This window comes from Nycticebus coucang, chromosome 9 (genome assembly GCF_027406575.1).
Source record: "Nycticebus coucang isolate mNycCou1 chromosome 9, mNycCou1.pri, whole genome shotgun sequence".
NCBI lineage: Eukaryota > Metazoa > Chordata > Mammalia > Primates > Lorisidae > Nycticebus > Nycticebus coucang.
Window position 1 is genome coordinate 31,658,544 of NC_069788.1, and position 288,358 is coordinate 31,946,901.

Consider the following 288,358-nt stretch of genomic DNA (forward strand, 5'->3'; position numbering starts at 1 on the left):
GCTGATATAACAAAAATCAATAAATATTTTTGTCATCATTGGTTACATGCTTTTAATGTTGTTAATAATGCGAATGTATTATGTCTTAAAGGGAACTATAATTAAAAGCTATTTTTTACAAAACGAATTGACTTAATTTGGGGGAACATTAAAAAAAGCAATAAACAAAAAACTTGGTCCTGAAATCAAACTCTGAAAATATTGTTTAGCCATATGGAGAAATTTTTTAAAAGAAAGGCCTGAAAGATAAAAAATAACAAGAATTGCCCCTTGAAAGTGGGACTGAGAGTGCGAGGATGTGGAGCAGGGAGTCCTACTTTTCATTACAGGGTTTATGCACTACTTAATTTTACTTTGATACAGTGTAAAAATATGGAATTATGCATACTTTTGTGTATATATGGTTTATTCTTTTAAAGAATATATGGTGTAGGCATGCGGTCCCATCGCCTGGGTCACAGACAGGTACTGGTCCATGGCCTGTTAGGAACTAGGCCGCAAGCAGGAGGTGAGCTGCAGGAGGTGAGCTGCCGGAGGTGCTACCAGCAAAGCTTTATCTGTATTTACAGCAGCTCCCCATCACTCCCGTCACCGCCTGAACTGCCTCCTGTCAGATCAGAGGCAGCATTAGCTTCTCATAGGAGCTTGAACTTTACTTTAAACTGCTCATGTGAAAGATCTAGGTTGCACGCACCTTACAAGAATGACTTATTTATGATCTGAGGTGGAGCTGAGTTCACAAGCGATACACTTTGGGTGTCACTGTCAGCTCTGGCTGGCACAGTCTAGTTGGAGGAAAACAAACCCAGGGCTCCCTGATTCTGCATTATTACATTATATAATACAATGTAGTGATGATAGAAATAAAGTGGGTAATAAATATAATGTACGTCAATCATCCCCAAACCATCTGCCCCCTACCTCTAAGACTGTGGAAAGATTGTCTTTCATGAAACTTATTCCAGGTGCCACAAAGGTTGGGGACTGCTGGTGTAGTCTCTCCTCTCATCAGGAAATCATTACAGTCCACAAAGCAGAAATCACTGAGGAGCTGGGGGTAGAATTAATAACTAAGGTTGCTCCCTTTGACCAAATAGCCCAGAGTTTAAATGAAAGAAACATAGATTAAAGGAATCATTATAAGACCTGAGAGCAGTATCTTATAAGCCTTATTTTCCTTTTTCCTCTCATGTTCTAATTTCTTCCTTCCACCTTCATTTCCTGAAAAGAAGACTCCCAAACTCCACTAGTTATGGAAAGCTTTCTATTCCTATCAAAAACAAAAAAGATATTTTAAAATATTTTGTTTATTTATTATTTATTTTACTTTTTAATTTTTAGATAGAGTATCACTCTGTCACCCTGGGTAGAATGCTATGGCCTCACCATAGCTCACAGCAGCCTCAAACTCCTGGGCTTAAGCAATTCTCATGCCTCAGCCTCCCAGGTAGCTGGGACTACAGGCATCGGCCATGATGCCCAGGTAATTTTTCGATTTTTAGTATAGACAGGGTCTTGCTCTTGCTCAGGCTGATCTTGAACTTCTGAGCTCAAGCAATCCACCTGTCTTGGCCTCTCAGAGTGCTAGGATTACAGGTGTGAGCCACTACACCCAGTGAAAAAAATAAATCTTTAAGCTAAAGCCTTTTTTTCTATGACAAATTTAACAGGTGGTAGAATATTTTTCTGGATATATGACTTGCAAGGTAAGAGAAACTCAAGAGTTTCTCTTAACAAAGAATTACCCAAGGCAGCTAAGAAGATGGAAAATTCTTCCACTCAGCAGCCTGAATATCAGAATAAACAGTGGCTTTAGAGTAGGTAGGCTTAATATCAAACACTAGTACTTCCCAATCCTTTCAACCTCAGGACTAGTATCTGTAATTAATGAATAATTATTTCTATGCCACAGGGTTCTTCAGTAATAAATTAAATAATGAATATATAGTAATTAGCTACAGTAAACATTCAATATAGCTATTTCTCTGCCAACTATTGTCAACTTCTTTCTCCAAACTGTACCCTTCTTAGTGTCTACAGTCACATAAATTATATCTAAGCATACCCATATATACTTAAGTACAGAAACTAAATACATGAAAAATACTTTAATTATCTATGTTTTTCTTTCAAGTAATTATTCACTTCCCTTCATGCTAGACAAGCATTCTGAAAGGCAAGAAGCCCATTAAATAATTCTTATATAACTTTATATATGATGCACACTACTTCTATTAATATATTTTAATAAATACGTTGATTGTAGACACTATTTCATGATAGTCTATGAGATGTGAGCTTTTATTAAGCGACTTTACAGATGAGGAGACTAAACTTGGTTTAAGTAACTTGGCCAAGGTAATACCACTAAAAGGATTTGAGAGATTTGAACCAAGATTTTCCTGTGCCCAGAGTCCAGATACATATGCTGTGTTGCTAGACCCCTAAAACAAAGATGAAATGTTACTCTCAGTGCTTTTATACTTTTTGTAAATAAATTCAGGAGGTATGCTATTAATTTTTTATGTATACACCCACATATAATCCACCACCAAGTTATATCCATTGGATTTTTAAGTAACTCTCAGATCCTTTCACTGTCCATCATCCCCGTCCTTATTATCCTGCTCCAGGCTTCCCTTGTCATTGCTCACACCTTGGTATTTGCCTCCTAAGGGTCATGTGCCCTTTGTTCTTGCAGTCTCCAGTTCCATCTCTACACTGTAGCAGAGCTGCAGTATATTTTAAAACTTAGTTTGTTCCCACCACACTTCAGTGACTCCACATTGTTATGAGGAAGAAATCCACTCCACCTACGATGTGTGTTCTGTGAAACCAGAAACCTCATCCAGCATGCACAGGAGAATTCTTATACATTTTGGTTATTCGGGAAGGCTTTGGTGAGTGTGGTATGAACCTGGCTTCCAAGCCTCCTTATATCCTTGTGCCTGCTCGTTTCTTTATGTTTTGCTACTCCTGCCCTTAAATTTATATTCCAATGTAATGATCTCTGTTTAGATCCTGAAAATCACCAGCATGAGAAGCAGTCATCAGAAACATACAATGTTAAAAACCAGAAAGGTCAGATCCAAGACCCAGACAATCTGTTAATACCAGAAGCTCTGAGGCTGATGACAGGACAGCTAAGAGTGTCAAAGAGATACATTCATTTCGGAACAAAAGGAGAATGGACATCAGACAAGCAGGGATAGGCACCTACAACATCAACCACAAGGATCAACCCTCAAGATCAAGGGTGGTGTGTTGTGTCTTGTCCTAGTGACTTCTCTTAGCTTCCTTCTTTTATACTTCCTTTACATTAGGAGAGCTATGCTAGAGTGAAGCAAAATAGTATTGTGCTATTACAGGGTTATTAGGTGCCAGGCATGTTGCTAAAAACTAAGAGGACAAGCGTGGAGAGTAACAGACCTTGTCCACATGAAGCCCACAGTCTATGTGGGAAGTGGACATATATTACCTCATTATAGGAGAATAAAGACGGAAATAAATTCTACAGCTAGTCAGGAAAGGGGGGTGGTTTGCCAAAGATGAGGTCTCACAGAAAGAGGTTTCATCACAGTTTCTATAGCTGTCTATTGACAAGACAGCCAATTCCCCAAATATTAGTCTATGTGTTTTTCTGGAGGTGCATCACTATGTGTATATGGCATGCAAACAGTCATATGAAACTTAAAAATAATGGTTCCATCTGAACATCCATTAGGTGCAAATTTGCCCATCCCTCCTCTGTCTCCCACCTACTTGGTTTCCACTGAGTTTAACTACAATCTGTGCACATGGGTGTTGATTGACTAATTCCATCTTAATAGTGAGTATATGTTGTGTTTGTTTTTCCATTCTTGTGATACATTGCTTAGCTTAAAGACTGGATTCCCATTCCATCCAGGTTGTTACGTATGTATTAATTCATCATTTTTATGGCTGAGTAGTACTCCATTGTATTCATACAACACGTTTTATTAATCCACTCATGTGTTGATGGACACTTATTTCACATCTTTGCAATTGTGAATTGTGCTGCAATAAACATTTGAGCAAATGTGTCTTTGTGATAAAATGACTTTTTTATTTCCTTTGGGTAAAAACACAACAGTGGGGATTGTTGCATCAAATGGTAGGTCTACCTTTACTTCTTTTGGGGTCTCTACGTACTATTTTCCATAGAGGTTGTACTAGTTTGCAGTCCCATCAACAGTGTGTAAGTGAGACTTTCCCTCCACATCCATGGTAGCATCTGTTGTTTGGGGATTTTTTGATAACTGCCATTCTCACTGGAGCTATCTGATATCTCACTGAGGTTTAAATTTGCACTTACCAGATAATTATAGATGTCAAGCATTTTTACATGTGTTTATTGGCTGTTAATCTACCTTTTTTTGAAAAGTTCCTATTCATGCCTTTTGCTCATACTTTTCTGGGGTTGGTTAACTTTTTTCTTGCTGATTTGTTTGAACTCTTTATAGATTCTCATCAATAACCCTTTATTGAATGTATAGCATGCAAAGATTTTCTCCTATTCTGTGGGTCATCTATTCACTGTCTTGTTTCCTTGGCTGTGCAGAAGCCATATTAATTTAATCAATTCCATTTGTTAATTTTTATTATTGCAGTGACCACCTTTGGGATCTTCTTCACAAACTCTTTGTCTATGCCAATATAATGTTTTTCCATCTTTTTCTTCTAGAATTCTTATAGTTTCCTTTCTTAGGTTTAAGTCTGTTATCCACTGTGAATTAATTTTTGTGAGTGGTGGGAGCATTTTCTTAAAGCCAACAAGACAGCATTGCTTGACATAGCCATGGCAGAACAAATCCTATGTGGAATGACAAAAGTGGGTCGGATATTAGCCTTCAACACATAACAGGGAATGGGGGTAAACAGGGGCAAAGAATCCAGGAAGAGAGTGAGAGAGTCTGCTGCCTGATACCAAATTCATCTCCCCTTCCTCATGCACACAGCTCAACTGCTGCTATTCAGCCTCCCTGAAGGTTAAGTTATAACCAAGGGGAATGCATGAAAATGTGATGTGTGCCGCTCAAGACCAAACCATACAAACCTGTCAGGTATGCTCCTCAGAGGCTCAGTCTTCCTTCTCAGTCAGTTGGCTAGAAAATGACCTCAGGAATGACCTTTAGGTCATAAATTAAAGATGGACAAATGACTTTATGGAATTAAAGACTCTCTCTTCCACATTTCCCCCTGCTGACCAGAAATATCCATGATGACCGCTAACCTTGAACATGATAGAAACTTTGCCTTTGATTTTTGGAGGCTTCTTTGTTAGAATTGATGGTATTACAACATCAATTGATATAGTTGACTTGTGGAGTTTTAGTGAATAGTGATGTGACTGAACTGATCAAGGGGCTTAATGTAATCCAAGTTTATAAATAAAGACAGAATCAGAGAGTTAGATGTTATACCCAAAACACCTAGGAAGTGAATTACGGAACTCACCCAGAACTCAGCAAATTCTAAGTCCAAGTCCAGGTCCTTCTGGAGTCCCACCTTGAAAAAGCACAACCTAATTTCACCAATTTTGTATGAAATAAATAATATCGATTAATGTGTTGTTACTAACTGGCCCTGAACACTGCCGTCAGCTTTCTGTTAAGCTTAATTTTAAATCAAATTTGCAAAAATATGTGATTAATATTCACAATATTTTGATGAAAAATAATTTTCTGTAAGCTGATCTGGAATATAGCTAATATTTTTTTAGCATATAATGTATCTTTTAATGAATCTCTAATAGTATTTAACATTAGCTTTTCACAGTATCCAAATTGGACAACCATACTTTTTTCTTCCTTTAAATTAATTTTTCTGATACAAAAAATTGTTTTATGTTAAAAAAATGCAATTTTAAAATTACCCACAAAGTCAAGTTTTTCACTGTTGGAATAGAAGGTTACAGATAAATGAGGGACTGTGATAACAAAATAGATTTAGAGGCATCAATATAAACTCAGGTTTAGCTTAATATAGATATAGGTAGTTACACAAAGAACTTTTACAGACAGACATATACATAGATTTGTATATACCCATGTAATTTCCTTACTCTGTCAATTGAAAGGAATTAGAAGCTGTGACACCCCAACAGCACCCCAATACGAGATCTAGCACCCAGATATTTATTGCTCATACCACTGTCTAATAAAACAAACCAGGGCTCCTTGGAGAAGTGGCTGATTCTAATACTGGTGCAAGAAAGATGATACCAGAGAAGCCTGGAGCATTTATGTACCAAAGAGTAATGAATACTTTTTAGGAAAGGAAAAAAGCACCCCACAATCATAGGTGTCAAAGAAACACAGGAGCCAAGTGAAAGAGCTCCCACAGACTAAATTTGGAACAACTTGAGCAAAAATGTAGTTGAATTATAAAAAGAAATATCCAGAAGTAGTACTGAACTGTCAAAAAGAAATATTTAGAAATACCTATGAAGCTACACCAATAAATATAAGAATTTAATGAATGAATAGATACAGAGAATAGATAGATATCTTGTGCAGGAGAATGTCACATAACTTACCTAGATTCCAACTTCAAGGAGGAAAGAGGTGGAGAAATTTACTTACTTCTCTCCAAAAAAGGACAGTGTAGAAGTTAACAAAAAGATTAGCTTTGCGTGGAGATACCTGACAAACACTACTGAGGTGAGTGATCTCAAGATTCAAGGTGATGTCACTTTGATGGAATATACGCTTGAGATGGTGTGATAAAAATGCCACTTAACCTCTGTGTTCTTCCTCCCCAAACATTCTAACCCCCATCTAATCATGAGTAAAACAACAGACAATTTCCAAATAAGGGACATTCTACAAAATAACTGACCAATACTCCTCAAACTGTCAAGGTCATCAAAAATGAGGAAAGTCACAGCCAAAGAGGAGCTTAACGTGACATGACAACTAAACGCCATGGAGTATCCCAGATGGGATCCTATCGCTTCTCGGCCTTTTGGCTAAGATCAAGTGTAGTCCAGATGGGATCCTGGACCATAAAAAGGACACGAGGCTACAAATAAGGACATCTGAATAAAATATAAACTTCAGCTAATAATAATTTATCAGATTGGTTCATTATTTGTATCAAATTTATCATTGTAATGTACAATGTTAACGATAGGAGAAACTCGGTGTGAAGTATAGGGGAACTTTCTCTTATACCTGTAAATGTTCTATAATCTAAACCTGTTTTAAATTAAGAAATTTATTTTTTTTATTTACCATGCCCCATCAGCCAGCTATGGACATAAATATTTTAATTTAGACTTTATCTTTTTTCTATGATCTTTTTTTATTTTTCAAAGTGGTTTCATACTGTGTGTAATTTTTCATGTGAATGTAGTCCCATGCCATTATAATTCTACAACATAATCATATTTATGTTAGAGTAGTTCATATCAGGAATTTATCATACAATATTTAGTCAATTATATAGTGGTATTGCTTATTCCTTCCTAAATATTAAAGTTATTGAGTAAGGAAGTGTGGGAAATAGAAGGAGTCAGAAAAGAAGAGATAATGCTGATGTATTATTTTTGGCTTGAAGAAAGTAGGCTGTCTGTTGCTACCAAGGGAAACACGACAGGCTGAGGAGCAAGACAGCACTCTCAGCTTCACTCTAAGTGTTGCCTCAAAGTCACCTCATCTCTACAGCTCCTAATGTAGTGTCCTTATTTATAAAACAGACTAGAAAATTTAGTCAACAGTGCCCATTCCTAAAAATCTACTACAGTACATTTTGCAAAAAAAATTATTAGTAAATTGTACATAGAGGATATGACCAGGTATATTTAATGTAAAAGAGAATGTTAAAAATGGATGATAGATACATTTCCTCTTTTCTGTACAGGCAAAACTTTGCCATCACGTGACACTAATGAAATACATCATATGAAATAATGTGAAAATCTGACAGTTGGATACAAAGGGGCCTCTTCCCACTGGAGAAGAGGGAAGACTAAGCTATGAACATTGCAAGAGTTCAGTTCAGCTGAACACAACGAAAGGCAGTCTCACAGCAGAAGGAGCTTCCTAGAAAAATGTGTGAGTTCTTAGACGTGGAGAATGCTGTAACACGAGAGACAGGTGGACAACTATCAGGATATTTTACAAACTATTACTGCACACAGTACAAATTCAAACTGAATGGCCACCAAGGTCACTTTCAGTTTTAAGAAGCTGCATTTTTTTTTTTATTTTATAAATGACACCTTCTTTTAGACTCTTGACCTTGAACACTGTCCTTTCTGAGCTCTCTGCTGTCTCATTGGTCTCTTAACTAAAGAATCAATTCCACTAGAAAAAAATAATAAAATGCCTCTATTAAGATGAGGAGTCCTTTAGCTTGTTTGTGTGCATGGATGGGTATCTTCCTAAGTGTCTAATGAAGGACCCACCGGCTCTTCCACAGCTGTTAAGAAAGCGTGCACGGGGCGGCGCCTGTGGCTCAGCGGGTGGGGCGCCGACTCCTCAAACCCAGCCCCTGCCAAACTGCAACAACAAAAAAATAGCCAGGGGGTGTTGTGGCGGGCGCCTGTAGTCCCAGCTACTTGGGAGGCTGAGTCAAGAGAATCGCCTAAGCCCAGGAATTTGGAGGTTGCTGTGAGCCGTGTGACGCCACGGCACTCTACCGAGGGCGATAAGGTGAGACTTTGGCTCTACCAAAAAAAAAAAAAAAAGCGTGCACGAAACATCTCTTGAAACTCAATCTTCTCTATGAAGTCATTCCAAGAACAGACACCTTTTGGAAAGCAGGCCTCCAGTTCACAATCAAACTTCAGAATGTGTTCTGAAGATTTCTTCATATCCTTTCCAGAGCTTGAACCTGTGAAAGCCCATCTCCTTCCAAGAGGCCATCTCTCACATGCGCACACACTTATTAATAGTAAAGTTTTTGAAGTTGATCTGATCTGAAGCTTAGAGTTCCTCATTTTCATACTTCGGAATGCGGAGGGATGAACTGTGCCTGGTGGGAGTTTCTTTCTTCTGTGGTGAAGGAGACTCACTATTCCCCACACCAAGTGACTCCAGTGTTTTTCTTCCTACCCACCTAACTTTCTTCAAGCAAAGACTACCTGCTGTGTGTCTAGAGGTGTTCGTTTCTGCAATTCCACTCACAGGAGGAAATTAGCCACATCAATTAGATGTCTTGAAATAATCCTCAGGGGTTAGGGAAGGAAGAGAACAGTGGGGGTTGGGGACTGAAATCAGCTCTGTGAACGTCTGTCCTTCAACCTCAAGAGTTCAGAAAGTGAATGTAATGTTTTCGGAGAAACCACATATTGCCTGTACATCTTCACTTTCAACACACACACATGCGCGCGCACACACGGACACACACACACACAAGACCCAGGTGAGGACTATTGGCAAATGCCTCCTCTCCAGACACCAGAGTAGGGCGGGGATCCAGAGCGCCCCAACGCACCAGGGACAAATGGGGTGTCCGCCCCCCTCAGCAGCGGCGGACTCCTCTGTGGAATGACAGCCAGGAAGGTGTTGTGAGGAAATCCCTGCGTGCTCTGTGGCATGTTAAAAACGCAGCATCATCCTCTCTGCTCCCTTTCTTCTCCGAAAGGCAGGATTCGAGGGCACCAGGAAGCTGGAGGGGCAGGAAGGCTGCCTCCCTCCCGGAGCCGGCTCCTCCACGCCCCCCTCCTCCTCGGGCTCTAATCGCCCCGGCTCCAACCGGCCAGCAGCACGACCACCATTTCCTCTTCCATTCACTCCCGCGGGGAGGGAAGAGGGAACGCAAAACTCTAAAAATAACTGTCAGCATCTTAATAAAGGAAAAGCCGAGCTGCCCCCCACGCCGCGCGCCCGCCCTTCTCTGGTCCGGCCCCTCCCCCCGCACGGGGCACATGTCTGCTTCTTACAACACCCAGGCACATGGTTCCAGCGGGGCACCGAACCCCACCAGGACGGAGAGGAAATTCACATCTGTGGGACGCTCGGCACGGAACCACCTCCAGCGCCAGCGGCCCGGGGACTGCAGCACCGAGATGAAGGGCTAGACCGAGGCGAGCTGCTCACGCGGTGAGAGGCAGCGCGGGAGGCGGCGAGGGCGCAGGGAGGCCGGGCAGGGGTGGGCCCCGCGCGCGGTCTCTCGGCGTTTGCCGCCTTGCTGCAACTTGATGCAGTGTTTGAAAGAGTAGTAGGAGCGCATGGAGGTGGGCCGGGGAAGACCGGGCGGCGCGGTGGGGGGACGAGCGCAGAGGGGGTGGGTGGCGGCGGCGGCGGGGAGTGGGGCTGCCCCTGGAGGGGGTGGGATGGGGACAGCGGGGTAGCCCGGCGCTTACACATGTCACATGTGCTTTTTAAGACGGCCGGGAGCGCCTGCGAGCCGGATCCGGTGGAGGATGCTGCGGCAGGTGCTTCGCAGAGGGCTCCAGTCGTTCTGCCACAGGCTGGGCTTGTGCGTGAGCCGGCACCCGGTCTTTTTCCTCACCGTGCCCGCAGTCCTGACCGTCACCTTCGGCCTCAGCGCGCTCAACCGCTTCGAGCCCGAGGGCGACCTGGAGCGCCTGGTCGCTCCCAGCCACAGCCTGGCCAAGATCGAGCGCAGCCTGGCCAGCAGCCTTTTCCCCCTGGACCAGTCCAAAAGCCAGCTCTATTCGGACTTACACACCCCTGGGAGGTATGGCAGGGTGATCCTCCTCTCCCCACCCGGGGACAATGTTTTGCTCCAGACTGAGGGGATCCTGCAGACCCACCGAGCAGTGCTGGAAATGAAGGTGAACCACAAGGGCTATAATTATACTTTTACCCATCTGTGTGTGTTGAGAAATCAGGATAAGAAATGCGTGCTGGATGATATTATTTCAGTGCTAGAGGATCTCAGGCAGGCTGCCGTCTCCAATAAGACAACAGCCAGGGTGCAAGTGAGGTATCCCAACACTAAATTAAAGGTATGCTCCTTCTGCATGCTCCTGCCAGTTAAAGAGGCAGCACTTCATTTCTTGCCCTAAACAAGCAAAGAAAATGCAGAGGTCTCATCCTTAAGACTCAGAAGCTAATGCTTCTCTCATTTCTGGGGGGTGGGGGGGAGGAAATGGACAACTGAGGGAAGAAAACAGGCAATGAATGGTATGACTAGATATTAAGAAATTCAAGGCCAAACGAAACAATGCCAAAAATTGACAAAGAAAAAACAAAGTTGTTTCTGAGACCCTGCAATTACATCTTTGTTCAGGGTTAATAAATCGGTGGGTGGAAGGGGGCGGGGGAATCCTGAACAATCTGGGGGATTTCACTGTGGGCTCAAGGTATTTCTTATTACTGATTACACATCCTCCTGCTGCCATTTCCACCTCTTCACATCTTCAGCCTGGCTTGATTTTGGCATGTGAGGAGTTTGTATTTTGGTGCCCTGTAAATGTGTGTCTGAAAGCAGTGGGCTGTGAATGTAGTAGGGATTCCAGGAATTATGTGTATGTGTGTCTGAATAGCAAAACAAGTAGGAATCTTTATGTGTAAAAACAGGGATATTCACCTAACTGATGTAGTAGTTTACTGAGTTCTGCTACCTTCCTCTCCCATTTAAAAAAAAAAAAATTGAAGCAAGATCATTATAACTGCCCAATAACAAAAGGAGAAAACAATTCCAGTCAGCAAAAATTACAAAGAATGATTATTTCAGCATTAAATAAATTGTGCTATTTAGACTCTCCAATTAAATTTTGTTGCTCAAATGAGATTTCTGTCAAAATTGAGCTGCTGCAGGCAATGAGGCGTGCAGTCTCCAGGTGACTGAAGTTTCAGGGACAAATGTGACTTCCAAAAGAGTCACTGCACCATTTGTATCCTCGACCCTGTACATGCTCAGAAGGGCCATAACCAAGAACTCCCAAGACAGGTGTTTCCCAAGAAGAAGAAATGTTCTTGCTTTTAATGTGTGTGAGGCTGTGTGTGTCCTTCTGTGGAGAGAGTGGAATAGGAGGGACCCCAGTTTTAATAAATAGGTGGTCTAATGTAGGAAATCACTGACACTCCTGCTTATTTATTTAAGATAATCAGCATTTATACACAACACAAAATAACCTTTTCAGGATTTTTGAGAGACATTGACTCTTTTTCCTAAATGGAGGTAGGATTTAATACACTTAGAAACTAGGAATTACTCAGGAGACCTCACAACCTGTCACCTTTTAACATGGTGTCCTCATTTAAATGGATCTAGAGGCTGACAAGTTTCAGATTTACAAAGCTGAGTAGCTCCTTGATGTTATGTGAAACTAGAGAGATGATTTATCAGCTTTAAATCTGGGTAAGGGCTTGCCTGCCCCACACTTACTGATAGGCACATGATGGATGTGCGTGGCTAGTAGCATGCTTTTCATTCCCTGAATCCTTTGGCATCCACATTCTTGCTCATTAAAGAAAAGGATGTGGTGGAGAGGTAATCTTCCAAGCCTGTACTCTTTAACCAACTTCTTTCCTATGCCAATATCTGGAGCAAAGAGAAATTTGGAACTGTCATATGTAAACTTCAGCTCATTCTCCCTGTTAAGTCAACTTTTCAGTTCATTGATATGATTTGGTGGTTGGGTCTCTGATTGCCTTTATTCAGAAGTACTCTCCAGATGAAATAGCTTTGTTCAGTCAGCCACTGTGCATATTTTGTTTATTTTTCAGTATCATTATGCATTTATAGTACAAATCTTTGAAGTATTGAATCCACTTATTTATAATCACTGGTTGTGGTCCTGTGAATTCCTAGGTGCCCTTCTTGGTACATAAAACAGAGTTTGGGGCAAGAAAAACAAAGTTCTCACTCTCATGAGGCTTAAAAGTAGTAAATGTCAGAGTCTTTACCCAGAGTTACCTGTGAGCAGGAACTCTGCAATCTTGGGGTACACCATTGAGCCAAGATAATGTTAGACCTTAATAGGTGTTTCATCTAAACTTTTTGACTGATGGGTTACTTAATGTACTTCTTGGTAGGATCAGTGTAGAATCACAAAAGAAAGGAATAAATGATTACAAAGGTCAATGGAGGCAATAGAATTATTCTGTGAACCAAAAAAGAAGTATTACACATTGGCTAAAGTCCTTATTCTGTGATATTCTAATACCTGCATTTCCTCAAAGGTTTTGGCTTGAATCTTTATGCATGCTGTCAATGGAGATCTTTAAGATATGTTTTGGTAATGAGCCCTTTGAGATCTTCTGAGAGCAACGGACCCTCTTGAGTGTCCAGACTTAATCTTACATGTGCTTGTATAATGTAAAATATAATTTCAAAAGTCATTTCGATTCCTAGACTCTTGTCAAAGTGTCTCCAGGTGCTCCCAGGATCAGCATTCCCTAGAACAGAGCAAAATGTAATGACCCTTAAAAAAAATAAGTGATATTTGGATATGATTTTAAACCACATGTGGCAATGGTTTCCCAGGTGTGTCTCTATGATGCTGACACATGCTGAAGTTTGAGGACCCATGGTGTACAAGATTTGAGGGACAATTTTTTTTACAATTTTTATCCCTCAAATTCTTGTTGCTTTCCTCTATCCCATTCGCAGCACCACTCTCCCAACTCCGTCCAATGTGAAACATTTTAGTGCTAGAAAATGCTATTAGTAGGCAGGGGATCAGGCGTCAAGAGAAGAGGGGTAGTAAATGGCAGTATAACAGTGGCTGGATAATGTGCGTATAAACATGACAGAAGTAAGAGAGCAGAGATTCGGCAGCTTCCCAACATCGTGAAGACACTGGAGTGGGCCTGAGCACAGAAAGGTTGAGAACTTCTGATAAACATGATTATCTTGACAAGGTGATTCAGACACGCAGGGACACAGAAAGTTGCCTTCTGTGGAATTCTAAATAGAGGCTTAGATAAAGCTGGTATGAAGAAACAGCAGTCAGCTGAAAATATTACACAAGAGTGTAACATTTACATGATTTCAAAAGCTGTACAGAAAAGATGCCAAAGTTGGAAATCCCTACACCTATGTGACCTGAACTCGACAATTGTAGAGTAATTGTGCTCTTTGTTATAATCTACATGTTATGTGCATTAGTCATTAATTGCAAGGGTCACATCTTCTAAGCCTTCTAGACTAGTTACTTTCCCTGTCTCAACCTTGCCCACTTCTAGTAGATCGTATTTACAATGAGCATTCATTACTTCATTAGTTTATTGAATAATTTGTGTGTTTGTACTACAATGTCACAAAATTATCATCACCTTTCACACTTCTAAAGATGCTTTTGTCTTGAAGGAATTCTTCGTGTTATCCAGATTTTTGTGAAATCATTTTGACTCTAATAGTTTGTGGTCTATTTTCCCCCTATAAAATGCACCTCTCCTAGGTATTGTACAAAGTAATACAAGTGGCCAACCTTAATTTTTAAGTGAAATATTTAACATATTGGTGAAACCAATCTCTTGATGAAAGTGAGACAGGCAATCAAAATCCTGCTTGGGACTCTGAGAAATGTTTTCATTGTCATTCAAGGAGGTTAGATCGTTACAGATAATAGTTCCCTGATGCTTAGATAAGCCTTCCTTACTTTTCCAACTGGCTAGTTCCATGATGAACGTACTGAACTTGACTAACCACAAGAGAAGACACAAGGCAAAGATCAAGCGGATAAAAGTGATCCTCAGAGATGGGACCGATTGCAAGCCTAGCTCCCAACATACTGGAAAACAGTAAGAAAGGAATGAAATAGATTTTTTTTCTATCATATTTTATTAATAACTGCACCTCTGAAAAACTGGTAAAAAAAACTCTGCATGTCCTTCAATGAACCACATCCAACAATAGGAGCAAGGATAGACTTTCCTGCTTCTTAACCGAAGATGGTGCTGCTTTGGATACATTTTGAGGGCATCCTCTAAGTTAGCAATATGTCTCCGCTAAATATTTAATTCCAAACTTGCTGAAAGAACAATGCAAGCCAATAGGAAAAGTAAGGACTACATTATTTGGGGAGATTTGTGAGAAAAGTTATGTTATAAACTTCTTTCCCAATTCATTCTAAAACCACATAAGATATAGATGCCAGAATCTTCTCTAACATTTTGCTTTAAGCTTACATTTCTGCCCCTTGGTAGAGGAAGATATCATTCCCTTATCAAGTGTTCACGTTGTGTCCCTACATGGTGCTAGACGTTTTATACACAAGGTGTCATTTAACTTCTACAAGTTTTGGGGTCAAGGGGATGATATTTATTCCAATTTTATAGGTAAGAAAACTAAAAACTAAAAGGTTAAGAGAATTCTTTGAGGTCCTCATATTGAGATGAGATTGAAACTAGGTCTTCCTCATCCCAAAGTTCATATTTCTAACCACTTTCCTTACCACAATACTGTATTAGGTCATATTACCTCCTTTATCATTCTCTATAACAATAGTTCTTTGTCCTAAGAATGAAGCGGTGTTATAATTTCTATGTCACAGCAAATCCATGGTAAAAGATCACTATGCATTTTTCATACCATTTTCCTTGCTCACTCAGAATGGCTGGCTCATATCATACAGAATAAATCTTCTAGTTTGGGAAAACTTCTACCATCCACATACTGTAAAAAGTTTAGCAAATTCCTACCACAAAAAGTTTAGTAAGTTTTGTATTGGAGGATGATTTTACCTTTAATATCATTTCTACCAACTCATAAAAAAAGAATAAGGCTCCAATAACAGCTAGAGGAAAGGAACTTGTACGCTGGCCCAAGGTTTTGAGTCAGGAGTTTATGTGCTAAATAAGCTTGAGAAGTTTTGGCTTCAGGGGAGAAAAAAAAAAAAAAGAATTGATGAGGTAGCAGAAGATATAGAATAATACAAAATGCTCTAAATTGAGAAATATTCAGGAGACCTGGGTTCTAATCCAGTTGCTGAAAGGTCAGTTGTGTAACATTAGACAGGTCTCATCATCGATTTGGGAATCAGCTTCTTCCTCTGTTAAATGATGAACCACATTGGGCTGTCAGGATTCTTGTCAACTAATGAAGTTCTGTGATTTTCACGTACAACACAGTGGGAAAACAGTAGATTTAGGGATATCTTCTAGTACATTTTTCTTCTGGCATAGAGTCGATGTGCTGGATTAGATTTGAGCAATACTATTGAAAGACATTAACCAGTCACCTGACTCCATCGTTGTACATGTATTTACTGGCCACTGTGTTGGGGTAAATTTCTTTATTAAACTTGCCTGAAAAACAAAAGTGGATTGAAGATGGCCGCCTAGTTCCTGTTTCTTGGCTTTAGCAAAGACCCACTTTAAACCAAATTGAAGAATTTGTACAAGTACTTATTTAAGCTTCTTTCCTTTTCAAAATTTAAGGATTAAGAGAAGTCTATAAAAAAGAAAAGGGAGAAGGAAAGGCTTTCCCTATTCGTTTTTTCCTTACTCTTGGCTGATCTGATGATGATTTACTCAGTGGTTTCCTCAGAGACCAGCAAGGGCTTGCAGCAGCAGTGAGGAGTAGAAGTCAGAGGGACATGTGTATGGAAGCCTAGGAGGTGACCAAGATCACCCCCGCAAAAAAAAACTCACATTCCTTTGCTTGTCCTGACACTTTAAGCAATGATTCACTCTAACAGTTTTTTATTTTTTATTTTTTTTATAGAGACAGAGTCTCACTTTGTCGCCCTCAAGTGCGGTGACATCACAGCTCACAGCAACCTCCAGCTCTTGGGCTTAGGCAATTCTCTTACCTCAGCCTCCCGAGTAGCTGGGACTACAGACACTTGCCACCACGCCCGGCTATCTTTTGTTACAATTTGGCCGGGGCTGGGTTCAAACCCGCCATCCTCAGTATATGGGGCTGGCACTCTACTGACTGAGCCACAGGTGCTGCCCTCTAACACTTTTTTCTTAGTCTTTCCCACTTTAAAAAATTATTATAACTAAAGCAATTTTTGTTGTGCTTTTAAAAATATATTGTGTTTGGAGCTAATGCATTTAAACCCGTTGCCTAGTACCGTGTGATTGGCCACATTGCTTCTAATTCACTGTGAGCTTTGACCAGCCTATGCTCAGACGTATTTCAGACACATCCAGACATTTCTACATATACTCCAATATAAACATTTTTAAAGAAGAAATCTGAAAATTCTAAGCTTCTAGATTGGACAGCAGGCCTATTTCTTTCCTAACTTAGTCAAACAAATCACTGAAGTCCCTTTCCCAGGGTGGAATCCAGGAGTGACTCATTTCTCTGGAGTGTTCCTGCAAGTGGGCGGGTGGACAAGGTTGCATTCATAACAGCCCTGACACAGAAATATTTAGTCAGTGTTTCTGATTTCAGGTGTTCCAAGTTGCATTGTAAGTTTTCTAAGACCTTTCACCTGAAAGTGTTGTGCATGGACCAGCAGAGGCAGCATCACCTCGGTGGAAATTAAAACTTCCCAGGTCTCATGACAAACCTGCAGGGCAGATTCTGCATTTCAGCTGCTCCTGGGGCAATCCATATGCACATGAGCATTTGAGAAGCTCAGATCTAAGATTCCAGGTTGACCTCACTCCTCCTAATTCATGACTTGAGTTTGATGTAACATGGGTTGTTTTAGACCAAAAAACAGCATAAGGAAATAGGGTAACAGAGCCTTTCCCTATATCATTTAGGTAGGTGACGGAAAGATCAAAGGAATGTCTGCAGAATTATCAAGAGGCTCTTCCACATTGAAAACCCTCATCCCTGTTATATCTACAGTTGAGTCTGTCACCTGGTTAAGCTTAAAGCTGATTACTCTCTCTCAATATTTTCTAAAAATGTTGAAATTAAATCTAACCATCTCTTTCAGAAAAAAACAGCAGCATTTTTCTCAAGCCCCTTTGCAGTTATTTCACAATCGTAGCAACATTAAGCCCTAGTTAGCCCAATTATGTTAATATTATACGAGAACACAAGATATAGGAACCATACATGGGAGCAAGAATATTTGGGGAAAAATGAAATAGAAAATTACAGTGAAGTGTACTTTCAAAGTGGCATTGTAATCCATGCTTTTTTCAGACAGCATTATTATGGCAGAGTCACTCACTGAAATCAAGGCTCATTCTCTGTCACTCAGGCAAATTCAGAGCCTCTGAAAGATGCCTGATGAGCGGCGCTCAGAAATGAATGGGCTGTGTTTAGTTACAGGATTTGTGCTGGAATCATCAATGTTTCTGTTCTGAAGCTTCCCTCCCAATACGGAGAGGCCTCACCTGGGATCCTCTCACTTTCTCCTGCTGTTTCAAAAATGGAAGGCAGAATATAGACGCTGGGTGCTGGGAGCCAGAAATACGTCTCATCGCTTTGGGAGGTTCTGAGAGCAGAACCAGATGTTCATGGCAGATGGGGGTTTAACTGATATTTAGGATTCAGCCTTGAAGTTTACTGTTTCCCTTCAGTGTCAGGCCTGTTCTCTCACCTCGCCAGGTCTTTTAATGACATGGAGAGAGAGAAAGTTTGTTTCTGATTGTCATTGCAGGCTGTACTAATGTGAGTGAGATTTACGCCCCGTGGGTGATCCAGAAGCCCTTCGCCTATACTTTCATTGAGATAACTCTTGTGTCTGCTGTGTTTCAGCCACTGTGTTGGCCACTGTGATTCCTTAATAAAGAGAAAAAATGTGATCCTTGCTGTTCAAGAGCTTGAGTCTAGTTAAAAAAAAAAAAAAAGACAAGAATCACACACAGAGTATGATGGGTAAAAAACACATAGTGCTGGGACAGAAGGGCACCAAGTCTTAGGTGTTAGAGACAGGCTTCCAGAGGAACCCATGGTGAGCAGAGCTCTGCAGGGCAGGATGGGCTAGAGGGGAAGGGCAAGAGCACGGTGAGAGACACAGACAGCCCCTGGGGACGGAGGTTGAAGAGTGACGGTGGTGAGAGCCTGAAAGGCCACATTAAGAATTCCTCAAGAGTCAGTGTCTGTAACATAATTTAGATCCGGGTTTATGGATCTGGGCTGTCTGGCTTTGCGTGCCCCATTAACTCCATGACTTTGGGGATGTTTTTGAACCTCTTTATAACTTGGTTTCCTCATTATAATGAGTGTATTAAACAAGTGCGTAACATGCACATCGTGCTTCTCAAAGTCTAATCCCCATCGGGGATCTTGTTCAAAAGGTGGATTCTTCTTCAGTGGGACTGGAGTGGGGTGAGATTCCGCATTCCCAGAAAGCTTCTGAGCGCTGCTGGAGGTGTTCCTCCATGAACCACAGACTGAACAGGAAGGTTGGGAGGCCCTGAGGGTGGCACCTAATTTGTGATACATTCTTTTTTCTTTTTTAATTTCAGGTTAATGTGAGGATACAAACAACTAGGTTACAGTATTTGCCTGAGTTAGTTAGAGCCCCTCTTGTGAAATGCTCAGTAGAGGCAGCTTTAACCACTTTCTCCCATGAGGCTTCTGTGGCATTGTATTTCTCCTTCCATTTTTCTGCCGCTTCTTTACCCCTTACTGGCTTACTTTGCTTTATACCCCATCTGTGCATATTTTTCATAAAAAAACCTTTTCATTGTCTCTTTTCTCGATATTCTCATTCAGGGTAAATATCTGCTATTTTCTTCCATGCCTATGATTCTTTTATTGGCATCTCCATTCTGTCACTCAGTCCCTGATGATTAAGTTTTCTTTCCCCAACTCCTACCCAGCCAAGACAAATAATATCTGATTAATTACCAGATCCTGACCGTTCTACAGCAGTCCTTTCAAAGCCTAATTCTTGAACCAGCATGTGTACTATCATCATCTGGGAACTTGTTAGAAATGCCACTTCTCAGGCCTCATTGTGAAGCTTTTTCAACCGTGGAGCTGGCATGCTAGCTCCTCTAAGAGCCCTAAGAACCCCTACCCTCAGCCAAGATTGAGCACTCAAGGACAATGGCTCTCGCACTTCACAGGAATCAGTCACCTGTGGGACCTATTGTCTCCCATCTCCAGAGATTCTGATTTAATTAATCCAGAAATGGCCTGGGCACTGTAACTTTTAAAAGTTCTTCTGTTGATTGTAATGCATTGCCAATGTTGAGGAACAAAGTCTCCTTTACAAACTTTTTGTTTTGATTTTCATTCTCACTGCCTCTCCTGACTTTGAGTCTTCATTACATCTTACCTATTTTATGTGATAACCTCCTCTTACAACCCAGCCTATGTAACGATCATATGCATCTTTGATTCTATTTTCTCTAGCCACCTATAACAAAAACTTCCCTTATCCTGGAGGGGAAAAAAAAAAAACTTTTGACCACAGCTGTTGAGAACTTTCTTTGGCTAGGACACCAACATCGCTTGTAAGGTCACATTACATAATATGCTGCAAGAAATCAAAACAAATACACCCCACCCAAACTATTCTGCTTTTTTAGTTTCATTTATACTGTTCCTTTTGCCTAGAATATTTTTCTCATGGTCAAAATTATGCACATGTCTTAAAACTGAAGCCCCAAAGCCACTTTTTCTATGGTCCTTCTCTAACTGAATCCAAAAGTAGAAAGCACCTTCATATTCTCAGAGGTAGGAGGTTTTCTCAGTACATTGGAGATTTGTAGTAAGTGTCTGCTAAAATAGAACTGTACTTTTCTACTGAACTAATAGGAATGAGTAGTTTTCTTTGCATAAATTCATTTGCCTGGGAAGAGCAAGTTAACAAGAAGGGAATCTGTAGAGGAATCCTCTGGTACCCTGAGGCTGTGTCTAAGCCCTAAAAAGAGATGGCTACAGAAAGACACTGAAATATGTTTCTATAAGTGGCCCTAAAATATGTGAGGCACAAGCAACGCAGTTTGAGCTCAGGAAACAAAGGGCCACCAAAAGAGGGAGAGGGACTTTGCCATCTATACACAGCAGCCATGTGGCCTCAGCTCAGGAGAGACTGCAGAGAACATTACATGGCTTGGGCACCTGCTAGGGTGGCCAGATCTAGCAAATCAAAGTACAGGACACCCAGTTAAATTGAATTTCATATTAAAAGAAATAACAAGTTTTCAGTATAAGTATGTACTAAATTTTGCATTCTTCACTGATCTAAAATTCATATTTAAGTGGGTATTCTATATTTGATCTCAGAAAGCTAGCACCGTGGGAATTCACTGAATCACATCTGGAGACCAGCACAGACTACAGACAATCACAGACCACCAGCACCAATTGTTACTCACAGTAGTGACCATCAACTAGGGTACCAAAAAGGAAGATCATGAAAGGTCTAGACTTGTAAAAGGTATTCTAAACATTACCAGAAATGCAGAGGTGAAACCTTACCGTGAACAGAGTCCTTATGTTCTTCAGGAGGCAATGTGAGCAAGCAAAATTTAGTTACTTTTAATAACCTCATTCGTATACCCTGACCATAGGAAATCCAAGTTATGTTTATTGTTTTAATATTTCCAAGAGACCACATTCAATAAAGATTTTTCTTAACCCAAATGCCTTTTGTTTTATATTTTAACTATGAGAAAATGGAAACTATATGTATTTATAGTCAGTCTCCAAATTACAAACATCCAATTACATACAACTTGTGCTTACAGAGATTATCCCAGAAAGTCCCCAAGTTGCAAACATCCACCTGACGTATGACTCATATGAATGAGGCTATGTATGAATGGACGCTATTACAAGTAATAGGTAAAGGTACTTGTTCCAACTTACATACAAATTCAGCCGAAAAACAAATCTACAGAACCTATATTGTTTATAACACAGGGACTGCCTCTCTCTCTCTCTCTCTAATATATATATATTTATATTTATAATATATAATATTTCCATCCTACAAATTTTCAGTAATAGGTATAATAGGTAGCCATCATCTATTTTCATTAGTCAAATTTTTCATATATATGACTTTGGACATATATATATCTGTATCTATAGATACAGATAGTCCATACAGATATAGATATATATGTCCAAAGTCATATATATATGAAACATTTAACTAATGAAAATAGATGATGGCTACCTATTACTGAAAATAATAGTTTTCATTAGTTAAATTTTTCATATATATGACTGTGGACTTATATATCTTTATCTATAGATATAGTCCATATAGATAAAGATATATATGTCCAAAGTCATATATATAGAGATATGAAAAATTTAACTAATGAAAATAGATGATGGCTACCTATTACAGAAAATTTATAGAATGGCAATATTAGCAAGCCAAAATTGAACCCCTGGGTCAGCATATGTTATCCTTTTGATGTATGGAACATTTAATTAAAAACAAAGGTGAAGCAGGCTGTCAATATTTGGGCAACAATCATGAGAATATGTGCTATTTAGAACCTGTCTTATTTCCCTTCAAAATTATAAAGCTTTTAGGAATAAGAGTTCTATCTTGTTCTCATTTTTAGCCTTTTCCCCATAATTTATAAACAGAGTCTTACATATAAGAAAGCTTTCAGTAAAGACTGATGACGTGAGGTAAATGTAAATGTATTTGTTTAGAAAGGGAAATCTCGTTTAGTGATGATTTTAGTGTCCTTGATCTGTTGAATTCAACATTTACCATACTTTTCCACTAAGAGTGGAAAACATTGAAGACCATCCTAATCTTCCATATGCAGCTCTTTCATATTGCCCATCCCTCATGGGGAAAGCTGAGCTTGTCATTTCTCCCTTTTTGGGAAGTAGGTCTTTGTGTTCAATTTGATAAGAGGATGATCCCCTTACGGCAAAGATCTGGGTAGGTGAGGCAGACCCTGGTGTAAAAGGGCACATGATGGGGAGAGTAGAGCACCAGAAAGTGTCCCCTGGAGAAGGATCCTCACCATCATAGAACACTCCAGGGGATAAGAGAGGCTCGGGATCTGAACTAGTTCAATGACCCCCTTTCAAAGGTAGAGCATGCCACCCTAAGGAAATAGCACATAAAGCCAATATTAGCAGCTTGACTCTTACTTTGTTTTTAAGGAACTGCATTCTTTCTAGGCTGTGAGACTTTAAACTCTTTTTTTTGTGTGTGGAGACAAGAGTCTCACTTTCTTACCCTGGGTAGACTGCTGTGGCTTCATAGCTCACAGCAACCTCAAACTCTTGAGCTTATTCAATTCTCTTGCCTCAGCCTCCCAAGTATCTGGGAAAACAGGTGCCCACCACAGTGCCCAGCTATTTTTAGAGACAGGTCTCCCTCTGGCTCAGGCTGGTCTTGAACTTGTGAGTTCAGTCAATCCACCTGCCTTGGCCTCCCCGAGTGCTAGTATTACTGGTGTAAGCCACAGTAAATTCTTTTTGTTAATTAATCACATCTCATCAGAGTATCTCTTCTTCAGTAATAATGAAGTTTTGAATTTTGATTTGTCTTAAAAAGTTGTTTACAAACTGATGTTATCAAACTATTCTTCCTCTACATTAAAAACAAATTGGTAATTGATAACTAAATTGATAGGAACTTCTCACCTCCCATCTCTTCCCTCAGCTCAGTATCCTGGCAATTTTTTGATGTTTTTAAAGTTGTAAGTATTTATCGATAATGTGTTCCATTTAGTGTAAAGCAACACATGATTTTATTGAGATAGGTCTTCTTTCTTAATGCATTAAGGTTGGTGAGCCAGTTACTGATTGAGTCCCTCTGAAATTATTTAAATAATGATGAATAGGGTAAGATAATACATAGGACACAGACAAATCTATGTTTAAATCCAACTTCTCCATTTATTTCCTAAGTGACTTTGGACATGTCACTTAACATCTTTGTTCCTCTGCTCTTCTGTATAAAAAAAAAATAGTATTGTTAACATCAATGCCACAGGTTTTCAAAATTTTTAGCACTTGGTAATTTCTAATAAATTGTTGCTATTTTTAGTATGAACTCAAAATCATAATAATACCATAGGAAGTTAGGAAACCATGCAATGAATCAGTTATCATTCCATTTATCAATTCTATAAAAAAATTAACAGCTTTTGAAAACAAAATACACAGTTGTCATCATAGGGTGCATGTCTTTTTTAATACTGTTTGTTTTCACTGTTTCATAGCATATGCGTAATTATTGTATTGATTGCACTTACAACTTTAACGTCAATAAATTGCCAGGATACTGAATGCACAAAAGTTCAGCAAGTAGCTTTTACATAATTTACTTAACTACTCATTTATCATTATTTTTAGAATATTTCTGGGGGTGAATTCCACCATCCTTAACAGACACGTCCTACAAAGAATATTTCCTTATGTAATGTAGAATGCTGCTTTCATAAGTACTTACACTTGAGAAAGCAAAATGTATATATAGGTGAACAAGTTCCTGGGAATCAAGTGTCCCAAGAAAAACTTTGTATAGAAATTAGGAGGATCAGGGTTAAATAGACTAACTCCAAAATGCTGTCAATCACTTAGTTAAGGACCACGTCCAACATTAACCTTCTAAGGATACCTTGCGGCTTTGTCCTATTAAGAAGTAATTTTTACTGCTTTTCACTTTATGTAGCTCAACGACACTCTGAAGAAATGCATCAGGAACTTTCCAATTGAATCAGAATCTCTAGGGAAAAGACCTAAATGTTGGTATTTTTCAAACTCCTTGAATGATTCTAGTAGATGACCAGACTGAGAAATACTGAGGGAGCCTGAAGGCAGAAAAAGATCCTTTCCAGCTCTTTTGCAGACAGGATGAGAGGATATGGCAACACTTTTTGAAAAGACCTATGCTGCTTCCCCTGAAGCTTAGCTTCAGACCAATTGGGGGGACTCAAATATAATACTGTTTTCTTGCCAAGGTGTGTTGCATTCGTGGGTGCTCTGTCGCTAACAGGAACAACTTTATCCTGCCCCATACTTCCTTAATCTGTAATTGACTAGCCAGAAATATGACCTTAATCAATTATCTATGTTCCAAAGATATCTTGGATTGCTCATCATTAGGAAAATATGTCCCTGGACACTTTGAAAAGGAAACCTCACTTAATACATTTCTTCAAATAGATCAATTTTTTATAAAACCTGTAGGCTTGTGGTATTTATTGTGCTGGTAGAAGGGCCAAAGGCAATAAATCTTGATAGCTCAAAGAAGTATATTACTAAAACTTTTAAAAAGCTTTCAATTTTTATTAAATTGTTATTAGTTCTCTGATTTCCATCAAGATATCCCCAATTCCTCCACGTTCTGAGGTGGTCAGCATTTGCTACTTGTTAACCAATTAATTAATTCTATCTACTGTTAGCCCATGCTTTTGATAAGCATAAAGTAGGAGATAAAAAAATGAATGAATGATCCGGTGATTAACTCTTTGACTTTCTCACTGTCACATTTTTGAGTATTAAAAGCATGATATTGAAGAATTTTAAAATACTCCCAGTTACTTAACCAAGACTTAGTTGACTACCTTTAGCCAAATGAACATTTTCTGTCTCTTTGCCTATGAACATAATATTATGTATACTACTTTTCTCAACGTATTTGCCAGTTTTAGCAAGCTTAAGACTTTTAATTCATTCATAAATGGATCCTGATTTCCTCAGATCAGTGTGGCAAGTCAATCCTTATTTAAAACAGTATTAACACAATGTCTAATTAAAGGGAAAGAGCGTTCATTAAAGTGCAGTGAATATTTAAAGTACTTCCAGCTACATAGGAGCCATAACAATCTAAGTGCCCTTCTTGGGTCAGTAGAAAGCTTTTCCATTAGCAGCCCAGTGGGTTCACAAATCATATACTCCCTCTCTTATTATTTTTAAATGGCAATTATAAATCACTTTATACATGAGGTTAAAGGATGTCTACCCAGTCAACGTGAATGATGCGGTGTACACCACTGGCCCCTGGCAACCGGAAATTACACATTACAGAAAGAGAGCTGAACATTTGGTACCCAATGACCACCTTTTTATTATATACTTTATCTTTGACATAAAGGTAAAAGAACTTTATGAAGCTGAATCCATATTCACCTTATATTTTGCAGAGACATATAAAATAGGGAATTAACTCCTCTTTTATCTACTGTTCTAAACAAATTTTAAGTTATTGTGACATACCTCAAAAAAGTTTAATGTACACAGCATGGAGTTTCACAAGTCTTCATCCAGGGAAATTACAGAAGGTTTTATAATCTACATTCTTCAGAAAGCTCTATTATGTGTAAATTTCTCAGTAACTTACTATTTAATGTCTCTCTCGAAGAAAATTATTCCTCAGATCTATTTAAAATGAGGTATTACTATTACTGGATTTTTCTTCTTCCAGTGAAGAAGGAAAAACCTGGTCATTCCCATCTTTTGGACCATCCTTTACCAGTGACTTTGTAAATGGTAAATGGCAATTACATTTTCTTAATCTGGATTTTAAAAATCTCTTGTTTTTAGCACCTGATACATTAAACTTTTAAGTTAAAGAAATACTTTCTTCTCCCTGTATTTACCTTATTCTTATAAATAGCATATCTCGATAGAGATTTATTCAGGCTTCCACTGATTCCGACATAGTGCCAGGCACTAGGATTCCTGTAGGGACTGGAGCTACAGAGATAACTCTCAGGCTTTCTTTTCCAGAATCCTACAATGTAGAGAGGAAGGAATATAGGTAACGAGGAGCTAGCAACACAGCTTGGTAACTTGAACCTTACAGGTTAGTCCAAAATGATACAGAGCTCTGAATAATTCGTAGTTGGTGTTACACAGAATCAGCCTCCTCAAGAGCTCTATAATTAAAAAAAAAAAAAAAAAAAAAGGGCTTTACTGGTGGGGGAAAATCCTTCAGGGCTCTTTGTTTCAATTGGTAATAAATGTTTTCTTTTTCAAAATATATTCATTAAAATGAGGTCAGTGGAGAGCTGCTCTCTGTAAGCAAGGAACTATTTTGCTGTGATCAGTTACTCTGAAGGTTATGAAGTCAGCATAAAATCCCAATACTGCTATAGACTTAAAAAATGAGTCCAAAGCAGGAAAATTTTATGGGTATGGACCAAGAAATATCAAGATGAAAAAACATGATGGTTATTAATCATCCAAAGGACCTGCCAGAAGATTGTTGGATAGTGGAAGTTTCCATGACCCCAAATATTATCTTGCCTTCCAGTCTTTCCTCCCCAGTGTATAATAAATGGTAAGATAACTGTGGGCTATATGTGCAATATACATATATAAGACTTTGCTTATAAATCATGAAACATCCACAGCTAAGATGTTGAACATTTTTTAAAAGGATAAAGAATAAAGAGTTAATTACTATTTGGGGGGAGGTAATATCTGGTTTAATAAACATTTCTGGCGTGGGTAATAAATCAGCATTTTATTACCATTAAACAATTGAGTCATTTTTATATCTTTAACAAAACAGGAACAGCAGGGGTAAAAATAATCAACAAAAATGTATGACAATTTACTGATCAAAAGGTTGTTTGAGCCAGTGCGGTGGCTCACACCTGTAATCCCAGCACTGTGGGAGTGTGACGAGGGAGAATTTCTTGAGCTCAGGAGTTCGAGGCTTGCCTGAGCGAGTGAGACTTCGACTCCTAAAAACATGAAAAACCCAGTTGGGCACGGTGGCAAGTGCCTGTAATCCCAGTGGCTTCCAGAGGCTGAGGCAGGGGGATGCCCACCGCCCGAGTCTGAGGTTGCAGTGAGCTATGACGCCATTGTACTCTGCTCAGGGCATTGGGACTGTAATGTAAAAAAGGTTGTTTGATAATATGTTCCTCAGAATTAATATTTATCTTTGTAGTACTCCATGCCTATGTGTTAAGAAACTTAAAATGGAAATGTGCAGTTTTTCCTTTTTCACAAGAATTTTTTTGTGCCTAGCAAAGTGAAGCATTAACTAAGTGCCAAATTAATTCAATTATTATGGATAGAAAAACCTAGATATAACGATGGTTTTGTTTTCCTTTACTTATCTCAAAAACCATTCCAGTCCTCTCTTTTGCTGTCGTGATTTGTTTGTTGGTTGGCTTTAATGCAGACATAATAAGGCTGCAGGTTAGGAAGTCTCTTTAACGTTTTTGAACGTTGGGATTGATCAAGCCATGTCTAGTGTGGACGCATTGAAGCGGTTGTACCATACAACAGCAGTGTGTGTTCCAAGGGCCAAGTGCTCCATGCCCAAATTACATGCACAAACTACTTTGGTTGTCACTAAGAGCCCAGTGAGAACACTGCTTTATATTATGCTCATTTTTTACTATGAGAAAGGCGAGGCACAGATGGTTAAGTAACTTGTTAAAGTCCACCTGTAGCCCCTCTGTTCTTACTCATTCCTAAACTGCTGGCCAGCTGTATATCCTTCAGTCTTTAGTTTGGCTGCATATCATAAAGTTACTCCTGATGGTTTTCAAGGGAAACTCAAGATTAAAAGTGGAAAAGTATTTCCTGTGTCATCAAATTCATCCTCACCCAAAACTAATAAAGGTATATTCCCTATGGCATTTTTCAAGAAGCAATTTAGTCAGTTTTATTAACTTCAATTTATGTTCTCCTCATTTAATTGATCGAATTTCTGTCACTTTTCCTGGAATACTTCTCTAAAGCCCTAATAAACCTGGCTAATATCATGACACTTCTGCATTATAAAACTATTTCTCTTTATTACAATATTCCATTGTTCCTTTTTCTATTAACAATGTAGAATGGACCGACCTAATTCTTCTTTTCCAATAAGTCATGTTGATATCTAGTTTTTATGAAGCCTGGAAATCAAAATCCAAACCTTGGCTTTGTAGAACAGAAAACACTGTGAACAAAAATATATTTTATATAGTTTTATATTGACATCTTTCTGCCCAAAATTTAGACTGAAGAAATAGATGACCAAAGTCTTTCTGACTGTATTTTATAACCCCTACTCTGAGAGTACCCAGAATATTTAAAGATATGGTGAATAAACATTTATGGAGTCCTTCCTGTGTGCAAGATAAGAATGGATTGTGTGTTACTGAAGCAATATGAAATAGTATCCCAAAAGCAAGGAATTTAACTTTGTCATATATGTACAATGACTCCACAAGGCAGTAAATGCCCAAGGCAGACACTACTTGGTATATAGATAGGAGTTCATGGGAACAATGGATCACCTTTATCTTTCCCTAAAGCTTTTAGGATAAAGTGGGGTTTGAGCTTCATTTTAAAAATGAAGGTTTGAGTCAGGTGGAAAACTGTAGGTTGAACACTTTAGACAAAGGAAGAACCAGTTTTTAGAGCAGTGATTTTCAACCCATGTGCTGCACGCAGTACACGGGCGTGCCAGGAGAGGATCTGAGGTGTGCTGCAAAAATTTTAAAAGATCATTAATTAAATTATTTCTGAAAGAAATTCAAGCACAGTAAGCATATACTTTGTTTTTTACTCTTTTTTTGGTCAACATAATTTAAGTGTGCCATGGAAGTTTATAGGTTCAAGTGTGCCATGAGATTAAAAAAAAAAAAGGGTTGAAAAACTTTTCTTTAGAGCATGCTCACTTGTGAGGTATATCAGCATTTTTTCATTCTCATTAAACAAATGGGAGAATTAATTTCCTTCCTAGAAGTTGGCCAGGTGGACCCACTAGAGTCATAGAAATTCCTCTTGAAACAGTTCATTACAGGGCCTTCAAGCATGCCAGAATATCAGAGAACTTAAAAAAGAATTGTAAATTTCTAGGTCAGGATTTTTTAACCTTGACCCTATTAGTATTTTAAGCCAGACAATTCCTTGTTATGAGCTGTCCTGTGCCTTGTAGGGGGTTCAGTAGCATCCCTGGACCCTGCCTACAAGAAACTAATAGCATCCTCCCTCCAGGGATGAAAAAGCAAAACAAACGTCTCTGGACATTGCCAGAGCTCCTCTGAAATATAAAATTGCTCCCCGTTGAGAACCACTGCTCTAGTTCTGTGAACATCGGAAAGACTTCTCTTGGATTTCTCTCCACCTTCTGCAACACAAGCTATCAGGAACATTGTCTTTGTAGCTCACCTAAATCCCTCACAATGAATGTCATACATCATCTTTTTCAGGGGTCTTGGAGTATACGCCTTCCATTTCAGAAGTACTCGGTCCACTTGGCAGGAAGCTGGGCTCTCGTCTCTCAAGAATTTCTGGGCTGCCCAGTGAAAGCCACTAAGATGTGCTTATGACTATCTGTTCTCCACAGAGGAAAAAACTCCTTAAGCTTGTTCAGTTGTCAAAATTGTAGTCCTGTTTAGATTCAAAGCCTATTTCAATTGTAAATCCTGTTGGTCTGAGGAGCTCAGCGTTTAGGACAGAGCACAGCTGGTGCTTCCTGGATGTTAAATAATTCATCTTCCTCATTTTGGTTAGTCAGAAACGGCAAGCTGAGATGCTAAATCCTCAGTAATATTGCAAAACCTAGTTGCTCGCGCTGAAGGAAAAGGCCTCCTAAATCTCAAAAGCCATCCTTGGCAGCTTTAGTAGAAGCCATAGAGAGAATTCTACTTGCTAACTGGATTTTTCTGCATTTTGGTCACATGGGGAAGATAAGTTGCCCTGGGAGAATTTTATGAAACTCAGTTAAGTAAAATAAACCTGTTATATGCATTTTTTTATATTGCCCTACCTGTGCCACTGACATATACAGTTCATTTTTCAAGGGAAATAGTTTGACCTTTGAAAAAAAAGTTTTGTTTTCTTTTCCCAGAAATCAGAAGATAATCATGGAAATGAAGCACCACTTGCTCAATTGCAGTTTGTAGGAAATAGATGACATTTGAGCGACTGCTTGATGATAAATATTTCTCATTAACGTTTCTATTCTCACACTTGACTATTTATTGGGTAATCTATTTCAGCAAAAGTCCCATCACCTGTTTTAAGGACAACTTGGATTCTCATATTACTCTGGAAGCCACATTCCATTCTCTAGAATGCTTGGCTTCCTCAACAGTGTTCCACAATAGTTCATTCACGATGTTTCCAGTCACTAGTAATATCTTAGAACGTCTCTTCCTGTTCCTTTGAGGAGGTAACACTCTTATCTGAACTGATTCTATAGCTTCATTAGACAGTATTCCTCTTCATATATGACAGTCTGTGTGTGCTGATCTATTTGTATGCCCCTGTCTCAGTCACCTCAAGCTGCTATAACAAAAATGCTATGTAGACAGAGTGACTTAATGAAAAGCTAAAATGTATTGCTCACAGTTCTGGAGGCTGGGGAGTTCAAGATTAAGGCACCGGCATATTCTGCATCTGGTACATCCTCACATGGTGGAAAGGGCAAGGGAGCTTTGTAGGGTCTGTTTATAAACACACTAATCTCGTTCATGAGAGCTCCATTCTCATATCCTAATCACTTCCTAAAAGCCCCACCTTCACATACCATCACATTGGAAATTAGGATATTAACATATTAAAGGGAGGGGGACATAAAACATTCCACCAATAGCAGCTCAGTTCTACCAAGTTGCATTGATTGTGGAGCTCTAATTAGAAATTACAATGCTGAGTGATCCCAGACGCCCAGTATATATTATGATATATACTGCTTCAGTGGCTGACACCATAGGACATGAACAATCAAACAAAATTTTCCACTGGTCATGCTCTGTAGTTTTGCATCCAGCTCCACTGAGAGTCAACACAGACAGATGTAAAAGGTAAAAATAGAAGTCTGCATGCGACCGTTGCCATTATCAAGGCTATGCGAGTTTCTAAATGATAATTTAGTTCTTTATCCAGGGGGATTTTCTCAGCGTACATAGATAGACAAGAACTAAATTTCCCAACTGGAAGCTAGCCAGATGTGCTTTGTAACAGCTATGTTCCTTTGAAAAAGACACTGCAGTTGTTAGAATCAGAGAAGGGAAGGGAAAGAGGGTTCTAGAAAACAAAATCTCAGTTTTGGTTCCTTTATTAAACTCTTTCCTCATTTCATAAGAACAAAAACTGATCTGGTGATTGGACCCATGAGCCAGGCAACCCAATATTCAGGCTCTAACAATGAATCTAAGACATTGCAAGCAATATTCAGTTTATGGCAGTGGTATCCCAGGAGGTTTTATGAGCACCCACACGATTTTTTCCTTGATGGTATTTTCTTCAGAAATTAGGAATAGAATCTGATCTATTGTGGTTTCTTAATAACAGACTTCTTTAATGTGCTCAAAAGAGGAACATTTAATTCAAACAGGCCTCAATTTTATTATGTTTGAAAGAATGTCTTCCTTGGGAAACCTCATTTTATGTGCATTTGATTTTATTTTGAAATTGACAAGTTGTATCATAAATCAGATGTTATGCTGCACAATAAGATATGCATTATCAAGTTGCAAGAGTTTTTAAAAGTCAGAACAATTGAGAAAGTTGTTCCAGTATAATATCAGTAAGTTAAAGAATATACAATTGAATGAAAATAAAAATTGCTGGAGAAGTTAAAATAAGGGTCCTTGGAGATAAAACGGGTAATGGATAGAAGTAAAAATACTTTTTCATAACTCATAGTAAAAGGTAGAAAACAATTCATTCTATTAACTAAATACATATCTACTTAATTTGAAGTGAAATCATGTTGCTCGGCATATAGGTGACACTTTTAAATCTATCAAAATTCCCTTCAAAGAAGACTGGCAGAGTTCACTTCAAAAGTTTTGTAGGAATAGCCATTCCTCAAATTGCTGTGCACATCTTGAAATATAGCAGTGAATGAGGTAGGAAGATTTAAACCTGGGTGAATGTCTGGAAACCAGTGGCCTGCCAACATGGAATAAAAAGATCTTAATCACACAGAGAAGACATTTGAAAATTGTCTAAACTATAATAGTTTACTGATAATAAGTTTGAGGAATATTTTCTGCTTTGTTTTCCAAGGTAACCTATATTTATTTACTGGTATTTATTCTCCAATTTTACTTTTCACTGGGGATATCCAAATGTCTGTTTCAAAAAAAATTTGAAATAGTTAGGCTGGCTCAGTCACAAAAAAAAAAAAAAAAGAAGAAGACCCAGCAATCATTAAGGGTCTAGCTAATATTTTTGATATAGGCTTTAAAAAATGTTTTAAAAATTTGTTTAGACATTCACTCATTCCTGTATATTTCAGTGAGAATCTCCTGGATGCTAGAACCTATGTTTGACCCCAGGGGAAACAATGATTTGTTAAACCCAATCTCTGCCCTCCAAGCTGCAGAGCTCAGTGGGCAAAAACCCGGCTCTGGAATCAGACAGAACTTGGCCTGCATCCCAGCCTTGTCACTTACTAGCTGTGTGATACTGGATAACTGGCATGATCTCTAGAACTTCATATTTTAAAATGGGGATAATTGTAATTGAGGAACTAAGTAATGGATCACTGAAAGGATTAAAATGAGACACACTTTTCAGTGACTATAACAAAATAAGAAATGCATAAATATTAATATTAGCTCTTATGCTCTGAGGGGAAGAAAAATAAATGAAAACAAAGTATAAAATTATAGGGGTCTTGAATGTGGGGGCACTAGAGATCTCTTGGCATCTTATGAACCAAAAGAATGAAAATGAACCATCCTAAGCTGGTGGAGGAATTGCTGGAATAATCAAAATAGTATTTCCAGAACCTGACACTTTAGAAACATTAAAACTCAAGCTTTTTTTTTTTTTTTTTTTAGAGATAGAGTCTCACTTTGTCACCCTCGGTAGAGTGCTGTGGCATCACAGCTCACAGCAACCTCCAGCTCTTGGGCTTAGGCGATTCTCTTGCCTCAGCCTCCCGAGTAGCTGGGACTCCAGGTACCCGCTACACCACCCAGGTATTTTTTGTTGCAGTTTGGCTGGGGCTAGGTTTGAACCCGCCACCCTCGGTATGTGGGACCAGCGCCCTACCCACTGAGCCATAGGAGCCACCCAAAACTCAAGCATTTTTAAATGGGATCAAGAAATAATTCTATTCCTCATCTCTGCTGAGTTAGAGGTGGGTATAGAATTAAACTACAGTAAAGTATTAGCCCTAAGCAATACTTTGTACCTCTAAAAGTTGTTTGTAAAATTTATCATCACCATTTTTTAAAAATAAATATGACAGGCAGTTGCCTGTGCTGAATGATTTGGATGTAGGGATGACTGGAGCCAGAGAATGAAATCTTTAGGACCTTCCTCTCACCCTGAGATTGAGGTAGGGATGATATACCTAGAGGACAACTTACAATAAACCACGGTGGCAGAGACAGAAAGGCTGCAGTATGAGGTCAGGAGAAACAGGAGGCTGTCATATTTCTGTAAGGTAATAGTGTGTGGAGCTGCATGGTTGTGTGAAGGCTTGACACAGAAACATCAAGATAGAAATTCTGTTTGCAAATTCTGCTCAGAGTTGCAACCTCTTTATCTTATGGTGCTATCATATTAAGCACCACAGCTTTTCATAGTAAGATGCTGTTTGACAGGACTTTGAGGACTTCATCATTTGGAATGCATGTCAAAAATATTTGAAGAGCTAAATCTCAAAATGTCTATGTTACTCATTTCAGTTAAAGAGGAAGCATGATAAAAAGTCAGAGTGAATAAAATTGGAGCACACAGGTACCTGTTTTGCATGTTCTGGACTAAGTGTCAGTAAACTCTTCCATTAAAGTTCCAGGCAATGTGTAAACAAGTGAGCAAGGCTGTGTACCATTTAGAGTTCATTAACAAAGAAAAAAGACTGGCAAGGGCCAGGGTTGATGGGTGGGCTGCATGAAACTGCATCAAGATGCAAGTACAAAAAATGACATATTAATGATACTACATAAAACAGCAACATTCAACCCCTCCCCCCAAAAAAATCTCATAAAAATAAAACTTTCATAGGACCCTATAATGAGGTATATTTGAGAAAAACGAAGTTCCTTTTCTTATTCATTTCTCCTATTCTTCCTCTCAACCCTCTGAGGTTCTTGCTTTCTAATTCTCGTATACTCCAGGCAATTTTACTTTAGACTTTGGATCAAGGGTCTAAGCCTGAAAATTCTGCTTCTGCCTCCAGGTTAAATAGCGTCTCTTCTTTAGAGTCACTGGAGTTCTATATAAATATACAGTGCATCTGATAAGTTTTATCCCCTCCAGGAAGCAGACAGCCTCACTTTTATAAATACTTGGCATCTGGGAGCATGTTTTTCATTTTTGAATATTGCTATGAGCTTGGCACCTATTTTTGGCGGCATTTCTTAGAGACATCGTACGTCGTCATAACAGCAAGTGCAGGCATCTGAATTTAAGGAGTGATAACTTTGGGGATAACTTTGAGATTCCATCCGTGCTTTGCTGTTATGTGGAATGCTTCATACCACTCCTGTGATATAAGCTATCATTCCAAGGACATCAACTTAGAAAATATAAAGAAAGGGCAAGTGTGATCCAGGTAAAACTTTGAGACTAAGATTTTTTTTAAGTGAGAAAATAGAATCTTTATATTCTAAATCACAATCTTTTTATTTGAAAGTCAGAAAATGCTGCCTCTCACCATAAAAATAATAATTCAATGTTTTACGGTCAACAAATAATATTTCTCTAGTAATTTCTCTAATAAACCGTCTCTGAGGGGTATGTCTCAGACTGGCACTGGGACATCTTTCATATTATTGTAAATAGGAAAAAGAGCAGTTTGAACCAGAAAGTTGTACTTGTTGGAAAACCACTCTAGAGAGTCATAGGACTGATAGGTTTGTTGAAATGATTCTGTGTATTTCTCTATAGTAGGGGTTTGTTCAGACCTGCCTATTGGTGCAGACCTTTACACATAATAAGTGGGTTTGCTTTGGGCCTTTTTTCCAATGGACTCTGCTTCCCTAACTTGTCACAATTGTAGTATTTATTCTCTCATAACATCAACTTAGCCACAGACATTTTTTTCTCTTTTCTGTACATGCTGGAAATTCAACAAATCTGTTTGATTCATTACTTGGGGACCTACATTCAAGACCACCAACATTCATCTGAAACCAGAGTAGACCTCAATTTGGCTGTCTTTTCCCCTTGGCCACTATTCCTGAGTAAAAATTAAGCCAATGAGAGAAGTGGGGCTGAGAAGCTAGATTTTGTTGGCCGTTATTTCTGATTAATCACTTTATTGATTGATGTACTATTCATTAAGTTTACACAGTATCAGATGTCAGCCTGGTGTTCTGACTAAGGCAGGGCCTGGAAACTGCAGAACAGAAAGAACTCCAGGGTAGAAAAATAAAAAGGAGAAAACTGCAGTGCAGTGACCCGGAGAAGTTGCCTGAAAAAGCGGTTAAACAAACCGCATCTAGAATACAAAACTAGGTCAGTGACTTGGTGGGAAAGCGCAGCTCTCTTCATTCTAGTCCATTTCTTTCTCTAGAACGCTGGGCTGAAGTTTTAACACCCCTTTAGCTGCAGTAGTTGAAGCTTCCATTTCTACTGCTTTCTGCACGAAGGTGCACTGTATTGTATTTCATTGCATTTGCATGAATATCCTAATTTTGAAGATCAAATGCAATCACTTTCTGGAAGGAAGCCATTTCCCCAAGGAGACAAAGCTGGGAAAGGAGTGGGCTTTAGCACAAATGTTCTGACTCCAAATTCGTGGTATTTGCCCTTCTGCACACTGCCTGACAGAAAGCTACATGAAGTCATCTTTACTCCCATGTAGAAATCCCCTGTTTGGGGGCAGGAGGTCTGGATTTGCATTAAAAACTGTTCAGCACAGGTAGAAAGCAAAGATCAAAGAAAGAGAAAGAGCAAGACATATTCCTTCTCTTTTTTATAGTTAATGTGAAGAAAAGAAAGTGTTTGTCCCTAACAATATATCACTGGCCTTTTTAAAATCTCCCCATTATTCACAGCTTATGAACTGTAAAAGAAAGGAAGCCAGTCTGTCTGGTTTCTGCAGTTATGACCTTGAGCACCTAGATGCTAATTAACCCATTAATCTGTTTCTGCGCATGTCTTAAACTATACCAGTCAACGAAGGAACTTTGCAATGTACTCCCTTTCTTCCTGCAACCTAAACACCTTTCTTTTTTTATTTTACTAGTTATAGGAATATTCATGAATAGTTTCAAATGCCTTTAACAAAAGATAAATAAAGAAAATAAATACATGACTACATGAATGACAGAAATTAAGATTAAATAGTTACTAAGCTTTGACTTCAAATTTAGCTAAGTGTTCAGAATGGGATGCTAAGAGGTATAACTAAAAATAAAATCTTTACCCTCTCAATAGCAAAGAGGGATGCTACAAATTTTGTTTGTTTTTTGCAGTTTTTGGCCAGGGTCAGGTTTGAACCCGCCACCTCTGGTATATGGGCCATTGCTCTACTCCTTTGAGCCACAGGTGCTCCCCGATGCTACCAGTTTTTCCTATGACTGAATCTTAAAGGATTGCTATAATTGGATAATAATCCCAATGACATTTCTGGCAAGCACAGAGGACAATTACACATAGCTGTGGCCATCAGTAACCTAGGATTAAAACTGAGAATACAGCATTGAAGTATTTTAATGATAGAAGTTCTGTGAGAGACCTAATCTGATACAGCTGGATGTGCAGACCCTTCCCAGATGCAAACTGGGACTGAGGAAAGGTTCCTACCTGCCCCACAGAGGCAATGGACAGCATGTCCCTTAGGTGGTCTTTATCCAGTGTTACTTTATTTAGCTGAACATTTGATAAGAGTTGGATTTTAGAGCATTTGAAGTTGGATTCTTTGACACAGAACTAAAGAGCTGATGTCCCATATTACGAAGGGGAACACGGTGAGAAGCCAGAGGAGAGGGTCAGGACTGATATTCCATTATGAAAACGGAGTGTAACTGGCTTCTCCCCTGGGTGGAGGCCCACTTCCTCTCTTCTGAGCTATGAGTCAGTTTACTCACTAAATACTTGTCCCTGCGAAGTCCCCCAGGAATCAGTCTTTTCTTTTTTTATTTTCCTAGGAATCAGTCTTTAAAACAAAGTTCATCTCATTGTAAACAAAACAAATCGTAATGAACACATCTCAGTTGATACTGGGTTCATGCAAACATGATATTCAAAATGGAGCTGCCATAATTACCACCATGGATCTTTACATGCCTGTATAAAAGTTGCAAATTTATGTCTATCAAAGATGAAGACATCTTTGAACACTCTAAAGCCCTTGGTACTATAGCATCCATGCTTCACCAAAGTGAGATTATATCCCTTTTTAGGTGCTGCAGTGAGGCAGTGTGATGGGCGAAAAGGAGGACCAGTCATGTCCTATGAGACATGTTGCTTTGGACAAGCCACTCGACTGTAAAATGTAAATACTAATAATACCCATTTCACAAAGTCAATGGGGCAATTAAAGCATAAGATAGCACCTACCAAAGTATTCAACATAGAGAAGACTGAATAAATAGGATTTTTTTTTTTTACCATTCTATTCTATTCTACCCTATTTTATTCTTGTGCTATGAAGTCATTCATAATACAGAACCATCATATCGACCCTCAAATTTTAAACTGATCATTATAACTTCCTCATTATGGAGGGTAGAAAACAAGACACAACCAATATCTTTTCCTTTCTTGTTGACTCCTCTGAGGCAAAACCTCACTTACAGCAGGGAACCGGGAAGATTCACTAGATCATAGAGGCTGCACTCTCTGCTGTCGTTCTTATTGTAGGGAAAAAGTTAGGGTGATACTTACCAGGGATCCATTATTGCATTGCAGAATTGAAGAAAATTGAGTCATTGTAAATAAAGATGGAAGAACGTAAATAAAGATATAAAAGAGAGTACGGGAAAAGAGGCAAAATGCTCTTCTTGGTTGATAGGTCACCCTGTGTGTGGTGACCTCAGTAATGAGAGTTTGACTCATGAGTGTAAATTGAGAATTAGAATCATAGCATCATGAAATTTGGGGTTGGGAAGGACCTTAAAATTGCCTATTCTCTTGCTGCTCAGAGTGACATCCACTAAACTGCAGTGTGGGCATCACCTGGAGCGTGTTAGAACCGGAGAACCTCAGAACCCATCTCAGACTCACTGACTCAGAATCTGTGTTATTAAGATTCCCAGGTTACTGCTTTTCCTCCACGGAGGGAGGGAGGTGGGGCCTTGGTGTGTGTCACACTTTATGGGGGTAAGACATGATTGTAAGAGGGACTTTACCTAACAATTGCAATCAGTGTAACCTGGCTTATTGTACCCTCAATGAATCCCCAACAATAAAAAAAAAAAGGCAGCTAAAAAAAAGATTCCCAGGTTATATGTATAGACCAGTTTGAGAAGCACTGACCAGGACAATACCCATCCCATTCAGGTAGACTTCAGATCTGACATATCTCACATTTTCTTTTTTTAAATAACTACGTAGGTAGTTTATTAGTTATTTATTCTGTAACTTTATGCAATTACTTGTTTTTCAACATTTGAGACTAGGTTTGTATTTTTTTGTTTCAGAATATTGTAGGGGTACACACATTTTTGGTTACATAATTTGCTTTTGTACATTTAACTCAGTTATAAGTGTGCCCCTCACCCATAAAATGTGCATTGCACCAGTTAGGTGTGAATTAACCCCACCTTTCCTCCCCCTCCCACCTACGTGATTCCCACTGAGTTTTATATCCATATGTTCATGTTAAATGTCGATCGACTAATTACAATTCATTGAGTACAATTCAGTATTGAGTACACGTGGTGCTTGTCTTTCTATTCTTGCCATACTTTACTTAGAATGATTTGCAATTCCATCCAGATTGTTACAAAAGATACTTAACATTTTTCATGACTAAGTAGTACTCTGTGGTATGGGTATGTATACCGCATTTTATTAATCTATTCATATATTGATGGCCAACTTGGGTTGTTTCCATATCTTTGTAATTGTGAATTGTGCTGCAATGACTACTTGTAAACATTCGAGTGTGAGTATCTTTTTTATAAAATGTCTTCTTTTCACTTGGGTAAATACCTAGTAGTGTGATTGCAGGACCAAATAATAAGCCTACTTTCAGTTCTCCAAGATATCTCCGTACTACTTGCCACAGAGGTGATACTAGTTTGCAGTCTCATCGGTGGTAAGTGAGTGTTCCTTTCTCGCCACGTCCATGCCAGCATCTATTGCTTTGGAACTTTTTGATATGAGCCATTGTCACTGGAGACATATCACTGTAGTTTTGTTTTTCATTTCCCTGATGATTACACATGTTGGGCACTTTTTCGTGTGTTTCTCATCCAGTAGTATATCTTCATATAAAAAGTTTCTGTTCTTGTCTTTTGCCTGCTTTTTGATGGGGTTGTTTTGATGTTTTTCTTGCTGATTTGCTGGAGTTTTTGCAGATTCTGGTTATCAGCCCTTCTCTGGCTGTACAGCACGTGAATGTTTTCTCCCACTCTGTGGCCTGTCAGTTTACTCTATTGATTGAGTCCTTGGCTGTGCAGACACTTCTTAGTTGGATCCGGTCCCATTTGTTTATTTTTGTTGCTCCTGTGATGGCTTTTGGGGTCATCTTCATGAATTATTTCCCTAAGCTGATATCTATAAGAATTTTTCCAACACTTTCTTCTAGAATTCTTATAGTTTCGTGTGTTAGGTGTAAGTCTGCTATCCATCGTTGATTAATTTTTGTGAGTAGTGGGAGGTGCACATCCAGTCTCGAACATGTAGCTATCTAGTTTTCCAAGGAGCATTTATTGAATAGGGATTTTCCCCCACTGTTTGTTTTCATGTGTTTTCTCAAAGACCAGATGGTGATATGAGGATGCTTTCATGTTGTGGTTGTCTGTTCTAAGCCCCAAGTATACATCTCTGTTTTTGTGCCACTAACATGCATTTTCATCTGAGACCCTGATAAAAAGTGCTCATTAAAGAAATGAACAAGGTTGAGAACAGAGCTCTCCAATATGCCTCTGAATGCCCTCTCAAAGCCCAATCTAAGTATTTCAATCAGCATATTATTACACTTTGAAATTCACCTAGTATCTTTTCTTCCTCTTTTCCTCAATAACATCATGAGAGATTTCCTCTCTTATTTCAACTGTGTAATATATCATATGTACAGAAGAACATATTAAGAAGATATGTGTAGTTTAAAGGGTAAATTATCATGAAAACACCCCCAAAGTTAACACAGAAATCATCTCTGGCATCCAGACCCAGATGTATCCCCTTTCTTCCCCTCCAGTGGTAATAACCAGGAAAGTATGACTGTTGTGATAATCTCTCTTCACTGTTTTCATTTATAATTTTATCACTGAAGCATACATTCCTAAAAAATGTGATTTTTGTTTCACCTATTTTTGAACATTATTTAATTGGAATTCTACAGTGTGTTCCTTGCTAATCTCACATAAATTATATTTGGGTGATTTATCTATGTTGATTTCTATAGTATTAATTTGTTCTTTTGCTGTTATAGTATTTCATTGAGGACTAAGTTCACAATTTAGTCTGATATTCATGGGTGTTTGTGCTGTTTGCTCTTTGGAGACAGGATAGCCAATACTCCCATGAGCATTGCTGTCTATGTCTCTTACTTAGGGCATGGATGCAGAAATAAGTTCCGGCTACCTAGCTAGGTAAGGAATCCCGGAGCCACAACGGCTCTCCATCTTCACCTTTATTTCATAATGCCAAAGATTTTCTCAAGTGGCTCTGCCACTTTACACTCCCATCTGTGGAATAAATGAGAGGCCTGTCACTGTTCATCATATGGTGCCTTGATGAAGTCCAGTTATATTGCATCCTCTATAATTACTTTGATATGTCAGTCTGTAACCCTAAAACAAAATTAAACAGAAAACACTGCTTGAACCATCCTTTCATTATCCCGACCTTTTGTCTTAATTTCTCACCCATGACTCTTTGAAATATCAGGCCTCTAATCAATATCAATCATTATAGAACCAGGTAAGAAATTCACTTTCTTCTTTAAGAAAGAAAAAAGCAAATGGCATTTGCCCATCCCCAGGCTTCTGATACCCCTCTGCTCTCTGTGGCTGCATCATCCTGTAGGCGGCTCACAGCCTCCTCGTGTTCTCTCAGAACAGTGGGTGATAATTAACCCCGCTCGGGGGACACAGATAATTTAAATACATCATTCAGCAAAATTTTCGGTATCTTCTGTTCCTTCCTCAGCATGAATTCCTTTCTCACTACATTCTTTCCACCCCTTCATTCTTATGGAAAGAACAGAATGAAGCTGAGTAATCGTGTTTCCCATCTTTTCCATTTTGGTCAGCAGCCAGCCATCACATTGCCAGCCCAAAGCAGTGGACTTATTCCTTCTCTGACCTTCTTGATCCAAAGAAAAAACACACAAACAAGCAAAATATCAGACCTTAACAATAAGGTTGAGCTGGAACACATTCTTCTTAGTAAAGCATCACAAGAATGGAGAAGCAAAAATCCAATGTATAGAATTCTAATATGAAGGCAGTTAATACAAAGTGGGAGTAGGGGAATGAGGGATGGGGGGCTCTGGGGTCACGGTGTATGACACACCTCTTGAGAGTGGGACATAGTAACAGGAGGGACTTTAACAAATACAATCAGTGTAACCTAAGTTTTTGTATTTTCAATGAATTTCAAACAATAAAAAAAGAAAAAAATAATAATTATTTTCTTACCACTAACATTTGGTGGCTTCTTTTCTTTTAGCCTTCTGAATGCTATGCTGCTATTCACATCCACCTGTGATGGGCTTTTAACTTGCCTCCTTATTTGGACCTCTCCTTTTGATGTTACACTTGTTAGAGAATTTTCTGTGCCACTTCATTTTCTATAGGTTCCTTTCTCCTTTCCCTCCCTTGGTGGAGTTACTTCTGTTTGCAGAGTCTGAGCAATATTTTTGAGACGTCCTCAACCTTTGATCTTTCTTTTTCTGTTATGAGTTACATGTCACAGATTCTGCCAACTTTTTCTTTTAAACCTTTGAAGTTCTCCTTCCTAAATTTTGAAGTACATGTATGACGAATACCAAGCTGGATCGAAATGGAATTAAAAAAAAGAAGATAAGACACAAACTTGTGTATACTTCCTTTATGATTAAAAAAAAAAAAAAAAAAACATGATTGCAAGAGGGACTTTACCTAACAATTGCAATCAGTGTAACTGGCTTATTGTACCCTCAATGAATCCCCAACAATAAAAAAGAAAAAAAAAAAGAAAAAAAAAAAAAGCCAAGGGCTTTTTTTTTTACCTCTACATTTTTTCAGCACAGCTTGTCATCTTTAAGGATAGTAGTTACCCCATCCTCAGGGATGTATTCTAAGACCCCTAGTGGACACCTGAAACCACAGATTGTACTGAACTCTAAAAATGCTGGGTTTTACCAATACATACATATACATGCCTATGATAATGCTTAACTTATAAATTAGACACAGTGAGAGATATACACATACCTATGATAAAGTTTTATTTATAGATTAAACACAGTAAGATTAACAATAACTAATAAAACAGAACAATTGTAACAATATACTGTAGTAAAAGTTACGTGGACATGTTTTTATCTCTCTGTGTCCGGTACTCACCCTTATTCTTGTGATGATGCGAGATAACACAGTGCCTACATGATGAGGTAGAGTGAGGTGAATGAGGAAGGCATTGTTATATAGTGTTTGGATCCCACTGACCTGTTCCTGAATCCGTGTAACCAGCCCTTTCTTGCAGTACATTGCTTGGCGTCACTGGCTCCCACGCAGCCCTTGCTGAAGTCTTCCATGGACTCGGTGCTTTCCGTCCCAACAGGTTGCCTTCAATCAGAACATGCTTTCTGTCCATGTCTTCCTCCCACAAATTCAGTGCCTTTTCCATGCTAACTTACCACACACTATAGCAAAACTTTTGTAGTTTATGGTGCAACAGCAAAACAAGCCTGAGTTTCTTTTTCCTTCACACTCATTTTTATGATACATATGAATGGAAGACTCATTTTTATGATACATCTTAGCAAACTGAACAATTTTTTTTCTTTTCGTATTGAGGACTTCACCTGTTCCCTTAAGGCAGTGGTTCTCAACTTTCCTAATGCCATGACCCTTTAATACAGTTCCTGTGGTTGAGAACCGCTGCCTTAAAGGAAGCACTTGATGGTTTGTCTTTGGCATATTAGAGTTGCCAGCGTCACTGCTCATATGCTTTGGGGCCATTGTTAAGTCAAGTAAGGTGTACTTGAACACAAGCACTGCGGTACCAAGACAGCTAAATTAGACAATGCAGACATAAACACAAAAGTCCAAAAATTGAGGCTGGATTGAAAAAAAAAAAAAAAAAACCCTCAGAAGAACCTGAGTAGGGTTTTGTGAAGCAGAGAATCTTTGTCACAACAGAGTCATCTGAGAGCTTATTAAAACAGATATTGCCAGACCCTACCCCTGAGTTTCTGATTCAGAGAATCAGAGCGCAGAGAATTTGTGGTTCTGTCAGTGATGCTGAAGCTGTTGGTCCAAGACAAGCCCTTTGAAAGCCACTCTTAAGACAGTGAAATATCAGAATCTTCTGGAAGATCACTTCTCCTGATTCAGATTGACCCAACTCATTCTCATATTTTGTTAGTATAAAAACAAAATTATTTATATGTATTAGGAAAAAACATAATATCTCAATATATTTCTCTGCACAATGATGAGATTTTTGTTCATCTATCACTCTGATAACAAAGGAGAAAATGATTTAAGGAAAAAATAAAGGAAAAGTATTTACATTTTGCATTTGACATACATCTTGGTACATAAGAATAGTAAAGTATTGTGATGAAGTGGTTCTACTCTTGAGAGAAATACGTCCTCTTCCCTTCACTCCCTTGGAGTGAATTCGGACTGTGGGCACCAGCCAATGATTCTGTAGCGGAAGGTACTTCTCTGCCCTTGATAAGATAGCTCACACTCAGATGTCTCTAACCAGCATTTAATTATTCCCAATGTCTTCAAGACATTTAATCATTTTTTTTAGAGAGTGAGAAAATCAAAGATTAAAGAAAAGCACAATTTCATTTACTGCAGAAGGCGTTTATTCTGGTACGAGAAGATGCCTGTGGCAATTAGGCCTTGAGTGATGGGGCTGCTGACAGATCCAGAAAAGTTTACAGTATGCCAAGACCCAGCCAAGATTCGGGAGTAAAAGAAACAGCAATGGAACAGGGAACAATTATTCTGAGAACATCCTTTCTACCTCCTCAACACCCTCCCTAGGACACTTTTCAATTTTGTTTTCAATTATTGCGCTCATTCCAATATGAACAATAGTATCTTTAAGATCCTAAAATATAAACTTATTGTAATGCTTTCCCACCTTCAGCTTTTACCTATGAGACCTATAACCAAAGGGTCCCTGGGTAACCCTCATTTTTTTCTATGCAATTAGGAGAGCGTAGTAACAGGCAACTGCTAATCTTCATATCCATCCGGAATTTGTTGAGGGGCGGGGTCCCGGATCCCCAAACCCAGATGACCTGGTTCAATTACCAGGCAGAACAAGAAAGTTCGACTGAGACCCAGTGTGAAGCATTAGGAAAATGAGTAGAAACCCAAAGTGAAACTGGAGCAGCTCGGGCAGCAGGAATAGAAAGCAGAAGTGCCTCGTCCTCGCTGTATTTACACCACACACAACTCTCAGAGCACTTCCAAGGAGAGCTGAAGGGGTCTCTCTCATGAGGGGGCGTGCAAACACCAAGGGGAGGTGTGCAGAGGTGTGAATCTCCTTTCTCCCCATTTGAGATTGTTTGTGACTCTTCCATTGGTCTCTCCGCGCCTTCAGGCAGCTTTGTTCTTTTCTATTAACCATTGACTGTTGCCATTTTCTATTGGTCGTTGATTACCTAGATTACCTCATACTCACATTCTTTTCCCTTTTTTGGTAAGAACTGCTGAGTTCAGACCACAGTGTTCCAGGGGAGTTTCTATGGGCCCTCCAGACTTCGTTATTCAATAGGCCAGGCTTTCCTCCCAGCCCCTCGAACCCTCATAAGTCTAATCCCTCCATGGTGAGGCTCATACTCAATCATCCCTCTGTCAGGTTCTACCTGGCCACTGCACAGGCTCATCCAGGGGTCACTGTCTTTAGACTTCTCTCCTTATCTAAATGTGTCATCACTGAGGTCTAATGTGACATTTCAGGACATGTGCACCTGTATTTTTTGTAAAATAAAAATGGTGATTATATTTGTCACACAAAAGAAATTACACAACTAATGTTAATCAAAGGTGTTACAGTATACTCAAGCTACAGTACAATATCTCTTTCCCAATGTCCAGTGGCCAAGGGTTTTCTAGGAAATATAGTGCCCACTAGGGCTGTAATACTTCAAGGGATGTACATGTTTGACTTTTGAAACCTGTTTATTTAATGGATGGTTACTTCAATGCCTTGCTCTGGGCTTTCCAAGGTAAAAGATCGTTGCTCTGGGCTGCTACTGAAAAGGGGATGGCACCCACGTTAATCATTCCCTCCAGAATTAACATTCTTAAGAATATTTCAGGGCAGCGCCTGTGGCTCAAGGAGTAGGGCGCCGGTCCCATATGCCGGAGGTGGTGGGTTTAAACCCAGCCCCAGCCAAAAACCAAAAAAAAAAAAAGAATATTTCAGAAAATGTTACCCCCACCTTCATTGCTGCCTAGTGCATGATTATAGCACCTATTAGTAAAAATTTCAGGCCCAAATAAGAAGACAAAGGCAAAGCTATGAAAAGATCTTTGAGGAAAGGCAGAAATCACATAAAAACTCAGCACTGGTCCAGCTACCATTTTGAAATAAAGGGGGAAAAATGTATTAATTAACCCAATCCTCTCCATCTGCCTGTAACTTTCATGCTTCGCCCTTCTGTACCGTCATAGTCTGGTATGAGATGTCTCCATGCATCTGGATGAAGACCTTTCAATGAGCATAATATTTCTTCATGCTTAGATTTACTGTGAAAAAGGCCAGGCATGTGGCCTGGCCTGATGTTTGCAATGTGAGCAGCACAAACTCCTCTCTAAATCCACAGATGAACAAAAGTGAAGTCCTGTATTTCTTGATAGAGAGGTGCAGCCAAGACAGTGCTCCTGGAGACATCTGCTGCTGGCCTTGGATGCACGCAGATGCTCATGTGGTTGTTCCTAACAGTTGGGGGCAAAAGAGCACACCAAGCCCCCCAAATTACCAGAAAGTATGGGAAAGAACAAAGCACCACCTTTATTTTTTTGATGATCAAGAGTGCTTCTTACGCTCAGCTTCCTGCAATCTTCACAAAAATGAACATGAAAGATTCATTAATTACAACATTCCGGATCCTCCCAGTTCAGGCTAAGGGAATTCCTGATGTATTGGGAGGAAGTTTAGCTCAGTAACCTTTGAGAGATAGCTTAATAAAGCAGCTGCAAGTCGATTTCAAACTTGGGAATTTCATATGCAAATTAGACCAATTGGTTTCTTTATGCTACTGTAATTCTGTCCTTTTCTGTTCAGAAAAGACACATAATTCTGGAAGAAAAAATTTCTAGCTGATTAGATACATACCACTCCTTGTTCAATAAGTGATTTTTGAGAAGATATTCTATGTTAGGCAATTACAAAACAAAATCAAACACACTTATTCTGCCTTCAGGGAGTTTCTAGTAAAGAAAGGAAGAAATAACAATAATGAAAATGCTGCATTATAATTATAAGCATCATAAGAGAGATTCAGAAAATACCCTAAGATTTAAGAGGAAAGAGATTTCTTCCAGTTTCAGGTTCTTACAATTTTTTTATGTCAATGTTAACTTTTCATTTATCACAGATGAGAGACTTTCTTATAAACGAACTTACCTCACACAATTCTGAAGATTCCTCAGGAATACCATGGCTTTAAGGGTCGTATTTCTTCAACTTAAAAAACTGTCCATGTTCTTAGTATCAGTAAATGTATTAATTTTTCAAAATTGTCCTTAAAGCAATAAGTCATTGCTTTATAAATAGGAGCTCATTTTTGTTAATTCTTTATTACTTAATTTTATTTCTGACTATCCGAGGTGCTGTTATGTCAAATTATATTAGTATTTTGGAAACGTCCCCTGCCACCAAACACACACACACACATACACAAGCTGTTTCCCAGCTTAAAATACTTTGCTGACTCACTTGGTCCTAAATAATCAAGTCACTCTTTATGAACTGTTTTTAGCATAGTCGGTGACCTAATCTAACACCGTTCTTTTCATGACTAGTTCCATTTTTACAGATGCCTAGCTGTGAAGAATTTAATTTGTGAGGTCACCTCTACGGATTTTCTTTCTATTGCACCCACCAGAGAAGAGTGTGTTTTTCTTACACTCGCTTTCTTTTAACTATGTTTTTTAATATCTGAGATAAATTTTCTGGAATCTGTCATTGCTTTATGCTGAGCACATTGTCCAAAGAAGTCCCTGCTTGTGTGGAGAATAACCCAGTCAAGGACAGAGGGTACACCATTATAATGAAATGCAAATTTCTCATTAAAAGGCAAATCCTTCATCACAAAGGTTGAACAGGATGCAGCTTCAACTTGACTGGTGGGAATTCTCTAGTAAGGCGCTGAAAACATTCCAACGAAAGGCTATTGTTAGGATCTGAATCATTTTCATGTCAATGAATTGGAAAAATTAGAGTGCATTATAAGCCCATGTCTTACAAAAAAAAATTATATTGAGATACTTAGTGTCAGCAAACGTGTTGACATGCATTATATAATAATTCCTCATTATTTGTTTAATATGTTTCCCATCATAGTTTATTATATTTATTGGTGAGCTGTTTCATCCAAATAGATTATACATATAGTGTTGCTGCTTTGCAGCACCATCGTGTCTTTCTGAAATTTCCTCCATTTATTCTTCTTACTCCTGTGGATTCTAGCCTCAGTGTCTGGTCTACTCACATTATTCAGTCTCCCTGGAGGTATGGCCTTAGTCACAGACTATAAGCTGACACTTCTGAAGTTTTTTAAAAGTATTCATGACACTTGTGACAGATGGTAAGACCCTGTCTGAGTGAGATGATCTTAACCTGGTACAGAGGCCACTGAGCAATGGGGCTCTGCAGTGGGGGGGAAAAGAGTGGGCTCAGCTCCGAGCCTAGCATCAGCAAGTGAGAATTTGTATCTTAGGAGCAAGGTGAGAGTCGGTGGATGAAGAATTACTAAGAGGAAACATCAAGGATAAGGTGGCTTCTGGCTAAATGGATTTGACGGGATTTTTGCTAAAGGCAGCCAGGGTGTTAGTGGACATCACCTGGGGATAGTGGAGGATGATGAATCAGATTAGATATTTGGGGGCCTACGAAGAGGGAAATCTTACTCTAACTGGATTTCACAAAAAATTGCACATAGGGGCCTAGGAGACGTCTCCAGAGACTGAGTAAAGTTTGCTCAAGTGAAGAATCTTTATTGTTTTCCCTTTTGTTCGGGAAAGAAGACATGTTCTTTTTTCCTTTTAATAACAGGGTAAATTCATTCTGTCATTCTGTTGCCTTTTATTCATTAAAGATGAGCCCAATCATCAGACGCGCAAGGAGAGACTATTTGCTGGCAGGGAAAGCAGTTCACCATTCAACGAGGAGAATTTTTTTGAAAATAACAAAAAAATAAATATGAATAGTTAAAAGAAACTCAGTTTCTGAGTCCAGAGGGTAGTCAGTCAAGATTATTTCTGGATGTTAGACTCAAAATATCTTTCTTGGATGGTGGAGTTGGGATGGTAGTGATAATCAGAAATTTTCCGATTTGAGGTTTGAAAGTGCTCAGTGGTGTCACTGAAGATCCTGCTGACCTGAGTGACACATGCAGCGGTAAACAGGAAACTTGTTTATCTTGTACGCGATTGTTTATGGTGATTTCCTTGAAGTTTCTATCAAGTCATTCAACTTCTGTTTGCAGGGGGTTAGGAAAAGAGCTGCGTTCATTTTTATTTATTGTTATTTATTTTTTACTTCAGAATATGGCAGGAGTGTAAATGTTCTGGTTTCATGAATTGTTTTTGTACAGCTTGAGTTGTCAGTGTAGCCATCACCCAGACAGTGCACATCGTGCTCTTTAGGCTTAAATTGTTCCCCTTTCCACTTGCTTAGTTTCTGCTGACTTTTCCTTCCATGTGTGCTTTTATTTTTATGGAGGTTAAGTAATGAAGACAGGAGAAATATTGGAATTTCAGTTGCAAAAATTGTAGCCAGATACTGGAGGAAACTGGAATTTGAGATCCAGTCCAGTTTACAAGTTAATAACAAAACCTTCAAGTCAATGAATAGGATTAGAATGCCTTACCCACAGGTGTGCTGTGATTTTACATTGAAGCACACTTTTTCTCTGGGTAGTTACCCCATTTCTATCAAATATAATTGCAGTAAGACTAATTCGTTCACAAAATAAATTTGTCTGATTAAACTTGGTCTGATTATTTATATACATCCAGCACATGTGGTCATTGACGGCATAGGTCCCTCTCTCTCTCTCCAAGTTTGCTTTGCTGGTATTATTCATAAGGGAACTCAGATTAGAGTTTAAAAAGTCTGGGAATCCAAACAAGGGACTTGCCACCAGACTTTTCCTTTAGTTCCTATAGATTTAGAAACTTCTTGAGGTCTCTAAGATATTCTGACATTCCTGGACCTGCAAGAAAGTGACTTTCTTTATTCACTTGTAATACCTGGAACCCTGTAAGCAAAGTCCTTGGTTTTTCCAGGGGTCTTTGTAAGCATTAGCTCTGTAAGGTCAGCCTTGGTTTCCTAAAGCTGTCTGGTCAGATCTGATTTTGAAAACCATTGTCAAATATGATATTCCAGTCAAAGTCTTGGCAATATAGTTGATGTTTCTGAATATGCTCTATTACAAGGAGAACAAATTCTTACTGAACTTATGCAAATAATTATATTGCCATGAAAACAAGAACATTTAATAAGAGTGCTGGAAGGATCAGGTAGAGAGAAAACTAATTGTTTCATCTTATTTTGAAAAATACATATTACCAAATATATTTTACATATATAACTTAGGAGAAAAGGAAAAGTTATTTAAATCTTGGAAATAAAACTTTAAAAAGTCAGTAAAGTTTCTAGCAGAAAAGCTAAAAATTATAATCGTTCTTATCAGTTCATTCATTTTCATGTAATTAATTTTTGTTCTGCTTGATCTTGGGCTAGCAATTTTATGAACTCCATTTGACTGGGAGTGGTGGAAATTCTTACTTCAATGGCATAGTCTCAAAGATATCAGAGATATGTATTATTTCAGAGTACCATACGTATCAGAGTATTTTTCATAAATCTCTTTAATGATGAAGCATTTGGCCTAGAGTTGATTACACATGCTTCCAGAGATGAATTAAACTCTGGATTATCTGTGGATGACTCAAGACTTAAAATGATTGAGGTTAAAAATCTGATGAGAGTTCATTTCATAAAGAAATTTTAGTTTTTTTCTGTAGCATGTAAAGTTTAAAACAATATCTCAAATTATGTCTGTTAGCATTGTATGAGGACATAACAAATTTCTAGGAATTTCACACAATTTCTGGAACACATGTTAGTAAGGGAAACTCATACAAATATAATGTAAAGAAAGTGCAGCATCATTTCTTATTTGAGAATGCTTCCCATGCAATTTAGCACATCACATAAACAGAATTATTTTTAACATCTCTCATTTCAAAAGGTGAAAGAACAAATCCTTTGATATTTTCCAGGAACCATCTGAGAAATCTCAAAGTTAGCTCTAGGTCAAAAAGACTTCATTTTGAATTTTATTTTTGCAAGTTGTCAAAAAGTATAAAAGATTTGAACATGTGATAAAATAGACTCATGGATTACTATGAAACAATACTTAGGTTCTTTAAAATCAAGAGCATAATAGAGACTTGCACAAAGCCCAGGAAATTATTTTTGTAGGACACAGGATTTTTCTTTTCCAGGATGATTTCTTCCAAGATAAAGAAAACGTTTTTACAGATTATTATTAAGAACAGACCAAAAAAAAAATCAAAGAAAACTGTGTTGGTTTAACAGAGAGAAGACCAAATTATAGCTTTGCACCAACGTACTTTTGATATTGTCTTTTTCTTTTCTTTTTTTTTTTTGTATTATTTCAGGTTCATCCAGGGTACAAAGAATTAGGTTACACTGTTTGCATTTGTTAGGTAAAGTCCCTCTTAGAATTGTGTCCCACTCCCGAGAGGTGTGCCGTACACCATAAAGTTGTGCCCTTTGAGTGGAGCACCCCCATCCCCCACGTTCCTCCCCTCTCTCTCTCTTCCTTCCCTGCCCCTCACATTGAATTGATCTGAGTTTTCCTCTTATGTGTGTGTGTAATAGATCCTCTACTGGCTTCATATTAGAACTGAGTACATTAGAGTCTTGCTTCTCCATTCTTGTGATACTTTACTAAGAAGAATGTGTTCCAAATCCACCCACGTTAATACAAAAGGTGTAAAGTCCCCATATTTTTTAATGGCTGAATAGTATTACAAGTCTCTTTTTTGAATGTATGCATTTAAATCTTAGCTAGCTTGACCATATATAAAGCTCCCTTTTCAAGATTCCTCATCCAAAAACCTTCCAGAACTTTCTTATATACATTTAAGTTTTGTCCCATGTTTTTCCTCTATCTTATTCTAGGATACCTAGTCAGATTATTATAAGAAAACATTTTCTTTTAATCTTACAAAACCAAATGTTTTATACTCTATATTTCCTCTTCCAAGAAATCCACCCTACTTTCCTTGCCTACTTTTCACATACAGTTATTTTCCTTCACTCTTTTTATTTCTAGTAGCTTAAATTCCAAATATTGAGTGAATATTAAGAAGTGGACAATGGTAAATTGTCTTTCACCTACCAAGATTATATAGCAAATTAGCAATTGTTACGAGTATATCATCACACTTTATTATAAGTATGTACTTTTTCATAGTATAACTCCTCATTTTTATTAACAGACCCAAATATATTTTAGTTTTACTGTACTATATGAAAATGATATCTAAAAGCATATAGGCCTTAAATTATAGTCAGTAATATAGTAATGAATATTTTGATAGTTGATCTTATTTAGAAATAATCTAGATTTTTAATGAATATCTATTCCTTAATTTAGCAAAGCTCAAAAGTTGCAAGTTACCAAAAACAATTTTGGAAACTGTGTTCAGGCAGACATATTACAACATTAGATGAAGCTAGTCATCATCATAAGTTATTTTCCTCCTATTTTTAACCTTACATAACTAGTAAACTCAACTACAAAAAATATGTATATGTGACTGTTCAAATTATACTTAATGCTGACAATTTGAAAGACATAGATGTTTCTATGAAACCAAAAATATTCAACTAATCTCACTTATCAAAAATTTACCAAGTGACATGGAGTTGAAAATCAGGAGCATTTCATTTATATGAAAATTTATTTATCTCTAAGCCAAAGACAAATCTTGCATGTTCTCACTTGTGCATGGGAGCTAAATATTAAAACAATTTGATCTTATGAAGGAAGGGAGTAGAATGATGATTACCAAAGGCTGGTAAGTGTAATGGCAAGGTGGGGATAAAGGAAGATGGTTAATGGATACAGTTTTAATAAAATTTTGAAAGCATTTTATAAATTGAATTTGAAATACCCTCATGATGTAGAAAAATATTACATAAACATAGAATATCTACATACACATATATAAAACACAAAAACATATGTAAACATATGAACAAAGATCTTATAGCTTTCATTCAAAAATTTTAGCTATGAATCAATAAAACACAGTAATACAAAACTCACTGGTTTATATGAAATAGTTAGTGCTTGTCCCTTCTCCCCTTTACATTTTTATCTGAGTTGTATTTCTGATGAATATAAGACAAGTTGCAGTTAGGTACTCAGAGAGACCTAAAGCTTTTTACCAACATACAGGGGGAAGATTTTTAGTATTTTCTTTGCCCCAATATGTAATCTTATGGAGGCCAGGGGCTACCTTTAAGACTGAGGATCTATCTAGCAGGTGTCTGGATGCCTCCAAAACCCATCTTAGTGGATACAAGTATCCAGGCTCCTTCCAATCAGACTTTTTTTATCTTTCTGAGTCTCTTGAGAGCCTCCAAAGGAGGGTAGGGGGCCTAAAGGTTGTGTGACTGTGGGGAGCCAAGAGCTGAAGTGGGAAGGAAAATATCTGGCAGGAATCAGATGAGGAATGGATGGAGTGTGAGTTTGAAGGGGACGTAGCAAAGGCGCCAAGGGGAAGAGGGAGGAGCCAAGACAATGGGAAGATTAAGGCCCTGTGGAAACAATTTGGAGAGACCTTAAGTCTCCCAGACAGGAACTGACACTCTCCATTGTCCTCAGCAAAATCATGTCAACAAGAAGGAAGTAGATAAAGTTGGCAGAGTGTACATTCATCAAGGGTTGAGGAGAGGGGATTCAGCAGACTGAAACGTTCCCATGAGGGAAGCAGGATCAAATAGAGCAGAGACACGTCATAGACAGCCTGGAGTAAAGATTTCCAGGCCAGGGGCTCAGACAATAATCCCCTTCAAGAATGAGATCCAGAAGGAAGAGACCTGCCGTCCAAGAAGCAGGGGAGTCATTCCCACTCAGCCACTCAGAGCAAGAAGCTGGAGGAAAGATTCTGCTGTCAGAGGCCACATCTAACACGTGCATCTCAGCAGAAAGTTTTCACCCTCTGCAGTGATGATTCCAAAGTCCTCAGGTTGAGCTTTCTGCTTCCTGCTCATTCTGGGTGAGCAAGACCTGTCAGGTTATGTTGCTCAAACTGTTCCTTGAGTGAGTGGTAGGACTCACTGCCCTTTCCAACTGGGAGGAGTTCTTGATTTTTCCAAGTTGGATAGCCCAATCCTGAGTGCTGTTCCATTCCTATAGAGCTTAAACCAGCATTTCTTTGCAAAAAGCTCCAGTAAGATCCAGGCAGCTGCCAGCTCCAGTTCTGATGAAGTGCTGCTTTTGGTGTGTGTGTTGTTATTGATGTTTTAAATAATGCATTGACATAGCAGCATGCATTTGGAAAAACTTTCCCCTAAATACTTGCTTATGTAACTAATTGCAGTGGCTCCAAATAGCCCTGATCTTTCAGTCAAAGCAGACACCCACTTACGGAGTTAATTATGCTTCCACAAAGAGCTTTCTGTATAAATGAAGGACACTAGACAGTTTTCAGAATTTCTCTAAAGTAGAGAGCCTCTCACTTTACTCAGATGGCATGATACAGTCACCTTGAACCCTCTAACTACTAGAAAAAATATAAAGAATTAATTGTAAACATTGCCACAATGTTTTTAAGAACGATGGAGTCCTTTTGTGCAAAAATAGCCTACTTTGCAGCAGGTATTCTCAAAAAGTAGTTTTCCTGTCAAATGTGTTAAGTGGGGGCAACCTCTGTGTGCACCCTTGTTTGTATTTGCATTGGTCATCGCGTATAACATAATTCACTTGAATTAAGATATCTGCTATTAGTGACAATGATTAAATACACTGATTTATGTTAACACTCCTCCAGACGCAGTGTTCTTGGCACTCTTGGGTAAACAACAGGGATGCCTATGACATGTTAACGGTGTATCAGAAAAAATGTTCAACATCTAGGCAAGCTTGAAATATTGTACTGAAACAAATACAGTATAGTGAAATCAAACGATGTTGCAAATTATGTTGATGAAATTGCATTCTGAACAATCTGGTAGAGAGTTCAAATAATGGGAGAGCAAACATAAAGTGAAATCACGTGAGTGCAGGGTCACCTCATCAGGCTTTTGCATGCTGTCATTTTATATATGAAATTTAAAGTTAAGTGATTACGGGAGAGACTCCTTCCCGCCTCCACCAGATCTCGGATCGTAGGATGTCTACAGTAAAGAGGATAAGCTCTGTGAGCTCAGGTGTCCCACTAAGTTTTCCCTGATGATGACTTGTTTCCCAGCTTAGAGAAAGCCCAGGTATGGGTGGTCATTTGGAATGTATTAGAGGGAAATTTGAACTAACTCACCTGTTTCTATTGAAAAAAAAAACAACAGATGAAATCTATCTTTCTAAGCTGTGCTGACCTGGGAATAAGTTTGAGGTCAGAGATTAGACCTCCAGAGCTGGACCATAAGCAGGACCTTTTCTTCCCCCTTTTAGCTAAATATACCCTACTTAGGAATTCCAGGAAACGTTCTATATTTTGCACTGTAAGCTGAGAGTTGATGGAATGTTTTTGCTGTCAAGAGCCATGATGTGTCTTTATTTATTTGAGATCAATTAATCATTTGACCATCATCTTTTGATTAAATAATAATGGTTGATAGAACCCTACAAAATAGCACACAGGATGTCATCCCTCTTCAAATATCAACAAACTTAATTCCCATAATAAAGCTTATGAGCTTTACAGTCGCATAGCAGGGCGAAAAAGTGGCTCAAATAATCTAAGTGACTTTCCAAAAGCCGCAGTGGTAATAAGGGGTAAAATAAACATTCAAACCCCAGTTCTCTGAAGCCCAACCGCTATTGCCAGCCATGTTGCCACAACGCCAAAGGGGTTTTGCCATCACTGCTGTTGTAACCAGGTCATGTGACCTCTGGGGTCCACTGTCAGTCTTTTTTCCAACTACTGGAGGAGAAGAAATCTCAATCTGCTTTTTAACGTTTTCCAAAAGCAGGTTTGGGAGAATTCTCTATGCTAAAGTTTGGTCCTTTAAAAAGAAAGTTGGTGATTTGTTGAATAAAAAACATTGGTTGTCAAATTATCAGAAAATGGGCTACTGAAACTAGGCACTGCCCCATTTTGGAAATTTTTTTTTTTTTTTGTAGAGACAGAGTCTCACTGTACCGCCCTCAGGTAGAGTGCTGTGGCATCACACGGCTCACAGCAACCTCTAACTCTTGGGCTTACGCGATTCTCTTGCCTCAGCCTCCCGAGCAGCTGGGACTACAGGCACCCGCCACAACGCCCGGCTATTTTTTTTTTTGTTGCAGTGTGGCCGGGGCTGGATTTGAACCCGCCACCCTTGCCATATGGGGCCGGCGCCCTACTCACTGAGCCACAGGCGCCGCCCCCCATTTTGGAAATTTAAGAAACCAACGTAAAAGAGAAGGGCACGTTTGATTAGAGGTCCTGTCTCCAAAACCCATGAGATAGGGCTGGTATTAAAGGAACGGACACAGCCATGAGGGATAGGTGAGTGTTTTGGAAGCACCAGGATTCATGTTTTACGTACTGAAGGTAGTTCAACTCCCCAGGGCTGGAATGTGGGTTGTCTTGCTTAAAATTGGCCTTATTATAATACTGAATTCACAGTGATAATTGCTTGCTTTATAATGAGACTGTGTACCTTAATTTTTTTCCTGATTATATAAAATCTAATTAAATCAATGTCAAAACCTTTTGGGGTTATCCAGTCGTATATCATTTTGCTCATTATAACTTACTACCCCTGGACTTGTTAAGATTACCATATTTTCCAAACAGAAGTGGGGATGTATGACCGAGCAAAAGATTTTAATTCGTAAAATTATTAATTGGAAAACCTCACAAAGTATAAAACTAAAAACACATGAGGACAAGTGTTCCATGCTTTGGTCTTATTTAAATCCTAAAATGACACAAGCCTTTTAAAGCTTGTTTCCTTGCTTATAACACACCTGTGTTGGTAAGTCAATTCCCTTGTACATCAAGTGTTATAAGTGGAGGGCAAGCTAACCTTATTAGACTTAAACAAGACAACCAGAAAAGCATTTCTTTTTCCTCTCAAGAAATACAGAATTTTTTTATTCTGAATCTTCAATTATTTTTAGTTAATAATTTTGCAATAAGTTAAAAATTATCAAGCAAAATATGTACTTTACTTTTGAATTAATTTTTCATTCATCTATTTTATATTTTTTAAAATTTTAGCTTCCAAAAGCATCTAGGTACTCCTTTGCTAGATATTCAAGAGTACAGCATTTAATACAAAGACTAGCTCCATGTGCTTGACATCACATCAGCCCAGAAAATGGAAACACACTTGCAAAGGTGAGCTGTTATGCTCTCATCTCCTATTCTGAGAAAAGTAATATTTAGCCCCCACATGGACTGCATGATAGAAGAATACTTACTTTCTTACCTTTATTAAAAGACTCTCAGTTATTTTAATATCTCTGAAGCTGAATAACTTGGCCGTAGTAATGAACACTTGTACAGAGCTCATTAGAATGTATATCACACACTATATTTTCAAAGAATGTCTGCCCTTTTGGGGATTAAAAAGAAAAAGTAATTGAGTGAAGATAAAGAGGCTTAAGCAAGTATTGTATTTTTTATCTAGTATTTTACTGCCATAGTTCAATACTTATTCCCCCACTGTGGCTTTGAGGTAGTTATCTTTCAAGTAAGGGAAATATAGTGAAAGGGAAAAAAAAAACAAAACAAGGAAAGGGGGTGAGAAAGGGGGGAAAGGAATAGGAAAGAGGGAGGGAGAGGAATTGAGGAGACAGAACAAGGAAGTGGGAGGGAGGATGTTCACAGAGGACAATGAGACATGAAGAACTCAATATCTTCAGTAGAAATTCAAGAGTCACCTTTGTTTTATCAAAAGATTAAGACACAACTAACTTTATCCACAACTGCAAATAACTGATATATTATCGATTCCACATTCTTTCATAATATGTCCATTGCTTTACATTTTCTTGAGATATGGGTCCCACATTGGTTTCCTTTACTTTGGAAAAGGTTCCACTTTCATTTCTTAGGTTCAATAAACCTAAAAGTCTTGTTGGAGTGGTAAAAATTGGTACACATAGTTAATAATAGTAAAATACAACATGTATTAATTAAAAGACGAGGTCCCTTGGTGCAACCTTAGAAAGCAAAGCAAAATAGAAATTAGAAAAGTTATGTTTATAAATGGAGGAAACTACTTCCAAGCTACATTAATTAATGGTAAATTTCCTGGAAGTTTTACTCACCTTCATATTCTAGACCTCTGCAATTATGCCTATCTGGATAAAAAAATTAAAAAATAAATACAAAAACCCATAAGCCAGCTTTCATTTAATGGGCTGCTTTATGCATAGAAAATACTCACAAAAAATTATTTGATTGCTGAAATAATTTGGGCTTTGTTAGCAAATTAAAGGGGAAAAAATGTACAAGATGGAAAGGTACAAAGGTAAAAATGAGAAGACACTCATAAGGCCAGTAAAGGACTCAAGTTCAATATGAGGAAAGTGATATTGAGCCACCAACATCCATAATCTTTTCTTGGAAAATAAAACATCATTTAACCAAGCTCACGGTAGAGCAGTTCTGGAGTTAAGCACTTTTCACTATCATTAGCAGACGGAAATCTTCTGGTATTCACCTGTAACTTTGCAGAATACTTTCATTCGTTACGTCTCAATGGACAAAGCCACACTCCTTTGTGAAGAGGGATGAATTACCACAACTCAAGTAAATTTAAAAACTGCAAAACAGATGGCTTAGAACTTGAGCCTGGGAATAAGGAAGTCCTGATTCTTGGTCCTTCTTTCTCTCCCATTACTTATTGAAGTGAAATTTGATTAAATTTCATACCTAATTTATCCCTCCCACTATGCTCAACCCTTTGTTGATCTCCTATAACATTCACTTTTATTATTTTCCTGTTGAGTCAATAGGATTTTTCTAAAGATAATATCAAATAGCCTAACCAAGAAAGTAGAAATGACCTATAATCCCCTACTGAATATGAGCTAATATTATTTCCTTTGATTATTCATCAGTACATATTTATTTTTGCATTTATTTTTGAGATCAGGCAGCATGTATATAATTTCAGCAGTGTCTTGCTCCATGCTGATTAATTCTCCTGCCATCTTAGTTATGTGCTTTGTTTATATAACAAAAGTAGAAATTCTTCAAGGAAGAGGGATTGCCTTCCCTTTTCTCCATCTTGTTTTCTAGATGCAGGCTAGCAATCTGTCTTCTCAGATACCCCGTGCAGATATTATTTGTGTGAATTTATTAGATGTCATGAGAATATTTAGAATGAGTAAAATCACTTTCAACAACTTTCAAAAGTAAATTTTTTGCCCAAATTCTCTCAACGCTCCAGAAGAGATGATTTTTTGGGAAAATCCCAGGTATGGGGAAAGTTTATTTTCAGAATAGCGTGCACTCTGTAAGATCTGAAAAATCTCTTTGTGAAACTTACACAATTGGTGAGGTAAGTCCTGCCTTAGGCAAAGCTGTGAAGAAGGCAAAAGATTATCTTATATCCCCCCACCCCCCATACCCATTTCTATCCCCAGGTCACACCTGAAGCTCATTTTTCACCCTGCAGTGAAAGAAAGCTTTTGAAGAAACACATTACCATGCTCACCGTCAGTGCCTGTGTCTGGGTGATCACTCTTCTCTCACTGTCTCACCTGGTGTATGCCAATCATTCTCAGAGTCCCAGGGAATTCAACACGCTTACTGTCATTTCTAGACCTTTGTGCATGCTATGCCTCTGGCCTGGAAAGCCATTTCTGTCTATGTCCACCAACCAAACCCTCCATTTTCACTTGGATAATTGTCACACAAGTTTTCGGTCTCAGCCGGGACACCATCTTCTTTGGAAAGCCTTCCAAGCGGCCTAGGCCACCCCTCTCGGTGCTCCTTAACATCTTGTGTTGACCAATGTGATTATATTTTTTAAAACGTCTGCCCACTTACTTCTGCTCCTCTACTTCCTACTCTACCCCAGACCCATCGGCTCTTTGAAGACAGTAACTGCAGCTGTTCACCCCTCCATCCTCAGTAGCTGCCTGGCACAGGCATGTGCTCATTGAGTATTCCTTGGATGAACGAATAAGGTGCCCTTCTCACCTGTTTCCACCTATGTGTCACATCCTTGGGTACCCCCATATATTCACCACATTAGTTCCCCAAGTAGATACCTTCACTGCCTAAGCTTTGGATTCTCCCTAACTTTTCTATTTCCATGAGAATGTTTTGAACTCTACCCTGAGGTCTGAGTCTGATCTACCTTTCTGGTCAGAGGTGCTAATGGCTCAGGTGTCATTCTCCTAATGTAGTCTGTAGTTGTAAACTAGAGTCTTTTAGATGAGATTTTCTTAGCCCAAAAGAAAAGCAATAATAGCAGGACTTTTGATCTTTCTACTGAAGGGGGTACTATACATAGCGACTTTGCATTCCTTAAATGTTCTTACATGAATGGTGGCAACTTTCCTTACGGAGGTCAGCATAAGAGCTAAGGGTTGCTTCATACGGAATACTTGTCCTTGAGTAGTTACTGGGATCCCTTTGTGAAAGATTCATGTAAGAACAGTAATAGTGCTTTTCATGGAGATTTTTGGGATAGGATCTCTAATAAGACTTGCAGAGAAATGGAAAGGACATTATTATTAATATATGACTCACAAATTTTTAATGCAGGTATTAACTCTCCTTCTATACATGTTTATAAAGTTGGGTAAAGATTCTGCAAAAATAGAAGATAAATTAAAATGTATTGGGATAGTATGTGATAAGTATAGCAGAGAGGATACTAATAGACATCTCAAGATCATAGGAATTTTACTATCTAAGAAATTAATTCATCTGGGCTATGGAGAGATGATTTACATCTACGTAAAACAGGGTGAATTCCTTATCTTCCTCCATTTGAGAAGTCTCTCTGGAGGTTACTCAAGGATAGGGAGAAAAGTCACTTGGTCCAGATTTAGAAGAAGATAAAAAGCACCTTGTTTTTAGGGAAATGAGCATGGGTCCTGTGTTTCCCCTTTCTTCTAATTTCTACTTTTTTGTTTAGGGAAGATTTCTCTAGCATACATCATAGTGTCTAATGACTTTACCACCAATGAATCATTAAATACATAACAAGTAAGATCTATGGAAATACTATAAGCCAAAACTTTATGAATACATTGGAGATGAAGAAGTTGGCATTCAGAGAATTAAGGCAGCGTGTCCTCTGTCACCCTGCTGTACAGTAACAGAACTAGAACTTGGAAACCAGGTGGCTTGGCCCTGTACCCTGTGTTCTTTTCATGGCATGACAGACATTTGCTGGGAAATGTGGAATGATCTGAGATGGCTGAGTGAATAAACAGTATCATTTAAATATTTCACTTATGCCATTTGTGACCACTACTCTAAATATTTTATATGTGTTAATACATTCTGTTATCACACTGCCTACATGATTTTTATTTTAACCAATAAAAGAATTGACACACAGGGAGCTTCGGACCTTTGCACAGCATGTCAGTGGTGAGGCTGGGCCTCTGAGCAAGGCAGTCTGGGTATATAATTGCTATATTGTACATCCTCTCATTGAAGTATATTCAGAAATTATCCAAATATACATGCAATTATGTTAAGAGCATGAGTGTTGGAGTCAGAAGCTAGAGTCGAGTGACTGGCTGTGCTACTTAGTAGCTATCGGTGTGGAATCTCACGCTCATTACATCCTCTCCCAACCCCAGGGCTCTTATTTGGGTCTGGAGTCTACTCTAGTATAGTACTTCCCCTTCAAGGGACTGGAACAGTTGCCTAGGATAAATGCAAATAAAGTTCTTATGCCTTGGAACTGGATCTGCCATATGTGTTAAAGATTTGCAACCAAATCTCAGTTACTTAATATGCTGGAGAGCTCTGTTAAACTTATTTCACATTCTAGTTGGCTAAAGCTTTATTTCATTTCAACAACACAGAAATATTGTTTTTTAACCTTCCTCTTTGAAAAAAAAATCTCAAATACAGCATGGTACTTTGCTAGCTTAGTATTGAGACAAAAGAAATTAAATTTATTTTTTTATTTGGGACAATTTGAGAATGACTTGATTCTTTTTTAAAAAGTAAGTGCCTTTTAGGAACTTACTTTATCTTTTTTTATTTTTATTAACTATGTAGCTGTGGAGTGGAAAATCAAGGTAACTGAGGTTTTCATTTAATCGTAGCATGTGTATACATGTGACATCAGAAATAAAATAAAAGTTAAGACATAAATGTGAGGAAAAATCTTGTAACAAATAAAATGTTGCTATTCCTTTAGAGATGTCACCATCCACCATATACAGGAAGATTTTTTTTTCAGCAACAAGAGAAGACCGACTGATATTTTTGCAGTGTCCTCCTTATTAAAAATCAATGAAATCTGAATGACAGCCATCTTGGACAAGAGCTGTGTTGCCAAATTATTTTGCAGTCACAGAAAGCATCTGCATGTTGACATAGTACACATAGAGAACAAATGTTACACTTGCTTCCCCAAATTTCAAAGCATCCTCAAGTATTTTTTTCTCTGAACTATTATCTATGACCTTAATGTCTCCATCCTCTCCAGTCGCTTTTAGAATGTATTCTTTTAGCTATGGGAGTTTAATTTGTTCTTCCTGTACAGGTATATATTGGGTGGGAGTAATTTTAAAAGCTATAAAGTCACCTTAAACTGAGAGCTAACGAAGTCAAGAATTTTTTTTTCCTCTCTAGCATTAGTATTGCTGGAGAGATAATGTGACGAGCTGCTTTACAGGGCAGTGGGATTGCACCGTGACTTACAATTCCATTGATTCACCTTGGAACAATTTACCTACACGAAACTGCCTTACCTGACATTTTCTTACACTGCATCAAGAACCTGAAATACTGCAGGGCCCTTCTAACTGAGCTCTTTCCTTTAAAGAGACCTCTACTCCCTAAATCATTTTCCACCTTGCAATGAGAATGAGAACTTCGAAAAGTAAATCATGTCTTTTCCTTGCTTCAAACTGACCAGTGGTTTTGCATTGAGGGACAATTAAGTCCAACTCTTTGATAAGACTTTCATGGCCTGTACTGGAGAGGCCCTAATCCCTTCCCTGGCTTCAAATCCTATTACTCCCATCAGTTCCTTGAACATCTTGTACCATTTTTCGCCTCGAGGTCATGATACTTGCAAATTCTATTCCCTGACACTGCGTAGACCCCCTGTCTCTTTAACTGCTTTACGGCTCATGTTTGGTGTACAGTGAAAATGGAACAGGAACATATTTGAAGAAAATGCTACGCTAGACGAAGCAGATTGAGGAAAGGATAAAGTTTGTTGTCTTCGGTACTAATTTCTACGTGTGCCTTTTTTCATCTGAGTCCCTACTGTTCTCAGGAGCTTTGCGCTGCCTCTTTTCCTGGCATTGGCAAAGTAGTTCCTAAAATGTAAGCTATTAATTACATACACCTGAAGGGGATTCACTCAGATAACAAATATTAGGGAAGGTTTACCATACACCAAGCTTCGTTCTAGATAGAAGGGAATTATCACCAAGCGAAGCAGGAAAGGTGTCAGCTTTCAGCAGGTACACATTCTAGCCGAGAACATAGAAAAGGCGCAATTAAATGATGACAAAAAACCATTTCCGACAGAAAGCGTTAGTGAGAAAAAAACAAACTAGGACTATGCGATAGAATGGTTTCAGGGAAAGAGGTGCCCAGTTTAGATCCAGTGGTTCAAATACTTTCTCTGAAGCTAAGCCTCCATGATAGGAAGTAGCCTGGACCACAAGGAGAACAGAGCAAAACATTCCGGGGAGAGGGAGGAGACGGCAGAGGCAAAGCCCATATGTGGAAATTAAGTTTGTGTGTTCAGTGAGTCAGAATAAAGGCCAGAGGAACCGGAGCTGAGTTCAGGAAAAGAGCAGGAGGAGACAGTCTGAGGCTTCTGTAGCAACGTGCCCTGCAGGGCCTTGTAGGCCTGGCAAGGGGCTTCTCATGTGTTCCTCCTGCAAGTGGAAGCCGGCAGAAGGAATTGTAGATAAATGCACCTTTATTTACAAAATATTTATTACAAAATTTTGTAATTTTTTGGAACAATTTACCTACGCGAAAAATTTTGTAATTTTGTATTACAAAGAAGTGGCCAATACGTAGAGAATATTTTGTAAATGTTTTGTAGCTGTGGCTTCAGTGTGGAAAATAGATGGAAATTTCCCATCTATGTAAAATTTATTGAAGAGCAGAAATGGACACAGGGATATGAGCTAGGGAGCTAGAGTCACTTAAAGGTAATGATGCCAGTTCAAGTTCAGTGAAGCAGGCTTATATACCAGCGTTGAAACAACAAGTTACTATCTTCTTAGATTTTTAGGATTTATCTTTATTGGGACATAACTGTGACTTTTGCACTTAAGGTGATTTCAGAATTTATGTAGGAGGTATTCTGGGAAAGAAAGAAGTTGAGTCAATATACAGTATGCACTATCAGTAGGCAACTGCTTTAGGAGAGAGGACAGTGTTGAAAAGGAAGATGTACAAGTGAAATAAGTTTTAATTAGAAAGAAAAATTATGGAGAGCAGCAAACTGGCTTTCCTGAAATCACTCCCATAGGATTCTATAGGATTCTTCTGGACTTGGACTCAGAAGATCTGAGCTGGAACTGTGAGTTTATCACTTTAACTAACAGGTTTATCGTCTCTGAATCTCTGGGTTTGTTCATCTATTAAAGAAAAGGGGTCTATCGTATGATTGGTAAGACATTGATCAGTTATAAAAATAATCTATTTATGGCTTTATTAGTTATAATAATATCATTTCTTATATTCAGATATCTTCGGAGAAATTGTATTTTCATACAATAAAGGAGCTAAAATATTATTTAAATATTATTTAATACGTATTAAGTACTTATCCTTGTATAGGTGAGAAAACCAAAACCTAAAAGGATAAATGAGTTTCTTATCCAATCAGTGTGAGCTGCAACTCAGGTTACATGACTCCCAATTAAGCATTCTCTTTGCTGGTCATTTTATACCTCCAAGGAAGTTCTGCCCAGAGGATAATAACAATATTTGTAATATTTAGGTACATTCACTCTTTATTTCTCCTACATAGAAGTTTCAATGAATGGCTAGTTTGAGACACAAATGAATTCTTCTTCCACTCTGTACAAAACAACAGAATTTTCCATACACATAATGTATCCAAGTATTTCTCAGGACTATAATGAGTACGGTGATTGGGCCAACTGCAGATACAAGATGTGGACCTTTCCAGAACAGTGGAACTTTGGATTTGGAAAGTTCTGGATTCAAGAACATTCACATATTTATTTTGTTCAGGTGCATAGTGGAGATGAATATGAACAAGACATTTATTGTATTTGTTATATTGATTTAAATATATAGGAAATTATGAGACAATAGTTTATCTTTTATAAACTATCTTTTATAATTTTTTGTATAAATTGAAATTAGATGGCTTCAAAGGATGTTAGCAGCTAGCCAGACTCAATGAAGATCTGTTACTTAAAAATTTATATTTGCCTTATTTAAAATTTTGACTTTTGTCCGGGTATGTTATCACCACCCTTCTTACATGCACTATAATCTCCAAGTGAAGCCTTGGGGATGTATAAATCTTTATGTTGCTATCAAATATCTCTGAGAAATCTTTTTGATTACAGAAATGAGAAAAAACAGAGCTGCAATTCTTAAGTAAATAAATTATGCCTTTAAAATAATTCCTCTTGCAAATAATCATAAGCACAAGTCAACATCAAACACGGGACTTTAAAGGAGAAGAAAAAAAGATGGAGCTAAAAATTATACTAAGTTTAAAACAAAAATAAATGGGCCTAATTGAAAATCTATTTGTGCTTACAGGAAGAGTAGAAACTGTATCCCACGATCTTTCAGTTCTGGGACCAGATTCCTCTCTCCTTCCTCAAATCTTGCCTCGTTTTCCACTTACAGCTCATCAGAGCACGCCTAGATTTAATCCAGAGAGAGCCTTGAGCACCTACAACCCAAGTTCCACTTTTAATTTTATAAGGAAAGGGATGGAAAAATTACAAAAATGCTGTGAAAGTGAGAAGAAAACCTTAAGTAAAATTCTTATTAGTAAATATATTATTAAAAAAAAAACACTCATTTTAGAGTTGGTCAGATTGAGTTAAATACGATGAATTCCTTTAGCATGTAGGGGGGAAATGGGCATATGGAATGACTATGAAATTTCTCTCTTGCAATTCCTGATGATCATGTAACAGCATCTGCACTCTCTGTGAACTTCTGTGTTTCATATATACCCTCAAGTATTAGGGTTGCTTCGATTCATGTGAAAGATACAAATATTGACGCCTCACAGTTAGCTGTCTGGACTAAACACATCCACAAGAAGCGCAGCTCACATCTACCAGAGTACATAACGCCTCAGAGTTCTGTGGCGACACCCATCATTACCATGCTATTGGGTTTGTTGCCCTTCCACAGTACTCACTCTGAAATAACTGTGTCTTGCCTTGATTTTGTTATTTTACCTCCTTGTCAGATAAGCGTCTTGTCTAATACACATCTATTTGTGGCATAAATGAACCTTTGTGGCTGCTTCCCAACCAGTACCTGTAAGGCATTTTTGGTGCTGTACTACATTTTGCACCTGCTAATGGATTCAGTATTCTTACAACCATTGCCACTGAAGTACGTGACAATCATGGCAATAATAAAATATCCTAATTAGTTATTAAACTGGTGATGGTGGTAAAGCCCATTAAATGAGAATTACTACTATCAATCTGCTTAAGCAAGAAGTGATTGTTTTTCTTACCAATTTCCTACTGTTTTGATCTTGACTGCTTTACCTCCTGTCAAACTCTGAAATTGAAATGACTTTTGGCAACTCTATTTGAAAATTCTATCAGTCTCATTTGGGAGATTTGTCCACTGTCATCTGTAGGAAAAGGTCAGCCTTACTTGTTGGGGAGAACATTGTATTGAGCGAACAGGTGCTCACATGATATTTAGGAAACATTTCGTTAATTTTAAAAAATGGTACTTTTTTACTGCTCTACAATATGCAATTTGCCCCCAGAATATAGAGAATGAGTAAGGATATTCACGTTTGTGTGTGTTTGTATGAGTGTTGGTGTTGGTGTAGGTGTATGTGTTAGCCCTAGAAAGGTTAGTATATGTTTTTAGAATGGATAATTATTTTAATTTTTGAAATGGCGTTAGTTCATGCCATGCTTCACTTTTGGCTGAAACTGAATCATAAAATTTAATCCCGCAGTAATGAGTTATAATAGATTGCTACAGAAGGAAATGATGAGAATGAGGGTATGGGTGAGCTCAAAATATGTATCTACATTTTTCTATGCATGTGGCAATTCTTGTGTAGCTTCATAATACTCTTTGCATCTTTTTCCAATCTGATCATTATGCATGGTGTCCCATGTAGCTCTAAATGTTGAATATACAATGCTAACTTGCCTCTCCACCCACATCAGTTTCATAATTATAAGCATATATTTCTTCCTATCTTGAGCTCCTTCACATAGAGTAAGAACCTGTTCCCCGGAATGTGCATCCTTCTGGTAAATTAAGTCTTCCCTTTTTCTGTTTTCAAGGATGGGAGGAACGGTTTTATTGGACACCAGCTGGGAGGGGTAGTGGAAGTACCAAACAGCAAGGAGCAGCGGGTCAAGTCAGCCAGAGCTATTCAAATCACCTACTACCTCCAGACCTATGGCTCTGCCACCCAAGACCTCATAGGGGAGAAGTGGGAGAATGAGTTCTGTAAGCTTATGAGGAAACTCCAGGAGGAGCACCAGGACCTCCAGCTCTACTCACTAGCATCCTTTAGCCTCTGGAGAGACTTTCATAAGACCAGCATCCTGGCCAGAAGCAAAGTCCTGGTGAGCCTCGTGCTGATCCTGACCACAGCCACCCTCTCCAGCTCCATGAAGGACTGTCTGCGCAGTAAGCCCTTCCTGGGCCTCCTGGGGGTGCTCACCGTGTGCATCGCCATCGTCACAGCCGCAGGCATCTTCTTCCTCACAGACGGGAAGTACAACTCCACCCTGCTGGGAGTCCCGTTCTTCGCCATGGGTAACTATCCATCCTTGTGGTAATCGGATTCTTACCGGTTTGGGGCAAGGTAGTACATTTTTTAATTCTCAGGTGGAAATCTGTTTGAATTTTGGTATGTCTATGTCATGACGTAAAATTTTCTCTGGGATTGTGTCTGTTTCCCATTATTGGGCCTTTCAGAAAATATGGGATGAACAAACCATCTTCCCACTTAATGTAATGTTGTCAAGGGTTTTTAGGTAACACAACATTAGGATTCCTCAAAAATCGTAGGTCAGGTACTAGGAGAGGATGATGAGAGAAAGAGTTAAGAAGATCTAAGACCTACTTCAAACAAAACTTTGGTGTTCGTATCCACGGGCCATCCTCAAGTTGATGATAGCAATGAGTGAATATTATGAGATGAAAATTCTGAGAACCACTATGACCTAATCTCAAATAACTTCATAAGTAAACTTCATGAATTAATTTCTGTCAGAGATTTTGCACAGAATATATTCCATTCTTATACCTCTATAAAACAAAATATTCCTACTGCTGCTTAGATAGATCTTCTAATATTTTTCATCTCTGGCAAAATAATTAATGAGCATCTTCAGTCATGATTATCCCTTCTTGTAAGTTTTCTCCCAGTTATGTATAAATGGTCTAGAAAATGTTGTGCTCATGATGTGTGTGCATGTGTGTCTTTTTGCAGAGAAGATCAAGTCTGGGTATAAAAATGAGTGAGGGCTCAGCAATGGACTGCGGTGTCTAATCAGGAAAGAGATGATAATTGTAATATCTATGGAAATGCCTAAAGAGTTCTATGCATCAGATGTGATATAATTCCCTGTGTGTAAGAGGGGGTGTACATTTTAAAGAGTAAGCTTTAAATCACTAGGTAGTGAGCTAATATGAGCAAAAGAGTCTTCAGCTATAAAATATTTGTTTTTCATTCCCCAGGTTAAAATCAGATCCAGATTTCCCCCTTTTAATTCACCTTAGCCAACAGTTTTGAGAACATTACAAAAAAGGATTTATATTATTGGTGCTGGGATCGAACTGCTTTATCTGGAAACCCAAATTCGCTGTGGCCGTGTTAAGTTAATCTCCTTAAGCTTCAGTTTCTTTTTGTGTAAAATGATATCATTTTCAAAGAATTGTTTTTTATAAATATAGTGTTACATGTTAATAATTAAAATCTCATAACACATAGTAAATACTCAATAAATTTCAGCAAGTTTCAGTAGCTAAACTGGCATGTTAAGTGCAGTGGAGTCAGTGACGAATAGGAAGGGAACAGCTCTTGGCTCCAAGAAATTGAATCTTTCTGGATGTTGTATACCATCTATAAATGCACATTCAACTAGTAATAAAAATATCTTTTTCTCAAAGAATTACTATATGAAAAATTTTTGCCACCAGGTACGAGTCTGTGTTTCAAATGTTTTTTATTTATATTTGTTTTTGAATTTGGTCTTGTATCTTCAAATAAGGTTTATAAGAATAATACAGCATTGGCTTGACATCTGTAGCTCAGTGAGTGGAGTGCCAGCCACATACACCAAGGCTGGCAGATTCAAGCCCAGCCCAGGGCCTGCTAAACAACAATGACAACTGCACAACAACAAAAAAAGAAAATAGCCGGGCATTGTGGTGGGCGCCCGTAGTCCCAGCTACTCGGGAGGCTGCGGCAAGAGAACCGCTTAAGCCCAAGTGTTTGAGGTTGCTGTGAGCTGTGATGCCACACACTCTACAGAAGGCGACATAGTGAGACTCAGTCTCAAAAAAAAAAAAAAGAAAGAAAGAAAAAGAAAAAGAAAAGAATAATACAGCATGATTCACAAAGGAAACATGATTCATTCCAGGTTGACAAATTAGACACCTTAGAGCTTGCTTGGGCTTTTTCTAAAACTGCTGGTGAACTAATTAGGTAATGGAAAGATTTCTCAGGAAAAAGTGGAATTACAAATACTATATAAATAAGGAGAAAAACTATCCCTCTGGTGTTGAGTTGTAACATAGTCTGTACAAAGCCAGAGTAGTTTTTTCATTCCTTAAACAAATAATGAGCACGAAAAGACAAGGAGAAAAAATCCAGACCCTTCTACACACACTTTGCACCTCTCCTAGTGACCTTTACATTCCTAACTAAACTCCAGATGGTGTAGATGTGGACTTTAAAGAAGACTGGTTAATGGTCCCTCTGCAGTATTCCTGCAGTTAAAGTCCTTAAAATGTTCTGAAAGAAACGTTTCTTTTATGTTCTGAAAACACAGCAATAGAAGACCTTACATATAAACATATACATATTTAAGATTTTTGCTCCATCAAGGGTGAATTTGTTTGGTTGTGTTTGTTGTGTTTATAAAATGATTATGGTAGCAATGATCCTAATAGTGGGTACTACTGAAATAAAAGGAACAGTCCAAAAGATTAGAAAATCTGGATTATCATCCCAGGTTCTCTAGCAACTTTCTGGGCTATATTGGGCAGTTACGTATGGTCCCTTTGCCACAGTCCTTTGTACATACAACAAAGGATTTGGACTTATCAGTCTTATATTCTGAAGATTCTACAATTGAAGTTAGCATTTAATTGTTCCTTTATAAAAACATTTATAAAGGAACAATAAGTATGTTGTTAGTTGCATACTAAACAAAGCTGTGAGGCCTGCAAGCACATTGCTGTGAAGGTGGCGAGGTACAAAGTGATGTGGAACGTATGTAAGTTGAGTTTGGCACATACGTGCCATGCAGTGTTGGTACACGCAACACAGGATGAAAACAGTCCTTTGATAAATTATAGTTTACATGGTGTCAAAATTGTTTAACCCAAGGTTAGTTGGGTATAGGGAAAGAAGCCCAACTCTTCTTGTAAACTTCTGTATCTATCTCTATCAGCCTACAATGATTTCTTTGAGGTAGTGAACGTTTACTCCACTATACACTAGGCTTCAAACCCTTAACCCTCATCAGAGCTCATCTCTAAAGCTGGAGTTAGTCACTAATGGTGTCTGTTGTTCAGACTGAAGAAGCTCAGCTATTTTAACTGTCACCGTCTGTCTCCTTATTACTGCACACGCATATTCTTTTTTCCTCTGGTCAATCATCTACTTAATATTTCCACTGTCATTTCAGAGGCATACATGCTATTTCTAAATATCTCTCCTTTTTTAAGCCAGGGCCAATTTTTATGCTTTGTCCTGGTGTGCCCATAAGTAAATTTATATTTGTCAAATTATATGTCCCAGATTTGGGGTTAGAAAAGTATTCAGAGAGAAATCCAGAATTGGAATAATTTTTCAAAAATACCTAAAATGAGCTCATTTTGTTTCAGCCTAACATCCTTCCCCTAAGCATAAACCAATGAGAATGCCACTAATTTAATTTGCTACTCATTCTTAGCCTTTTTTTCACCTCACTTGCCTTATGTACGTTTGTTTCTTCCTTTTGGAAGGAGAAACATGGGTGAATATCAGACACAGACACCAAGCTGGCTCATGATGTACTTTGCTGATAGTGTGTGGATAGTTGCCAGAGACATTAGTAGCATTGTTCCACTATTATTTCTTGTCTTTTTCTTTTTTTTGGTCCATTCTGAGTTTGTTATGTGCTCAGAATCTCACATTACTCATGTTCACACCACTGAACACATACTGATGACTTGGTTTTTGTAGGCAATCCAGAGGTTTTCAGACACAGATTTTTTTTCTGTCTTTTTTTCAGATACAGATTTTCTTTAGTCATCCCAAACTAGCTCCATGTTCACTTGTTTATTAATTTATTCAAATATTTATTCAACATTTGCTAGATTCAAAAGAATTTTCAGTTCTGGAGTAAAAGACATTGAACAGAACTAATCAAGTGTTTAACCCTCATGAATCTTATGTTTGAGGCCTGCAGAGGGGAGGATAGTACAATCAAATAAAAGAAATATAAACTATATTATATTGCTGATAACTAATACAAAGAATAAAAATAAAGCATCATAAGGTATAGAGAACATAGGTGATCAGATAAAAGGCTTTCTAAAAGATAAAATTGAAGCAGAGGAGTGAAAGAAGTGAAGGCAGGAGTCATGTAGTCACCAGACAAGAGTGAATCTGGCAAAGAAAATAATTCGTGAAAAGGCTTTGAGATGGGACCTTGCCTGAGGAAGTTAGGGAAGAGGAAGGGTGTGAGTGTGGCTGGAGCAGAGTGGGCAGCTGTCTGAGTGTTAGGAGAAGGGTTCAAAGAGATAGTAATTGGCCATACCATGTAGGGCACCATGAATCAATACTTCGGATCTTACTCTGGGTGAGATGGAAAGCTATTTGGAGACCGGAGAGTGTGGTCTGAAGCCTTCTTTGGCTGCATTGTGTAAATTCACCTGCAATGGGACAAGAATGGTTATAGGTGATGGGGATTGGGGGTCCCCATTCGACATAATTCTATTTGTTGGCTGAACTAGAAAGTTTAACTGGGGCATGGTTACCACCAAGAATGAATGGGAAGTGAGAATAACACTGGAGCAGCACAGGAAGTGTGAACAGGGAGCGAGAGTAGCCTGCACACATCTCAGTGTAACAAAGAGAAATTTTATTTAGGAAAAACAAAAAGAATGTTTAGAGCACTTCCAAAGAGAGTTGGAAGTGGGTCCCTCTCATGATGGGAGAAAAGGTGAGAGACGCTGAGATGCAAAGGCCAGTGCAGGGGAATAAATACACTCTTTCTCTCTGTTTAAATTCATTGCAAGGCATTCATTCGTTCATTGGCTTCCCTGTGCCTCTGGGCATTATTTCCCTTTACTATTGATCATTGATTATCGATTATTTTCTCTCTCTGGATACTGATTACCTAGCTTAATTCATACCCACATTCTTAGGGACACTCCAGATTCCTGGTTCCATGGGCCAGGCTTCCCTTCCATCCCCCTTGAAACTCATTCCTTAGTGTCCCTTCTCCAAGGAAGTTCTGCCCAGAGGATAATAACAATATTTGTTATATTTAGGTATAAGTCTCCATCTTTCTTTAAGGCTGCATAATATTCCATGGTGTACATATACCACAATTTATTAATCCATTCATGGATCGATGGGCACTTGGGCTTCTTCCATGACTTAGCAATTATGAATTGGGCTGCAGTAAACATTCTAGTACAGATGTCTTTGTTATATTGTGATTTTTGGTCTTCTGGGTATAAACCTATAAAGGAATTATAGGATCAAATGGCAGGTCTATTTTTAGATCTCTAAGTGTTCTCCAAACATCCTTCCAGAAGGAACATATTAGTGTGCATTCCCACCAGCAGTGTAGAAGTGTGCCCTTTTCTTTGCATCCACGCCAACATCTCTGGTTTTGGGATTTTGTTATGTGGGCTACTCTTACTGGGGTTAGGTGATATCTCAAAGTAGTATTGATTTGCATTTCTCTGATGATTAAGGATGATGAGCTTTTTTTCATGTGTCTGTAAATTGTGCATCTGTCTTCTTTAGAGAAGTTTCTCTTCAAGTCCTTTGCCCACCCTCAGATGGGATCACTTGTTCTTTTCTAGCTAATATGTTTGAGTTCTCTGTGGATTCTGGTTATTAAACCTTCATTGGAGGTTTAACCTGCAAATATTTTCTCCCATTCTGAGAGCTATCTGCTTGCTTTACTTACTGTGTTCTTGGCTGTGCAGAAGCTTTTTATCTTGATCAGGTCCCAGTAATGTATTTTTGAAACTGCTTCAGTTGCCTGTGGAGTCCTCCTCATAAAATATTCACCCAGGCCAATTCGTTCAAGAGTTTTCCCTGCACTTTCTTCAAATATTTTTATACCCTGTTTCCCCGAAAATAAGACAGTGTCTTATTTTAAGGTGTGCTCCCAAAGATGCGCTAGGTCTTATTTTCAGGGGACATCTTATCTTTCCTGTAAGTAGGTCTTATTTTTGAAGGATGTCTTATTTTCAGGGAAACAGGGTAGTTTCATGTCTTAAGTTTAAATCTTTAATCCAGTGAGAGTCTATCTAGTTAATGGTGAAAGGTGTGAGTCCAGTTTCAGTCTTTTACAGATTGCCAGCCAGTTCACCCAGCACCATTTGTTAAATAGGGAATCTTTTCCCCACTGAATGTTTTTAATTGGCTTGTCAAAGATTAAATAACGGTAAGTAGCTGGATTCATCTCTTGGTTCTCTATTCTGTTCCAGACATCTACTTCTCTGTTTTTGTGCCAATACCACGCTGTTTTGATCACTATCGATTTATAGTACAGTCTCAGGTCTGGTAACGTGATTCTTCCTGCTTTGTTTTTATTTCTGAGTAATGTTTTGGCTATTCGAGGTATTTTCTGATTCCATATAAAATGAAGTATTATTTTTTTGAGATCTTTAAAACAGGACAATGGAGCTTTAATAGGAATTGCATTAAAATAATATATTTCTTTGGGTAGTATAGACATTTTAACAATGTTGATTATTCCCAGCCATGAGCATGGTATGTTTTTCCATTTGTTAACATCTTCAGCTATTTCTTTTCTTAAAGTTTCATAGTTCTCTTTATAGAGATCTTTCACATCCTTTGTTAGGTAAACTCCCAAATATTTCATCTTTGTTGGCACTACTATGAAAGGACTAGAGTCCTTGACTGTTTTTTTGACTTGGTTATTGTTGGTATATATAAAGGCTACAGATTTATGGGTGTTGATTTTGTAGCCTGAGACATTGCTGTATTCCTTGATCACATCTAAAAGTTTTGTAGTAGAATCCCTAGTGTGTTCCAGGTATACGATCATATCATCTGCAAAGAGTGAAAGTTTGATCTCTTCTGACCCTATGTGCATACCCTTGATCACCTTTTCTTCTCTAATTGCAATGGCTAAAACTTCCATTACAATGTTAAAGAGCAATGGAGACAATGAGCAACCTTGCCTGGTTCCTGATCTAAGTGGAAATGATTTCAATTTAACTCCATTCAATACGATATTGACTGTGGGTTTGCTGTAGATGGCCTGTCTTCGTTTAAGAAATGTTCCTTCTATACCAATTTTCTTAAGTGTTCTGATCATGAAGGGATGCTGGATATAATAATCAAAATATTTTTCTGCATCAATTGAGAGAATCATATGGTCTTTATGTTTTAGTTTGTTTATATGCTGAATTACATTTATAGATTTAACGTATATTGAACCAGCCTTGAGACCCTGGGATAAATCTCACTTGGTCATGGTGTATAATTTATTTGATGTGTTGTTGGATTCTGTTTGTTATGATCTTATGGAGTATTTTAGCATCAATATTCATTAGTGATATTGGTCTATAATTTTCTTTATAATCCCTGGTTTAGGGATCAAGGTGATGTTTGCTTTGTAGAATGTGTTGGGTAGTATTCCTTCTTTTTCTGTATTTTTGAAAAGGTTTAGTAATATAGGTACTAACTCTTCTTTAAAGGTTTGGTAGAATTCTGATCTAAAGCCATCTGGCCCTGGGATTTTTTTTTTAGGGAAATTTTGTATAGTTGATGCTATTTCAGAACTTGATATAGGCCTGTTCAACATTTCCACTTCATTCTGGCTAAGTCTCTGTAGGTGGCATACTTCCAAGTTTTGGTCGATTTCTTTCTGATTTTCATATTTCTGAGAGTAAAGTTTCTTATAATATTTGTTAAGGATTTTTTTTTAATTTCTGAGGGGTCTGTTGTTATTTCATCATTACCATTTCTGATTGATAAAATTAGAGATTTTACTCTTTTTTTCTGGTTAGGTTGGCCAAAGGTTTATCTATTTTATTGATCTTTTCAAAAAACCAACTTTTGGATTTATTGATCAGTTGTATAATTCTTTTGTTTTCAAATTCATTTAATTCTGCTCTGATTTTGGTTATTTATTTTCTTCTGCTTGGTTTGGGGTTGGAATGTTCTTCCTTCTCCAGTTGCTTGAGTTGTCCCATTAAGCTATTAACTTCCTCTCTTTCCATTTTCTTGAGGGAGGCTTGCAGTGTTATAAATTTCTCTCTTAGGACTGCCTTTGCAATATCCCAGAGGCTCTGGTAATTCGTGTCTTGACTGCTGTTTTGTTCCAAAAATTAGGTGATTTCCTTCTTAATCTCGTCTATAACCCATCTATTCTTCAGCATAAGGTTATTTAGCTTCCATGTTTTTGTATAGGTATGCAGATTCCTGTTGTTATTGAGTTCAACTTTTATTCCATAATCGTCTGAGAAGATGGAAGGAATAATTTCTATTTTTTTTAATTTGCTGAGGTTAGATTTGTGGCCTAGGATGTGGTCAATTTTAGAGTTTGTTCCGTGGGCTGATGAGAAGAATGTGTATTCAGTTTTGTTGGGATGAAATGTTCTGTAGATGTCTGTTAAGTCCAGATATTCAATGGTTAAGTTTAAATCCAAAATTTCTTTGCTTAGCTTCTTTTTTTTTTTTTTTTTTTTTTTGTAGAGACAGAGTCTCACTTTATGGCCCTTGGTAGAGTGCCGTGGCCTCATACAGCTCACAGCAACCTCCAACTCCTGGGCTTAAGCGATTCTCTTGCCTCAGCCTCCCGAGTGGCTGGGACTACAGGCGCCCGCCACAACGCCCGGCTATTTTTTTTTTTTTGGTTGCAGTTTGGCCGGGGCCGGGCTTGAACCCGCCACCCTCGGTATATGGGGCCGGCGCCTTACCGACTGAGCCACAGGCGCCACCCTTTGCTTAGCTTCTTTTTGGAGGATCTATCCAGCACTGCTTAAGGGGTGTTAAAATCTGCAACTACTATGGAACTGGAGTAAATCAAGTTGCTCATGCCTGTTAGAGTTTCTGTTATAAATTGAGGTGCATTCTGGTTGGGTACATAAATAGTAATAATTGAAATCTCATCATATTGAGTATTACCTTTAACAAATATGAAGTGCCCATCCTTATCCTTCCTTATTTTGATTGGTTTAAAGCCTATTGCATCTGCAAATAGGATTGCAACACCTGCTTTTCATTTTCCTGGAGTATAGATGACCATCCCTTCACCTTGAGTCTATATTTGTCTTTTAATGTGAGACGAGATTCTTGTATGCAGCAGATATCTGGCTTGAGTTTTTGTATCCAGTCAGCCAACCTATGCCCCTTTAGAGGACAATTTAAACCATTCACATTAATTGAGAATATTGATAAGCCTTTTGAGAGTCCGGTGGACATTTTTAATCATTTTGCAATTGTGGAAGTTGGAATTTGATCAAAATTTTCTGGGTGGGTTTACTTTTGTGTTGGAGGATGACACTGGTCTTTATGGAGAATAGATATGAGAATATCCTGGAGAGCTGGTTTAGTGATGGCAAATTTCTTCAACATGTGAATGTCATTAAAGTATTTAATTTCTCTGTCATAAATGAAACTCAGTTTAGCTGGGTAGAGGATCCTGGGTTGGAAAGTTATTTTGTTTTAGGAGATTAAAAGTCTATGACCATCCTCTTCTTGCTTGAAAGGTTTCAGCAAAGAGATCTGTAGTTATTCTAATATTCTTCCCCTTGTAGTTGATGGTTTTCTTTTGTCTGGCTGCTTTCAGAATTTTCTCCTTCATATTAACTTTAGTGAAATTGATTATGATGTGTCTGGGGGATGTCTTATTTGGGTTGAGTTGTGCTGGAGTTCTGAAACTGTCTGCTATCTGAATTTCAGAACCTCTTCGCATGTCTGGAAAATTCTCTTTCATAATTTCATGGAGAACAGACTCTGTGCCTTGTGAAGCCACTTCGTCGCTTTCGGGGATCCCTATAAAACGAATTGGTTTTCTTCAAATGATCCCAGAGCTCTCTGGGAGAGTGATCTGTTTTTGCCCTCCATTTCTCTTCCTCTTTGAGAGTTTGGGAGCATTCTAAAGCTTTGTCTTCAATGTCAGAAATCCTTTCTTCTGTTTGCTCCATTCTGTTACTGAAGGATTCTACTGTGTTTCTCGGATCTTTGAGGGCTGCAACTTCTTGTCTCAATGTGTCAAAATCTCTGGTCATTTGGTCTTTTAATTCATTGAATTCTTGAGATATCTTTTGGGTTACTGCTTGGAATTATAATTTGATCTTATTAGCTATCCAGATTCTGAATTCGATTTCTGACATCTCAGCTATTTGTTTGTGCATGGGGTCTTGTGCTGTATCTGCCCCATTTATCCTTGGGGGAGTTAATCTACTCTGATTATTCATATTGCCAGAGTTTTTCCATTGATTTTGCCTCATGATTGTTTTTCACCGTTACCTCTGGCCATCCTCAGAGTTGATGAGGTGTCTCTCCAAGATTAGACCCCAGCAGGATCACTCTATTGTTGCTGGATTTTTGTAGGGAGTGACCCTGTGTAGCTCCTCTGGGGCTGCCCCAGCCGGGGAGTTCTGGTTGTGGGAACAGCTCTGGAGTGTGACACACCTGGATCCAGCAAGAGGGTGGGGAGAGGGGGCGGTCGGGGGTGGGGGTGAGGTGTACATGGTTCTGGGAGTGCCTGGAACCCAGTGACTTTGGTACAGAGAGCCCAAGGCTCCAGCAGTCTCTGGCCAGGAGAAGGGCTCCATGCAGAGGCAGGGAGGGCTCCAGGGGGCACTTGGCTACCAGAGTCCCTGGACAGACAATGGGGCTGGTGTGGAGGCAAGGAGGGTACAGGAGGGAGGACACAGGGTTAAGTGGCTTCCAGAGTTACTGGTCAGGGCCTGCGGAGGCCTGGTAGGCGCAGTCGTGGTGCAGCTCTTACCAAGGTCCAGGAGCGCGGAGATCTTGGGTTGCAACCAGCTCTTACGGAGGTCCGTGCAGGCGCCAGTCACTGTGCAGCTCTTCTGGAGGTCCAGGTGGGTGGCAATCACGGGTGGTGGCACGGAGGTCAGGGTGGGCGCTGGTAGCGAGTTGGATATCTGGGCGGGTGCCAGTAGCGGGTCACGGTGCAGCTCTTCCAGAGGCCCAGGCAGGCGGCAATCATGGGTTGCAGCGCAGCTCTTACCGATGTCCAGGTGCGTGGTGATCACCGGTCGTGGTCAGCTCTTACGGAGGTCTGGGCTGGTGCTGATCGCAGGTCACGGCTCAGACCTCCAGACGGGTGCCGGGCCTGAAACTATTTCAGCCAGCAAGACTTCTGGTTGCCCTCTCATACTTCCAGCTATCTCTGAGCTTTAATTTCACATGACAAGTTTCCATGAAGAGTCTAAAGACGAATTACTATGAATTAATTTTTTTTAAGTTTTAAAACTGCCACACCTTTGCCGTTCCAGAGTGTCATCTTAAAATATAAAAGAAGACAGAAACCAAACTTGAGATGAACTAAATGTGTTTTATAGCCTGGGTGGCTGTGCTTCAGTCAACTCTTTAACCCACATACTGCCTCTACTCATTTTATGGAAGTGTTTGCAGAGGTGTGATCTACATCACACTAACTTTCTCTTCCATAGAATAGTTAAACTAATCCAAAGGGCTTGAGGCCTTGATGGTTTAAGATTGCCAGGGAAAACAGAGTAAGACTGCCAAAAAACTCAATTACAGAAGTATCAGTGATTCTACTGTATTCCAGGTACAGTAGCAAAACCAAATTCTTAATGAGAGAATCTAGTTAATTAAGTGGACAGGAGAGAAATCTGTCAGGCATCTGAGTCATATCTGTGTCCTGCTGAGTGTCTCAGTATCTTATTTGAGGTGATACAGCACTCCAATGTCCTGCTGGATCAAACGTCCTGCCCTAAAGTCCTTCACTGCCCAACTTTTCCTGGCCAACCTTTTTCAAATGTAATGAATCCTACTCTCGAGCACCTCAACCCCTGGCCATTGAGAGCAGTCTGCATTGCCCACCTGGGGATTTTGAATACCACCTGATACCTGAACAATTGCCATTATCACCAATTCACCTTCATCACCAACTCACAATGTCCTTAATACCTAAGCATTGCCTCTCCTTTCAGAGGCCGTCTGGTGTTAGTATTCATTTCACCCACCTCATAGTCCTAGAAGCTGCTTTCTCCAATAAGTTTAAGTCTTGAGGACAAAGATTCCTGGGCAGACTTATTTTTGTATCTGTCTAAGCTATTGTGATATATCTGCTTTGAGAAAGAGCCTTAAAAATTTTCCAAAAAATACACATTTTTACCGTTATCCTTGGTAGAACTAAGGCTGGCATTAAAAGAGGCTAATGTTTCTATGAAGCCAATAGAAAAATTATCTCATTGGTGAGTTCCATAACCCCATAATCATTTTTAGGTCATGGTGGCTATTTTCTTCCTTGTACCTAGTTTAAGCTAAAAGTAGTTTGATATAAAATTATTGCCTTACAGTCAGACTTTCCAACTATATATAAAAGTGGCTACCTGTCCTTGTTTTGTGCTATGGTGCCTTTGCTTTTCCAGCTCAAAATAGGACTGGCGCTCCTTCCTGGCACCTTACCCTGCAAGCTTCTGTCTAATTTGCTGTCCACACTCACCCTGAAGTCCTTTTCAGCACTGCTGCTTTCCAAGTATTTCCTTCTCATTGAGTATCTATGCCTGGCTTTCAAAAGAGCTATTCATCTTTCACTTTCCAGGGTGACACATATCCTTCTGCTAACCTCTCTTCTCTCTTGGAAACCCTGTTTCCTTTCTGTGTTGGGGTAGTAGTTGTGTGTCTTTTTCCTAATTCATTTTTTCTTTATTGTAAGAGTAATATGGAATCATAGGAAAACATATAATGAAAAAGATAGTATAAAACCACCATTCAGAAACAAATATGGATTAAAACTTTCATGTCTATGCTTTGATAACATCAAGAGATACTTAAATATATAAATAAATAAAGGTATAAACTAAAAATGAGATGACTGTATATGCCATTGTACAGCCTGCTTTTTAATGATAAGTCAAAATGTCCAGAAATGCAAAAATTATACCTCTATGTACATTATTTTTACTTATAGGTTAGCACATGTGTGAATATTGTTTAGATGAAGAAATTGAACTGTACTAGCATCCCAGAGCCCTCCTGAGTATCATTTCCTAATCACAACTCCTTCCTCTCTGATGACCAGTATCCTGACTTTTATGATAACCAACTCTTAACTTCTTTATGGTTTTAGCACCCATGTCATTATGTACATACATACATACATACATTATCTTGACAAATGAAATATTTTATCATTGTAAAGTAGTTTTCCAACCATAGAGATGATTTTTGTTATAATATCTATTTTATGATATTAATATAGATTTCTCAGAATGTGTTGTTGATATTTGTTAACTACACATCTTTCTTTTTTTTTTTTTGTAGAGACAGAGTCTCACTCTATCGCCCTCGGTAGAGTGCCATGGCATCACACAGCTCACAGCAACCTCCAACTCCTGGGCTGAAGCGATTCTCTTGCCTCAGCCTCCCAAGTAGCTGGTACTACAGGCGCCCGCCACAATGCCCAGCTATTTTTTGGTTGCAGTTCACCCGGGGCCGGGTTTGAACCCGCCACCCTCGGCATATGGGGCCGGCGCCTTACCGACTGAGCCACAGGCGCCGCCCAACTACACATCTTTCAATTATTTTTTATCAAGTACACGTTTGTATATCATTTTTTGTCAACCTGTTTTGTTAGATTTTTCATATGCATCTTATAAATTGTTTGTAATTAAATATGGAGATTTTTCCAGGCTCATGATTTTCGTCTCTTATTGGAGACACTACTAACTGGAAAACATCTGAGTGTAGTTCACATGTTCAGGTTCTCAGTCAAGTGTGTAAATGTACGCAAAGACCCATCTATAAATATAACTTTTTAAATATTTTTTTACTTTTAATGTCTCCTCTCCTGCTCTGATCTGCACAGTGATAAGTTTTCCTAAAATGCTCTTTGATTGGGAGTGAGGGATGGAAATTAGTCCTGGTGTGTCATTGTTCTAAAGTTGTGGCCTTTCTAACTACCACTTTCAATGGCTAGGTAGATACTATTTTAGCCCCTGTTTTTAAGCCATCACAGTTCGAGTATTTTTAGATATATATGTGTTACATGCTTGATATTAATATTAGCTCAGTTTTTCTCTTTATTTAATTTCCCAAGTGTTAATTTATTCATGTACAGTTTTGATCCAAAAGATAATATTCAAATACAAATTTTTCAAGCTTACTTTTACTACAGACTAATTATTACTTTTATTTGGATACCTTGAGATCGCTCTCTCAAAAGAAAAGTTTTACAACTGTGAGGAATTTAATCTGAATGTAGAAGCAAAATGTTTCAAAATATTCAGTAGAATGTCTTTATCCAGATTTTGATGCTCTAGCATCACCAGTGTGGAGTGTGTTATTATGTAGGTGTTTCCCCTTACAGTGACTCACTTTTCATACCCGTGATCAGGATGTTGAGAGGATGCAAATCCCTATGTTACTAGATTATATTTTTAGCAATCTTCTTCTTCAATTAGATGTGTATTATGAGTGAAAACAGAAATAATGTTCATAGTGATTCTTAAAACTTATAGTTCAAAAATATCATTTTTTGAAGTACTATGGGCTGGCGCTTGATTAGACCAGATTGATGGAAAACATAACAAAGCATCACTAGGCAGACTAGATCCAATGGTTTAGTGACTTTAAGATATAGAGGATCTCTTACAAAGTAGTTGAAGACAGGTTCGAGCAGTTGCATATATTCCACATCAAAAAGTTCTGTACTCAAATACCTCAGGAGGCAGTCTGCTTATATTGATGCAGGACAATAGGAAAGGATGTGATTTGTACACTGGAGAATATACACAATATACACATTGAATAAAAATATTCAAATTTAATATTTATAAATCGATCACCTGTATAAGATACTTCTGCAGGACAGATTCTGTGGTCAAGGAGCCAGGAAGCCAGGGAAACTGATAATGTAGATTTAATAATAGCTATCATGTCCCAGAGATGAACAGGTATTAATTGACTGAAACCTTACAACAATCCAACATCTAGGAACAGTGATTATAAATCAGGGAAATGGTACACAAAGAATTTTAATAATTGGCTGAAAGTCATATGAAATAGTATGTGATAGAGCTAAAATACAAACACAAGGGCTTGGGCTCCATGTAAGCTCTCGATGCTGAGAGTGTTGTGTTTGCATAGCTTCACAAGTAGTTAATTATTTAGACTAATTAAAGTTCTATAAGCAAAACTCAAACTATCTACCACATTTTCTAAACACAGAGACATATTTCTCATCACATAAAAGGGAAAAAATTTATATATATATAAATATATATATATAATTTATGAAAATTTATATATATATAAATTTTACATAATATAATAAATTGTTACTGTTATTAATATATACACATATATATTTGAATACACACTGAATCCAATATATGTTAAAATTTATCATAAAACAGATCTCCTTTATCCACAATTCAAAACAATTTAGAGGGTTGCTTCAGGAGGACATATGCTAAAATTGGAACAAGATTATCATGGACCCCACACAAGGATGACATGCAAATTCATGAAGAGTTCTATACATTTTATGAAAAATAAACCTAAGGCACGAAACTATAAAAATTATAGAAGAAAGTGTTGGAAAAACTTACAGATATAGGCCTAGGGAAAGAATTTATGAAGAAGACCATAAACTCAATCACAACAACAACAAAAACAAATGGGACCTTCTCAAATCAAGAAATTTCTACACAGCCAATAACACAAGCAATAGAGTAAATAGATAATGTACAGAATGGGAGAAAATATTTATCTTCTATACATCCAATAACGAGCTAATAACCAGAATCTACAAAGAAGCCAAGCAAATTATCAAGAAAAAAAAATCAAACCATCCGCTTTGCAAATGAAGATAGTCTAATGACCAACAAACACATGAAAAAATGTTCAACATCTCTAATCAGCAGGGAAATTCAAATCAATACTACAGTTGAGATAGCACCTAACACCAGTGAGCATGGGTCTTACCAAAAAGTCCCAAAGCAACAGACACTGGCATGGATGTGCAGAGAAAGGAACACTCATCCACTGTTGGGGACTGCAAACTAGTATAAGCGCTATGGAAATTAGCACAGAGATACCTCAAAGAACTGAAAGTAGACTTACCATTAGATCCAGCAATCCCACTACTGGGTATTTACCCAAAGGAAAAAAAGACATCTTGTCGAAAAGGACACTTGCACTCAAATGTTTATAACTAGTAGCAGCACAATTTGCAGGTGCAAAAATGTGGGAACAACCCAAATACTCATCAATACATGAGTAGATTAATAAAATGTAGAGTAGATTAATAAATGTGTATGAATACCATAGACTACTACACAGCTGTTAAAAATGGGGATCCAGTATCTTTGATAACAACCTTCATGGAACTAGAGACCATTTGTCCAAGTGTTGCAAGAATGGAAAAATGAACACAGTGTGTACTCAATACTTAAACTACTCAATCAACACTTCTCTGCACATAGGGAAGTAAAACTCAGTAGGAACCAAGTGGGTGAGAGGAGGACAAGAGGTTGAGTTAATTCACACTGAACTGGTACAATACACACTTTCTGGGTGAACAGCACACTTATAACTTTGACTCAAAATGTACAAAAGCAAATTATGTAACCAAAACATGTATACCTCTGAAATATTCTGAAATAAAATTTGAAAAATAAACAATTTGGATATTGAAAAGCCAGAAAATCCATGAGAAAAAGAGCAAATAAAATTATAAAAAGAAAAACTCACTTCAGTATAACTAAGCAATATCACCACAAGTTTTTCTCACAATGTACACTCCATGGATATCACTTTAAAAAAAAAAAAAAAGGAATGTTTTGGAATGAAAATATTCATAGTGAAATAGTAGCCTTTCCTCTCCTTAAATGAATAGTGAAAAGTAGGGAACAGCAATAAAAAATTATATGAATATGGTAAATTGAGCTGCAATAAACAGTCTAGTACAAGTGTCCTTATGATAAAAGGATTTTTTTCCTTCTGGGTAGATGCCCAGTAATGGGATTGCAGGATCGAATGGGAGGTCTAGGTTGAGTGCTTTGAGGTTTCTCCATACTTCCTTCCAGAAAGGTTGTACTAGTTTGCAGTCCCACCAGCAGTGTAAAAGTGTTCCCTTCTCTCCACATCCACGCCAGCATCTGCAGTTTTGAGATTTTGTGATGTGGGCCATTCTCACTGGGGTTAGATGATATCTCAGGGTTGTTTTGATTTGCATTTCTCTAATATATAGAGATGATGAACATTTTTTCATGTGTTTGTTAGCCATTCGTCTGTCATCTTTAGAGAAAGTTCTATTCATGTCTCTTGCCCATTGATATATGGGATTGTTGGCTTTTTTCATGTGGATTAATTTGAGTTCTCTATAGATCCTGGTTATCAAGCTTTTGTCTGATTGAAAATATGCAAATATCCTTTCCCATTGTGTAGGTTGTCTCTTTGCTTTGGTTATTGTGTCCTTAGCTGTACAGAAGCTTTTCAGTTTAATGAAGTCCCATTTGTTTATTTTTGTTGTTGTTGCAATTGCCATGGCAGTCTTCTTCATGAAGTCTTCCCCCAGGCCAATATCTTCCAGTGTTTTTCCTATGTTTTCTTTGAGGATTTTTATTGTTTCATGCCTTAATTTACCATTGCCAAAATGTGGAAACAGCCTAAATGCCCACCAACCCAGGAATGGATTAACAAGCTGTGGTATATGTATACCATGGAATACTATTCAGCTATTAAAAAAAATGGAGACTTTACATCCTTCGTATTAACCTGGATGGAAGTGGAAGACATTATTCTTAGTAAAGCATCACAAAAATGGAGAAGCATGAATCCTATGTACTCAATCTTGATATGAGGACAATTAATGACAATTAAGTTTATGGGGGGGGGAAGCAGAAAGAGGGATGGAGGGAAGAGGGTGGGGCCTTAGTGTGTGTCACACTTTATGGGAGCAAGACATGATTGCAAGAGGGACTTTACCTAACAATTGCAATCAGTGTAACTGGCTTATTGTACCCTCAATGAATCCCCAACAATAAAAAAAAAAAAAAAGAAAAAAAAAATTATATGAATATGAATATACAACATAAGTAGCAATTGAATCAGCATGAATTTATGTAATTACAACTAGTTCTTTCACCATCCATTAAAAGAAGAATTTCTTCTAAGTCAAGAAAATTAAATAGGAATATTTATATCATAAATTATTCTTCTTCTATCTTTTACATATCTGCAAGTAATAGTGTTAAAAATATTTTAAGACTCAATAAATGAGTTTTATACAGTATCTTGCTATCTATGCATACACTTTGCTATTGCCAATAATTTTATTACCATGTGAATATATTAGATCATCTTAGCTAATTACTTCATAAAATTGCATCTGTGCCCTAATGTCTGTCCTTGTACCATTTATTTTAGCATATTCTTCATTTTGTACTGCATGGACTTTTTTCAATATTTATTTAAAGCATAGAAAAGCAATCCTACCTGTATGATAATTTTTATTCAACTATGTCAGCTTAAAAGATCAGTAAGAACAGGAGCTATGCCTAAGGAAGGCAGGAGTGAGCAGAAAGTTAGCTTCCAAGGAATCACACAAATACATGTATTATGGTTGGTGAATAAAAATCTTAAGTCAATGAACAGTGTTGGAATGATGACAATAGTATTTGAAATTCCCATATTATGCATTTTATTGCAAATAATAGAGCTAATCTTAAACTCATATTAAAGTTATCCAGAAAAATCCTACCACAGTAGAAGATATGGAAATTTGTCTTCAGGAATTAAGCAAAATCTTACTTGTAAATTACCCAATTATTTCTCCTACCTCTGAATTTCCCCTACTCATGTTATGTACATTATGACAAATTACCTGTGCATTAAATCATATTTTTAACTTTAACATTTTTTTATTTCTGATGCATTATCATAGGTAATTATCTTCTGAAACTGTACCCACACGCATGTACCTTAGCTGTTCTTCCTGTTTTTATTTATCTGCGCTGAACCTTTCTATGACTTAAAGACTTTCTTATCTAAAAGAATTATTTTTAGTGCAATCTCCCTAAAGTAATTGCTTTAAGATTTAATGTAACCAATGGCAAAGTAGGGAATCTTTGATGTGTTTGTAGTTTACATAATTATGAGGTTAATGATAATTGTCAATTTATAAATACACATTTATATGAAAACATTACTAATACAAAAATATTTCCATTAAACCCATTGTCACAATTCATTTAAAGCTTATCATTTCTGTTTAAATATATTATAATTTTTGCTAAATATTACACATGTGGTGATGTCATGAATTTACATAGGAATTGGGTTAAATATTATTTGGTTTACCGCCAAATATTTGATATGTATGATTCGTACTATTTTGTAAATGCAAAACTAAGAAGTTTCTTGCTTTACTAGATTTCGACATTAAAATAAAAGGTTAGCCTAGACTCCCATAATATTTACAAGTGTTCTGAATTTGAATTTTTTTAAGTATTTAATTGTTTGTATATTTTGCTAATTTTTTTTGTGATTTACTATCATCTTTATTCCTCCTCAGTGTGTGAAAATAACTTCAGGCATTCACCAAAGTTTTGTTCGGTTACATGCAAAACCTGAGGTTTGTCATATGGCTGCACTATAAAAAAGGAAACTTGGAAACCTTACTTATTTGCCCATTAAATCTTGAAATACCAAATGTGCCTTCCTAAATGGGGAAAAAAAAATCTTTTTCAAAACTGTTTTAATGTCATGCTTTTAAAGTGCTCTCAGAATATTTGCCTGAATAGTCATAAAACTAAATATTTAAAGCACCTTTCTCTTATGGAACTTAAAAGCACAGTTTGAACCATGCATAAATTCAATGTTGGCATTAACAAAGCATCATTAAAACTTCTTTTGATCATATTTTTTAAAATGCCTTGAAAATTTATTTTTCTTGAGCAGAAACAAACAACCCCCAAACCTCACAGACGCAGCACCTGAATAAAGGACACAGCAGATTATTTTTTTCTTCCTCTATTTTATTTCTAACAGTTTTCTTACCTTTATCTTGTCATTGATTTGTATTTTTGATGTCATCTATTTTATTTTTCTCTAACTTTCAGAAATATGTTATTAACATCTTCTGAAAATATCTCCACAGTCTTTTTAATTCAATTCAGTCTTTAAGGCAGTAAAGGCTTATTTATTTTCTGCTTTATCATCTATATAATATGTATGATTTTATAGTCTTTTTAAAAAGTTTTTAAAGTTATTTACTTTGGCATACATTGGCTGCCCTCTAGTAATGTAATCTTGTTTGGAAGTAAGTTAATACTACATTTATGAGTTATTTTATCATTTTATTCAAAATTCTCATTGAGTACTTGTTACCTGCGAGGCGCTCTGCTCGAAAGCAGGAATCGGGATGTACCCAAGGCTAATGTGACTACCTTCCTTCATAGAAATTAAGTTATAACTTTTCCACATATGAAAAATAAGTATGATTAATGATATAATCTGATGAATTTGTTAAGGACCAAGATGAGACCAAAAAAAAAAAAGAAGAAGATAGATTAGGTTGTGATTGATTTGTTGGACAGAATTCAGGGGAGGATTGGGCTTGAGGTCAGCCTGCCAGGTAGTCAATGCTTCTAATTAGTGACGCTGTTCCAGATGTCTGTAATGGCTCCCCTCCTTTACAAACCATGCAAAGCAACCAAAGAAAGAGTCACAATCTATAAACTATAGTCACAAACTATAAATTGAAAAGAACACCTTTCAGATGGTCTAAAATGAGAGAATATGGAAGGAGCCAACGTATATCCATCCATGTGTCAAGTTGGAGATATCTTGATAGTTATATCACAAGTCCAAAAAGTGTGCAAATTATCTTTTTAAAATTTTTTAATTTTTTATTGGGTTAATAAGATAGTACATACAATTAGGTTACATTGTTGCATTTGTAAGGTAGAGTCCAAGTTATAGTTGAGTGCCCCTCCAAGGAAGTGTGCCGTATATATATATTCACATTTTATTAGTCCATTCATAAGTTGATAGACACTGGTGTTGTTTCCACATCTTTGCAATGTGAATTGAGCTGCTGAAAACATTCAAGTGAACATGTCCTTACGGTAGACCTTCCATTTGGTCCCACAATCCCATTACTACATATCTACCCAGAAGAAACTCTCTTTTCAATAGAGATGCAATGTAGAAGCCAAGGCAAACCTCAAGAGAGTCAGTGGACTGTTCCCCTGGATCCTAACTTAATACCTCAAAATGTCAGGAAAACTGGAGCATAGGGGAGTAGGCTGCTTTCTCAAAAGTGAGCCAGATGAAAGTGGTCTGGATTGAGTACCTGTCCCTTATGATGGGTCTTGTGAGCCATACTAACCTTCTGAATGCCAAACCCAGTGAAGAATCAGCACCAGAATAAAGGACACAGCAGAATTAGTGAGGGAGATTTTAAGCCAAGCAGCCGAAACTGAAACTTGAGGGCAAGCCCACCTCACTTCTGCTACCTTCCCCTCAGTGTCAGCAAATAGCTACTCCAGATAGAATTGCCTCTGTTTAGTAACCAGAGATACTAGCACACAAAAATAAGAAAGGAACATAAGTAAAATACAGATTCTGAAATTCTACCAAAAGTGCAGGCTATCCCAGAAAATAGAAAATCCTCAAAGCATACTCCATAAAAGATACAAGTATTGCGATGACCTCTCTAGGGATTACAGAAAGGGGAAAAATAGACACAGAAGGCAAGTGGAGAGACAGCATAAAGAGAAAAACAAGCTGGCAGAGCTCAGGGGGGAAAAGTGGGAGAAAAAAAAATAAGGCCATTATTAGAGGGATGAACTACTTTGGAAATAACAAAATCTAGAATAAACAAGAGTGCAAATATATTTAGAAATATGGAGGAGAGACTTGAGAAAATCACACAAAATGAAACAAAAAGAACAAAAATAGGAAAACAGAGAAGAGATGATTGAGATGAAGACAAGGGCATCAAGATAAAGATGAAATGTGACTGTGAGGGAAAATAGCAATATAAAATAGAGACAAAATAGCATCATCACCCACGTTCTCTTTCTAGCAGTAAGACTAAAGATAGGTGATCTCCGGCACATGGTAACAGAGAAAATAGGTGCACATGACCCTTTCCTGAAAAGGAAACTCCTTTACAAAACATAGCCCTAAAAAGGATCAAAAACTCAATGGAGAGAAACCATGATAAAGCCACCTTAATATAGAACCACAGTCACCAATTCTGAGAATTACAGACATAGAACAGAATATAACTATTACAAATCTTAAAAATGTAAAATGAGTATGTAACTGAGAAAATTGCAGAGGAGGAAAGAACTGTGTGTACGTCTCAGCTTACACAGTAGGGAATGTGTACAGAGTGTTTAATGTTGAAATATAAAGTTTTTAAAAAGTCTTATTTTTTTAATTTTTCAAATTTTTTACCATTTTTACTTAGAAGTTATCAAAAGAAGTTATCAAAAGCTATCAAAATAATTAAGTAATTGTCATGGCCATTAGACAAATGTATGCAAAACGTGAGTTGAGAACTCATTCCTATCATCAAATTCCATTTCTTTGAAGATCCACTGAAAAATAGAGAGAATTTTTGTTTTTAAATATGATGAGCAATTATGGAGAAAATGTTAAATGATGAGAAAATATGGGATGAAGAACACACAGAGAGAAGAAAGGAATGTGAAAATATGATTGATGGAACTATTCAAGTGCAACATGGAATAGATTTTTCCATGACTAAATCATTATAGCATATCAACATGTGAATATCAACATGTGGTTGACATGACCCTGAAGATTATAGGGTTACCCTTTTATATATTAAGGGCCCTGGGAAATCAACTTCCTTCCTTCACATTTTAATATGCTTATACATAAAAATAGAATCATTCCTCTTCCATGATTAAAAATGTGTTTGACTATGAAGTTATCATTTTGGAATCTATGCATCAAATAAATAGAATATAAACAAATGTTATTATTTATCAAGTCCCATAGGTGTCAAGTATATGATTAGTGTCTCCACGTTGAAGAATTTTAAGGATATACTTTATCTTAGGGGACAAGTATGGTGGTTCACACCTGTGATCCCAGTGCTTTGGGAGGCCAAGGCTGGAAGATGCTTGAGGCCAAAAGTTCAAGGGTAGCCTGGGCAACATAGTGAGACCTCTCTACAAAAGATTTTCTTTTTAAATTAGCTAAGCATGGTGGTACAAACCTGTAGTCCCAGCTACTCAGAAGTCTGAGGCAGGAGTATCACTTAACCCAGGAATTTTAGGTTATTTGAGCAATTATTAAGTCACTGAACTCTACCCTGAGCTAGAGTGACATCTTGTCTCTAAAACAAATTTTTAAAATTTAAAAACTCATTGGAAGGGGTAGCACCTGTGGCTCAAAGGAGTAGGGCACCGGCCCCATATGCCGGAGGTGGTAGGTTCAAACCCAGCCCTGGCTAAAAAAATTGAAAAAAAAAAAAAAACTCATTGGAAGTAAAATTATTGTCTTTAAAAGCAGTCTTACTTTCTAGGAAAGAATAGATTCAATAAGTAAAAAATACATCTGTTCTTTGGATATAAAAATACAGCAGTAAGAATTGTATGAATGGCAGTGATTGATTTTACGAACTTACAGGAAATATGAACTTAGATTTTACATTTCTGTAGTCCTTTATATAAAGACATTTCTCTCTTGCCAAAATTTTTAATACAATTTTTCTGCATATATGTGTACTTGAGAAATCAAACACAATTTAAGATGTATAGAATAATGTTTTTGAATATCTGACATAATTTGTTAGGTAATGAAGAACCAATATATTTCTATCATATAAGAGTTTAATTTTCCCTATATGTTTATTATAAATAATTTAAGATGTAAATGAAAAGATGAAATAATTGTACCTACCACCTAGGTTTTACAATTAACATTTACTATACTTTTTTATCACATAGCTATCCACCTGTCCATTCTTTATCCATTGATCAACCATATTATTTTTGACGCATTTTACCCTTCACCCATAAACACTTCAATGTAAATGCCATTTACTAGAGCTCAATATTTATTTAAAGGTCTTTTTGGGGTATAAAAAATTGTGTACAATTAATGTACAAGTCTTAATTATACCATTCATTGACTTTTGAGGGAAAAATACACTTCTGTAACCAAGTCTTAAGATATAAAATATTCATTCACCCCAGGGAGAGTCCTCATACCCATGTCAATCAATATCTATTCCCACACCTACCCCTAAAAGGCAAACACTGTTCAAATTATATTTCACTATTGCTTACCTTTGCTTTTTCTAGATCTTCATGGAAATAGACTAGAACAGTAAGCTTTGATAGAAGGCTTCTTTCACTGAGTAATGGTGTTTTTGACTATCATCTATGTAAGAGGAGGAAGAGGAAGAAGAGAAGGAAAAGGAAAAGACATTATTAACTCAACATTTTAATAAAACTATACAAATAAATAGAATATTCTGGTTATTTCTAAGCTTATTAGACTATTGACATGACACACAGAAGATGAGCCATATACTTCCTAAAATCTTTTCACCAATAGTTTACATCTCACATGTGATGAAATATGGAAAAGTTCAGGATTGATTCCCATTAACTTTATTGTCCCATTGTTCTATTCTTAGATGAGTTAATTAACCTTAACTAGTCTCAATTTGTGTAACCATCATTGAGATAATAATATCTACCTCACAAGATGATTGTGCAAAATAAATGAGAAAACTTATGTAAATGTATGTAAGGTGCTTAGTGTAATACCTGGAACATAACAAGCATGAAATAACTAGTAGCTATTATGATTATTATCAGAAACATGTCAGTCTTTAATGTGAATAATCATAATAAATGTTAACTTTCATTCATTCTTTTATGTGCCACTATTTTTAGTGAATCACCTCACTTAATACTCACAAAAGCGATGGCCACTTAGCTACATTTTTATATGATAAAACTGAGGTACAGAGAGCTTACTTACCTTTCCAGAATACATACTGAGTGATAGACCAAGATTTCAACTCGAGGAGGATTCTCTTGACCTCTAAGTCGTGCTGCCTCAAGGGAGCTTACCCGCACTCTATAGTAAACAGACGTGGGGAGTGGTAGCAGAGTAGAAACTGTGAGTAGCAGAAATAATGGTAGTATTGCCTTAATATTAGGAGAAATGAAAGAAGCATAAGGATGCCAAATTTCAGGGTGAAATAGAAGGAGATTCTAAAAAGTACAAGGAAAACCCAAACGAAGAAGAGGAGGAGGAAGAGGAAGAAGAGAAAGGAGAAGAGAAGAAGGAGTATGAGGAGGAAGAGAGAGAAAAAGAGGAGGGGAGCGACACAGTCAACATTGACTATTTCCTAATTTCCTTATTCGTATTCTACTGCTAAGCTCATTACTTAGGGAGAGGGTGGTTTTGGAAGTTCCCCAGAGTCACGTGATAGCGTTTCCCTGGAGCTGTCAGGACAAAGCAACTTTCCCCTCCTAATCTTCATTGTGTTAGTGAAGGGGGCATGGAAACTATCCTAATTTTTAAATAACTCTAAAACTGTCCACTAAAAGAAGTATCCTTTGTTGATTTATCTCCACCTTTATTTGCCTTTTAATGTAGACATTTTTATGATTGCATAAAACAATGTGTTATTGATAGAAAAACTTCAAGGTATGGAATAAAGCAAAGTTGAAAAGATATTCTTATTACAATCATATTGTCTGATGAACACTGTAAATTTTTTTTTAAACCACATATACGTATGGTTTTAAAAAAAATCATGGCCCCATGATTGCATTAATGTACACAGCTATGATTTAATAAAAAAAAAGAAAATTAAAAAAACACATATACATGTATATGTTTTAGTTATCTATTGCTGCATCACAAATTACCCCAAGACTTACTGGATTAAAATGACAATTATTATCTATGGTCTGGGGTCAGGGACTTGGGCATAGCTTAGATAATTCCTCTGTTTCGGGACCTCTCACAGGCTGCAGTCAAGTTTCGCCTAGGAGATGATCCCTTTCTAAGGTCCCTGAGTGGTTGCTGATAACATTCAGTTCCTTGCAGGCTATTGGATTGAAGCCTTCAGTTTATCACTAGCTGTTGGCCAGAGCTTATCCTCAATTCCTTGCCACATGGAATTCTTCAAGATGACAACTTGTTTTATCGAAGCTGACAACAGAGTCTATAGGCAAGATGGAAGTCAACTTTTGGTAACCTAATCACAAAAATGACATTCCACCACTTTTTCTGTCTTCTACTGATTATAAACAAGGCACTAAGTCTGGCTCATACTCAAGAGCAGCAAAGATTATAAATAGGGACGGTGCCTGTGGCTCAAAGGAGTAGGGCACCGGCCCCATATGTCGGAGGTGGTGGGTTCAAACCCAGCCCCGGCCAAAAACTGCAAATATATATATATATATATATATATATATATATAATAAACTGCAAATATATATATATATTATAAATACTGGGAGGTGGAATTCACTGGGAATCACCTTAGAAGTCTGCCTACCACCATATGTACATCTTAAGTTTACAAAACTGATCTCAGACTGTAAAAATTGTCCTTTGAGCCTGTTTTGTTCACTTATGAATATATGGTTATTATTTTCCAAAGCAACAGAACGTTAAAATTACTTAAAAGCCTGTATAACATTTCATCGTATGAATCAGGGGTGATACCTCCAGCCCCTATTGTTAGTGATTATGATCATAGAGTCCAGAAATGGGTTGCCTCGGTGAGAGTCTTGGCTCCACTGTGTAAGATTGGTGAGACCTTGGGCAGTTACTTAACTTCATTATAACTCTATTTCTTCATTGGTGAAATACAGCTAATAATAATACCACCACCTGATAAGTTAAGTGCCTGACCTGTGAATTTTAAACAATAATTATTAATGAATATCATTATTTTCATATTATTATCATTGTTACTATTTTGATTATTAAAATATTGATGTAACCATCTTTGAACATGTAATCTTACTCACCTCCTTAATCATTCCCTTGTGATAAATTTCTAAAAGTAATATTTCTAGACCACAGAATATGTGCTCTTTTAATAACATTGTCAAATTACTTTTCAACCAAATTATGTTACTTTATCTTCTCAGCAGGGAATGACAGTGTCTGTTTCCTCAAACGCTTACCAATTCTTGATAATTTCATCTTTGTAATGGATGGTAACTTGAAAATTAAGAAATTCTATTGCATTTTCATTTTAATCGATATATCCTTCTTATCGAGGCTGAAGTTTTAAATCTAATCTGGCAAGATAAATTTCTTCTTCTGTAAATTACCTATTTATATTCTTTCCCATTTTTAAATAGGATATATTCTTTGAATCATCAATTTATAAGTATATACTTTTGTAATGTAAATGCCTCTGGAAGTATTGACCCAGACTTTCTGCTGAAATTCTGAATTCATTTCCCATATGGGAGCAGGAAACTGAGAAAGCTCTGAGGAATTCATCCTTTCTCTCTGGGAAAGTAAAATTGTGCATTTGACCCAACTGTTTAAAGACAGGCAAGAAAAGTGTTGGTTTCTTCATTACTGAACCATATCTAATGAGGGCCTTTCAAGGTTTGCTAGGCTTTGGCAACAAGCCGAGTAAAGAGCATCAAAGACATAGCAGTCTCAGGAAGTGCTTTATCAAAGCAAAGAATGTAAGAAATTGGTGAGCGCTGTGGTCTATAAAAGCTTCAGAAAAGCATTGGCAATCCGGAAGGACAGGATAGATGAGATGTTTAAGAGCTGAAATGATAACCAAAAAGGGGAAGAAATGAGATCAAAGATTAGAGAAGTGGAAGGCCTGTTTGAGGACCAATCTCAAAAATATGACTCATCCCTTCTGACATTTGTCTTGTGCGCCAGTGTCCTGAGATATGTATGTAAAGTTGAAGAAGTGTATAGCACGCTATGTACTTCCCGAAAGCAAAGGTTTCCCTATATTCAGAATGCTGAGCACAATGCTTAGTGGCTGTCAAGGTCACCCTCTAAAAGCAAAAAGGATGTATCAAAAGCAAGGCAAAATTAGTAGGTAGCAAATCACCAGGAATAAAGAAATCTGTGAACTGAAAAAGTTAGAAATATAGAAATACAGATACCTTGGTATTTGGATAAACACCTGCCTCAACCAGAATTAGTCATAAATTTTAGAATTTATAATATGAATTTCCAAGTCTATCAGGCATTCACTTACTTATTCAATAACTATACATTGAGCACCCAGGATGTGAAAAAATATTCTACTTACTGAGTGTATGATGATGAGCAATGTACGTTTCATAACTTCAAGAAACAATGACAACAAGGGCGTGTAGGATAAGGAGAGTTTTAAAGGTATGCTGGTGGGAAGCCTAACCCAGCCTTGGAGGTGATGAAGCTTCCCAAAAGCTATGAGCCAGCTGTCTTATTTACCTTTGAATACCCAGCATTTATTGATAGAATAAATGAATGATGTTGCCACAGCTCACTTATAAGTTATAGTTTATTCTAATTTTTTTAAAATCCTTCATTGGTTTCTGGCTACTTTTATATCTCTTGGCCAACTTCCCTTCTCACCAATAATTTGTGGTCAGCAAATAAAAATCAATGTTACCATGAGCCTACATTAAACATAATTAAAAAGGAAAACCTGCAAGAAATAAAAATGCTATCCCTTCCAAAATCAAATCAAAGACAGGAGGAATGCTCCTGGCATCTGGCAAGTAGAGACCAGGGAGGCTTTAAATGTATGACATTAAACAGGAAAGCCCCTACAACCACAATAAAAAATCCAAACCCAAAAGGTCAACAGTGTTAAGGTTAAGAAATCCTAGATTTTTGGAATCAGAGTCTCTGCTTATTTGGTATGTGTCATCAAAAGATGGTTTTATGTTTGCACTCTTTGAACTCATCTAGCTCTCAAAGTCCGTGTTTAATTACAATGAATGCATTTGGCTCCTTAAAAGAACAAAATAAAGCAGGAAGCATGGTGGTGAAATTGGAGTTTGGCTCTGGAACAGAGGCCATGTGAAAGGTTCACCATTTGCTTGCTGCTAAAACTAGATAAAAAATTGGAGCCAGTGTTTTTCTCCTTTTCTTTCCGGAATACAACCTGGGAAAAAATAACCTGTAGAAAGTGGCTGTATCTGGCATTTCTCCTAACTTATCTCTCATTGACTTCCTTCTGTCTTCTTGCGATGTCGTCTGCTCTTCCATAAAGAACCCATGACTTATAGTGCATCCAGTACTCCGCTCTCTCAAAGCTGCCCTTTCCTCGGTGTCCCATTCTTAAACACTTGAGAGAGTCAAGTCCACTTCAGTAGCAACAGCTGATGGCAGCTTTGGTGTTACCACTTAATAACCATATTTTTTATTTTTTAAATAAGTAGATGATAATACTTAACCCAAAGTAATTGATCAGTGACAGTGAGATCTCAAGCAATGGTTGAGAGAGCTCTTCACAACATGACTTTAACTAAAGCTAAAAATCAAAGTTAACCCCTGTACTTTATGATGGAATTCTATGTAAACTTTAACTCTATAAACCTAAAATGCTGTCACCATGGTTGATATTCACCCTTGGCAACAGCACTGGATGTAAGTTACCACTAGTAATGTTCAAACTACTAAAGCATTGCCAGACTGATAGATAGGCACCTGCTGCCCTAAGCTTCATGGATGCCCACAATTGTTCCTGCTGACCCAGTCTCACAAGACCCTTCTCTATCTCCCCACAGTGTAGGAACTATAGGGATAATACCTATCTCTGCTGGTGCCTTCCACCTCCTGTTACTTCTGCTCTGCTTGGCTGGTTCTAATCGTCCTCCTGCTCTGGTCATCAAATTGTTTGTTTGAACAGTATTTTGATTATATCCCTAACTACAACCATTGTCACTTTATTCTTACTGTCATTATTATTGGTACAGGCAGAGCTTATCTTCTTAGATTCCATTAAATAAAAATAGGTGAAAGGTTTTTTTTTCCTTTGTATTTGGGTACTTGTTTGAACATTTTCAATGTTTCAAGGAAAACAGAAAACATCAGATATGAACCAAAATTTCACCTTCTATAATAATATTTCATAAAGGCATAAGAATTCACTAATTAAGCATACAGGCAAACACACACCTTTGTTTGGAAAAAAATAATTATAGTAAAATACCCATTGTAAATATGTGAACATTCTCTTTGTGTCCCTTCTAAATGTGAAATATGTACAGGGTTATAAATAACAGTATGAGTCAAGCACAATGTTCTATCTCATGTAATAAAAAATATAACATAATGATGTGTACAGGAAGAAAAAATAGTAATTGGTGAAATGAGAAACACAAAATAGATGGTTTAATTATAAGACTACTAAAAGCATGTAATGGAAGACGATAATATAGAAGCATGATACAAGGAATGACATCATTCAACTTGCAAACCATAAAATTCATTAAAAACATTTCCTGGGAGGGGCTGAGACAAGAAGGCTGACTGAAGTCAGCTTTCAACAGAGGCTTCCGTCCAGAAGGAGAGTTATAGGACAGAAATTTAGCAAGTAACCTGGTAGATTAAACTACACCAAGAGAGAAGGTTGAAGAATGCACATCAACCCCGCTGAGGTGAGCTGTGACCATAAGGATACAAAGAAAAGGTGCAAAATCCATTACCAAGTGGACAGGAGTCCCCTCCCCCATGAGAATGGCTCGGAGTGCCCCACAAACAAATGAGCAGAGTTCAAAGGTCCTCCCACTACACTCCACAGGAGAGACACTCTAAAAACTGGACCTACCTCTCCTACTAGGTTGCCATGGCGTTCTCCTGCCAGGCATAAAACTGTATATATTCTCTACCTGCAATTCTAAGTTCCCAGCACCCCCCCCCACTCTAACTCTGAGGTCTGGAGGTCTGTCCCCCGGGAGTCCAGATTCTTGGGTGATTTCTCGAGGGGTGTGGACAGGACCTAGACTGCAGCTGGTCAGGGCTGATTCTGCGGCACAGGAGTGAGGAGAGGACAGTCGGCTAGAGGGAATGACACCAGAGCAGCATTGCCCCGAGGCACAAAACAACAGCCATTTCCAGTGACAATAGGGCTCACTCTGGGATATTCTGAAGCCACACCTCCTGTCTCCCTGGGCAATCAGAGGAGGCCTGGTATCTTATCAGGTGGCAACCACTGGGAACAGATCTGGGACAGAAATGCAGGCCCCATGAGAAAAGGGTTTGCCTGAGGTGATACCAGCCTGGGTGCAGTGTGGGGACTAGAAAACGCATGTGCAGAGCCGTTCCCAGGACAGGGCTGACACAGAGGACCACGTTACTGAGCCTAAGACGCACCAGGCCCTCAGGGTATCGTCAGCCTAGGGACAAAGGAAGGCAGGAGGCTAGAACTGACAGCTAACCGAATATAAACCTGTAGGAGCAAAGACAGGGACTGAGGCGCAGGCTCTGGGAACTCAAAACAGCTTCTCTTCTGCAGGGGAATTTAGCAGGGACAGAAACAAATTCCTGCAGAGTTGTTCTGTTCTGTTCTGTCAGTAACATCAATCAGGGGTGGGGCTGGAACTGGAGTGAACACCCCCTAGCCACCATCAAGCACCTGAGGTTGTCAGGTCTCATCTCCCCCTGCTGGATAGAGGCAGAGCGCAGCAGCCTGGCTGAGCAGATATAGATTTCCTTGTGATTCAGGCAGGTACAAACCCCTGGAGTATCTGTTCACTAGAGGCAACTGGGTCACCACCCTGCAGGGCTATCAGTGACTGGGTGTGACAGAGGTGCAAGGTGGGGAAGGAGGCATCAACCATCCCTGACTAATCTATTTGTTGGGTGGGTCCTCCTGACTTCACAGAGCACTGGAGCAAGTCATATCTGTGTTGTCACCACACCCCTGCAATCCAGTTGCCAGAGAACTTTGAAACTCTCCCACCTGAGACAGGTGCTGACTGAGACAATTGATTTGGACCTTTTGAACTGAGCCAATCGCATGAGGACTATTCAAGTGGTGCCCTGGGTGTGTGGTTGTAGGAAGGTTTGATTTTCCTTTTGCAATTGTTGCCTGTGAGGGGCAGGGTGACTTAATTGCTGGTATTTCTCCATAGCTGAGACTTCAACCCAGAGTAACTGTTTCACTAGGGTTGAACAGAGACCAGCTGAAAACAAGACAGAACCACTTAGCATCACCACACCGAACAGGTCCCCAGTTTCTCAGGCTAGAGCATGTATGGGTCCTTGACAAAGCTCCAGGGGGAAAACAAAATGGTGTAAAATAATCATGGGGCAGAATCAGTGGAAAAACTCTGGTAACATGAATAACCAGAATAGATCAACCCCCCCAAGGAAAGATATGGCAGATGTAACTGAAGATCCCATTCATAAACAGCTAGCCGAGATGTCACAAATAGAATTCAGAATCTGGATTGCAAACAAGATTAATAGAATAGAGGAAATTTTGGAATTAGAAATTCGAGGAGCAATTCAAAAGTCTGAATTAGAAATTTGATGAGAAATTCAAAAGTTGTGTCAAGAATTTAATGAATTTAAAGACAAAGCCACCAAAGATTTTGATGCACTGAAGCAAGAATTTGCAGCCCTCAAAGATCTGAAAAATACAGTAGAATCCCTCAGTAACAGAGTGGAGCAAGCAGAAGAAAGATTTTCTGACATTGAAGACAAAGCCTTTGAATGCTCCCAAACTCTAAAAGAGGAAGAGAAATGGAGAACAAAAACGGATCATTCTCTCAGAGAGTTCTGGGATTATTTGAAGAAGGCTAATATCCGCCTCATTGGAATCCCTGAAAGTGGTGAAGTCGCCTCACAAGGCACAGAGGCCCTTCTCCATGAAATTATGAAAGAGAATTTTCCAGACATGGCAAGAGATTCTGAAATTCAGATAGCAGACAGTTTCAGAACCCCAGCATGACTCAATCCGAATAAGATATCCCCCATGCATATCATAATTAACTTCACTAAAGTTAATATGAAGGAGAAAATTCTGAAAGCAGCCAGACGTAAGAAATCCATTACCTACAAAGGGAAGAATATTAGAATGACTGCAGAGCTCTCTGCTGAAACTTTTCAAGCCAGAAGAGAGTGATCATCGACTTTTAATCTCCTAAAGAAAAATAACTTTCAACCCTGGATCCTGTATTCAGCTAAACAGAGTTTCATTTATGATGTAGAAATTAAATACTTTAATAACATTCATATGTTGAAAATTTGCCATAACCAAACCAGCTCTTCAGGATATTCTCAGACCTATCTTCCATAATGACGAGCCCAATCCTCTACCACAAAAGTAAACTCACTCAGAAACTTTTGATCAAACTACAACTTCCACAGTGGAGAAAGGATTAAAAATGTCCACTGGACTTTCGAAAAACTTGATACCCAAAATTTTACCAGACTTATCAATATTCTCCATTAATGTGAATGGCTTAAACTGTCCTCTAAAGAGGCACAGGTTAGCTGACTGCATACAAAAAACTCAGACCAGAAATTTGGTGCATACGAGAGTCACATCTTACCTTAAAAGATAAATATAGACTCAGGGTGAAAGGATGGTCATCCATATTTCAGGCAAATGGTAATCAGAAAAAAGCAGGTGTTTCAATTCTATTTGCAGACACAACAGGCTTTAAAGCAACAAAAGTAAAGAAAGATAAGAATGGTCACTTCATATTTGTTAAGGGTAATAATATGGGGCGGCGCCTGTGGCTCAGTGAGTAGGGCGCCGGCCCCATATGCCAAGGGTGGTGGGTTCAAACCCAGCCCCGGCCAAACTGCAACAAAAAAATAGCTGGGCCTTGTGACGGGCACCTGTAGTCCCAGCTGCTCGGGAGGCTGAGGCAAGAGAATCGCGTAAGCCCAAGAGTTAGAGGTTGCTGTGAGCCGTGTGACACCACGGCACTCTACCCGAGGGCAGTACAGTGAGACTCTGTCTCTACAAAAAAAAAAAAAAAAGGTAATAATATGATGAGATTTCAATTATTAATATTTATTCACCCAACCAGAATGCACCTCAATTTATAAGAGAAACTCTAACAGACATGAGCAACTTGATTTCCTCTAGCTCCATAACAGTCAAAGATTTCAACACACATTTGGCAGTGTTGGACAGATCCTCCAATAAAAAGCTGAGCAAAAAAATTTTAGATTTAAACCTAACCATCCAACACATGGATTTAGCAGACATCTACAGAACATTTCATCCTAACAAAACTGAATACACATACTTCTCATCAGTCCATGGAACATACTCCAAAATCGATCAAAACTTAGGTCACAAGTCTAACCTCAGTAAATTTAAAGGAATAGAAATTATTCCTTGCATCTTCTTGGACTGCCATGGAATAAAAGTTGAACTCAGTAACAACAGCAATCTGCACACTCATACAAAAACATGAAAGTTAAATAACCTTATGCTGAATGATAGCCGGGTCAGAGATGAGAATAAGAAGGAAATAGCCAAATATTTGGAACAAAATGACAATGAAGACACAAATTATCAGAACCTCTGGGATACTGCAAAAGCAGTCCTAAGAGGGAAATTTATAGCACTGCTTCCTCAAGAGAATGGAAAGAGAGGAAGTTAACAACATAATGGGACATCTCAAGCAACTACAAAAGGAAGAACATTCAATCCCAAACCCAGTAGAAGAAAAGAAATAACCAAAATTAGAGCAGAATTAAATGAAATTGAAAACAAAAGAATTATACAACAGATCAATAAATCAAAAAGTTGGTTTTTGGAAATGGTCAATAAAATAGATAAACCTTTGGCTAACCTAACCAGGAAAATAAAGAGTAAAATCTCTAATCTCATCCATCAGAAATGACAAAGACGAAATAACAACAGACTCCTCAGAAATTCAAAAAATCCTTAATGAATATTATAAGAAACTTTATTCTCAGAAATATGAAAATATGAAGGAAATTGACCAATTTTGGAAGCACATCACCGTCCAAGACTTAGCCAGAATCAAGTGGAAATGTTGAACAACCCAATATCAAGTTCCAAAATAACATCAACCATACAAAATCTCCCTAAAAGGAAAAGCCCGGGACCAGATGGTTTCACGTCAGAATTCTACCAAACCGTTAAAGAGGAACTAGTACCTATATTACTCAACCTGTTCCAAAATGTAGAAAAAGAAGGAAAACTTCTATGACACAAACATCACCATAATCCCCAAACAAGGAAAAGACCCAACAAGAAAAGAAAATTATAGACCAATATCACTAATGAATATAGATGCAAAAATGTTCAACAAGATCCTAACAAACAGAATTCAGCAATACATCAAACAAATTATACATCATGAACAAGTCAGTTTTATCCCAGGGTCTCAAGGCTGGTTCAATATACATAAATCTATAAGTATAATTCAGCACATAAACAAATTAAAAAATAAAGACCATATGATTCTGTCAATTGATGCAGAAAAAGTTTTTGATAATATCCAGAATTCCTTCATGAGCAGAGCACTTTCGAAAATTGGTATAGAAGGGACATTTCTTAAACTGATAGAGGTCATCTACTGCAAACCCACAGCCAATATCGTATTGAATGGAGTTAAATTGAAATCATTTCCACTCAGATCAGGAACCAGGCAAGGCTGCCCATTGTCTCCACTGCTCTTTAACATTGTAATGGAAGTTTTAGCTACCTCAATTAGGGAAGAAAAGGTGATCAAGGGTATCCATATAGGGTTAGAAGAGATCAAAGTTTCGGTCTTCACAGATGATATGATTGCATATCTGGAAAACACCTGGGATTCTAATACAAAACTATTAGAAGTGATCAAGGAATACAGCAGCATCCCAGGTTACAAAATCAACATTCGTAAATTGGTAGCCTTTAAATATTCCGACAATAGTCAAGCTGAAAAAAGTTAAGGACTCTATTCCATTCACAGTAGTGCCAAAGACGATGAAATATTGGGGAGTTTATCTAACAAAGGATGTGAAAGATCTCCATAAAGAGAACTATGAAACTCTAAGAAAGAAATAGCTGAAAATGTTAATAAATGGAAAAACATACCATGCTCATGGCTGGAAAGAATCAACATTGTTAAAATGTCCATACTACCCAAAGCAATATACAATTTTAATGCAATCCCTATTAAAGCTCCACTGTCATATTTCAAAGATCTTGAAAAAATAATACTTCATTTTATTTGAAATTAGAAAAAACCTCGAACAGCCAAGACATTACTCAAATAAAAACAAAGCAGGAGGAATCATGCTACCAGACCTCAGACTATACTATAAATTGACAGTGATCAAAACAGCATGGTACTGGCACAAAAACAGAGAAATAGATGTCTAGAACAGAATAGAGAACCAAGAGATGAATCCAGCTACTTACCATTATTTGATCTTTGACAAGCCAATTAAAAATATTCAGTAGGGAAAAGATTCCCTATTTAACAAATGGTGCTGGGTGAACTGTAGAAGACTGAAACTGGACCCACACCTTTCACCATTAACTAAGAAAGACTCTCACTGGATTAAAGATTTAAACTTAAGACATGAAACTATAAAAATACTAGAAGACAGTGTAGGGAAAACCCTTGAAGAAATCAGTCTGGGTGAGCATTTTATGAGGAGGACCCCCTGGGCAATTGAAGCAGCTTCAAAAATACACTACTGGGACCTGATCAAACTAAAAAGCTTCTGCACAGCCAACAACACAGTAAGTAAAGCAAGTAAACACCCCTCAGAATGGGAGAAGATATTTGCAGGTTATGTCTCTGACAAAGGTTTAATAACCAGAATCCACAGAGAACTCAAACATAGAAGCAAGAAAAGAACAAGTGATCCCATCTCAGGCTGGGCAAGGGATTGAAGAGAAACTTCTCTGAAGAAGACGCGCACAGCCTACAGATACATATGAAAAAATAATGCTCATCATCTTTAATCATCAGAGAAATGCAAATCAAGGCTACCTTGAGATATCATCTAACTGCAGTGAGATTAGCCCATATCACAAAATCCCAAGACCAGAGATGTTGGCGTGGATGTCAGGAAAAGGGAACACTTCTACACTGCTGGTGAAAATTCAAATTAATACATTCCTTTTGGAAATATGTTTGGAGAACACTTAGAGATCTAAAAATTGATCTGCCATTCAATCCTATAATTCCTCTACTAGGTATATACCCAGAAGACCAAAAATCACATCATAACAAAGATATTTGTACCAGAATGTTTATTGCAGCCCAATTCATAATTGCTAAGTCATAGAAAAAGCCCAAGTGCCCATTGATCCATGAATGGATTAATAAATTGTGGTATATGTACACCATGGAATATTATGCAGCCTTAAAGAAAGATGGAGACTTTACTTCTTTCATGTTTACATGGATGGAGCTGGAACATATTCTTCTTAGTAAAGTATCTCACGAATAGAAGAAAAAGCATCCAATGTACTCAGCCCTACTATGAAACTAATTTATGGCTTTCACATGAAAGCTATAACCCAGTTATAACCTAAGAATAGGGGGGAGGGGATAAAGAGGGGAGGGAGGGGGGAGGATGGGCAGAAGAAGGGTGATTGGTGGGATTACACCTGCGGTGAATCTTACACAAGGATGCATGTGAAACTTAGTAAATGTAGAATATAAATGTCTTAACACAATAACTAAGAAAATGCCAGGAATGCTATGTTAACCATGTTAACCAGGGTGATGAAAATGTGTCAAACAGTCTATAAAACCAGTGTACGGTGGCCCATGATCGCATTAATGTACATAGCTATGATTTAATAATAATAATTAAAAAAAAAGATTTCTTGGGCGGTGCCTGTGTCTCAGTGGGTAGGGCATCGGCCCCATATACTGAGGGTGGCGGGTTCAAATCCAGCTCTGGCCAAACTGCAACAACAACAACAAAATAGTTGGGCATCATGGCAGGCGCCTGTAGTCCCAGCTACTAGGGAGGCTGAGGCAAGAGAATCACCTAGGCCCAGGAGCTGGACGTTGCTGTGAGCTGTGTGACGCCAAGGCACTCTACCAAGGGTGATAAAGTCTCTACAAAAAAAAAAAAAAGAGAGATTTCCTTCCATTTCCAGTCTCTGAAGACACTTTGATACATAGACACATTATATATAATTATTATAAAAAGTTACCATCAATACAAAAAGTAAAAAGACAAGTGTAAAAAATAATTCCAAGTCTCATGACTTAAACTAATCATCATTAACATTTGGTAAATCTCATTTTAAATGTTGCTCAATTATTGTGAGTGTAAACATAAGGATGGATGAATGGGTACAGATTTAGGTAGATAAGATAGATGATGGATTAAAATATGAAATGATAATTACATATCATTTTACTACAAATTATTACATTTATTTACTTGAAATTTTAATAAGCAAAAGAACTTCTAGAATTAAAAGATTTTGTTTAACTTTATACGAAATTCAAAAACTTTAAGGAATGTTCATTTCTAGAATTTCTATGGATAAGAAAAGATTATACAAAACATTGGAAGATTGTGGAGGTTTTTAAAAATGTTTTCCTTTTTTAGGAGACTCTTATTTCTTCCCTATTATGAAATATTTTGAAATTAGTACACTTTATTCCCTCATAGCTCCCTGTTTCCTGGTTCCTGGTCTTTGTTAGTTATTATATAACTGTTTCTAACATAGCTATTTTCCTCCCACTTATTTAGTTTAAGTTCTACATTTAAATAGAGCCCAGGACAACCATCAGCCTTTCTGATGAATTCCTACACAATTATTTTGCTGTTTCATGATTGATTTAACAATTGTACACTATTTATTGACTTCCTATAAGGGACTGTGAAAGATTTAGCCCACTTCATCCATTTCTACTATGCGTATTTCCTCTTCATATCCTCCAATTCTGGTTATATCAGCATTTTCTTAAACAATGTTCAGTGCTCACATTAATAAAGTTATGTAAATATTTTTCATAACTGAGCTAAATTGTTACATTTCTCTCCTGTTAGTTATCTTTTGTCTTAAGTTAGTAATTCCCTTGCTAATCTTCCTAAATTCAGGATTATTTCCCACTTAGCTAGTAATTGACTAGGTCCATGTTTCCCTCCCATAGACATTGTCCCCACAGCCCTCTCTTCTCCTGAATCAGTCATCTGCACATTTGATCCTGATCCTCTTTTTCCAAGTCCTATGATGGTGGCCCTTAAGTCTGAGTTCATTCTGAGTAAGGGAGGTTGGGAGGTAAATTTTTGAGATCCTCTGTATGTGGACATGTTTTCATTCTATTCTTACACTTTAAAGAAGGTTGGGCTAAGCATCAGTTAGAAACGTCTTTCTGAAGTTTGGCGGTATTTCCCTTTGTTTCTAAGTTTCCACACTGCAGCTGCTATAGTACCAAGTGCCATTTTAATTCCTCAGGATTTGTGTGTAACTTTTCTCTACCTCTCTTTTGTTCTGAAATTTCAGGCTCTCAACTGGAACAGGTATTGTTTTCATTCTTATGCTGGGTACACAGTGGGCTGTTTCAATCTGGAGGAACTTCTCATGTGACTCTTCCAGAGTGCTTTCTGCTTTTTAATTTCAGCAATCCTACTTTCAATTTCCAAAGAGCTCTTTATTATTTTCCTATTGTTCCTTTTTTCTTTTAATTATCTTGTCCGCTTCCATGAATTTGATCCTTTTCCCTTAACTTTCTGAAACTATCATTTATAATTTTTAAAGTTTCTTTGTCTCTTGCCAATGTCAGTCATACTTTTCTTGATGTTCTTTTTTCCTGTGTGTTTAGGTTTCTGTATTCCAACTCCTAGGATCTCTTTAAATATCTGTGATCTCTTGTGTTCCATATGGTTTATTTCATTTTATTTTTATTAGATCATAACTGTGTACCAGTTGGAAGCTCTGTGATCATGCTTGAGTTTAGCAGGCTGGCAGCCTTCAAGTAAAGTGATCTAGTTGACACCTGACCTCTTGGGCCAAGGAGTTTCCCTAGAACTGTACTTCCCAAATGTAAGTTTGTGGTTCAAATCTGAGTGCTTCAGAATCACTTGGAGGACTTGTTGAAACAAAAGTTGCTAGGCCTCACCCTACCATTTTGGAGTGAGTAGGCAGAGCCTAGAATTTGTTCTTGTAATAAGTTGCTAGGTAATGCTGGTATATCTGGTCCTGGGGCCACTGGCCTAGAGAAAATTCAACTTCCTGCTTAGGAGGAATCTCTTACAGAAGCGAAATGAAATGAAGCAATGAGTCTGGGGAATCTCACCCTTCAGTGCTGTGTTTCTCTAAAATCTTCATTTTTAGGAAGGTTCTTGTTTCAGACCTGCATTTTAACTAGTTTCCTGCAAACGTAGTTTCTCTAGTAATCTCATCAGAATAGAAACCTCATCCTGCCTAGGGGCCTAACTGCTCCTTAAAAAATTTCAAACAGATTGGTGTTTTCAGGCCAATCTCATGCATCTACCTCCTGAGATACTATTTGCCTTCAAGTTTTGCATTTTTCTAGGGGTTTTGCAGCTTGAATTCTTATTGACACCCTTCTGTGAGACACTCAAGTTTCATCTTTCTCCACTGAATGCATCAATTACCATCTTCATTAACATTTTATCCTTTTTTGTCTCTATTTCTTTTTCTTTGTTTATAGATTGTATACCTTTTTAAAAAACCTATGTCATTTTAGTGGGGCTCCAAGAAGGAGCAGACATAGATGTATGTGCTCTATCCGCTCTGCATTACTAGAAATCTCACTTTCCTTCTTTACCTTTCTCTTCTTCCTGGTGGGGTTTTTTAGGCTAGAGGGAAGCTATGTAGTAAACAATGGATGCAGCCACAGGCATATGGCATCTCTTTTACAGAACAGTTTTTTCCTATCCCATGGTATACTCATGTGCTCGGAGTGAGCACTTAGCTTCAGGGACCAATGTGACCTACTTAGGTTTAAAAAGAGTTCTATGTCAGCTTTCTCAGCTTCTCACTTACTTTGGTCTATATTTGACAGTACCTGAGTCACAATTTATTATCTGGACTATGGATATGTTTATATTTCATTGAGGATAAGTATTTTTGCTATTATGATGATTTGCTACTAAAATATTGGTTAAATTTCAAGGAAGGAGATTGAAGTAGAAAATTACATTTTCCATCTTTAATTGAAATTTCTATTTCTGAGAACTCTAAATGCCCTGAAATTTCATTTATAGTAGCTTAAGGTGAAATGAAAATTACATACTGGGAAATTCTTCAAGGTCTCTGAAAAAGTAACTTTTTCTAATAGTGATGCTATTTTATTTTATTTTTAGAGGGTGTTCATATTTTTTAAATTTATGCTTGTGAAACTTAATTTAATTATCCAGTGTATTCCTATCATGTTTAAGATCACTCATTCTTGAATTTAAATAGAATTTTAACATTATGTAGACATACATTTATGATAGGCAATAGGCAGTTAAGTGTAATTAAAAAAAATTTTTTTCTGAGGATAAGCCAATAAAGATATAACAGAGGTTTTTTTCCCCCAGATTGTTTGGTGTGGTCCCCGTTAATATAGAAGTTCAAAAATATTATCTGATTTAATGAGTATAAAAATAGATACCATCCAATGAGGTGCATTTGTTCACTCAAGCAGCCATATTTTTGGTTTTATCACAATAAGCAGGTCACTGGTAGAAATATTCAATAAGAAAATACAAACATAAGACAATAAAGCAGAATCCCCTAATACCCTGAAATCCTAAGGTTTAGAAGATGAGAAGACAGAAGATAATTAGCCCTATCTTTTTAATTTTGTCTAAATTTAATTTACAACCCTCTGTTTTGTGCTGTTTTCCTCAAAATCCAGTGAACTTTTATGAATCAAGAAGTTTTGCCAATATCAAATGGAATTCAAACCATGAGAAATAGTCTGGATTATATAAAGTTTATACAACATATGAGAAACTGTATTTGTCTTTTTACTAATAGGGACTTTGCAAGCTAATCAGGAAGATAAACTAATAAAAAAATCAGGTCACTACAAATTTAGAAAAGAACTAAGGAGATCAGTGAAAAAAACACACACACATATATATACGTTCATTCCCATAATTTGGAATGAATTGGTTAGGATACTTTAATATAAAATATATTAAATATAATCTGTATCATCGTATATCATATCTCTCTCAGTTGTCTTTATGAAGTTTTCCCTGATTATGTCTTACAGTGTAGTTTGTATTTATTTATAGAGGGGTTTCTTCCTTGAGGTTTACAAGATATCTTTTCCTGTCCACCTCCCTGCCATCAAACTTGTCCAAGAAGATAGTGTTTGAGACCATTTCCGTACGATACGGAAAGAACTGTTTGAAAGGTGAAAGACTTAGGAAATCACCTAGTTCATTAGGCTGTAGGGTGGCCAATAGCTTATTTAAAAGTCCAGACATAACCTAATTTTCTGGTGCTTCACAGACATTCCATATTTTATAAATTGGAGGTTTATGGCAACCTTCCATCCAGCAAATCTATCAACACCATTTTTTTGAACAGCCTGTCCTCCCTTCTTGTCACATTTTGGTAATTCTTATAATATTTCAGGTTATTTTTATTATATCTGTTATGGTGATCTGTGATCAGTGATCTTTGATGTTACTCCTGTAATTGTTTCTGAGGGCCATGAACTATTCCCATACAAGATGGCAAATTTAATTCAGCAACACACGTGTGTTCTAACTGCTCCACTGACTTGCCATTCTTGTCTTTCTTCCTCTCCTGGGGTCCCCCTATTCCCTGAGACACAACAACATGGAAATTAGGCTGACTAATAAACTGGTTATACAATGGCCTCTACCTGTTTGAGTGAAAGAAAAATTTGTATATCGCTCACTGTAAATAAAAGCTAGAAATTATCAAACTTAGCAAGGAAGGCATGTCCAAAGCTAAGACACAAGATTGAAAGTGAGGCCTCTGGGGCTGTTTGCAAAGTTGTGAAAGCAAAGAGAAAGTTCTTGAGGGAAATTGAAAATGCTACTATAGTGAACACATGAATGATAAGAAAATGAAACCACATTATTGCAGATACAGAGAATGTTTTAGTAGTCTGGATAGATCAAACCAACCACAACATTCCCTAAACCAAAGTGTAATGCAGAGCAAGACTGTGACTCTCAATTCTGTGAAGACTGATGGGGTAAAAAAGTTGCAGAAGGAAAGATGCAATCAAGCAGAGGTTGGTTCAGGAGGTTTAAGCAAAGAAGCCACTTTTGAAACATAAAATTGCAAAGCAAAGCAGCAAGTGCTGGTATAGAAGCTATGCCACTTTATCCAGAAGTTCTAGCTAATATATAGAAAATGTCTACAACTAAATAACAGACTTTAGTGCTGATGAAGAAGCCTTCTGTTGGAAGAAAATACATCTAGCAATTTCATAGACAGAGAGAAGGCAACGCCTGGCTTCAAAGCTTCAAAGGACAGACTGAAACTATTGTTAGGAGCTAATACAGCTGTTGATTTTAAGTTGAAGCCAATACTCATTTACCATTTTCAAAATCTTAGAACCCTTACTAATTATGCTAAATCTACTCTCCCTGTCCTCTATAAATGGAATAACAACAAAGTCTGGATGACAGCACATCTGTTTATAACATGGTTTACTGAATACTTAATCCGTGGAATATTTAAAGGCCATCATTGTGAAGAGCCATAATGAGATGTACAAGAAGATTCACGTTGTTTCCATGCCTGCTAACAGAACATCCATTCTGCATCCCATAGATCAAGAAGTTGTTTTGACCATTGAGTCTTATTATCTAAGAAATACACTTTTATAATATTATACATGGCTGCCATAGACTTCTCTGATCAGAGCAAAGTAAATTTAGTACCTTCAGGAAAGGTTTATCTCATGATAGAACTTCAAGAGATGTAAGTTGGTTTTTATGAATGAGCAAAGAAAGGGATTTCTTGAGATGGAATTTACTCCTAGGGAATATTCTGTGAACACTGTTGAAACAATAGCAAAGTGTTACATAAACTTAGTTGGTAAATCACACAGGGTTTGATAGCATGACTCCAATTTTAAAAGAAGGGCTACTGTGGGTAAAACGCTACCTAACAGCATTGCATACTACAGAGAAATCATTCATGAAAGAAAGAGTCAATCAACGTAGCAAACTTCACTGTTGTTCTTAAGAACTTCAACAGCCACCCCAAACTTCAGCAGTCACCACTCTGATCAACCAGCAGCCATGATGAAGGCCAAGGCAAGACTCTCCAACAGCTAAAGGCTCAGATGATCATTCACATATTTCAGCAATACATTATTTTTTAATTAAAATATGTATGTGTTTTGGACACAACACTATTGTATACTTAATAGGCTATAACATTGGGTAAACATTATTTATATGCCCTGGGAAACTAAAAATTTTGTGTAACTTGCTTTATTGTGATATTTACTTTATTGGGGGTGATATGACTGAATCCAAAAAATTTTGAAGGTCATCTGCCCATATGGCCAAATGAATCTTTCACATTTCTTCGTGAACACAGTGCCAAACATTTCTCACTACTAACTTCTAGATATGAAAAGTCTTAAAACTAGGAAGCAATATTATCACTCATTCTGAAATATGTCATCCTGTCACATATCTCTTACTGATATTTCCTCCATTTCTTCTTTCTCAAATGTACTTACATCAGGATGGGAACTCCTTAGAACCAAAATTTCTTGATTTTCCTATTAAACCATATATTTCATTTTTAAATTAGTATTATTACTAAGTTAATTATTGCTATTTAATCTATAAATCCATAATTTATTGATAGTAGCTTCCTAGTAAATCTTAGTTCCCTTTTTTAACAAAATATCTTCCATCATTAGTCAATAACATTAAGCTTCTTAAAACAAGAAACTCATTCTTTCTGTAATACTCTGGGTTGTTCTGAGATCTTTTTAAGAAGAATAATATGGAAATATTTCTTTCTACAGATACCTTAAAAGGTACACAGTCACTTTTAAAACTTCACGAACAAGAGAACTACAAATTACAATTTCAAGCCTACACACCTTCAAGCCTACAAGTGAAACTAATTTTCATGAAAAGTTATCTATCTTAAATACTGTACATTCCAGTCGATTTTGATTAAAAATAATCTAATTTAACACATGTTCAGGGCATTCAAATTTGCTTATTGAAACACTGAGGGAAATTACACCATGGATATTCTTTACTTAAGAACATGTTTCCTGGCTCGGCTCCTGTGGCTCAAGGGGCTAAGGCGCTAGCCACATTCACCTGAGCTGGCGGGTTGGAATCCAGTCCGGACCTGCGAAACAACAATGACAGCTGCAACAAAAAATAGCCGGGCATTGTGGTGGGTGCCTGTAGTCCCAGCTATTTGGGAGGTGGAGGCAGGAGAATTACTTGAGCCCAGGAGTTAGAGGTTGCTGTGAGCTGTGATGCCACAGCACTCTACCCAGGACAACAGCTTGAGGCTCTGTCTCAAAAAACAAACAAAAAAACATGTTTCCCATTAGCACCCTATCAAACATAGCATAAAATGGTTTTTCAAAAAAAGAGTAATAAAGAGTAGATGCAGTTCATGAGAAACTGAATAGAAATGAAGGCTAGGCATTTTCCAACTTATGATTGGCAGGAACTCTTATAAATAGAAATGTGTAATGACAGTTATCAATACTGTACTCATTCCCCAGAAGGTATTTCATTGCAAAAAAAGAGCCACCTAAGTGTGCTATTTTAAAATCTGCACAATATTCCCAACACAGCAATGACATACCACATAGGAAATAAAATGTTACTTAAACAAAACCTTAATGTTGAAGTAGAGTATAGTCTATTAATTATTGCAAAGTTACTTCATCTCTCAGGCAAGAAAATAAACTATTAAGAAGAATTTTAGTGGCCTCAAATGTTGTCATATTGGTGATAGGATTTAACCACTCGTTCCCAAGATGAAATTACTTTATGTAAAAATGATGTAGGTACCAAAAATTACATGACTTATGCATAATTCAGAAATACATTTCAGATACTTAAAAAGCATCAATCTTCACTTTTTTGTAAAAATATATATCTTCTAAGTAGTGGCACTAAATATATTATTGTCAGTCAGGGGTAGAGACATTTATACTTACCATGCAATTTCCATCTCCGTAATAGTTAAGCAGATCCAAATAAGATTCTGGCCAATAAACGTAATCACAAGGGATGGGTGTGACACTTACGGGCTGAGGCTTTGGAAACTCATATGTGATTTTCCAGACTTGTTTTTCTGCTCTGTTCCATCAGAGCAGAAGTCCTTGGTGCCTTAAGATAGCTTCCTTTTTTTTTTAAATTATACTAACAATACTTAACATGAAATTTACCCTCTTAATAAATTTTTATGTACACAGTACATTATCGTTAACTCTAGGTGCAATGTTGCATAGCTGAAGTCAAGAAAGTATCCATCTTGAATAGTTAAACCTTTACGCCTGCTGAATAGCAATTTCAGCCACTGGCAAGCACCATTCATTCTACTCTCTGCTTCAAAAATGATGTTTTCTGTTTTAGATAACTTGTATAAATGGAATCATGAACTATCTGTCCTTCTGTGACTGACTAATTTCATTAGATAATGTCCTCCAATTTATCCAGGCTGTCACATATGGCAGAAATAGCGTTCTACTGTGTATATATACAATATCTTCTTTATTTATTCATTACCCATGGGCTTTTAGGTTATTTCCGCTTCTTAGCGATTGTGAATAATGCTACAATGAACATGGGAGTGCAGATATCTTTTTGAGATCCTGATTTCATTTACTTTGAATTTATGCCCACAAGTGGGATTGCTAGATCAAACAGTAGTTCTATTTTTAATTTGTAGGAATCTCCCTGCTGTTTTCCATAGCAGCTGCACAATTTCACTTTCCCACCAATAGCTTAGAAGAGTTTCCATTTCTTTACGTTCTCACAATTATCATTTGGGCTTTTTTGATAACAGCCCTCCTAACAGCTCAGGGTGAGGTGATAGCTCATTGAGACTTTTGCTAGTGACACTGAGTGTCTTTCATGTACATGTTGGCCATTTGTATGTTCTTTGGGGGAAAATGTCTATTTAACCCCTATGCCCATTTTTCTTTTTTATTATTTTTCTTTTTTATTTAATAACGGCTGTCCAAATTGAAGGCCCATTTTTCAATCAAGTTATTTCTTGCTGGGTTTTGTTTGTTTGTTTGCTATTGAGTTATAGCAATATAAAAGTTTCTTATATATTTTGGACCTTAACTTTTTATCACATACATGACTTTAAATATTTTTTCCAATTCCTTAGGTTGCCTTTTAACTTTATCGTTTCCTGTACTGTGCAGAAGTGCCACAGGCTGAGTGCCTAAGTGATAAAGTGGGACAAAATCCTGTTAATCTGCAAAGAATACACACATACAGCATGAACTAGGATGAAATGTTAGCTGTTAAGTCACTGGGATATATATTTGGGGGGAATGTAAGTTTGTATGAAAGTCTTCCATTTCAGCTAAAATATCTGATTTATTGGAATGAGTTTTCATAATGTTCTCTTATTTTTTAACTATCTCTAAAGTCTATAATGATGTTACTCTCTCACTCCTGAGACCGGGGTCATTTTTATCTTCTTTTTTGTCCTAATAAATCTGGCTAACAATTAATTGTTTGTATCTTCTTAATGAACCAGCTTTTGTTTTCATTGATATTCCCGCTTCTTTATTTTTTTATTTAGTTAATTTCTATTCTTGTCTATTGTTTCCTTTCTTCTGATTACTGTAACTTATTTTCATCTTATTTTTTTCTAGTTTCCTAGGGTAGACACTGGCATATGTGATTTGAGCTCTTTCTTCCTTTCTGCTATGGATGTTTAGTGCAGCGAATTTCCCAAGTATTCTTTCAGTGGAAGATAGCTTGGTAATGTGTCTGATTTTTATTCAGTTCAAAATGATTTCTTTTTCTTTTATTTTTCTTTGACCCAGGACTATATTGACCAAGGAATGATCATTATGTCTGATGGTATTATATACACCAAAATTTAGTTTGTCAGATATTAATGTAAATACTTTAGGTTTTGTAAGCAGATTATTTAGAAGTATATTCACTTAGTTTCCAAATTTTTAAGACAGTGCAGAAATTTTTCTGGTATTGATTTCTACCTTAATTATATTTTGGTTAGAGAACACACTTTGTAGGACTTGAAATATTTCAAATTTATTAAAACCATTTGATGGCCCAGAATGGGAATGTCTTGATAAATGTTTTCTGTGAATTTTGCTGTTGTTGGCTGTTCCATAAATGTCAGCTAGGTCAAGACAATTGATAGCGTTTCTCCAGTCATCTACCACCTTACTGATTTTTTGTCTACTTGTATCAGTTATGGAGAGAAGAGTACTGAAATCTCTGACTAAGGGTACATAAACATATTATTTTGTTTTTTCAAGTATTAATAGAATTAGTTATTCTAATTATTAGTCCTTCTAATCATTTATTAGGATCTAATTATTATGAAAAGGATTATTATGCCCTTCCAACATATTGTCCCAGGAATAATTATGAAATGACCTTTGTTATCCATGGGTGTATTCTTTACACTAAAATTTACTTTGTTAGATATTACCGTAGTCATGCCGCTTTTCTTTTGATTTATGTCAGCATGGTATCATTTTATACTTTTTCTTTAAAGATATTTGTATATTTATATTAAAAGTGAGTTTCTTATAGATGTCATGCAATTGAGTCTTGTTTTGTATCCAATATGACAGCCTTTGTCTTTTAATTGGGGCATTTAGACCACTTATATTTTATATTATTTTGAGAGCTGAATCTAAGTCTATCATCTGCCTATTTATCTATATTTGTCCCAACTTTTTCTTATTTCCTTTTTATACTTTTCTACCTTCATTATATAGAGTGCTTTTTTTGTTATCCCATTTATCTCCTTGGTTAGGTTATTAGCTATAATTCTTTAGGTTCTCTTTCTTATTGTTTAAATGGTTCTTTTGATTTTATAGCATACTTTTTAATTTATCACAGTCTGCCTTCTAGTGCAATTTTATTACTTTGCATGTAGTGTAATAACTTTGCAATATCATGTATCCATTTCTCCCTTCTTGGCCTTATCATTGTTATTCATATACTATTGTTGCTGTAATTTTTACATGTGTAATGAACCCTATACTACATTGCTATTATTTTTTTAGAAGTCCAGTATCTTCTAAAACTATTGATATATAATAAATATCTCTTTTTATTTACCTATATAATTCTTATTCTTTATTCCTATTTATAAACTCATATTTGCACCTGCTATCTTCTTTTTTTTTTTTGTTTGACGGGCTCCCTTTAACATTCCTTATTACTTCTTTTTTTTTTTCCCCTCTCATCTATGGTATTTTCTCTAAATACAAAAATTGAGATTGACATTTTTTTTCGATAAGTATTTAAAGATGTTGCTATATTATCTTCTCAGTTGTACTTTTTCCAATAAGAAATTTCCTGTAATCCTTGTCTTTGTTTCTATGTATGTAAAATGTCATTTTCTTCTGACTGCTCTTAACATTTACCTTCACCCCTGGTTTTGAGCACTTTGATGATGACGTGCCTTACTGTAGTTTTTATTGTGTTTCTTGCGCTTGAGCTTCTTGTATCTATGAGTTTATAGTGTTCATCAATTTGGAAAGCTTTATTTCTTCTAATATGTTTTCTTCTTCCCAGCTCTTATTTACTGACTCCTATTGCTGTCCTATTGCTGACTAATATTCTGCTTACCTTTTGACTCTTTCTCTATTTGATTTATTGTGCATAGTTTCTATTATATGTCTTCAAAGTTACTAATCTTTTCTTCAGTAATGTCTAATCCGGTTATGATCATTTTTATATGTAATATCTTTAACTTCTTGGCCATACAGACTAGAGTTATAATAACTGTTTTCCTGTCCTTGTCTGCTAATCCTAAAATCTGTGTCAAGTTTAGTTCGAATTGATCTATTTTGTTCCTCTTTATGGATCATATATTCTTGCCTCTTGATGTCTGGTCATTTTTTATTAGATGCCAAAATTGTGGGTTTTACCCGGTTGAGATCTATGTATTTTTATTCCTATAATTATTGTTGAGACTTGTATTAGAAAATAATTTTCTTACTTAGAAAGTACTTGATCTTTTGGTTTTATATTAACATAACATTAGGAGAAACCAGAGCAGTGTTTATCTAGATAGTCATTCCCACCTTCTGATGTAAGTCTCCTCTGTGCACAATGCCAAGGCCCTTCAGAAGTTTGTTTTGTTTGTTTGTTTGTTTGTTTGTTTTTTGGGGGGAGTTTTGGCAGTTTTTGGCTGGGGCTGGGTTTGAACCCTCCACCTCCAGCATATGGAGCTGGCACCTTACACCTTTGAGCCACAGGCGCCACCCCAACCTTCAGAAGTTTTTAATCTGGCTGGTGGTCACAAACCCTGTTTGAACACATGGTCCTATTTCTAATGGATTGTCCCTCCCCCAACCCCCCATTTTAGGGTAGTTTCCTCACACCTGTACTGAATTCTGAAGGGGACTCTGCAGATATGCAGACTTCTTGCACACATAACCATTTATTCTCCTGTATTCTATTCCACAAACTCTACCTGACTTCATATTGCCATACTCATAGTTCCATCTCCACTGAGGGAGTGAATCAGGCTCTGCCCACGGTTTCCGTTTCGGCACCGTTGTCTGAAAGCTCTCTCAAGACAGTAAGCTTGAAGTAATAGTCGAGCTCATTTCATTTGTTTCCCATTTCTCAGGGATCATTGTCTTTAATTGTTTGATATCTATACCTTGAAAATCATTATTTTATATAATTTGTCCAGTTTTGAGGTTGTTTCATGTGTGGAGAAAGATGGTGAATCTGGTCCCTCTTACTATATCTTACCCAGAAGTGGAAGTCTAAGTAACTGGGATTTTGAGATTCATTAGTTACTGTAATATAATTGAATTTATCCTGATTAACATGCATATATTATCCTCAAATTTAAAAGACGATAAGCAACGTCTTTTGATTTGAAATAAAAACAAAATCCACAGTAAGACATTCCAACTCCCAGACTTGTTATAAAAAGACATAAAATTTTCTATTACTAGTTAGAAAGAGGGTTGTATTAAATACTGAGAATTGTATATAATATACTTTTGAAAAATAACATGGAATTGCTTCTCTCCACCCTCCAACAGACAGATTCCCTCAGCACTGACATGTACGTATCCAGACTTAAATTCGAATGGTAGAACCCCATAGAGAGTATTCCTTAATTTGGAGGGAGTAAGGTAGGAACACAGAATAACTAATTTAGAGTAAACTTTATAAAATATGCACTGTGTGTAAATTGGCCTGAAAAATCATAACAAGAATAGAACACACAGCTTTAAGAATAGTACTGTTGTTACAAGTACAGAGAAACAGCAGCAATAGACCATGTATATTACACATGTATTACCCTAAACTTGTATCTTTTGACTGTAAATTTTAGGTATATAGATATAATTGTAGATATAATCTCTATTTTTTTATTCGCGTTACATCTAAACATCATCATAGATAATGTGACAAAGAACATCTTCATATATTTGTCCTGCTTCTATTGAATTATGTTCCAGACTGAACTTATTATGTAAAGCATTTCCAAAAGGTCGGTACCAATATGCAATGCTCTCTTACACATTTCTTTCTTCGATTACGAATTCTTTTAATGAAAGAATTGTGATTTTCTCCAACAATCAACCCAAATAGTAGATTAAAACTCTCTCTAAAAAGTTAAGTTCTTGGATACTTATATCACAGATTGGTAGGCTTACTCCCCACTAATGTATAATAATATCTCTCCATGAAAAAAAATCTTGCTTGATGAAAAGAGCGTCTGATGTTGTCATGTTGTTCAGGAAAAACATGGAGTAAAATGTAAAAAGAAAAATGAGACAATACTTCCTCAAATGTCAAGAACTAATATACAATGAAATTAATGTATAACAAAGTGTTCATTATATACGAATTAAAATACATCACGTATACAAATGTTTAACTTAGGTAAGAGCCATGAGAGACTGGGGACGGCTCTGGATGGTGGGACTTGGGAGGCAGGAGGGCCGGTTCCCACCACTGCAGGCTTATTTCCTGTTATTGTCCTACATGAACACACTACCAGTGGTTTTTGGACATTGTTGATTGAGAACTGCAATCATTTAATTTTATATTATGACCCAGGACACACATTTACGCAATTATAAGTAAATGTTTTATAAGAAAATTCTTGCTATTACTAGATGCAATGCATTTTCATGTTTTGTATCCTATCTTATTCGATTCTAGTTCTTTTTTTAGTGTTGGTTTGATTTTCTGACTTAATTTCATGAGGCACTAAGTCTCCATTTTGAAAGTATTCCTGCATTCCAGGAAAACTGGACCATTTATTTTTGTTCAAACCCCCCAAACACGGGCAATTGCCTCCCAATTTACCTAAACTTCTTTGCTATGAATACCCTTACTGTTCGCACGCAGCCCCACGTTCCTCACCTTATACTGTCTCCTTTTCTTTCCTTCTTATTCATATTTCAAGACCCTATGGCAATTCATTTTCTTTTCCTCTCTCTGATTCTACTCATCCACACAAATGAGATCTCTCTAGTTGTGCCTTGGGGCAGTTTACTTATCCTTACTTTATATTACATGCTTCCTTACATTACAAATATTTTTACACATTGCTCCTACTAAAACCTTATACTAATCTTTCATGTTGCTTCAATTATCTATTGCTGTGTACTATGACAAACCATAGTAAAATGGAGTGTATTAAAACGATGACATTTATTCTGCTTACAAATCTGCAGTGTAGGCAGGACTTAGTAGAGACTATTGTTTTCTCCTTTATTCAGAGTCAGCAGGCCTGGCTCAAAAACTGAGTGTGGGTCATGTGATGCTCATGGCAGTCATTGCTGAGACCTTGGCCAATCCTGGAGGCCAAAATGCCACTTTTTCCATGGGGCTTGGGCTTCCTTACAACATGGTGGCTGGTCCAAAAGCAACCCAAAAGAGAGTTAGCTAGGTTGAAGCCATATCATTTTTTATGACCCAGCCTCACAAGTCACACACCATCACTTCTGCTGTATCCTATACTTTGAATCAGTCACAAAGACCCAGAATCAAGGGGTGGGGGGTGGAAGTAGGCTACAGTTACAGATAGAGGAATGGCAAGTTTCTAAAAGAATATGTAAGAGAAATATTCCTGTGACCATTTTTATAAAATACCATAGACCACATTATTACTACAACAGCAGTAGTAGTAATGCTAATATTACTAATACTGTACTACTAATACTATAAAATATTCAAAACACTAGTAATGACATATATTAAAACTGCAGTGCTAATCTGTATGCTCCAATACTTACATCATTACCTGGATGTCACCTTCCTCACTTTAGGGTACTTCTCGGTACACTTAGAGGTGGATTCCCTGAGAATAGGACTGACTGGTTTACTCCAAAACCACAGAAATACATGGCACAGAATAAGCATTTAGTACATGCTTGTTGTGTGAATGAAAAGTTTGAATCCTCACAACTAAAAAGGAATGAAGATATGATAATATACGTCTTTCCTAAATAATTCAAAACTATTAGTAAACTTTTAGTCATCAACTGTCCTGCAGTAGTAAAGTAGAAAATATGATGTCAAAATAGAAAACATTATAGAGGTCAAAATATATAATTCCTCTTAAGTATTGAAGTAGGATGTAAACTCTTCCACCAAAGGAAATGTTACAAATAAAATTATACATTTAGGAGATACTATGAGATTTAGTTTCTGTTCCTGCAATTAATTTTGGCAGGCAGCATTTAAAATTGAAGGAAGCTTCCAACTTAGACCAGATAGTATTTTATGTAATCATTTAAGCCAGCCATTCTCAACCTGAGGGTTGCGACCCCTTTGTAACTATGAAAATACATTGCAGCATTAGGAAGGTTGAGAACCACTGATTTAGACAGCCAGTGTTTGCCTGGGAAATTATTCCGTAGTCTTCAGTCACATCGATACCTCACCCAAATTCTCTTTCTTAATGGAATATTTTTACATGCAAAGAGCTTTAGATAAGATATAATTGTGTTTGTTCTACTTCTCCATTAAAACATTTTATGTGCTATATGCTTTACACTCCGATTCCATTTTTCACCAACTACTCTGTTTTTAACCTGAATTAATATAACATCTTGTATTCACACTAGAATCTTTCCTATAGGGCTATCACAGACTATTTAGCCTAATTGAATTCCTTTTGAGATGTATGATATAGGAGTTCTTCTACTTATATTCTAAGTAAGACACAAAAGTGTACAAAGATTGTGTTTTGATCTAAATCTCATTTAAACACAAAAATAAATCCAGCACTCTTATGCAAGCAGATTTCTTTAAATGGTTTTACCCACAAAGTAGGATTGTTAACTTTATAAAAAAAAAAAAATCAGACAATTGTGAAATGCTGATGAAAGATAAAGACCTCACTTCAGGTTAAAAAAAAAAATACACACAGATACACAGTCACATAGTCACAAATTTTTTGCAAATAATTGTCAAAATTATCACAGACTAGTAGGAGAATGTCTATTACTCAGAAGTTAAAGAACGAGGGACCCCTTTGTTTTATTATTTATACTGTCATGATCATCATTACCACCATAATGATTATAGGTTTTTTTCTATATAATAGTTTAGAGTTTTTAATGTATAGGAATCTATAACACTTGATTTTAAAGAATAATTCTGTGTGTGTATAGCTATTATATACAGTAAAGTCTATTGCTCCTAAGCCACAAACCTATACAGCAGGTTACTATACTGAATATTATAGGCAATTATAACACAATGGCAAGTATTTGTGTATCTAAACATAGAAAAAGTACAATAAGATATAGTATTACAGTCTTATAGGCTGTCATATATGTGGTTTGTCATTGTCTACAATGTCATTAGGTAGCAAATTACTATCTATATGTATGTGGACACATTTGGGAGTATATACTTATTCTATAATTCATTTAGTAAACATTTCCTACTGAGTATCTACTTTGTGCCAGGCATCTTGGAGAAGCTAAGAGTAAAAGGAATAAAAAGTGCCCTGGAGGAGCTCATGTCTTTTGGTGTTTATAGATTGACAACAAATAATTACAGAGTAATTGGAGTGTTAAGCACAGAGAACTGTAGCAGAGATAGGTAAGAACATGTTGCAGCGGCACAGCCCAGAAGACAACCAATCTTCCTTAGGGGAACTCTGTCACCAAAGCTTACACTAAAATAGACATGCAATATCAATATTTTGTCATGAAATAAACTCAATTACCTTACCAGTACCACCACCCATTTCATCGTTTCTTTTTCTAGGTTTATTCTGTCCTATTTATCTCATTGCTTTTTTAATCCATGCACGCACACACCCTCACTTGACCCACCCTCTCCCATATGTAACTGACAAGATGAAAAATCTTTTGCTATAACATGGAGACTAAATATGGTTTTGTCCCTATTCTAAACAATTTTCTTAAACATGAAGTATATTTTCAAGAACCTTGTGATAACATTAATCCTTGGCATATTATGTAATATCTCTATCCTGTTTGTCTCTCTTCAATCTTGGACAACTTTTTAAAGATTATTGTAACATTCATATGCAAATTAATCTATTTTTATTTTGTGCAGATTGTCTTTGACATTTATCTCTTTAATAGTCTTCTATCCTGTTTTCTAGAAGACTGATATCTGGTCAAATATTCTTCTACGATATAAAGAAGTATCTTTAGAGAGATGGAAGGATCACTTTAGCACCAGAAGAAATAGAAAAAAAATCTAAACTTCCTTGATTTGGGTATGTGCTGTCTTCAGGTATTCAGTAAACAATTATGTAGAACTGGCTACATAATTTGCAGAGCTCAGTACCAAATAAAAATCTGAGGCCTCTTGTACAGACACACTACAGTGGTTTATGTTTGTCCTGTGATCATATAATAACTAGTTACACAACCTCCAGTTCTGTGTGATGTCACTCTGTGAATGATAAATCCTCCATGTCCTTGAGTCATCTAGGCCAATATTAAAACCCATTCAGGATTCAGGAGCTGATCCTCCCAATGTTCATTTGGGTTGAAAGGGACAAATGTTCCCCCCATAGTAGCCATGAAGCAATGAGCTATTACTAGAACTATGGTTTCCCTCTTTCATGCCTGTACTTAATTCCTAGAAAAGGTACTTGAGTTTGTAAGGCAAGAAGAATCAGCTAAAATCTTGGGCAAAGGGGATCATGCTGCAATATTTCCTATTTATAAAGAAAATTCTTTGACCTCCATCCACCTGCAGTGATCACATTGTATTCTCTCACTATCATTTATAGCAAAACTCTTTGAAAATTTCTCTTTTGAATTCCAGCCAGGCTTTTGCTTCCATCATGCCACAGACATCATTGACATGTTCATCAATGAATTCAACCTTGCCAAATTTGATCAATCGACATGTTGACTATTCCCTTCTTTATTTGGATCCACAATCTCTTGGATTTTTTATATTAACCAGGCAGCTACTTCTCTTTCTCCTTTTTCTACTTCATCTCAACTTTTTCTACTTCATCTCAACTTTTAAAGCCAATCCGCTCTCTAGCAACTGACCCCTGTGGTGGTCTCATGTTTTCCCATAGCTTCAAATGCCATCTGTACTCTGGCATCCTCTACATTTATAGTGCTGCTCCCTACTGCCTCTTTCTTCACTCATAAACACAGATATAATTTACTAAGTATGACAAAATTAGTGCCTCCAAATCAAAATCCTTTTTGTTTCTCTCCCTGAAAACCTGCTTTCCTTCCTATGCAATTGCTTCACCACTCTCCCCTTTGCTCTGGCCACAAATTTAGAAGTAGTTCTTGAGTTTTTTATCCTCATCTTTCTTATCCCATCTCTATGATCTGTCACCTGCACCATTACAGTATATCTGAACCTAGCCACTTCTCCCTATCTGCTCTGCTCCATGCTAGCTAGACTGTATGCACCACTGCTCACCTCAACCCCTGCACTGCCCTCCTAAATACTGTCCAAGGTCTTGCTTCCCCCCAGGTCCTGTTCCACATGGGAGGTAGCAGGAACTTTAAGATGAAATTCAGATCATGCAATGTCCCTACTTCCAGCCTTCTAGGGGCTTTTCAAGTAAAACCATCCAAATTCTTTATTGCATCAGGTAGGGCTCTCTGTAGGAAAGAGACAAATTATTCAGATTAGAGTTTTTGAGGAGATTTTGATAAAGGAACTATTTAGAAAAGTATGAACAGAATGTGGTGGAAAGCACAATTTATAAATCATTAACCAAGGGCTAGTAAGAAGGGGAGACTGTATCACTGTTAAAGGAAGGGTCAAAGGAAGGAGTTGGAAATCTGAAGAAGAAAAAAAAGAGAAGAATAGTATGGAGAGGGCTTACTAACAGGATATGTGACCTGGCGTCAAGGACACAAACAGCCACACCACCTCCTTAAGGAGAAGGTCAGTGCAAGAAATGCCCAACCACCTTCTCCCTCCTCCAGATTTCCTGCCTGTGGCTTTGTATTTTCTGCCAGGGCACCTGTCATTGTAATCTATACAATTCAGCCTCTGGGCGGAAAGCAGCTGGAGAAGGTTAGAGGGACAAAGAGAGAATATTGAGGACACTACTCAAGTCTGAACAGACCCTTCCTTCCCCACCAGGTCCTGTCTTTCAATGCTGCCCCTTTGCCCTGGTCCAGCAGTAGAGAGCAGCCAGGTGTTAGCATACTTGATTCTGCCTTAGAGTCTTTGTACCTGACCTTCTCTCTGCTGCAACCCAAATCTTCCCATGGATGCTTCTGTCCCATTTTTCCAATCTGTTCCCTAGAGAGGTCTGTCCTGACAACCTTCTCTCACGAGCCACATGGCCCACACCCTGTCACACTGACATCCCCAGCCTCTGCCTTGTCTCTATAAGCTCTTTGTGATATAAGGAACATACGTTCATTTACTAACTTATTTGTGTATCAAGTTATTTTCTTTACTTATTTGTTTGTTGTCCATCTCCCTGCTAGAACATAGTTTTCAAGAATGAAGGTGCCTGGCCTGCCTGTTTATTACTGGTTCCAGGAGCCCTAAAGTGTAGCCTTAATTGTGCTTTTTTGAATGAATGAACTTCAAGTAATTCCCCAAGGATGGAGTGAGGGTAAGAAAGGAGAGTTGGGAGAAATGCAGCTAGACAAATACAAAGTTCTAGGACTGAGTACATAAAGAGCAGGAGTTTGGTCTGAATCCCCAGGGCTGTTTGAAGTCATTGATGGGTAGAAGCAGGGCTGTCCCACATCCAGGTAGACCCTGAGGAGAGGTCCACTCAGGCTGCAGGATGGAGCATGAATTAGAGGGAATCCAGATTAAAGGTACGAGACCAGGAAGGAGAATATTGCAGAAATCCAGACAAAGACAAATAAACAACTATACCACCACATGAAAGAAAAACACTATTAAATTCAATGGGGGGGAAGGAAGGAAGAAAAGGGGAAGAGAGGAGGGATCGGTAAGCTGTCACCTAATGAGCACAACGTAAGGGTAAATGGCACATCTCCTGGGTGAAGGGCAATGTAACCTAATCACGTGTGCCCTCGTATTAATCTGAAATTTAAGAAAAAAAGAAAGAAATGGAGAGAACAGGACAGGTCACAGCTCCCTCTTTTATGTCAGTGCATTCTGTTTCCCATTTTAAAGTTAAAGTTTAAAAAATTTGATATAGTAGCCCCAAAAGGAAAGAAGCTAAAAGAGCCTATGTGGTGAACAAACTCTCCAGCAGCCCGGCCCCAGCCCGGCCCCTCCCCATTCCTAATGTCTGTGTTGATGTGACTCTGCTCCTTGAGGGGGGTGGGAGCACAGCAGGGTGATGGAAGGCCGCATCGGCGATCATAGTACATACGACTGTGACTTCTGCCTTTCAAAGAGCCTCTCTCTACATTGCTGCTTTCATGAAGAAAGAAACCATGTTCAGGAGGCCCACAGGGCAAGGAACTGATGTACCCTTCAGATGACAGCCACCACAAAACAGAGACCTCAATGCTACAACTGCAAGGGAATGAATTTGCCAGCAACTCTGTGAGCTTGGAAGTGGGTCCTACTCCTGTTCAGTCTTCAGATAAAACCACAGCCCTAGCTCTGAAGCAGAGGACCCAGCTAAACTGTGCAGGTACCAATGACTCAGAAACTTCTCCAAAGAAGACAAACTCGAAATAGACCTGAAGAAATTAAAGAATACTTCTCATAGAGACAAAGAAACAAAAATTAGGAAAGGCTAAGAGACATACAGGATAGAGTGAGGAGATTTAAAGAACATCTAATATTTCTTCCAAAAGGAAGAAACAATAGCAGAAAAGTAATGACTTAGTCCAAAATATGACTAAGAATTTTCCAGAATTTATGAAAGACTCTATTTCTCAGAATAAAGTCCAAAGGCCTTAAGCAGTATAATAAAAAGATGTTGGCTCGGCACCTGTAGCTCAGCACCCAGGGCGCCAGCCACATACAACAGAGCTGATGGGTTCGAACCCAGCCTGGGCCTGTCAACAGCAATGACAACTAACCACCAAAAAATAGCAAGGCATTGTGGTGGGCACCTGTAGTCCCAGCAATTTGGGAGGCTGAGGCAAGAGAATCACTTAAGCCCAGGAGTTTGAGGTTGCTGTGAGCTGTGACGCCACAGCCCTCTTCTGAAGACGACATAGTGAGACTCTGTCTCTAAATAAACAAATAAATGTAAATAAATAAAAAGATGTCATATCCAAAGACTTTTATTGAAATTACCCAGTACAAAACACTGTCAAGAGAGGATTTTAAAAGTATCCAAAGATCAAAAGAACATAGAATAATTATAATAATAAAAAGCTTAAGCTGACATTTAAACATTATGGATACTAGAATACAATTAGCTTTAATGCACAGAGAAAAAATAATCATTGACATTCAATTGCATATCTAGCAAAGCAATTGGTTATGAATAACTGCAAAAATAATGACATTTTCAAATAAAAAACCCTGAGTTTAGTAAAGATAAATTAATTCTCAAGAAGCAGCTAATGAGTATAATTCAAAAAGAATGAAAAGGATCCCAAAGGAAGATGTGAGATACAAAGACAAACATGAAAAGAAAATATAAAACCATCACTGATTATAATACAATAAAAATATCTAATGCTAGAATAAAAGTCTCAATGTTGAACTAAAAATCCGGGCAGAATTAGTATACATGTGGAGGCCGTGTCATCAATACACAATATTCTTTAAATGGAGAAAGACTTTTTAATTAAATATGTTCTTTCACATTTCTAGAGTACTCTTAAAAATAAAATCATCAAATAAAAATTGTGCACATAACATCAAAACTAAGAGAGGAATTATTTGAAGAAACAATACAAAACAAAGCAAAAAGGAGTAATAACATTAAAAGCAATATACATTAAAATCACAAAATAAGAGCATAGAAATAATCCAAATACATTAGAAATCGCAACCAATGCAAGTTAACTAAATTATAGCTAAAATACCAGATCATATATTTTTAAATATAACTACCTGCCATGTGTAAGATGCATTGGTGCATTATTCTAAACATAATGCTAGAGAAAAAGTGAATGTGAAATAATAGAAAAATACAAGTTATCTAATAAACCCAAAGATAGGTAAAACTGATATCAGGGAAAAAACAAAAGACATCAACCCAAAAAAAATTTACTAAGAGATAAAGAACCTTCCCACACATTGACAAAAGGCTCAAGATATCAAAAGGATATAAAAATTCTGATATATTCCTGATAGCATAATTTTAATATACATAAAACAAAAATTGGCAAAAGTATAAAAATAAATTGAACATTTACTATTATAATGAAAGAACTTGATGTTTCAAGTTCTTGAACATACTTCTCTCGATAATAAATCTAGCAAAGAAAACTTTATATTAATAATATTAGAGAAGATTTGACCAATGCAATGAACAAATTTATTCTAATAGCATAATGCACCAAGAATGGAAGCAGTCACATATTTTTAAGCATAAACGAAATATTGATGAATATTGACCACAATCTAGACCTTTTGGGAAGATTATGAAAATCTCCATCAGTATCATATTTAGTACATTCCCTAACATCACTTCTATTAAGTTAAAAATTAGAAAGAAAAATCTCATTTGTTTATAATTAAAGATACACAGTATTTTAAAATAACCATTGGTTAAAGAAAACTTTATAATTAAATATTAAAAGTATATAGAATTGGGCTGGACAGGGAGGCTCATGCCTATAATCCCAACACTTTGAGATACCAAGGTAAGAGGATTGATTGAACCAAGGAGTTTGAAAACAGCCTTAGCAACAGAGGAAGACCTGGACTCTACAACAAATAAAAAATAAAATTATTATCCCTACTGGGGAGGCTCAGTTAGATGGATAGCCTGAGCCCTGGAGTTCCAGGTTACAGTAAATGAGTTATAATTGCAGCCGTTTAGCCTGGGCTATAGAATGCGACTCCATCTCTCAGAAAAGGAAAAAAAAAAAAGTTAAATATAATGGAATAACAGAATTCTGCTCAAGAAAACATGTATAATGAAGCTACAGTGGTAATATTTATAATGCCTATTAAAATATAAGATCATTAGGAATATCCTGACAAAAGATGTGTAAGACCTTTATGAAGAAAACTAGGTATAGTGATTTTATTTGAAAATAGTACAAGAGACCTAATTAAATGAAGAAATTTGTAATTTTCATCAATAGGAAAACATAATTATTATATAGATTCTATTTTTTTCCAAATTGATCCATAGGCAGATAGAAAAATTAAGTGAAAGTAAATAAACTTCAGTTCTACAATTCGACCTAAATTTATCTCAGAAATATGTTAGGCAAAAGAAATTTAATCTTAGAAAAATGTATACATAATAATTATATTTATAAAAAGTGTAAAGATAGCTCTGAAATTCTTTCTTCTCCATGGATGACCACATGTAAAATATTGAAACTGGACCCGCACTTCTCACCACTTACAAATATTGACTCAAGATGGATAAAAGATTCAAATCTAAGACAGGAAATGAAAAAAATCCTAGAAGAAAGTGTGGGAAAAACTCATGATGATGTCAACATGGGGAAAGATTTTTATGAAGAAGATTTTAGTGGCAACAACAAAAATAAACAAACAGGACTTAAGCTGAAAAGTTTCTGCACAGCTGAGGACATAATAAGTAAAGCAAATAGACAACCTTCAGAATAGGAAAAGACATTTGCATGTTACAAATCTGACAAAAGGTTGATAACTAGAGCTACAGAGAACTAAAATTAATCAACAAAAAAAGGAGCAAAGAATCCCATCTGTCACTGGGCAAGAGATATGAACAGAACCTTCTTTGAGGAAGACAGATGAATGGCTAACAAACATATGAAAAAATGCTCATCACCCCTAATCATCAGAGAAATGCAAATAAAAACCAGCCTGAGATAGCAACTAACCCACATCACAAAGTCCCAAAGTTGCAGATGTAGAGACAGATGTGGAGAGAGGGGAACACTTTTATACTGTTGGTGGGACTGCAAACTAATAACAGCCTCTTTGGAAAGAAGTGTGAAGAAGTCTCAAAGAACTCAAATTAGACCTCCCATTTGACCCCACAATCCCATTACTTGGCATCTCACCAGAAGAGAAAAATCATTTTATCATAAAGACATTTGCACTAGATTGTTTATTGCAGCTCAATTTACAATAGCCAAGATATGAAAACAACCTAAATGCCCATCAACCCAGGAATAAATTAACAAACTGTGGTATATGTATACCATGGAATACTATTCTGCCATTAAAAAAGATGGAGACTTTACCTCTTTTGTATTAATCTGAATGAAGTTGAAACACATTCTTCTTAGTAAAGTATCACAAGAATGGAAAAGCAAGTATCCAATGTACTCAAAACTAATATGAAGTGAGTAGACAATCTAATACAGGCCCACTTAAGAGAAAAACTCACTTCAATTCAAGATGGTGAGAGGGGAACAGAGGGAGGGAATGGAGGGGAGGCGGGAGGGGGATGGGTGTGCTCCCACTTAATGGGCGCAATGCAATGTACATGGCACACCTCTTGGGTGCAGGGCACAACTACAAGAGGGACTCTGCCTAACAAATGCAAACACTGTGACCTAGTTGTACCCTCACATTAATCTGAAACTTTTTTAAAGTGCAAAAATAGACAAAGCTAAACAATATGTTGTTTAGGCATTACTTACATAAGAAGTAATATTTTAAAAGACAAATTGATTAATATCAAATTCAAGAGAATTTACCTCTCGGTGGAAAAAGAAGGGAAGAATTTAGAATTTCGATTATTTGTAATGTGGGATTCCTTAGGGTGGTTGGGTGTGCCAGACATTAATCTACTTTCATTTTTTTCTTTCATTCTTTAAAATAAACAAATGTGTTATACATGCCAGTAATATTTTTAAGAAAAATTATACTTTTGAAGTTGGATAACTGAACTCTAACCTCTGCTAGGAGGGATAGATTCTGACAGAGTAAACAAGATGAATTCTTGGGACATTCATCTTACATAAACATGTTTAGAACTTTTAGCTTTCACAATGTTAATTGTCTCATCTCTGACAATTATAGTAAAATGTGTCCCTCATTTTCCATGGCAGACACATTCTTCTTTGCCTAGTGCTCATTTTATGTCATTGTGTTGCAGAAGGAAATGGATTGTGTCACCTTTCGATTTGGCATTTTATTTTTATTGCCTGCTCGGTGTCTACTTGTACTGATGATTTCTTTTCATTGCATGACTCTGCATTTATACACATTTTCAAATGGCTCCTGGATAAATTTCTTTTCCTGGACTTTGATGTGAACAAGAAAATGTGGAAGGGGAAGGAGAAAAAGAAGGGGAAGAGGCTGCTGGTTCTTGCTTATCTTCAGATCTCAGGTAACCTCTCAGGGAAGCCTCTAATACCCTAGTCTTGATCCACCTGCATCTAGACCAAGTCAGATCTGCCTGGCACCTTCCTACAGGGCTCTATAATTTCCTACACCCACACATCGTATTTTATTGTAAGTGCTCAATTTATCTCCTCACCCATGACACTATAGGCCCCACAAGATGAGGAGCGAGCTTGCTTTATTCTCCATTGTATTTCAAACACCTCGCTCAGTGCTTGGTAAAGTGTAGGTCTTCATTAAATGTTTGCCGAATGAATAACAAACAAGAAAAATGTTCCCAAGTTTCACCAGCAAGCCAAGATGTAATAACAGCAGCCTAAAGAAGAACTTGAGAGATATTCTGTTCATTCCTTTCTCCTTCCTTTCCTCTCCCCTTACTGCTGTGCCTGTTAGTTAAATGTGGAAGTCTCTTGCAGAGTTCTTAATGCAGGCATGTCCAGCACATTCGTAGGTCAAAAGCCCGTATTATGACTCTAACCTTATGTCATAATGGGTCATCTAGATTATGTAATTTGAAAAAAATAATCATTACCGTCAGCTCTATCATTGATAATTTGTCTTTTGTTCCTCAAGGGCATTTTTTCACATCATATTCACCTGCTGGAATCTGATGAATGCTTCAAAGATGGGTTGGGAATGCTGCCAAACCACATTCATTGACGTTTTCTGAAATTTCTTTGAATAATTTATTATTAGATAGGGGTTATCCCTGTTTTAAAAAACAACATTAGGGAATGTTGGATTTTTAATGGTACAATTATAGTCAGGTTCGTCTTCTCCTTTAGTTCATGTCCGTGAACCATTGTGCTATATTGTGCTATGCTATATTTAATCTGAGCCTATGTGGTTTTTATTGTAAAAACATAGAGCAATGGGTGTTCAAATGAGAAGATTCTTTTAAAATAATGTAATTCTGCCCTATCATTTTATTTATTCTTACTTAGCTCTGCTAGTCCTTTTCTGAACTGATACATGCAAAAGTAGACTCTATTTCTTTTATTTTTAACTGCAGGATTTATTTTTAATTTTATTGTTAATTATTAGGGTACATAATAGTTGTATATCTTTATAGGGTATATGTGACATTTTGATACAGGCATATAACATGAATTTATCAAATCAGGGTAATTAGAGTATCCATCATCTCACGCATTTATCATTTCTCTTTGTAAGGAACATTCCACTGCCACTCTTTTAGTTACTGTAATGTATACCCTAACTTACTCTTAATTATAGTCACTTTGTTATACTATTAAATATTGTTCTATCTATCTACACATATTTTTGCACCCATTAACCATCCCCTACTTTATCCCATCTCCCCACTACCCTTCCCAGCCATTGATCATCATCATTCTACTCTCTATCTTCATAAAATCAATTGTCTTCAGTACTTAGTTCCCACATACGAGTGAGAACATGCAAGATTTGTCTTCCTGTGCTTGGCTTCCTTCACTCAAGACAGTATCCTCCAGTTCCACCCGTGATGTTGCAAATGGCGGGATTTCATTTTATTTCATTACATTTTTTGTGGCAATGCAACATTTGATTGCATATATGTACCACAATTTCTTTATCCATTCATATGTTGATGGACACTTAGGTCGATTCCAAATCTTGACTATTGTGAATAGTGCTGCAATAAACATGGAGTGAAGATATCCTTTCAATACACTGATTCCCTCTCCTTTGGATATATAGCCAGCAATGGTTTGGTTATATGGTACTTCTTTCTGTTTTTTGAGGTTACCATGGGTCTTGCAAAAAAAGAAAAAAAATTATAACCAATTATTTTTAAACGTACAATTCTACTTACAAACATTCAAAGAGAAATTGAACAGAAATTCTCAACTCCATCCCCCTCCATTTTTTAACTTTCTGTTGTTGCTATAAATATCTTTTCGTACTATTATCTCTCACCAAAATGTTGTAGTTATTTTTGATAGTTTTATCTTCTAGACTTCATAATCAATATTTAAGTGGTTTATGCACTATATTTGCAGCATGGAGTATTCTGTATTTGTGCACTTACTGTTACCAGTGAGTTGTGGACCTTCAGGTTATTTATTGTTCATTATTGCCCTTTTCTTTTAGATGGAAGAACTCCTTATAGCATTTCTTAATGAACAGTTCTGGTGTGGATGACACCCCTCAGCTTTTGTTTGTTCAGGGAAGTCTTTATTTCTCCTTCACGTTTGAAGGATATTTTTGCAGGTTATAATATCTAGGGTTAAGGATCTGTTCCTTCAGCTGTGAATACGTCATGCCACTCTCTCCTCACCTGAAAGGTTTTCACTGAGCAGTCGCTGCCAGATATATCGCAGCTCCTTTCTGTGTTATGACTTTTCTTTTGTCTTGTTTCCCTTAGGACCTTTTCTTAATCCATGCCCTTTGGGTGTTTGATTTTAACTGCACTGTTTGTGTTAAGTCTGTTTGGTTTTCAGTGACCTTCTTGCACCTGGATATTGATATCTGCCTCCAGGTTCTGAAAGTTCGGTTATTATTCCTTTGATAAACTGTCTATCCTAATCTCATTCCCTACCTCCTTATATTTGCCCATGGGAGGCTATTTCTAAATCTTATAGCAGTGGTTTTCATCCTTTTTATCTCATGGCACACTTGAACCTACAGTTAAACTTCTGCAGCACACTTAAATTAGGTTGATCAAAAAAAAAACAGATTAAAAAAGTAAAGAATATACTTATTGTGCTTTGAATTTCGTTCAAAAGTAATTTAATTTATGATCTTTAAAATTTTTCACATCACACCAGTTGAAAACCACTGTCTTATAGACATGCTTCATTCTTTTTTTTCCCCCTTTTGTTCTTTTTTCTATTCTGACTGTTTTTTTTTTTTTTTTTTTGTAGAGACAAAGTCTCACTTTATCACCCTTGATAGAGTACCATGGCATCACACATCTCACAGCAACCTTCAACTCCTGGGCTTAGGCGATTCTCTTGCCTCAGCCTCCCAAGTAGCTGAGACTACAGGTGCCTGCCACAATGCCCAGCTATTTTTTGTTGCAGTTTGGCAGGGGCCAGCCTTGAACCCACCACCCTTGGTATATGGGGCCAGCATCCTAGTCACTGAGCCACAGGCACCACCCCTGACTGTGTATTTTTAAATACTCTGTCTTCAAGTTCACTAATTCCTTCTTAAGCTTGGTCAATTCTGCTATTGAGAGACTCCGATGCATGTCTTAGCTTCCAGAATTTTTGCTTGATTTTTTTTATCATTATTTCAGTCTCTTTGTTAGATTTCTCTAATAGACTTCTGAATTCCTTCTTTCTGTTGTCATGAAGTTCATTAAGCTTCTTCAGGACAGTTATGTTGAATTATTTGTCTAAAAGTTTACATATCCCCCTTGCTCCAGGGTTGACCACCGGAACCTTATTTGTTTCATTTGGTGAGGTCATGTTTTCCCAGATGTTCTTGATGCCTGTAGATATTCGTGGATGTGTATGGACATTAAAGAGTTAGGGATTTATTTTAATTTCAGTCTGATCTTATTTAAACCCATCCTTCTTGAGAAGCCTTTCCAAATACTCAAAGAGAATCAAGTGTTGTGATCTAAGTCTCTGGTGAGTGCAGTCAGATCAACATTGGGAGGTTCCCCAAGTCCAGAAATGCTGTGACTTTTGCAGAGTCCTTATGGTGCTGTCCTGGTGGACTCGGGTAAGATACAAGAGAATTCCCTGGATTGCCAGGCAAAGTCCCTCACTCTGTGCTGGGCTGCTGGAGTTAGGAGAGGGGCGACATGGGTACACCCTCCCTTATGGCCACAGCCCCAGTTTATACCTGAAGCCAACCCAGTCTCAGCCAAAGTCTGCAGTGACTGTTGCCTGGCTACCTCTGATGTTTATTCAAAGCCCAAGGCCTGTTTAGTCGGCAGGTGATGAAACCTGCCAGGACAAAGTGCTTCTCTACAAGGCAGCATGTTTCCTTTTGTCCCAAGTTGGGTCCAGAAATGTATCCCAGGAACTCAGACCTGGACCCAGGCACTTCAGGAGTCTGCTTGATATTTCAGTTTACTGTGACTTAGCTGCTACTCAGGTTGTGAAACAAGGTCCTCTGCCCTCTTACCTTGCCTTTCCTCAATGGAAGAAGACTCCCCCTGAGCCACACTGCCTGTAGTTGGGGGAGAGGTGACCCAGGCTGTGTCATTGCAGCTGGAGTTTCATTGGGTCACCTGCACCCCAAGGCCTCTAGCTCTGAGCTAGAATAGCTACAGTAATTGTCCAAAACTGCAGCCTTTGTGGCCTGACTGCCTTACAGACTTGGTCCAGACTTCATGCTCCTTTTCATCAGCCAGTGGTGAGGCTAAGTGGAACTCTGGTTTCGGAGCAGAGGATTTCCCTCTGGCCAAGCGGCACTAAATGATCCCGGTATGAGTACCAGCAGAATTTTGCTCTGTGTTGTGTTCAGCTGTGCCAGGGGCACCTTAAATTTCAATTCAATCACTTCACTGTCCCTCACCCAGGCACATAGATTCCTCCTCCTCTAGGCCCACTGGCATTGAACTGCCAGGGCTGTGGAAGGAGTGACACAGGTAAGGCAAGATTGTCTTTTCTGCTCTCTCTGTGCCTCTTTCCTTGATACAGTGTTAAAACTGGGTAGTACGGGGTGGCCATAAAGTTTGTGTGTAATTTAAAACAGTGTGCAATTCAAAATTGCACGCGAACTATATGGCCACCCTGTATAATTGCTCACCCCATATTTGGTTCTTCTGAAGGTGCTTGCTGGTATAGATAGTTGTTGGATTTGGTGAATGTGGAAAGGGACCATCACTGGAGGTTTCTATTAATATTCGGCCATCTTGCTCTGCCCCTCTCCCCTAATAGACTCTATTTCTGAAGATTGATCATTTCTGGAGGTATAGATTTTTAGTCCAATGTCAAACATTTTTTAAAAGAAATTTATAGAAAATACTATCAATAAAAAGAAGCCTACTCGAGAACTCGTAGGGTGTTACAATTCCAAAAAGTTTGCAAAATAGGATGGAAAGGGCTTTGCAGCTGGTTGCAACTGTGTTCAAATGCCTGATCTGCAATTATAATTTTTCAAACCAGGGGAAAGCAAACTTCTTCTTTAAAGGAATAGAGTGTAAATATTTCAGGCTTTGTGCTCAGATCTGTCTTTGCAGCTAAAAGTAACCACAGGCAGTACATAAATAAATGAGGTTGGCTACATTCCAATAAAACTTTACATGTAAAAACAAGCAGCAGGCGGGATGTGGCCAACTTCTGATGAACTGTCATTTTCCAGGTGCATGAGCTTGCAAAATTTACTTAAACTTAAGCACTGTAATTAACAATTACTCAATAATTAATACATTAATTGTCCCCTATTCCCCCTCCTCCCCCCCCACACACACGCACACATGCTTTTCCCCTCTCCATTTAAATTTCCTCTGGAGTAAGAACTATGTATCTCCAGGGACTAGCACAGAGATGATCCCTAGGAGGCATTCATCAATTGTTGGTTGGATGAATAAATGAATAAGTGTATGCATAGTAAAATTCCACAAAATCACAAGTATAAAATACTTCAAAGTTTTGTGTAGAATCATTAAAGAATTTTTAAAAAACTGGAGGATTTTTTTTTTTTTTTGCAGTTTTTAGCCAGGGCTGGGTTTGAACCCACCACCTCTGGCATATGGGGCTGGTGCCCTACTCCTTGAGCCACAGGCTTCACATAAAGTATGCACTGCAATGTACATGTTCAAATATGCAAATCTCAGATTTTCATTTGTGTTTTAAAACCAAAAAAAAAAACTCTGAGGTTTCTGAAGTTCTTATTCTGAGAATTTTTTTTCCCAAATTGATGACATTAGGAAACTGGGTATGACCTAAAGACTTATCTTGATAAATTACTGATAACTTCATTCAGCTGGATTGAAATGGACTAATTTTAACTGAACCATTTTCCTCATAAAATGGCATGATGAGAATTAAGTCACGAGTTCCAAATTGCTATTGTGGACTACAGGATGGGCACAGAATGCTTTCGTTCTGTGTTAATAGAAACACCTGGAAAACGCTTTTTAGGTTACCTGACCTGTTCTTGCTGCATTTCTCAACTGATTTTGAGACCCCTTGGAACCAGAGGAAATAGTTTTGCACCTAACATATCAAATCAGACAGACATTATATTTGCCTCTTTTTCCCCTGGGTAACATCTGCCAGGAACAAAAAGTGTGCCTCACTTTGCAAAACTGAGCATTGTCTGCAAGGAAAAAACACAGAATGTCAAACATGAGTTTGCTGAACACTGAGGAGACCTGCTTTGTTTTTTAAAATTTCAGATTAATACAAGGTTACAAACACTTAGATTACATCTCTTGTGTTTGTTAGGTAAAGTCCAAGTTGTAGTTGATGCCTTCACCCAAGAAGTGTGCTGTATACCCTTGTAGTATGCCCGTTAGGTGACAGCTTACCAAGTCTTTTCCCTTTCCCCTCCTCCCTCCCCCTCTTGAATTTAATTGTGTTTTTCGGAGACCTGCCTTTGGAAACCAGATTTTCTTCAACCTGACTATCACGTGTCTGTGCCTAACATTGAGGGCAATGTTGGCAAGCTGTGCCAGCTGTGTCAAAAGCAACAGAGAAGGATCATAACGATCCTTCAGCTTACACTTTATATCCTTAAAGCTGATTTGGTTACTTTTTTTTTTTTTTTGTGTTGTTATTTTGCTGTTCTCTATAATAGCAATCTCTGAAAAATTATGAAGGAAACTCCCCACATTCATGGATTATTATATGCTAGAAAAAATATTTTTCTTTCAAAGTGTCAAAGAGTGCTTTTCTTTTCAAAATAGTTCTGGGGCGATAAGCTGATGCCAGCAACAGTGCCACTGTTCAGGATACATTTGGAAATCCCCAGTTAGAATCCCTTTCTGTTCTTGGCAATACTATTTTGAACAATTCTGAGGGTAGCAATGCTTCATCCTTTGAGAGCATGCTTCATTTTGTATGAGCAGCCCTAAAATCACACAGAGCTAAAGTGCGTGAACAAGGTTGAATGGCCAAGTTACATAATACTTCATCCCTGGATGAGGTGAACTGTTGCTCAAAGACACTGAGCCTCGAGAGCTTCCTGCACTGGGAAAAAGAAGACTCGATAGTGTCCCATTGTTTTCTTCCACTGTGCCTGCTACACAGGGTGTCAACACACTTTCAAAAATGTCCACGTTCTAGGAATGTTTGGAACATTGGAATCAATGTCGAATTCCTAAGGAGATCACTTTTAAGGAAGTATCAATGTGTGTATTTTTTAAATTAATTTTTCTTCAGCAAAAATTATGTAGTGCTAACCATATATCAGTCTCTATTCTATGTATTTTGCAAATATTAATTCATGAAAACACATAACGACTTTATGAGGTAGAGACTCTCATTAGCTATATTTATTTATTTATTTATTATTATTATTTTTTTTTTTTTTTGCAGTTTTTGACCGGGGCTGGGTTTGAACCCACCACCTCCAGTATACGGGGCCGGCACCTTATTCCTTTGAGACACAGGCGCCGCCCCTCATTAGCTTCATTTTTACAGATGAGCAAACTGAAGTCAAATAACTGCTCCAAGGTCCAACAGCTAGTTAGTCTTGTGTTTGAATTATCCCCCGTTTGGTTCAATGCCAGAGTGCTGGGTATGTTTCTCGATGGCATCAGTTTTGATACCTGGATTCATGTGGCAACCTCTGCCTCCCAATTCGTCTCCTCCCACCAAATCCAGTTATATCAGGTTCTGTCAAGGAGAATGGATATTTCAAGGCAGAAGAGACTTAATACAAGAAATTGGATCCCCATGACTGTTAGAAGGGTAGAGGATAAAGGGCAGGGAAAGTCTACATGAGCTTTCAGGAAATCGGGAGGTGCTGACCTGCAGGACGGGCCAGCAGTGTGCACATCTGCCTTCCGTGAGCAGCAGCACTCACTTCTACCCTAGGGCACGACTTTTATTTTCCTGGAAGAACACAAGTGCATCTTCTGCTCTTCTTCCATCTCCCAAAAGTCTCAAAAGTGTCTCTCACTGGTGGACAAAGGGCCTATATGTCAGACTCATTGTCAGAGAGTCAAGATTTATTAGTTATCTGCTATGATCGGCACTAGAATGGGTGCTAGGGGAAATATTAGGCATAACTGCCTTCTACATTTTAATACTGATTTGACTATTATCTGGAGATGGCTTATTGATCCCTGTTTGAATTAGACAGAGATTAGCATGATTCCTGATACTAAGCAGGAAAGAGTCATTAGAAGAGAAAGAAAAATGGAAACACGCAAATTGGTTTTTCTCGTCCCTATAGTCTGAACAACTTTACTTTTAACCCATATTATTCAAAGTGCTCTTTCTCACATTAAGAAGCACAGTAAGTGGCAAAGGAAACTGTTTTCACCAGCCTGTAAAGGCTTGTGGAAGTTTAGGCTTTAAGTATTTATGGTGTTAATTTGAGGCACCGAGGCAGTACAGTGACCTAGAAAGGCTAATGCTTTATGGTAGAAAGTTCTAAAATATTCAGCTGAACAACTGGGGAACTTCCTTTGGAAATGAAAAACACAATCATTTGTTAAATTGCTTCTGTCCCTCTTTCTTGTTTTTGTTCTTAAGGTTTTTTTTTCTTTTTCTTTTTTGGAAAGTCATCTACTAGGGGAACAAATACATGGGCAACATGGAACCCAAGCTTTGCTGAGTAGCCACCTATTACCTCTTCCTAATGACATCCATAGGGTATGATGCAGAGGACATGATAAAGGGACTTCAAACTCAAAATATGGGCTAGTTGCTCTCGTTATATCATCCAGGGAGATTGTAATGACATTAAATATGCTGCAGAAATGCTGCTATACATTTCTCCTGTAGTTTCATTTGTCATTTCCTTTGTGGTCGTGGATGAGATCCAAGATAAAACATCACACAAAACCCATGGTCAAAACTCATTTCTACCATTTCTACTTTCTATCTTAAGTACTTAGGATTTTTAACTCATATATGCTCTCAATAACTTCAGGATTTGGGCTAATAAAAGTCTTAACCTCACAGATGAGGAAACAGAGATAGGCAAACCTAAAACTGGTCCAAGGAAACCAGCTTGATTTCAAAAGTTTGAATCCCTGATACAGAGCAGAATGAGAAGATTAAAACAAACATTTGTGTGGCCTTGTAATCACATTGTGGTCTCCACAGCAGCTCATTGAGATCAACCACTACCACCAGCTTCTTACTCATTCCCCTCCCCTTGTTTTTGATAATATTAGCTCAAGACTCAATGTCCCTCTCCCCCATTTTATTCTTCTCCCAATTCTTGGTAGTTCAATGTACCTGATCACATTTCTGAAATGTAGTTTCCACACCTGTGACATCAACAAGACCCTTAATCTTAAGACCCCACCCCAGATCAGTTGAATTAAAATTTTTGGGAGTGGGGTCCGGTAGTCTGATTTGTAATAAACCCTTCATGATAGTATTAAGAACATTGGACACTTGCTTTTCCATTTTGGGGGCATTTTCCTTAGGAGGATGTTCTCCAAATCCATCTGGGTAACTAAAAATGATATAAAGTCTCCATCTTTATAGCTGAATAGTATTCCATTGTATGCATATACAATAGTTTATTTATCCATTTGTGAGTTGATGGGCACTTGTGTTGTTTCTACATCTTTGTGATTGTGAATTGAGCTGTGGTGAACATTCTTGTGCAAATGTCCTTATGGTAAAATGATTTTTTTTTCATCTGCATAGATACCTCATAATGGGATTGCAGGATCAAATGGAAGGTCTACTTTTAGCTCTTTGAGGATTCTCCATACTTCTTTCCAAAAAGGTTGCATTAGTTCGCAATCCCACCATCAGGATAAGGCCCACATGAGAGAAAAACAGAATTAAATTCAAAAATTGGGGGAGGGGGTGGCTTGATAAGCTCTCACCTAATGTAGAGGTGCCTAACTGGCAACATATATTTGTTGACTAAATAAATGAAAGAAATTGAAGACATAATTAAATGTAGACCAGATATAAATGAGCCAGTTTAACACACTAACAACCAAGCCAAGATATTAAACTGCATTGGTTCTGACAAATTCCTCTCTAATGTTTCCACAGTGTTTGAGGTCTCCCTTGATGCAGGCTGGTGCAAGAGGAAGAAAATATTAAGTCAGCCCTGCGGGGGATGTACAAGAGAGCTGGCAGGAGGCACAGGGAGAGCCAGGTGGCGTTACTTGTCTTGAGTTCATTTGAACATCTGAACAATGCAAGGTGCTCCATGGCATATTCTCATTTTAAAAGACTCCAACATACTAATTCTTTCACTAATTTAGACTCACCAAAAGAACAAATCTCTAAATGCAATTTAAAGCCACAAATGAAGAGATGGCATAAGGGTGATACATTTTCCAGTTGATCTTGCAATTCACTTATTTAATGTAAGAACGAAGTTGAATATGATGTATAAGGGCTCTCTTGCTATTATTTTTGCATATTTGTACAATATGTAGTAACAAGATAAAGCACGATGGCTTAAATTTCATGGCAAGATTCCTTCCAAAGGTCTTATTTCTAAATCTGTGACTCTATCACACTCAGAAAAACAACTTAACTGGAAATGAAAGATTCACTTTGAACAATACAAAATAAACAGTTGGATGAGATCTTTTCCAGTTGAATTTTCTTTGCTATGTGAAACAGCTTTATTTAATTTTAGTCATAAGTTAAATGAAATATTTTAAAGTATAAGTTAATAATACTGTACATATCCCAGAAGTTCAAAAATTTATTTAAAAATCTATCCTCACAGAATTGGTGTGGGTTTTAGAGAAAAGTGAAAAACAATATTTGTAATTTTACAAATATCCTTCATCAAGAGATAAAGGTGACAGAATTAAAGTGGGTGAGAGAGTGAGTGAATATATAAAAATTTAGGGCTCTTGGAACGTGATTTATTGAAGAATGCCACTTCAATTAGTCCCAATGACTTTATAAAGAAGATACAGTTTTAAGAGTATCTTAATTAAGATTCTTGAGAAGAAAGAATTTTGGTTTTTCTTTTTTTTTTGAGACAGAATCTCACTATGTCACCCTCGGTAAAGTGCCATGGTGTCATAGCTCACAGCAACCTCAAACTCTTGGGCTTCAGTGATTCTCTTGCCTTAGCTCCAAGTACCTTGGACTACAGGTGCCAGCCACAATGCCCAGCTGTTTTTTTATTGCAGTTGTCATTGGTTTTTTTTTGTTGTTTGTTTGTTTTTTGTAGAGACAGAGTCTCACTGTACTGCCCTCGGGTAGAGTGCCATGGCGTCACACGGCTCACAGCAACCTCTAACTCTTGGGCTTACGTGATTCTCCTGCCTCAGCCTCCCGAGCAGTGCAGTTGTCATTGTTGTTTAGCAGACCATGGCCGGGTTTGAACCCACCAGCCTCAGTATATGTGGCTGGCGCCATAACCATTGTGCTATGAGTGCCAAGCCAGAAGAAAGAATTTTGAAAAGTGAATCAGTCATACTAAGTCAAGTTTAACTATTCGCATGTGTTTTGCAACTAAGTTACATACAATGTCTGACAATTTCATCCTAGAAAAAGTGCTGCAAACATCTTTGCTGAATATAATTACAGTGGCCTTTAAGGCACTCCCCTTGGAAGCTATGTAGCAATCAATGACACCAGGGCCTTGTCCACCCTTCAAAGCACTTTTTCTAGGGTGAGTTCATGAACTTAACTGTCAAACCTTGTATAATGACATCTCTGATGGCCATTCCAGAAAAGGAGTTCTAAAATTGCTTTCAAGGGTGAACTAAGCACTGGCAGCAATGCATAGTTTCCCAAGGGGACTACTTCGAAGGTGACTATAGTGATATTCAGTAATGAGGTATATAGCACCTTTACTAGGTAGAGTTAGTGAATTTAATTGTCAGATCTTGTATGAGTATTTTTATGTGACTAGATTAAGTTACTACTAGATTTAGATTTATAATATGTAGTAGAAATAATCATTACATTAATTCATTAATTTGTTTTCTTAATTTAATATCCAGAAAGTTCACAGAGTTATAGAGCTTGATGTAATAGGGTTATGAGGAATTTGGTGACATGGGTGTACATGTACATAATATATGTATATATATATATGTATACACACATATACATACACTCACACATAAATGTTTCAAACTAAGCAGATAACCATGCTACTCTACCAAGAATATATAAATACACCACCCTAAGACTTTAAGCGTAACAATCAAATGAAACATAACATAGTAACACGTTGATATATTTTATGAATTAGCCATTTTTTATAATTCATAGTAATCAAAATAAGTGATTAGCAGTTTAGAACAATAATATAAACATCAGGTAAGTTTTTGTTGCTGTTTAAAACAAAGAAGAAAGGCGGTTTGTAGACGAAGCGTTTTTCCATCATGATGAACATTGGCCTTGATGAATAACTTACACTGATGATTTTCAAAAGAATGAACTTCTGTTACTAATCTAATGCCTAAATCATGATTTTCCAAAACTTGATTAACTTGTTTCCTACTGCTCTACCTAGCAGATCAAACCTCAATCATTGACATATATATTTGAATCCAGTCTATCTTGCAGGATCCATTCAAGATTCACAGCACTTAAAATGTTTTCTGGTTTGTTATTGTGGTTTATGGTCAGAAAGAGTAAATATTTATATTCACTTAGAAAATTCCAATAATTTTAAAATGATTTCATCCAAGCTCTCTCTATCGCACAGAATTTGGGTCCTTGATCTGTGTGTATCTTAGCGGTGAACCCAGAACTTTTTCCTGAGAAACGTCTGAATTCACAAGAATACCTCATAGAATATCCAGTAGCAGGTAACATTTACTTCCATGCTTCCTCTTAAAAGTGAATCTACGTTCTCTTTGCCTCTTTGCCTACTTGCCCTGGCAATGGAGACCTGTTCACTGTCTGTGGTGAATGTATATCTTGCTCTTACTCTGTAAACCTACCTTTCTCTTCCTCAATAAACTGTATTCCATGCTTGCCTTATAAAAAAAAAAAAACTGAAGTAATTTAAAGTATCTATGGAGTTCATGTAAGGGATGGCCTTCTGTCATCATGTGTTCAATTAGGCTCCATCTATAATGATTATAGGTGTCAACCAGCCTTCTACAGTGCTGATTATCAAAGCAGACAATTTCTCCTTTAATCAGCCACACAGAATTTCTGCAGGCTAGGTTCTCATCAGAAAGTATAACCTCAAACTCTTACTTCCTGACTGTAATCAAAAGTACAGCAGCACGAAATGCTATTTATTGTGTGTGTGGCCTAAATAATGTGAAAGTCTTTTTTCATAGATATTCTACACCTTCTTCCTTTGATGAATACTGAAAACCTTGTCCCAGTGCACTAATCCAAGCCTTCACATACAAGGTCTGACAAGATCACAAACTCATCTTAGGAAAAGTGGTACCTCATTGCTGAATATCACTACAGTTGCCTTCTAAGTACTCCCCTTGGGAAGCTGTGCACCAGTGCCAGCACCTAGTCCACCCTCAAGGTCATTTTGAATTCTTTTCCTGGAATGACCAGAAATTTCATCACATAGCACACAAAAACACACAACAACAATAACATCACTCAGGAAGACACTGCCACACATCATCAAGAACACAGGTGTGAGATACTGATAGACAAAGGTTGTGAACCCTTCCCAAGTTGTTTGTACAGTGCTGCCAGTGTAAGTTGATGAACTTGATTGTCAGAACTTATACAATGACAACGGTAATGATCATTCCAGAAAAAGAGTTCCAAAATTGATTTGAAGGGTGGACTAGGCAGTGGTCCTGATGCAGACCTTCCCAAGGGAAGTACTTCAAAGGTGACACAGAGATAGTCAGCAACACAGTATGTAGCACTTTTTCTAGGATGAGTTCATGAACTTAATTGTCAGGCCTTGCATATCAATTCATTTAGCTACATAATAAAACTATGAGAGAGATAAGATTATTACTCTCATTTACAACTATAGAAAAGAGATAATTTGTCCAATGGCTTATAGCCAGAAAGTGGCAAAGTTGGACTCCAAACTCAGGTTATCTGCATAGTCCACACATAGCTAGCCTTGTGTTTATACCAGAATTTATGGGCCCTTCAGAACTGTGCCTTTCTTTAGCTTGGCTTTGACTTTGAGCCACCTGTTACATTGCAAGCCATTCTAAGAAGAAGCCTTATAAAAGTCACCATTGGTGTTACTGAAAAATATTGCACTGAATATAGGTTACTATATCATACCATGAAGCCTTTAGGAAATAAAAAAATCTCTCAAGTGTCAAGAAATAAACAAACAAGAAGTTGTACTTTTTATCATGTGAACACCATGAATCCCATTCTTGTAATTTATGGTGTTAATACCCTTATTCCAACCACAGGAAGCCTCTAACGCTTATTTTTGCTCCACTTCTGTCCCTCATCTCTGCCCTCAACAAAGACTCTTTCCTTTCACTGAACTTGAGTCAGCCTCCATTGAGCTCACTTTTTATCTAGGCTCAACCTTGGGCACTGCCTTTATTTCATTTAGTCCAGTTTTAGCAAAATTCCTGCTGCATTGGTTTAGCAAAAATCCCCTACCTTTGATTCTCATCAGATTCTTTCTCCCCTACACTCTATACTTTAACACCATGACCTGCCTTCAGCAAGAACCCTGTGCAGTTGGCTCAACCAGAATCCCTTTTCCCCTGATGTTTCCTCTTAGTATTTTTCATCCACTGACACCATTTTGCTTATTAGCCATAAATTCCCACTTTTTCTTATTGTATTCAGATTTGAGCCTGATTTTTCTCCTCCAACAGCAAGGTCCTATATCCTGAGAAGTCTCTCTTACTGTTCTTTACCACCATTGAATAATTTTCTTCAACACCCTTAGTATTTTTGCACTGCCTACTTATTATTCAGCCTTATTTTCCCACATTTATTCTCTTATTCTATTATTTTTGTCTCTTTAAATAACTCCAAATGCATTTTTAGGAGCAAGCATGAAAACAAATTATAATTATTACTAATCCGTTACTAATAGATTCAGCAAAGTTGGAAATGTTAATGTATTTGAGAGGGCAGGATTTAGTAGTTCTAAAGTGAATGTTAAATTCTTGGAGTGTTACTGCAATGAGGGCTTTAGTACCTTTTGTTTGATCAACAAGCTTTTGAGGAGCTGCAGGCTATAGGTAGCTGCTCACTATAGTCTAGCCCCTGTGTTCACAGCCACTCAGATTTTCTCTTCCAGGGTCTAGGAGACTTCAGGCTCACATAAAAACAAAACTGAAGAGAAGTAGGAAAATTTAAGAGTCAAGTCTTATCTGATCTGGAAAAATACAAAGGAGCAAAACAGAACCTCTTTTAAGACTATAGGTAGGAAAAAGCTCTGGAAGCAGAGAGATGAAAGAAAGGAATGAAAGTCTAGTTTTCAACAAAGAAAAAGAAATCCCAAAACTAATCATCCAGTTTGAGCCTTCCAGGAGTAACCTGAATTTATAATTTAAGAGCGATGCCTCTAAAATTTTTCTCCTTAACAACTGGAATTCTAACATTGTAGATTTATTTGGGCTAATAAGAAAATATTCCCAGGAGGAGTGAGAGGGACCCCTATCCCATGACTTTGTTAACTGATATATTCAGTCAGCTTCCCTGATACCCTGCTGAGATAGGCTGAGGTTTTGATGGGAGACGGGACAACAACAGGAGCGAGGGGTAGTTTTTGAGAACATTGCATCCCAGAGGAAAATTCGGGTGACTGAGTGCTTTGGGGTAAGTTTTGAAAAGTGGAGGGGATACTGAGTGCAATTCTGAACACACTGAGTTTCTGCTGCCTTTGGAATATGCAAGCAGAGAGACTGTGGTAACCATTTGATCATGTGGGTTGGAAGCTTCAAAGAATGATCTAGAAATAGGCTTAGAAATGGTCAGTTTAGGCCTTTGCAATTGTAGGTGTAAAAGAGAGTATCTGGGAGTGGAAGAGCATTTATGGAGAAAAGAAAAGAATCTGTAAAAATGCCCTGGGAATAGGAGACAGAGAAAGAGCATCCAAAAAGGCAACTAAGGTGAATTGGCCAGAGAGAAGAGGAGCCCGGAGAGAAGGCTGATGGAAGTCAAGGACCAGTGCGTGCCAGCTATGACCAGCTTCCTTCCCGCCAGGTTGTGTACAATACAAGCAATGCTCTAATAGGAATACCCATGGGGCACTGTCGCGTGAATCAGAAGTGGGAGCTATGCAGGGAAGAGGTCTTGTCCAAGAGGGCAGAAACTTTCAGAAAGAGAAAACATCAGGAGCAAAAGCATGCAAGTAAATATGCTGTGCGATGAGTTTATAGGACTACAAAGAGCTTGAACCTATTGGAAAATAAAATCTGAGGGAAAGCAGAAAGCAACGAGTGATTTTCCTTACCTAACATGCATTCAAGGTCTGACCTGCACCCAGTACTGTTCTAAGTGCCTTACACAGAGCAACAGTGAATCCTCCCAGCAATTCCTGAGGTAGTTACTATTATAATCCCCCTTTTCAGATGAGGACCAAGAAAGGACCGGTCACTTGTGTGGGATCTCATAGGTAACAAAGGCAGTAGTTAGCTTGGCTGCAGAGGTGATGTGTGTCACCACCATGCCCTGGGCCTTCTGCAATGAAGAGACAAAAGGAAACAGGAATGGAAGCTAAGCCCGAGTGTTTCCACAAGGAGGGAGTTTCTGTGTATAGAACAATGCTGGAAGGCCAGATAGAAGCAGTTCCCGTGGTATGTAAAATTTTTGGTCCACTTCTGCATATTGTGGAATTATGTGGATTTCTTCAGTGTGGTCCTGGGTCACATCACTTTGGACCTCAATTTCCTCACCAGTAAAAATCACCATGATACTGGCTGCTCTCCATCCCCACAACAGCCACTTTGAGAGGATTTATGAAAAGCTATGCAGGAAATTTCTCCGGCCCCTAAGAGATGAGCATTACTATTCTTGATATTGTTATGCCATCATTATGCTAATGACACTTTTATCAGCTTCAGGGTGAAGGAAGAATCTGTGTTTATTCAAAGAAAACACAGCCTACATAAAAACAGGAATTTGTTTCTTCATCTTCATTTTCAAGCATATTCATACATGGAAAATATGCCTTAAAAGCACATAGCGTTTTAATAACAAGTAAAGGGATCATTTAAATGCTCCTCAGTCAAACAGTAATCATTATGCACTTATCTGTTTTTCTCCATCTGAAATTTCCACCACAAATGTGCTCCTTTATTCATGCATTTAATTCTTAGCCTTTCAGCTGCCTTTTGAAACACTTGGCTTTTGCTGTGCAGCCTAAATGCTATATTTGTCCATATAGAAACTCTTCTCTTTCCAAATATAGAAAAACTCATCAAAAATTGCCAAGTGCATAGACACAACTCCCACTGGACCCTGATGATATTTATGTGCATCATGGTAATACCCAAAGCTATTGACTGACTGAGAACAGGGAGGCTGCCCAGAGTGAGGCCAGTGACCATTTTGGACCACTGTAGATGTAGGTGGATCCTCCCCCTCCCTCACATTTGCCGTGAGTCAGGGCTACTAAGCAGGATGCTGCCAGTCCCTCAATCAGGGACCCTGGGACATGGTTAATGAACCTCCTAGGAAAGATGTTCTCTTATATAAGATCAGTGTCAAATAAACCAAAATATTCTGAAGGATGCTCTTATTTCCAGGAGTCTGCAGGGCAAAATCGTCAGACACTCAAAGGACTCTTGGGCAGTCTTTCTCGGCCTCTCTCTTTCCAGCTTCTTGCTTCTGCCCCCTTGGCATTCCTCCTTGACAGAGACTATGATACTTCACTCCTTCCCCAGTATCCAAGGTGCCTTCCAAGTATCCATGCTATGCAGGACCAGCAATCTCAACATTTACAGATTGACAAACACAATTAACTTTTGATTAAAATCAATTCATGCCACTGTGTTATCTCAACTTTAATTCCAGCCCCATTGTGAAATCACTCTGTAACATGCATGCCCAAGCACATGTACACACAAACCTTCCAGTATTTTTTCTAGGTAACTGCAAACAGGTAGAGGTTTGGGAGGTGGAATGCAGAAGCAGTCTAACACGCATGTCAGAGGAGGCACACTTGAAGACCACCCACCCAGGAAAACCTGATTGGCAGTTTAAGGATGGCAAAAGAGGTGAGTAGCTCAGAGGTCATAGTTCATGTACTGTCTGCACACACAGGATGCGATGTTCTCCCAAGAATCCAGACCAGCTTCCCGCAACTGAGAAATAACTGTTTTAAGAATCGCAAGGGACGAAAGTGTGTATTCTATTCCCTTGTCATTCCCTATTGTAATTGGATCCTGCCTTACCCACAGTTTTGTGGACAGGCTCCTTCTAGGAGTCCTTCTTTTACACAAAAGGGTAGCGGACTCCCTCCTACCCCACCACACCTCTGCCAGCTTTCTATGCTATGGGCAATGAATACTTTCTAATATTGCCTATTTGCCATTGTGGTTTTGGAACCAATCTCATTCTCTCTAATAATAGAAAATACATCCTAATGACATTTTTTAAAATGAATACTTATTTTATTTTTTTTACTGTTTGTGATTCATTGAGGGTATGAAGATTCAGGGTACACTGATTGCATTTGTTAGGTAAAGTCCCTCTTATAATTGTGCCCTGCCCCCCAAGAAATGTGCCATACACTGTAACCCCCTTCCCCCACCCTCTTCCCTTTTCCCCATTCCCTCATTCCCTGATCCTCCACTTGTATTAGCTCATATGCTGCCTTCATATTAGAATTGAGTGCATTGGATTCTTGCTTCTCTGTTCTTGTGATGCTTTACTAAGATGAAAGTGTTCCAGCTCAAACCAGGTTAACACAAAAGATGTAAAGTCTCCATCTTTTTAAATGGCTGAATAGTATTCCATGGTATACATATACCATGACTTGTTAATCCATTCTTCGGTTGGTGGGAATTTAGGTCGTTTCCACATTTTGGCAATTGTAAATTGAGCTGCCATAAACAGTCTAGGGAAATGTCTTTGAGAGAAAATGATTATTTTTCTTCTGGGTAGATGCCTAGTAATGGGATTGCAGGATCAAATGGGAGGTCTAATTTGAGTTATTTGAGGATTCTCCATTTCCAGTGCATCTTACAAGGATACATGTGAAACTTACTAAATGTAGAACATAAATGTCTCAACACAGTAACTAAGAAAATGCCAGGAAGGCTATGTTAACCAGTGTGATGAGAATATGTCAAATGGTATACAAAACCTGAGTATGGTGCCCCATGATCACATTAATGTACACAGCTATGCTTTAATAATAAAGAAAAAAGAAGAAAATTTTCTTGCTGAATAAAATTATAAAAATACCCCCCATTATTATATTTATTGGGTAATTCTGGCTAGCTCTTTAAGGAGCTCAAAAATAGCTATTAGACAGAGTTCCCTTCCTCAAGGAATTTAATTAAAAGAGGGCTGCCCAGCCCATCACAGAGGACATGATTAGGAAGCATTATCAGCTAGTTAGTTCAAAGACATGCTCCATTAAGGAGAAAGAGGAAGTTGGATGTCATTATACCTGGAAGGGGGGCGGGGGAGGTCAAAGTTGTATTCGCATTTGCCTAAATTCTCTGAATGATGCAAACAGGAAAGCCGTGTGTCCTGAGTTACCCAAGCTGTCACTTCTCTCGGTCTCTGAAGGCTTAACCATTTTCAAACAATCGAGACCAAAAAGTAATACAGAAATACATATCCACTCACAATTCTGTGAAGGTTTTTCTTATGGCAAACAAGGTCTGGTGCTTCCTCATCCCGTACTCCTCCACAAATAGCTAAAAGGAAAATCAGTAAGTATAATACACACTTCATGAGTGCATCAACTCCTCTGTAATACTGATATTTATAATACAAAAGCAGAAGCGTCTCCAGAACCTTGCCTACGTGATGTAAAGGTGCCAACTCTAACTCCAAGCTGCTGCAGAACCTCCCACTTGAAATATATATTTTCACATAACTCTGTGTACCTTCTCATCATTCCCAGCTCTCACAAAGGCTTTATTTTTGGTTTTCTAGGAAGAAAATCTCCTAAAAATAGGTTTTTAATATTTGTCATGCATCTCTGAGAATATGTACCTAGGAACACACAGAAATATGACGATCTTGTAAGCAAAGATAGCTAAGTTTTGAGTTAAGGATTGATGTTGTGAAATCTAAGAACCTTATTTTGGGAAATTCAACTTTAACAATCCATGTCCCTATGCACCAGGATGTTTATCACAGCTCGATTTGTTATCACCAACATGTGGAATCAGCCCAAGTGCCCAAAAACACATGAATGAATGAATAAACTGTGGTATATGTGAACCATGGAATACTACTCAGCCATAAAAAGATGGAGACTTTACATCTTTTATATTAACTTGAATGGAGTTGGAACACACACTTCTTAGTAAAGTATCACAAGCATGGAGAAGCAAGAATCCAATGTACTCAATACTAATATGAAACCATTAGAAAAACAACTACAAGCCCACACATAAGAAAAATAATTAAATTTAAGTGAGTAGAGAGAAGGGAGGTAGATTGGTAAACTCTCACCTATTGGGCACATTATAAGGATATACAGCACGCCCCCTGGGAGAAGCGCTCAGCTACAACTTGGGCTTTGCCAGACGAATGCAAATGTTGTAACCTAATCGTTTGTACCCTCATATTAAACTGAAATGAAAAACAAAAACCTATGTCTCTTTTATAGACTTTGTATCAGAACCCAAACATCTGTGTAAAAAGTAAAATTTTTATCTAATTGGAATGGATATTTGGAATTATTTAATGTAGCTGAATGCTAAAATACTGATATATGTTTGCAATATCTGCCTTTTTTACCCTTTCAAAGGACTTGGGCTTCTCTGCCCACTCACTGCTTCCTCTTTTCTTCCTTTCCCATCTGCATTAGAAAAAAATCATGTTATTTTCTGACAGCTGATTTAAGGCCACTGACACAGCTTCAACCACCGGGCCCGGGGGTCAAAGGAACTAATCAAAGCAAGTTTGGAGTTAAGATGGTGTAATGAGTTTCTTATTTTAGACTCTTTATGCTTTGTCATAGAAAGAGTGAATCAGAGCAGCTGTAGAAAAGCTGGAAAAGAAGCCGGAGTCAGTGGCTGAGCTTGGCAGGGCCTCTGATTCACAGATCTCTGGGGAGTGTAGATGTCTCCGTGAGGGCAAAATGGAAAGTGAAAGAAGCCAGAAAGAACTGTAATAAATATCTGGCAGTGGCAAGACTGTCGTAGTGGCTTTCGGTGGCATACAAATTGTTGCCCACTCTGTGAATGTCCACAAATCATCTACAAAACAGCGCCAGAGCATGCAAGACCCTGCTTCCCAGGCAATGACTCAAACCCCTGCAACAGCCCAGAGTTTCTCTCTGGAAATTCACAATCTCACCGCTGTAGATGTATATGGCACCGGAGTGTCACCAACCAAAATGCAGTGGTGATTTGTTAGAGTTTACAACTGTTTTACCTACTGAAAGATGAAAGGGCTCGAGTTCTTTTCTGTGGAAATAGGCAGCAACTCAAAGTGCTCACAAGTTTCGGGAAGGAAGAATTGCAATGAGTTGCTGCAGAAGCATCCCTTGGGGCTTAGCAGATACCCTCTCCTCTTAGGACTTTACTACACATGAATGTAAAGGTTAAAAATAATAACTTGCCAGCCAGGTGCAGCTGGGATCTTGATATTTGGTAACCTATGTTAATGTTTTATTTTAAGGTAGAATTTTGTACTTCCACTCAATCTTCCTTCTCATTGTAATCCATAGCTCAGGTGAACGTTTTCGCTTTGGTGTGTGAGTTTTCTTTTCTATGTGGATCACTTGACTTGCTCTGCCAGTCTTTTTCATTTTATACTGTTTATATAAGAAAGATTTTGCATATCAAGGTAGTGACATAACATTTGGTAGGAATCTACATTAAATTGTCTAATTATTAAGAGGAAATATTGGGTACCAGTTTGTGATTTTAATACTAATAACCTCATTCAAAATGCAACTCCATTTAGAACACTACTTTTGGAAAATGTCTCAATACCTTGTATGTGGCTAGCTTCAGCTCAAATTGTTTTTGTTTAGAAATTTTGACACCAATGTGGGAAAGGCTTGATTACTTATTTTTCTCCTCTAAAGCACCATTGTATCATTAATACATTTCTTATATTATTAGTATTGATACCTTGCACATGCATTCACTCATTCAACATTAAAAATACATTTATTATCATCTGTACCAAGTCCTGCCTTAGTCCCTGGGAGGTAAAGATGATTAAGACATGTTTCCTCTCTCTATGGAGCTCAAAATTAAGATAAGCAGGAATGTAAACAGAAGTTGCAAAATAGCAGGATTGATGCTACAATGTAATATATAATTCTATGTAACATAATATCATAAAGTTATATACACAGCTTGGTTCTGCAATAAAGATGGAGGAGATCAATTCTTCATGACTGGGAGTCCTCAGGGAAGTAACAGTGTTCAGGTTGAATTTTTACTAGAAAGGGGATCAGTTAAGCGGCAGGCCGTTATTCATTGATAGAGTTTAATCCAAATCACTGAAAACTAAAGAAAATGCTAAAATTAATTTGAGCTATTTTCTTTCCTCAGTAGTTTAGAAAGACCTTTTTCAGAATTTCTTCCCTATACTTAGGTTTCCACCTTCAGATTCATCGTTCCTTTACAAGTCTTGGTTTCATTTTCACCGACATTTCTATTTATGGAAAAAAAAATTGACAGTACGAGTTGTAGAAACTATTCCTTGCTAAACTTGGAATGAAAATGCTGTACTCATCTTAGATAAGAAATGGCTCCTTTCAAAATTATTTTAATAGGCTTTGTTTACTGCCCTTAGAGAAGTTATTTAAGACTCATTCAACTGGAAATCTCCAGTCAGGTATAAACTGGGAACACGGAACCACTGGATGAGGGAGCCCCTCCTCACGTCCCTTGGGCCACACAGTGTTTACATGGAAAATGCTGGTAAAATATCCATCTTTTCATCTAAGTGAATTGAGATTGTACATGGAAGATGATGAATTAGAGTCAGAATTAGCCCCCAATACTTAACTCTTAATATTAAGAGTGGTTTTCTCCTGTCCCTTTTTATATGGGATCCAGTTCTGATTTTCACATTGCGTCTTATATCACTCAGATTAAAAGATGATATTTTTCTCTGTCACCCAAATAATAGGCAAGGTAAAGGGAATTCAGACAAGGCTGCTACCCTCCCACAAGATGAACTTCAAACAAGTGCAAGTAAGAGCTTCAAAACTCCGCTAACTATAGAGATGTTAATGAAATAATGATCATCGTTATCAGGTTTTAGTGCCAGACATTGTGTATGCTAATGCTTGACATATACAGTATAACCTTTAATCTCCACATCTACTCTGAAGGCAAATGTCATTTTCTTCACAGTACAGATTAGAAAACTGAGGTTATTTGCCCAAAGATTATTAGTGATGGAGCTAAAAACTCAAACTCAGATCTGCATTTTTTACTACACGCTATTGCTTGCATATTAGAGTAGGATATTATTTCACCTATGAAACATAATCATAGAATCTCAAAATAATGAGACCAGTGCTTCACAGCCTACAACATGCGTATGAACAGTCTGCAGTGCAGACTCCGATTGGATGCACGCTGAGTGGGGCCTGAAAGTCTGCATTTCTAACACAGTCCCATGTCAGGATCATGTTACATATCCAAGGACCATACTGTGAATAGAAATGCATTGAGTATTTTATGGATAACCTACTCAGTTTCATTCTTTAGGATTTAAATTACAGAAAAACAGACATGCACTATCACTAAGACATGAAAAGTAATATACCAGATTTTAACAAACAAGTGGCATTTTTCTCAGAAACAGTTGTATCCCATTAGAATGATATAGCATATATTAGTAATCTCTTTAGGAAAAAATATGTATGTATATAAAGCTTTAAAAAGTGGACATGCCAAGTGCCAGGGGAGGCATTGATGCATTGGCCACTGTCAGTCTCGGGCACTCACCTTCACTCCTCAACTGCAGAAGGGACTTTCACCTCAATGCCTTGCCAAGGATCCTGCACAATTTCATTTGCAGTGTTGAGGTGAGGACGTCCTTCACATGTCCTTTGATGACACAGATGAGTAGAGCTTTGGCACCTTTGAATGCAGCTGTGTTGAGTTTATTAGGCTCAACAGAAAGAGGAAAATGGACAGGAGTCTAGTACGCAAGACTCCTGGAAGCCCTTCCCGCCAGCCCCCAGGTAAAGCTGCAGCCTCTGCACAACAAATTGCTCATTAATGCAGAAAGCTCCAGTAATCCATCCCCAGAACCCGGCTCCCTGCCTGGCTGAAGAATGATGAGATAAAGGAGGCATATGGTACAGGGAGCCAGTTGGAAAACAAGCCCTGATAAGCCACCCCTGAAACTGAAAGTAGAGTAAGCAGTGGGCTGCATCTGATGGGAAGGAGAGGCCTGCAATTCACTGAGAGGGAAGGAGTGGCTAAAACTTTCTCTTTGGGCTTCAACAGAGAAAGTCACAGACCCCTGCAAAGTCCCACCTCTGTGGCTGTTGCCACAGGTCATGGGATCTGAGAGATGAGACATGCAAAAAATTAAGCAGTTGTGATACTTCTGGCCTTTTTTTAGGACTGCAGCAAGTCTAAAAGGGACTTTCAGGTCCTCTATAGAGCAGCCTCTTTGCTTTGATGGCATGAGTTAGTGCCATGTATTAAAGAGGAAATTCTGGAACTGGCAGGGAGTGCTGTCTGAGGGGGCAGAGGCCGGTCTGCTGACAAGGGCCTTGCCTGAGATGGATGGCCACTTTCCTTCAGAGGACTGCCCGGTGGTTTTCCTGCCTGCCTGTGAGAATCCCCAGCATAGATTCCTCCTTGTGAGAGGGCACACCACCCAGACTACAAGGATGAGCTGACCCAGTTTCTTCCCCAAAATGTCACACTGAAGAAGCCTCCTGGAGTTCATTTACCATCGAGGAGACAAGGCCTTACTACTAGGTGATTCCAGACTGTGATGCACATCGAGCAGGGCGTCAGGAAGGGGACCAAGATCTCACTGAGAATGATCTCCAGCAAGGCTGGCGATCCTGAAAACAGCCCATGAAATCAGCATGCGTGTCTGCTTCTCTCCCTACAGTTAGCACCGCCGAAAGGATAGGACTGTGCACTGAAGAATTGTGCAGCCCACAACCCTGCATGTAGGCTCTGGCAGACGGAACAAGCTGGCTAGACCATAGGGCAGCCACTTCTACTCTGGGCCCCTCCCTGGCACAGTAGAATGGGGAAGAGGGGAAGATAGTTAGCTAACTGCATTACCCAAACTGCACCGGGCTTTTAGTTCCCAAGTTTTCCAGGTGAGCTTGATTCCCTGAGAGGAGAAGGGTGATGATGTTAAGGTATAATGTAGGGAACCCAGTTAGAAAATGCAACTGACATTTATTGACTACCTTGTGCTAGTCTCTTACCCATTGTATCACTTTTATTATAGAAATCAGTAGAAACAAAGAATCTTGTGGCTCTTCCATCTGATTTGCCTGGCCACCTCATCCCGTCTTTGTCCTACCGGAGGTCTCATATGCTTTGGAGATGCCAGTAAGACCCTGGGTTTGCTCCTTCCTCCTCATCCTCTCCCCCAAAAAGTAAAACACAGTGCTGATGGAAAAAAAAGGAAGAAGCAGAAATTTTATGGCCAAGAAAACTAAGAATACAAAGAAAATACCCTAGCAGTGATACGTCTAAGTCTAACAAGAACCATAGATTCATAAACATGAAGCAGGAATAAATGATTTATCTGAGTTCACTCAACAAATAATCATGAACCCTTTTTTGTATCTCACATTTTCCTGAGTTCTAGAAATACAGAAATAAACCAGTCTCTTTCTTCATGAAGTTTCAACACGCGTGGGACAGCACCCCCAGCTATCACATAAAGCACATACACAGAGCCCAAAAATGTGTACACATTTTAAGAAAGAAAAAAAGTATTAAAATTGTCATACTTAGTATATGCCTATAACAAAAGATGAACATAAGTCATAGTCAAGCACCTCTTATAATTGCAGAAGTCAAATGTTACTGGAATAGTACAATTTTCATACAGTTTTTCCTTTCTTAAAATGTGTGTACCTTTTTTGGCACCCCCTCTATATAGACAACACCTGGTTACAAGTGTTATGAAGAAAAACAAATCAAGATAAAGGGAAAGAAACTGACGGGAAGAACCGTCCTTCATGGGGTGGTGTGGGGAGGGTCTCTCTGGGGAGCAACATTTGGTCAGGGGCTTCATTGAGTGAAAGAAAAGGAGAAAAAACTTTAGACTCAAAGGATTGTATTTGTGTTCCTTGATTGAAAATATTACAATCTGCTCTTGGCTGGTTCTGAACAAAGCCTCCGTGAAAATTCCTTGGAAGCCCAAGATCAAAGTTCTTGAACCTATTCTTTCTAGCTACCAGTTAGAAAATGCATATCAGGGGCCAGGCACTGTGCCAAGTGGGTCAGATACCTTATCTTCTGTAATCCTCACAGGTCTGTAAGGGAGCTATTAGGATCTTCATTTTACAAGTGAGATAACTGAGACTCAGAGGGATTCAGAAATCAGTCCAAGGCACTTGAAAAGGAAGCGACAAGCTTAGATTCACTCTGGGGTCTTTACCCACTCGCCCTTAACCTCAGCACCTACTCCCTTATTTTGAATGCCTCCATGCCAGTTATAATCTCTACTTTGATAATAACCTGAACTAGCCTGCTATACACCTCGCTCCTCTCTGATGTTCATGCTAAAGTGAGTCTCTCTGGACTTTTCCGCATAGCCTTGACTTCACCTGCTGGGCAGCAGCAGGACAGCCCTGGCCAGGATGCCCTGGACCAAGCATCTGGCTGAGCAGCTGAGATGGCAGCTCAGGAGGGGTTGAACTCAGAAGAGCTAGCTCGTGACACTGACAAAGAGATTTGAATTCCATGTAGAAATTGGGGAATAAAGGATTCAGCAGACAAGAAACAGAACATAGACAGTTGGAAATATTAAGAACTGGAAAGCTCAAGGGAGCTCTGACCATCCAGAGATAGTTTCTGTGCTGTATTCACACTTTGTTAGTGATGTTAGCCTTCTGCCCATTACTGTGCAGTGTCACGCAGAAAGCAGAGAATTTCAAGGAATCACTGCCCTTAGCTTGGACAAAGAACACATGCCAAGAGACTGGGGTGCTCACACCTGTAATCCGAGCACTCTGGGAGGCCAAGGCAGGTGGATTACTTGAGCTCAAGACTTCAAGACCAGCCTGAGTGAGAGCAAGACCCCTATCTCTATTTAAAAAGTAGAAGAACTAGCCAGACATTGTGGCAGGTGCTTGTAGTCTCAGCTGGGGGGGCTGAGGCAAGAAGATCACTTGAGCCCATAAGATTGAGGTTGCTGTGAGCTATGATGCCATGGCGCTCTACTCAGGATGACAGAGTGAGACTCTGTCTCAAAAATAGATAAATAAAATAAAAGAGGACTGAGGTGACATTCATTGTTCACTTCAGCTGATTCCAGGGAACCTCTTCAAACGTTGCAATGAACCATTCTTACATGTTCAAATTCATTTTTATGTGCAACAAATAAAAGTTGAGATGAGAAAAACCTAACAAGGAGCCTCTATCATTTACAATGATTTTATAGTCACCATTATCATTAACACGAAATATAAATCACAAATTAGACATTATCCATGCTTTTAGCGTTTGGAGCCAGAAAAGGAATCAAATGAAGGGCATGGAAATAACTCCGTCTGGTTATGCTACATGGAGAGCACAATGACAGCAGGAGGGTTTTTTTTTTTCCTTAACCCGCAGTTGTCTGGTTGGAAATGACAGAGGGGTCGAGCCAACATACATTTGTTTAATTTCTGACTTATACAAGTTGTTTATTTTTAAATATAAATATCCTGGAAAAACAAACTTGTGTAGGGCCATGAGATCTTTGGTTGTGTTTGTGGGAAGAGTAAAGGCCACTAGCATTCTTTTATTTTTTAATTAAGTCATAAACACATAGAACATGTATACATTAATGCATTTATGGGGTACAATGTGCGGATTTTATGTACAATTTGGAATGCTTAGATCAAATTAGCTAATATAGGGTTTCACCTCATTTACTTAATTATTGTGTTAAGACAATAATAGAATTTATATTCAATACTTAATAGAGTATATAATATAATACTGAGTCATGGAAATTAGGAGGAAGAAAACCTGTAAAGAAAATGAGACTGTGTTGCCTAAAACACTGGAGAAGTCTCTATATCAAATATTTTTATTTTCTCCCTTACACCTTAAGTCTGAAGAATATCTTTAAATGTTATTTCCACAATGAATATATTTAACTGGTGACAGATGGAACAGTCAGTACAGCTGATGAATTTTCCAGCTAATTTAGCTGATAGAAGTTCCTCTCTATGCTCTTGTCCAACATCAGTCAGTCCACAAGACATCTGCCCAAGAGAAAGCTGAGAACTGAGATGATGAGAAAGAAGTTTATACCAAGGGCTCAGAGAAGCCAATAAGTATCTAAAAGGGCAAATACAGGTCGCAGAAGCTACTGAAAATGGTGTCAGCAATAAAGATGCCTGCAGCAACAAAGAGAGCCCAGGAATGTCACATTGTAATTGGGAGTAAGATAAGTAAAGACACTCAGTTTGGGGGCATGGAAAACCATTAGCATGGACTCACTTGATACTGAGTCTGAGCGACAGAGCTCTGAAGGAGGGGACCCTTTTCTCCTTCCTTGTATAGAGTCTTGCTGTGGTGAGCTGAGCTTGCTGGTGGAGGAGCAGCCAGCTGTGAACATGTAATAATACACATAGTTCATTGAACCAGGCTCCTGGCCAAGGGAGTGAATGGGAATTGAATTGCCTCTTTCTAATCCTACAAGCCAGCCAATTGATCTGGCAGAGGGCCTGGCGAAGGAAAGCAGGACTCGTATCCTGAATGGGAAAGTGGTGGTGAAGAGAAAGGAGTAGAAGAGGGACAGGATGGAATGGGAAGAAAAAGAAGAGAAGAGTCAGAGGGAAGGGATCAAGTCAGAATTTTAAATCTGGAATTTTTAAAAGTTAAGTTTGCATCATTTTTTTTTTCCAACAGCTATCTTGCATTCAAGGAGTCTTTCAAAAGTAACATTTATTTGAAAATGAAAAGTTGAATTCAATGTCAACATTAGTTAAGAGTAGGTTTAGCTATGAGTTACATAAATGCACACAAGAGCAGCTTAACCATGCAGAACTCTGTTCTCTCCTGTAACAGTTTGGATACCCCCACTGTGTGGTTGGCATGGTCACATCTCTGTTACCTCAAACCCAGTGTCCCGCCACACAGCCAGCTACAGAGGGTGCCCTTGTCCTGTGGTCCAAAAAAAGATCCAGCTTTCACATCATGCTTTAAATGGAAGGATGGAAAAAGTGTAAAGAGCCCATATCACTGCTTTCAAAGGAATTGTTCAGAAGTTGCTATAGGACATTAGCTGGAGTTTAGCCACACGACCACCCCTAGCTGCATCTTTATTTCAAGTGGGAAAACAGTATCTTTATTTCAAGTGGCCCTAAGCACAGCTGAAAGCTAGGGGTTCTCAGAGACGGGAAATGGATATTTACTTGGGCAGGGGATTATTAGTATTTAATAGGCAAAATCTGAAATCCTATTTTTAAGATCAAAGCCCAAGAATAAGACCTGTTAGGCAACAAAATAGGTAACAAATACGAAGGCAGATGTGCAATTTACATTAAAGGAGTACAAATGAAAGCAAAGGGATGGCACTTCTTCCTATCACATTAACCTCCCCCAAAGAAAGATATTTTGAATAATTTATAGAAACATTAAGTAGTAAATAATAGTTACCTTGCTCCACTTGGAGCAGTGGAACTATAATTTTTTTTCAAAAGAGCATATCTTTTTAAAGTATTCACAATAATGTATTTTTTAAAATATTAGTCAGTTGTTTTGTTTTCTGAGCTTTTTTTTTTTTTTTAAGTGTTTCTTCTCGTAGCCTTTGCTGCAGACAATTTCAGTCCTCGTTTCAGTGATCTACCGACAGTGTGGTAAATGGAATTAGAGTTCAGTGATCATCTTTTCTTCCTTCCTCTTCTTATAATCTCAGCAACGATCGGCAGAATCCATTTAGCTGTACTTAGGAGGTTCCCAATCTTCCTGTCTTGTACTTTTCTTTGACACTTGGGTGGTAGCCATAGTTTTCTTAGGAAGGTACTGTCAGCCTTTTTAAAGCCGTGTGTCTCTTCCTAAGCTAATTCTTCACACTAGGTTAGTTTGCTTGGCCAGACTGAAATTTTCTATTGTTCGTCTCCAGTATACTGTGTAGATGAGCCTTTGTGAGTGTTGAGGATCCAAACAGAAGCCATTCATAAGGGGTGGGCAGGCTTCTGAGAAGCCACTGAGTCTGTGGACGGGACTGTGAATGCAGCTGTTGGCTGAATCCGCTTTGTATATTGGGTGATGAGTTCAGATTTTTGTCTGCAGCCCATCCTTCTCCCCTGTAGATACAGAGTTATACATCCAACACTTCCCTTGTGATTTCACCGAAAAGCAAACTTTTTACCCTACTTAGAAAACCTACAGGATCAGGTTCCTGTGTGTCGCTCTGAATCTGACATTTCTACATTTCCTTTTGCTCATAATTTTCTGACAATGCTTGAGAACGTTAAGTTCACTCCTGGCTTGGGGCTTTCACACAATCTTATCTTTCTGTTAGAACATTCTTCTTCCACAGCCTCAGATACTTAACTCCTTCTCCTCATTCTGATCTCATCTGAATTGTCACCTCCTCGAAGAGGTTGTCCATAATCAACTCATTAAAAATAGTCTATTTATGTGCCCAATAACTCCCTCTATTTGGTTACTATATTCTTATTTATAGTATTAATAATTATGAGATTACCTTATATGTTATTGTATGTATTTACTTTCTGAAGCCCCTCACTCTATTAAAAACAGGGGCTTGGTATGTTTTGTTTACTGTCAAAGCCATTATTAGAATAGCCATTAACTGGGGTATGAAGGCTTAAAACATTAATTTGTTGAATGAATGAATCATTCATTCATTTTGGTTGGTAGCAGTTTCGGTTCAACTGCTATAAAAAGAACCCAAAAGTCATCCTCAGAAAAGCACCAGCATGTGCAAATTGAAAATTTGAAGAGTGACTTTCTGATGTAAACATATTCTTTCTCAGCTCCAAATGTTTGTGAATGCCCTATGCAACTACTAGTGTAGGCTTCCCTGGATTTTTGTGGTAAAGATAACATCTAGTTGAATTGAGGCTAGAGAACATGTTTTGAGAATCTGTTTCCTCTACTGTTTTTTTCCTGTCTCCAGTTGGGAAATCACCTCTCTAGCCCCATCTACCCTCAGCCACCACTAGGCTTTACTGCATCAGCAATTTAAGTTTGAAGTTACTCCTTAAGAGGAAGTTCTACTCAGCCGTGATTTTAATTTTTCTACATGATATACACTTTTAATGGTTACAATTTTGCTACCGCAATCTTTCTTCTTGGATTTTTTTCCTTGAGTACCTTAGCCCTATCAGGGCAGAAATACATTTGCGGACATGTCTGTCTTTTAGAAAGTAAAACATGAAATCCCTGGAGATGTATCTTTCAAATTTGCAGTGATTCTACATACGAAACATATCCTGTACATTTGTGTGGCACTTGCGAGCCTTCAGATCTCTTCTCTCCAGTAAATTTCTTCACGTGTTTGCATTTGAGACAATTTATGAAAGTATGCTTATAATAGAATCAAGTGTTTTCTTCAAGATGGCTGGTGACATACTTCCAGAAGGAAAGGGTTATGACATACTTCCAGAAGGAAAGATAAAGACCAACACAGTGTGGTTTATAGCGTCCTTGTGGTTGTAAGTGTGTAACTTAATCACACACGTTATCTGTGTGTGTGTGGTTATGGGGCTGGGGGTGGGAAGGACTGGTTCTGGAAGTCCTGCTTCTGCTCCCTCTTCTAGGCCTAGCTCTTTTGTAACTGGGAATACAGAAGGATTAAGAGGGGCACAGCTTCTTAATCAACTTACGATCAGTATGTGGTGAGGAGGGGGCCTTCTTCTTATTATTATTCTTATTATTCTGGCTCCAAGTAATCCCACCATCAGCATTTGTGATGGTCTCCACCTGAATGTTTGCTAAGGACCCCCTCAAAGAGGATCAGCAGGGTCTCCCTTCAGTCCCACCAGCATATGGGGCCCTGGGTGGGGTGTAACCTCACTTGGCCAGTTTATGCCTTGGCAGTCTGGTTCCTACTTCCTCCAGTGTCCCTTCTGCTCTTTCAGTGGAACCAGTGGAATTGCTAGGGTCCTCTTCCTTCCACTCAGAGAGCCTCAGGGACCTGGAGTAGGATGCCACCGCCCTCTTAACCCAAACCACACTACACTTTTGTCCCTCGTCATCCTGTTGGTGACAGATCCTCCAGCAGCCCTCCAGCACCTTCTGGACCGGTTCTGGCAGCCACCAGTCTTTGTTCACACTCACACCTTTGGGTGCACATGTACACGTCACACTCTCTCTAGAAACTTCTCCTTGTGCACTGGGAGATAGCACTGAAATAAGCTTCAGATTCAGCAGCTCTGAAATCTTCCAGCAGCCTGTGTGAAGGATTCTGAGAGCATCACCAGCTACTCCACCCCCACCCGCCCCCAAATTCCTCACTCTTTTTCTTGTGTTTAGACACTCAATGGTCTTTCAAACTCTGTTACTGATTTTGGACAAGTTACGGTTGTTTTCTGGTACTTTGTGCTTTATCATCCCAGCAAGGACAATATTCGGAGGCTAAGTCTTAGTCTATGTTTCTAATACATATGGCAATTTTAAATGCCAAATATTTTAATGCATTACTAAGTTCATTACAGACAGAATGGCGTCATGAGCAACCTAACTTCCAGTGTGTACCTCTTAATTCTTAATCTTCTCTTGGCTTAAGTTTCATAAACAGAAACAAACTTTCTTCTGCTTCTGTCTTCTATGAGTCTTTTCTATCAAATCGGGACCTTTTGGAACTTTCCACAAGTTCATTTCATAACTGTTAATAACATCATTTACTTATGAAAGCTGTTTAAGACTCTCAATGCCAACAGACACTTCTCCTCTATATGCAGGAACTGTCAGCATCTTGAAGTGAGCTCCATAATTAATTTTTCTCTATTTTTTCATATACTTGAATTCTAACTGTGCTTCAATAATGGTAAATATTGCAGTATTGGGCGGTGCTTGTGGCTCTAAGGAGTAGGGTGCCAGCCCCATGTACCAGAGGTGCTGGGTTCAAACTGGGCCCTGGCCAAAACACACACACACACCAAAAAAAAAAAAAAAAAATTGCAGCATAAATCTAATACATAAATCAACATATCCGATAATGTAAAGAAATGTTGACCGACCAAATATATCATTTTCTTAAATAAATAACTAGTTTAAGATTTAATACCAGTTATTATAATCCTTATTGACAAGCATTTTGGAGAGCCTGAGGCAATCCCCTTCATAAATTTACTTTTTAAGCAGAGAAGTAGTAAAAAGTCTGTGACATTTAATTAGGTCTCCTGTCCACAGAATTACCATTGTAGACCTTTCAACATGGATGGATAATCACTACCTTGGGCAGACATATTTTAATGCCCCAAATATAAAATTAATTCTAATAAGGGCTTGCTCAGGAAGTAGTCATGGAGAAATGTGACAAAGTTGATGAAGAGAGGAGAGAAAAAATAACTTTATGATAAATAATGTATCGTTTTCATGCTTTTTTAACTGTTTTGTGCAATACTCCTTTTTCTCTTCTTTCTTCTTTTGTTTACTTGATCATATTAATCAGGGTTCTCCCAGAGAACAGAGAAAACATTCACTGCCACATGAGCACTTGTGAATAAGGGGAGACTGAGGATTAGTCAGAGCCACAGTTCAGATGCAGAGTATTTCCATTTCCAGTCCAAAGATGGCCTACGTCAGAATTGCCCAGGCTTGATAAAAGTGTAAGTTAGGGAACTCCAACTCATTCTACAGAAAAATATCTGAGGAAGGAGCATTAACCCCTATTTTTTTTATTGTTTCAGGTTTATTGAGGGTACAAAGAATTCTTTAACACCTAAATTTTAAGCATCTCTTCAGCATCAACTTTCTCAAGCATTCCAAAATTTGAAAATATTTGCTAATAGATTTTTTTCTTTAAAATAATTTGCAATAATGGGAGCCTTAAAAAAGAAAGCAGTGAGGAAAGAATTGGGGTTTGTCTTTTTTTTTTTTATACTGGATCCACTATTTATTTTCAGTTATAAGCGCTTTTCAAAAGTGTTTCTTGTATGTTGATCTACACCAACCTGATCCAGAATTTACAATATTTTCAATATTTTCCCTACAGTAAGTCAATGACTTCATCTTATTAAGCAGCAATTCACCCTGAAAGTACAAAACGTTTTCTCTCAATTCAACTCTTTCTTTCTCTGACTTTTCACCAGAGTGGGGGAAAAAAAAAAAAAAAAAAGTTGTAACATAAAAAATCAGAATACTGCTTCAGTTTGGGGGAATAAAATTGGGATTATAAGTCACTTAGACTGAAAAAAGCTAAATAATAGTAAGTACTTGTTCTCATTGAAGGAATGAGCAAGATTTTTCTCGGAAAGGAAAGTGATAAGAAACAGTATCCCAGTGGGGAGCATCATAAAATTAAGTCACAAAATCTACACCACCAAGGTCCCCCACTAATGACAAAGTCTACTTATGCCAAGCAGAAGAAAAGGAACTCTAGAAACAGACAGGAGCTGAATTCATGATTGCTTTCTGGAGAAGTCATTGCTTTGCAGAAGTTTGCTTACTAAGTCTGAGATGTAGTTCAATGCTGGGCAAAACTATTCACTTTTCTTTAGAAATTTTGCAGGACAGAAGCTCCTTAAATTATGGCAATTGTTGATAAAATATGAAAGTTTAAATATAACCAAAGGCCATACCCTAAAATTCTTGGTAAATCCTCAACATGTTTCACAATTTCTGAACAAAAACATGGATATGGATTTTCCATTCATATCACCTTAAACACAATCTGTATAAAAATCACAATAGTATGTTTAATAATGTAAGAAATTAGATTACAAAATTCAGTAAGTGCGAGAAGATCAAAAACAAGAGAAAAGGCCTGGAGGAACAAGCAGTGGGAAGGTTGGTACCCAGGGAGGAGAGGCGACTGCTCTTGCCCCTGGTTTACACCAGCTACTGTACCTTTGGAGCTGTTGCATGGTTGATCTGGATCTGCCTCTGCCAATGTTCTTACTACCCAGCTCTATAGCCACCGTTATGCTATCACCTCTGCTGCTGGTAAAACTATACCAGAACCCACAAGGAAAGAGCTGCTTCTCCCTGCCTCCTGCCTCCCATTCTTATGACATGCCATAACCTAAAGCCAACTGCCAAAAAAGCATAGAAAATATAGTTTGTGGTCCACTAGTCCCCCACAGTACCCAGCAGGGTTCAAAAGAATGAGAGCTGAGAGCAAAGAGGAAAATAACAATAACTGGCATGCAGTCTACATAATGTAGCGCCCAAATCAGCCTTGTCAGACTATGAAACAAGTGGTAGACAGAGATGAAGTAAAAATTGAGACAAGAAATTATTTATGTGTTCATCCCAATGGAAATAAACGAGGGAGACTTTGGCAAGTAAATTTTGCTTCTAGAATAACTGGTAAATTTGGGGTCTTTGCCCTAGTGAAGAAAAAGTTCTTATAGTTTATTAAAAGAATTCATTTTTGAGCATATATTATCCAGAAACCAAGCCAGTCAGGTGCAATTTTCAAGTGTTGGTTATGGTACAGTCTTACCAACATCTACAGGAAATGTTTGATCTACGAAACCTGAACAAAAGATACACGGATATGAAGCCAACGAGTCCTTGTATCTAAACTAGACTTTTTCCATAATGACTATTCTAAAAGAATTAATTGGTTGAAATTTTTAAAAATACCAGCACACATGGGCAATTGCATTAAACAGTAATAGTAGCTAGCATTTATTGAGCATTTACTAAATGCTACTCTTTCACTTTCATTATACACAGAATCTTATTTAATCCTCATCAAAACCTTATGAGGGGTTGGTACCAGTAATGAATTACCATTTTACAGATGAGAAAGAAATGAAGCAAAGAAAGTTAGGTGTCTGGCATCGAGTGACACAACTAGTGGAAGGCAGGGCCAAGACTCGACCCAGGACCCAGACAGAATTATAAAAAGTTGAGCTGTTAACAAGTTCAAACTTTAAAATTTATAAGTTAGCCATCCTGGTAACTCAGAACTAGAGAAGATTTGTCGAAGATGATTCATAAGAAAAGTGCTCATTCTCATCTTAAGTGATAGCATGGGGAAAGATAGATGAGCTGAATAAAAAGAGCCTCTTAAAGATTATTCAGATGACGGGGAGAGGAGAAATAAGAGTTGCTCAGCATCTTTACTGAGGACACCAGGGAAAACTAAAGTCTTCAAAATTTCTCACTATGTATTCTGTGCTATACTTGAGACCAAATCTTGCAGCAACCTATTAAATGTATAGTTGAAGTGACTTATATATCTTCCTGCCCTTGTTGAAGTTCTCCACTTATTTATTCCAATAGTTATGTTGCTAATCTTTAATTCATTCAAATTATTAAACGTCTGGAAAACATTCAAAGAGAGTGTAATCAGTGAGACTGAGAAAAGGGAAATATGGTCGGTAGAAATATAGTTGGTAGCAATGAAAATCTTGCAGAGAGGAAAGCATGGAAATGAGTTTAACTACTTTGGCATTTAGTGTTGGAGGAAGTGGTCAAGGTCACGGAAAGTCCTGTGGTGCACAGGACAATTTTTCATAACATACCCAGCTGAGACATGCTGGCCCAGAGTCACAGGACAAGGCATGGGCAGGTTTTTCTGATTTCAGAAACTTGCCCTGCAGGAGGATGGCAGATAGTGTGGGAGAGAGAGACCTCCTTTCCCAGATAACAAAGGTATCTTTGCTCTCATTGAATGAAGGATAGGCTTTCTCCTTTGATTTCCCAGATCTGTTGCCTTTTCTACCTTGAGCAAGACCCCACCCCCATCATCACAGATGCTGCAGTGAAGTAATTAGTAATTATAGCCTAATGGTCAATTCTCTACCCTCTTATTTATCAACCTCAGAGCAACATTTTAACACAATTGATCTTGTCCTCCACTTGAAATGCTTGGCTTCACTTGTCTTCTTTTTTCTTTTCATTGTTTTAATTTCAAAATATTAATTGTATACAAATGTTTTTGTTACATAGATAACATGTATGATGCTTAAGTCATGGTTTTTAGTATGCCCATCACCCAAATAGTGTTCATTGTACCTGACAGGTAAACTTTTGCTCCTCACCAACTCCCACCCTTCCCTCTTCTTGATTTTCAATGACCTTTACATCTTTTTGTGCCTGTGTGGGCTCATTGTTTAGGCCATTATTTAAAAAATAAAAAAATAGATGCTGGCTTAGATGCAAAGAGAAAAGAACATTTATACATTGTCAGTAGGAGTGCAAATTAGTACAACCTTCATAGAAAATAGCATGCAGTTCCTCAAATAAATCAATGTAGACCTTCCATTCTAACCAACCATCCTAGTACTGGGTATCTACACAAAGAAAAAGTCATTTTCTATTTTTCTAGCTCACTGGATGATTATTCTAAGTCCTTTTCACTGAATCTTCCTCCACTATATGCCTTATAAGTATTGAATGGCTTCAAGGTTCAGTCCAAGGATATCTTTTATATCTCTTTACATTTGTCCTTTAGATTGCATCCAGTCCCCTATCTGTGTATTATTGATTCCTAGAATTTATCTCTAGCCCAGTCTTCTCCCATGGACTCTGGACCGACACATCCAAATGCTTAGCTGGCATCTGGATTTGGGTATTTATTAGGCATCTCAAATTTAACATGAAACAAATCAAATTCTTGATTCCTTACTGTCTCTGGAATCCCTTTTCTTAACTATTTTTCAGTATGTCTTTACCATCTCAGTCAACATCCTCTCTATGAAAGTGATTGCTAAGGCCCAAAATGTCATAAAGTCATCTTTTACTCCTTTCTTCCACTTTCTACATTCTTTCAGCTAATTTCACTGTTTTCCCCTTCAAATTACACCATAAATCTGCTATTTCTCACCGTCTTCTACCTATCTAATTTTAGTCTGAGTTGCCATCACTTTTCCATCTAGACAGACAATTGTCATGCTTCTAAATGTCTTGCTGGATTCTTCCCTCAACCTCAATCTGCTCTCCATATACCATCCAGAACTATCAGCTTCTGTCACTTTTCTCACATAGCCCTACATGATGTAGCCCTTGCTAACTCTGACTTAATTTCTTGTATATATATTTATTCACACATTATGTACTAATAGTGCTGGGTTTTTGCTGTTACTCCAACCTGCCAAGCATATTCTCAAGTAGAGGTCAATATACACTATAACCTCTACACTTGACCACCTCCTTAAGTTGACCTAGTTTCCACAGACCAGACATGTACTACATGTGTATATCAGTTAACTAAGCCTCATTCCTTACGTTGTCCACAGCTGACCATCTCCCTACATTGACCACCTCCTTAAGTTGACCTAATTTTCACAAACCAGACATCAACCATAGGTATGTATCAGTATATAGGCCTAGTTCCTTAAATTGACCACTTCCATATGTTTACCAGTTTATTACAGTCCCTTGAGTGGTCAACTTACAGAGGTTCTACTGTAGTTGCTATATTTCTAGCCCAGGACATTCTCACCTGAGACATGATCATGGTTCATACCCTTATATTATTCAGGTCTCTGTATCAAAGGTCCTTCCCAGAAAGGTCTTTTCTGTCCATCTTATCGAAAACAGAGTCCTGTTCCCTCTCTGTTCTCTTATGAGTTATACTTTACAGGCCTGTGTCACACAAGGTCCTACACAGTAAGAATATACACCAGGTGATTCAAAAGAAGAACTATATCATAGCAAAGGTGTTGGAACAGGTAGCACAGAATTCAGAAGAACAGGCAACTACTACAACTTTTTGTACTAGAGGGGAAAAGAGATATGCTGTCAGCAGAACACGAGACCTGCCCGTGGAGGGAGGGTGAAGGGTGGGTTCACATGTTGACTTGCATATAGAAGAGAGGTAGCTTATATAGAGAAGATGACACCTTTGTATGATATATGTCTGAAACAAAGAGGAGAAATAATCCAGATTATTTTTTCCTCTTTCCCTCTAGTCTTCTATTAATGCCTCCTTTTAACCAGAACTAGATGGAAACCAGAGCTGCAGGGACCCTTGAAATAGATTTGAGAACAGTGATTAAGTGAACCAGCACAAACACTTCCTTGAGTTTATTTATACATGCAGCTATTATTGTTGTTGTTATTGTTGAATATCTGTCTTCTCCATCGGAAGATAAACTTCACAAAGAAGATGGACTTTGCCAATTATGTTCCCTCCTATACCTCTGGTGCCTGGCACACTACACTGTGCATAAATATTTATGCATGAGGAAAAGGGTATGTTTTCATCTCAAAATGTTTAGAATATGTCCTTCTATCCAAAGTCTCAATGAGGACGTTATCTGTCTTCAAACCTGCTGAACAACTTGAAGACTATGGTTATCGCTGATAGAAAGGGAAGACTCCATGCCTTTTAGAACAAGGAACATTAGCAAGGGGATACTAAGGGCTGGGAGTGAAGATTATGGATAAAGCCACCACACCAGGTATGGGCTCACATGAGTTGGTAGCTCACAAAGGATATCTTGATTTAAAGAACTAGAAAATTTTTCTAATACAGCTAAAAAAAATGATTTTTTCCAAAATATTCTCTTTATTTACATAGAAACATGTAGGAAGAGATAATTAATTCCAACTGGAAATCTCTTTCAAAAAGATTTTATCAAGGAAAAAGATTAATTCTAGCTTTTTAGGGGGAAATAGAAAAAACAAAGTAAATACTCAAACAAATGAGAAATAAAACACTGCTTTTAAGAACAGAAATATTCAAATTAATATGCCCTGTGGTTGTCCATGTTACAGAGACCTGGCAAACTCAGGTTTGAAATGACAGATCCTCCATCCTCTGGAGGTACTTTGAGTAGCTCCAGATGGCAATGGACATCAACATGTTGGGTGGGTGAGACAGGTGAACAGTGTCTCCCCTGATTATTCATGATATCACAAAGTGAACAAATGATAAAAGCAAAACACCAAAATATTAGATAGTTAAGAAAGATGACATGATGCCAATGTCGGCAACTAGGAAAGTCCTAGAGCAGACAGACGTGTTTTAAACATCCAGTATAGAACAATGGCAGGAGTGCCAAGATCTTAATTATCCTCCACTGGGCTCACTGCATCTGGTCGGATTTTATACATGCTGATTAGTTATTAATGAGCTTCTAAAAGCAGCTAAATACAAATGCTTTTGTTTAAATGTAATATCAAGTTATTTCAAAGTCCCCCCCAAAAGATGTTGGAGACATAAACTTTGGATATTGAACCTGCTATATTTTGTGCCATGTGGTGATGTCATAAATTAGAAGAGAAGGATAGAAGGGAAGGAGGAAGAAAGGAAGACCTGGTAATCCAAAAGGAAGTCAAAAACAAGAAAAAATAAAATCGAGAAAAGAGAGAAGTAGGATATGGATTGCAGAGGGAAAATGTGAATGAGACCCCTGAGTTCTCCCTGCAGTTGGCTGGTGGGGGGAAGGCAGAGTGGGAGGAGGAGAAAATGGCTGTGGCTGTTCCTGTCCTGCTGAAGTCTTAGGCACAGTGATTGGAGGTGTGGCAGAACAAGCTTGTCACTGACAAGTCCAGTTTTTTCTAATCTAAACAATGCCAACGTCCTCTGTTTTTATTTGTTTGTGGTTGTTATCTAAGTGATTGTGTAACAGCTATCCTAGAGAAAAATATGTCACATATGTTTGGGATCAGAAACCAGGTGCTGTTCCATTTCCTTTGTTCTACTCAGCTTCCAGGATCTATTTTCAAATCAAAATGATGGAAAGATAAGAGGTAACTGAAAATAAAAGCTGAAAAATAATACAACATCCCATTCACATGACAAAACAGCTCCTTTAAGCAAACACACTATGTATCTCTGCCTCTCAGTAAAGGTTTAGTTGCCCAACCAAAATTTGAATGAGTCTGTATGTGTCTGTGTGTCTGTGTCTGTGTCTGTGTGCACCCATGCCTGTGCAGGGCGTACCCGTCTATGTCCATGTGATTAACTTGACCTCACTCTTACCTTTTAAACTCTTAGCCCAATCAGCTAACTGCTTGTTTATTCATCTTAAAAAAAAAAAAAAGTAGAATATTACTGACTTGTTTCAGGAGTCTTGGAAAGGAAATAATAAACAGTGAAAATATCATAGTCATTGAGATTGAACTATAAGCTCATAAGTCATTATTAGACAATTAAAGGTAACAAAAATATTTGTTGTATGACTTATAGTAATTATTTTCTTAGTTTTAAAACCCTGGCAACTAAGCCAAAGAAAGTACTGCATCTAATATTAAAATCTTCAAAACTTTATTCGATATTAATAACATTTTAAGCATATAATTTTTGTCTTGAAAATGAATGTATGAAGAAAACGTACATTGTATTCTTAGTAGCTGATAATAGTATCGTGAGTTAATCTCTTCAGTCTCCTCATTAGTGATTGATTTGCTGCTTATTACTAATCTGCTTCATGTCATACAAACAAAACATTTATGTAAATGTTTCCCCAAGATTATGAAACCAGCATGACTTTGTAGAATCTGCATTTGCTGGGTGTCTATGTGTATTCTCTCTGTGATTCAAACCACTTCAAATTACAATGATAATTTTTATCTTAGGATTATAGTTCACTTCTATATTTTCTTACCATCCTGATTAAAGTAACATTAAAACTATATATTACTATGAACAAGTCATTCAAAACATAATTTGTGGTTTTAATTTTAGTAAATATGTATCAGTACCCACTGTATAGCAGGCACCCTGCTAGATAGTTTGACATTTTATTTACACAGTATTCCAGAGAATGAGGCTTTCTAAATGAGGAAACCATTAAGGCTTTTCTATTTACATCATTATTATTATTTCATTATTCACATATTGTAATCTCCTCAAACAGATCATTAGCCACCCACAGTCTTAATTCACTCTCAAGGAAGAATTTTATTAAAGTGGGTATTTTCTAATTGCAGTTAGTAGGAAAGATCTAAGACTTCCTACTCAGCCTCTTTTGATTATTAAGTTCAAAGATCTGCCCCAAATGGGCCAATGTTGCATTTATATCAACTGATCCTTTCACTAGCATCCATTCACTGCTGAGGCCTTGCAGAGCAGAATCAGCTCTCTCTCCTGAAAACATGAGTCAATGACTAAGAGGACTCTAGTTCTAGACAGGAAGAAGACAAAAAACCCAATTCACGGGCAAGAGCTGGAGAATGAGGGGCAGACTGAGAATTGGTTGGTGGCCATTCATGCATCCAGTGCTTATGCTGGACATTTGGAGATGCACATTTTAAGTCTCTGGATCCTAATTTTCTTTTTGCTGAGTCTCTCCTTAGACTCATCATGCAGGTCATGACCTACTTTTGTGGGCTCATCATGCAGGTCATGACCTACTTTTGTGGGCTGCGGTTTCAATGACAAGCTGTGATTTTCACAGCCTTTGCAGTACTATTCTGTATGTGGTTTGAAGGCTAAGACTGACTGATGATTAATATCAAGTTTCTACATGAATAATAATATTATAGCTCAACAAGTAATAATAATACAGTAAACCCCAAATAACGATATAAATGGGAACCCAAAATGGCAAGGTCACATTATTTAGAGTTAGCGAAATAAGAGGCTGGGCGCGGTGGTTCATGCCTAAAATTCCAACACTTTGGGAGGCTGAGGAGGGGGTATCTGTTGAGACCAGGAGTTTGAGACAATCCTTGACAAAATGGTGAAACCACATGTCTACAGACAAATAAATAAAATAAAATATAAGAATATTTAAAGAAAATAATAAAGTTAGTGAAAAAAGGAGAGTGAGCCTGCTATGAGAAACCGCCAACCCTCTTATATCCAAAATTTGTAAAATAAAGAAATGTTACCACCAGAATTTCACTGTAGCTCCACTTATCTAACAAGTATCAAGATTTGCAGTAAGGGTTTTATTCTATGTGGAATATTTTTATATTTTACATCTATAAATGGAGAAATTACGATCTAGGGAAGTTGAGAAATTTGCCCAAAGTCACACAGACTGAATTTGGCATTGCAAAGAGAGAAAATGAGAGAACCTAGACTCTGAACACTTGGCTTTAATGAGTAACCAGAGTACATGGCTCATGGCTCAATTCCAGATTCCATCTCTAGATGCAAGTAAGATTTGTAATACTGGTCATGCTGAGTGAGATTGATCTTATGAGTAGAAGTAAATTCAACTTGGAGGGCCAGGGAAAGAATGAGGCTTGGCACACTCTCTCGCTAGCAGCAGGCAAACATCCTTGAATAGTCTTCACGGCGTGGGATAACAGCTGTGAACTGGCCTCGCTGAAGCTTCATCACAGCTTGCTTTTTATTTTGTGATTCAGCTAATATTTATTAAACTTTTAGTGTGTGCAAGGAATTCTTGGAATGGCTGGGACTCTGCAACTCTCATAGGGATCTTACTTAATTGAGCGAGTCTTGGGCACAATGCAGAGTAAATTTGTGAGATCTTGGATTTTTGTAAACTATTTCTACTTTATTTGGAGTAGTCTTTCCTTATTCTTGGCTTCCTTTCACATTATGAGGCCAGACACAGAGTGACAGAGGAGGAAAATTGATTGGCCTACAGAGACCTAACAGACATCAAGTCCCTGGCTGTAGTGGGAATAAAGGTGAACAAGCTGCTGTCTCCAGGAGTGGCACAGTTGCCTGGCTGGCTGTCTGGTCACGACATCAGGGACGGCTAATGGCAACTAAGGGTAAGATGACTGGTAGGCTACAGAGCTGTCAGCAGAAAGGAACTGATATTGGGACATTCAGTTATTGAAATACTATGTTTGGAAACAATAAGGTAAAGGTCCAGTGAAACAATCCAGGGCATTCTCCTCATTTCCCCAGCCTCTACCATGTATGAGGGATTGAGGCATTGTGCTCACTGGGGATACAGTGATGCAAAATTCTCTCACCAATCAAGCTAATAGAAATTTTTCTTCCTTTGGGACCAGTGCTACTCTTCTTTCAAAAAGTCATATAGAACTTATAATTCATTGTAACGGGATGGCATATAACTTTGTGTACTTTTCTTACTCCTCAGAGGTATAAGTTTACTAAAAACAGAGGCAGTCTCTCACTTATACTTGTCCCCACTCAAAATAAAACCAAGAATAATATTTAGTTGATGGTAAAAATACATTTTACCATGGTAAGCAATGTTTGCAGCATTAAACAATAGACATCAACTCTGTTTAAGCCACCATCAGCATCTCTTTCCAAAACCACTGCAAACCAGCTCCTGACTGGTGCCTGAACTTTAATTAGTGGCCCCTTCACTCTTCACTAAAGCCACACTGCTACTTAAAAGATAAAAATTATCCTGACATTTTTGTCTTATACCTTCTTATGAGTTTGACTTGCAATGAACACAAAACTCCTTCACATGATCTACAAAGTCTAAAATTTTTCAAATAACTTTTTATCTCCAGTCACATTTCATCACTCTTCCCTTGTCGTTGTCAATAGTCCAGCCATTCATGTATCTGTATGTGTGTGAACAGTGTCAGTGTATATGTGTGATGACTGTGTCTTCATCCTAGATCTTCCAATTCTTGATTTTACCGCCTTTGTATATCCTGTTCCTTATACATGAAAACCTCCTTCCCCACTTACAGTCTCAACTCAAATGGCATTTCCATTTCCCTCGCCTCATATAGATTATGTCTCTTTTGTTGTTCTCTCCATTAAACACATTCTTTCATAGCATCTAGTACTTTTGTATGTATATATTCACCTATGGGTTGATTTATTTGATATCTCTCCAGCACATTAAATTTTGATTACAAGGGAGACTTTATCTAACAACCACAACCAGTGTAACCTAATTCTTTGTACCCTCAATGAATCCCAAACAACAACAACAAAAATATATTTACAAAGAATACTTGAATGAATGAGTGATATGCAATACCTCTTATTGAAGGACTGATCTGATTTTTATACTGTCCCATTCACTAGAACCCAAAAATAACTTTCTACCTTCTGAGAGGTTTATGCACAATTGTAATGTAGAAGAAGGATGGCTTGTGCCAATACTGTTTTGCATCTCAAGGAGATGCAATAATCCTGCCACAATCCTCCTTTAAGGATATTCTAATTCAGAGATGCCCAGATTTTTCTGTAAAGGGCCAGGTGCCAAATGTTTTCAACTTTGCCAGCAGCATAATCTGTCACGGTTACTCAATTTTGCTATTGTAGGGGATAAACAGCCATAGGAAGTATGTAGATGAATGAATGTGAATGTGTTTCAATAAAATTTATTTCTAAAAAAGGTGATTTGAGCCCATAGGCTGTAGTTCACCAATCTCTGCTCTAAATGGCCATAAACACAGCTTTAGATAACACATTTATAGTACCATATTGCCTGGACTATTGTAAAAGCATCCTATGTGGTACTGATCCTTCTTCTCTTGGATCCCTGCCTTCTATTCTTGCTATAGTGTTGAAGGTGACCTTGTCCAGTAGCCTACCATTTTACTCCATTTGAAAGACAATTCATGACTTTAGGCCATGACTAACAATGCTCCCTCTCTCCCCCACCTTTACCTCTCTGAGCTCATCTCCTCTCAATCCTCCCTTCTTTTATTCCACTCCAGCCACACTGGCCTTGAGCTGCTCCTTGAACATGTCAGGCAGATTTCTGCCTCCATGTCTTTGCACTTCAGATTTCCTCTACCTGGAACATGCTTCTCCCAAAGACATCTCAACCAGCTGCTTCTCTTTTCTTAGGCTATCTTCCAGAAGTGATCTTCCTGATGTGGACTTTCTTGGCTCCCCTATCTAAAATCTCCCATCCCACCCCAGACATTTCTAATCCCCCTTTTCTGCTTACATTTCTCATTCATCAATACATAACACACTATAGATTGTATTTATTTGTCTTAGTTATTGTTTGACTTTCTCATTGGAATGTAAGACCCGTGAGGACAGGGATGTTGAGTGTCTTCATCACTGCAGTATTCTTAATGTCTATAGTGGTGCCAAACAAACATATATAGTTTCTAGTCAAGTTTCTATCTGAAAAAATTTGTACATATCGTACTCATCTGTAAGCTCAGATTAAGAATGCATATAGGTCACATTTTAGCCATTTCTTTCCTCTGAACCATCTCTCTCCTCTGACAGGATAGATCTGAAGAAAGGAAAATGAAGTTTCAAAACTCAAAACCAAGACATGCCTTTTTTCTCAATTAAATGCATGCACATAAATTGGGTATTAAGACGTTTTGCTTAAATTCTCTGGATATTGATGAATGTGTTGACCAGATCTTTAGACATTGGTCAAAATAATTCCAGAAATACTCTTCTTAGCTCCAACTTCAAACAACTTAAATTCCTTTCAACTCATGAATGGGTTAATAAACTGTGATATACGTATACCATGGAATACTATTCAGCTATAAGCAAGATGAAAATTTTATATCTTTTTTAACCTGGATGGACTTTGAGACCATTCTACTAAGCAAAGTATTACAAGAATGAAAAAATAAGTATCTCATGTACTCAGTACTAAATTGAAACCAGTAATTAACACCTACATGCTCACAAAAGAAAAACTTGATGAAATTCGATTTTGAGGTAGAGATAAGGGATTGGATAAATTTCTATCCAATGGGTATGTTGCATAGGTATACTGCACACTTCCTGGATGAAAGACACAACTACAGCTCAGATGTTAACTTTACAAAACCAAGCTATGTAACCTAATCATATGTGCCACCATATTAATCTTATATTTTAAAAAAAAGAATGTATTTCATAACTTCAAATGGAAAACACCATGTGAATACATGTTTTCTTTATACTATGGAACAAAAAAATTAAGATTTTTAATATTCGAAAGTGTATGTGGGTTACTTATGAATGTATGAAGTTGACTCAAGTAGGATATATTTTAATGACTCAATCATAGAAAAAGGGGAAAAGCATGATTGGAATTGGAATTTGTATGTGTGTGTTTGTGTATACGTATAATTAAAAAAGACCAGAGTAAGTAGAATTAGTTGAAATTTTTAAAACTGGCTGCTTTATTTGAAATAGAAATGAAAGCCATTTCTTCTTAATCTGTAAGCCAAACTCATCACTAATGTCTTCCCTTTCATTACTAAGTCATATTTACATAATCTTTCTGAATGCTAGTGTCATTTCTACCACACCAGCTTTCCCATTTATGCATTTTCCTGAGACCTTATAGTTTCTATTCTGAATTATATATAGTATCTTAAACATAGTAGGGAAAACAACAAATGCCTGGTTTTCTGCATTAAAAGTAGTTCTATAATGTTTCAATTTGGGGGGGAGATTCATCAAGGGTACAAGAAACCAGTTTACACTAATTACATTCTCTATAGTCTCTCTTATACTTGTGTCTTGCCCCCAAAAGGTGTGTCACACACCTAGACCCCCACTCTCCCCTACCACCCACCTTTCCTCTCTCTGCTCTTCCTTCTCCCACCCCCTCCCTTCATTCCACTCTGTTCTTCCTTTCCCCCCACCCCGTCCCTCCTGCTCTCTCTCTCTGCTCTGCCCTTCCCCCACCCCCCACCATGTACTAGGTCATTAATTGTCCTCGTATCAAAATTGAGTACATAGGATTCATGCTTCTCCATTCTTGTGATGTTTTACTAAGAATGATGTGTTCCACTTCCATCAGATTAATACAAAAGATGCAAAGTCTCCATCTTTTTTAATGGCTGGATAGTATTCCATGGTGTACATATACCACAGCTTGTTAATCCATTCCTGGTTTGGGGGCATTTAAGCTGTTTCCACATTTTGGCTATTGTAAATTGAGCTGCAATAAACAGTCTAATGCAAGTGTCCTTATGGTAAAAGGATTTTTTTTCCTTCTGGGTAGATGCCCAGTAATGGGATTGCAGCTTGAGTTACTAGGGTTCTCCATACTTCATTCCAAAACGGTTGTATTAGTTTGCAGTCCCACCAGCAGTGTAAAAGTGTTCCTTTCTCTGCACATCCATGCCAGCATCTGGAGTTTTGAGATTTTGTGATGTGGGCCAATCTCACTGGGGTTAGATGATATCTCAGGGTGTTTTTGATATGCATTTCTCTAATAATTAGGGATGATGAACATTTTTCCATATGTTTGCTAGCCATTCACCTGTCTTCTTTAGAGAAGGTTCTATTCATCTCTCTTGCCCATTAATATATGGGATTGTTGGCTTTTTTCAAGTGGGTTAATTTGAGCTCTCTATAGATCCTAGTTATCAAGCTTTTGTCTGATTCAAAATCTGCTAATATCCTTTCCCATTGTGTAAGTTGTCTATTTGCTTTGATTTTTATCTCCTTAGCTGTAAGGAAGCTTTTCAGTTTAATTAAGTCCCACTTGTTTATTTTTGTTGTTGTTGCAATTACCATGGAAGTCTTCATAATGTCTTTCCCCAGGCCAACATCTTCAAGTGTGTTCCCCACACTTTCTTTGATGATTTTTATCATTTCATGCCTTAAATGTAGGTCTTTTATCTATCTTCAATCAATTTTTGTGAGTGGAGAAAAGTGCGGGTCCAGTTTCAGTTTTCTACATGTGGATATTGAGTTCTCCCAACACCATTTATTGACCAGGGATTCTTTGCTCCAGTGTATGTTCTTGTTTGGTTTATTGAAGATTAGGTTAGTTTCATTTTTAGTTAGTGTTAGTTTCATTTCCTGGTTTTCTATTCAATTCCAAACATCTATATCTCTATTTTTGTGCTAGTACTATGCTGTCTCGACCACTATGGCCTTGTAGTACAGCCTAAAGTCTGTTATGCTGATGCCCTCAGCTTTGTTTTTATTACTAAGAACTTCCTTAGCTATATGGGTTTTTTTCTGGTTCCATACAAAATGAAGAATTATTTTTTCCCAGTCTTGGAAGTACAATGTTAGTATTTTAATAAGGATGGCATTGAATTGGTAGATAGTATTGGGAAGTATAGAGATTTTAACAATGTTGATTCTTCCCAGCCATGAGCATGGTATGTTCTTCCATTTGTTAATATCCTCTTCTATTTCTTTTCCTAGGGTTTCATAATTTTCTTCATAGAGGTCTTTCACCTCTTTTGTTTGGTATATTCCTAGGTGTTTCATTTTATTTGAAGCTATGGTGAAGGGATTTGTGTCCTTAATTAGCCTCTCATCTTGGCTGTTACTGGCATATATAAAGACTATTGACTAGGGAACGTTGATTTTATATCCTAAGACATTACTATATTTTTGATGACTTCCAGGAGTCTTGTGGTTGAGTCTTTGGGGTTCTCTAAGTATAAGATCACATTGTCAGCAAAGAGGGAGAGTTTGATCTCCTCTGCTCCCATTTGGATGCCCTTTATTTCCTTCTCTTGCCTAACTGTATTGGTAGAACTTCTAGCACTATGTTGAACAGTAGTAGCCATAGTGGACAATCTTGTCTGGTTCCAGTTCTAAGTGGAAAAGCTTTTATTTTTACTCCATTCAGTAAAATATTAACTGTGGGTTCATCATAGATAGCTTCGATCAGTTTAAGAAATGTGCCACCTATGCCTATACTCTTCAGTGTGCTAATTAGAAAAGGATGCTGGATTTTGTCAAATGCTTTTTATGCATCTATTGAGAGGATCATATGAGCTTTGCTTTTGCATCTGTTAATATGGGGAATAAGGTTTATGGACTTACGTATGTTAAACCAGCCTTGCATCCCTGGGATGAAACCTACTTGATCATGATATATGACTTTTTTGATGATAAGCTGTAATCTATTGGCTAGGATTTTGTTGAGAATTTTTGCATCTATATTCATTAGTGAAATTGGTCTGAAGTTCTTTTTGGTTGGGTCTTTTCCTGGTTTTGGTATCAGGGCGATGTTTGCTTCCTAGAAGGTGTTGGGGAAATTTCCTTCCTCCTCAATTTTTTGGAATAATTTCTGCAGATGGAAATAATTTTCTTTGAAATTTTGATAGAATTCTGGTGTGAATCATTCCAGACCAGGATATTTGTTGTTGTTGTTGTTGTTGTTGTTGTTAGATAGTTTATTGTTTCTTTGATCTCAGTGTTTGAATTTGGTCTGTTCCAGAGATCTATTTCTTCCTGGCTAAGTCTAGGGAGAGGGTGTGATTCCAAATATTGATCCATTTCCTTCACATTGTCAAATTTCTGGGCATAAAGTTTCTTATAGAATTCAGAGATGATCTCTTATATCTCTGTGGCATCTGTTGTTATTTCCCCTTTATCGGTTCTGATCGAGGTTACTAGAGATTTTACTTTTCTATTTCTAGTTAGTCTGGCGAAAGATTTATCTATTTTATTTATTTTTTCAAAAAAACAACTCCTTGTTTCATTAATTTTCTGAATAATTCTTTTGTTTTCAATTTTATTAATCTTTGATTTAATTTTGAATATTTATTTTCTTCTGCTAGGTTTAGGATTAGATTGTTCCTTTTTTTCCAATTCTATAAGATGACGTGTAAGTTTGTTGATGCACTCTCTTTCTCTTTTTCAGATGTAGGCATCAAAAGCAATAAATTTTCCTCTCAGGACTGCTTTTGCTGTATCCCACAGGTTCTAGTAGTTTGTGTCTTCACTGACGTTATGCTCAAGGAGGTTAATGATTTCCTCTTTTACTTCTTTCTGCACCTAACTCTCATTCAGCATAAGGTTGTTTAATTTCCATGCCTTTGTGTGGGGTGGAACATTTTTGCTGGGGTTGAGTTCCACCTTTAGTGCCTTGTGATCTGAGAAGATACAAGGTAAAATTTCAATTCTCTTGATTCTGTTGAAGTTTGTTTTATGTCCTAGGATATGATAAATTTTGGAGAATATTCCATGGGCTGATGAGAAGAATCTATATTCTTTAGCTTTGGGATGAAGTGTTCTATATACATCTATCAAGCACAGCTGTTCTAAGGTCTCATTTGAGTCCCTTATATCTTTGTTTAATTTCTGTTAGGGGATCTGTCCAGCTCTGTAAGAGGAGTGTTAAAGTCCCCTGTTATGATGTTATAGGATATCATATTGCTCAGACTAATTAAGGTCTGTTTCAAGAATCTGGGAGCATTTCAGTTGGGTGCATAAATATTTAGAATTGTAATGCCTTCTTGTTGTATTTTTCCCTTCACCAATATGAAGTGTCCATCTTTGTCTTTTTTGACTTTAGTTGCTTTAAATCCACTTGTATATGAAAATAAGATTGCAACCCCTCTTTTCTTCTGAATTCTGTTTGCCTGGAAAATTGTCTTCCAACCATTAACTCTGAGTTTTAATTTGTCTTTTGAAGCTAGATGTGTTTACTGCAGACAGCAGATGGATGGCTTGTGTTTTAATCCAATCAGCCAGTCTATGTCTTTTCAGTGGGGAATTCAAGCCTTTAACGTTTATTGAGTTAAATGATAAGTGTGGTACTGTTCTAGTCATCTTATTTTGTGAAAGTCTATTGCTCACTTTTATCTTTTGCATCATTGTGGAAGCTAGGTTCTGTCCTTTAATTTGCTGGTGTCCATTGTGATGGTCAGTGTGTAGAATAGGTTAAAGTATTTTCTATAGAGCTGGTCTTGTTGTGGCAAATTTCCTTAATGTTTTCATATCAGTAAAAGATTTGATTTTTCTGTCAATTTTAAAGCTTAGCTTAGCAGGATATAGAATTCTGGGCTAGAACTTGTTTTGTTTAAGTATATTAAATCTAGATGACCATTGTCTTCTGGCTTGAAAAGTTTCATCAGAGAAGTCTGCAGTCACCCTAATGGATTTGCCTCTGTAGGACAATTGGTGCTCACCCCTGGAAGTTTGCAGAATCTTTTCTTTTGTCTTGACTTTGGACAGGTTCATCACAATGTGTCTTGCAGAAGCTCTATTTGAGTTGAGGTGACCTGGGGTACAATATCCCTCCGAAAGGAGTGTGTCATAATCTTTGGTGATATCTGGGAAATTTTCATTTATAATATTCTCTAGTATGGCTTCCATTCCTCTGGGGCATTCTTCTTCCCCTTCTGGGATACCTATAACTCATATGTTTTAATGCTTCATATATTCTTCATAACGTTCCTCTCTTATTTGATTCTGTTTTTGGATTCCCTTTTGGTTATATTCCATTTCTCAGCAATTTCCTTCATTGTTTTTTGGTTATTTTTCACTTTCTCAGCAATTTCCTTCATTGTTTTGATCATCTGTATTTTAAATTCCCCTTCTGTTAATTCTAACATTTCTTTGTAGGTGGAATCCTCTGTGGTAGCTACCTCACAGTCCCTTGAAGTGGTTGCTCTGGACTGGTATTTCATGTTGTCAGGATTTTTCTGCTGATTCTTCTTCATAAGTGTTTTCTTATATCTGTTTCCTTGCCCTAATTTTCCTTTCACCTCCTCTTGCTCATTAAGTTGCTGTGCCTCTGGCCTAAATTTTTGATGAGTCCTTTTGGTACAGGACCAGAAGGTTGAGAAGATTGAAGAGGAAGAAGGGAAAAAATATTTAAAAGAAAAAAGAGAAAGGAGAGAGGGTGAGTCAAAGGGAATATTGACAAAAAGAAGAGAAGCACAGAAAGAGGGAGACAGGAGTAATGAAAGTGTATAGTAGGGTACTTTGACCCGCACGTTAAGAATACCCAACCTCTGGGAGTGCTGGGTTGAGTGGTTCCCTTGAGGTCAGAAGCTCTTTGTGAGCCTGAACAGACATGGTACCCCACCTTCACCAAATAGAGAGAAAAGACAAAAATACAATAAATCAAACCAAAACAAACAAACAGAAAACCTTACAGTATAAAATTGGGGGAAAGAAACAGGGGAAGAAACACCAGCAAAAAGTGAATTTCATATTATTAAAGAAGGCAACAATGGAAAATTAGATTTATACTAGAAAAATGAAGAAAGAAGGAAGAAGAAAAATCTAGGGGGGAGTTGAAATAATAATAATAATTAAAAAATTTAAAAACAAAGCAGTGTATATATCTTTCTGAATATTGTCTGGGCAACAGGTGATCTTCTGGGGTATGAGATGCTAATCACAACGCTGATACTGTTGTATGAGATGGAGATTGGAGGCCTCTGCTGACTATTTTGCCCTCAAACCCTGCAGGGTTGAGAGCTTGAATGTCTCCTCAGCACACTTAAAAGACACTTTAAACTGTTAACCTTGGCTAAGTGGAAGCTTTCCCAGGAAAGCACTTGTCACTGGGATCTCTCCTGAAGTGGCTGCCCATTTATCCAGAGGGCCCAAACCAGCCTCACTTTATGCCCCTGCGGGCCAAGGCTGCAAGGCTGCCCTCCCACTGCCAAACACTGAAAGTTCTGCTCTTCCTCAGCATCTCAGTCCCGGCCTTTGGAGCTGCTTGCAGTCTCACTAGATCATTCGCCCAAGGTCTCCCAGCCCAGCCTCACTCTGTGACGCTGAGGGTGGAGCCTACAGGGACAGTTCTCCCACAATGGCTGCTAGCACAGCCCACATCTGAAAAATGTTAATTCTGTTCTGGCCCGGTGGCTTAGTCCCGTGCCCTAGACAATGCTTAAAGACACCCACCCTCTCACCCAAGTTCTCCCAAGGTAATTCAACTGTGTGCCAAGTCCAAACAAACAAAACAACCCACAGAGAAGGCTTTCCCTGTTTGCCATCTTGCTGCTGTTGTAGTTACAGCTGCTGTAGCCTGTTCACAACCACTTGCCACTTTTCCCTGCTTTTGTCCTTCTCCTGGGGTCCATAAGTCTCTCACTGTCTCCCTGCATCCCCAAAGGGATGTGTCTGTGCAGAGCCCACAAGCCAGAGATTCCGGGAGTCTTCTCTCCCCAGTCTCACTGCTCTTGGTTGCAAAGAAGCTATTACTTGGCCACCATCTTGCTCCACCCCCTCAACCCCACACCCCCACCCCCCATGTTTTAAATTCTTTTTTTTTTTTTTTATTGTTGGGGATTCATTGAGGGTACAATAAGCCAAGTTACACTGATTGCAATTGTTAGGCAAAGTCCCTCTTGCAATCATGTCTTGCCCCCATAAAGTGTAAGCATCTCTTTAAAATATGCCTTCTCTCACTAGGACTGAAAATTCCTCAAAATAGAAAGTATCTAAACCTCCCTTCCTCTCTAATCCCTCAAAACCCAAAACATACTAAATAACTTGTTTGACTTGATTTATTTTTTTAAAAAAGGAACATTTATATGCATCAAACATTTAGGAATTAAAGATTATAATTTTACATTTTCTAAAATAAAGTATTTCAGTAAAATATAGTGTTATAAGGAGAGTGAAAAAATGTTGATTCATCCAAAATCAGACAAGTTATTGTGTTGCTGCTGCTGCTGCTGTAAAATCTTTGGTTCTCCCAGTGTTTTATGAGTTAGACTAAAAAACAGACAACAAAACCTACTCTAATTTAACTCTAGTTCCTGATTTGCTCATATTAGTTTTAAGGCATCAGTGAGTTATCTCTGCTGAGTTTATCTCAAGTTAAGAACAAATTTAGCTTTGAAGAAAGGAAGTAAAAGAGAAAGGGAGAGATGAAAGGAATAAATCATGGAGGGAGGGAAAAAAATCTGGTGGGAAGGAGGAAAAAAAAGCAGAATTTGGAAGATTAGATGTGAAGACTCCTTTCCTGCAGTCCTAGACTACAATATCATCATTATCATCACCAGAATGACCTATAACTAGCTCTCTGCTCCTTAGAAATTAAGTATCCTACAGGCATTTCTTCTCTCCCTGTGCTTAATAGCTGCACATCTGCAACATGCATCATCTCTATCTGCCACCTGACTTGTCTCATGGGAAGCTAAATTGGTTTAAATCATGTGGGAGCATTATAAATACTGTTTAGTGATGAGAATAAATTGGTTCAAATCACATAGGTACTTTCCTAAGTACTGACTAATGAGGAAGTTCAGATGTGCTGTAATTTATAAACAGAATGAAGGAGGTTACCAGGCAATATATAAGAGGCAGGAACAATTATTGTATTTAAGAGATTTTTAAAAAGAGGAGAAAAAACTTCCCAAATCATTCTATGAGGCCAATAATTCCCTGATATCAAATCTAGACATAGACATCATGATGAAAGCATTAGAGGTCAAGATTTCTTACGAAAACAGATGCAAAAATTCTCAAAAAAATGCTAGCAAACCCAATTTAACAACATATAAAAATGATTATACACCATGACCAAGTGGAGTTTATCTCATAAATGCAAAAATGGTTTAACATCTAAAAATCAATTAATATATTATAATACTCCCTGTCATACATAAAAACTTAATCATCTCGGTAGACATAGAAAGGGAATTTTATAAACTTGAACATCCTTTTATGATAAAAAGAAAAACTCAACAAGCTGGTGATAGAAGAGAACTTCCTCAGCCTGATTTAAAAAAAATCTGTTAAAAATCCAAAGCTAACACTAGATTTAATGGCTAAAGACTGAATGTTCTTCTCTGAAGATCAGTAACAAGACAAAGATGTCAACTTTCATCTCTTTATTCATCATGATAGTAGAGGTTCTAGACAGGATAATTAGTCAAGAAAATAAAATAAAGGCATCCATATTGAAAGGACTAACCATCTCTTTGTATGAAGATGACATGATCTCATGCACAGAAAGTTCTAATAAATCTGCTAAAAAAACTATTATAAGTAATAAACAAGTTCAGAACACAAGACCAATCTACAAAAATCAATTGTTTTTCTATATGTTAGCAATAAACAATCCGAAAATGAAATGAAGAAAACAATTCCATTTATAGTTTCCATCACCTAGAAATAATAAAATCCTTAGTAATAAATTTACCAAATTAATTGCAAAACAAGCACTCTGAAAATGATATAACCCTTTTACCAGAAACTTAAGAAGCCCTAAGTAAATGTCTATCAATCAAAAGATATTACTAAGATGGCAATGTTTCCCTAATTAATTTTCAGATTCACCCAGTCCTTATCAAATTCCCAGCCAGCTTTCTCAAGAAATTGACAAGGTTATCCTAAAATTTATATAGAAATGCAAATGACTTAGAATGAAAAAATACAATATTAAATAGGATAAGAAAACTATAGAAACTGGATAACTCACTCTTTTGGATTTTAAACCTTACTACAAAATTACAGTAATGAGGACACAGTGGGTATTGACACAAGGTAAATCACATAGACCAATAGAATGGAACTGAGATTCCAGAAATAAATTTTTATGTATGTGGTCAATTAATTTTTGACAAGGTACTTTGATAATCTAATCAGATTGAAAATAGTCTTTTCAACCAATGGTATTAAAAGAACTGTATGCTGTATACCTACATGGAACACAGTGAAATTGTATCTCTTTCTCACACCATAAGTAAAATTTAACCAAAAATAGATCATAGACCTCTGTGAGAGAGCTGCAACTATGAAATTTGTTTGTCTTAGATATGACAAACAAAAGCAAAAGCAACAAAAGAAAAGATAAATAAATTGGACTTTGCTAAAATTAAAAATGTTTGTACTGTAAAGGATACCATCAAGAAAGTGAAAAAACGGTCTGTGAAGCTAGTGAATGATGCCCCATGATCATATCAATGTACATAGCTATGATTTAATAAAAAAAAAGAAAGTGAAAAGACAATGTACAGAAAGGGAAAAAAATATTTCTAAAACATGTATTGCTAATAAATTTGCATCCAGAATATATAAAGAAGGATTATAATTTAATAATATAAAGATATATTTATAAAAATATAATCTTTATTATATTTTATAATAATATAAAAATAATCCAACTTAAAATTAGGCAAAGCATTCAAATAGACATGTATTATAAAAGAATATAAACAGGAGGCTAAAGACCACATGCAAACTGTTCAACATCGTTCATCATTAGAGAAATGCAAATCAAAACCTCAAAACCACAGTGAATACAACATAGTCATTAGGATGACTAAACTCAAAAAGTCAGACCGTAACTAGTGTCAGCAAGGTTATGGAGGAATGGAATGCTTTATACATTACTAATGGGGCTGTAAATGGTACAGCCACTTTGAAAAACAGTCTGACACCTTCTAAAAATGCTGAACATAGTGTTACGGTATGACTGGGAAATTACTTTCCTAGGTATATATTCAAGAGAAATGAAAACATGTCCATACAAAAACTTGTAGACAGATGTCCACAATTGCATTATTCATAATGGCCCAAAAGTGGAAGCAACTCAAAGGTCTATCAACTGGTAAATAAAATCCAGTATATCCATACAATAGGATAATATTCATCCACAAAAAGGAATGAGGTATTGATACATGCTCCCACATGGATGAACCTTGAGAACATTATGCCATGAGAAAGAGGTCAATCATAACAGTTTACATAATTGTAAGAGTAGATTTTTATGAAATGCTCAGAATTGGCAAGTGTATAGAGACAGAAAGTAGATTGGTGGTTGCCTAGGACTGGAAGATAGGGAACGGAGAGTGGCAGCTGAAGAAATGAAGTTTTTTCCTAGGGTGCGGAAATATTCTAAAATTGATTGCGTGATGGCTGCACAACTCTGTAATATTCATAGTACTAAAGACCATTAAATTGTGTACTTTAAATGAGTGAATTATATGGCATTATTTCTCAAGAAAGGTATTAAAAACAAAAGGAGGAGGTTCACCTTCCATTTCTTTTTAATTTCATTTGCAAACCCCATTAAGACAAGATGCAAAGTTACCTCACCAAATGCTTGATCTGCAGACTCATTTTCTGCCCCCAAATAAAGTGAATCAAGGTCTAGGATCTTTAACAGCTGTACAGCCTTGCACCTATCTTGTATCTGTGAGCTCTACATATAAAATACTACTGTCCCCATAGCCTTATCACAAATTCCATTCCATTTGGTGTTGGACAGGTGAAATATTTGTATTAAATTTGTCAAAAATATTTTCTAAGCACCTCTGAGAATCCCAATATGGTGAAAGCTCAGGTGTTTGGAAACAGAGGCATGAGATGTTATTTCATGGAGTTGGAAAATTAAGTGAAATGACATGACCAACAGAGGAGCAGCAAAGAAATACTTAACCATGCCCATTATATGGAAAAAATTCCTGTGAGAATCTCAGGACTTGTGTATGGTATTTTATAGCTTTGCTACTGAAGGAAGAGTTTCTAGACCTGTATCTGCTCTGGTGTTCCATTTTAGTATTGATCTCTTGCCTTTCATAGGAGCAAATACTTTTCCATTACGGGAATTTCTAAACTTCTGACTGAAGGAATAATGTATGAGAAAGCCTCCCATTTCTTCGTGAAAGCACATTAATGGACATTTACTTAAGGAGAAAGTAACCCCTCTGATGGAAGAAACAGGGAGAATCCACATACCAGTTCCCAGGGAATTAGTTAAAAAGCAAACTTGCTCCTGCTTCTCCTTTCTTTTTCCTCTTTCCCTCCCTTCTTCCTTTGTTCTCACACCTCTTTCTTTTTCCACATCGTGTGGCCTCCCTTCTCTTGTATGGGATGCGTGTCTTTCCGAACTGACCTTGCCTTTAACTAGAAGGTTATTTATAGCAGGTTGAGAAGTAGAAGGCTCTAGTATCTTCCTATTTAGTTTTAAGCAAACCGAAAAATGGATTGCTGCTTAGCTCAGGACTGTGTGCATACTCTATTTTATAAAAGCCCTTGAAAAAAATGTGAGTGGTAGCATGTAAACACTAAACTGACTCTGAATGTCTAGCATTATGGATGGGACTTTCTTTTCCTGGCCTCATGCCTTCATTCTTGCTCAGTGAGGAAAGTTCCTAAAATATATATATACACACACACACACACACATACACACACATATATACACACACATATGTGTGTGTGTGTGTATAAACAGTTTTGCCTAATTACTGTGTATTAGAAATAATTGAGACTCATAGGATCAGGTGTAATCATGGGAATAGTGCACTTTCAGCAGAAACTCAAAAATTACTATTAAGGCCTGGCACAGTGAGTCACACCTGCAATCTTAGCACTCTGGAAAGCCGAGGCAGTAGGATCACTTGAGCTCAGAAGTTCATGACCAGCCTGAGCAAAAGCAAGACCCCATCTCTACTAAAAATAGAAAAATTAGCCAAGCATTGTGGTGGGCACCTGTAGTCTCAGATACGTGGGAGGCTGAGGCAGAAGGATTGTTTGAACCCAGGATTTTGAGGTCGCTGTGAGCTAGGCTACCACTGCGGCATTCTAACCTGGGCGACAGTGATACGCCCTTTCAAAAACAAACAAAAGAAAGTAAAAAATAAAAATTAGTGTTAAACAAGAAGTCTCTACAAGGTACCTAACATATATAGTTACGATAGTTTAAAATGTAAAATGATGGTTTGAAAGGATGAAATAACAATAGAAAGCTGAGGCTTTGATGTGATGTGTTCATGATGTGTCTATGCTCTGTCTAGTTCATGACTATTAAGTTAGAGGTATGTTCTCATAGATCAGAATCTCAAACATATTGTGTGGAAATCAGCCACCTCAATCAATCAACCCTCCCCTTGCCGAGTTCTATGCAGTGGAGAATGTTAATGACAATCAAATTGCCACCCTCAAAAATGAAGACACAGTGTTTCAAAGTTCCTGATAAGGTTTCAGCAGAGACCTTCTCTGGGACCAGAAGCCAATGTAGGGATCTCCACCTAACAAATCTCAAATCTTGATTTTACCCCTACCTGTAGGGAGGGTTAGGTCTTCAAGGCATCCCCACCTCCAAGATTTACATAGTGGTCAGCTACATGGAAGACTATGGTTTGCCTCACAAATCCAGTTGCTGTTAAAGAGTGTTCCAGATATCAGTGCTAAGAGTTAGGTGACCGGCATCCCTTTATAAAAAACAGGTCCAATGCCAGGGACAGTGGCTCAGGCCTGTTATCCTGGCAGTCTGGGAGGCTGAGGTCAGAGGATTGCTTAAGCTAAGGAGTTTGAGACCAGCCCAAGCAACAGCAAGACCCTGAGTCTAGTGAAAAAAGGAAAAATTAACTGAGTGTGGTGGTGTGCACCTGCAGTCCCAGCTAGTCTGGAGGCTGAGGCAGGAAGATCCCCTGAACCCATGAGTTTGAGGTTACAGTGAGCTATAGTGATATCACTGCTCTGTAGTCCAGGTGATAGACTGAAACCCTATCTACAAAATACATATGTAAATTGGGGGAGAAGAAAGAGGAGGAGGAAGAGGAGAAAAAGAAGAAGAAAAAAAAAGAAAGCAAAACAAGTCCAGAAGTGCTTCCCACGTGGACTGAGAGAACTGAGGCCAACCCTTCATACTCAGTTGTTACACTGTAGTGCACAAGAGAGACATGAGGCTTAGTTTATTTACTGTGTTAGAGGAATAGTAGCCCATCTCTTAATAAATTGCCATATTAGATTCAGTTAACCCTAGTGCTGGGGAAGCCTGATTAAAGAGGGAAAAGAAAGAATAGAAATGTACTTTCTAGCACTACCCAAATGAGAGTGCAGAGAGGACCCTCCTTCAGGCAATCATGGAAAGTGGGAAACAGTTTACCTCAAAATACCAGAACACTAGAAAGCTTAGAAGCTCAGGGGCACACATTCATTCCTCAGCTATACAATAAACATATACCAAGTGCCAACCAGGTACTGCCACATGAAATGTTGATACAAGAGTCATAGCAAGACACAGTCATTGCCCTCAGTGAGATTACAGTCTTCTGCCACAAGGGTAAAAAGGCTGATAATTTGAGTTTTGGTCTTTCCTACCCAAAGAAATCTGTAAACTCTGCTTCTCTCTGATTTGTCTGAGTCTCTATTTTTAACAATTAAATAAGGAAGAGAAGTAATTTGCCTGCCTCACAAAGAATTCATGAGATTCAGGTACAATGATGTTCCCCAGAGACCCTTAGTGCATCTTGGTACCCAGCTTACCTTTGTCAATAAACATCCTTGGAAAAGGATATAAAAAACTCATTCACCCAAAGAAATAAAGGACTATTATGCTTAAAGGTGGGTCCTCTCAGAGGTATTTATATTTTCATGGAAGATTAACTCCTTAAATTGAATACTGAAATAATATCTGCCTATAGATTTGCATACGATAACATTTTTTTTCCTACAGTAATTCTAAGGTGGCAGGCAAATCACCCTGCTGAGTCACAATGACCCTGCTGCATGAGCAACAGAGAACTAGTACATAAAATCTTTCTTTTTTTTAAAAAGCGTGTACCTGTACTAGATCATTCATAAACCTATTTAAGAAGTATTTATAGGATTCTCTGCCTCATAACAAAGGATTATTGTGATTAACTGTTCCCTTTGAGGACCCCCACAGTTGGTGAGGGCAGATTTTGGCCACATCTGTCTCAGAAATCACCACAATCATCAAACTTGAAGAGAGTGTCACTACTCACTACAGTACAGGAGAAGATAAAGGAGTGTAGCAACACACAGTCCGTAAATATCGATCCCTTTTCTGTGTCCATTAACTATAGTTAAGTGATGATCACAGGGGTTGTCATCTGCTATCCCATGTAGTGCCTCAGTCTGCTTTTGAGCTTAGCAAATTTACCTACAAAATATTTTATTCAGCACTAGACTCAAAAACTATTCCTTTAGGACCTACAACACCCAGGATGCTGCAAGGTACTGAGGGTTGAACAAAATGAAGATGTGGTCTTTGCTTTCCAGGCATTTTCTCTGCTATGTAGTATGTTAAATGGAATTCTGCACAGATGTAATCTGGGTAGAGCTAGAGTGATGAGATGAATGGCCTGGAGAAGATGGGAGGTACCATGCTACTGTCTTCAGCATTTGAAGTATGGGAGTGTGGCAGAATCACTGACATACAAGGATATCCTCGGAAGCAAATTTTGGAAGTTTTGAGATTTCAAATCTAAATAGGAAAGAACTTCTGGGCAGCTGTGCTTGTTGGGCATGTGGAAGGAGCGCACACACACACTGCAGTAAAAGGGAGTGTGCATTCATGTCACTCCATGAATGTCATACAGTTGAAAAACTTAGGGAGGGGAGGAGACAAGATGGCTGAGTGAAGCCAGCTTTCCACAGAGGCTCCCATCCAGTAGGAGAGTTAAAGGACAAAAATTCAACAAGTAACCTGGTGGATTTGAGCTGCACTAAGAGAGAAGGTTGTAGAACACACGTCAACCACGCTGAGGCGAGCTGCAACCACAAGGATACAAACAAAAGGTACAAAATCCATCACCAAGCAGACGGGAGTCCCCTCCCCCATGAGAACAGCTCAGAGTGCCCCACAAACAACCGGTCAGAGATCAAAGGTCCTCCCACTACACTCCATGGGAGAGACCCCCTAAAAACTGGACCTACCTCCCCTACTAGGGTGCCACGGCGTCCTTCTGACAGGCATAAAACTGTATAAACTGTATATAGTCTCTACCTGGAATTCTGAGCTCCCAGCACTCCCCTTCACTCACACTGGGGTCTGGAGGCCAGTCCCGGTCAGTGGGAGGATTGGGGACTGCACTGGAGTGGCAGTTCCCTGAGGCACAGTGTGACAGCCGTCTTTTGGTGACAATACGACCAGGCATAAAACTGTGCAAAGCTCTGTGTGTTCTCTGCCCACAACCCCAGGCTCCCAGCGCTCCCCACACTCCCCTCTGCTGTGGCTCCAAGGTCTGGAGGCCTGTCCCCCAGGGGTCTGGACTCTTGGGCGATTGCTCGAGGGGTGTACACAGTGCTGGACTGCAGCCTGTCAGTGCAGACTCTGGGGTACGGGAGCAGAGAGAGGACGGTTGGCCGGAGGGGAGCTACACCAGAGCAGCTGTTGCCTGAGCCATAAAGCAGCGGCCCTCTTTTGCTAGCAATATGGCTCACTACCGAATATTCTGAAGCCACACCCCCTGTCTCCCTGGGCAACCAGAGACTCTGAGTTTGCCTGAGGCAACTCCAACTTGCAAACCAGGGAAACTCCCAGGGTGGGGCTGACCCAGAGGTCCGCTTTACTAAACCTAAGACGCACCTGGCCCTCAGGGGATCATCAGCCTATAGACCAATACAGGAGCAAAGACAAGCTGATTTGGAGCTCAATTCAGCTTCTCTTCTGCAGGGGAACTGCAGAGTTGTTCTGTTCTGTTCTGTCAGTAACATTAATCAGGGGCGAGACTGGACCTGAGTGAAAACCCCTCAACCTTCATCAAGAGCCCGAGGTTGTCAGGCCTCACCTCCTCCTGCTGGAGAGAGGCAGAGCGCAGCGGCCTGGCAGACTTCCTTGTGATTCAGGCAGGTACAAACTCTTGAACTACTGATTCACTACAGGCAACTGGGTCAGCCAACTGCAGGGCTATCAGTGACTGAATGTGAAGTGGTGCAAGGTGGGGAAGGAGGCAGCAACCTTCCCAGACTGATTTATTGGCTGGGTGGCTTCTCCTGACTCCACGCAGCACTGGAGCAAGCCACACCAAAGTAGTCACCAGACCCCTGTGATCCAGTTCCCAGAGACCTCTTAAACTCTCTCACCCAAGACAGGTGCAGACTGAGACAATTGATTTGGACCTTTTTGAACTGAACCAATCACCTGAGGACAAATCAGGTGGTGCCCTGGGTGCACAGTGGTAGGAAGGTTTGATTTTTCTTCTCCAATTGTTTGCTGGTGGGAGGCGGGGTGACTTAATTGCTGATATTTCTCCACAGCTGAGACTTCAATCCAAAGTATCTGTTTCACTAGGGTGAAACAGAAACCAGCTGAAAACAAGACAGAACCACTTAGCCCCACCACACCAGACAGGGCCCCAGTTTCTCAGGCCACAACACTGTACAGGCCCTCAACAAAGCCCCAGGGGAAAAAAATCAGAGGGAGCAAAACAACCATGGGGCGGAATCAGTGGAAAAACTCTGGTAACATGAATAACCAGAATAGATCAACCCCCCCAAGGAAAGATATGGCAGATGCAATTGACGATCCCATTCATAAACAACGGGCTGAGATGTCAGAAATCGAATTCAGAATTTGGATTGCAGACCAGATTAACAAAGTGGAATTAGGAATTCGAGGAGAAATTCAAAAGTTGTCTCAAGAATTTAACAAATTTAAAGACAAAACCACCAAAGACTTAGACACATTGAAGCAAGAATTTGCAGCCCTCAAAAATATGAAAAATACAGTAGAATCCCTCAGCAAAAGAATGGAGCAAGCAGAAGAAAGGATTTCTGACATCGAAGATAAAGCTTTTGAACGCTCCCAAACTCTCAAAGAGGAAGAGAAATGGAGAGCAAAAACGGATCCTTCTCTCTGAGAGCTCTGGGATAATTTGAAGAAGGCGAATATCCAAATCATAGGGGTTCCAGAAACAGATGAAGTGGCCTCGCTGGGCACAGAGGCCCTTCAGCATGAAATTATGAAAGAGAATTTTCCAGACATGCCTAGAGACTGAAATACAGATAGCGGACAGCTTCAGAACCCCAGCACGACTCAACCCCAATAAGACATCCCCCAGGCATATCATAATTAACTTCACTAAAGTTAATATGAAGGAGAAAATCCTCAAAGCTTCCAGGAGAAAGAAAACCATTACCTTCAAAGGGAAGAATATTAGAATGACTGCAGATCTCTCTGCTGAAACTTTTCAAGCCAGAAGAGGGTGGTCACCGACTTTTAATCTCCTAAAGCAAAATAACTTTCAACCCCGGATCTTGTGCTAAACTGAGTTTCATTTATGATGGAGAAATTAAATACTTTAATGACATTCATATGTTGAAGAAATTTGCCATAACAAAACCAGCTCTTCAGGATATTCTCAGACCTATCCTCCATAATGACCAACCCAATCCTATACCACAAAAGTAAACTCAGTCAGAAACTTCGGATCAAACTCCAATTTCCACACTGGTGAAAGGATTAAAAATGCCCACTGGACTTTTGAAAATCTCAATACCCAAAATTTCACCACACTTATCAATATTCTCCATTAATGTGAATGGCTTAAACTGTCCTCTACAGAGGCATAGGTTAGCTGATTGGATACAAAAACTCAGGCCAGATATTTGTTGCATACAAGAGTCACATCTTAACTTAAAAGACAAATACAGACTCAGGGTGAAGGGATGGTAGTCCATATTTCAGGCAAATGGTAATGAGAAAAAAGCAGGTGTTGCAATTTTATTTGCAGATACAATAGGCTTTAAACCAACAAAAGTAAGGAAGGACAAGAATGGTCACTTCATATTTGTTGAGGGTAATACTCAATATGATGAGATCTCAATTATTAATACCTATGCACCCAACCAGAATGCACCTCAATTTCTAAGAGAAACTCTAACAGACATGAGCAACTTGATTTCCTCCAGCTCCATAATTGTTGGAGATTTCAACACTCCTTTGGCAGTGTTGGATCGAACCTCCAACAAGAAGCTGAGCAAAGAAATCTTAGATTTAAAACTAACCATCCAACATTTAGATTTAGCAGACATCTACACAACATTTCATCCCAACAAAACTGAATACACATACTTCTCATCAGCCCATGGAACTTACTCCAAAATCGATCACATCTTACGTCACAAGTCTAACCTTAGTAAATTTAAAGGAATAGAAATTATTCCATGCATCTTCTCAGACCACCATGGAATAAAACTTGAGCTGAGTTACAACAGGAATCTGCATACTCATACAAAAACATGGAAGCTAAATAACCTTATGAATGATAGCTGGGTCAGAGATGAGATTAAGAAAGAAATCGCCAATTTTTTGGAACAAAACAACAATGAAGACACGAACTATCAGAACCTCTGGGACACCGCAAAGGCAGTTCTAAGAGGGAAATTTATAGCACTACAAGCCTTCCTCAAGAGAACGGAAAGAGAGGAAGTTAACAACTTAATGGGACATCTCAAGCAACTGGAAAAGGAAGAACATTCCAACCCCAAACCCAGTAGAAGAAAAGAAATAACCAAAATTAGAGCAGAATTAAATGAAATTGAAAACAAAAGAATAATACAACAGATCAATAAATCAAAAAGCTGGTTTTTCAAAAAGGTCAATAAAATAGATAAACCTTTGGCCAACCTAATCAGGAAAAAAAGAGTAAAATCTCTAATCTCATCAATCAGAAACAACAAAGATGAAATAACAACAGACTCCTCAGAAATCAAAAAAATCCTTAATGAATATTACAAGAAACCTTATTCTCAGAAATATGAAAATCTGAAGGAAATTGACCAATACTTGGAAGCACGTCACCTTCCAAGACTTAGCCAGAATCAAGTGGAAATGTTGAACAGGCCCATATCAAGTTCGGAAATAGCATCAACCATACAAAACCTCCCTAAAAAGAAAAGCCCGGGACCAGATGGTTTCAGGTCTGAATTCTACCAAACCTTTAAAGAGGAATTAGTACCTATATTACTCAACCTGTTCCAAAAGGTAGAAAAAGGAGGAAGACTACCCAACACGTTCTATGAAGCAAACATCACCCTGATCCCCAAACCAGGAAAAGACCCAACAAGAAAAGAAAATTATAGACCAATATCACTAATGAATATAGATGCAAAAATATTCAACAAGATCCTAACAAACAGAATCCAGCAACACATCAAACAAATTATACATCATGACCAAGTCGGTTTTATCCCAGGATCTCAAGGCTGGTTCAATATACGTAAATCTATAAATGTAATCCAGCACATAAACAAATTAAAAAACAAAGACCATACGATTCTCTCAATCGATGCAGAAAAAGCTTTTGATAATATCCAGCATCCCTTCATGATCAGAACACTTAAGAAAATTGGTATAGAAAGGACATTTCTTAAACTGATAGAGACCATCTATAGCAAACCCACAGCCAATATTATATTGAATGGAGTTAAATTGGAATCATTTCCACTCAGATCAGGAACCAGACAAGGCTGCCCATTGTCTCCATTGCTTTTTAACATTTTAATGGAAGTTTTAGCCACTGCAATTAGGGAAGAAAAGGCGATCAAGGGTATCCATATAGGGTCAGAAGAGATCAAACTTTCGCTCTTCACAGATGATATGATAGTGTATCTACAAAACACTAGGGACTCTACTACAAAACTTTTAGAAGTGATCAAGGAATACAGCAGCGTCTCAGGTTACAAAATCAACATTCATAAATCGGTAGCCTTTATATATACCAACAACAGTCAAGTTGAAAAAACAGTTAAGGACTCTATCCCATTCACAGTCATGCCAAAGAAAGTGAAATATTTGGGAATTTATCTAACAAAGGATGTGAAAGATCTCTATAAAGAGAACTATGCAATTCTAAGAAAAGAAATAGCTGAAAATATTAACAAATGGAAAAACATACCATGCTCATGGCTGGGAAGAATCAATATTGTTAAAATGTCTATACTACCCAAAGCAATATATAATTTGATTGCAATCCCTATTAAAGCTCCACTGTCATACTTTAAAGATCTTGAAAAAACAATACTTCGTTTTATATGGAATCATAAAAAACCTCGAATAGCCAAGACATTACTCAGAAATAAAAACAAAGCAGGAGGAATTACGCTACCAGACCTCAGACTATACTACAAATCAATAGTGATCAAAACAGCATGGTATTGGCACAAAAACAGAGAAGTAGATGTCTGGAACAGAATAGAGAACCAAGAGATGAATCCAGCTACTTACAGTTATTTAATCTTTGACAAGCCAATTAAAAACATTCAGTGGGGAAAAGATTCCCTATTTAACAAATGGTGCTGGGTGAACTGGCTGGCAACCTGTAGAAGACTGAAAGTGGACCCACACCTTTCACCATTAACTAAGATAGACTCTCACTGGATCAAAGATTTAAACTTAAGACATGAAACTATAAAAATACTAGAGGAAAGTGCAGGGAAAACCCTTGAAGAAATCGGGCTGGGCGAGTATTTTATGAGGAGGACCCCCCGGGCAATTGAAGCAGCTTCAAAAATACACTACTAGGACTTGATCAAACTAAAAAGCTTCTGCACAGCCAAGAACACAGTAAGTAAAGCAAGCAAACAGCCCTCAGAATGGGAGAAAATATTTGCAGGTTATGTCTCTGACAAAGGTTTAATAACCAGAATCCACAGAGAACTCAAACGCATTAGCAAGAATAGAACAAGGGATCCCATCGCAGGCTGGGCAAGGGATTTGAAGAGAAACTTCTCTGAAGGAGACAGGCGTGCAGCCTTCAGACATATGAAAAAATGCTCATCATCTTTAATCATCAGAGAAATGCAAATCAAAACTACTTTGAGATACCATCTAACTCCAGTGAGACTAGCCTATATCACAAAATCCCAAGACCAGAGATGTTGGCGCGGATGTGGAGAAAAGGGAACACTTTTGCACTGCTTGTGGGAATGCAAATTAACACATTCCTTTTGAAAAGAGATATGGAGAACGCTTAGAGATCTAAAAATAGATCTGCCATTCAATCCTGTAATCCCTCCCTCTACTGGGCATATACCCAGAAGACCAAAAAGCACATCATAACAAAGATATTTGTACCAGAATGTTTACTGCAGCCTAATTTATAATTGCTAAGTCATGGAAGAAGCCCAAGTGCCCATCGATCCATGAATGGATTAATAAATTGTGGTATATGTACACCATGGAATATTATGCAGCCTTAAAGAAAGATGGAGAATTTACCTCTTTGATGTTTACATGGATGGAGCTGGAACATATTCTTCTTAGTAAAGTATCTCAAGAATGGAAGAAAAAGTACCCAATATACTCAGCCCTACTATGAAACTAATTTAGGGTTTGCACATGAAAGCTATAACCCAGTTACAACCTAAGAATAGGAGGAAGGGGGAAATGGAGGGGAGGGAGGGGGGAGGTGGGTAGAGGGAAGCGGATTGGTGGGATTACACCAGCGGTGCATCTTACAAGGGTATATGTGAAACTTGGTAAACGGTCTGTAAAGCTAGTGAATGATGCCCCATGATCATATCAATGTACACAGCTATGATTTAATAAAAAAAAAAAAGAAAAGAAAAACTTAACTCATATCTGCTGATTGAATTAAGTTTCAAGTGTTTGGTTTCTTTTGGAGGCTGGCTATCTTTCTTTTCTTTCTTTTTTTTTTTTTTGAGGGTCATGCTCAGTCATCCAGAGTAGATTGTGGTGACATCATCATAGCTCATTGCAACCTCAAACTTGTGGGCTCAAGCAGTTCTCCTGCCTCAGTCTCCCAAGAGACCATGATTGTCTACCATATGACAATTGTGGTGCTACATGAAAACACGCCCAATTTTAGCCCCGTGGGTTTGTGTATTCCCTTCCACATGCCCAACAAGGGCATAAACTGCCCGGATACCTTCTGGAATTTAGGAATTTCTTCCCTATTTAGATTTGAAATTAGTCTCCTTGAAATTACAGCTGTGCACCACCACACTCAGATAATTTTTTTTTATTTTTACTTTTCTCGGGGATGGGGTCTCACCGTTACTGGGAGCTACTGCACCCAGCCAAGGCAGACTATTTCATTGAAGATTCTCATACCAGTGTTTATAATATACCTCCTGAAAAATCACAGCAAGTGTCTAAGAGATAATAAATTTTACAAGCTGCTTTGATTAGCTCTTTATTTAACATTTCTGGGTTCTGTGTTGCTGTCAATTACAGGTAAAATTATTCTGGAAAGCGACCGTGTGGAACTGCTTTGGTTTGTTTTGTTTGTGATTGCTGAAAAAGTTTGTGTGTATCTCTAAGGATTAGAAACCTTCAAACCATTTGCCTAAACGTCCTGGTGATCATGTGGCCAAACTTACCCTTCCCTACAGTCTGGTTTGTTTTACAGTCATAGCTGTCACAAGGTTTTCATTTGACTGTTTATTACTGTTTCTTGAGGAATCATTGCCTAATGGGGGGCAGGATGAAGTCCATGAGGATTATCGAGATGGAAAGAAAGAAAATTTATTATGAGAGGGCGATAAGTGTCTCAGCACGTTATCAAGATTAACTGTCATTTGTATTGATAACTTCAAGAATGAATCTCAGAAGTGTTATATTTTGCTGTGTATAATAAACTCCTGTGCATAATGTACACACACATTTTTGGCCCAAACTTCCAGGGAAAAAAACTTTTAATTTTTTAAAGGAAGGCTAAAGTGGACATTCAGTGGTACCTCTTTCTCTTGCAAAAGGCAAGAGGCACAAAGCTGGCCACTACGGAGAAGCTGGGAGTGAGCCCAGGCGGCAGATGAGAGTGGTCCAGGTGACCTGAGCCCCTGACCTCCCCCACTGCTCCTTCTCACCCCGGCCTCGTCTCCATGTCCTCTCCTTTCCCATTCCCTCCCATGTCGTCAGTAGGAACGTGGCCACAGTCAGTCTGCTGAGAACCCCAGTGGACTTATTTCCCAGGAAGCTGGCATGAGGGCTCATCGTGGCAGATCCCTGTACTTTCCAGGCTGCCCTATTTCCCAGGCCGCTGGCCCCATTCTGAGGCAGCTGAAATACCATGCTGCAGAGGAAGCCTTCCTTGATGATACCCAGTGAGTACTCTGCACATATAACTCTGTTTAATGACTAGACCATGACCTCCTTGAGCCACCGAGACATTGGGCACTCAGTAATGTCAGAATGAATGACACTAGCCTTTCCCAAACTTGCAAATCCTACAAATCACCTGGGGGACTGGTTAAAATGAGACCCATGAACCACAGCCAAATACACTGAATCAGTTCTCCAGGAGAAAGGCCTGGGTATTCATTCTGTTAACAAGCATTCTAGATAGTTCTTCCTACTTTCAAGTTTTTGAAATTATGCCAATTCAATACCTTAGGAGTTTGGACAAGGCATAGGCTCAGAATTACAGTCTGTGGGCTCAGGTACCCCATGATCTTTTGTGCTTCATTTCCAGATGCCCCTACAGAGAGAAACTTCACAGGGAGGCCCAAGGTCATAACAAAGGTCTTCTAGTAGAACCAGGTCTCCCTGACTTCGGCTCAGGGATCTCCCTCCTCAGTGCAGTGTCTTGGGGGCCTCAGAAAGGGGCGAGCTGTGTAAGAGACGAGGCAGCCCTGAAAGGACAGAGATCTACTGTCAGGAGCCCCGGGCAGGCAGGGCGGGCTAGTGGGGTTCCCAGCAGACTGGTCATGGCTGTGTTCTCACCAAGGGACATGGGTGAGAATAGGAAATGAGAGGATGTGGGGATGAGGGTGGGCCCAAGGAGACAGTTGAGAAGGTGAGGTGCTCAGATCATCCAGATACTCTCACCTGCCACCTGAGCTTGCTCCTGGCTTCTCTGCAGTGGCCACTCTGCACCTTGTACCTCTCACAAGAGAAAGAGGCTCCACTGAGTGGCCACTTCCACCCTCCTTTCACCAATGTCCTGACACTAACCATTGCATCGCTATCCGCAGTGGGCCCACTTCCAAGATGGCAAGAGTGTCCAGCACAATTGGCTGGGCAGGCTGGAGGCTCTTGTAGCTGCAGTACCTACTGGGTGAGGGGGTAGCACAGAGGGGGTACAATTACCATATTCCAGGGTATTATTTTACATGTGAATGTCATTATTACTTTCTAGAGTTACACTTTTAATACAGAAGGATAAATAAAAATTTAAAACATTTATATAGATACAGAATTAGCATTACTCGTGTATAATGTACATCCTTAATTTTCCCTCAAAAATTTGGGCAAAATAGTGAACATTATACATGGCAAAATGAGGTATATTTTAGTATACTGTGAGCCTACAGCTAAGACCCCAGATGAACGTTCACTCATAATAAAAAATGATGGCCGGTATTTATTAAGTGTTTGATATGGGTCAGGGGCTGTGGTAAATACTTTGTATGGATTATCTCATTTATTATTCTCAGCAACATAGTGAAGTAGGTGTTTGTGGCCTGTGTTCCCCACATGAAGAAATTTCTTCCTGAAGGTTATCTCACTGGACAGTAGTGCTGCTGGGGGTCGGACGTGGCATGAATACTAAAGCTTGTGATCCGAATGCCCCTGCCATGCTGCTGGCTGCCCCAGTCCTACCTGCAATCTCTTGACTTCTGGAAGTAACACCATTTTTCTGACCTCACTCCTGTCTCTGAATTTATGTTGCAATAAGGCCATGCTAAGCCATAGATTGCTGAAAGGAGACATGCTGTAGGGAACCATGGTGAGAAGAAGCCCCTTTAATTGAAAAGGAAGTCTGTACTCCTCAGGAATGCATTCAGATAGCACCTGCTCTGGCACTTGGGAAAGATCCCTCTGGCAAAGGTCTTGGTGTCCCGCAGGCTGGGAGATTGGCTGCATTCTCCTCCTGGGTGTGACTGGCTTGCTCAGAGTCACAGAATAAATTAGAGACTGGAAAGCTCCTTTCAGCTCCTTCCTGCCGAATGACAGCAACTCTATTAGCTTGTTCTGAATGAGAACAAATACAGAAGGAATGCTTGAATTAGTTGAATCCAGTTAACTAAATTCTGGATTAATCAGCATTTTTACAGAATTAACTTCTAAAGACAAAAGAAAAGACAAATTTTGAAACAATTGGAGAAGAAAATTTTTAAACTCTGCTCTAGGCCCAGTACACATGCATCCCTAACTCCCACACTTCTATAACGATATAATATTATTTAATAACAGTTATCACTTAAAGGAGCAAGAATTTGTGCCAGATATTTTTGCTAAGGCAGTGGTCCTCAGCCTTCTGGCACCAGGGACCAGTTTCACGGTCATGGACCACAATTTTTCCATGGTGGGAGGTGGGGTGAGGTGAGGATGGAACAGGAGGGAGGGCTCAGGGGGTGAAGCTGTGCATCCCTGGAGTTGGGGACCACGGTGCTAAGGGACGCATGTGTCTATGTTTCCTTTATCCCCGCAGTACTTAGAAGCAGACATTATTCCCTCCAGTTTACAGATTAGCAAGTCGAGCCATGGCGTGGTGCATTTCCCCAGCTAATAGACGGTAATGAGGAAAGTCAAAGCCATAGAGCCTGTGACTCCTACGCCGACATACCATATTGCCTCCTGATCATTGATGCCTGATAAAATGATGATTCCAGAATATATCGTTCAATAAAAAATAATGACAGCTAACATGCATTGAGTGCTTCCCGTGTCCCAGGAACTGTTTTAAGCATATTACAACTATTATCTCATTTCATTTTTACATCAACTCTTTACAGTTTTTTAAGCTAGGAGACTGAGGCACTTTAGAGGTTAAACCAATTCTGCACACATCACACACAGGGATGGAGCCAGGACCAGGACCAAAATGCCTCACACCAGACTACACCTTTTCGATTGCTACACATGCAATCTTCTTTTTTTTTTTTTTTTTAAAAACTTTTTTTTTTTTTATTGTTGGGGATTCATTGCGGGTACAATAAGCCAGGTTACACTGATTGCAATTGTTAGGTAAAGTCCCTCTTGCAATCATGTCTTGCCCCCATAAAGTGTGACACACACCAAGGCCCCACCCACCTCCCTCCTTCCCTCTTTCTGTTTCCCCCCCATAACCATAATTGTCATTAATTGTCCTCATATCAAAATTGAGTACATAGGATTCATGCTTCTCCAATCTTGTGATGCTTTACTAAGAATAATATCTTCCACGTCCATCCAGGTTAATACGAAGGCTGTAAAGTCTCCATTTTTTTTAATGGCTGAATAGTATTCCATGGTATACATATACCACAGCTTGTTAATCCATTCCTGGGTTGGTGGGCATTTAGGCTGTTTCCACATTTTGGCGATTGTAAATTGAGCTGCAAAAAACAGTCCAGTACGAGTGTCCTTATGATAAAAGGATTTTTTTCCTTCTGGGTAGATGCCCAGTAATGGGATTGCAGGATCAAATGGGAGGTCTAGCTTGAGTGCTTTGAGGTTTCTCCATACTTCCTTCCAAAGAGGTTGTACTAGTTTGCAGTCCCACCAACAGTGTAAAAGTGTTCCCTTCTCTCCACATCCATGCCAGCATCTGCAGTTTTGAGATTTTGTGATGTGGGCCATTCTCACTGGGGTTAGATGATATCTCAGGGTGGTTTTGATTTGCATTTCTCTAATATATAGAGATGCTGAACATTTTTTCATGTGTTTGTTAGCCATTCGTCTATCGTCTTTAGAGAAAGTTCTATTCATGTCTCTTGCCCATTGATATATGGGATTGTTGGCTTTTTTCATGTGGATTAATTTGAGTTCTCTATAGATCCTAGTTATCAAGCTTTTGTCTGATTGAAAATATGCAAATATCCTTTCCCATTGTGTAGGCTGTCTCTTTGCTTTGGTTATTGTCTCCTTAGCTGTACAGAAGCTTTTCAGTTTAATGAAGTCCCATTTCTTTATTTTTATTGTTGTTGCAATTGCCATGGCAGTCTTCTTCATGAAGTCTTTCCCCAGGCCAATATCTTCCAGTGTTTTTCCTATGCTTTCTTTGAGGATTTTTATTGTTTCATGCCTTAAATTTAAGTCCTTTATCCATCTTGAATCAATTTTTGTGAGTGGGGAAAGGTGTGGGTCCAGTTTCAGTCTTTTACATGTAGACATCCAGTTCTCCCAACACCATTTATTGAATAGGGAGTCTTTCCCCCAAGGTATGTTCTTGTTTGGTTTATCAAAGATTAGGTGGTTTTAAGATGTTAGTTTCATTTCTTGATTTTCAATTCGATTCCAAGTGTCTATGTCTCTGTTTTTGTTGCCAGTACCATGCTGTCTTGAGCACTATGGCTTTGTAGTACAGACTAAAATCTGGTATGCTGATGCCCCCAGCTTTATTTTTGTTACAGAGAACTGCCTTAGCTATACGGGTTTTTTTCCGGTTCCATACAAAACGCAGAATCATCTTTTCCAAATCTTGAAAGTACGATGTTGGTATTTTGATAGGAATGGCATTGAATAGGTAGATTGCTTTGGGAAGTATAGACATTTTAACAATGTTGATTCTTCCCATCCATGAGCATGGTATGTTCTTCCATTTGTTAATATCCTCTGCTATTTCCTTTTCGAGGATTTCATAGTTTTCTTTATAGAGGTCCTTCACCTCCTTCGTTAGGTATATTCCTAGGTATTTCATTTTCTTTGAAACTATGGTGAAGGGAGTTGTGTCCTTAATTAGCTTCTCATCTTGACTGTTATTGGTGTACACAAAGGCTACTGACTTGTGGACATTGATTTTATATCCTGAGACATTACTGTATTTTTTGATGACTTCTAGGAGTCTTGTGGTTGAGTCTTTGGGGTTCTCTAAGTATAAGATCATGTCATCAGCAAAGAGGGAGAGTTTGACCTCCTCTGCTCCCATTTGGATTCCCTTTATTTCCTTGTCTTGCCTAATTATATTGGCTAGAACTTCCAGCACTACGTTGAATAGTAAAGGTGACAGAGGACAACCTTGTCTGGTTCCAGTTCTAAGAGGAAAAGCTTTCAGTTTTACTCCATTCAGTAAAATATTGGCTGTGGGTTTGTCGTAGATAGCTTCAATCAGTTTAAGAAATGTGCCACCTATGCCTATACTCTTCAGTGTTCTAATTAGAAAAGCTGGATTTTATCAAATGCTTTTTCTGCATCTATTGAGAGGATCATGTGATCTTTATTTTTGCCTCTGTTAATATGGTGGAGAATGTTTATGGACTTGCGTATGTTAAACCAGCCTTGCATCCCTGGAATGAAGCCTACTTGATCATGATGAATGACTTTTTTGATGATAAGCTGTAATCTATTGGCTAGGATTTTGTTGAGAATTTTTGCATCTATGTTCATGAGTGAGATTGGTCTGAAATTCTCCTTTTTGTTTGGGTCTTTTCCTGGTTTTGGTATCAGGGTGATGTTTGCTTCATAGAATGTGTTGGGGAAGATTCCTTCTTCCTCAATTTTTTGGAATAATTTCTGCAGTACAGGAATCAGCTCTTCCTTGAAGGTTTGATAGAATTCTGGAGTGAAGCCATCTGGACCAGGGCATTTTTTGGTTGGAAGATTTTTTATTGTTTCTTTGATCTCAGTGCTTGAAATTGGTCTGTTCAGGAGCTCTATTTCTTCCTGGCTGAGTCTAGGGAGAGGGTGTGATTCCAAATATTGATCCATTTCCTTCACATTGTCAAATTTCTGGGCATAGAGTTTCTGGTAGTATTCAGAGATGATCTCTTGTATCTCTGTGAGATCACTTGTTATTTCCCCTTTATCATTTCTGATTGAGGTTATTAGAGATTTTACTTTTCTATTCCTCGTTAGTCTGGCCAATGGTTTATCTATTTTATTTATTTTTTCAAAAAACCAACTCCTTGTTTCATTAATTTTCTGAATGATTCTTTTGTTTTCAATTTCATTGATCTCTGATTTGATTTTGGATATTTCTTTTCTTCTACTGAGTTTAGGCTTAGATTGTTCTTCTTTTTCCAATTCCATAAGATCTCTTGTGAGATTGTTGATGTGCTCTCTTTCTGTTTTTCAAAAGTAGGCATCTAAAGCAATGAATTTTCCTCTCAAAACTGCTTTTGCAGTATCCCACAGGTTTTGGTAGCTTGTGTCTTCATTGTTGTTATGCTCAAGGAAGTTAATGATTTCCTGTTTTATTTCTTCCTGCACCCACCTGTTATTCAACAGAAGATTGTTTAATTTCCATGCCTTTGGGTGGGGTCGAGCATTTTTGTTAGAGTTGAGTTCCACCTTTAGTGCCTTATGGTCTGAGAAGATACAAGGTAAAATTTCAATTCTTTTGATTCTGTTGATATTTGTTTTGTGTCCCAGGATATGATCAATTTTGGAGAATGTTCCATGGGGTGATGAGAAGAATGTATACTCTTTATCTTTGGGATGGAGTGTTCTATATGCGTCTATCAAGCACAGTTGTTCTAGGGTCTCATTTAAATCTCTTATATCCTTGTTTAATTTCTTTTTAGAGGATCTGTCCAGCTCTGTAAGAGGAGTGTTAAGGTCCCCTGTTATTATGGTATTATCAGATATCATATTGCTCAGACTGAGTAAGGTCTGTTTCAAGAATCTGGGAGCATTTAAATTGGGTGCATAGATATTTAGAATTGAAATGTCTTCTTGTTGTCTTTTTCCCTTGACCAATATAAAGTGACCATCTTTGTCTTTTTTGACTTTAGTTGCTTTAAATCCACATGTATCTGAAAATAAGATTGCAACTCCTCTTTTCTTCTGAATTCCATTTGCCTGAAAAATTGTCTTCCAACCCTTGACTCGGAGCTTTAATTTGTCTTTTGAAGCCAGGTGTGTTTCTTGCAGACAGCAAATGGATGGCTTGTGTTTTTTAATCCAGTCAACCAATCTATGTCTCTTCAGTGGGGAATTCAAGCCATTAACATTTATTGAGATAATTGATAAGTGTGGTAGTATTCTATTACACATACAATCTTTCTCTTTCTTTTTCTTAGGATTAGATACAGAAGAGGAATACAGGTCTAATGAATTTCAGAAATATCGTCTCTAATAGAGTTAATCAACCAATAAAAGTTAAATCAAAAAAGAAGTTCCAGTTGATTAATTTTATGACTATTCAAAACCATCCCATTCCTGAGATGTCTGGTTCATTTGGTTTGCCTTGGTTTCAAGCCATTCTATTCAGGGAGAATTTCAGCCATTCAAAGTTTTTATTTCATCCTCTTTGCTAAGAAAGGCAGAAAAACATTCAGGGGTGCCTGTAGAAAATGTTTACCCGGAGACACTGTGCTTTCATCTAGCATCTCTGCTGCAATGCTGAAGAATTTCTCTTGAATCATATTTAACAGAACCCAAACTGTGCATAGTTTAAGTTGACTAAGGAAGATTTCTTCCATTTCAAACATATTTTCTAACGATTGAATCATTCGTTTTAAAAGCATTTTCCAGCTCTCAGTGTGACAGAAATCCTAAGTCATCATCCATTTTACTCTATATAGGATAAAAGATCCCCAAAGCTTGCAATTAATGACCTCTTAAATTCAGACATATAGATGTGATATGGTTTTGAAATGAGACAAATAGGAGTTATTAAACTTCAAAGCGATGGCATTTTACATATCTTCTTGGGGGGAGGCACTCAGGAAGTGTGCTTCAGATGAATTAATTTTCCTAATTAATTTTTGTTCTTTAAATGTCTTTAGCTCAGTAAGTACTAACATTATCTTAATTTTCATTTGTACAAGTTCTTGTATGTATTTTTTTTTCCTTAATGTGATACCTTATTCTAGGGCTTGAATTGCTTTTTATGTGTGTGCTTCTGTTTAGCATATAAACTACCAATTCCTTCCTTTTGACAACTGTAACAGTTTCAGCCCAGTCCAGATTCTTACATTCATTAACTTTTCTCTGCCTAACACGATGAATTTTTAGTTCCACATGGCTCCTCCTCCCTTCTATATCAACATCTCTGTTACTTTGCTCTCAGACCATCTTTCCACTTCTCATATTCCCATTGGCATTCTCTTTTCAGGAAGAAAACAACTAAAATACTACTCCACCAGGAAGGCATCCTTTTTTCTAATAGCATAGTTTAGATATTCAAATCCTTCTAGGCTTCACTCCTGGCCAGTGCTCCTGTTATAACTGCTATAATCCAAGAAACCAACTTACAAAGTCAACAGCAATAACAAAAGTTTTGATATATTTTACTGTTAAAAAAGATTTATTATAAGAAATCCATACCCTCTAGTTAAAAACTACGGGGAATATTGCTATAATTGAACAAATTTAGATTTGTTGGCTCATAGCAATGAGGAAAAACCCATGTTATTGAGAACCATGGAAGATTTTAAAAAGAAGGTATGAAAATGGACTTACATTTTTGCAAGTGTTAGATGATTTGGGAGAGGGTTCAAGGGAGCATTGTTGTTTACTGTCAAGAAGAGTAATTCTATGACTGGTTACCTTAATAACTCTTTTTGTTTGTTTGTTTGTTTGTTTGCAGTTTGGCCAGGGCCAGGTTCAAACCCACCACCCTCAGGATACGGGGTCGGTGCCCTACTCACTGAGCCACAGGTGCCGCCCAATAATTCTTAAACATTAAAGAGAAACTACCAGAATAAGATTGTGATTGATAAAGAAACATCAGTCACTCCGACTACTCTTTTTTTTTGTTTGTTTTGTGAGATAGAGTCACTATGTTGCCCTTGGTAGAATGAGGTGGTGTCACAACTCACTGCAACCTCAAACTCTTGGGTTTAAGCGATTCTCTTGCCTCAGTCTCCCAAGACGCTGGGACTACAGGTGCCCGCCACAACACCCGGATATCTTTGGTTATTGTTGTTGTCATTGTTGTTTAGCAGGCCCGGGCCAGGTTCGAACCCGCCGGCCCCAGTATATGTGGCCAGAACCCTAACCACCCAACTATGGGAGCTAAGCCAACTCCTACTACTCTTGATAGGAGGGTGTTGGGTCCATTTTATGTTCTGGACAATGTTATCTGACACTGTGATTAATAACACTCAACTGTGAAGGTCAGACCCCCTCCTGGCAACAACACGGCCTACTTGACAGCACCCAGCTATCAGGCATCACTTTTGTTTTTCTTAAAAATTCATTTTATAAGACTTGGAAGGCATGAAAAGCTCTGAGAAGAAAATGAAAAACTCCCTGGTTAGCAGAGAGGAAAAGAGCAGGAAAGTGAGCCACCATGTGAGCGCTGGCTCTGCAGTGCTGCTTCCGCTGTTGGCGGCACTGAGGCCCGGCGAAAGGAACACTGTAAAGAGACTCTGGGGAGTCCTCACCCCTCAAAAAGCCAATTTATCTAGAGCACAAAAGATGTCAATAACCAGGCTGCATTCAGAAGTTGGCATTCCAAGCCCAGTGACTTGGAACATTCCCCGTGGCAAACACCTCGCAGTAGCCAGAACTGTGCTTTTCCACTCAATACAGCATGTGCTGTGTGCCAAGCACATGTATTATTTAGTTATTTATTTGTTTTAGAGACAGGGTCTCGCTCCCGCACCCAGACTGGAGTGCAGTGGTGCCAACATAGCTTACTGTCATCTCTGCAGTCTCAGAGACCTGCTCCTCCCACCCCAGCCTCCTGAGTGGCTGAGAATTCAGGGAGGTACCAGTGTCCCCAGAAGCACACATATTCAATTATCTAAAACTCTGAACAATCCTATGAGGTAGATACCATTATCACCCTCTTTTATAATGAAAATCCAAGGCAGAGAGAGGTTTGAGGGAAAAAACACCTGCCCAAGGTCAGATCTAAAAGAAGATGTGGAATTCAAACTCAGGTTGATCACTACAATATCAAATAATGTTACTTACCTAGTTTTTCCCACTTTGAGTATGAAAATTTTGAGTGTAACAGTAAGTTTTAGGATATCCCATTTCCCATCTCTATTGCCCTCTCTGTCTTTCTCTTTGTGTCTTCTCTCTCTCTCTCCATATATACATAATACATATCCATACACATATACATGCATATACGTATGTGTATGTATGTTTGTGCATGTAATAGATGTGGCTGTCTCTGTGTGTGCACATGTGTATATATATGCACACACACATATACATACACTGGATTTAAAAAAATTGTAGACTATGGGGGTGCCTGTGGCTCAAAGGAGTAGAGTGCTGGCCCCATATGCTGGAGGTTGCGGGTTCAAACCCAGCCCTGGCCAAAAACTGCAAAAAAAAAAAAAAAAAAAATTTAGACTACATAAAAGTACAAAACAAATTGTCGAAGATGACTGACTGCAAACTCTAAAATGAAACTATTTGCCTTTCTTCTTTTTTTTTTTTTTTTTTTCCGGCCAGGGCAGGGTTTGAACCCGCCACCTCCGGCATATGGGACCGGCGCCCTACTGCTTGAGCCACAGGCACCACCCTGCCTTTCTTCTATACATTAAGATATAAACAAAATATACAACCACTCTGAAAATAATACAGTGAGGATCTGTTTCAGTTTCATTTTTTCATATTAGTAAAATCCTGTAACCTCCTGCTAAGTTCTAAGGAGTGAGTGTCTGTTCAGGTTCGTACTGATCTCCTTTTTTTCCTTGCAATATCTGCAGCTTTCCCCTCTTGCTTTTTGTGTTTTATTCTGCCTCATTCTGTGCTGTGATAGGGACATTTCAAGAGAAGTCACTTCCAGCTTAAAGACAACAAGAAGCTAGACCCTCCCTCACTGCACAACATTGTCAAATGTTCCCAGGTAAAACCATCATCTATGCCCCTGGCATTAGCAGCTTGGAGAATTCCTATTGAGTAACTTCTATTCTATGTCCTGGGAAGACATACAAGAAGAAAGAGGTAAAAGTTTTAGCCATCCGTTGTGAACTGAGCAACCTTTTAGGGCTTGATAGGTACTTTTTTATTCTCTATGAGAGTTAATCAGAAGTAATGAAAAATGAAAAAGTACACAAATACATGCTGATCACCATCTCAAGACCGGACACCAGGGGGATTAGAAAATATCTAAGACATTCGTCACTTCCTAGGTCACAGGAGTGCCTTATGAAGCCATTTCTGCCCTGTCAAATAGCAACTTTTTATAATGAGGTCCTTCATTTCATATTCAATTCTCTATTAGACATTCATTATGCTGAACCAGCCAAATTAATGAATTACATGCAAATTTCCCAAGTAGGCCTCATTGCCATCTCTCCCCGGCTCTGCCAATGTGAATTAGAGGAAAAACTGGGAGAAAACTTCAGAATTCTTGGGTAACACTCAGAATGTTTCCTTCTCAGTAAAATGAGGTACATTACATCTATTTCACAAAATCTTACGCTGAATATAGGACTATTAATTATTTTAAGATAATAATAATGTTAATGCTAATGAACGTCACTATTACTATAATTATAGTTTCTATTTTCATTAATCATAAATAATTACAGAAAACATACTATAGTAATATAAAATGATAAATTATATACAATAAATTATATAAAAAAGTAACTCATACAAATTAACCTATTTTTATTAAATAGATTAAGTAATTTTATCTAAATAATTATGTTATTAAAACAATAATAAATACTATTCCACTAGTAAATTATTGCAAGAAGAATGTGTTAAAATGTCTTTAAAACCAGATGCACACTGTGGCCAATTCGGTTCTGTAAATGTTTATTGAGTACCTACAATATGACCAATAATTAGGTATAAAAATGAAAAAAGACAAGTATCTGACATAGACAGTGAGGAACTTCTAAACTGGCTAAGCCCAGTGAACAATTTCAGTCAAGTGAGTAGTAAGCACCATGATACATGTTGGAATACAGAGGACAGGGCTTCTAAACTAGGGGTGGGGATGGGGAGTTTTATTCTTTCATATTATAGGAACTCCTGATATGCAGGGACTACTGAGTCAGTTACATATCAGGAAGCTGTCAGGGACGAGATGACGCTCAAGTGCTGAGACGAGGCTTCAGATCACGCTAAGTAGGAATCAGCAATTAAAGAGCAGAAACAAGGGACAAATGATCTCATATAATGTCAAGCAAGTGAATAACTCAGAATGCTGATTCATTACCCAGATTTTTTTTCAGCTGCTTAGCTGGTTCAGTGGATTGGTATTTTACATTTCCATTCATTATCCATTCATTTAGTTGGCATTGGGATATACATAGACCAAAAGCTCAATAAAAGACAAAATGCTCATCTCTATCTGTGCTCAGGAGTGATTTCTACAATTCAATTATTGAGTTAACCAAAGCAGAAACAACTTCTAAGGGAAAGCAGAAAGCTTTCTTTGGAGCAGGTCTTGAGAAGAGGCATTTTTTTTAACCTCTATTTCTTAGATATTTTATGTAGATCAGGCTCTCACATCCTTTTTGACATGTTCGGGTGAAAAGAGAAACCCACCAGTAGGTGTTCTCAAAGCAGATGTAGAGAATTCTAATCTGGCTGACTAAAATGAATTAGAAAACCATAGATAGTGCTTATTAAAGCAATACAGCAAAGTGAAACTCAGTAGGGACTGAGTCAGTTCCAACTGGTTCCAACTGGAGTTGATCCTTATTAAAACTATTTTCTTTGGTGGAGTGGCACCTATGGCTCAATGAGTAGGGCACCAGCCCCATATACTGGAGGTGGCAGGTTCAAACCTGGCCCCAGCAAAAAAAAAAAGTAGTAAAAACTATTTTCTTTGGAATCATCGGTTTTAGAGAAATTGGGTTTGAGATTAAAATGACAGCTGTCAAGTTTGAATTAGATTTATGGGAGAACAATATTGCTTTGAAAAAATTTTCTCTTTAGGCCTAGCCATGTCACCAGAGAGTTTTCCTACCACAAAGTTTCAGGTGCAATTACAAAGTAGAACTTTAGCTTCATAGTAGAGCTGAGTACATTGGATACTTTTTCTTCCACTCCTGAGATATTTTGCTAAGAAGAATATGTTCCAGCTCCATCCATGTAAACATGAAAGAGGTAAAGTCTCCATCTTTCTTTAAGGCTGCATAATATTCCATGGTACACATGTATCACAATTTGCCCAACTATAGCACAAGACTATGGGAAAACGGCCAAGGAAGGGGGAGGGAAGGGAGAGGTTTTGGTGGAGGGTGCATCTTAGAATGGGTACAGGTGAAACTTACTAAATGCAGAATACAAATGCCTACATACAGTAACTAAGAAAATGCCATGAAGGCTATGTTGAACAGTTTGATGAGAATATTTCAAATTGTATATGAAACCCGTACATTGTACCCCTTTATTGCACTAATGTACACAGCTATGACTTAACAATAAAAGTAAAAATAAAATTTAAAAAAAAAGTACAACTTTACACAATAAGAGTAGGAGTTCAGAAAAATGTTGTTAAAAGTGAACTGGAACTGGTTCTCAGAGAAGAGCCTTCTTACTTTATAAGTCATCTTTGTTTGTTGGAGATGATGACTTGAGGCTCAGATGGAATTATAACTGGTTCTGAGTATTGCCTGCCTCACTTAGGACTGGAATCAGTTTTGTTTGTTGACAAACTATTTTTTTTTTAATTTTAACTATTTAAATATTTGCTTTGGCAGGCCTGCACCACTTTGACCAGAAGAACAATCCACATTATCTTTACGTCTTCATGCATCTCAATCACAAATAGCAGAACTTACTAAATCATTGTTAAATATTACATGTTAGCCAATTGCCATGTTAACTTTTCCTTACTATCACATGATGCTTTCAGTTGCTTTCATTTAGAAAGAGGTCTCCCAAACAACATACCTTCAGACTTTTTTTTTCCCATTTTTTAAAATTTATTCTTATATTTTGGAGTATTACAGTGGTACACACATTTTACTTGCATAATTTACATTTGTACATTTGAAGTCTAGGCTATAAGTGTGCCCTTCACCCTGAATGTGAGGGCATTGCACCCAGTAGGTGGGAATTGACCCTGCCACCCTCCCTCCTCCTCCCTACTAGATTGCCGGTGAGTTTTACTTCCATATGTGTACATAAATGATAACTGGCTAGTTCCAATTGGGAATTGAGTCCACATGGTGTTTGTTTTTTTGTTCTTGCGATACTTCTCTTCAGATGCATGGGATACTCTGTGTACACATGCACACATGCTGACCTAATATTTCTATGAATCTCTCTCCTGGAGTTTGTCTCCCAATTCCTGCTCTGTACAACTCTTTTGCACTCCTAAGAGTTTTCTTTTCATTCATGAAACTTTGCCAAAGGAAATATTAGCCATCCAACAATGTCCCAGATGAGCTACTTATTATATTATTTTGATAGAATTTGTAAATGTATGCTAATGTAATATAGGGAAATCATGATCAAAGCATGGCAGTCATTTTTTTGAACATTAAATATATATATATAATTTTTTTTGATAATAGGTTAACCTGCTCTACTAGCAAACTAGTATCTGTTGAGGGGGGAAAATCACAATTATAAACATTAAAAACACAACTAACTCCTCTTATTTGATGGGTTTTTTGTGTCTTTATTCATGTTGCTCCAGTAATCCAGACTGCAATGGGCATCAACCTCTGCCTATCAAATCCTTTTCAAGCTTTTTCTGACCCCTCAGAAAGAATCAGCCGAATTTTCATGGTACACTGCCTACATCCCTACTTAGCAAGAACACACTCCTCTTTATGTTAGTTCACTGTGTGTGTGTGTGTGTGTGTGTGTACACAATTAGGAACTCAAATGGAGCTGTTCTTAAAGCAAGCTGTGGCTTTAGGTAAGGACCAAAGATTTTGGTGGGAAAATGGGACAGACAGAGAACAGCCAGGAAGTAACATAAGTTATTTCATGGATCAATATTTGGAAACACACCCTCTCCCTAGACTTAGCCAGGAAGAAATAGAGCTCTTGAACAGACCAATTTCAAGCACTGAGATTAAAGAAACAATAAAAAATCTTCCAACCAAAAAATGTCCTGGTCCAGATGGCTTCACTCCAGAATTCTATCAAACCTTCAAGGAAGAGCTTATTCCTGTACTGCAGAAATTATTCCAAAAAATTGAGGAAGAAGGAATCTTCCCCAACACATTCTATGAAGAAACATCACCCTGATACCAAAACCAGAAAAAGACCCAAACAAAAAGGAGAATTTCAGACCAATCTCACTCATGAACATAGATGCAAAAATTCTCAACAAAATCCTAGCCAATAGATTACAGCTTATCATCAAAAAGTCATTCATCATGATCAAGTAGGTTTCATCCCAGGGATGCAAGGCTGGTTTAACATATGCGAGTCCATAAACGTTATCCACCATATTAACAGAGGCAAAAATAAAGATCATATGATCCTCTCAATAGATGCAGAAAAAGCATTTGATAAAATCCAGCACCCTTTTCTAATTAGAACACTGAAGAGTATAGGCATAGGTGGCACATTTCTAAAACTGAAGCTATCTATGACAAACCTACAGCTAATATTTTACTGAATGGAGTAAAACTGAAAGCTTTTCCTCTTAGAACTGGAACCAGACAAGGTTGTCCTCTGTCACCTTTACTATTCAACGTAGTGCTGGAAGTTCTAGCCAATACAATTAGGCAAGACAAGGAAATAAAGGGAATTCAAATGGGAGCAGAGGAGGTCAAACTGTCCCTCTTTGCTGACGACATGATCTTATACTCAGAGAACCTCAAAGACGCAACCACAAGACTCCTAGAAGTCATCAAAAAATACAGTAATGTTTCAGGATACAAAATCAATGTCCACAAGTCAGTAGCCTTTGTATATACCAATAACAGTCAAGATGAGAAGCTAATTAAGGACACAACTCCCTTCACCATAGTTTCAAAGAAAATGAAATACCTAGGAATATACCTAACGAAGGAGGTGAAGGACCTCTATAAAGAAAATTATGAAATCCTCAAAAAGGAAATAGCAGAGGATATTAACAAATGGAAGAACATACCATGCTCATGGATGGGAAGAATCAACATTGTTAAAATGTCTACACTTCCCAAAGCAATCTACCTATTCAATGCCATTCCTATCAAAATACCAACATCGTACTTTCAAGATTTGGAAAAAATGATTCTGCGTTTTGTATGGAACCAGAAAAAACCCTGTATAGCTAAGGCAGTTCTTAGTAATAAAAATAAAGCTGGGGGCATCAGCATACCAGATTTTAGTCTGTACTACAAAGCCATAGTGCTCAAGACAGCATGGTACTGGCACAAAAACAGAGACATAGACACTTGGAATCGAATTGAAAACCAAGAAATGAAACTAACATCTTATAACCACCTAATCTTCGATAAACCAAACAAGAACATACCTTGGGGGAAAGACTCCCTATTCAATAAATGGTGTTGGGAGAACTGGATGTCTACATGTAAAAGACTGAAACTGGACCCACACCTTTCCCCACTCACAAGAATTGATTCAAGATGGATAAAGGACTTAAATTTAAGACATGAAACAATAAAAATCCTCCAAGAAAGCATAGGAAAAACACTGGAAGATATTGGCCTGGGGAAAGACTTCATGAAGAAGTCAGCCATGGCAATTGCAACAACAACAAAAATAAACAAATGGGACTTCATTAAACTGAAAAGCTTCTGTACAGCTAAAGAGACAACAACCAAAGCAAAGAGACAACCTACACAATGGGAAAGGATATTTGCATATTTTCAATCAGACAAAAGCTTGATAACTAGGATCTATAGAGAACTCAAATTAATCCACATGAAAAAAGCCAACAATCCCATATATCAATGGGCAAGAGACATGAATAGAACTTTCTCTAAAGACGACAGACGAATGGCTAACAAACACATGAAAAAATGTTCATCATCTCTATATATTAGAGAAATGCAAATCAAAACCACCCTGAGATACCATCTAACCCCAGTGAGAATGGCCCATGTCACAAAATCTCAAAACTGCAGATGCTGGCGTGGATGTGGAGAGAAGGGAACACTTTTACACTGTTGGTGGGACTGCAAACTAGTACAACCTTTCTGGAAGGAAGTATGGAGAAACCTCAAAGCACTCAACCTAGACCTCCCATTTGATACTGCAGTGTACATTACTGGGCATCTACCCAGAAGAAAAAAATCCTTTTATCATAAGAAAACTTGTACTAGACTGTTTATTGCAGCTCAATTTACAATCGCCAAAATGTGGAAACAGCCTAAATGCCCACCAACCCAGGAATGGATTAACAAGCTGTGGTATATGTATACCATGGAATACTATTCAGCTATTAAAAAAAATGGAGACTTTACATCCTTCGTATTAACCTGGATGGACGTGGAAGACATCATTCTTAGTAAAGCATCACAAGAATGGAGAAGCATGAATCCTATGTACTCAATTTTGATATGAGGACAATTAATGACAATTAAGGTTATGGGGGGGGAGGAATAGCAGAAAGAGGGACGGAGGGAGGGGGGTGGGGCCTTGGTGTGTGTCACACTCTATGGGGGCAAGACATGATTGCAAGAGGGACTTTCCCTAACAATTGCAATCAGTGTAACCTGGCTTATTGTACCCTCAATGAATCCCCAACAATAAAAAAAAAAAAAAAAAAAAAAAGATGCTCAGAGAAAAAGCCAAAGACAGAGTTGGGGCTTCTTGCAAGTAAGCACATGCTCAGAAGCAGTTTCAACCCCAGAATAGAAACTAAAGTGAAAAACTAAGAAACCAAGAGAGAAAACCGTGCGGAGGTTAGAAAACAGGCTCGTAAAGGTTGACTAGCTAACAGACAGAGCAGCAAAAATAATTCCGAATCCTCATTTTTTGCTGATAGAAGCCCAGCTCTTTGAACAAGCTACTTAAATAGTTACCTCTCTGGATAGATGGAAAGATACATACACCTATACATAGGCTTAGAAATCAAGCAATAAATGACCTTATCAAATAGTTAACAGCAGTTTTCTATGTTGTGAGATTACAGAATAATTTTTTCACTGCTATTTTTTCCACTTTCGCAAATTTTTAATGAAAATGTGTCCTAATTTTATAATAAAAAAGGTAACTAAGTAAGCATGTGTGTGTATACTATTCCTTTTTCTTTTGACTAAGCCAATAATTTGGCAGCTTTTGGCAACATCTGGAGATATAGTTGGTTGTCAAAATTGTGGGATGCGCTCCTGGCATCTACTGGGTAGAAGCCAAAAATGATGTTAAAAATTCTGCAGTGTACATGACAGTTCCCAACAGTGAAGAATTATCCAGCCCAAAGTGTCAATGGTGCTAAGGTTGAGAAGCCCTGGATTAAATAAACAAAAGTGTTTAAAATCTCTATCTCTCTTTATAATTCCATTAATATTATACACAGTTATTTCAGATTCATTAAAATTTATTTTTAAATCTAAAAACCTAATGGACTTTTAACATTTCAATACAGGCATTTGTATGCATTATCAAGGATTCAAAATAAAATTTAAGCTGTTTTAGTAATACTGTAGTATATTTTCTAATTACATGAGATCAGAAGTGGCAATCAAAAAGAAAAATCAATTTGACATGTTCTCTTCTTTTGTTTATTTATTTATTTTTATGGGGATGGCACCCTACCCACTAAGCCACGGGTGCCACCCCCTTTTTTTTTTTTTTGAGACAGTCTCACTTTATCCCCCTCAGCAGAGTGCCATGGCATGTCACAGTTCACAGCAACCTCTAACTCTTGGGCTTAGGCAATTCTCCGGCCCCAGCCTCCAGAGTAGCTGGGTCTACAGGTCCATGCCATAACATCTGGCTATTTTTTGTTGCAGTTTGGCTGGGGCCGGGTTTGAACCTGCCATCCTCGGTATATGGGGCAAGTTCCCTAAACACTGAGCCACAGGTGCCACCAAACATGTTCTCTTCTTAACTTGTGTCCTTGATTCTTTATTTTTCGAGAAGTATGGATGGCTTTGTTACAGGATAGCCTATTATTAAGGCAATTCTATTAGAATCTATAATTTCAGAATTACCTAAGTGAAAATGACCTGCTGGACTGACAAATGTTGGAAAATATTGTGTTTCTCTTTTACCTTTGTTTCTATGATATATTTCTTTGCAAAAGCTTTTGTATATAATAAACTCTATAAAATATACATGTGTGCATACATTTGTGTGTATGTAATAGAACTGAATTAAATAGTTACAGCTCTTCTGGACACAATTGATACAGGTATAAAGATGCATAATAAATTTTAGAATAAGTAAAAGTTACATTTTTGGATTATCTAATATCATGAATTATAGTTGATTTAATTCAATAAGAGATTAATGGACATCTTTCAGTTATCTATCACTTTGCCAGATGTGCTGCAGAGGGTAAAAGTAACATAAAATGCATTCCCTAGCCTTATAGTCTAACCAAGAGATAGAACATACCCTGAGAAAACCACTTCTTTCCAGAGCAAAACAGCAGGTGGTTGAGAGCCAAAATGAGTAACTAATTAGTGCGATAAGAATTTAACAAAAAAACTCTGGAATCAGTAGAGTTTGTTTCATGGCAACGATGAGAATTGAACTGGCCAATGACTATGACTGACAATGAGGGAAAGACGTTATAAAGCTGAGCAATGAGGAGAAGGTATTATAAAACATGAACAAGGCTAAGAAAAGATACCAAGATACCGTGGCATGTCAGGGGCAGTAAACAACCCTGGCTAAGGGTTAGACTGGGCGTGGTGGTCATGCCTATAATCCTAGCACTCTGAGAGGCCAAGACCAGAAGACTGCTTGAGCTAAGAAGTTCAAGAGCAACTTGAGCAAGAGCAAGACCCCATCTCTACTAAAAAATAGAAAAAAGTAATTAGCTTGGCATTGTGGTGGGTACCTGTAGTCCCAACTACTCAGGAGGCTGAGGCAGGAGGATTGCTTGAGCGCAGGAGATTGAGGTCACTGTGGATTAGGCTGATGCCATGGCATTCAAGGTGGGGAAATGCAGTGAAACTCTATCAAAAGAAAGAAGGAAGGGAGGGAGGGAGAAACAGATGGAGAGAAAGAAACCTGGGAGTGGGATAAAATAATCTATCTCCAAACAAAGTTTGGAAATAGTGTTTTTAATCTTTATCACACTTAAATGATTACTTAATCTAATATGATTTAATATTATCTTCCTATACCTACAGACCTTTCTACTACATAAAGCAAAAATCTAGCCTACACAGTGTACCTAATGTTATATAAAAACAACAATTAGCAAATACAAGCCAAATTTATCTATAGCCCCATGTAACTTTTGTCCTTTGTGACTACAAAGATAGTAAGAGCCCTCATTTCTGAACAGAGGTTCTCCAATTAAAGAATTTTTAATTGCCACAACTGTTACCTTAATATTATATTTTTGTCAAGGAAATAAGAGAACAAGTACAGCACTCTGTCTGGTCAAGGAGCCTTGCAGAAAATAGGAGAGAACAATCCAATGTGGTTTGTTAAAAATCACCAGACTTAATTTAATACATCTATGTTGATTTAGCTCATGACAAAATGCAAGAAGAACTAGTCATTGCCTCAAAAAATAACTTGCTTTTTACCTATATGCAATTTTCATTACCATTTTTACTTGTTATAATAAACTTATTTTTCCTGACTAGAGACCAAGAACAGAGACCTGTAGAGAATTAATAGGCTTTATAATTGAGGTTAGAAGTACTCCAATGCCTAATTCTCTTTACTAACATTTAAAAATTAATAACAACTCCCAAAAGGTTGGCTAATATATTTTTAAAACCAAAAGTTGGCATCATATACATTTATATCTGTAAATACTATAGTCAAACTACGAAGGAAGAATCCTCAGATTTCCCATAAAAGAAGTTTTTGTAAATGTTAAGTAACCTATAAAACTCTGTGGTTAGGAATAAATTCATCTGCATATAATAGTCTTACTTATGGTGGCTTTGACAAATGTAGATTTGTTCTTCTTAAAAGAGAATTCCAAGGATAGCAGACAGGGCCTTTTTTTGTGGCTCCATCTATGATACTACTCAGGACAAATTACCTTCTGGTTTTATACTAAGTATCCTTAGATGACTTTCAGTTACACTTGCATTGTCCAGAACTATGTCAAATGAACCACTTTCCTGCTGAAAAGTAATTGGGAAATAAGGTTTTTAACTATATTACATACTCAAATAAAAATAAGGAAGATGGAGAAGAATCATGTATGTCAATTGACAAAATCTGTCAGCACCACAAATTTAGAGTCATTGTAGTAAGGCTAGCTATTATAATGCCTTTGATAAAATGCTACTAAATAAATTGGATCTGTTAACATTTAACTCCAACATCAAAGTGCCATACAAAAGTCCATTTTCCAGGTTTTTGTGAATTGGGTCATTTTGTGCCTTTAAGCTATATCCTTATCTAATGGACTTCTTGGAGAACAGCCCAAGCACGGCTTATATACATTCACAGAACAGGTTCCTATGTAACACTGCTACCCTACAAGGACAAGAGTCATCTATGAAGACTGATATTCATTCAGAAAGTTACCAATTGATATGTTGCAGATGGGAATGGATGGATCAAATCAGGAACATGGAAAAGGGGGGGAAATTAAAGAAATATCTTTGCTTTCCCAGCTTCTTTCTTCTTTTGCTAGTAAGAAAGTGGTAGTATCTTAAGCACTGCAAAATTTCTGCAAATTTCAGGGACATATGAGAGGAAAAACAAAATTGAATGAAGGAAGGGAGGAGAAGGAAAGAGGAGATGGGGCTTGGTAAGTGCCTCCCTAATGGTACCTGTGGGGATATATGGCACACCTCCTGGGTGAAGAACTCAAATATAACTCCGACTTTTTCTAACACAAATAGAGTAACCTAATCATATATATCCTTATATTAATCCAAAATAAATAAATTTTAAACAACACTGTAACCTGGTTATTTGTACCCTCACATTAACCTGAAATTAAAAAAAAAAAAAAAAAAACAGCTCAAACAGCTCAGTAGCTAACAGTCTAGCACATAGTGGGTATTCAAGTAATGGTTGAATAAACTTTTGGCATATTTCTTTTTATCAGAAGGTGCACAAAAATTGTTTAAAAGATGAATTTTTAATGATGAAGCAGTCGAAAGCAGTTAGTCACCATTACTCCTTGTGAGTAAAAGCTCTGTGAGGAGACCAAAGGTAATGCCTCCTGAAATCTCTCACCTGGGAAGGTCTTACTCTGTCTTGTGTGACCTGGCAGATTTTTTTTGACTCCCATCCAAAGTTATAATTAATCAAGTCTATGGAAATCAGTTTGGAAGCCATTTGGCCACCAAGCAGATTACCAATATTATAAAATCAATTTAAGAAAATTTTAAATGTTTAATATAAACTTATAATTTCCTGAATCAGCATATAAATCAGTTTGTAATGGAGGTTAGGGATGACCAGTCAATGAATCAGTTAAGCAAGCACTTGCATTTGTGTTGAGGGATATTTTAAGGCCCGCAAATAGCAGCTCCTGCCCTTGACAACTTATAAACCTTTTAGGAAGACAGTATGTATGCCAGGGAGAAAAATCATGTAAGAATAACTTATCAGATTAGTAGAAAATAGAAAATAAATGTTTTATTTTGCCAAAAATATCAATAAATTTGGCCAGGTCACACAAGTCAGAGTAAGACCTTCCTGGGTGAGAGATTTCAGGAGGCATTACCTTTGGGCTCCTCACAGAGCTTTTACTCACAAGGATGTATCCTGACAAAATGTATCCCGTGCATAACTCAAATTTTTAGAGCTTAATCAAAGGCCCAGCACTTTGAAGATGAATGTATAAGGTGTTGTTTAGCATAGATAAGCTATAAGGAATTTACTTGAACCATTGGAGGAAATAAAAACAATTCTTATTTTTTTTAACATTAGGTCATGGAACTAAAGGAGTATTTGAGCTTCTGTCTGGATGGCGGAGAACCAAAGAGAATCTTCCCTTCAAAGACAGGATAGCAGATGCTTATTCTGATGTGATGGTCACCTACACTATGACCAGCTCCCTGTACTTCATCACATTTGGCATGGGTGCCAGCCCATTCACAAACATAGAGGCTGTGAAGGTCTTCTGTCAGAACATGTGTGTCTCCATTCTTTTGAACTACTTCTACATTTTCTCCTTCTTTGGCTCCTGTCTGGTCTTTGCTGGCCAACTAGAGCAAAACCGCTACCACAGCATCTTTTGCTGTAAGATCCCTTCTGCAGAATACCTGGATCGTAAACCCGTATGGTTCCAGGCTGTGATGAGTGACGGGCATCAACAGACATCCCATCATGAGATGAACCCCTACCAGCACCACTTCATTCAGCACTTCCTCCGAGAGCATTACAATGAGTGGATTACCAACATCTACGTGAAGCCATTTGTCGTCATCCTCTATCTCATTTATGCCTCCTTCTCCTTCATGGGGTGCTTACAGATCGGTGACAGAGCCAACATCATCAATCTACTAGCCAGTGATTCCCCAAGCGTTTCCTTCGCCATGGTTCAGGAAAAATATTTCAGCAACTACAGCCCCGTGATAGGATTCTACGTGTACGAGCCCCTGGAGTACTGGAATAGCAGCGTCCAGGAGGACCTGCGAAGGCTCTGCAGTGGATTCACTGCAGTGTCCTGGGTGGAGCAGTACTACCAGTTCCTGAAAGTCAGCAACATCAGTGCCAATAACAAAAGTGACTTCATCAGTGTCCTACAAAGCTCATTTTTAAAAAAGCCAGAATTCCAGCATTTTCGAAATGATATCATCTTCTCCAAGGCAGGAGATGAAAACAACATCATTGCTTCTCGCTTGTACCTGGTGGCCAGGACCACCAGAGACAAGCAGAAGGAAGTCATAGAAGTTTTAGAAAAGTTGAGGCCCCTGTCCCTCTCAAAGAGCATCCGATTCATCGTCTTCAACCCCTCCTTTGTCTTCATGGACCATTACAGCTTATCTGTCACAGTGCCTGTTCTGATTGCAGGCTTTGGTGTTCTCCTGGTGTTAATCCTGACTTTTTTCCTAGTGATTCACCCTTTGGGAAACTTCTGGCTAATTCTTAGCGTCACCTCAATTGAGCTGGGCGTTCTGGGATTAATGACATTATGGAATGTCGACATGGATTGCATTTCTATCTTGTGCCTTATCTACACTTTGAATTTCGCCATTGACCACTGTGCACCACTGCTTTACACATTTGTATTAGCAACTGAGCACACCCGAACACAATGTATAAAAAGCTCCCTGCAAGAGCATGGGACAGCCATTTTGCAAAATATTACTTCTTTTCTTATCGGGTTGGTCCCCCTTCTATTTGTGCCTTCGAACCTGACCTTCACACTGTTCAAATGCTTGCTGCTCACTGGGGGTTGCACACTTCTGCACTGTTTTGTTATTTTACCTGTGTTCCTAACCTTTTTCCCACCTTCCAAAAAGCACCATAAGAAAAAGAAACGGGCCAAACGAAAGGAGAGAGAGGAAATTGAATGCATAGAAATTCAAGAGAACCCTGACCACGTCACCACAGTCTGAGGGGTGCAGACTAATGGATTATTTTTCTTTTCCAGTATTGCACAATGATGCAGGGCAAGGAAAGCTCAGCCCTCAGCTGCTTGGGCTGGCCAGCAGTCACACGGCAAGTCAGATCAAGAGTGCATTATTCACGACACATCAAAGTGTCTGCTTCTTGGGGGAAGAGGGAATAAGAAAAAGGGGGAAAGTTCTTTGCAACCTTGTTCTCTACTAAAGATAATTTTCTGGACATGATCTTATGAGTTCTTCTAAGCAATGGACAAATCAATGAAGTGGTAAGACAGAAGGCCAAAAGAACCAGCTGTTTATAAAATGAAAATGCCGAGGCAAGATGGAGAAGAGAGAAAAGGTGTCCTCCAAATAGGGGTAAAGACATAGAAAATGTCAAAATTGTCATGACATTCTTCATGTTTGTTTTTTGAACAGGTTGGTTAAAGGAAACCTATGCACCTGGGAAGTATATTTTTAATCCTGTCTAAACCAAAGGACTTCCCAATTCATTTTATGTGTACATATATATGTATATATATCATATATACATATACTTAGACTTGTCTTTAGCATACATTGATGTTTTTGTGCAGAGGGAGGTGTCCATTTGCAGATAGGCTAGCCTTTCTCTAGAAAGCCAAATCAACTTTAGCCAAATACATATCCTCATTAATAGCCATTCAAAATCAACTCAAATGTCTCAGCAGGAAGAGTATTATTCAGCTATGGGAGAGGCAAAATAAACACAGACGTGAGTCTGTCAGATTATACGCATCATATTGTCAATCATTGGGACTCTTGCTTTGGATGACTTAGCAAAGAAAAAAGACATTTAAGTTAATTACAACATGGGTAAGGTTTAAAATTTATGTTAGAAATAAATAGTTCACATGGTTTTCTATTTGAGTTTTATAGCCCTCTGTATTTGAGAGACTGATGTGGCTGCTTTCGGAGAGCTCACCCAACTGCAAATGAGCACTTTACATATATCGTCCATACATATCTATGTGTGTGTGAGAGAGAGTTGGAGTATTCTATAGTTACAATGTTCTTATTTTAAATGGTTATAATATATTGCCATGGAATATAGATAATTAACATGGAAGAAAGGAAACCTAACTAGGAAACTTGTAGAGTGAAATAGAGTAAAATGGACCATCACGATTCATCATGCACCATCAACTGGTTCTTATTGTAAGGAAACTATTCTAATCCTATAAATGCTAGTGTGTTCCTTGCATTACTATTTGTAACATGAACCCAGGCCATGACCACTACAGTAGTGGTCACTATAATTACTGCAATATCATTTTGCAGCTTTTTGCAATACCATTGTTCTTGTTACCTAGAAAGTGCTCCTGATTTGTCCACCTGCTGGGGTAACCCCAGATCTCCACAGATGGCATATTAACTGGAACTGTTGCTGATCTCATCCTCAAAATAAGTACTGAAGTAAACATTTTCATTGAGTTAAAGTTTAAAACTGCTCCCTTGCAGATAGAATCAGTCTGTTGTGGGTACTCACTTGGTTTAATGTTGTGCTTCCTGCCACAGAACATTACTATAAGATGTCTTTTCTCATGCCAAACAGTAATATAATTTATTTCCAGGTAGGACAGAACAAATGTCCAAAAAGCTGCTATGCCAATAAGCTCTTTTACCTAGAAGAAAATTATTATTTCCCATCAACTTGGATTATATGTTTTAATCAAATAATATTGATAACTAAGAAAAAAACTGGACTCTATTAAGTTCAATAGATACAGAACATTCAATTCTGGTTACTGTCTTTGGAAATAAAGTGGATAGATTAATGAAGTAATGAAACAAGTTTACTTTTGCAAATAAAGAGTTTACTAGGAAGTGAAAAGGAAGGGGAACAGACTCCAAGATGAAAAACATTTAAGTAATATTTTATTTATTAAATGGAATTTGTTGAGTCCTGCCTTGATGCCATTGAGTTTCTAGTCAAAATAATCCATGTCGATCTCTCTCTCTCTCTCACTTCTGCTCCTTCATGAGAGGAACCCACTTCCAACTCTTTTTGGAAGTGCTTTAAACTTTCTCTGTTCTTCCTAAAAAAAAAACAAAACAAACAAACAAAAAAAAAAACTCTCTTTGCTACACTGAAAAAATAATAATGATTCACATCCTCTCCATTGTGTTCATTTGGGCACAATATCTATAGATCTGAGTATGGGAAATAACTTCCCATAGCCATAGGGTTATTTTTTGTACATGAGTTTTAAAGTCATATCACAAATAACTCTAGCATTTTGCCTCATGGACTGCTGTGCTAGGACAAACTGGTATTTGAGACTAATAGACCTCCAGATCATGATCTCATATCTGAAGTCGAAGTTTCTGAAACTTTTGGTTTGGGTTTTGGTTTTGGTTTTTATTTCCCCTTGATGTAGGGGAAATAGAGAAGAAGATTCCTCTTTTACAGATTACCTATAATTTGAAAAGATTTTTTTTTTGCCTCCCTTTCAAAAGATGGGAGTTAATCAGCTGATACATTCCATTAACCATCACTCTATTTCATCCCATGGTGTGCCATACTCCACTCATTAAACTATTTCTTGAAAATCTTGCCTATTTGGGTCAATACTTTTTCTAGGTTAACATAGACCATTCCACATACAAAGAAGATTGGCAGATTGATTTACAAACAAAGATTCAAGCACATCAATTGTCAAATGCACGGGGGGGGCGGGGGGGGCGGATAGTGACATATGCTGCCAAGCTACCACAACAGTTCTATTATCACATCTCCATTGAGATAGTCTCCATTTAGATAAGAAAAAAACAGTTCTTTTCTTTAATATTAGAGCATCTAAGATGAATATATGTGAATTTTTCAGTGTTTAAGTGACTAGAGGGCATTTTGGAAGGAACATCATCTTTTCAAATACACCATAGTACTTTTTTTTGAACTGTGATGATAATTTACAGAAATGGAATTTCTTTTTTTTTTTTTTTTTTTTTTGCAGAGACAGAGTCTCACTTTATGGCCCTCGGTAGAGTGCCGTGGCCTCACACAGCTCACAGCAACCTCCAACTCCAGGGCTTAAGTGATTCTCTTGCCTCAGCCTCCCAAGTAGCTGGGACTACAGGCGCCCGCCACAACGCCCGGCTATTTTTTGGTTGCAGTTTGGCCGGGGCCAGGTTTGAACCCGCCACCCTCGGTATATGGGGCCGGCGCCCTACCGACTGAGCCACAGGCGCCGCCCAGAAATGGAATTTCTTATACTGAAAGAACTAATATACACCCAAAATGCCTCAACTCCTCAGTCCTAGAAGGTAATTTAAGCCCAAGAAGAGTATGAGCATCATCTGATCTCCCAACCTCACTATGAACAGGTATTTCCAAGAATTCTTTTTTTTTTGTGGTTTTTGGCCGGGGCTGGGTTTGAACCTGCTACCTCCGGCATATGGGCCTGGGCCCTACTCCTTGAGCCACAGGCGCCGCCCCAAGAATTCTATTTACTGAATGCCAAATGCACCCAGAAATAGGAGATCATGATTTGAAGGTAACCCCCAACAACCTCAATCATTGACAGCAGCTTGTGTTCACCTCTACCTTGTTTTTCCAGTGTAATGACATTGTCTTTTCACTTTGTGAAGTGCTGATTGTGTTTAAATTAGGTATCTATTGTCAGCAGATGACCAATCAACTCCTAGAAGAGAAAAAAATCTGTGGTATATATGTCAGATTTGTGGAATAGTTTATTTAACTGACATGTGTTTTTCCCTTAAGTTGAGAGGTTTTTAAGTTTGAAAACCACTTTTCTGTATTTAAAGTAGCATGCAGATGAGTTCCCTCCATCAGAATTTAAATTTGAGCCACAAAGTGCCATGCGAGTTCCACCCTCCATGATGTTAACAAAGCTTCAAAGAGGTGCTCACCTAAATCAAAGAAAAGGATTCGGCTAAAGGTTAGATTCTTAGCCTCTGTGGTAAAAGGTAACCATGGGCCAAGCTAGGCAATGCTTAAGTCTTTTTAATGAGAGACGTGTCTTAGATGTCATCCCATGCATTTTTGCAGTGGCCCTGAACCTCTTTGAAGGTTGTGCATGAGTATTCTGGGAAAGAACTATTCTTCTATGTGTTTAGATCATCTGAAGGTCTCTTTCCCATTTGATTTCCAGTTATTTCCACAGAATTTAGATTTTACCTTGTGAGGTAAGAGAAATAATGATGACAAATGAAGCTTTTAGGATGCTGCCACAGTTACTCTAAAACGTTGAAGTCAAGAGTGTAAGAGCTTTGTCCATTTTGTAATTATCTATTACACTTTCTCATAATAAGCTAATCCAAGGCTTGTGGTTAGAGCTAGGGATTAACTATTGCCATTCAGATATACATGTATTTTTGTAAGTTGACTATAAATACCATAATTACAGTCACATATTTATGACCAAATAGTTATGAATGCACGCCAGTATGCATGCATTGTTATTAATAGTACATAGATTATTCAAGACACTATTTTCAGGGTTATTGCAACTTTTATTAAAATTCTCATATCACTCATTCAAAAACGTTTCATGGATTTTTATTCCAAGGGCCTAAAGTCCACAAAAAATTTCATCCCAAGAGAAGCAATTTAAAACTTGACTTCCCTGGGTATCAATAGTAGTTACCTATTCTAGAATGTCATCTGGAAAATCCCAGAAACTAAATCTAGCTTCTAGGTAAAGGGCCTAGTCTGCAGTAGTCAGGAAATAAACATACTTTTGTGTCTTGTGTTTGCTAATCTTCTGGCAAACCAGGGGTTACAACGCCTTGCAAATTTTAGGGATTGGGGAACTCAATGATTTACCAAAGTTCCTACCAGAGAGATCTCTCTGTTCAGTACATTTTATGGGTATTTGCAAAGGATGTTGACAATCCTTTCAAATACTTACCTGAAAACTGTCATCTATTTCAAAAGAGCTTTAGAAGCTCTTTTATTTACTTTAAATTGTGTGTGGGGAGGCTTTTTCTGTTACCAAAAAAAAATTGTAACCAATTTTATGTCATTGACTCAAAATATATCTATGTCTAAACTGATCTGCCCTTGAAGTCTCCCCACCTTGAATCTAAATAGAAGACTGAGCATCATCACTGTGGTGCAGGCCATTATACCAGCTCTTTTAAGCAATGATCATCAGATATATTGTGTAGGGAAAAAATGGGCTAGATTTCTTTTTAACTGCTTTGCCAGAAGAATGACTCCAATAATACTGACCCAAATGAAAGCAGCAAAATCATAGATGGAAACAACAAAGTCTCTTTGCATGAGGTCCAGCAAGGGAGGGACTGTGGGTACGGTAGCAATAAAGTACTTTGATTTTTCAACTAAAGGACCAAGGTTCAGCCACCGTCATGTTTTACTTAGGTAGGCAAGAGGTAGTGTTGTATATTTAAAGTGTATGTTTAAAGTGGAGCTGTATTAAGCAATATTTGGAATAGGGTTGGAAAGATGTTCGGAAAGGAGTCCACATCTCAGAAGTCAAGATATCTGGAAGTAAGTATGATAGGACAAATGGAATAACACCACCTATTTTGTGGTTTAGAATATAGCACAGAGAATCATGTGGTGCCACAATACTATAGATTCTCAACTCCTAGCAAACTCAACCATATACAAATATATCCCACTTGAAGACTGTTCTCCTTTGTCAGATTCATAAACTGAATTTGCAATTTGCAGGGAAAGTGCTCCTGAATATCCAAGCTCAAGAGAGCCATAGACCCTTTTGTAATTGAAAGTGAGAAGCTAGGGAGACTCTGAAAAGAGGCTTCCAGTAAACTCCCAAATAAGCATTATTCCTTCCCCAGATGGCTCTCCGCATTGCTTGTGAATATTTGAGGCATAATTAAGACTTTTTGATCAGTTTTCTCCTTGTTTAATGAGGACCTCTCAGTTTCTAATCAAAAAGTTAACTTACTTTTCTTGAGAAATGGAAAATAGTTTAAAGAAAGCAATACACATGATCAAAATATATTTATAGTAGAGACAGCTAGTCTATAGAACATATCTTATCTCTGCTGCATCTCTAAAGATGTTGTCAAAATTAAATGAGCTTATACCTTGAACTGAAAACCTCTGTAAGGTAGATATTTTTTAATACAACAAAGTATTTATAAATAAAATTATCATTAATTTTGCACGTTTTTATAAATTATAAAAACTACCTACTACTTTTCCCAGTTGAAATTTTCTCTAAGAAAGCTCTCGTGGGTCATCCTAATTATGAAGTTATAAAAATCAGAAGGAAATTTTAGAAACAGAAGAGTAAGAATCATCCACTGATGATGTGTGCTTCCTGCTCTGTATCATGCGTTTGTACTGATCTGAAACGGGGTATTCTTAGAAGTTTTCGTAACTATGTTCTGTTTTTCCGAAGAGCTAATGGCATGGCCTGATAGAGAACCATATGTTTTCTTTCCCCTCTTTTTCCACAGTCAATAGAGCAATGACATTACCCACAGGGCTCTGTCAAACCAGTGGAGAAATAAGAATTTTAATCCTTTGGAAGATTTCATAAAAGAATGTCCTAGGAATAACTAGGAGAGACTGTCATGGGTAAAAGATAAGTGGAGTTAATCATAATGTTTGTAACTTTCCAGTCCTGTATAATTTTAACTTGGATTCTTGGTAGAGTTAGTCTACAGTATGTTGTGGGAAGCATTTAAGTTATTTAATGTAAAATGGTCACTAGAATCTCCCCCTATAAACTGAAATACCTTCTCTAATTACATTTGGTGGACTAATTGTTGTTTGTGACATTGACAGAGCTGGGAAAAAAAACAGAGAGTCATACTCTTGTGTCTCCTGGTGCAGTCTGCAGCATCTATTTTGAAGTAAAATCAGGAAATTTTGGCATCTTTTCTTCTCAAACATAAAAGTGTCAGGTACTGATAAATTAGACCTTAAACTCACTAATGCAAAATCTCAAAGTTTTAGCAGAGTTTAAACAATTTTATTATACTTTCCTGTTAGTTATGCATATTTTTCAACAGTAGACTTTTTTGCTCTTAAATAGGAAAATTGTCACAGCTTGAAAAGGGCAGAGATCTCTCCAAACTACCTCATAAAGGTATTTAAAGACAAAATGGCACACAACCTTTGAATAAATGGCAATATATTAAAGCCACAAAGCAATATTATCACCTGTCCTTGATGCTCTTTCACTTTTTAAAACTAGAACAGGCTAAATGTAAAATGTATAGCAGTTCCTTCCCCCTTACATGTTCTGGTGAACATAATGTTCATTATCTGAAAGCTCTCAGGGCAGTGGTTGTCTCCCTACAGACATCCCAGAGCACAAAAATTAGCTCAAAAAAGAATAATCTGACATTGACTTAAGGAAGTGGTCTACATAGTAAGATGCACAAATAATCTGTGAATAACTTCAGAGAGAAATCCCAAGTGTGTTTCATGTTTGTTTCATTTGTTTAATTACCCTAGGCAAATAGAAAAAAGCCAAAATTACTGGTCAAGATGGAGATAAATTTCGATAATTGACCAAATTCAGGTCAATTGGCCAGTATGTGGCATTTTACTTGGAAGATTTTACTTGTTTTCCACTGAAAGTCATTGCTATTATATGTATTTTCTGAAATACAAATGAGGGTTCTGAAACACAGGTCACATGTGGAAACATTAAAATCCGTGAAAAGAATACTATTAAAACATTCTTCACCCATGCATAGACTAATTGAAGGAATGAAAGTAAAATTTGAGTATTTTTATGTCCTTTTCTTTCCTAAAACAATAACCCATTGTTATTAATTCTGACTAAACACATTACTAATTTCTATAACAACATAAAGAAGAATGATAAAGTGTATAAAATTATGAGACTTCAGTGTCTTAACAATACAGACCTCGTGGCAAACCACAATTCCAGATGTCTTTCCCCATAACAGCATTATTTTTACAATGCTGTACTATGTATAAGCTACTAAAACTACTTATTGAGGAAAGTTTAAAAAAGAATTTTGAACAAAAATATCAGTATCATAAAAATATTACCTAAGTTGTATTTCCATCCAAAAATATCTCCTCTAAGCTAAGGGATTGCTCAAGTCCCCATTTTAGATCTTAACAAGCAAGAAATATTCTAAAAGTATCCATTTTAGATCTTACTAAGAAAAAAAAAAGTCTTTCCAAAGTTTGGAATTTGGTCAGTTATCAAAATTTATCACCATCTTGACCAATTAAAATGATTTATAAATCAAGTTTTTTAACTACAATAAAAATAAATAACAAATTATTTCCCATAGATTTGCCTGTGCAAACATACATTTAATAAAAAATAAATCTCATACCTCAATCAAGGGAAATTGTGTTTCAAATATTTCCTTGTTTATTTCATTATTAGTTCTATACTTGGGACACAATGAGATACAATAATTTTAAATTCCTCAGAATTCCTCTGCTTAATAAATATATGATCTAAAGCGTTAAAGTAAAAATCTTATAAAAAATAACAAATCTTAGCTACTTGGAAAAAAATGCCACCATAGTTATATTTACTATAGTGCTTTAAGGCAGAGTTTTTATGACATTGCTGGCTATCTTGACCTTTTATTTTAACAACAACAATTACGAATCTAGTCCATTAGACTTTATAAGGAAAATACAGTATATTAAGATGATGATAACTTATGCAGGCATTTATTCTGTAATTTCTAGGGTTAATTGACTTTATCAGGTATTTCTTTATCACAATCCCAAATGATAGAAAAGCTAGGTCATTCTTAGACTCATCTTATTCTCCTTCATTTCTTGTTGTTAATATTACATGCCCCACAGACTATCACAGTACACAACTTATTCATTTAACCTTAGGGAGATCTTTGAACTTCCTTTTTAGGGAAAGATGTTTTCTAGCTGGGAATTAATCCTCCATAACATAACATGTCATAATATCACAATTTAATATAACATAATCTATATTTTTTAGTCTTTTATTGAATTATTGGTCCTAAATATTATAAAGTAAATTTTTATTCTTTAAACATTTAAAAATATAAATCTTAAAAATAGTGTAATAATACATATATATCAATATCCCTCCACGGTTAAGATAAAGCATTCTAAAGCAAACACAAAGTGCCTTGGCATTTCTGAAAGATATTTTTTATGAATCTTAAGTTCACAAATCTCTACAATATACAATTACTAAAGTATTACTAAGACATTCAGATGGCACTTTAAGATGCTCAAGGATTATATTAACTTCAAATCTAAAGCAATATATAGTCAGCTCAAGTAAATCTACCTAAAATTTCTCACTACATGACATTGCATTACTATAGTAGTATCAACTATAAAATCCTTGAACCAACATTCTTATCACCACAGGAGGACTACGGAAGATGGAGCCCCTCCTGCAGAGTACACAGGGATCACTTATAAAATGTATCCCCTTTAGCTGTACCCTACACAGTTCAAAGTCTTGGCAAAATTATTCCTGGGCTGTTAGTAATACTTCTTTTTCCAAGAATTTTTTTTCATTTTTATGTACCCATTATTATGGGTACATAATAGTTGTATATGTCTATAGGGAACATGTAATGTTCTGATACAGAAATACAATGTATAATAATCAAATCAGGGTAAATGGTGTGCCATCATCTCAAGCACTTGTCATTTCTCTGTGCAAGGAATACTCCAGTTCCACTCTTGTAGTTATTTTGAAGTATACCCTAGCTTATTGTTACTATAGTCAGCACTACTTCTAAATCACTAAAACAAACAATGTTAAATATTGAATACCCACATTCACTATGTTCTGGTGAATAATATGGGGACAATATAAGGAATACATACGTAGTCAACATTCACAGCATATAAGTGTACTTGATGCCAAAATTATACTGAAACAGTAATCCACAACCTACTTTAAAAGTTTTGTCATTACAGAGCTATTTTCATTATTGCCATCATGTTCATGACTAGAGAACTTTGTCTAATGATGTTTCATTTTATTGGAGTTTTCTGTATACACTTTTTTTTTTGAAACAAAGATGCCTTTTCTTTTATGGAAATGTCTGAATTTATTCAGTAGCCATTTTCTTGTCCAAATTTAATATATTAAATGTTTTCCTTTATTTCTCTGTTTAAACATGTTCAATTTTTATCATTTCTAACATAACTTTTACTTAGAGTAATTAAAAGATGTTTTTCTTCTCAGTAAGAATGAGCATGGCTAGAAAAATGATGAAATAAGAACTTAGCAAAATTAAGCTGGACATGTGAACATATTTGCAAGCAAAATTTGGGGAAAGTACTCCAGATTGTTATTTACATGTGAGTCAGTCAGCACACAACCTCTACTTAGCACACACTCAATAATTATTTATTCGATGAAAAAATAAATAAAAGAATCTTTGAGCTTCTGATGTGTCTGCCTATGACCCAATGAAAAGGAAATTATTTAATAATTTTAATCTGTGAGAGCCAATATTTAGATGCTAATATTGTTTAATTTTATTTTCTGGAATTTTCCTATAGCCAGTTACATAGGAATAAGTTCTCACGTAAAGGAAGAATTGCAGGTTTGTTGAAACACACTGTCCTTTCCAATAAACTGAAATGCTAGCACCTAGAGCTACGCACATCTTGATAAAGAAATAAAAGGGAATGTGATGTGACACAAAGAAAAATATCAAAGGACAGAGGTGATTTTTAAAAAAAGAGGTCAGTGAGATAAATTTGAAAAACAAATGCAGAATTCTTGAAAAAGAACTAAACAACTGAACTAAATATTTTTGGGATTTACACATACTTGGTTTGTTAGTTTGGTGGTGTTTTTTCAATAAACACATTGAAAAGGGTCAGAAAACTCTTGACATAACTAAATCTTCAAAAGTTTGTTAAAAAAAAACTTTTAGAAAAATGGAATGAGAAATTCGGTTTCATTTTAGGATCAAGATTTGCTGTGGATGGGTTTCTGAAGTACCCCTAGATTGCCTGAAATTATATTCATTTACTCAGAAAATATCTAGGAGTACCTATAATTGGTGTCTGTGCTAGACTCAGACAAACCATACCACTGAACTAGTCAAAGATCCTAACCTATATGATTTGTTGAGTAAATTCCCAGCTGGGGTATTCAAGAAAAGCAATGAAAGAATCACGAATTGATCTACATTGAAGCTGGAACGAGATCTAATAGAGATGGAGGATGAACACAACAGTCTGGGAGAAAAATGAAATATGCAAGGGCATGCAGACAGGAAGTGGGCTGTCCAGGATGGAGGGCATAGCAGATGAGGGAATAGGCACCAGAGGAGAGTAGTTACAGGTGGGAAAGCAAAGGAAGAGTCTTCTGAGTGGTTTTATAAAGCTCCCCAGTCTGTGGGGAGCTGTTTGGATTTGGGAGGGAGATCATGAAGAAAAAACTTTCTTTGAAATGTATTCTTAGGCTTGAATGCAGTCACAGGTTTACAAAACACAAGCACCACGGTCACCATTTTTTGTATTTTATCTGTCAAAATCAAGGATCCAAAAACTCAGCAATGTCACATAAACTCATAATCTCTATTGACTAGAAATGTAGTAGTTACAAGGGCCAGTTTAGGGCATGAGTTTGATTCTCCTGATGGTGGAACACTCCCCATGTTCTGGCACAGACGTCCATGGACATCTAGGCATCTATACACTTGGTGTCTTTTGAGGTAGGAGGGTGAGAAATTGATATGGATTGATTGAAACTCAAACCCTCCAGGAAGAACACTCAAACTAACACACTCCAATTCTTTTATGTCTTGTAATTTTATGATTTTTACTGACAATGCAAATTAACACCTGCCCAATAGGGTAGGCATTACTACTTTATAGGATTTTTTAAGAAGCATTGCAAACTAGTACTGTCTCCCTATGGCACAATACATCATCTTTTCATCACAAATCAGTGTGAAAGGTGTGTGTACAGAGGAGTCCACGTGAAAATGATATTGGATGAGAAATAATTGCATAGATATTTCTTCCCACTAATTTCTTTTTTTAATTCAACCCAATGGATAAAGATGTTTAAAACTTATTCTTTAATTCACTTCCTTATTATTCACTTTCACTTTCTTTTACTATCACACTAAGATATTTATGTATAAACTTTTTAAACATAACACTAACTCATTTAGCTATAAACTTGCCCTTTTTTATAATTAGCTGCTCCCAAAGATCAACAACCAGGATTACAAGGAAGTTTAGAGGAATATATTTTAACACTTAAACCTGAAATAAGCATTCCTTCATGATGTTACTTGGAGTTATAGATAAGGTTAAACTTGGCCTCAAGAGGCCAGTTCATTTTGGAGCCAGTTCAAGAGGACATCTGTTCATAGAGTAGGGATAGAGATAAATTTACCAACCGAGTGGCCATAGGAGACCATGGCCAACAAACAAGCTCCAAGAGACATTTTAGATAATCCTAGGATTAGCAGAGTTAGTGGTCCTCAAAATTTGCTGTACATCATAATGACCTGGAGAGATTTTTAAAGTCCAGTGCCCAGACTGTGTGCCAGACCAATTAAATCAGTATGTTCAGCAGTGGGACCCAGGCCTCAGTATTTTCACAAACTCCAATGTGCAGCTAAATTTAAAAACCAGTGTATTGGTCTACCAGATCCACAAATTTAATTCAGTAACTACTGCTAGAGCCCTTACAATGAGTGAAGATGAAACACTCACAAAACAAAAGCATCTGTGGGATCACTGTAATAGCCTCCATTCCTAAGTGCAAGTTGTACATCAGGTGGATGTTTATAACTCGGAGATTTACTATAATCACCTCTGTTCATATGTGCTAGTTATATGTAAGTTGGATGTTTGGAACTCAGGGACTGATTGCAGAGAGATTCTTTCTAGTAAAGCCAAAGTTTATGGAGGTACACAGCATTTAAGATAGCACTTAAGATGGAGCAAGGTTTTTGGCCTGAGCATCCCACGTGATATGACCAGCCCAGAAAAGCCAAAAAGGAACAAAAGCAGAAAATGTTCTTGGATCAATGAACTCAATTTAGCTTGAGTGTTCATTTCCAGTAGAAAAGTTAAATTTGTATGACCAGAAAGTTTGGTACAGGGACCCACAAATATCATGCTAAAGAATTTTTATTTGGTGAACTATTTTTCTTCTTTTCTTTATTCTTACTATTATTTCAGCAAGGATTTAGAAATATTAATCTCCAAAGATATAAGTATAAAATGGATTGGAGGTAAGCAACCTGGACCAAAGAACTCAGTTAGGAAGATGTACAAATCAACAATGAAGGTCGTAATGTTCTGAGTTGTGGCACTAAGGATTTTTTAAAAAGAAATGAATACAATTTATACTGTGGCACAAAAACCTATAACATAGCCTAGCCCAGACATCTAAGAGCTTTGAATGTCCAAAGCACCAGAATATGGTACCCTTAATTAGATATTCAAATTAGTGTATATTCTAATTCAAATTAGTGTATGTACCTTATAATTGAATATGCAAATAAATGGGGTTGACAGGGTATTATAGAAACTATTAATTAACTCTTTGTATGATCTACTTAATATATACTCTAGTTCATTTTTTTTTATTTTTTTTGTTTTTTAAAAGAGGAAGGGCTTTATTTCAGCTAGTGGAGCCATGGTAAACTAAAGTCCAAAAATGGCTGAGCTCCCCAGCTGGCTCTGTCCTTTCCCTTTTACCTCCAGTCAAGGGTTCCTTGTTCATGGGTCCTCTTTTCATTGGTTTGAATTGAGCTGGATAAGGTGGGCTCAGGCTTTTATAGAAGTGGAAGCAAATATTATTTTCAAGTTCCCAGGAAGTTAAGTTTCTTAGGTTCTTCAGTAACCTAAGAACTGAGTCACCATGGGGAGGACTTTGTAGGAGTATCCTTGGGGCTCCTGTGAGAAATCTTTTGTTCTTTCAGACCTTACTTTTCCTGGGTATCCTCTCTTATTTCTAGTTCATATTTTAATAATCCTATTTCTATGGTTTTGCAGGCCATGTATCCCATTTTTATTTACAGAGATATTGTTGCCACAAAATATCAGGAAATCACCTTACAGAATACTTGATTTAGTTCTCTGCATATCTAGCTTGGGGAAAAAATGATTTAGTTGGATTACCTTTATTGCATAATTTAGGTACAGTAATCACAAGATAAGTCAAAAATGAAAAAACAAAAATTTTAGGAACATAAATAGATCATCTAATATTTTGTACTTCTCTCTATGTAAGATTGGAGGACATCCAGGTATATAATACTTATCTATACACATGTATTATAGCTAAAGACTCTATAATAATATCTAGATTACAAATAAACCATCATTTAATTAGAAAATATTCTTCAAATGTATTTGGATTCTAGGAAATTTAGCATTGTGAAGATTTATGCTTAGAAACAAGATCATTATCACTCACATGTTTAGATTTTTGGTCTTTATCATCTTCTCTGAAGAGTTCATGTAAGGCAGATACTTCTAATTCACCATAAAGTTATAGTATTGCCCTTTATCAGCCATCAGCATGGGCTAATGCTGAATTTTCACAGCATATCTTTACACATAGCTGTTACATAACACCAAAAATGTTCTGTCTCTTATTCAATATTTTTCCTAAGGAATAATTCTTTCGCCAGACATTTCACGTTTATAGATATATGCTTTTTAACATTAGCATTAAAATGACCACAAATATTAATTCATATGAACTCATGGTATTCTTCTACAGTCATAATACAATTAAAATATGTGAGAACGAGAGACCAAATGATGAACTGAGGAAATGTAAAACGTTGGATGTTAGAACCACATTTGAGTCACAAAGCAGCTTGATCATCCACACAGATTGGGGGGTCATGGCTTTTGCCAGGTAGTTTATTATAAAAAACACAAAATTACCCCTTCACCCATTAACTCAAAAAATCTTTCATTCAGTAAGTATTTTAAACATACTCTGTGTGCCAGGCACTAGGAATAAATGCAAAGAGAAAGCCCATTTAGCCATTACTCATCAAGGATTTTAGAGGAGCAGGTGAGTGGGCGAGCTAGCCATGTCTAACTAAACTAAAAATAATGGGTGTCATTACGGAGCGGTGATTCTCAAACTTAAGTGTGCATCAAAATCACCTGGAGCGGCCCGACGTGGCAGCTCACACCTGTAATCCCAGCACTCTGGGAGGTCAAGGGAAAAGATCATGTGAGCTCAGAAGTTCAAGACCAGTCTGAGCAATAGCGAGACTTTGTCTCTGCTAAAATAGAGAAATTAGCTGGGCATTGCAGAGGGCGCCTGTAGTCCCAGCTAGTAGGGAGGCTGAGGCAAGAGGTTAACTTGAACCCAGAAGTTTGAGGTTGCTGTGAGTGAGACTGATACCACAGTACTATATATCCTGGGCAACAGAGTGAGGCTCTTATCTCCCAAAACAAAACCAAATCACTAGAGGACTTGTCAAAACACAGACTGCTTGGCCCCACCTTCAGAGTTTCTGATCCAGCAGATCTAGGCTGAGGCCAGAAAATCTGCAATCCTGACAAGTTTCTAGGTAATGCTAATGGTACTAGTCTAAGGAACCACACTTTCCCTTTGAAAATCATTGAATTAAAAGTATGTGAAGCAGTAGGCATTATGAGAGTACCTGGATTTAATCTGTCAGGAAAGAAGGTGAAGACGAGGGTCAGCTTCTCATCCCCAGGCCTGAATGAAAGGCCAGGTTACGGAAACAAAATTACCTGATTAAGGCCAGGCTTGCCAGATCTACCTGTTGATAAGATTTGGAAGGCTTGTTAAATTCTTGAGGGCTGGGCCTTAGGAATCTATATTGGTAACAAGTCCTCTGAGAGAGTTGCCTCAAGAAAACAGTTTAGGACTCAGACAAACAAGGAATGGAGTTTGAAAGAATATATCATTTGCAGAGAAGACCCACTGAAGAGTGCTTTGGCTGCGACATGGAGGTTGCTAGATACAACATAGGATGTGAATTAAGTTTAAATTTCCATTTTTCAATAAATATTATTTTTAGTACAGTATGCTCCATGCAGTATTTGAAACCCAAATACTGAAATTCAAATTTAGCTGAAATTTTATCTGAAATTCAAATTTAGCTGAGCATATTGCATTTTTATTTGCTAAAGCTCACCGCTATTAAGATTGAATATAGAATATAATGCTAATGTTAAAAATCATGTATCTATAAATGTGAAATGTTTGCCAGAATAATTATTCCATAGGAAAATTGTAACTATAAGGGCGTGTATCTGGTAGAGAAAAGGACCAGAAAAATTAGGCTGAAATAATACTGTATTATTACGTCAAATAATAAAATACTATTTCACATGTGGGATGAAGATTTCATATGTAGCTAATGAAGCTTAAGTTTCAGAGCCCTTTGCTTGCAGAAGTCCTTCCAAGGCCTTGGGATAGCCCTTACATCCCTGCATGTTTATATTAAATTTGAAAAAGTATGTGCTTTGTATTGTTATTCATAAAAACAAATTCCAAAAATGTATAGACTTCGGACTCCACAAAATTTTGCTCTGCCCCTACATGGGGGACCATTATGAGTATCAAATAAAACACAAAAGGGATATTGATAAACACTAACTTTTTTTTAATTGAGACAAAGTCTCACTTTGTTGCCCTCAGTTGAGACCCATGGCGTCACGGCTCACAGCAACCTCAGACTCTCATCAAGTGATTCTCTTGCCTCAGCCTCCCAAGTAACTGGGACTACAGGCACCCTTCACAACGCCTGGTTATTTTTTTTGTTTTAGCAGACCCAGGCTGCGTTCGAACCCACCAGCCCTGGTGCATGTGGCCAGCGCCCTACCCACTGAACTACAGGCACCACCAGATATACACTAATTTTTGAAGTAAAAATATTAAGTACAAAGCCCAGAGAAATTGAAGATCTTTTTGTTCCTGTCTCATCAAGAACTGCTATTTGAAGGTCAAATTGCTTCACCCTGGCAAAATGAACCCTACTCTTTGAATTACTCTAAATGTGTGGGTGAATTTCCCAGTGGCATACAGAGAATAGTCCATTTCCCAAAAATATTTGACCATGGGACATTATGTTCATGGAGCATCTTAAATAACTATGTTCCAGGGAGCAAACTTTAGGAAATGTAATGTTAAGGCTGCTGTCATTGTTACCAAAGTGCAGACAAGCATTTAATAAAATTCCAAAGGAGATATTGTTAATAGCCCTCTGTCTAAATCAGTTCTTATTTTGCAAATAATAAGGATGTTTTCTGGATAATCAAGTAATTTATAACCTAGCAAAAGAAGAAAATTCTTCAGGACAGGCAACTCATCAGCATTAGTAACTTAATTGAGAGTCTGAATTTTAATGAAAACAGTACAGAGATGATTTTTCCTGTCTCTTCCAGTGGAAATTCAGGGAATGAAAAGTAAATAAAAACTAAAGTGAACTACACCAAAATGAGTAAAATATAAAAAAAAAATTGCCAACTGGCCTGCAAACCAAGTGCATTAATTGGTTGATATTTTATTTTGCATACTTTCGGAAAATGCTGTATCATTCTAACACAATTGCAAAAATATTGGTACTAAGTCAAATACTAGAGGTAGGTTATTTCTTTAAGAATGGTAATAAAGGGGGAAGGGGGAAATCCGCCTATAAAAAGAGCATCCTATAGGTTGAATATGGTTGTTAACAGATCTATGGTCTCAACTCCACAGCTATTAAACTGTGATATATTCCACACTGAAGCTATTTTTTAAAAATCATAGCAATAATTGGCAAATTCAGTAATTCTTTAAAAATGTATCAGGCCTCCAAAAAGCCAACTTGGTCATATGAGACTCACCCACAAAGGGCCTCTCCACATCAAATACCACTTATCAAATGTTCCAATAGATTTTCTTTATGTTTTATGTCCAAATATTTAGATTGCCTGGTCTTTTCAATAATAGGGAGTCACAACTAAAAGTTTACAAAGAGAATAATTATTAATTGGATGAACTTTTTAACAACTATAAATAGCATGATTAGCTATCTGTATCATTCTCTCACTAATCATCCAGCAAATATTAAGTACATATAATATACTAAGTCCCATCCCAGGGACAAAACGATGCTCAAATTATTCAGAGAAATATCAGAATGTCTTATTAAAAAAAGAAAGTATTTGTTTTAACTGAAACATTTGTATTAGAAGACATTAGCAAGACCATCTACTATTTGCCTGCTATTAACCTAATCCAAAAATGGTTCAAAATTCTGTTCTTATTTGTGTGCCATAATAAATAAAAGTTACTCTAGTGATTTTTGTGTTTGTTAGACACAAATACCAGTGAGGGTAGATATGTTTCGGACAAAATAGTAAGTTAGGAAGACAAGGATACCCAGTCAATTAATTGTATATTAATGACACAGAAGATGTAAACTTGAGGATATAAATCTTTTTGTTTAAAATTAGAACACATTAGTGAATATAAGTATAAACAGTTTCCCAAATGCATAATTTGGCCTCAAGGAAGAAATAGAATAATCAGGCAAGAACTGAGACACAAATAAGGAAAAATAGTTTTCGGAAAGAACATCGGAATGTTAGTAAGGAGATAATTTTCTACACCGCTGCCACCTGTGTTGAGTGTGACCGTGACTAAGGCATGTTCAGAAGGATGGTTTAAGGAAAAGAAAAATCATGACTAACCAGTTGGTAAAGGAGAGTTCATCTTTAGACTGACAAAAAGTCTTGCTCTTTCTTAACGTTAGATTCTAAAGTGTTTATCTAGTTTGAGATTTTGTGCAGGAGAGGTTGTGAAATCTCAATAATTAAACTTACAGGGAGGGGTGGGAGGGATGACGGTGGGCAGAGGGAGGGTGATTGGTGGGATTACACCTGTGGTGCATCTTACAAGGGTACATGTGAAACTTAGTAAATGTAGAATATAATTGTCTTAACACAATAACTAAGAAAATGCCAGGAAGGCTATATTAACCAGTGTGATGAGAATGTGTCAAACTGTTTATAAAACCAATGTATGGTGCCCCATGATCGCATTAATGTACACAGCTATGATTTAATATTAATAGAAAAAATAATTAGACTTACATTGATAGATCCTGCTAAAATAATGATTTGAGAGGCATCAAGGAGCACTTTCTTTTCTTTATTCAATTTCAGCAGGGAGAACATCAACTTTGTTTCTTAGTTGGACTGCACTATCTTAGAGAACTTATGAAAAGTGTATAAATTATTTCAAGTCTAAAAATCATAATTTATGCAAGCATAAATAGTTTTATGGAAGAGTTAATCCATGACCTAATTACCTGGCTTAATTAGACAAATCTCAAGCAAATCAAAAGCTTCGAATGAATGAGTGGGCTAGTAGATTTTCACCTTGTAGCTGTGTCTCTAATATGTTTATAATCCCAGTTCCATGATAGCCCCGTCTCTGCTAGTACTCTAAAAACTGGAGATATGAACTCAGAGGGAAAAAAGCCATAAATTAAGGCAGAGATTGTGGAGAGGGTAACAGGACTCATACACATGTAAATAAAGAAGTACAAATCCGTCCTCCATTCTCTACAGGGCAGGAAGCAGATTCCTACAGATATTTAGAGGTAATCTCTGGGTTAGGATGGACAATGACATGAAATACCAGACAAACTCAGAGTATCATGTGTCTTATCCACTGAGTCTCAACCTAGTGTTTTTGCTTTCATGGCTATATCCTCAAAATTCCTCAAATTTGTTTTTTTGAGTTGTAGATTTCTTTGCTCTTTCTTAATTAACCTGTGATTTTATGTGTTTCTTTAATTTGATTACCTTGAGCTCAGGATTATGCACCATAGAGGACGGAGAAAAAGTGTGACATGGTTTCTACCCTCAAGTTGCTTGCAGTTTATTTGAAGATTCTAAGAGAGGGACAGTCATGCAGAATAAAATGCTAAGCATGACGGAGGAGGAGTTGCGTGATTCACACATTAGGGTCAACAGTCCTAGATACTCAGAGTATCTAGGACTGTTGGCATCAAAGGGGGACACTTCATGAAGGAAATGCAACTCCAAGTAGGCCTTGAAGAAGGCACTCAGTCTGCCTAAGGTGAGGATCCAGGCCTTCACGGACAACTTGGGAGGAATAGCCATAAAAGAGGGAAAGCCCTCTCCAGTCTGTCACCCTGCCTCCTTCTCAGACCACCTGCCCAACTGCTGTCTCTTCTGTTTGCCCTGCAGCAAACATGCCCCTGCTTGGGGTCTTTTGTAATTGCTGTTCTCATCATTCTGAATGCTTGTCTTCCCTCAAATACCACCTGTCTTCTTCCCTCACTTCTTTATTTCTTCTAAAAAATTTAGATAAATACTCATTCCAAAAGCCTTTCATGACCGTCCTATGAAAATATAGTGAAGTCTTCTTTCCTCTTTCCCTCTTTATCACAGTATTTATTTATTGTCTGTCTATCCCCCATAAATGGAAAGCTCGAGGAACACAGAGATTTTTTTCTACTCTATAAATTGCTATAACCCCAGTACCCTAATACTGTGCCAGGGACATAGTGAGCATTTAATAAATATTTTGTGAATAAAAGAAGTAGGGAAGGGAAGGAGAGGTAGGGAGTTCAAACCGTGGATGAATTTTGGAAGAACCTTGCAAGCTTCAAGTACCTCAATTGCAAAACTGCAGTCATTAGATGCATCTCATCGCCTAATGAGTAATTCCAAGGCAGACTCACTACCCTGTTTCCCCGAAAATAAGACATCCTCCGAAAATAAGACCTACTTACAGGAAAGATAAGACGTCCCCTGAAAATAAGACCTAGCACATCTTTGGGAGTACACCTTAAAATAAGACACTGTCTTATTTTCGGGAAACAGGGTAATAAATGTCAAAGTTCTTTGTGAATTCCTTAATATTAGGTAATATTTAGCATATATACTTTCACTTCCTTAAATATTTATCAGCAGCTTAAATTTTAACAAAAGCCATGGTTTCCTTTGACAAAGCAAGGACTATGCTCATATCTTAGCTTGTCAATGAAAGGAAAAAAAAATATAGCTGGAAAAGTGAGAGATTATCATGGCCACTACATACTCCAACAGGAGCTAAGGAAGTAAAAGATCCTGCCCCAAGCCATTTTCAGCTGGAATTTTAGGAATATGCACACTAGCACACAAGCCAGTCTAACATAAGTATGACTAAAATATATCGTCTGTTGCTCAGGAACATTTCCTTCTTCCTTCAAAATGAATAATTTATTGGTATTCTACCTGCTGTTTCCATGCTCACATTAATGATGCAGTGATTAGTCTCAAAAACAGATGCTTGCAATTAAATCACAGGTTCTATAAGTGATTTCTAATGGCTGAAAGAATTAAGGAGCAATTGGGTAGTTTAAATTCATCAATTTGAGAAAGATTATAGGAAGCATTTTCTGCACAAATGCAACATTTGCTGTATTCTTTTCCATTCTGACAGAAATGTCTCACCTTCTAAATATTAATTTGCATAGAACTTGTTTTAGTTTCCTTCATACCAGCAGATTTATTATTTAATTCCATTCACAGAAATTGTGACTCAGATGGCTAGTGAAGTGCATCCTGTGGCTTGTTCAAACTTCTGATTGCTTTTTGTTTTATGCTTCAGTTTATCCTTATTAGAATCTCTCCAAAAATAACATGTCATTTAGGTTGGTGAAGCAGCATTTATATTTTGTAGCAGAAAATGCTTTATTGATCATAGGCGCCAGCCACATACACCTGAACTGGCAGGTTCGAATCCAGCCCAGGCCTGCCAAACAACAATGATGGCTGCAACCAAAAAATAGCCGGGCCTTGTGGCGGGCACCTGTAGCACATGCAAATTTTTCTGAAAGTGTTGTAGATGACACTTGCTTGGGGGACATAATAACTCATTTCCATTAATTTTTTCGTTTCTACCTCTTTCTCAGCTGAAATTATTACTTACAGTTTTACCTACTTGAATCTTGAAGGTGAGGCAAACTGAATATATTTCATTTTCTTTACAAGGAATTTATGCAGTAAGGTGAATATTATAAACTAAAATTAGATTTCCTTCTCATGTCTGACTCTAAATCCAAAATTGGGGTTATCTGCTAGAAAACCAAGAACATTTCTGAGAACTTTCTCCCTCCTATAATAGCTGGGGTAATATTTCAGGGTTTTCACTTGCTATATAATTTCTAACCAAACACCTTTTAGGGAATGTGCACCAAGAGACTGCATGGACAACACTCAAATTAAGTGTCTATCGATGGTCTGGTTCTGCCACACTTTACCTGATAAACTTAATCAATTGAAGTGTTTCAGAAATGTTTGTGTAGAAATTTGAATTTGAAATATGAAACAAGGGACATTCTTAAATGTGTTATGTTTGGTCCTCAAGGTACTGCTATAAAAGTATTTATAATTACAGTTTGCTCAGAAACCAGTCTCATGGAATTAAATTTGGGATGGAGGTGTCCAAGTTCCAGCTTATAAAAGAATGTTCAATGGCGACTATCGGTTTGTCTAACATCTGTGTGCTCAATGTAATGTCGTCTTTTTTTGATGATTTACTTCAAACCTTTTTTATTACCATTCCCTAAATGAAAGTAAGTCATCTATTAACTAGTTTACAGCTCTTTTGGATATTATTGCAGAGACACAGGAGCACTTTTAACTGAAACACTATGGGTTAAAATGGTTTGGTGATAGTATGAAATTGAGTCAACATTGCAATGCAGTATTGAAAAAAAAAGAGAATGCGATAAAGAAAAATAGATATTCCACATGGCTACTTTATGTGCTACCCAGACTCCTCATGTATTATTTGGACACAGAGCTATTCTTTTCTCTTGCCAAAAGACCTTGGTCAGGAAGTCAGTGTGATGGTACCTTGCTCCAGGACAGAAGACCTAAGACATAGGATATGTTTAAGTGATGTCATATTCGGGATAGAAGTTAGCCCCCACATGAAATGGTATATCCATATTAAACTTTGTATTATCATTGTGCAGCTGTCCTTATTAGTCTGGGGAGAAAAAAATAAGATTTCTAGTTTGCTGCTGATCCAACACCATTTCCCATAGGTAGCACGATACACCAGCACACAGCATCATTCTGGTACAAAACTGTTGAAAGAAAAGAAAGAGTGATTATTCCAAAAGCAAGTGAAGCAACTCTGATAATAAGTAATCTTTGTCAGGTGAAAAATATTATGTTATGTGAATTCTTGTGTCTAAGTCTTAAAAGATCATTTGGGCTGGATCCAGAAGACTCATTGATCCATTACCAATTATTAATATCATTATTTAAATACAAATATTCCTTCCTATTATGAAAAGCTATTATAAACATATACGGATTTATATAAAGGTTGATGACTATATGCTTTTTTATATTAGAAAATCATGTGAAAACAAAATTAATCTGATGAATGCTGTTAATTATTTTAACTTTTTTATTAGGAATAAAATGTTCATAAAATTATTCTCTATATAACTTACCAAGATTTATCACCTTGTGTAATTTTTATAATCAGAGGAGTCTGGTTTTCTAATTAAAGTTTTGTCAAAGAAAATGGATTGTGTGGTTCTTTCCTTCCTTGGAGGCATATTATTAAAATGCAAAAAAACGCTGTCCAGGTTTTCTCTCCTCCTCTGTGTGGTATGCAGATGAAATTGTATGCAGCCAACACACCTGGAGCTGGGGCTATTTTAAATTCCCACTACTGGAAGGTGGGCAGAAAATAAAAACAAAAACCCCTTATGCATATCAGAATGCCATTAGAACAAGCTAAAACTGTGTAATGAAAAGCTGGTTATATCAGGGACCAAATCATGCTTTCCTGTTTCCTTTTTTTTTTTAATTTGTAATCATTTTATGATCCCTAAATCTTGTCTCCTTAAATAAAATAGAATGATGAATTCAATAGAAACCCCCATTTTTTAAAATCATGCTTTCTTAAACGTCAGTTTTTCCATCTACTCCTAATTAGAGAAAAAATACTGACACAATGACCTACACATTATCAGCCTTCCTCCAAGAAAAGCTTTCAAGTCTCTGCATCTTGAAAGCCCTACTTGTTTCATTTAAAACCTCAAATGAAGAAACAAAACTGACTAGAATTTACTGGAAATATAATCACTGAAACTCAAAATCCCCCTATGCTAGGAAATAATGACAAGGACAACCATGAGAAAAGACCAGCACTAAGTCACCCATGATGCCATTGCCAAGGCCAAATTTCCTACAAAACAGACAACTAAAAAGGCAAGTAATGTCAGATATAGCTATCATTTGAAACATTTCTTCTCCAAAGAGCCCGCCTTACTCATTTACTGGAAGAGAATTGCATGACATAAATTGGAAGAGTGACAAGGCAGAAAGCCATCTTTAAAAATATCAACGGCAGGCCACATTTCAGTGTAATTTTACTTTTTTGTTCTTGAAAACTTACCAGTTCCCAATGCAAAGTCCTCTGGAAATGGTGATATGGTAGTTCAGTGGTTATGAGCATTAACAGCTTAGTTATCCATTTATACATCAACATTTGCCAGTATAACCAAAAATGGGAGTGTCCTTTTTTTCTCCTTTGACAGAGGGTGTGTTATAGCTCTAACAGAAGGAAAGGAAAGTTTATGGTGAGTAAAATTTTACATCCTCCTTAATTTACCAATGTCCAGAATTCCCAAAAAAAAAAAAAAAAAAAGTCAATCAATTCTAAGAAATATTAACACAAGGGTCATACGTCTCAAAATACTCAGAGCTACATGGTTATGCCACAACAGGCTTCCAGGTAGGTTTTTTAATTTAAAAACACTACTCAAGCTATTATCTCTACTACCCACCATAGTGGGTACGCATTTATAATCTCAGTTTATAACTTCTGGGTACATGCATTGTTCCTTGTACATTAACATCACCAATAATCTAGGTATAAATGATTATCTGGGCTAAACTGGACACTCTGCATCCTAATATTTCAGAATGAGGCTGTTTGCCTTAGAAAGGAGGATACACACAAAGGGGTATAAAAGTGGCCTATTGGGCCCTAAAGACCTTGATAATTGCTATTTGACAAAATGGCAATTATACTTGAAATATGAATCTAATAGTAAAGAGAAAAATCAATGAATATTTAAGTCATCTCAAAAGGAGTCATGAGGACTACATATTAATAAAAATCATTCAAGTCATAAAGGGAAAGAAAATGAATGTATAAACAATATGCCCAAAAAGTCAGACTTTCAGAAAGCACCTTATATAATATTACCAAAATCTTACTTGCAAATTGCTTGGGCTATGTGCATTCCCTTGTTTGAAAGGCTGACAGCATTGACAAATGAATAGAAATGAATCTTGCTGAAGGGAGGTGTTATCTGCAGCATCCAGAGTTAAATGTTGTTTTACATCTTCATTATTGATTCAGAACAACTGATAGATGAAATCCACAACTAATAATAAAGCAGGCAGTATCCCTAAACCTCATAAGAAAAGAACATTTTTTTAAATAAAATACAGGCATAAAGATGTTAAAGATGCAAGTGTTAAAGAACTCAAATGTATTTGGCTGAGAAACACACAAGGAAACTTACCAGAACGTAGGTATGGAGGCACGGCCAGGAGAAACACAAAAAATATATAGTTAGGTTCACAGAGCTGAACAAAGATAGGAGAAAGCAAGCTGAGAATGTATTTGTAATATTTATAAGAAATAAATAGGCCAGAGCTATTTGGGGTGACTTACAGTACAAAACTGAGAGATGAAAATAGTTTCTATATATCACTGAAATAAAGGAGGTTGGCCATTTTTAAGCCCAAAAGAGTTAGGGACAAATCAGGAGGATCAATGGTGAGAGGAAAGATTGGAAGCAGATTAATACACATATAAAAATAGGACGCAGCTCAGGAAAAATAGAGCAGTGACACACAGTGGCAATGCAAGTCAGGAGGAAAATAATAGATCTGAGCCAGTGAGCCCAAGATATGTACCATTTGTTCACTTGCTGTTGGCTTCTCGCGGTGCTAAGTGAAAAGGCAACTGACAGCATTTCTAGAGGCCAGGAAGGAGGGTTGTTATGCCACTGCTATGGAGACTACAGGAGCTAGAAGGGGATGCTATTTGGCATAAACCAAGATTTCTGAATTTCCAGCTGCATAATCTTTTATCCAAAAGCTGATGCAGAAATTGAACATGTAGAGCAGATGAGCAGAAAAAGCTGCAAGCCCCGGAGCCTGTCACTCCCACCACTTTGCTTCCAACCGCTTGGGCTTCCTGGAAAATTTTGAAAACCATTGGTAAATGAAAGGGCAGAGCATCTCCTTTGGTTCTGTCTTTACGGGGTTAAAAGGCAAGAGTTAGCCTTGTCTGCAGAATGAATAAATTCAATTCATAGTAATTAAGGCTCCTTCCTTTCTTCTCTAGTCACTGCTAGTAAGACCTCTGCAAATTTAGCAAATGAAAACCATCCTATCCTAACTCCTATTAAAGGAACGCTGATGAAAAAAAAAGAAAGACTTCCCTCCCCTCCCCACCCCCATCAGCTTCCACTTTACACTCTTCAGTATTTACTGCCTAACTTTCTCTCTAAGGTGGCAAACATCTAGCTTTTGCTCATGCATATCTTAGAATGGAGGGCTCATTCCCTTGCAAAGCAATAACATTCCCCTCTAAACAATTGTTAGAAAACTCCTCCTTACATTTAACTGGCATTTCTGTCGACTTTTTAATCCAATCAGAATAACTCTAGCCTATTTTTCACAAAGTAGACCCTCAAATATTTGAAAAGAACTCATTGGTTCTCCTGAGGACTGCACTTTATAGAGATATACAAGAAAATAAAATTTCTAGCCCTTTCAACTATTGTTCAAATGACGTGAGCTGCACACCCTTCATTATACTGGTCACCTGTTTGAACGTATCCCTGTTCACCAGCAATATTCTGCAAGCAACTTGACACAGAATTTCAGCTGCAGGCTGATTGTCGTGCAATTCAGAAGGAACACTTATTACCTCCTTCTTGTAGCCTAAGGTTACATTAGTTATCTCAGAAGCTGCATCACTCTGTTGGCACAAACAGTATACTATTATCCCACACGTAGAGTATTATTACGTCTCAGCAGCTCCTTGGCTGTCTTCTTACTGATTAGACAACTAATCAGTAAGGAAAACCCAATCCTTAGCACTACTCTAGTAAGAAATGGGAAAGGGGAAGTCCTGGGTGGCCTTGCTACAGTTAGTGCCTAATAAAAGAAATCAATACCAGCCAAATAAGAGAAGCCATTTCCTGCCAGCTTCCCTGACTCAGATCCTATGTCTAATATTATCCTTCAAAAATTTGATTCAAAAGCAATTCAGTGTCCACTTCTATATCAGGAGTGACTCATTCATTTATTCAGGCAGGTGATGTTTATTGGGTATGCCCCCTCTTCCTTTCATCTTTGGGGAGTTAATTCCTGATTTGAACAAACACTTTATCATCATTGCTAGCCTATATGGCTGTAGAAAAGATGAGGACTAGAAACATTCCACCTTCTATTTCTGTTTATAAACTTTTGTTTATAAAACTGCAGTACATTCATCCAGTTCTCTTTAGAGCAGAACTGTATGCTCTCCATCCAGCCTCTTCACAGGAATAAGTCACTACAAATCGTGCTTGCTGTATCTAAGACACAAAAAAGTATGTTCTAAAGTGTTAGTTCCTAGAACCCAGAAGTAAAAGTTTCTCCTTGTTTACAATGGCATTGGTTTTCTCAAAGACAGCTTAGCCTTCTGAATCTCCCAGTCCTCTTGGCCTATCTATAATTTAGAAGCCATGGGTTATTTGGCAAGTTGCTAAACTTTTCTGGGATTCTTCTTTTTTTTCTTTTTCTTGAGACAGAGTTCCAAGCTGTCACCCTGGGTAGAGAGCCATGGTGTCATAGCTACCAGCAACCTCATATTGCTGGGCCCAAGCAATCCTCTTGCCTCAGTTTTTCTATTTTTAGTAAAGATGGGGTTTCAATTTTGCTCAGGCGGGTCTGGGACTCATGAGCTCAAGCTTTCCACTTGCCTTGGCCTCCCAGAGTGCTGGGATTATAGTTGTGAGCCACTGCACCTGTTTTTTCTGGGATTCTTGTACTTGCAAATAATAATTATGTTGTCAGAATTCAACATATATTGACTTCTTTCTTTCCTTCTACTACTTGGAAATTTTTCTCTGAGTGGTTCAACCAGGTGACATACAGGTGCTATTATTATAGTTCTCACAGCCTAAAAGCACTAGAATGCAATCTCAAGTATTTCCACCATGGCCCCTCTGCAAGCCTCTCCTGGCCAAAGGTGGGCTATAGAATAGGGAGAAACACTACAACCATCAGAAGCCCAGCCTCCAGGACCACATTCTTTTCCAGGTCTCTGGTGCTGCCATACTGAAACATTTGTTCCCTCTTTCATTCAGTCATCCACACTCCATCATTAATTGAGCACCTATTCAATGATAGGTTCTGGAATAAGCACTGGAGATATGAGCACTTCATATCAAGTAGCATGTGTTTTAGCAGGGAAGAGACCAACATGGTTTTAAAAAGTGCTAAATGAAATAATGTACAATTTGCTTCAAGTCCATCCAAGGTATGGAAGAGCCCAAAGGAAAGAATATTGAATTCTACCTGAGTGGAGGTGGAAAGAATGAGAAAGACAGAAAACAACCGCAGACTAGACCATAAACTCTGTGAGGAGAGAAACCTGTTTGTCTTTGCTATTGTTCTGCCTCAAGCCTAACAGAGGGTCAGTGAAGTGTCCAGGTACTAAAAAAGATTGAGATGTAAAGTCTGTCTACAGTTACAGGCAAAACTGAGAGAAAAGAGAAAGACTTGTACCCAGAATACATGGTGTCTGTGACTCTTCCCACAGGGAAGGGCTGGTAAATTTTCTGTAGCCAAGGTCAAGTTAGATAAACCTTAAATTGTCTCTGATACTGATTGCCTGCCCACTGATCCCATCACCACCTTGGCAGAGGGAACTATCTCAGGAACAAAGGTTTTCTTTGGTGATTTTAGATTCAAAAGCTAGGAAATTCTGTGGTCTAAGGATACTTCCTTCAGGCTACAAGGGAACCAGTGGGTCATCATCCATCACTCAAAGTAAAGCAAATTATTACCTATATATCAGGTATCCTTGCCTGCCTCCTTTGTTCTTTCTCATACCAAGTTTGAAGTAGGACTCAGCACATGTTTCCATTCCTCAGAAGAAAAAACATATGCTCACATGCAGAGCATGAGTGAGTATAATACTGAGAGGAGATCTAGAAGGGAAATGAAGATGTTTTACCCTCAAATCTTCATAGCACAGGACTCCGTGATACCCTAGGCAATGTGCCTCTTCTTCTGAGTCCCTGTGAGTGCTGCTCACTTGAAGTTTTCCTTCTTAGCCATTCCCCAAGGGGGCTCCCATCTCAAATATTGGTCTTTTTAGGGGCCTTGCAATCTTTTGCTACTCTTTCATAGAGATAAATTATTTATCTCTGGGCCGGATCCTCCAAATAATCTGTTCTTACTAAGCACAGACCTAAAAAAAGAATCTTCCAGCTACCAGAACCCACCCACCTTTGAAAGCAATAGAAGATTAATAAATAACATTCACAAGAAATGTGTATTTACTTCATCACATGTTGCTAAGTAACACTGCAGAGGCATAGCTTAGGGATTAAGTGCATGAAGTTTGAAATTTGAAATACTTGGATTTATTTCAAGTTTTCTATCTGCCACTCACCTACTTGACAGTGAACTTGGAGGAGGAATTTAATTTCTTAAACCCTTGGTTTCTAATCTCTTTAAAAAATGTAAATGCATTGACTCAACAAATAGGTTTTGAGAGATTACTAGCTACAATTTTTTGTTCATTTATTTATTCATCAAATATTAATTCCATGCATTCTTTTTCATGCTCATAGGTTTGTATGAAATAATTAGTGTAAGAATCTTAATACTGAGTTTATACATAAATGTTGAGTAAACCATTGTGATTATTACTATTATTATTTCTTCCATTTTTGGAAAGGGCCTATAAAAATTTCCATTACTGGGAAAATCTATGCCTATTGACCGTTGAACTTGTATCCATCCATCAATTTGCCTTCTGTTTTTTTCCCCTTCTGCTCATCTCTGCCTCAAACGAGATATGTTGAAATTTTATGTTTAGCTGATCTTGTATTTTCATAGGGTTAGGAGATAATGACCTTCATTTAACATCAATATTCCCTCAGTTATAGAGTAATCTTTCTTCAAAACCTGGGAGTCAGTAAGTAGCCAAACTCCTGTTCTCACTACTTTGAGATATAAAGAGGTTGAAGTATTCAGTTGATCAACTTCCAAACTAGCTGATTTCATTGTCCATGAATTATGAAAAAAATAAAATCTTATCAATCATTATAATAATAAACGATGATTTAAATAACTCCGAAAATTCAATTTACATTTCACTTTTTTTCATCTTAGTCTTTCCCTTATATACCCATCAAGCCAACACAGATGTTGCTGGGAAGAACAGAATTAGCTTTCCCCATACATGTAAACCCAGATAGAAAATAATTGAGAGAAATAAAATGTTTTAAGTCACTAAGTTGTGAAGATAGTGGTTATATAATAATAGATAACCAGAACATATTTACACTCCAATATGTATAATCACAAGAGGTAGAATTCCAGGACTAGAAAACACTTGGGGGCTATCAAAAAAGTTCATTTTACCTTTCACAAAAGTCCTTACTATTATAAAAGAAGTACTACAATTTGCCTGTGTTCAAAGAGATAAAACTTATACAAAAACAAACATTCCCATTTGTTTTCCATTATTTAGGAACGTTTCCTGGGTTGTCTTCATTTTTTATGTTCCCTTTTGCTTTCTGGAATAATTTTTACTTACTTTAAATCTTTTTCTTTTCAAAATAATTCAGGATTTATTTTGATTCAAGCTAAACCTTTTTAAAGGAGGTCATATGCTGGTATATTTACTTGGAGGTTTTCTTAACCTCAATGATCCATAGCTACAACCTGTTTCACATCACCTATATCAAAGTGAAACTAATAGTAGAAAGTCTTTTTCCCATTAATTCAAGTCAATACATTTTCATCCTGAAGGCAGAATCATGAAGCTTTAATTTCTCAAGAAGGCATTTATGATGAAGGGGAAATACTCTGCTAAGGAATGAAAAGCAGAGAAAGCCTGGGTTTTCTAGGCTAATCAAAGTGCTGAAAGAAGCAAAGCCAGAAAGCAGCCATGGGAAACCTTTGTTCCAACTTCCCTTCTTCATGCCCAAATCCCAGTTAGGAAAGGCATTTTACACAGGCTGTGGGGAAACCAAAAGAAGAGTCTTTTCTTTGTTCTACTTTGAAACCTTAAGAAGAGCATGTTGAGAGATGATAGGCTCAAAGTCCACGTGGTGCAATAAAGCAGCTCAAGGAAATGACCAAAGAAATGAACTCTTTCCTCCCTACAACCTTCAGAGGGCACATGGGGATAAAGAAGTTACTGAGCCATGAGTATGGAATGAAGAGGCATTGAGAGAGTAATTAGCTTGGTGGGACCTGGAAGTAGGGCCCAAGTAACATAGAGAATTTGCTATTCCCAGCAAATAGCTCAGAGAATTTGCTATTCCCAGCAAATGGCAGATTCTTCAGCAGATTGTGTCAGATGGGACAATGTGCACCTTACACTAGTCCAAGGGCCAAACAAAACCATCCATTCCACAGCAAACACTTAAGAGAATCCAAAGTGTACTGAGTGAATCTGAAACTCCTTCTCCCCTTCATGTACTCAGAGATCTCAGGAGAGGGAGAAAAAACATGTGAAAACTATTTAACTGAAAAAAGACCCCAAGATATTATTTAAACCAACACTGACAGGGACTTACATTGAAATTTACCAAAATTTGACAGAAACATGATATTTCAAACCAAAAGAGACTAATACATCAAGTCAAAGTGTTCTGCTTACAGTGAGGCATAAAGAAGTTAAGTAAAAATAAAAGATCGCTCTTCAGATTAAATGCATCACATGTAGAATACTGATTTATTACTGATCCCTCATAGAACCAAAAAGCAAAGACATTTGAGGTACATGGATAGGGAAGGCAAATATCCACAAGAACAAGCAGAACCAGATAAACAATAAGAGCAGATACAGGAGATGTCAACGCAATAACAGGAGCTTGAGAGTAGATGTGGATTTGGGGGCTGATTTAGAAGACAAAACTGAGACTAAAAGCTAAGACTACAAGATAAGCAACTAATGAGAAGTATACCAATTTTCAGAACTCTGGAAAATTCTACAGATTGAATGAGCAAGTAATATGGAAGTTGGTGGTCCAGGTGGATCTAAAAACAAGAGTTAAATCACTCACTCATCAGCCTCCAGTAGATGAGAGCTTCCCTCTCGCTGCCCAGGTTCTGTACAAGCTGAAATAGATGAGAGGCCTAAATTTGCAGGACTCCAGATTGGGTTTAGAAGTTTTTTGTCTTATGGAAAAGAATATTGGAGGTAGGAGCAGATAGAAAAGTGAGAACAGCTGAAAAGGGATGAAAGACTAAACTGTGGGGAAGTGCTATGGACTGAAAAGCACACAGAAAGAGAGGAGGGTGGTGTGTTCATGCAAGACACCCTTCAAAGACCTGCTCAACAAGGTGCTGTCCTCTTATGTGGAAAGAAACAGATGCAAGTTAGACATGCCAGGCACAATCCCCAGGCTTTTGATTTTGCACTGTTTCATGATACAAACTGAATCTCTTATCCAAAAATCTAAAATCCATAGTGCTCCAAAATCCAAACATTTTTGAGGACTGATATCATGCTAAAAGAAAAAAGAAAGTGCTCATTGGGGTTGGGGAAAAATGACTAACTACAGGCAGCCCTAGTTGCTGACTGTCCCAGGTGGAGGTTAGAAGAGTTTGACTGAAGTGAGGTAGAAGCAATTGCAGTTTGGGAGTGGATCACAGGGAGAGGCAACAGAGGCATTTGCAACCCCACTAAAGAGGAGAAAAGGGAAGAAAGAGAGAAAAGTGGGAGAGCAAACCAGGCTCCAAGAAGCCCAGAGCCAACTGGAAAGGTAAGAGGGATCCCCTCCCCCTTCACCCAGGGGCTGTCAGTGAGCAGCAGGACAGAGTTCTCATCTCACGAACTCATCCCTCTCATCCCATGAGGGTCGTGAGGGACAAAAGAGCCAGCTTTCCTGCACCTAGATATTTCCTCCTCTAAATTTCTCCTTTGCCTAGCAGAAGAGAGAGCAATTTTGACTCTACCTTGCTTGTCGTCACAGCCCATCTCCACCTATAGCAGCTGATAGAGTTCTCCTTGTAAGGCCTGCTTCCCTCTGTGCTGACATGTGATGGTAACACCTCCTCAGCTTAGATAACCAGGTTAGACCAGGTACAGGAGTGGAGAAGGAAACTAGACCTTAGGGCTCACCCACAGGGACCAAGAAAGCATGCACTGTGGAGGTCAGCTCCTATCCCACCAGCAACTGGCAGGAACAACTCTCCGGCAAGTGGACTGGGCACAGGACTGGTGTAGAGAGACTGGTCCCTGCCCCTCTACCATGTCAAGGTGGAACTCAGTGGGCCCCAACTTGTGTGGCCCTATGTGGCAGCTTTAGCAGGCTGTGAAAAGGGGAGTGCCCCTGCTCCAACCACAGAGGAAAACAGTGGCTCATTTAAACTGACATCGGTGGGGTTAGTACTAGTGCCCTGCCTGCTCCTCACCCTCTCAGTACAGCCTGCCATCTGCACACTGCCCTCCAGTTTAGGCGCTTCATCTGGAAGCCCTGCCCTCAGCTCTACCCATCCAGACTTGGAGAAAGCCAAACCAGATCCCAGTAGGACCCATCCTGTGAATCCCTGAGTGGCAGCTTTGGCAGCTTGTGGCTCCTCAGCCCCAGGAGTAAACTGTGGCATATCTGAACTGACATTTGCTAGTCAAGTGCTTACGGCCACAACTACTGGCTGGCCCTGACCTCCCCCTTTCAGTCAAACCACCCCGCCATCTGATACTGCACTGGGAGTAGGGGCCCCACTTGGAGGCCCAGCCTCTGGCCCAGATTAGAGGAAATCAGGCCTGGGCTCAGCAAGACCCTCCACCCTGTGGAGAGCAGCTTTGGCAGGCTTTGAGTGGGGTGTGCCCCCTTGGCTGCAGGAGAAAGTGGTTGCCCATCTGAACTGACATTTTCAGGACTGGTGCTTGTGGCCCCTTCTGCTTCCTACTGGGCTGGCTCTGACATCACCCTCTCAGATGTGTGGTAGTGCAAGGAGTAGACACTCATAGAAGTGCCTACACTTCTCTCCAGAAAAATTCATGGCTGGATATGGACAGAACCCGCCTCATGCCTTAGCATGGAAGCATTCAGGACTCTCCCCTATGAATAGCTCTGCTTGTCTAGAGAGTTTGCCTGGACCCTCCCACCTGTTGCTCCCCAAAAAAACTAGAAAACTAATCCCCCTTAAGCTTCATAAAGGCTTTGAAGTCTCTACATCCTAGCCATAAAATGCCTTATCTCTCCCCTCATTTCAGTAGTGGTAGAGATCAAGAAACACTCTAGGAAATACAAGGCTCCTTCTAAAGCTTGGAGCACTCAAGTACTCCATCGGAGGGATGAGAATCTACTGCAGACACAAAGGAACATCTCAACAGCACGTTCTCTCACACAAGTCTCAACCAAAAACAGGGAGGGCAACAACATAGCCCACCAAAGTGTCTTCCAACTCAGACAAATAAGATGTGGCTATTCCACATGTACAAGTTCTACCTATCATTACTGAGAGCTGGTATCAATCTGTGCCATCTCAGTGATAGGCCCATAGCCAGCACTATCACTCTAGGCTCTCAAATGAGATCTCACATAAAAAGAAACCAGCAATAAACTCCAGAAATATGAAAAATCTAAGTGAAAGATCACCCCCTAAAGAAAACAATAATTCCTGGGCGGTGCCTATGGCTCAAAGGAGTAGGGTGCCAGCTCCATATGCCAAAGGTGGTCGGTTCAAACCCAGCCCTGGCCAAAAACTGCAAAAAAAACATAAATGAAAAGATCAAAATGGCAGATGGAGTATTTTCAACGTAGGTTGCTTGGAAACTCATGTAAATAAAAGAGAAAATGGAAACACATCACAACGAAGCCAAAAAAACAATGCAGGAAATGAAAGAAAAATTCTCTAAAGAAAGAAAATATTAAAGAAAAGTCAAACAGAACTTCTGGAAGTGAAAGACCTCTATAGGGAAAATAATAAACTGAGGAAAGAAAATGCAAAGGATGTAAACACATGGAAAAATACATTACACACATGGATCAACTGAATCAACAGGTTACAATGTCTATACTACATACTACCCAAAGTGATTTACAGATTCAATACAATTCCCATTACAATGCCAATGCCAGCTTTTGCAGATGTAGAAAAAATAATTCAATAGTTTGTATTGTACCAGAAAAGATCCAAAATAGCCAATGCAACCTTACAGAATAAGAACTAAGTGAGAGGTATCACCTTACCTTCAAGCTATACTACAAGGTTGTAATAACCAAAACAGCATGATATTGGCACAAAAAGAAAGACATAGATTTATGGATTAGAACAAAAAATCCAGAGATGAAATTATCTTCATATTCTCATTGATTTTGGACAGAACAGATAGAAACATATACTGGGGAAAATAATCTTCATTCAAATGGTGCTGGGAAAACTTGATAGCCACATGTAAAAGACTAAATCAGGATCTGCACCTCTCACCGCTCACAAAAATTAACTCCCAACGGATAAAAGACTTAAACCTAAGGCAGGAAACTATAAGAATCTTTGAACAAAATCTTGAAAAAACTCTTACAGATATTGACTTAGGCAAGGAATTCCATGAACAATATCCTAAAAGCAATCACAATAACAACAAAAATAAATAAATGAGACCTTATCAAATGAAAAAACTTCCTCACATCCACGAACATAATCAAAAGAGTAAATAAACAACCCACAAAATGGGGGGAAATATTTGCATGATAAAGAACTAATAACCATAATCTACAAAATAACTCAAGCAGATCAGCCAGAAATAACCAAACAACCCCACTCAAAAGACATGAACAGAAACTTTTCTTTCTTTTCTTTTTTTGGCCGGGGACAGGTTTGAACCTGCCACCTCCAGCATATGGGACCGGCGCCCTACTCCTTGAGGCACAGGCGCCATCCTGAACAGAAACTTTTCAAATGAAAAGATATGTTAATGGCCAAAAAACTCATGAAACAATGCCTAACATCTCTAATCATTAGGGAAATGCAGGTTAAAACCACAATGAGCTATCACCTAACTATAATGGGAATGGCTTGTATTAAAAAGTCCCAAAACAACAGATGCTGGTCTGGATCTTTTGATGGGCTGCAAACCAATACAACCTCTACGGAAAATCCTATGGAGATACCGCAGAGAACTTAAAGTAGGACTACCATTTGATCCAGGAATCTTCTGCTGGGTATATACCCAAAGGAAAAAAGGTCATTTTATAAGAAGGGTACCTTCACTCTAATGTTTATAGCAGCACAATTCACAATTGCAAAAACATAGAAACATCGCAAGAGCCCACCAATACATGAATGGATTAATAAAATGTAGTATGTGTATACCATGGAGTACTATGCAGCCACAAAGAAAAATGGAAATCTAGTATATGTTGTGACAACTTGGAGGGAACCATCTTACACCACTCTTCTTAGTGAAACAGAAACATCACAGGAATGGAGAAACAAACACATGTTCTCAATACCAGGTTGGAACTGATGGATCAACGCTTAAGCACACATACAGAAGTAAATCTCAATGAAAATCAAGTTGAGAGGAAGGGATTTGTAAATTCACACCTATTGGGTATGGTACACACTGGGTAAGGGACACACTTGATTCAATTTGTGCAAAAAACAAAGTATGTAAACCTGTACTCCCTGATATTCTGAGATTTAAAAAATACTCATTTGAACATTTCAGACTTTTAAATTCGGAATGCTTAACCAATAAGTCTTAGGCAAATATTCCACCATCTGAGGAAAAAAATCCAAAATCTAAACCACGTTTGGTCCCAAGTGTTTTGGACAAGGAATATTCAACTTGTATTAGCTTGGACCACTTGGTAAAATAATTTATTTAACCTCTACTCATCCATTGATAAATTGCCTCAAGTAAACAGAAGCAGCTGTCATGTATACACTGGCCTAGCCCAATACAAAGCAGCAGGAAAGGAATAGGACTGGAAAGCAAACAACCGAGAGTTGGACTTAAGTCCAACTCTTTTGACTGACACCCCAAAGGTGGCCAACAGCTTCCTCTGCAGATCAGAAAGAAAAGCCTCTGATCTGAGAGTTACATTGTTAAATTTTTTATAGTGTAGTAATTAAAAGCAAGCAGGGAGATTGGGATTGCTAAAGCTGTTTTCAATCTCATTGAACTCCTGTGTGCCAGGCACTATTCTAGGCACTCAGATGCAGAGTGAAAAAATAGACAAAGTCACCACCCTCATCAAGCATAATGTTCTGGAAGAGAGACAGACAATAAAGAAATGTATTTTGAAGAAGAAAAAAAACAATCATTATAACACTTATAATAAAAATAGAAGAACATAGAAAAGACCCAAGAAGTTCCTCTTGGTGAGGATAATTGACTTAACTCCCGAGGAAGCCAGTCACAAAAAATACCAAGGAAGAGAGCAGCAAGAAGGGTGAACAGCAGGGACAAAGACTGTGATGCAGGGAAACGACAGCAAAGCCAGCACTGTGGATGCCCAGCCTGCAGAAGAAAAGGGGTCTGAGAAACGCTGGAGAGGAAGGTACTTTCAGGAACTTAAATATTCTTCTGGATACAGTGAAAATTCACTAAAGAGTTTTATGTTAGTGGTGTGACATACTCTTTTTATAAAATATCAAATGACTAGGTACAGGAGGAGTTGCCAACAAAAGGAATGCAGAGATGGTCAGAGAGATGTAGGAAAACTTGGACAGTGAGGTGTCAGAATACAGAGAGAGAAAGGGTATTCTAGGACAGGAGGAAAGCCTGGCCTGCTGGACATGGAGTCTACAGAGCCCATAGAAGTGTTATGGGGATACCGTCATCAGCGCTCAGCAGCTCTTACCAGAAAAGGGAAAAGAAAGTGGGTATGAGGAACCTAGGTATCAGTGACGGATAGAACAGGGCAATAATGCCTGGCAGCGCAGAGAGACCAATGCAAGAGTTACAACCAATGTCAGACGGAGAGAAAGGGCTCCATCTCTCTCGCCTCTTCTCACTCATGAGAGGGACCCACGTCCACTTCTCTTTAAAAGTGCACTGAGCTTTCTCTTTGTTCATAAATAAAATTTCTCTTTGTTAAAGCTTGCTTAAGTTACCTCTGCTTTCTAGTCACGCTGCCCGTGCTGCTCCAGTTTTTTCTGTTTTCTCCCCCCTTTTGCTTTGATTCCTGCCGTGCCTCCATTGACCTTTCTAGTTCATTTGAGTAATCAAACCAGGTCAACCGGGTTCTGGGAACTAAGACCACCAATCCCCAATAACCAGGATGGGGACAGAAAGCTGCACATTCAATTTTGCAAGATGGGAGTCGTGGGCAAATATAAAAAGAGCACCCTGCGTAGAGTGAGAGACAGCAGCCAGACTGTAGGGGGCTTGAAGAATGGCTGGGAAGGGAGGAAGTGACAGTCAGGGAAGGAACCTTTTGAAAATCTTTTTTCTTTGGAAAAGAGTGAAAAAATGAGATGGTAGCTCAAGATAGTACAGAATCCTAGAGGGAGGAAAATAGAATGCCACGGCTTCTGCCAGTGGGAATTTCCAGTCACAAAGGAGAAGGTGATAATGCTCAAGAAGAGAGTGTTTGCTTTAAAAATGTGCAATAAAAAAATAAGTAAAAGAGAAGAGGATGCAACTGCAGCATCACATCACTGAGAATAGACGTGGAGCATTTCACACATGGTAAATGTGGAGGGAATGACTGGGAATATGTATAGAAGTGAATATGCAAATATGCAAGTGTGACTCTGGCTCCAAATACAAGGGGATTTTTCTCTATTGGTTTATATTTCTCAGTAAAGAATGTACAAAAGAGATGGGAAAAGATGTAGAAATTTTAAGGAGCGAGGAGAAAGTATTAAGCAGTCTTCTTTAAAAATGGAAAAGTGAATAAGGCAGGTACTAATCTCATCTCACAACATTGTTGTACAGGAAATGTAAGTTTTTATAATCTTTTATAATGGAACTTGATCTCTACTCTAGGACTGCACTAGGTGAGGAAGCCTAATGTTAGGAAATTCAGAATATTCTCTTCAAGCTTACATTTAATTTCTGATATTGGCTGAGGGCTCTGGCATCCACCAAGATGCTTTTGGTCCCACTCTGTCTTAACTCCTGAGTTCACACAGATCACAATAAAGTTTTCCCTGGTCTCCAGCCACAAAGCTCTTCCAAGACCAGGTTACCCTTAACTAATTATGTCCTGCCATAAAATATGGGATTATTCCACTACCAGAAGAAGTATTAATGTCAAAGATCGGGAAATGGAATGGAGGAAAACATCATTTGATGTGAAGATATTAAAGAACTGGTAGCCGGATGTGGTGGTTTATGCCTGCAAACCTAACACTCAGGGAAGCTAAGGAGGGTGGATTGCCTGAGCCCAGCAGGTGAAGACCAGCCTGAGCAAAGCGAGACCCCATCTCTGCTAAAAAATAGATATTTTACTCAGGAGAATGTGTTTCAACTCCATCCAGGTTAATACAAAAGATGTAAAATATCCATGTTTTTAAGGCTGAATCGTATTCCATAGTATACATATACCACACTTTGTTAGTACATTCCTGGGTCGATAGGCATGTATGTTGTTTCTACATTTTGACAATTAAAAATTGAACTGCAATAAACAATCCAGTGCAAATGTTTTTATGATAAATGATGTTTTTTCTTCTGGGTAAATGCCTACTAGTGGGATTGCAGGATCAAAAGGGAGGTCTAATTTGAGTTCTTTGAGGATTCTCCATACTTCTTTCCAAAGAGGCTGTATTAGTTTGCAGTCCCACTAACAGTGTAAAAGTGTTCCTCTCTCCACATCTGCTTCTGCATCTTTTTGATGTGGGCTATTCGAACTAGGGTTAGGTGATATCTCAGGGTGGCTTTGCTTCATTTCTCTGATGATTATTGATAAGCATTATTTCATATGTTTGTTAGCCATTCATATGTCCTCCTCAGAGAAGGTTCTGTGCATCTCTTTTGCCCAGTGAAAGACGGAATAGTTTGCTCTATTTTTAGATTGATTTGAGTTCTTTATTGATCCAAGTTATCAAGCCTTTGTCACATTCAGAACATGCAAATATCTTTTCCCATTCTGAAGGTTGTCTATTTGATTTAATTGTTGCATCCTTACCTGTGCAGAAGCTGTTCAGTTTAATTAAGTCCCATTTGTTTATTTCTGTTGTTATTGCAATTGTGGCTGAAGTCTTCTTCATAAAATCTTTCCCTAAGAAAACATCCTCAACAGTTTTTCCCACACTTTCTTATAGAATTTTTGCTATTTCATGTCTTAGATTTCAATCTTTTATCCATCTTGAGTTCATTTTTACAAGTGGTGAAATGTGTGGGTCCAATTTCAGTCTTTCCCATGTGGTTATCCAGTTCTCCCAGCAGCGTTTATTGAATAGCGATTCTTTTCCCCCAGTGCAGACTTTTGTCTGGTATATCAAAGATCACATGGCAAGTAGAGACTGGTTTCATCTCCTGGTTTTCTTTTGGTACCATATGTCTATGTAACTATTCTTGTGCCTATACCCTGCTGTTTTGATCACTGTGGATGTGTAATATAACCTGAGGTCTTAAGGAGTGATGCTTCTATCTTTGTTTTTATTTCTAAAAATTGCCTTGGCTATATGGGGTTATCTGGTTTTATACAAAACAATGAACTATTTTTTCCAATTCTTCAAGGTATGACATTGCTATTTTAATGGAGATTGCATTGAATCTGTAGATTCCTTTGGATAGAATAGACATGTTGACAATGTTGATTCTTCCCAGCCAAGAGTGTGGGGTATGTTCTTCCTTCTGTTAGTGTCTTCTGCAATTTCTTTTCTTAGGGTTTCATAATTCTCTTTGTAGAGATTCTTTACCTCTTTTGTTGGGTATATTCTTAATTATTTCAATTTATTTGAAGCTACCATGAAGGGAATTATGTCTCTGATTAGCTTCTCAATTTGGCTGTTGTTGGCATATATAAAGCCTAGTGATTTATGGACATTGATTTTTATATCCTAAGACATTACTGTATTTCCTCATGAATTCCAGGAATTTTGTGGTTGAGTCTTGGGGTTTTGTAAGTATAAGATCATACCAACAACAAAGAGGGACAGTTTGACCTCCTCTGCTCCCATTTGGATGCCCTCTATAGCCTTCTCTTGCCTAATTATATTGGCTAGAACTTCCAGCACTATGTTGAATAGTAGTGGCAATAGAGGACAACCTTGTCTGCTTCCAGTTCTAAGTGGAAAAGCTTTCAGTTTTACACCATTCAGTGTGATGTTAGCTGTGGGTTGGTCACAGATGGCTTCAGTCAGCTTAAGAAATGTGCCACCTATGCCTAGTTTCTTAAGTGTTCTTGTTAGAAAACAAAGCTGAATTTTGTCAAATGCTTTTTCTGCATCTATTGAGGGATTATATGGTCTTTGTTTTTGCTTCTATTGATATGGTGCATTGCATTTATGCACTTGTGTATATTAAATAAATCTTACACACCTTAGATGAAGCCTCCTTGATTATGATGTATAACTGTTTTAATGAGTAGCTGCAGTCTATTAGCTAAGATTTTGTTGAGTATTTTTGCTTCAATATTCATTAGTGAAATTGGTATGTAGTTCTTGTTTTTTGTTGGATCCTTTCTTGGTTTTGGAATCAAGTTGATATTTGCTTCATAGAACATGTTAGGGAAGGTTCCTTCCTTCTCAATGTTTTGAAATAGGTTCCACAGTATAGGTACAAGCTCATCTTTGAAGGTGTGATAGACTTCTGATGTGAAGCCGTCTCGTCCTGGGCTTTTGTTGTTGTTGTTGTCGTTGGAAGCTTTTTATTGTTTCTTTGATCTCAGTGCTTGATATTGGTCTGTTCAAGAGATCTATTTCTTCCTGGTTAAGTCTAGGAAGATGGTGTGATTCTAGGTATCAGTCCATTTCTTCCACATTGTCAATTTTATGGGCATAAGTTTCTGGTAGTAGGCAGAAATAATCTCTTGTATCTCTGTGATATCAGTTGTTATTTCACCCTTTCCATTTCTGATTGAGGTTATTAAAGATTTTACTTTTCTATTTCTGGTTAATCTTGCCAATGGCTTATCATTTTATTTGTCTTTTTAAAGAACCAACTTTTTGTTTCATTACTTTTCTGAATGATTCTTTTCTTTTCAATTTCATTTATTTCTGATTTAATTTTGGTTATTTCTTTTTTTCGGGTAGGTTTGGGGTTAGATTGCTCTTCCTTTTCCTTTTTCTTAAGATGATTCATTTGGTTGTTAATGTGTTTTCTTTCTTTTTTGTGGATGTAGGTATCTAATGTGGATGTAGGTGGGTCTTTTCCTGAGTCCCACAGGTTTGGGTGACTTGTGTCTTCATTGTTCTTATGCTCAAGGACGTTAATGATTTCCTCTTTTATCTCTTCCTTGACCCAAATATTATTCTGCATAAGGTTGTTTAGTCTCCATACTTGTGTGGGAATGACAGTTTCTGTTGTAGTCACATTCTACCTTTATTGCCTAGTGGTCTAAGAAGATATAAGGTATAATTTCTATTCTTTTAATTTTGCTGATGTTTTATTTATATCCTAGAATACATATGTTCCATGAGTTGATGAGAAGAACATATATTCTTTAGCTTTAAGAAGGTGTGTTCTGTAAATGTCTATTAAGCCCATTTGTTCTAGAGTACATATAAGTCCCTTGTATCTTTGTTTAGTTTTTGTTTAGATGATCTATCAAGTTCTGTCAGAGGGGTATTGAAATCTCCAGATATTATGGTGTTATAGGATATCATATTGCTCAGACCCATTAAGGTCTGTTTCATAAATCTGGGAATGTTTAAGTTGGGTTTATAAATATTTAGAATTGAAATGGCCTCTTGTTGTATTGTTCCCTTGACCAGTATGAAGTGACCATCATTGTCTTTCTTGACTTGAGTTGCTTTAAATCCACTTCTATCTGAAAATGAAGTTGCAACTTGCATTTGTTCTAATTTACCTTTTCCTGAAATATTTTTCTCCAACACTTACCCTGAGTCTTGTTTTGTCCTTAAAGATTAGGTATATTTCCTGCAGAATCATATAATGGCTTGTGCTTTTTTTTAAATCCTATCAGCAAGTCTGTGCTTCTTCAGTGGGGAATTCAAGCCATTACATTCATTAAAGGAATTGGTAAGTCTGATGGCATTCTACTCATCTTATTTTTGTAAAAGCACATTGCTTAGTTTTATTCCTTATGCTCTTGTAGAAGCTAGGTTTTGTCCTTTAGTTTCTGAGTGTTTACTTTACTGGTCATCCAGGTCAGTGTGGAGAATAGATCTAAGTATTTCCTGTAGAGCTTAGGTGAATTTCTTCAATGTTTGCATATCAGTAAAAGATTTGATTTCTCCATCAATTTTGAAGATAAGTTTATCAGGACACAGAATTCTTGGCTGCAAATTGTTTTGTTTAAGAAGATTAAAGGTAGATTACCATTCTCTTCTGACTTAGAAAGTTTCAGCTGAAAAATTTGCTGTCACCCTGATGGATCTGCCTCTATTAGTCAATTGGTGCTTACTCCTGGCTGCTTACAGAATTTTCTATTTCATCTAGATTTTGGACAGGTTCATTACATGTATTTTGGAGATGTTCTGTTTGTGTTGAAACAACCAGGGGGGTGATATTGCTCTAAAAGGAGTGTTTCAGAATCTTTGGTGATACTTGGGAAATTGTCACTTATGATATCTTCTAGTAGGGCTTGCATTCCTTTGAGTCATTCTTCTTGCCCTTCACAGATACCAATAATTAGTATGTTTGATGCTTCATGAAGTCTCCTAATTCTCTGAGAGAACATTCTGTTTCTCTGTCTTCTGCCTCTTTAACTGCCTAGGTTAGATAACAAGCTTTATGTTCTATATCTGAGATTCTTCCTTCTCCGTGGTCTAATCTTTTATTTATTATTACAATTTTTATTATTATTTTATTATTTTTTAAATTTTTTATTTATTTACTTTTTTTTGTTTTTGCAGTTTTTGGTGGGGGCTGAGTTTGAACCTGCCACCTCCAGCATATGGGGCCAGCACCCTACTCCTTTGAGCCACAGGCACTGCCCCTCTAATCTGTTATTGATACTTTCTATAGCATCTTTAAGTTCCCTTATTGACTCCTTCAGTTCCTTAAGCTCCACCATATCCTTCCTAGGTCTTCATATCTTTAATCCATTTTTTGGTATTGTTTTTCCACATTCTCATCAATTCCCTTTATTGTTTTTGCCATCCATATTTTAAATTATGTCATTTGTATTAATTCTTTATAGGTAGAATCCTCTGTGGTAGCTACCCCATGATCCCTTGGGGAAAGCGGTGCTCTGACTATAGCCAAGCCATTGGGAGCTCCACCCCTTTTGGCACTAAATCCTGGCTGTCACAGGCAAGTTCTATGGCTTGTTCAATCCATTGTTGAAAAGGCAGCTCCAGCAAGCAGATTAGATCAGATCAAAGTCAAAAAACTGTAGGACAGCCCTTCATGTCCCCAGTCCTCCACAGGAGGTGTTAACCAGCCTGCCTCTGCCCATACCCAGGAACTTGCCTTCTGTGCGGGTTCTCCTAAGCTCCAGACTACCTTGTTGGCTCCTGGAGTCTCCCACTGCTTCATTGTTCCCCCTTAGTGATGCCTCTGGGTAGGTTCCCCCAGCCAGAGGTGGCTGGATTCTTCTCTCCCCTGTCTGTGAGTGACTGGTAAGAAGATGTCCCTAGTCCACCATCTTGCTCTGCTCCCCAAGTATTTGTTTTAAAACATGAGAGTCTCGTTTCATTTTTCTCTCTTTAGGCCACATTACTAAAAATAACTGCTTCCTGTTTAGAGCTCACTATGTGCCAATCACTGGCTTAAATTCTTTGTATCTTCTGTCATTTAATTTCCAGAAATACCCCATCAGGCAACTACTTCACTTATCCTTATTTTTCTGGTTAAGAAATTGAGGTTCACAATTTATTATCACTCACACTTTCATATGAAAGATGAATCACAACTATAGCCTAGGATGAAGGAGGGAAGGGGAAGGGGAGGTGAAGGGAGGGGGGAGGGTTAATGGTGGGACCACACCTATGGAGCATATTGCAAGTACAAGTTGGATCTACCAGGTGTAGAACACAAATGTCTTAACACTATAATTGGGTAAATGAGATGAAGGCTATGTTAATTAGTAGGATGTAAGCACTATAATTTGTACAAATAATCAACACATTGAATCCCACAATGGCATAAATATATTCATGATCTATGTACAAATGACTTAATAAAAATTTAAAAAAGGAAATAAATCAGAAAAATATACTCAATTTATAATTAAAATATTAATACTGAGTAAAAAAAACACTCTAATTGAATTTGGGACAAAATAAATACCACCTTATTAAAAAAAAAGAAATTGGGGTTCAAAGAAGTTAGCTAATTTGTCCAATATTATGAATTAGGAAAGCTGGCACTTCATCGTCCTCTTTGAGAGTCACTACCTGCTGCGAAAATGTAAGCTCCTCCTTTTAGACACTGACTTAAAGAAAATCTGTACACCTGGTCTTGAATCTATGGACAACCAAAACCAATTTTCTAGATATTTCAGGCTCTGAATAACAGGTCATAACAGGTGACTAGAATGAGTGAAGGTTTAGTTGAGGAAATATGATAGAGAAGCCACTTGGTCTTTTGAATACAAGCTGCAAGGAGTCACTCAGGCAATTGCCATGAAGATGAAGAACACTAGCCTCTCTCATAATTTTTTTTTCTTTTTTTTTGTAGAGACAGAGTCTCACTTTATGGCCCTCGGTAGAGTGCCGTGGCCTCACACAGCTCACAGCAACCTCCAACTCCTGGGCTTAAGCTATTCTCTTGCCTCAGCCTCCCGAGTAGCTGGGACTACAGGCACCCGCCACAATGCCCAGCTATTTTTTGGTTGCAGTTTGGCCGGGGCCAGGTTTGAACCCACCACCCTCGGTATATGGGGCCAGCGCCTTACCGACTGAGCCACAGGTGCCGCCCTCTCATAATTTTTATAAGATTCTGCAATCAGTTCCAAAGAAACACCTACAATTAAATTTAGAAACAAATCTTGGGAGAAACATGGGTGTTGTGCTCTACATCTGAAATTATGCTTCCAAAGGCATTGCTTTTCTAGCATTAGGCTCATTCTTTTTAGCAGAATAGAAAAGCCTAGTAATGGCAAACTTTTGGATCTCCTGTCTGGCAGGCAATTTTGCTTTCTTAAGCATTTTGATAAGTTAACTCTGCTCTTCTGCCAAAAGCCTCTGCTGAGAACACCCAGTTATTAATACAAATATAAGGAGCTATCACCCTGTCCTACTTTCAATTGCACTTGACCTTGAAGAAATATTAAATATGACTTGTTTAGAGGGGAGAAGAAGAGAATTACTTCATTTTCCTGCCTCTACCAGATCTTCTTAATCAAAGGAATTTCACACCAAGAAGAACCTGTAACATAATAAATTACTAAAGTGTGAAATTCTCCAGAGGAGGTGTGCTGCTACTTTACAGTGATGGGGCTGAAAATGCACTACTGTAAATAGATTTTCATAAGACATCCCCTGTCACTTTTTCAAGTGAAAGTAAGTAATTTCCCTATCACTAAATCTAAACTAGACCTAGGAAGAAAGCAAAAAAAATGCTTTGATATATTTTTAAGGGAAACTTGTTATATTTCACCTTCAATTTGATCTTCAAATTATATGAAATGATATTACTTACATTTTACAATTTAAAAAACCCAAGAAGGTGGCAATTTTACTGAAACTAATATTTTCTTTTGTTGCTCTTTTGTATTTTTTTCTATTTTGTTTAGTTCTACTATTAGCTTTGTTATTTTTATTTTTCTTCTGCTAGCTTTGGGTTTGGTTTTCTAGTTCTCTGAGATGTGACCATAAGTTGTTAATTTGTGATCTTTCTGGTTGTTTTTGTTCTATTTTGTTTGTTCGTTTTGAGACAGGTTTGTTTGTTTGTTTTGCTCTACTGCTCAGAATAAAGTGCAAAGACATGGTAATAGTTGACTGCAACCTCAAGTTCCTGGGCTCAAGCAGTTTTCCTGCCTCAGCCTTCTGAGTAGGTGGGACTATAAGTGTGCACCACCATGTCTGGCTGATTTTTCTAAATTTTGTACAGACAGCATCTTTCTCCTGCTCGGGCTGGTCTTGAACCCCTGAACTCAAATGATCCTTCTGCCTTGGCTTCCCAAAGTGCTAGGATTAGAGGTGTAAGCCACTATGTCCAGCCCTGTCTTTTTGATGCATAAAGGCTATGGACTTCCCTTTTAGCACTGCTTTTCGTGTATCCCATAGATTTTTGAAAATTTCTACATATTTTGCTATTAAATTTGAAACTTTTTTTTATTTCTGTCTTGATTTTGTCATTAACCCAAGGATCATTTGGCAGCAGGTTGTTTAATGTTTTTAATGTATTTGTGTAGTTTTGTGAGTTCCTGTTGGACTTGATTTCTAGGTTTACTCCACAGTTGTCTTAGAAGACATAAAGCATGATTTTGAGTGTTTTAAAATTGCTGAGACTTATTTTGTGGTGAAACATATGTTCTATCTTGGAAAATGTCTCATTTGCTGATGATAAAAATGTATTTTCTGTAGTTTTGAAATAGAACATTCCATGAATGTCTGTTATGTCCATTTGTTCTAGAGTACTGTTTAAGACCAGTGTTTCTTTCTTGATCTTCTTTCTTGATGATTTGTCTAGTTCTGTCAGTGGAGGGTTGAGTTTCTCAATTAATTATGATGTAGTTATTTATTTATTTATTTATTTATTTTCTTATATCCAGTCAAATTCATTTTATGAAACTGGAAGCTTCTATGTTAAGTACATATATATTTAGGCATGTCAGAGTAATACTTTTATCATTTATAATGACCTTTTTATTTATTTATTTATTTTTTGATACAGAGTCTCACTCAGTTGCCCTTATGTTGATTGCCCGTGGTGTCATAGATCACAGCAACCTCAAACTCTTGGGCTCAAATGATCCTACTGCTTCAGCCTCCCCAGTACTTGGGACTACAGGAGCCCACCCAACACCTGGCTAATTTTTTTAGAGTCAGGATCTCACTTTTGCTCAGGCTGGTCTCAAACTCTTGACCTCAAGCAATCCACCTTGCCTCAGTCTCCCGCAGTGCTAGGATTACTGTGCCTGACCTTATAATGACCATCTTTGTCTTTTTTTAACTATTGTTGGTCTATAGTTTATTTGATCTGATGTAAGAATATCATACCAGCTACTACATAATTGCTACTCCTGCTTACTTTGGTTTCCAATGGGTTGGAATATATTTTTTCACCCCTTTGCCTTGAATCTTTAAGAATATTTTGTGAGTTAAATGAGTTTCTTGGAGGCAACTATATTTCAGTAGTGTTTTTTTTTTTTTATCTGTTTAGCCAATGTATTTCTTATAAGGGGGGCAATTAAGATCTTTCATATTCCAAGTTAGTATTTGAATGTGAGATACTGTTTTGGTCATCATTGGTCGTTACCTAGTTGTTTTGTTATCTTCCTTGTGTTATTGTTTTATAAGAGCTGTGAGTTTTAATTATTGGATGTTTTTACACTAGTGGGTATTAATTGTTCCATTCTATGTATTTAGAATACTTTTAAGCATTTATCAGTGGGGATAGTGTCGTGGTGAAAACTTCCCTTAGTATTTGCTCATCTAGGAAAGATTTTACTTCTCCATCATTAATGAAACTTAGTTTTCCATGATATAAAAGTTTTGGCCAGTGGTTATTCTGCTTAAGGAGACTAAAGATAGGAGTATATTCCTTTCTCATTTGCAAGGTTTCTGTTGAGAAGTCTGCTACCAATTTGATGGGTTTTGGTTTCTAAGTTACTTCCTGTTTTTGCCTCCAGGGCTCATCAGAGTTCTTCCTTCATATTGACCTTGGTCAGTCTGATGACTATATGCCTTGGTGATGTCTTTTTTGTAATGAACCTCTCAGGTGTTAACTTTCTTATATCTGAATGTCTAAGTTTCTAGCAAGACCAGGGAATTTTTTTTCAATTATTCCTTCAGATAGGTTTTCCAAGCCTTTTGCTACTTCTCCTTCATCTGCAAGAATACCTATGATTCTTATGTTTGGTTGTTTTACATAATCCCATATTTTTCATAGACTTTGTTTATCCCTTTTGATTCTTTGTCCTTTAGTTTTGACTGACTAGGTTAATTCAAAGTTGTTACCTTCAAGATCTGAAATTTCTTCTTCTGTCTGGTCTAGTCCATTCTTAAAATTGCCCATTGTGTTTTACGTTTCCCTAAATCAACTTTTCATTTCCGTAAATTCTATCTTTTTTTAATATATACCTCTTCATAAAAAGTTTTATTTACTTCTTGAATTACTTTTCTGGTTCTTTGAGTTAGTTTTCCATTTTCTCTTGGATCTCATTAAGCTTTCTTACAGTACAGATTTGGAATTCTTTATCTAGACATTTCAGTATTGGTATGGTAAGAATCCATCACTAGAATGTTGGTTTGATCCATCAGTGGGGGTGTTCCCTTTCACTCTAATTTTTCAGACTTCTGGAGTACTTGCACTGATTCTTTCTCATCTGGAGCAGCTAGTCCTTCTTGTTTGGGGGATTTTCTATTGTTTACAGAGGACGTCCCCCCACCCCCATCTTAAAGATGTACCTGTCGCATATGTTGTGTAAACTTTTGATTTTGCTTGTGGGTACTTTCATGGTTGGTTGTAGGTATCCATAGTGTGAAGGTTTTCTCAGTTGCTAGTTACTTGTAGGCTATATCCATGGTGTGCTACATATATGGGCACATTCTGTCTCTTGTTGACTAGGGAAGATGGAAATCTTTGTAATCCTTTCTCTTTCCCCAGTTCTGTGGTCTTCTTGACAATAGAAATTATATTGTGATGTCCAGTTTGATCTCTGAGTCATTAGAAGGCACTCTGTCCCAGATGGTGGACAGACTAGAAGGTTCTAGGTAACACCCATTGTCTACCACATGAGGGCAGGTGGTGAGTGAAGCTAAGCAGGTTTGGATTAGACAAGCCTGCATTTAGGCTCCACAAAGGAGGGCTTGAACTGAGTTGGTAGGGGTTGAGGGTCAGCTCCCATGCTACTGGAGAAAGCTACCTGGGAGGGGCAGAAGTGGCCTCAGTAAGCCAAAAAGCCTAATCATGGAGCAGGAACTATCTGGGTTTCACGGTGTGTTAGGAGTGGTTTTTGTGCTTCTCTTTCTTCTCCTGCTACATACATCTCCTTCTGTTGTCTGCCTACAGACAGAAGCCCAAATTGGCTGTTCTCACCAGCAATGCTGCCACAGGCTGAGAGCTTACCTTCCCAGGATCCTGCCCTGGATTGAAAGTTCAGCTTTCCTGTGGGGTCAGGGGGGCTCCATAAGTATGCTGCAGCTCATATGCACATTGCACTATCCTTTTAGTTCTGACCATGTGGGCTACATCACCTCTCAGGATTATCTTACAAATCTCTCCTCTGCTCCAAAGCAACATAACTGTATGTTGGGGGTACAAGATCTGTCATGCAGGACTATCCTCTGATACCCCAAGTTCAATCCCTGACTGTGCCAGGGAAAAGTGTACTGATCCTCAGTTGCCCATGGAGTGCTTGATTAGGCTTAATGTCCCTCCACTTCGGGGTATTCTCTGCTCTGCTGGATCAACCAGATAGGCAGTAGTGGGGAGAACCAGTAGTAGGGAGCTCACAGTTTAACCACTCTTGGTCTGCTACATGTTTTCAAGAGTAAAGGCGTAAGCTCCACTCTCCATAGAAGCCTCCATGTGATGGGTGTGCCAGCAGAGGGGAAGTAGACACTCCTGGGAGCTCTGGCTTAATAGTCACTTAAGGCACCTGTGTTAATTCATGTAAGAACTGCCACAGCTGTGTTGGGAGCTGTGGTCAGGGGAGAGACTGAGGGGAAGAGTCAAAAGCTGGCACTAGGGTGGCACCTGTGGCTCAGTCGGTAGGGCGCCAGCCCCATATACTGAGGGTGGCGGGTTCAAACCCAGCCCTGGCTGAACTGCAACCAAAAAATAGCTGGGCGTTGTGGCGGGTTCCTGTAGTCCCAGCTACTCAGGAGGCTGAGGCAAGAGAATCGCTTAAACCCAGGAGTTAGAGGTTGCTGTGAGCTGTGTGACACCACGGCACTCTACTGAGGGCCATAAAGTGAGACTCTGTCTCTACAAAAAAAAAAAAAAAGCTGGCACTCAACTTTCCTTTTTCCTCAGGACTTCCCAGGATGGCTGCATTCTCCTCTCCCCTGAAGGCAATCCCCTGAATGTCCAAGCTTTTGGACCACACCATTCTCCCTTTCCCTTGGGTAAGTTTTGGGAAAGTTTGTGTGGGGATCAGTAACAAGAAAACTGAAGGGCTGATGATCCGGGGGTGGGGAGAACAAAGCACACAATGGGTAGAGAAGCAGTAGGTCACCCACTGTCTCAGCTCAGGTCTGTGATGAGGAGGAGCAACTGGAGGGAGCTAGAAATATGGTGCCCTGGTCACAAAAAGGTCCCAGTTCATTGGCAACAGCAGCTTTGGAGCTCATGAGGGTAGAGAATCTCTCCAGTAGTTCAGAAGCCAGCAGTCTGCCAGAGGTATGAGGGGAGAAAAAATAAACACCCCATTTACTCTTTCCACAAAGCTCCAAATTTTAGGGAGGAAAATTTCTACCAAAACCTTTCTCCCTCTTATTTTGTTCTACAATATCTTCCCATTGAATCTTCAGTAAGTTCTGGAATATTTCCCTCAGAATTACACTAGGCTAGGGTTTTTGTTTTTTTTTTTTTCATCTAAAACTTTTCCTTCTGTCTGAGACAATCTGATGACCAATTACTTATGTCTCTAGTTAATAATCTTACCTAAATCTGTTACCCATCCTCGAGAAGACTTTCTAAGTATTCAAAGGGAATTGAGTGTTTCAATCTAAGTCTTTGGTTTCCATAGCCATTTCAGACCTGAGGAGTGCCCCAAGCCCATTAACACCGCAACTCTTACAGATTGCCATGGTACTATCTTAATGGGATGGAGTAAGATATGGGTGAATTCTCTGGATGACTAGGCAAAGTCTCTCACTCTCCTTCCTCATTTGTCTAAAACAAGGAGACCCACTCTCCATGCTGAGCTGCCTGAAATTGGGAGAGTGGTGATATGACTCCTTCCCTGTGGCCACCACAGCTAGGATTGCACTGTGTCACATCCAAAGCCAGCTCAATATCAATAAGACCTGTGACAACTATGGCCTAGCTACAGCTGATGTTTATTCAAGGCCCAGGGGCTCGTTAGTCAGCAGGTTGTGCATCCTGCCAGAACTGGGTTCTACCTTTCTGAGCAGTGGGTTCCTTTCTGGTTTAGGGTGAGTCTGGAAATTTTGTCTAGAGGCTAAGGCCTGCAATCAGGAGTTTCAGGAATCTGCTCAGTACTCTATTTCACTGTGGCTGAACTGGTACCCAAATTATAAGACAATGTCCTCTGGATGGGTGGAGGGAGGGTAATAGGAGGGACCACACCTGTGGTGCATTTTACAAGGGTACATGTTCAATTTACTGAGTGTAGAATATAAATGTCTTAACACAATAACTAAGAAAATGTGGATTTTGGGGGGGAAGAGACAAAATGGCTGACTGAAGCAAGCTTTCCACAGAGGCTTCCGTCCAGAAGGAGAGTTAAAGGACAGAAATTTAGCAAGTAACCTGCTGGATTAGAGCTGCATCAAGAGAGAAGGTTGAAGAATGCACATCAAAACCTCTGAGGCGAGCTGCGACCCCAAGGATACAAACAAAAGGTAGAAATTCCATCACCAAGCGGATGGGAGTCCCCTCCCCCATAAGAACGGCTCAGAGTGCCCACAAACAAACAAGCAGAGTTCAAAGGGCCTCCCACTACACTCCATGGGAGAGACCCTCTAAAAACTGGACCTACCTCCACTACTAGGGTGCCACGGCATTCTCTTGCCAGGCATAAAACTGTATAAAACTGTATATATTCTCTACCTGCAATTCTGAGCTCCCACCACTCCCCTCCACTCTCACTCTGAGGTCTGGAGGCCTGTCCCTCAGGAGTCCAGATTCTTGGGTAATTTCTCAAGGGCTATGGACAGGGCCTAGACTGCAGCTGGTCAGTGCTGATTCTGTGGCACAGGAGTGAGGAGAGAATGGTCAGCTGAGAGGGAACCACACCAGAGCGGCGGTGCCCCGAGGCAGAGAGCACCAGCCATGTTTGGCAAGAATAGGGCTCACCCCTGGATATTACGAAGCCACAACCCCTGTCTCCCTGGGGCAACCAGAGGAGGCCAGGCATCTTTTCAGGTGTCAACCACCACAGAACAGATCTGGGATGGAAACGCAGGCCCCATGAGTAAAGGGTTTGCCTGAGGCGGTACCAGCCTGGGTGGAGTGTGGGGACTAGAAAATGCAGGCACAGAGCTGGCAAACTCCCAGAGCAGTGCTGACCCAGAGGACTGCTTTACTGAGCCTAAGACACACCCGGCCCTAGGGAATCGTCAGCCTATAGACAAAGGAAGGCAGGAGGCTAGAACTGACAGCTAACCCAATACAAATCTGCAGGAGTAAAGACAGGGCCTGAGGCGAAGTCTCTGGGAACTCAAAACAGCTTCTCTTCTGCAGGGGAATTTAGCAGAAACAGAAGCAAATTCCCTCAAAGTTATTCTGTTCTGTTCTGTCAGTAACATCGATCAGGAGCAGGGCTGGAACTGAGTGAACACCCCCCAGCCTGCATCAAATGCCCGAGGGTGTCAGCTAAATAGAGGCAGAGAGCAGTGGCCTGGCTAAGCAGATATAGATTTCCTTGTGATTCAGGCAGGTGCAAACCCCTGGACTATATGTTCACTACAGGTAACTAGGTCACTGCGGGGCTATCAGTGACTATGTGTGATAGAGGTGCAAGGTGGGGAAGGAGGCAGCAACCTTCCCAGACTGATCTATTTGCAGGCTGGGTCCTCCACACCTCACAGAGCACCGGAGCAAGTCATATCTGACTTGTCAGCAGACCCCTGCAATCCAGTTGCCAGAGACCTTTTAAACTCTCCCACCTGAGACAGGTGCTGACTGAGACAATTGATTTGGACCTTTTGAACTGAGCCAATCACCTGAGGACTATTCAAGTGGTGCCCTGGGTGTGGGGTTGTAGGAAGGTTTGATTTTCCTTTTTCAATTGTTGCCTATGGGGAGTGGGGTGACTTAATTGCTGGTATTTCTCCACAGCTGAGACTTCAACCCAGAGTAACTGTTTCACTAGGGTCGGACAGACACCAGCTGAAAACAAGACAGAACCACTTAGCCCCACCACACCAAACAGGTCTCCATTTTCTCAGGCCATAGCACTGTATGGGTCCTCGACAAAGCTCCAGGGGAAAAATCAAATGTTGTAAATTAATCATGGGGCGGAATCAGTGGAAAAACTCTGGTAACATGAATAACCAGAATAGATCAAACCCCCACCCACCCAAGGAAAGATATGGCAGATGTAACTGAAGATCTCATTCATAAACAGCTGGCCAAGATGTCAGAAACCAAAATCAGACTTTGGATTGCAAACAAGATTAATAGAATGGAGAAAAATTTGGAATTAAAAATTTGAGGAGCAATTCAAAAGTTGTTTAATGAATTTAAAGACAAAACCACCAAAGATTTAGACGCACTGAAGCAAGAATTTGCAGCCATAAAAGATCTTAAAAATGCAGTAGAATCCCCCAGTAACAGAGTGGAACAAGCAGAAGGAAGGATTTCTGACATTGAAGACAAAGCCTTTAAACACTCCCAAACTCTCAAAGAGGAAGAGAAATGGAGAGCAAAAATGGATCATTCTCTCAGAGAGCTCTGGGATAATTTGAAGAAGGCTAATATCCGCCTCATTGGAATCCCTGAAAGTGATGAAGTGGCCTCGCAAGGCACAGAGGCCGTTCTTCATGAAATTATGAAAGAGAATTTTCCAGACATGCCAAGAGATTCTGAAATTCAGATAGCAGACAGTTTCAGAACCCCAGCACAAATCAATCCCAATAAGACATCCCCCAGGCAAATGATAATTAACTTCACTAAAGTTAATATGAAGGAGAAAATTCTCAAAGCAGCCAGATGTAAGAAATCCATTACCTACAAAGGGAACAATATTAGAATGATTGCAGATCTCTCTGCTGAAATTTTTCAAGCCAGAAGAGGGTAGTCATCGACTTTTAATCTCCTAAAGCAAAATCACTTTCAACCCCAGATCCTGTATCCAGCTACAATGAGCTTCATTTATGCTGGAGAAAATAAATACTTTAATGACATTCATATGTTGAAGAAATTTGCCATAACCAAACCAGCTCTTCAGGATATTCTCAGACCTATCCTCCATAATGACCAGCCCAATCCTCTACCACAAAAGTAAACTCACTCAGAAACTTTTGATCAAGCTACAACTTCCTCAGTGACAAAAGGATTAAAAATGTGTACTGGACTTTCAAAAAACTCGATACCCAAAATTTTACCAGACTTATCAATATTCTCCATTAATGTGAACTGTTCTCTAAAGAGGCACAGTTTAGCTGACAAGATACAAAAACTCAGGCCAGATATTTGATGCATAAAAGAGTCATATCTTACCTTAAAAGATAAATATAGATTCAGGGTGAAAGGATGGTCATCCATATTTCAGACAAATGGTAATCAGAAAAAAGCAGTTGTTTCAATTCTATTTGCAGACACAATAGGCTTTAAACCAACAAAAGTAAGGAAGGATAAGAATGGTCACTTCATATTTGTTAAGGATAATACTCAATATGATGAGATTTCAATTATGAATATATATGCACCCAACCAGAATGTGCCTCAATTTATAAGAGAAACTCTAACAGACATGAGCAACTTGATTTCCTCCATCTCCATAATAGTCGGAGATTTCAACACTCCTTTGGCAGTGTTGGATAACCCTCCAATAAGAAGCTGAGCAAAGAAATTTTAGATTTAAACCTAACCATCCAACATTTGGATTTAGCAGACATCTATAGAACATTTCATCCCAACAAAACTGAATACACATACTTCTCATCACCCCACTAAACATACTCCAAAATCAATCACATCTTAGGTAACAAGTCTAACCTCAGTAAAATTAAAGGAATAGAAATTATTCCTTGCATCTTCTCGGACCACCATGGAATAAAAGTTGAACTCAGTAACAACAGGAATCTGCACACTCATACAAAAACATGGAAGTTAAATAACCTTACGCTGAATGATAGCTGGGTCAGAGATGAGATAAAAAAGGAAACTGTCAAATTTTTGCAACAAAATGACAATGAAGACACGAATTATCAGAACCTCTGGGATACCGCAAAGGCAGTCCTAAGAGGGAAATTTATAGCACTGCAAGCCTTCCTCAAGAGGACAGAAAGAGAGGAAGTTAACAACTTAATGGGGCATCACAAGCAACTGGAAAACGAAGAACATTCTAACCCCAAACCCATTAGAAGAAAAGAAATAACAAAAATTAGAGCAGAATTAAATGAAATTGAAAAGAAAAGAGTTATACAACAGATTAATAAATCAAAAAGTTGGTTTTTTGAAAAGGTCAATAAAATAGATAAACCTTTGGCTAACCTAACCAGGAAAAAAAGAGTAAAATCTCTAATCTTATCAATCAGAAATGACAAAGACAAAATAACAACAGACTCCTCAGAAATTCAAAAAATCCTTAATGACTATTACAAGAAACTTTACTCTCAGAAATATGAAAATCTAAAGGAAAATGACCAATACTTGGAAGCACATCACCTTACAAGACTTAGCCAGAATCAAGTGGAAATGTTGAACAGGCCAGTATCAAGTTCTGAAATAGCATCAACCATACAAAACCTCCCTAAAAAGAAAAGCACAGGACCAGATGGCTTCATGTCAGAATTCTACCAAACCTTTAAAGAGGAATTAGTACCTATATTACTCAACCTGTTCCAATTTGTAGAAAAAGAAGGCAGACTACCCAACACGTTCGATGAAGCAAACATCACCCTGTTCCACAAACGAGGAAAAGACCCAACAAGAAAAGAAAATTATAGACCAATATCACTAATGAATACAGGTGCAAAAATATTCAACAAGATCCCAACAAACAGAATCCAGCAACACATTAAACAAATTATACATCATGAACAAGTCGGTTTTATCCCAGGGTCTCTAGGCTGGTTCAATATACGTAAATCTATAAGTATAATTCAGCACGTAAACAAATTAAAAAACAAAGACCATATGATTCTCTCAATTGATGCAGAAAAAGCTTTTGATAATATCCAGCATCACTTCATGATCAGAACACTTAAGAAAATTGGTATAGAAGGGACATTTCTCAAACTGGTAGAGACCATCTATAGCAAACCCACAGCCAATATCGTATTGAATGGAGTTAAATTGAAATCATTTCCACTCAGATCAGGAACCACAAAAGGCTGCCCATTGTCTCCACTGCTCTTTAACATTGTAATGGAAGTTTTAGCCATTGCAATTAGGGAAGAAAGGGCGATCAAGGGAATCCATATAGCGTCAGAAGAGATAAAACTTTCACTCTTCCCAGATCATATGATTGTATATCTGGAAAACACCAGGGATTTAACCACAAAAATCTTAGGAGTGATCAAGGAATACAGCAGCATCTCAGGTTACAAAATCAACATTCATAAATCAGTAGCCTTTATGTATACCAACAATAGTCAAGCTGAAAAAACAGTTAAGGACTCTATTCCATCCACAGTAGTGCCAAAGAAGAGGAAGTATTTGGGAGTTTATCTAACAAAGGACGTGAAAGATCTCTATAAAGAAAACTATGAAATTCCAAGAAAAGAAATAGCTGAAAATGTTAGCAAATGGAAAAACATACCATGCTCATGGCTGGGAAGAATCAAGATTGTTAAAGTGTCCATACTACCCAAAGCAATACACAATTTTAATGCAATCCCTATAAAAGCTCCACTGTCATACTTTAAACATCTTGAAAAAATGATACTTTGTTTTATATGGAATCAGAAAAAACCTCAAATAGCCAAGACATTACTCAGAAATAAAAAATAAGCAGGAGGAATCACGCTACCAGACCTCAGACTATACTATAAATTGATAGTGATCAAAACAGCATGGTACTGGCACATAAACAGAGAAGTAGATGTCTGGGAAAGAATACAGAACCAACAGATGAATCCAGCTACTTACCATTATTTGATCTTTGATAAGCCAATTAAAAACATTCAGTGGGAAAAAAAAAAAACAAAACATTCAGTGGGGAAAAGATTCCCTATTTAACAAATGGTGCTGGGTGAACTGGCTGGCAACCTGTAGAAGACTGAAACTGGACCCAAAACTTTAGCATTAACTAAGATAGACTCTCACTGAATTAAAGATTTATTTATTTATTTATTCATTTATTTATTTATTTTTATTGTTAAATTATAGCTGTGTACATTGGTGTAATCAAGAGGTACAATGTGCTGGTTTCATGTACAATGTGAAATATTTTCATCAAACTGTTTAACGTAGCCTTCATGGCATTTTCTTAGTTATTGTATGTAGACATTTGTATTCTGCATTTATTAAGTTTCACCTGTACCCATTCTAAGATGCACCGTAGGTGTGGCCCCACCCATTATCCCCTCCACTGTAACCTCCCCCCTCCCTCCCCTTCCTTGGCCCTTTCTCCATACTTGTGTGATAGTTGGGTTATAGCCTTCATGTGAAAGCTATAATTTAGTTTCATAGTAGGGCTGAGTACATTGGATACTTTTTCTCCCATTCCTGAGATACTTTGCTAAGAAGAATATGTTCCAACTCCATCCATGTAAACATGAAAGAGGTAAAGTCTCCATCTTTCTTTAAGGCTGCATAATATTCCATGGTATACAGGTACCATAATTTGCTAGTCCATGCGTGGGTTGATGGGTACTTGGGCTTCTTTTCATGAATTAGCGATTATGAATTGGGCTGCAATAAACATTCTAGTACAGATGTCTTTCTTATATAGTGATTTTTGGTCTTCTGGGTATAAACCTAGTAAAGGAATTATAGGATTGAATGGCAGGTCTATTTTTAGGTCTCTAACTATTCTCCAAACATCCTTCCAGAAGGAACGTATTAGTGTGCATTCTCACCAGCAGTGTAGAAGTATTCCCTTTTCCCCATATCCATGCCAACATCTCTGGTTTGGGGATTTTGTTATATGAGCTACACTTACTGTTGTTAGGTGATATCTCAAAGTAGTTTTGATTTGCATTTCTCTAATGATTAAGGATGATGAGCTTTTTTTCATGTGTTCGTAGATTGTACATCTGTCTTCTTTAGAGAAGTTTCTCTTCAAGTCCCTTGCCCATCCTGAGATGGGAACACGTGTTCTTTTCTTGCTAATATGTTTGAGTTCTCTGTGGATTCTGGTTATTAGACCTTTACCGGAGGTATAACCTGCAAATATTTTCTCCCATTCTGACGGTTGTCTGCTTGCTTTACTTACTATGTTCTAGGCTGTGCAGAAGCTTTTTAGTTTGATCAGGTCCCAGTAGTGTATTTTTGATACTGCTTGAATTGCCTGGGGAGTCCTCCTCATAAAATATTCACCCAGGCCAATTCCTTCAAGAGTTTTCCCTGCACTTTCTTCAAGTATTTTTATAGTTTCATGTCTTAAGTTTAAATCTGTTATCCAGTGAGAGTCTATCTTAGTTAATGGTGAAAGGTGTGGGACCAGTTTCAATCTTCTACAGGTTGCCAGCCAGTTTACCCAGCACCATTTGTTAAATAAGGAATCTTTTCCCTGCTGAATGTTTTTAATTAGCTTGTCAAAGATCAAATAACAGTAACTAGCTGGATTCATCTCTTGGTTCTCTATTCTGTTCCAGACATCTAGTTCTCTTTTTTTTGTGCCAATACTATGCTGTTTTGATCACTATCAATTTATAGTACAGTCTCAGGTCTGGTAGCATGATTCTTCCTGCTTTGTTTTTATTTCTGAGTAATGTTTTCGCTATTCGAGGTTTTTTCTGATTCCATATAAAATGAAGGATTATTTTTTCAACATCTTTAAAATATGACAATGGAGCTTTAATAGGAATTGCATTAAAATTATATATTGCTTTGGGTAGTATAGACATTTTAACAATCTTGATTCTTCCCAGCCATGAGCATGGTATGGTTTTCCATTTGTTAACATCTTCAGCTATTTCTTTTCTTAAAATTTCATAGTTCTCTTTGTAGAGATCTTTCATGTCCTTTGTTAGGTATACTCCCAAATATTTCATCTTCTTTGGCACTACTGTGAAAGGAATAGAGTCCTTGACTGCTTTTCAGCTTGGTTATTGTTGGTATATATAAAGGCTACAGATTTATGAGTATTGATTTTGTAGCCTGAGACATTGCTGTATTCCTTGATCACTTCTAAAAGTTTTGTAGTAGAATCCCTGGTGTTTTCCAGATATACGATCGTATCATCTGCAAAGAGTGAAAGTTTGATCTCTTCTGACACTATGTGCATACCCTTGATCACCTTTTCTTCCCTAATTGCGATGGCTAAAACTTCCATTACAATGTTAAAGAGCAATGGAGACAATGTAGGATCGAATTAGAATTCCAAGCCGTAAATGTTAAAGAGCAATGGAGATAATGGGCAACCTTGCCTGGTTCCTGATCTAATTGGAAATGGTTTCAATTTCACTCCATTCAATATGATATTGGGTGTGGGTTTGCTGTAGATGGCCTCTG

General features: G+C 37.9%; 1 protein-coding gene, 1 non-coding gene and 2 pseudogenes across 2 annotated transcripts; all 4 read left to right on the plus strand.

Annotated features, from left to right (window-relative positions):
* Positions 1-6,971: 6,971 nt before the first annotated feature.
* LOC128594958 (U2 spliceosomal RNA) lies at positions 6,972-7,167 on the plus strand. Its single transcript, XR_008382666.1, has one exon. It is a non-coding gene; the product is annotated as a U2 spliceosomal RNA (small nuclear RNA).
* Positions 7,168-10,342: 3,175 nt separating this feature from the next.
* PTCHD4 (patched domain containing 4) lies at positions 10,343-227,686 on the plus strand. The gene is made up of 3 exons (XM_053602640.1): positions 10,343-10,942; positions 68,117-68,597; positions 225,778-227,686. The coding sequence occupies exons 1-3, from the start codon at positions 10,343-10,345 to the stop codon at positions 227,409-227,411; spliced, it is 2,715 nt and encodes a 904-aa protein (XP_053458615.1). The 3' UTR covers positions 227,412-227,686.
* Positions 83,888-83,982, plus strand: LOC128595116 (uncharacterized; annotated as a pseudogene).
* LOC128594105 (PDZ domain-containing protein 11-like) lies at positions 157,303-157,677 on the plus strand (annotated as a pseudogene).
* Positions 227,687-288,358: the final 60,672 nt, after the last annotated feature.

Coding starts and splice junctions, on each gene's coding strand:
- PTCHD4 (XM_053602640.1), top strand. CDS start 10,343: ATGTGCTTTTTAAGACGGCCGGGAGCGCCTGCGAGCCGGATCCGGTGG. Junction 10,943..68,116: donor ATCCCAACACTAAATTAAAG/GTATGCTCCTTC, acceptor TCTGTTTTCAAG/GATGGGAGGAACGGTTTTAT. Junction 68,598..225,777: donor AGTCCCGTTCTTCGCCATGG/GTAACTATCCAT, acceptor TTTTAACATTAG/GTCATGGAACTAAAGGAGTA.